General features: G+C 40.4%; 30 protein-coding genes, 2 non-coding genes and 1 pseudogene across 39 annotated transcripts; 10 read left to right on the top strand and 23 right to left on the bottom strand.

Annotated features, from left to right (window-relative positions):
* Positions 1-4,022: 4,022 nt before the first annotated feature.
* LOC102719065 (zinc finger CCCH domain-containing protein 17-like) lies at positions 4,023-8,100 on the bottom strand. Its single transcript, XM_006645522.3, has 6 exons — positions 7,569-8,100; positions 6,631-7,461; positions 6,276-6,524; positions 6,013-6,192; positions 4,521-4,621; positions 4,023-4,426 (listed from the first exon to the last, which is right to left on the bottom strand). The coding sequence occupies exons 2-6, from the start codon at positions 6,700-6,702 to the stop codon at positions 4,261-4,263; spliced, it is 768 nt and encodes a 255-aa protein (XP_006645585.1). The 5' UTR covers positions 6,703-7,461; positions 7,569-8,100; the 3' UTR covers positions 4,023-4,260.
* Positions 8,101-9,105: 1,005 nt separating this feature from the next.
* LOC102721963 lies at positions 9,106-21,071 on the bottom strand. The gene is made up of 22 exons (XM_006643793.3): positions 20,061-21,071; positions 19,025-19,140; positions 17,833-18,041; positions 17,151-17,270; positions 16,907-17,035; positions 16,703-16,828; positions 15,309-15,364; positions 15,112-15,211; positions 14,900-15,017; positions 14,237-14,446; positions 13,835-14,147; positions 13,184-13,277; positions 12,852-12,960; positions 12,329-12,600; positions 12,115-12,242; positions 11,763-11,997; positions 11,029-11,217; positions 10,667-10,950; positions 10,397-10,577; positions 10,067-10,309; positions 9,816-9,898; positions 9,106-9,676 (listed from the first exon to the last, which is right to left on the bottom strand). The coding sequence occupies exons 1-22, from the start codon at positions 20,903-20,905 to the stop codon at positions 9,529-9,531; spliced, it is 4,308 nt and encodes a 1,435-aa protein (XP_006643856.2). The 5' UTR covers positions 20,906-21,071; the 3' UTR covers positions 9,106-9,528.
* Positions 21,072-42,503: 21,432 nt separating this feature from the next.
* Positions 42,504-44,283, bottom strand: LOC102718508 (protein ANTAGONIST OF LIKE HETEROCHROMATIN PROTEIN 1-like). The gene has a single exon (XM_040520195.1). It carries the CDS (start codon positions 44,206-44,208, stop codon positions 42,820-42,822), a length of 1,389 nt encoding a protein of 462 aa, XP_040376129.1. The 5' UTR covers positions 44,209-44,283; the 3' UTR covers positions 42,504-42,819.
* A 12,651-nt stretch (positions 44,284-56,934) lies between these two features.
* LOC102718228 (serine/threonine-protein kinase 38) lies at positions 56,935-65,490 on the top strand. Its single transcript, XM_015843786.2, has 13 exons — positions 56,935-57,290; positions 58,760-58,934; positions 59,255-59,338; positions 60,283-60,524; positions 60,613-60,856; positions 60,987-61,066; positions 61,158-61,242; positions 62,164-62,295; positions 62,382-62,495; positions 63,928-63,972; positions 64,383-64,464; positions 64,644-64,694; positions 64,780-65,490. Exons 1-13 carry the CDS (start codon positions 57,085-57,087, stop codon positions 64,866-64,868), a joined length of 1,629 nt encoding a protein of 542 aa, XP_015699272.2. The 5' UTR covers positions 56,935-57,084; the 3' UTR covers positions 64,869-65,490.
* Positions 65,491-67,847: 2,357 nt separating this feature from the next.
* LOC102721681 lies at positions 67,848-68,493 on the bottom strand. Its single transcript, XM_006643792.1, has 2 exons — positions 67,928-68,493; positions 67,848-67,896 (listed from the first exon to the last, which is right to left on the bottom strand). The coding sequence occupies exons 1-2, from the start codon at positions 68,491-68,493 to the stop codon at positions 67,848-67,850; spliced, it is 615 nt and encodes a 204-aa protein (XP_006643855.1).
* Positions 68,494-75,496: 7,003 nt separating this feature from the next.
* On the top strand, positions 75,497-78,843 carry LOC102721398 (protein TWIN LOV 1). 2 transcript variants are annotated; one of them, XM_040524593.1, is made up of 7 exons: positions 75,497-76,200; positions 76,908-77,115; positions 77,239-77,303; positions 77,873-77,952; positions 78,070-78,098; positions 78,191-78,254; positions 78,460-78,843. In XM_040524593.1, the coding sequence occupies exons 1-7, from the start codon at positions 75,633-75,635 to the stop codon at positions 78,613-78,615; spliced, it is 1,170 nt and encodes a 389-aa protein (XP_040380527.1). In that variant the 5' UTR covers positions 75,497-75,632; the 3' UTR covers positions 78,616-78,843. The 2 variants fall into 2 exon arrangements, with proteins under 2 accessions (XP_040380527.1, XP_040380524.1); XM_040524590.1 differs by having other exon boundaries at positions 75,499-76,200; positions 78,043-78,098.
* Positions 78,844-90,624: 11,781 nt separating this feature from the next.
* Positions 90,625-91,767, top strand: LOC102717947 (probable WRKY transcription factor 24). The gene has a single exon (XM_006645519.3). The coding sequence runs from the start codon at positions 90,686-90,688 to the stop codon at positions 91,322-91,324; it is 639 nt and encodes a 212-aa protein (XP_006645582.2). The 5' UTR covers positions 90,625-90,685; the 3' UTR covers positions 91,325-91,767.
* Positions 91,768-94,194: 2,427 nt separating this feature from the next.
* Positions 94,195-96,482, bottom strand: LOC102717667 (probable WRKY transcription factor 72). The gene is made up of 5 exons (XM_040530006.1): positions 96,347-96,482; positions 96,153-96,230; positions 95,436-96,071; positions 95,228-95,341; positions 94,195-95,129 (listed from the first exon to the last, which is right to left on the bottom strand). Exons 1-5 carry the CDS (start codon positions 96,407-96,409, stop codon positions 94,428-94,430), a joined length of 1,593 nt encoding a protein of 530 aa, XP_040385940.1. The 5' UTR covers positions 96,410-96,482; the 3' UTR covers positions 94,195-94,427.
* Positions 96,483-105,479: 8,997 nt separating this feature from the next.
* On the bottom strand, positions 105,480-109,932 carry LOC102717392 (plant cysteine oxidase 2-like). Its single transcript, XM_015841027.2, has 5 exons — positions 109,282-109,932; positions 107,264-107,382; positions 107,018-107,156; positions 106,709-106,930; positions 105,480-105,934 (listed from the first exon to the last, which is right to left on the bottom strand). Exons 1-5 carry the CDS (start codon positions 109,529-109,531, stop codon positions 105,816-105,818), a joined length of 849 nt encoding a protein of 282 aa, XP_015696513.2. The 5' UTR covers positions 109,532-109,932; the 3' UTR covers positions 105,480-105,815.
* A 266-nt stretch (positions 109,933-110,198) lies between these two features.
* On the bottom strand, positions 110,199-116,352 carry LOC102720920 (nuclear distribution protein nudF-like). Of its 2 annotated transcripts, XR_001551819.2 has the most exons (9): positions 116,073-116,352; positions 115,205-115,391; positions 114,977-115,068; positions 113,804-113,909; positions 113,462-113,670; positions 112,833-112,875; positions 112,325-112,584; positions 111,187-112,232; positions 110,199-110,932 (listed from the first exon to the last, which is right to left on the bottom strand). XR_001551819.2 is itself a non-coding variant. In XM_006643789.3 (8 exons), exons 1-8 carry the CDS (start codon positions 116,231-116,233, stop codon positions 111,782-111,784), a joined length of 1,509 nt encoding a protein of 502 aa, XP_006643852.2. In that variant the 5' UTR covers positions 116,234-116,352; the 3' UTR covers positions 111,028-111,781. The 2 variants fall into 2 exon arrangements, 1 of the variants encoding a protein (XP_006643852.2); XM_006643789.3 differs by lacking the exon at positions 110,199-110,932 and having other exon boundaries at positions 111,028-112,232.
* Positions 116,353-117,059: 707 nt separating this feature from the next.
* On the bottom strand, positions 117,060-121,223 carry LOC102720642 (acyl transferase 9). The gene is made up of 2 exons (XM_006643788.2): positions 120,717-121,223; positions 117,060-118,153 (listed from the first exon to the last, which is right to left on the bottom strand). Exons 1-2 carry the CDS (start codon positions 121,140-121,142, stop codon positions 117,326-117,328), a joined length of 1,254 nt encoding a protein of 417 aa, XP_006643851.1. The 5' UTR covers positions 121,143-121,223; the 3' UTR covers positions 117,060-117,325.
* Positions 121,224-132,980: 11,757 nt separating this feature from the next.
* On the top strand, positions 132,981-138,989 carry LOC102720368 (glutamine--tRNA ligase-like). Its single transcript, XM_006643787.3, has 22 exons — positions 132,981-133,243; positions 134,055-134,102; positions 134,208-134,279; positions 134,388-134,487; positions 134,709-134,804; positions 134,894-134,955; positions 135,042-135,143; positions 135,226-135,318; positions 135,493-135,645; positions 135,735-135,790; positions 136,160-136,337; positions 136,463-136,660; positions 136,739-136,837; positions 136,910-137,041; positions 137,125-137,261; positions 137,399-137,498; positions 137,580-137,675; positions 137,808-137,908; positions 138,028-138,133; positions 138,249-138,338; positions 138,449-138,578; positions 138,671-138,989. The coding sequence occupies exons 1-22, from the start codon at positions 133,100-133,102 to the stop codon at positions 138,766-138,768; spliced, it is 2,391 nt and encodes a 796-aa protein (XP_006643850.1). The 5' UTR covers positions 132,981-133,099; the 3' UTR covers positions 138,769-138,989.
* Positions 138,990-139,445: 456 nt separating this feature from the next.
* Positions 139,446-143,989, bottom strand: LOC102717113. 2 transcript variants are annotated; one of them, XM_015840483.1, is made up of 12 exons: positions 143,830-143,989; positions 143,578-143,645; positions 143,349-143,470; positions 142,822-142,900; positions 141,982-142,049; positions 141,439-141,540; positions 141,199-141,288; positions 140,910-140,984; positions 140,785-140,817; positions 140,284-140,358; positions 140,108-140,167; positions 139,446-139,769 (listed from the first exon to the last, which is right to left on the bottom strand). In XM_015840483.1, exons 2-12 carry the CDS (start codon positions 143,633-143,635, stop codon positions 139,638-139,640), a joined length of 894 nt encoding a protein of 297 aa, XP_015695969.1. In that variant the 5' UTR covers positions 143,636-143,645; positions 143,830-143,989; the 3' UTR covers positions 139,446-139,637. The 2 variants fall into 2 exon arrangements, with proteins under 2 accessions (XP_015695969.1, XP_015695972.1); XM_015840486.2 differs by lacking the exon at positions 143,830-143,989 and having other exon boundaries at positions 143,578-143,652.
* Positions 143,990-145,084: 1,095 nt separating this feature from the next.
* Positions 145,085-151,404, bottom strand: LOC102720086 (FACT complex subunit SSRP1-A). Its single transcript, XM_006643786.3, has 16 exons — positions 151,164-151,404; positions 150,412-150,597; positions 149,962-150,067; positions 149,750-149,886; positions 149,550-149,633; positions 149,384-149,475; positions 149,149-149,257; positions 148,960-149,046; positions 148,743-148,835; positions 147,144-147,341; positions 146,860-147,011; positions 146,618-146,768; positions 146,421-146,519; positions 146,164-146,331; positions 145,830-145,908; positions 145,085-145,662 (listed from the first exon to the last, which is right to left on the bottom strand). Exons 1-16 carry the CDS (start codon positions 151,215-151,217, stop codon positions 145,532-145,534), a joined length of 1,926 nt encoding a protein of 641 aa, XP_006643849.1. The 5' UTR covers positions 151,218-151,404; the 3' UTR covers positions 145,085-145,531.
* A 456-nt stretch (positions 151,405-151,860) lies between these two features.
* LOC102719807 (phosducin-like protein 3) lies at positions 151,861-156,175 on the top strand. The gene is made up of 4 exons (XM_040530001.1): positions 151,861-152,179; positions 153,047-153,190; positions 155,011-155,219; positions 155,747-156,175. Exons 1-4 carry the CDS (start codon positions 151,938-151,940, stop codon positions 155,905-155,907), a joined length of 756 nt encoding a protein of 251 aa, XP_040385935.1. The 5' UTR covers positions 151,861-151,937; the 3' UTR covers positions 155,908-156,175.
* Positions 156,176-156,320: 145 nt separating this feature from the next.
* On the bottom strand, positions 156,321-157,069 carry LOC121055363. Its single transcript, XM_040527801.1, has 2 exons — positions 156,637-157,069; positions 156,321-156,518 (listed from the first exon to the last, which is right to left on the bottom strand). The coding sequence occupies exons 1-2, from the start codon at positions 156,964-156,966 to the stop codon at positions 156,321-156,323; spliced, it is 528 nt and encodes a 175-aa protein (XP_040383735.1). The 5' UTR covers positions 156,967-157,069.
* Positions 157,070-157,932: 863 nt separating this feature from the next.
* LOC102716831 (DEAD-box ATP-dependent RNA helicase 39) lies at positions 157,933-162,334 on the top strand. The gene is made up of 9 exons (XM_006645515.3): positions 157,933-158,469; positions 158,898-158,993; positions 159,113-159,301; positions 159,395-159,535; positions 159,932-160,072; positions 160,322-160,464; positions 160,922-161,051; positions 161,156-161,204; positions 161,602-162,334. The coding sequence occupies exons 1-9, from the start codon at positions 158,005-158,007 to the stop codon at positions 162,108-162,110; spliced, it is 1,863 nt and encodes a 620-aa protein (XP_006645578.2). The 5' UTR covers positions 157,933-158,004; the 3' UTR covers positions 162,111-162,334.
* Positions 162,335-163,229: 895 nt separating this feature from the next.
* On the top strand, positions 163,230-164,053 carry LOC102716552 (18.0 kDa class II heat shock protein-like). Its single transcript, XM_006645514.3, has one exon. It carries the CDS (start codon positions 163,293-163,295, stop codon positions 163,779-163,781), a length of 489 nt encoding a protein of 162 aa, XP_006645577.2. The 5' UTR covers positions 163,230-163,292; the 3' UTR covers positions 163,782-164,053.
* A 751-nt stretch (positions 164,054-164,804) lies between these two features.
* LOC102719526 (polynucleotide 5'-hydroxyl-kinase NOL9-like) lies at positions 164,805-168,459 on the bottom strand. Its single transcript, XM_040526698.1, has 9 exons — positions 168,217-168,459; positions 168,019-168,116; positions 167,901-167,934; positions 167,066-167,217; positions 166,791-166,971; positions 166,200-166,380; positions 165,904-166,012; positions 165,492-165,619; positions 164,805-165,250 (listed from the first exon to the last, which is right to left on the bottom strand). Exons 1-9 carry the CDS (start codon positions 168,387-168,389, stop codon positions 165,179-165,181), a joined length of 1,128 nt encoding a protein of 375 aa, XP_040382632.1. The 5' UTR covers positions 168,390-168,459; the 3' UTR covers positions 164,805-165,178.
* Positions 168,460-173,827: 5,368 nt separating this feature from the next.
* On the bottom strand, positions 173,828-174,646 carry LOC121053300. The gene has a single exon (XM_040520065.1). It carries the CDS (start codon positions 174,604-174,606, stop codon positions 174,040-174,042), a length of 567 nt encoding a protein of 188 aa, XP_040375999.1. The 5' UTR covers positions 174,607-174,646; the 3' UTR covers positions 173,828-174,039.
* A 2,375-nt stretch (positions 174,647-177,021) lies between these two features.
* LOC107304897 lies at positions 177,022-177,873 on the bottom strand (annotated as a pseudogene).
* Positions 177,874-178,008: 135 nt separating this feature from the next.
* On the bottom strand, positions 178,009-182,403 carry LOC102719049 (F-box protein At2g05970-like). Its single transcript, XM_006643782.3, has 3 exons — positions 182,156-182,403; positions 180,371-180,490; positions 178,009-179,365 (listed from the first exon to the last, which is right to left on the bottom strand). The coding sequence occupies exons 2-3, from the start codon at positions 180,388-180,390 to the stop codon at positions 178,285-178,287; spliced, it is 1,101 nt and encodes a 366-aa protein (XP_006643845.1). The 5' UTR covers positions 180,391-180,490; positions 182,156-182,403; the 3' UTR covers positions 178,009-178,284.
* Positions 182,404-182,860: 457 nt separating this feature from the next.
* Positions 182,861-185,096, top strand: LOC102718774 (lysine-specific demethylase 4B). Its single transcript, XM_006643781.2, has 3 exons — positions 182,861-183,189; positions 183,265-184,663; positions 184,764-185,096. The coding sequence occupies exons 1-3, from the start codon at positions 182,861-182,863 to the stop codon at positions 184,809-184,811; spliced, it is 1,776 nt and encodes a 591-aa protein (XP_006643844.1). The 3' UTR covers positions 184,812-185,096.
* Positions 185,097-186,762: 1,666 nt separating this feature from the next.
* LOC107304488 (60S ribosomal protein L18a-like protein) lies at positions 186,763-189,264 on the top strand. 3 transcript variants are annotated; one of them, XR_001550565.2, is made up of 5 exons: positions 186,763-186,937; positions 187,489-187,682; positions 188,009-188,138; positions 188,230-188,347; positions 188,885-189,264. XR_001550565.2 is itself a non-coding variant. In XM_015838662.2 (5 exons), the coding sequence occupies exons 2-5, from the start codon at positions 187,673-187,675 to the stop codon at positions 188,951-188,953; spliced, it is 330 nt and encodes a 109-aa protein (XP_015694148.1). In that variant the 5' UTR covers positions 186,763-186,937; positions 187,489-187,672; the 3' UTR covers positions 188,954-189,258. The 3 variants fall into 3 exon arrangements, 2 of the variants coding, with proteins under 2 accessions (XP_015694148.1, XP_015694151.1); XM_015838662.2 differs by having other exon boundaries at positions 188,006-188,138; positions 188,885-189,258; XM_015838665.2 differs by lacking the exon at positions 186,763-186,937 and adding an exon at positions 187,091-187,178 and having other exon boundaries at positions 188,006-188,138; positions 188,885-189,258.
* A 1,373-nt stretch (positions 189,265-190,637) lies between these two features.
* On the bottom strand, positions 190,638-192,748 carry LOC102718493 (alkane hydroxylase MAH1-like). The gene has a single exon (XM_040530018.1). The coding sequence runs from the start codon at positions 192,697-192,699 to the stop codon at positions 191,155-191,157; it is 1,545 nt and encodes a 514-aa protein (XP_040385952.1). The 5' UTR covers positions 192,700-192,748; the 3' UTR covers positions 190,638-191,154.
* A 3,501-nt stretch (positions 192,749-196,249) lies between these two features.
* LOC102718213 (noroxomaritidine synthase-like) lies at positions 196,250-198,159 on the bottom strand. The gene is made up of 2 exons (XM_006643779.3): positions 196,961-198,159; positions 196,250-196,876 (listed from the first exon to the last, which is right to left on the bottom strand). Exons 1-2 carry the CDS (start codon positions 198,079-198,081, stop codon positions 196,465-196,467), a joined length of 1,533 nt encoding a protein of 510 aa, XP_006643842.1. The 5' UTR covers positions 198,082-198,159; the 3' UTR covers positions 196,250-196,464.
* Positions 198,160-199,078: 919 nt separating this feature from the next.
* LOC102716273 (retrotransposon-like protein 1) lies at positions 199,079-200,310 on the bottom strand. The gene has a single exon (XM_006645513.3). It carries the CDS (start codon positions 200,212-200,214, stop codon positions 199,438-199,440), a length of 777 nt encoding a protein of 258 aa, XP_006645576.2. The 5' UTR covers positions 200,215-200,310; the 3' UTR covers positions 199,079-199,437.
* A 9,613-nt stretch (positions 200,311-209,923) lies between these two features.
* On the top strand, positions 209,924-213,561 carry LOC102715994 (type IV inositol polyphosphate 5-phosphatase 3-like). The gene is made up of 7 exons (XM_040520464.1): positions 209,924-210,231; positions 210,346-210,457; positions 210,614-210,673; positions 211,305-212,526; positions 212,612-212,720; positions 212,818-212,960; positions 213,056-213,561. Exons 1-7 carry the CDS (start codon positions 210,196-210,198, stop codon positions 213,285-213,287), a joined length of 1,914 nt encoding a protein of 637 aa, XP_040376398.1. The 5' UTR covers positions 209,924-210,195; the 3' UTR covers positions 213,288-213,561.
* A 1,748-nt stretch (positions 213,562-215,309) lies between these two features.
* TRNAG-GCC lies at positions 215,310-215,380 on the bottom strand. The gene has a single exon. It is a non-coding gene; the product is annotated as a tRNA-Gly (tRNA).
* A 23-nt stretch (positions 215,381-215,403) lies between these two features.
* Positions 215,404-220,092, bottom strand: LOC102715715 (probable U3 small nucleolar RNA-associated protein 7). The gene is made up of 8 exons (XM_006645511.3): positions 219,863-220,092; positions 219,610-219,744; positions 219,428-219,517; positions 219,196-219,331; positions 218,505-218,623; positions 218,317-218,384; positions 217,620-217,668; positions 215,404-216,684 (listed from the first exon to the last, which is right to left on the bottom strand). The coding sequence occupies exons 2-8, from the start codon at positions 219,736-219,738 to the stop codon at positions 215,665-215,667; spliced, it is 1,611 nt and encodes a 536-aa protein (XP_006645574.1). The 5' UTR covers positions 219,739-219,744; positions 219,863-220,092; the 3' UTR covers positions 215,404-215,664.
* Positions 220,093-220,375: 283 nt separating this feature from the next.
* On the bottom strand, positions 220,376-220,446 carry TRNAG-GCC. Its single transcript has one exon. It is a non-coding gene; the product is annotated as a tRNA-Gly (tRNA).
* A 101-nt stretch (positions 220,447-220,547) lies between these two features.
* LOC102717934 (probable choline kinase 2) lies at positions 220,548-222,899 on the bottom strand. The gene is made up of 7 exons (XM_006643778.2): positions 222,210-222,899; positions 222,008-222,129; positions 221,716-221,911; positions 221,345-221,462; positions 221,187-221,234; positions 220,906-221,006; positions 220,548-220,812 (listed from the first exon to the last, which is right to left on the bottom strand). Exons 1-7 carry the CDS (start codon positions 222,618-222,620, stop codon positions 220,702-220,704), a joined length of 1,107 nt encoding a protein of 368 aa, XP_006643841.1. The 5' UTR covers positions 222,621-222,899; the 3' UTR covers positions 220,548-220,701.
* A 2,886-nt stretch (positions 222,900-225,785) lies between these two features.
* On the bottom strand, positions 225,786-245,118 carry LOC102717287. Of its 3 annotated transcripts, none has more exons than XM_006643775.2 (27): positions 245,032-245,118; positions 244,426-244,619; positions 242,388-244,325; positions 241,426-241,501; positions 240,723-240,845; positions 239,850-239,920; positions 239,675-239,781; positions 239,107-239,583; positions 238,849-239,034; positions 238,404-238,697; positions 237,404-238,012; positions 236,244-236,640; positions 236,010-236,152; positions 234,812-234,982; positions 234,135-234,332; positions 233,062-233,622; positions 232,910-232,969; positions 232,492-232,811; positions 231,957-232,380; positions 231,413-231,880; positions 231,195-231,311; positions 230,972-231,093; positions 230,161-230,896; positions 229,368-229,622; positions 229,094-229,276; positions 227,741-228,079; positions 225,786-226,930 (listed from the first exon to the last, which is right to left on the bottom strand). In XM_006643775.2, the coding sequence occupies exons 2-27, from the start codon at positions 244,571-244,573 to the stop codon at positions 226,178-226,180; spliced, it is 9,276 nt and encodes a 3,091-aa protein (XP_006643838.2). In that variant the 5' UTR covers positions 244,574-244,619; positions 245,032-245,118; the 3' UTR covers positions 225,786-226,177. The 3 variants fall into 3 exon arrangements, with proteins under 3 accessions (XP_006643838.2, XP_006643839.2, XP_006643840.2); XM_006643776.2 differs by having other exon boundaries at positions 239,107-239,580; XM_006643777.2 differs by having other exon boundaries at positions 239,675-239,772.
* Positions 245,119-250,415: the final 5,297 nt, after the last annotated feature.

Here is a 250,415-nt window from a genome sequence, read left to right as displayed (position 1 = left end):
CCCAGTAAAATTCAAATCCTCGTGCCAATGCACATTTTACAAATTTATTAACCTTCACCTTCAGATGGTGTAGGCACATGTTCTTTATATATAAAAGTTTCTAGCTTTTTTATGTTTGAAATTTTCAGATTCCATAGAAGGCCATGAACACGTACTTCTTTATAATGAAAGAAACATGGTACATCTGGATGTGAATATATGACATTGTTAACTTTATTTGATTTTACTCTATAACTTTAACTACTGTTTTTCTATTAAATATAACAGTAATAGTTAACACAATTAAAACATTTAAAAAATACCAACAAAGATAAAGCTACCCATATGTTTTTTAATATTTTCAAACTTTTTATGGTCAAAGCTTTTAATAGCTTGATCGGATAAAATCAATTGATATTTTGCGCGTTCGAGAAAAAAAATAAAATCAACAGTATCTATATATGGGAGATATCTTAACGTTTTGAGTGTTTTTACCATTGTTGAAAAAGTACCTCAAGACACCCTTGAGATATATTGGTCGCGTTTGCCAGCATAGGTAAGTTAACTAAACTTCCTCGTTTTTTACACATACGTTTTCCGAACTACTAAACAGTATATTTTTAAAAAAAATTTCTATAGGAAAATTGTTTAAAAAATATCATATTAATCTATTTTATATTTTTTAATAATTAATAATTAATTCATCGTGTACTAATCTATTACTATGTTTTCCATGACGGATAAGTTAACTTACCACCTCTTTTATCCAACGCAGCCATTGTGTCTTGATACCACAATTATACGCTAAATTTTTTAAAATGATAAAAAAAAAAGTCCAAACGTTCTAGCTTGTCATGTTCCAGAACAAGATCAGCTTTGTTTCACACGGGTCGGCAAAAGGGGCATCTCTATCCATGATGAGCAGGGGCATGTTCCATTAGATGTAACTGGAATCTCATTAAATTACATGGCTGTTACGACAACTAATCGACAGTAACAGGACAACAATTAGGCAATGGTCATTTTGCAAGCCGGCTGCTAAGCATAACAGTTGACCCCAAGACTTCCTTTTTTTTGCTTATACCACATGCATTGCACTAGCTCCACCGTTGACATTTGGAGCGCACATATGCATAAATACAGAGAAAACTTACTTGCAGCAAAGCTAAGCAAACATTTGTTTTGTTTTCTCCAGAGGTGATAAAGCCACATAAATACATAATCGATCGATCGTTGACCTCGATAAAAGACACTTAGAGCAAGTTCAATAGTATAGCTAACTACTAGCTCCAATTCATCTATAGCCAATCTAATAGCCAATGTATACAATAGTTAGCTACAAAACATCGATACATGGTCCTACATGTCATAAACATATTTTATCTTGGAGTCCATGTGCAGCTGGCTATAAATTAGTAGCATACCTCTCTTCTCTCCCCTCTTATCTCATTAAAATATGCTTATAGCTGGCTTCCTGCTATTGTACCTGCTCTTAGTGGTAATAGATTATTACTTAGGACATTCACAATACAGACCCAAGGGATAATTTCCATCTGTATTTATTGCTATACCACGTAATCAATTTCGTGATATGACAGGTTATTTATTGAAGAGAGACTGACAAAAATAGATAAATTAGTTCTAGATTAAGAACTAGTGTCTTCACGTAAAACAAGAGTGATTGTGAGAGAGATGAGTGAACCATATAATAACAAAATAGTATTGTGGAAGATAGCTTCTTTACACCATGCCCTAAGCATAGAAACCATGTTAGTTTCTAGCATTAGTAGTGCCCTTAATTACCATGCTAATACGCAAGCTAGCTCCATGCAGCTACAGCTTTATCGTTTGATTGCACGAGTTAGCATCCAAATATTCTCTCTTTCTTCCCTTTTTTTCCCCCTTAAAGAAACAAACTACCAGCAACGTTTTGTCCGTACAAGCAAGAGCAAGAAAGCACCAAAAAGCTGGTCAAAATTGTGTTTTTTCTTTACAAGAGCAACGACGAGCTGATCGATCGATCATGTCGATCGTCGACAACCAATCGATTCTTTTGAGTCATTAGCATATAAAAGATATTGCTTGTGGGGTGTGATATCTGTGGGCGTGTGTTTTGTTTCGTAGCGTCAGATTAATGCGGCTGATGGGGTCAAATATAAATGGAGAGTTTGGCAAGCAGTACGTACGTGATGTTACAACGACAATGGTGGTAGAGAGGCTCTTTGATTTGTCTGGCCTTTTCGAGAGCTAGCTAGCTCCACACGCTTGGTGTTGCTGCTGTTGTCTCTGCCAAATTCTTTGCCGGAGCATGCCGTTCTTGCCTGCGCAATCTTGGCATAGGTGCTTTAGAAAAAAATATTATCTTTATGTCATAAGATATCCTGATCTTTTTTAATTCATATGAATATCAATAAATTTGAATATATATATTTACTCATCGTTTCTTTTTGAAACGGAAATCGATAGCAAAACTGTCAATTCTATTTTATATAAGTGGAGTAAAAACCTAGACGGGGTTACAAGAATAGGAAAAAATCGTGGTCGGTACAAACACACAACACATGAAGCAACACTACACTCAGCTCTACCACCTAGCAACTAAAACAACGGCAGAGCCCAACACAAGACAACGACATCAAATTACTATAAGAGTAGCATAATGGCTAAGACTTCATAAATCACAAGTGGTTGTGAAGTCGGAGTTGCGTCGGTGATAACGTATGACGTGTGCCAAAGATAACATGAGCCCCACCGAGTTGTGCTTTGGTATTCCTAATGGGTTAGTTTGTTGTCTTTGCTATGGTTTTTAGTGAAGTCAGTCACCTGATCGAGAGGGGTGAAACTAGGTTGGATATGGTTGGATAGCATCATCTCTATATTTTAACCCATATTTTTTTCAGGATCAAGTCGAATACGGATATTGCTGAATATTCAAAAGACGGATAATGTTGGGTAGAAATATGGGACGGATAAATTTAAGACGGATATGAATGGTCCCGGTTACATATACTTATTCGGTATTAAATCAAAGCAATAACTATATATACTACATATATGATAGTTATTCAACCTTTGCACAAATCCCAAATATAACTATGGTTGCGTTCGTTTGGGGTGAAGTTATTCGACGTGGAAAATGTACTAATCTAGATTAGTACATGATTAATTAATTGTTAATAATTAAAAAATTGAAAAATAAATTAATATGATTTTTAAATCAACTTTTCTATAGATAGTTTTAATAAAAAAAACGCACCGTTTAGCGGTTCGGGAAGCGTACGCGTGAAAAATGATGAAATCTAGATAACTAAAGCGTGGTTTCGAATGCGGCCTATAACATGGAAGTAGCAGCTAGCCGTAGCAAAGCTAGTAGGGAAACATAATTGATTCATTACATTATATCATTAGTAGATTAGTATATATGAACAGGTTAATCCGGATATTTAACCAGGTAGTATTAGTTTTTTGCCGGATAACCCGTATCCATCGGATACCCTATTCCTGAACCCGTATTTGGATTAAAAAAACCTAAATCCAGCCCCGAAATCCATATTACCTTCCGAATACCCGATTATCTGTATTATCTTCCGCGTGCCCAATTTGGTAACCCAAATTTGTCCCAAATTAATTGGGCGAACATGTATTTGAATAAAAAAATACCCGAACCCGGCCCGAAATCCATATTATCTTCCGAATACCCGATTATTCATATTATTTTTTAGATACCCGACTTAGTGACCTGAATTTGTCCTAGATTAATTTGGACTAGCAGGTAATATCCGTCTCGTTTTCAACCCCTAGCGATGGTGTGACGATCACGAATGAAATCAGTGATGGTGTGACGATCATGAATGAAATCAAGGCGAAGCTTGATAGCCGGAGCAATAGCGTGGCCAATGTAGTGTATTTCACCCTTTTTTATTAATAACTTATCTACCATAAGGATCGGCTTTATTTCTCTTTAAAATGGAGCACTTAGGCTGTATTTTTTTGTGATAAATAATAAAAGATTATAAACATAATCCAAAGTGAAAAGTTGGAGATGGATATTTGCATAGATGCTTCGCATGGCACGCAACTCAAGTAGCCGTTATGGAGATAGTGCATGGGAACATGGAACACATGATTACTTATAAGGCCTCACAATTGGGCAAATATTTACATCAGAATGTTCATAAATTACATGGATTTGGTGATGTTGTAGCTCATGACAACTGGTAGGAGCAGCTACTCTTTCTTTCGTTTTCTTTTTCTTTTTTGGACAACGACGCTACAGTGCTGCTACACTGACGATTTCACGGGCGCCGGGATTGCAGGCTCCTCCTGGGGCGCCCACCTCCACACCTTGAGCTCGCCGGCGCCGTCTCCGGTGAAGAGGAGGCCACCGGCTGCGAGCTCGATGGTCCTCACTCCCTTCTTGGAGAAAAGCTTGCCCATCTCGTCGAACCTGAAAGACCAAGACCCAACCATTTTCAGACTTGCAGTGAGGGAGCAGTTCGTCGACAGCCTCATGTAATGTGACAGATTTTTCATGCACTTACGATGGCAGGTCGAACAGACGTATGCAATTGCTGTTGTGGAGAGAGCAGAACAGAACTGGTGTCTTCCCAACACGGTGCATGCCGAAGAGCGTGCGTAATCCCTGAGACAGAAGGAAACGGCATGTTTAGAAGCAGGGGAACAACTGAAACCGTTGAAAGGAGAGGTTCCGAAGCAAACCATTCTCATCTCAAGAACTCTCAACTTGGAAAAAGATAGGAGTATGACACTAGCATTTAGCTTGTGCGGTTTTCATAACCAAGCACCATAACAAATACAGCAGGTTTCTCCAGACCAAACAGCACAAAAAATACACCCAAGATGATCGAAAGCTCTTGTAAAGTAAATATATGAAATGTTGTGAATGTAGAGGATCGGTTGTAGTACTGGGCAGAAAAGGAAGAATAATGTCCAGAATCAAGAGCTGATAATTCTAAGCAGCCCCATATGTTCATGCTCATGCATATTGTGCCAAATCATTCAAATGTTGCTAAGATCCTGAGACACTTCCATCAATGGCTTCCTTAATTATATGCATCACTAATACTCTTCAAGGGAAACTTATTGACTGAACTGCATCCTTATAAAGTTCCCAAGCAGATGTTTAGGCCTTATTACTTACATTCACTCTTCACTCCCAGCAAAACAAGAATGGGAAAACCAACCATACACTACAGCAGAAGTACAGAATAGAGGCTAGAGCGAACAGAAGTTCATGAGATGTTCAAAGTTCAAAAATGTTGATGCTACAGGTATTCATAAACTGTGTAAAACATGTTGCTTGAATATTCGGTTGCATTCAAACATCAAAAGCTGCCGTCTATGAATTGACACAAATAACATAAAACCAATTGTGGCAACGGATCTATTCTGAGCAAGATCTTTCACTCATTCAACTAAGAGAAGTGACTGCACTTGTGGAAGGTTTGTGCAGACACTTGATAACATGAAGGAGCTGCTCAATGCATAGCAGCTATCAAGCAGAATTTTATGAATGAAAGAGAGGAAAAGCAAAGTAGACAACTGAGAGTGCAGTTTTAAATACAATGTTCAATGATTGGCACAACTACTCAAAAAAATTGTATAGTGTCTCATGTTCCCTTTTCTTGTGCAAAAGCCTACCTAGAGCTCCCATACAGCATAATATAATTACAGTACCATAGAAATACAATTAAATATAGAAAATGACATGACTTAACTTTTTTTATCTAAACAATTACTACACCAACAGAAATAAAAATAACACAATATTTAGTAGAAACTATTTGAATGTTGGAGAAATAGTAGCGTTCAACAATTGAAAATACACAGTGGTACTTCCTCCAGTCAAAAAACATGTCAACCTAAAATATACCGTTCAGATACACAAAAATGACATCTTATCAGGAGTAGGCTGGTAGCTAAAATAAATTCATGACTAAAATCTCAATGTGAATCTTGAAGAAATAAAATTTGTGTAATTATTGGTACAGAGCAAACAGGAGTAGAACTTACTTGATCCTCAGCATGGGTATATATCACTTGAAGCTCTCCAGACTTTGAAGAAGCCCAGATCTTAACGGTCTTGTCCAGAGAGCAAGATAATAACTTTTCATCCCAGCAAAGCACGGATGTTACAGCAGCTTTGTGCTTGGAAAGTGTTTGGACACACTGCAGAGTTTTAAGGTCCCATACCTAATGAATAGAAAATATACATCACATGCTAATACTAACATAATAGCCAACACAAAAGCACATGTTTTGCAGCATTTTCATACTTTGATGGTCTTGTCAAGTGAGCCAGAGTAAAGCTTTGTCGTTGAGACACATAGTGAAATCACAGGACGCTCATGGCCACTAAGGATTGCTACTGGTCCAAAGTCACTCTTATCAGCAGGAAATTTCCAAGCCATGATGCGACCATCCCCGGTACCAGCAAACAGCATCCCATCCTTGATAGTCATGGAACAAACCAGACCAGAAGGTCCTTGGAGACTGGATTTCGTACCTGTCTGTGTGTTCCACGCCTACAATTCATTGTACCAATCATTCAATGCACAATACTGAAATCACAATATATAACACAAAACGGACCAATGCTCCCAAGAAGAATCAACAAAATTAAAATATTACCTCCACAGACTTTGTGATTCCAAAAAATACCCATGGGCCATGGGTAATCATGCAGCCAATCTTGCCTCCCATCTTGATGACATCAACACACTATCGCAGAAACATTAAGAAAACAATGTAATGTGATCAATATTAGAACTTTTTTATCTGCCAGATAACTATTTTTTCCTCCTTCGGTCTTCTCTTTCCAACAAAATATAATTCATCCCTCTTTTTTTTTCTTTTTAGCACTACTGCTTTTTTTTACATGACCATATTTCTTTCTTTTTTTTCACTACTACTTTTGTTTTACATAACTGTATGATCATCAGCCAGTGAGACAAAAACTGTAATGTAATCCAGAGAGCCCCTTGCTTATCAGCCAACCAGCCTGATTGCCTCACAAACTGACCCAGGACAAGCATATCACCACAAACAGACTCCCGGAACAATCAGTCCAGCGTGCCGGCATATCACCACAAGTAGGGAAGCAGACTTCCGGAACAATCAGTCCAGCGTGCCAATAACCACCCAGCCGTGGGAACAAAAACCAATTTGATACCTCCAACACATCAGCCACCAGAAGCGATCAAACCAACTCCCAAACTGATCCCCAATTGATCTAAGTAAGCACGCCAGTCCGGCACAAGCAACGCAGGAATCGGACGCAGATGCAACCCCCAACTTGAATTACTCAGCTTGAATTGTGCGTAAAGAGAGCCTGAAGGGAGTGCCGAGAGCGGAGAGCCCAGCTACCTCGCCGGAGTTGCAGTCCCAGACGCGGACGGAGCCATCGGCGCTGCCGGAGTAAAGCTTGTCCGAACCCACCGGCAGAGAGATCCCACTGATAGCCTGCGGCGTTGGACGATCACTCGTTAGACGACTAGCTCTCCTAGAACTGAAGCAAATTCCTCGAAGAAAAAATAGAAATTAAACGGGGAGACGAGAGTAATAATCACCTCCGTGTGGCCAGCGAGGTCACGGAGGAAGGCGAATCCGCCACCGCCGCTGCTCTCCCGGACGGGCGGCTCCTCCTCCCCTCTCTCCGCCGGCGGCTTACGATCCGGTCTCGTCTCCGTCTTCGTCGTCGGCTTCTCGCGTCCACGCCGCTGTGGTGCCTTCGTGCCGGCGTCACCATCGGGCGCGGCCGCGGCCTCCCGGGGGCACCTCGACCCGTACGGTGCTGCGGCTGCGGCCTCCTTCCGCCTCGAGGTGGCGGCAGCGAGGCGGAGGGGAGGGCGGGAGTGGGGAGGGACGGAGCTCCCCGCCCCCGCGCGGGCGGGATCGGAGGGGCGGGGCCGGGCGTAGGGGCTCCACCGCGCGGGGCCGAGGCGGGAGGCGAGGGAGGAGGAGATCGTCATGGCGATCGGGCGCGGCGAAAGGGTCGGGGACGGTTTCTCGGCGGCGGCGGTGGGAGATCGTAACCGTGATCGCGTTAATTGGAAAACTGGGCACCGTGCTCTCTCCCTCCCCAAATATTACTGGCGGTGAATTTCCGTATTCGAGTCGGAACAGTCGTAAAGAGTAAATTTATATACTAGAAATAGTTTTATTTTCTTATAATCATAAAAATTCATATTTTAAGATTGAGTAAATTTTGTAAATCCATATGTTTAGGGGCATCCATAATTAAAAAAAAAACCCAAATTTTACAACTGTTCCCACTACCAATAGGTTTTGAGGCAAAATATTTCATAAAATCTCGTATTTATGCAAAATACTTACTATATTTCACTAAAACAAGCAGAATTGGCAAGCGTATACTCACATTGGAGGCGGAAAATACGCATGCCTATGCTCTCTAATCTATTTCCTTCCTTACTCCCTCAATTCATGATGGAAAAAAAGTTAAGATGCAAAACTTGGGTATTAGTAAACAAATTACATAAACCCAAACTGTGTAAAGCGATGTATGTTTAGAAAGTGATAAATGTTAGAAAATTCAACATATTTTTATACATGTATTATGTATAAGTGTGATAGCTAAGCAAATAATTTAGGCATGGATGTAGGTTCTGTGAAATATTTGTCCCAAAATCTGTGATTAATTGAAACAAATTATAAAAAGTAGGTTTTTGTGTTACTTATGCCTCAAAACCTGTGATTTTGTAAAATTTACTCTTTAAGATTTATATCACACAACTATATATTTCTCGTTATCCTAAAACTAGGTATATTCACCTATATCCCAAAACTACATATTTAAATAGTTGTCTTACAAAGCTATATATATTCACAGAAAATCATATATATTCCTATGAAGTGAACACGGGCGAGCAAAATCCTACCATGTTACCCTCCATCTTCAAATAATGGTCCCAAGTTTACTTTAATCGTTACTCTAAAGTTATACTCCATTAATGCCCATGGACAATAACATGGTAACGCCATCCCACCATTATTAAGCAGACAAAGGCGAAGTAACTTGAGAACAACATTTCACGAGCACAGGCACCTTGTCACAGACTCGGTGGTATCAGCATCTTTGCAATTTTGTTGATGAAAACCATCAGGCAGGTTAGAACTTGTGTTATCCAATCAGATACAAGAGAGAGTTTCACAGCTGATGCCTTGCCCAGCTCAACATCAAGAGGCAAAGTGCAGAGCATCGACAACAGCAGCAACAACAACAACAAAATCACATCTCTTCAGTTAGCTTGGGAACTGTTTATAAACTCTATGGTGTCTAAATCCTACAAATAATGGATCAAGTACACCTTTTATATATACAGCAAAACACAGGTTGTGACTGCACATGATTAGCTGAGGGGCGCGGAAATTGCATCTATAACCACTGTAGTTGCTTCTTCGGCCACAGGTAAATAAAGAAAGGCCGTGTTGACCAAACCCTTCCTTTTATCAACTCCCAAAAAATTGAGTTGTAAAAAGCTCCCAAAAGAACCTCAGTAACACCAGGTGTCATGACTGCCAAAATATGCTTGGGTCATTGCTATATACTGCGCGGTCTTGAATCTCTAGGTTAGCGACATGCCAGTCAACAAGCCTTGCTTGGATGCATTTCAGTAACATGAGTCCAGTAGGGAAGAGCCACCAGCCACTTTCATCCCTGCGTATAGAATTGAACGTGTGCAAAAATAAAAAGGAGGATGAAGCCAAAGGAAAAGAAAATAAAATGCATGAGTACTCTAATTGCATTTATTTAGTTATATTAATGCATGTGCAATGCAAGAGGAAATGAGGCTTACGTTCCCAGGTTCCATGGTTGCGTACTAGGATGTCTTTTGGTTGATGACTTGTAGTGCACAAGGCCACAAACAAAAGCCACAACCTGAAAATCATTGGAAGAGGGTTACGACAATGAAACCAACACATGAGTAAATCCAGGAAATCTCAAACCAGTGAATAATGGCCAACGCTAACTACAAATATCTCCAGGGCTCTCAATACAGTAATGGAGACATGTAAAATGAAATACAGTTGGACATAGAGTACTTACAACATTGACCAGTGAAGTAATATTCCACAATGCATACACACGAGCAAGGCCTGCTGATCGCCGTGGTCCATGACTAAAAAGAGCATTTATTCCAGCGGGAAAAGGTGAAAGTATCCCAAGAGGAAGAACAAACAAAACTAAGAGAACATCGGCCATAGAGTATGAATATAGCTGGAGGAAAGTAAGTAACACTAAGCTAAAATCAGCGAGAAGCAATATTGAGATTACTAGGCCAACAAGATCCTGCATTGAAGAATAGGGGAATTATGGTAAGCGCAAAATGCCATGAATTTAATCATAATGGTCTATGAAATAATGGCAGAGAAAAACCTGGTGGCCAACTGGTTTAGTGTTGTGCAAGATGAGAGAAAATGGATAAAACAAATCTCTCCTCTCTTTAAGTGTCCTTAAGCTAGTACTATCAATTACTCCACCAGTTATCCTTTTGCGCATAAGAGCATCCTTAGTTCTTGAGTGGCCTAGTTGAGTATCAGCATGTGTATTGTGTGTTCTGTATGATGAAATAAATCATTAGGAATAAACAGTAATGAACAAGGGAAAGAAAACAAATGCACAGGACAATAAAAAATAGTAACTTACGGTGAATGTTGTTCTATTTTAATTCTAGGACTACCATCAAGCTCTGCACCCACTGGTTCTTCAACAGCATAAACAACAAGACCAAGTTGGCAATACCCTAATGCTGTAGCTTGGAACCAGGCAAGATCAACACGAACACCATGCACACCCATAGAGGGGTTAGCATGGGTTTCAAGCCAGTTGAGAACAGGAAGAAATGTTCCTCTAAGATTTCCACGTCGAACCAAACGCAACTGGGCATTCAATCCAGCTACAAGACGGTGCCATATCGATGAGGGAACAGCCTGTAATGTTTAACAGTGTTATATAAGCAAAAGTTGCAGAAAATAAACAATGCGGTAAGAAAGATCTTATAAACACACCTGACTCATAAGGCTAGTGAGCACACTATCACTGTGGAGTGAAAATGGAGCCATGTAACTTCCATCACCTCCAAAGATCAAGGACATTGGAAACCTTTGGCGAAGACGAGGTGGAAGATCAGGCCTTTTTTCATCTCCCCCCAGGAAGAAATCTAAATAGCCCAGCATAAGATCAGGAGTTGCAGTCACCTAATGAATATGAAATAGGAATATGTTAGTTCCAGGCAACACAACACAGCACTATCAAACATGACATCTATTCATTTAATAATTTTACTCCAAACTAGAATTAGTTTTTGGAAAAGGCGAAAACATGTAATGAGTTCACAAACGTCCAAACAGCCATAATGGCACAAGGCATAAAAAATTTATAACAGGTTCACTCACAAATGATTCAACCGAGACTTGAATTTGGTCACATGCATGATATTTTCTAGTTTACAGATATACTATTTATTCAGTATAGCATCTTAAGATATGCGACTTCTACTGCTGATATGTTTGCTTTCCATCCCTCTGATAGTATTCAGTTATAGAAATATGGAGTAGGTATTCTACTATTCAATTCAAGAAATCATGAGTGCAACATCACAGGATTTCATTTTCCCACGAAAAAAAATGGCGGTACAGCTCTTAGACTAGCGAAGGATCGCCTCAGAAATCAGCCTGTAATAGCAGCCCATAAACATCTAGCTTCAACTCTTTGGAAATAGTTAAAAAGAAGACTTGCAAACCTTGAGCCCTTCATAAAGTGCGCGTGAACGGCAAGACCGTAAGCATGAATGGTCATATTCAGAGCGAACAAATTCACGAAGTCTTTGTAACTTCTTTCTCCTACGGAACTGTTGCCAAGACCAGGCCAAGGGGTATGCAAGTACACAGAGGATACTGTGAATCGATCCTTCCCACCATTGATAAGCTGCAAGAGTGTTTATCTCATCGACGAATCGGTTAAATGCATCCTCATACCTGGCATGCAAAAGCAACACAGATAAAACATGTGCAATTACCAAAATAGAAAGACCAGCAATATTGAATTTGTTCAGGCAGTATATCTTAAATCTATGTGAGGGCGTGAATACATACACAATCTCAGTAATCTGTTCTGGTGGGGTGTGTGGGAGATGCCAAGGTTCACTGAAAGTGTTGGGACCCATGAAATACATCCTGTGTACATGCCCATGTGATTCTTCAGCCCTATTAGTTTCCAAGACCTGCAACAGCAGTACATCCATGAGAACTCATGATGGCCATATGGCGCATAACATGAATTAGGGAAGCAGCTCATAAAATAAAATACCTCATTTAGTGATTCTAGGAAAGGAAAAGAATGATCAATTTGGGATCCTTGTTGAGTTGGAGCAGGCCCAGGTAACTCATCAGTACCAACAAATTTCATCCTGGCAACACTTAAAACAAGAGCTAACAAAATAAGAAGACCAGAAAGTAGTAGGCCGAATAACCAAGGTCCCCCAAAAGTGTATATCAACTCTTCCAGAGCAGTATAACAGTGAGGCATACGATATCTATCTGATACGCATTTGTATGGGCAAGGAGTTTCATAAGCACCTCCTGTCAAACATAAGCTAAGTTAGAAATTAAAATGCTTGAGAGAACTTACATGAATGCAATGCAATCTAGGCTAATACCAAAGTAACATAAATGAAATCAAACCACATGTTACAAAGGAGAAAAAGGATAAATCTAGATACAACACATTTATGATACCTAATAGCTGGAGATATTAGACAAATAACTTGAAATTATGTCATTAGACTGCACTTCCACAAATCAAATAACAAATTGTGTGTTGAAAGAATTACCACGAACGCTTATGTACATAGCACGATGAGGGAGTTCATCTGGAGGGCATTGAAAGCATAGAGATTTAGATGATCCAGTAACATTCTTGTACGTTCCCAGGGGGCATTCCTGCATTTTCCACAGAAATAATTACAAGCACAGTAAGTGGCAACAGCATTACAGCAGATATAAGCACCAAAATGCCACTAGATGGAGTAACATACTAAAAATTATCATGACACAAAAGAACTGAGTATGTTGTTTGGTATAATTGAACCAGCTTTTACGATATAAGTTAAAACTACATCACAAGACAAGGGATGGATCAAACTATGAATTATGAGCAAGTTACCTTGCAGAATGTACCATAGAGACCCTTTGGGCAAGCTTTTCCTGTAACTGTTCCATTCTCACCAGGAAATCCTTTCCCTTTGCTGATCCCTCCACTGTATAAGGATAGTCAGTGCACTAGAGAAGCATATAAAAAGCATGTATATTGTTTTCACAAACTGCTTGCGGTGAAAGGAAAATGTACAGAATTCAAATTACATTGCATCATGGAATATGCAGAAAGCTATGTATTTGAATTTTAATCACAGCATGCCTATAATAGTATAATCAATCAGCACACAGTGGCTCATTCCTATATCTGAATTCCATAAGATCAAAGAATTTCGAAAGATAAACACCATATTAACAACTTCCAATTTGATCATTATGGATTAGTGACAAAAGTCAAAATTTATCTCTCGAGCATTTTCTTGTACTTAGTAATGATGCCATTTCACATTTTACATTGCCCTCAGACCGATAATGATTGCTTAAGGTGTTCCATCCGTGATAACGGAGTGATAATGTCATTAAGAAAAAGGTTCAATCTAGTGAAAAAGCAGCATGCTGCCATTGTGAGGGTCCATATTCAACTTGTATCACAGTGTTGAACATTCTCCTGGAGACTAGAATACTAGAACACATATATACAGGGGAAAGAATCAGGCCCAACCTTGTAAGTATTGATCCTTTAACAGCTGCAACAGGAACATACTCATCTCCAGTTGGAATGTTAGACCAATGGAAGTGGATCCTTCCCCCTCCACCTCCACCACTGCCAGAGTTCCCAGGGCCACCAACACTTGAAAGGATGGAGCTCTCCGCAAGGGACAAAGTACGTACAAAAAGAAGAATTGTGCCCCCAGCGCCACCACCAGGTCCTCCAAGAGAGGCATTAGTTACCACATCAGTGGAACTTTCACCATTTGATTCTACTGAACCATGGAGGGAAAGACTTGGTAGAGAATACTCCCATGAGCCCATCACTGGAGTGAAGTTAGAGCAAAAGTATGAGCCCTTAGAAACTATGAACCTAATGATAAATATAGATATACTAAAGGAGCATCCGTGTTACCTATTATACCACCACCAGCGGTGGAAAACCCTGTGGTGTCATTGCCACTGCCACTGCCAAGTTCACATGGTAAATCAGCGCTGTCATACATAGATCCACCCCCAGCATGGCTTCCATTATAAAAGGCATCCCCCCCTCTACCACCATGTCCACCACCACCACTTACACCACTGTTCAACATATTTCCTTGTCCTACTCCACTCCGGCAGCCTGAAATTAGAGGTTATGAAAATTAATTTCTGGAATCAGTTGCCGACAGCACATTGCCAGACAATGACATTTTTTTTAGTTGTGAAGGAAAATAGAAAACAAATCAAACACATTGTCATTCTCATCATTATTTATGATTTAGCCATTGAAGAAGATGCATGCAGGATATGTGAATAGTAAAGTGCAACTTGAGATATGATGAAACCGACTGAGTTTCAACACTGTAGTATGTGTGCCCACCATTTTATAAGCTTAAACTCTCTAGCCCAACATCCAGAAGCTTAAACTCTCTTAAGCTCAGTAAACCAGCAACTCTACATATTTATGCAGCATTTTTAAGTGTGTACTGATAATATACAAGTATGATCCAGAGGCTGCATAACATGTCCTTAGAAGTGTAGAGAACAAAGCAACAATACAGAATGGTAAACAAAAGAAAGTTACAAAAATTACCCAAGCCTGTTGCACTGATGGTACCGGATGTGTGTACAGTGACACTTCTAGCCCTATTGAAATGAATTACAGTTCCTTGAACGAGACCCCAGATGTCAATATCTTCAACACGGCATACCTGAAACAGGAGTGGTCAAATTTTGCATTTACACCAGGAAAGTAACCCAATAATCCAAGATGCATTACATGGTAAAGTTTAAAACTGAATGCACCTGAAGAGTAAATGACAGTGATGAATTCAGATTGCAATCTTCTGGTGGATGTATTATTTCTACAGGACAGGTATCATCTTCACAGTTCAGCTTTGGTGCCCTAATATATGCAGAAAAACATTAATGAGATGAATTTTGTGGCATATAAAACATGGAAAAAGATCATTTAATGCAATATTAAAGGTGGAAGTACTTACACGTCATCGCTACTTCCATTTACAAGTGGACCCCGTAAAATGGAGCCAGGTCCAACCTACAAAAGAATTGCTTATCAGAACCTCATTTTAATAATATCTGGAGGGGCAAAATAGATCCTATAGAAATACAAGTACACTAGAACAAATGAAATCTTATTTTGAGGTGTGTGTCATTTAGGCACCCTTGTACAATGATTTGTATGTTTGGGGTGTATGTGTGTTTGGGTCAGCATTTGCATCCTGATCTTGTACTTTTTCGTCCTTAATGAAATTGCATTCAACTCTCTTGATAGTTAAAAAAAGGAACAAAGAGCATGCAGCAGTGATCATGCAAGTATAATTTACTCTCCAACAGCACACAGCAGGTGAAGAGGATGTGAGGCATCTTAATTTGGACAATGATATTAAATGGTGCCTACTTGAAACACTAGGTTATCCAATATGCAATAAGTAAATCGCATCACAGACAGGTTTCCATATAAGCTGATTCATGTCATTTATTTTTTAAATAAAGTCTTGTTTTGGCTCTCGAACTCTAGTAGGAGTTCAATTGTCACCGTAACTAAATCAAAATCCAGTTTTCTTTCATCCAATACTGGTGTGATGGTGGTTTCCACCAAGGTGGATGCTACTTATGTATGGACATGGTATCCAGCTGTCACTGGAAGAAGAACACCTTTCATTTCACCACTCCGGCACCAGCAGAAGCGGCTCTAAAAATTTGCAGGTGTGCATGCCGCTGTCACTCTTTACTATGACAGTCAGAGCAGCACACCCCCCCCTAAATGTGGTAGCATGATGACAAAAAATAGTAGCGCAGCAAAAAAAGAAAAAGAAACACCACTAAAATAAGTCTGTGAGTGACATTTGTCCAGTTTTGGAAGTCACGGATTGAAAATAGCCGATCTCTTAGTTACAAGGTGGAAAAAGGACTCTAAGCAGCGTTCCAAGAGGAAAATGTAGGCTTTACTCTCTTGCCTTCATGGGACTAAGGCCGCGTTCGCCATAGGTAAGAACAAGGGTTAGTTATCCGATGCGGAAAACATAGTAATAGATTAGTACATGATTAATTAATTATTAATTATGAAAAACTATAAAATAGATTAATATGATTTTTTAAAGTAACTTTCCTATAGAAAATTTTCGCAAAAAATATACCGTTTAGCGGTTTGAGAAACGTGTGCGCGAAAAACGAGGAAATCTGGGGTTAGATGTTGGGGAGCCAAATGCGGCCTAAGGCAAAGAAAGCCATCCAGCGCTGTTAGGTTATAACCAAAACCCCCTTCCTTTGAAAGGTGCGACAACAATGTAGATACAGATGACTAACCCAAGAAGAGCTCTGGAAAAATAAGCGAAATACAGTAGAAGTGTAGAACAAAGGCTATTTATCATACTTTTATACTGTAGAATAGTGATAAAATAAGGCGCTGTGCCTCAATTGTGTCTCCTTCTCCAGATAAATTCAACAGGCCTTGACCACGAACGCCAAGATTAGCATTAGAATGTATTACAGATGATTCCTGACAAATATATGAGCAAAACTTTTATGCACAGTGTTAAGGCAGAGAAAAAAATATGACATTGACAGTGAACAATACCTTCAGAACTATCAAATTGCTAGCATCAAGTAAGGACATTGCAACTATTGAATCTCCACCACCATCAATTAACATTTTGGAGTTCCACATTAGAAGCATTTTTACAGACATTCTCAAGGCACCAAACACCTGAAAACAATTCATATTGGTGCATAGAAATTGGCATGTGTTTAACAGATATACTAAGGTGAATATTGCAGGACAAGATAATACAGCGCAACAACAATTAAAAAGAAAGAAAAACCTTGATTGTTGAGTCACTCATAAGAAGCTCCTCAGCCATCAATTCAAACTCCGAGTATGGGTAACGAGTCAAACCAAAAGTTAGAATAGCACCAGAAAGAAGACTAAGTTGCCCTTGAACCTGAAAATATTAAAAAAAACAGTTACGGACTATCAATAAATATTACACAAAGCAATCATCCACAAGTGTTTTCCTAATTATCAGGGAATTGCAACTCCCATGTTTGCATATTCTACATAAAGGATGTGCAGTGCAAAGAAATGAAACTGTAAAAAAATTGTGGTCGTAACTTGCTAAAATGCAGAAACAATTACCCTTAAGATCACAAACAGTATGGTTGCCAGTACAAGATAGTTGTCAGATGGACATTCTAGAAAAAAGTGTTTTCGAATGATATGTGCTCAGACTCAGAAAAAAAGACACATGTAGACCATACAGATTCTGGGTGTAAATTATCATACGGTACAAGTTTAACAAGATGGGTTCAACGTGCTAATACAAATACAAAAGGAGAACAAGAGTAACAGTCTTAATACAAATTGAAGTACATGAACACACAAATGTTATAGAAGCCAATGGATTTATGTAAGCAAAAAATAAATAAATAAGCAAGTATCATATTAAGACGCCATGATCAGTAGGGGGCAGTGTTACTTAACATCCAAAAGTTACAGACTCTTACCTGAACACGACTCCAAAGCAAGGGAACAGCAACTTTAGCATGATTCTTGACAAAAACATTTGTCCATAGTGGTTGGTTTGGGAACTCCAAAAGAAGAGTGTCAGTTTGTGTACTCAAGTTGTTGTTACTAACAACAAGGCTTTTAGGTACTGCTTCATAAAGAGTTCCGGCAGCTCCTGCATTATCTGGACAGCCTGAACTCCTCCCCCCTGAAATAGGTATACACTTTAATTGCGAAAACAAATAAATCGATAAGATTGTCAATTATCTACATGATACCATTAGAAAGTTACTAAGCATAGGAGCTTCATCTCATTAGACAAAAGACAACATACTGAGGCATGCTTTTGTAGTTAAATAGGCAAATGTAATTATTTTGCCAAAAACAATACAGTGCAATCAAGTTTGTTACAAATAGGTAGTTGCTATTTGATAATCTGCATTTCAGGAATATAACAGCATAGGAAAATAAATTCAGGAAAGAACCTTGGATAAAAAGGACATAATGGAAACGCAGACAGCACAAGGTTCAGAAAATGCAGCTTTGTGTGGCTGCAAAACTACAGTAATAGGACAGCCAACCTAGAAACAATATTACCATGAGAAATATGTTCATTCAACAAACATGATAATCTACAATCTGGCAACTCTCCGAAAAAGAAAAAAGGAAGGTTCAGAAAAAGGCAGCTTTAGAGCATCCCCAACAGCTCATCCATCTCATCCTCCATCCTAGAAATAGAGAATGAAGAATAAAAGTTGAGCTTCAGCAGAACATCTATCTCATCATCTATTTTTGGATGTCATCCATATTAGGAGAGAGAACATCTATATTTAGATGTTCTCTCTCTAATCCTTCAAATAGATATAGAGGATGTCATATATAGATGATCTGCTGGAGTACAAAAGGATATGAAGGATAAAAGTGTTTTAGATGATCATCCAAATGAAGATATGGATGACCAAATTTAGATGAGCTGTTGGGGATGCTCTTAAATAGCACGAATATACAATAACACGACAGGCAATCTAGAAATAAAATATATGATGAAAAAATATATATGCAACAAACATCATGGTCTGCAATTTTGCATAAGCAACTCATCCAAAAAAGAGGAAAGAATTATAGAGCAAACCTATAAGATCAAGAAAGAGAGGATCGGTGTGCAACTGTGCATAAGATCTAGCAAATTACCATAAGCAAAAACCTGGGTGTCATCATGTCTACTGAAAACGTTAATAGCAACTCGTCCTCCACCTCCCCCAGCCAGACCATTCCCTCCAGAAGCACTTATCTTGCCACCACCATGCCTGTTGCAAACAAAAAATAAGAAGGGAAAATTTTGCACTTCCACATGGGTTAATTGAATTGAATATATTAGAGCACGTATTCAACAGATTTACAAGAAACAAAAATAGCAGCTAATCCAAACTAATGAAAACATTCCTCAACTAAAATGCCACTCATTAATCATTATTTGTCAAATGAACTACGCCAAGCAAGGTCCAGCACTGCTATATTGTTGCTCTAGTGTTTAGCAGGATTGTTTTGAACTACCAAATATGTGATATTATGAAAGTTGGTACCAGTAAAATGAAATCATAATTCAACTTTATGCATAATTAGCCACTGGTAACTAATTCAGACTGTATGTTAATTTCTATTATGAACTCCTAATGCAAAAAAAAAAAAAAAACCTCAAATCCAATTGTCCACTGCCATAGTCAAGCTTGAGTTTATAACCACATACTCAACATAATAAACTTGAGCTTACATGTTTTCCAACCACATTTGTCCTTAGCTTCTCAAGTTTTAAGACAAATTACAGCCAGGAACTTTAATAACTTGTCAGGTTAGCATACTTCATGCTGTTTTTGTTATTGTTCCTTGAAAAAGCTGCTCTTCCATTCTGCTGTTAATCATTTTATATTAACAAAAATAAACAGCATGCCAGGAAACTTTCTCGTCATATCTACTAAACCAAGCACCTGAAACTCCCTTATATGTTAAGTACTACATTCCCGCATCCATGACACATTACTACCACAATGAAAAACCCATATAAATAGCAACAAATCCTACTAGACCTATATATTCATATCGATGACCTAAACTCTGAAAACTGTTTATAATCTACAAGTTTGTTCAGCAGTTTAAATGCCCGTGTGTCAGTTGAACTAGCATAATTAGGAAGCAGAAAGGAATTTCAAACAATTCTAAGAACACTTACATAGTCTTAGATTTTATATAGATGCTCCCCCCAGAACCACCACCGCCCTTCTCGCTGCTATCCCCTCCATCGGCGAGCACTGTACCATTCATTACCAGGTCGTCGGCGTACAACCACACAATACCACCGCCGGACCCGCCATAGTCCTTCTCAACGCTAGTAGAACCCCCTTTGCTTCCGAAGCTAAACGGGTGCTCGAGGTCCGACCACGCGTAGGCGTCGCCGCCCCACGAGTCCTCCTGCGTCTGCCCGTCCTTGACATAGCAGCTAGCACCGCGGCCACCGTGACCCCCGCCATCTCCGTGCGTCCCCGTAGGCACCCCGCTGGTTCGCTCGGGCGGATCCCCGGCGAGCGCGGTGGTGTTGACAACGACAGTGTCGGCGATTGTGATGTTGGCCGCGGCGAGGGAGACCCTCCCTGCGATGACGCGCACCCCGCGGCCGAGGCGCACCTCGCCGGAGAGGTTGGCGGAGATGACGCACCCGGGCCTCTGGCAGGTCAAGGCGGCCCCGGCGAGGAGCACGAGGCTGCCGCCCCCGGTGATGTAGACGTCCCCGTCGAGCTCCACCTCCTCGGAGACCTCGCACCGCGCGCTGAAGTTCCCCTGCCCGTGGAGGTCCCCCTCGCAGGTGGCCGCCGGCGCCTCCGGCGGCGGCGGCGGGGGCGGCGGCGACGGCGGGGAGTAGTCGTGCCACGTCAGGATCAAGTACGGGTCCGGCGCCTCCCGATCTGTCGGCGCCCCCGCCCCTCCTCCCCAGCCGAGCCCGGCGCCGGCGCTCCCGAGCGCGACGCCGACGACCAGCAGCAGGCGGAGGCGGAGGTGGAGGCCGAGGTGGGGGGCCATGGGCTGGGACGCATCAGACTCCAGGCTCTAGCTCTACCTCCAGTGGTGGTTCCCCGCACGCCCCCCCGCAGCTCCGCTGGGTCGGTCGCCGGAGAGAGGAGGAGGAGGCGGCGGCGGCGGCGCGTGTTGCGGGTTGGGTTTAGTTTCTTTTCCTCTCTCTCTTCCCTTCTCTTCTCCTCTTTTTCTCCTCCGGTTTCTTCTTCTCGATGGGTTGGGGGGGCTTGGGGCGGAGGAGAAGAGCGGGGAGCCGTCGGATCCGCTTCGCGATTCGTGCGGGTAGGTAGGCAACTGCAGGTTCGGCGTTGTGTGTGGACTGTAGTGGAGGAGGCTACGGACAAGTGGAGCAGAACTGGAGAAGACTGCGGGGTTTTTTTTTCTTTCTTTTTCTTTCTTGAGCTGTTTTGCTTAGTGTAATAAAATTACTTAGCTCAGAAAAAACGCATTACCTTAATAAATTGGATTTATTCCTTTTTTCCATGTATAGCTCCATAATTAGTAAATAATTTTGTTAGCTGTTGTGTTTTTACTACATTTAGGCAGCCGTTATTACATTAATTAACTCATTTTAGACATCCATGTCGACCAATAAATCGTATTATTATTTTCATCTCCAGAATCCGTATTAATTTGGTTAACCTTCGTATTTTCCATTTTTTTCGTTTGCCCGGAGCTCACAAGACAGTTTGGTGGTTAGTTTAAAAATGACATATTAGCTTGATGAAAGTGCATAGGTGAGCTTTTCAAAAAGAAAAAGAAAGAAAAAAAAAGATGGGAGTTATTGGACTTATCTGGAACCTTATCGAGGAAGACATCTAGAAAGTCATCACGTTTTGCAAATACGCCCATCTTTGTTTGCAATGAGCTCGCCAGCTTATCCATTCTTTTGTATTAATACTGCTTTTTTTTGCATCATTTCTTTGGCTTATACTGTAAATAAACTGGATATAATTTGCTTTTTGTTTCTAGTGCAAAATATTGTTTTATTGCCCTTATCAATAAGTGTGTGAGCTCCAAATAAATGTTTTTTTTCTTTTTGTAAAGGCTCTTGGTAATTGGCAACTGGTAGTACCCACGACCGAACACTCTCCGACTGCACGCACGCTCCGATGCTCTGAAGAAAAGGACACTTTTCTGAATTAGTAGTACATAATATTTTCAGAAAAAGTTTGCTTGGTCACAAATAAAAAAAAGTGTGATATTGCATCATAACTTGCAATTAACACTAATTAAATACACTTTTTTCTGCAACAAACTTAGCAGGGGTGGAGCTAGAACAAAACACTCACTTATTCTTTTTTCATGCTTTAAACCAAGTTTAAATCGTAACAGGTGTCTAAGTTTGGATTAGAGGGATGTATATATGATGAAAATCGATAACCATCAACATGGCTCCGCCCCTGAAACTTAGGGCCTTCACAGTCACAATGGAACTTTTATTGTCTTGTGTTTTTTTGAATTTTTGAATTTTAAAATGAAACTCTTCTAATGTTATTTTAAGATTTATACCTTTTGACCATGTGAACTCACTATCAAATAATACAACACGAAGGATAGAGGAATAAGGAATAATACATTGCATTATGATTATTTTTATGCCCATTTCAGAATTGACTTGACTGGTTATAATCATGTTTTCCAAGCTGCTCATAAATGTATTTCCATAAATTAAAACAAACAATACTTAATTAATCACACGCTAATAATACACAGTGTTTTCCATGGCCGGTTCTGTACAAGGAACATGCCTTAAGCAACAAGTGCAAGGTGTGATGCCTGAAGAGTGAGACTGAAGATATTCTGAAAAGAAAGGGCTTAACTCTGAAGTTTCAGAAACCTGAGACAGCGAGAAGGAGAAGAACGGAAGAAGCGTGCGTTCTTGGAGAAATCGGTGGCCGAAAGAAGTAAAAGGTGCTTTATCTCCTTTCTTTTTCTGGTGATGAACAAAAACATAATAAAATGGGCTGCATATATATACACACGTATATGTGTGTGTGATCTTTTGGTTTCTTTAAATAAAAAAAAGGCAAACGGCATATTTACAAACGAAAATTAATTTAGGAATAAAATATGCATTCTTTGGATGAAAAATAAGTTATCATAAAAAACTCAAAATCAACTCTAAATTTAAGATTAAAAATCAATTGTTTTGCTTATAGAAGCATAAGTATAAGCAAAACAATGAGTCTATGGGTAACGGTATATTTGTAAATAAAATATAATTTATGAACACAACTTTTAAAGATGGGTTGATAGTGATATAAAAGCAAAATGTGAAAACTAAATTATAATGGAAAAAATTAAAATTAACTTCAAAATGGATATTAAATTTCAATTTTAGCTTATAAGCATAAACGCTTATAAACGAAAAGATTAAGGTGTCGCAGTGACACGGTCACACGACAGCCAAGAGGCACTTTATTTATTTTTTGTTGTTTTCTTTTTCTTCTATTTTTGTTTTTGTTTTGTTTGTGCACGGCTGCTTTATATTGACATCTCTAGGCTCACCTTTTTATGGAGATTGTGATATACTCAAGGTTTTGCGTCTCTAAAAGAACATCACATCGGAAAATTAATTGTTGGGTACATACATGAGGAAATGTTTCCGGAGGGGTCACGGTGTGTAGAAAGATTAATTTTATCAAAAATAAAACAAAGAAGACCGAGGAAGTTAGCTAAGTTTGATGTTTGATGTAGTGTTCTACCGACTTTTGCGTAGATTTTTTAGCTGCTGGAATGCTTGATGACTCACGCATGGGCTACGTACGTCTCGTCAAAATTTTATGATGTTTTTTATGGGGTTTTATTTTGGACATGTTTTGCCAAATATTTTGATTTTAAACTAGGTGATTTCATTACACGTACATTGAAACGGAATTAAAACCATCACAGCAATACATAAAAGAATTTATTTTAAACTTTGTGGATAATCAGGAGTTTTTTGTTGCCAGTTTTCTATACTTCTATGAAGAAAAGTGGTGATGGTAAATTTGACGCTTACCATGCCACCAACTTTCTTTTATTTTTTGAAATAAAAAATAACTGAGGCCTATTTATTCTGAAGGAAAATGAAATGATTTAATTCCTAAGGATTGAATTTGTTTGAAAGTCATTCGGTTGTAGGAATAAACCACAGAAAAATCAAAGGAAATTTTCCTTCCTACAAGATATAGAGAGAACATTAAAAAATTTCCATCCACTCGAACCTCTTGAAAAAATTCATATGAATTGGTGTTACGATACATTCCTATTACTCCATTTTTTCTATTCTTTGGAGTTGAAATTCCTCCAAACCGAATAAACCCTAAGACTTATATATCAAATAATTTTTATTAACTCTACTTGAATAACATGCTAATAATATTTTTAAAAAATAAAATTTCGTTGCAAGGCATAGGTGATATGCTAGTTTTGAAAAAAAAACAGTAACCCACGTATTTGAATTTAGAAGTTGGTGGGATGACAGGTGGTATATCTAATGACCGCCACAGACCCACCGCCAATACTCTTTATAGACGTATAAAGTATAAATTGTGATTTTGTACTAGTTAATCTTTGATAACCTTGAGCACATTAACTTTAGCACCCAGTTAACTCTCTCACTGTGCATAAAAGTTATAAGGTTGCCGGAGCAATGGCTAGATAAGGTTATAGAAAAGGTCATGGAGATTCAAGGTGCAACAAATGTAAAGTTACCTATATGATATTAACAATAAAAAGCGATCGAAAATAGAAATATCTCAAAAATAATTCTTGAGGATTCATTGAGTTAGGCCATGTTGAAAATGAAAGAACATGTAATAGATTATATGATTTGATAATAATATGAAAGACACAGATAAATAAAACTTATACATATTGTTTTTTTAAATATAGCAGTTTAGAAGCTTAAAAATGTGTCCATGGATTTGGAAGGGTTAAACAATGTGCCTAATTAATTCTGCTCACAAATCACAAGGGCTGAGCTCCGTATAGGGCATGGCAGTAAATAAAGTGTCGGTCAGTATTTAAAAAAGATGGGATATGAAGAGTTTAGATGCTTCGTCTATTTGTTTTAACAATCAAAACGTGATTACCAAAAACAAATGAAATTTTTCGTTTTGTGCATTGTCGTTCATTTTGTCTTAGATTGAGCTTTCAAGGATGAGTCAGGATGTCACAATCCAATGAAAATTAATTTGTCTGGATTTACAAGAAGCAGTTAATGTCGGTTTTATAAAAAATTTAACAAATCCAACGTTGTCGGTCAAACCTACAAAGTTAAGCTTCGTTGTTTATCAACAGTACTCCATTTGTTTCTATAGCATAAGATTTTCTGGTTTGTCTGGATTCTTCTGTATCAATGTATATATTTTTTATATGTGTCTAGATTCACTGGCACACGTATAAATCTAAGTAAGACCAGAAAGTTTTTTAATACGAAACGAAGAGAATAATATTAATTAATATGGTTGAATCCTATATAAATTCCGACGACTAATGTCATCATGTTAGTTCCACTAATCACGTCATAGTATTCTTTTATGCTTAGTGGGTGAATGGGTGGATGCCCACACTTATCGAGGTTCTTCTAAACGTGAAATTGTAGAAAAACTTTCTACATGTAATTACTATGATACTATTTTGATTTTTTTCAAAAAAATATAATAGTTAACCTATTCATTTATACTCTTAAATAATTATCGCAAATCATTTATTCATTTTGCCGTCTAACAAGCTAGCATAACATGACATCACTTACATCAGCATGTCTATGTATAGAGTTATAGACAAATGCCACCCGACAATTAACATGCCTCTTATTGTCTCATATAATGTCACGCTGTAGGCTATTCCATCTGACAAAATTTCAGAATTAACAAAAAAAAAGTGCTCAGTGCATAAAACATATGGACATTTTCATATTACGAGTGAAGATGAACCCTCACACCTAGGGTTAGCAACGAGACTTGTTGGAACCGGGTTAAGCAAGATTTGTCTCGACCCCGATGGGTCACTGACCAACCGAGGCCCTGCGGATAAACAGCGAGATAGCGGTGCAGGGATGGACGTAGAGGGCATGGAGATAGCGGCCACTGGTGACAGGCGGGGCGACGGCCACGGGGTGCACGTGCTGAGCTAGCAACAGGCGATGGGCACGGTAGAGCCGGCGGTCGGCACAACCAATGGCAGAAAGGTCGCCAGGATAGGCAAACGAAGGTCGTCGGCTGGTAAGAAAAGGGAGATAATAGATAGAAAACTAGGGTTATAATTATATATGGTACGGTAATAGGTTTATTGCGCCAATTTTTTATTAGGCTTCTATATTTCGGGACTCTATGATTTTCTTTTTTCCTTTTTGCCTGTCCCCGGTTCTATTGGGGTGGATCCCTGTCCCGCTGCCCCCTGGGAAAAATTGGTATCCCTACCCATGCCAAGATCGTAGAACAAAAAAGAACCTTGGTATGATCCTGCCACCCAAGCTAGCTAGCGCTGTTAGGATTTCAATCCACAGTCACCATACAATTGCAACTTGACACAGAAAGTTATAAGAGGTAAGCAGGAGCACAGTGCAAAGATAGATAGAACAGCAGCGAGGGCCACAGCCAAACACAGCAAACAAAACCGTCCATCACAGCAAGCCACCTTTTTTCTCTCTCTTTCTAGGTTTTCTTTTTCTCAACCTGGGAGAGAATCTGGGGTGGAACCTATGCCATCACATTGACACCATTAGGAGTGCTTCCTCTGATCTCATTTTCATTAGGTCAAATCCAATGTTCTTTTCCATCCGATTGTTTTTCCTTGGTGAGGAGGTCAGCTCAGCCGCCCTTTCAGCTAGGATGACAAAGTGATGATCCATGAAAGGGACAGATGCAAAATAATGAGAAGCTAACCCAACATGTATAATAAATATAGTACGTGAGTTTTGTAGATTTTTCTACTCATATTCGACGGTATGAATGATGGGGATCGCAATGAAAATGATGGAATGAGAAGCATGAAGGGAGACAGAGGGCACGACCAAGTTAGAGAAAGTTTTAAACATGGAGTTATTCCTTTTCTTCTAGCAAAATATACACACTTTCGTTATCTAAGGCAGGAAAAATTAGGAATAAAAAGAAGGTTTTCAAATGTATTGAGCGATTCCTCTGTGTACCAAGCATGTGTTCCGTAGACCGTAAGGCTATTGATCAATTCTAACATGTTACGTGTGTAGCATTATATCTGTATTGAAAAAAAATTGTAAGAGATGTTAACTAAAAGCAGTTTCTTAAAAATAAATCAGAAGTGCATTTGATAATATGGAAACCAAACCATTTCCTACGGACAAGAAAATTAACCCCCTAACTGGTGAACCACTTCTAATGTTTACTACTCCCTCTATATTTTAATAATAGATGGCATTGTTAACTTTTTCGTCGCACATTTAAAAAACTTACATAATTATTATCATTTGTTCTATTGTGATTAGATTTATTGCTAAATGCATTTTAATTGTAACTTATATTTTAATATATTTGCACAACATTTTTCTAATAAGTGAGTAGTCAAGGGTGTGCCAAAAAGTCAAATACGATATTTATTAAAATACAGAGGGGGTATTTTTCAACAAGCAATTTTATTACCTACAGGGGAAAAAAAGGGAGGCCCATCTATACATTCTGAATGCTCGCCAAAACAAAGAGAGCTCAGCCCAGATGGTGAAGCCCAGACGCAGGGTGAAACTGGGCCTAGCACAGACACAATATATTTTTAGAATAAGTCCACTTTAGGTCCCTCAACTTATCGTCCAGTCTAATTTTCGTCCTTGGACCATAAAACCGAATACAACCAGTCCCTGAATTATCAAAACCGGTGCAAAAGAGGTCCCTCAGTGGTTTTGAAGGCGGTTTTGACTGACTTGGTGCCTACATGGCTAGTTTGACTAGGTCTCCATCTCATATGGCATTGACATGACGTTTACATGGCAATTATATATCAGAAAAACAGTGGGTCCACCTGTCAAGGCAAACAAAAAATGATTCAAAAATGACAGGCCAACATGGGCCCACAGTCAACTACCAAAAAGAAATAAATATGGTGAGGCCACATGGGCCCCACATGCCATTCCTACTCTCCTACCATATTTATTTTTAAATTATTTTTTGTGTGCAGCTGACAGGTGGGTCCACTGTTTTCTGATATATAATTGACACGTAAGCGCCATGTCAATGCCACGTGGGACAGAGACCTAGTCAAACTAGCCATGTAGGCGTCAAGTCAGCCAAAACTGTCTTCAAAACCACCGAGCGACCTCATTTGCGCCGGTTTTGATAGTTCAGGGACCGGTTGTATCCTGTTTTGTGGTCAAAGAACGAAAATCAGACTAGATGATAAGTTGGAGGGATCTAAAGTGGACTTATTTCTATATTTTTCCTGAGAAATGGAAATGGATCAGGGCCCAACTGTCATAACAGGCCGAAACGTGGAGCGGAGCTTCTGCTCTCACACATGTGGCCCAACTTGGGATTCTTTTTTTTTTCTTTTTTGATCAACTTGTACGACTACCGGTAGTTTCAGATCAATTTACAGCTAGCTCAATATGTATAGGTCGATCAAATTGTACTGCTGACTAGATGCTGCTGCTGCTGATGATGGAGATGATGATCCATCCATCATCGATCAGTTTCAGTTCTGCTTGGGTTTTAATCGGTTTCTTTGTTGATCATTCAGTTTACTCCTGAATTAATTAAAGTCTGATCGATCAGTCTGACATGCATGGTCGATCATACCATGCATCCCTTATATAATTACACTGGAATGATCGGAATCAGAAACACAATAATCATATATGCAACGAGGATAATTAAGATCAATGGTGACGGGGACGATATATATAGTAGGAGGATATTAATTATTTGCATTCTCAGTCTCTCCTCTTTATCCATCGAGAGGAAATACTACTATAGCTAGAAAGGTAGACCACCCATCCCTCTGCCTCTACTCACACGTCAATCTCTCCTCACTGCACCGGGAAAAAACATGTCCATCTCTCCCTCTCCCCTCGATCTCTCCTCACTGCAGCTGAAAAAGGAGGGCATCGATCGAGCAACAAGCAAGAAGGTGGTTGTTGTTGCATCCATGTCCGAGATCCAATCCCTAAGTCACAAGTGCCATGCCAATTAGATTTATGGCTTTTCATAAATTTATGGCTTGTAGTAAGTGATATACAATGACGTAGTTTCTATAATTTTTTTGTGGATGAACAATTAATTGAAATTTTCTGATGTGTTGATTCGTGGATGCAATAGATTACATGCATGACGTGTTACCTTTTCGGATTAATAATTCATATTTTATTCCATTTGTATCAAGCCCATGAATAAGATGACCCAATTCGGATTAATAATATCAGCTTGAGCCAACTCAGTATCAGCTTGAGACGGCTCAATTCTCTCTTTTTTATATATCTATTTGTACAGTTCTACACTCGGCACCAATACTTTCATGCTACCAGTAAGATATTGTGATGTCGGTTGGAAGAGCGTGTCACGGAAAGCCATGTATAACCGCCACCGATAGGTGCGCTAAAAGATTACCACAAAAACATTTTGATGCTACATCCATGGTGAATGAAAAATTTTGAAAGCCAAATTTAAAATTCATATGTAGTATGTGTACTTTGATCAACAAAAGTACATAGTACATATTATAAGAGTTTTGCGTCGATTCATCCTGGTCAATAGATTATATGTGTCCAAATTTACCAGCATCCATATAAGTCTAAGGGGAGTCAGAAAATTTTATAATATGGAACAAATTAATATAATACTACACAATTTGTTCAACCACAGAGAAAATTCATTGTCAATGCATAAATGCGTATTCTACGACTTCCGCATCCTTATTAGTTTGATTGTTTAATTATTTGATCTTGACTACTCCGTATGTGTATTAGTGTGATTAGAAATGGTTCATGCTTAGGGCAAGTACAACATTATAGACGGTTGTTGTCTATTTGATTCACACAGACAGCTAAATAGACAACTTGTATAATGACTTATCTATTTGTTTATCTGTAAAACATTTAATTTATCCTTTAACATATAAATCAAAGTAATCAATAGTACTAGCGAATAGACGAGACACATCGTACAACAGTGCTAGCGGTGTTGGTTTGGCATTGGAGCACGCACCCCTGCCGTCTCTTCGCGAAGAGACGCTGTGGTCCTCTATTAGATGGAGAGAGTTTTTTTTTTAAATTTCGTAACATATAAACAGCTTAAAGACAGGCGTTATACATGCTCTTAATTACGTCGGTCCCTCGCCTACATGGAGTACTAGCCATAGGCGGATGATTATTGTATACTGGGCTGAATTAATGTTCACAGATTAACTACTCACATCGGTTCCATAATATTAACTGTTTAAAAAACTAAGATTAAACTTTTAGAACTTTGATTATAACTTTTTAAAATATTTACATTAGAAGCATGGAGATTATATATATATATCGGATATAGATTAATCCTAAAATGTAATTCAAAGAAATCATATATTTATTGAATTGTGTGTGTGTGATAAGAAATTTGTGATAAGGTTAACGTTGTCTTTGAAGAGCATGTCCTTGTTTAGAAAGACAAGTTTATGGAACCAGAGGGGGAGTAACAAACATGCACAAGATCGATCATTGAAGATATAAATGAATATATTTTGGCTAGTTTCTCATTACATTGAAACTAAAAGGATCGTGTGGTAATATTGGAAAGACTGAAACTATAGCAATTCCTCATCACCTGGAGAAAGATTTCAGGACAGTTGTATCAGCTTGATGTGCTACCTCTGTTCCAAAATTAGTGTAAGCATGAGATTTTATTAATGTATCATCTGTGCTAGCTGAATGCGAGCTCACTAGAAACAGTAGTGGATCCTTGCAATAGATTGCAATTGCAGTGTAGATGTTTTCTCGAAGAAGCGGCCGGGGAGTCCAACAAAATTGATCTCTCAGTTTGTATACATGAAATAACAGTAAGTGCAGTATTCAGACAAAAAGATAAAGCAATATTTCTGCACCCTTAGGATCAGTATTAGCAAGTACTTCCTCCGTTTCATAATATAAGATGTTTGATTTTTTTACTTATAACGTTTGATCATTTGTCTTATTCAAAAAATTATAAAAAATATCATTTATTTTGCTTGTGACTTACTTTATTACTTTAAGCACGACTTGTCTTTTTTTATATTTGTACTAAATTTTTTAATAAGACGAATGGTCAAACGTTAACTAAAAAAGTCAAATATCTTACATCATGAAACAGAGGTACGTAGTAGCAAGTATGCATGTTTATGTATATATTCTGTCAGAAAGATCGACTTCTGCTATTCAAAGAAAATACATGACTTGTAGCTTCCAATTGGACTCGATCATTCAGAGAGCTTGACACACCACCAAGAACTAACTAACGCACGCCTTCTTCTGCATCAAGTGTCGTTACACAGTGGAAGTCGTCAGAACAACCTCAGTCTTGTCTTTGTACTAGCTAGAAACTAGTGTACATATATGCCTGCATATAAACAACAAAAAGAGAGATTGTGAATCAAACCATTAGCTAGTTAATTAGGAGGAAAATTGCAGTATAGCTTTTGCAGCAAACAAGCTAGAGAGAAACGGAATATCTGGAAAGAAATTATTCTCAACATATATATATATATATAGAAGAAGAGATCTGAGGATGGTGATGAACGGCTGACAGATAGAGAGTGTGCACGCACAGCTCCCAGCATGGCTTTTTCATGCTAAGAAAGCACCGTGTGTGCTCACTCTCTTCTGTCAGATCTCCAAAACCCATAGATCTCTCTTTCTCTCCACCCAGTACAGCAAGCAGCCTAATACCTCGTAAGACAAATTAACTATAAAACCCTAGAGATATATATAGTACATATGCAAATTAGCATGTTTGTTTTTTGAGGAAAATATGAACAAGCATGTATGTATGCATGTGGTGTGATTGAAACTCTCATGCAACAAGAAATGAGGCCTGATCAGCATGTAGCTGACAGACAAAGAAGTGAGCACACATGTATAGCCCCCAGCATGCCTCCTTAACAATCCTTATATATGTAAAGGAAGCACCATGACACTCCATGAGTGCTCACTCTCTATCTTCTGTCAACTTCCAAATTAATCAGCACCATTACCCTCATACATGCTCAAGTATAGTATCTCAAATTAGCTCAAATAAGAGAGAGAGAGAGAGAAAACAGCATACAAGAGAGGGAGAAGAGAAAGAGAGATCAAATGGCTGACAGAGAGAGAAGTGAGCACACATAGCTTCAAGCATGAATCATTCCTCTCTCTGATCTCATTCATTCAGCATGCAAGAAAGTCACCATGTGTGCTCACTCTCTTCTGTCAGCCTCACCTCTCACTCCCCTTCCTCCCCACAAATTAACTGAACTGCAAGCACACACACAGCACAACAACACAAACCAAGTCATATTAACATCAAAGTAGCTAGCTAGTGATCTCTCTCTCTCTCTCTAGATCTCTCTAGATCTCTCTAGATCTCTCTCTCTCTCAAGAACCTCTCTCTGCTTGCCTGAACCTGTACAACATTACTGTTGATTTGGTGGTGAGATGTGGAGGGGATGGTACGGTATTTATAGGGAGCTCAAGGGGATGGGTTACTTGGGCAGTTTCCGTTTGAATGGAATAAAACGGGGAGATGCCGCCATTGGCCGATTGATGTAACAACTGAAGGGAGAGATGAATTAAGCCCCTGTTTAGTTCCCAAAATAATTTCTCAAAAACATTGCATCGAATCTTTGAACACCTAAATGAAACATTAAATATACATGAACATTAAAACTAATTACACAGTTACGGGGGAAATTGTGAGACGAATCTTTTGAACCTAATTAGGACATGATTAGCCATAAGTACTACAGTAACCAACATGTGCTAATGACGGATTAATTAGACTCAAAAGATTCGTCTCGCAGTTTTTAGGAGGAATCTGAAATTTGTTTTTTCATTCGTATTCGAAAACCCTTTCCGACATCCGGTCAAACGTTTGACATGACCCTTTTGCTAAAATTTTTTTGCAGCTAAACAAGGCCTAAATAGTTTTTCATGTCACCACCTGCTAGCTGTAGCCGGCTTCTCTCTTCCATCTCGATCTATTCCTTATGTGGGACAAGCACTGCACGCCATGAACGAGATAAGCTTGCTTTGGAGGCTAGCTTGGACCATCTGCATGCATACACAGCCCACAACTTTACAGAAAAGAAAATGATCACTCTTTTCCTTTCTGTTTTCAGCTGCAAAACAACCATCATTCGATTACTACATACGATTGATGCAAATTAAATAAAAGGATGTCATATATATACATAAGAGCATCTTCAAGAGACTATATACCTATTTAACTTGCCATATCAAATTTTAGCAATCATGTTAAAAAATTTATCCTTCAAGAAACTACCTATTTGACTTGTCGACGATTTGAATCTAGCAAGTCATCCTCCTACCTAACAGAATCCAACATGGTTGGGCCCACAAGTCATTCTCTCGGCGTTAGGATTTGGAGAGTATGGATAGTGTGTCTGTTAGAGTGACATCAATTTAGAGATATTTTTTTAACATAAATAGCTTAATTAAGATTTAAAGAGTTAAATTTTATTCTTTCTTTCGGTGATATGCTTTAATACGATATACTGAAAAGTTCATCACAAATGTGCATAGCACTATCTATCTGTGTCCGCCATATATGCAAGAATCTTGCTTCTTTCCAGCTATATGGGACATGCATGGTCCAGGGCTTGACTACTCGATCCTGTCACTATTCTGCTGCTGCTCTCTGAATCTCTGATGAAAAAAAAGCATGCAACGGCGGTGGTGGGTGCAAGCACTACTTCTCCCAATGCGCCTTGTAATTCCAAACCAAAATTTAACCTAACCCACATGAGCCTCCATCCATCTATCTGCACACCGCCACTTCCAGCCAATCACCTTGGGTCATCTCTGCCGGCCATTCCTCTCTGACCTCTCTCTTGTTCGTTTCTACGTATGATGATCTCTCCCTCTATGTTAGAATTGGGCTGAGTCCGGTGCATTTTACTGGTAGTAGAGTTTAATCTATATTGTTGATATATTTTTATCAGACGACTGTGATTAATTAAATTATACTACTAACAATATTGGGTGTAGTAGAAATTTGAAGGGGTAATATCGTCTTTTTTATTGTGATCTTTATTGCAAAAAAACAAAATTACAAAATACTACTAATCAATTAATTAACAAAGTATAAACATATCTTTTTTACTAGTAGTGTAATACTATCAGTAAAATGCACCGGAGAGTTACCCTATCAGAATATATTTCAGCATGGATATATAGTATTGGATGACATGTTTTGAACGCAAAATTTACCCTTGTGAAATTAATTTAAGACGTACATAACTACCACCTTGCATATATGTAATTAACGGCCACACTATATATGAGTTTTCTCTTCGGTGCTTTCGTCTCTTGGAACGAAATCCAAGCGTTGTTTCGAGAGATGAGGGACAAGATAAAAAGTGTATTATTCTGGACTCGTGCCCTTCTCGGGAGCAAAAGTTCTACGGTGCACGTAGAAAATTACTCTTTCTGCCTCTATAAAAACTTAGATGTAACATATACTAATACTATAAATTCAGTCATATATTTATTTAGATTCGTTGGACTATGATGGATCACATCTAATTATAGGATTTCTTTTTTGATTGAAGGAGTTCATGGTTATCCTGACAGTACTCCCTAGGTGAGTGGGTGGCCGATAGGTGGCCCTACCCCTAGGGCTAGTTGGTAAAAACCTAGGAGGATAGGAAATAATTAAGTTATGAAACAATATTTGAATTATAAAAGTAGTTATATTTTGGAGTGGATGGAGTATTGTTTTATGCTATGAATTTGTCACAAATTTTAGATTGTGGTCCACTAGACCTCCTTTTAATAATGCTTATCTTTTTTAATTCTTCTTGGTTTGACCACCGAACCTATATTACCCCTTCATTCTCCTTGTTTTGTCCTCCTCATTTGCTCTACATGCTAATGAAAGGTACAAAAAAATCTTTTAAACTCATGTTTTGTTTGTTTTTTGACTAGCTAAAAGCCTAAAACTACACTTTTGTAGGACAAATTACTTTATGACATACACACCGAGTTTAATTGCCATATTCACACAAACTTAATCTCACCTCAGCGTAGGTAATACCCATCCTTCAGACATAGAAATATATACAGTGGTGAACCTACATATTGTTTCCTGGTCGAGGACGTCGGGTAAATTATTTAACTCTTACTTAATTATATCATATTAATTAGTATATAAGTATAAAATTAGATAATTAGTATGTATTGGACCCCGGTAATTTTTTTCTGGGTTCATTACTGTGTATATATGTGTATATATATGGTTAACTTTGTGGACTTTTTGTAGCTAGATCCACTAGTGGTCGATCTAACTACCAACTAATCGACGCTAGCTACGTGTGTTGTCACTGATAAATATACGGCGATAATTAAATTATTATCTAGCGTAGTGCATTCCAAGAATCCACTTTTTATTTACAATATATTACGGGCTTACTTTATTGCCAGCAAAATTCAACTGATTAAAAGGAGCAGCGCTTGTTAAACAATCTGGATTATTCTTGCAACAATTACTTTTTACAGTAGCTGTGGCCAACCTTTTGCTGTAGGTTGTGCAACTGAATTATTCGAAAGCAATTCATGAATGTGTCACAATTATACATATATTGCATTTTCGACATATTCAAATCATCTGAGGCATATATTCCTAACAAAAAATAGTGTTCGTGCAGTGCTTTCTAGCAAGTAATGGCCGACTTTATTTCTTGTGTGCATAGAACAAATTTAAGTACAATTAATGCTAAACAAAATCAAGAGACAAATTAATGAATAATTGTAAAAGGCACGTGTGTGGCATCTGGAAGACCTTTTGTGGCCGCCTTCCCTTTTCCTGAAAGGGCAAACTTTGCTCTCTCCCATTGGTGCTAATACTGGAAATTAATGGACAAGAAAGGCACAAAGCTAGCAGGAAACTTAACATAGCTGAACACAAATTAAGTAAAAATAATTAAGGGTTTGTTTGGTTGATACGTTCTCGACTACGTCTTATAAGCCGAAGACATGTGTACATGAGTAACATGACTGATTCAACGAAGCACAATGTTATGGCAAAACTTCTACTACCCTACTACTACTATATATGAAGCTTGGTGGTGCAAACTATAAGGAGGAGTAGCGAAAATAATGAAAAGAAACCTAAATTTGATCTAAAATTGGGTTCTAAATTAAATTCAAAGTTGCATGGTTTGCATCTCAATTATACTCGACCCTTATTTGAGGGTTGTTTGATGGTACACTATACTAGTGATGTATACAAACTAGCCAGTATGGATGGAATATAACCATTGTATGGGTATTTTTTTTATATAAATGACATGATAATTCTAAAATTTTTGGGGTACTTACCTACACTACCAATACTATGAGGAAGGATTTTACTAGTAAAAGGTGTGTCTAATTTGTTGGACCATTAGTAAAAGGATTTTGTATTTATATTTATATGTATGCCAATGAATCTAAACATATATAAACAAATACCATTGATATATAAATTAATCTATACATTTTCAAAATGTTTTAAAATATGGAACAAAGAGAGCGGTATATAGTGTACATTAAGAGCAAGTTCAATAATATAGTCAATAACTAGCTCCAATTCAATCTAATAGCCAATTCATACAATAGCTACCTATAAAACATCAATACATGGGCTCACATGTCACACACGCATTTTTCTTGAAGTCCGTGTGCAGCTGGCTATAAATTAGTAGCTCACATCTCTTCTCTCTCATCTTATCTCTTTAAAATATGCTTACAGCTAGCTTGCTATTGTACCTGCTCTAAGGAGCTAGTCTTTATCTAATGATCAGTGCCACCTTTATTAACTTGGATGATCGAATAGATCATCAGTCTAATTAGCCATGCGTACTAATTGACGAAATGCGCAGCTAGGGGACCATGCCCCATTTCCAGATGATCATCAAGCTAAAGGCAAATAAATGATTCACTGGTGTGTCGTCTTCCCATAGGGAGAGGTAGCCCTTTACCCTAATTTCTTTGCCATTGTTTATTATGTGGATGGGAGATGATACAGCTACAGTATATTTTTACATAAAATATTGCAGCTCTTGATAGATTAGATGGATCGGCTTTTGCAAAAGTTGAAGAATTTGGAATCTCTTTGCGATGCTGATCTCTCCATCGTTACTCCAGAAGAGAACTACAAGTGATCAACCAGCTGGCGCTGATTGGATCGATCGATTTGAACGAGTTTAAATTGAACAATCGCATGTCTGCTGAGTAAAAAGAAAGAGACGGATAGGTACGGGTTGATTGTTAATTAGTTTGGTTTTTTATTGAAAAAGTTAAATAACATATTTATAAATAAAAAATATTTTATAAATAAAACTTTTATTTACTTATTCTTAGCGATTCAAAAGTCAATGTTGGAAAATAAACTTCAGTTAAAAAAACTTCCAAAATCAATTCTAAATTTAAAATTAAAAAACTATTTTTTTGGCTTATATAAGTACAAGTGAAAACACGAAACAACGCATATTGGTAGCAAGATATAGCACGCATGCATGATGCCATGATCCATCTTATTCCTGACGATATATGATTCTTCGGCGGATTAATTAATCAACTGTGGAGAAGAACTGAATTATTGGAGCAAGCTGACGGGCGAAAGAAGACGAAGCTAGATAAGATCAATGTGCATGCTTACAGCTTACTCAAGCTAGTAGTGTTTTATAGGCTATAGCTAGATCATATATTTCTTTTTTCGCCGACTTATATCTTGTCCCCGCCGGCTTCACACTTCGCCGTACATAGCTATAGCATTATGTTAGATTTTTTCTTTTATCACGAGATCTGATTTTATGATAACTATTTAAATTTAATTTAAATTTAAGGTAGGAGCACTTTTATTTTCAGAATGTATCATAAAAACAATTTATATAGGATTCTTTTGATCAGAACATGTTGGGTTTAGAAGATTGATAAACATACCAACAAAAATCCATATATAATTAGAAAGGAAAAGAACAAGGCTCAGAACAGTTAGGGTTCAAGCCTATATATACCAACGTAGAGCGGAACCAGGTTCATGACAGCTAAGACTCACGCTCTAAGCCCGTAAGCCCGTAGGATCCAAACTTTGTATAAATCCTATGCGAATTTTAGAAAAAAGTTAAACTTATAAATGTTAACTTAAAGAGAATATATTGATCCCTTGGCGTCGATGTGATCCAGCTTGCTAGAGCTGATTGATGGAGGATATATGATAGCTAGAGGGATGCACATCAAATTAAGTACGTAACCAAAAACGGACGGCTAACATCACGATCAGCTGCCCTTTTTTGGCTAAAGACAACTCCTAGCGTTATAGCCAGTACTAGGGTTGGGTTACGTTATTTTGTTGATCAAGGATAAAAAATTGTTTGATTCTTTTCAGTTATTTAATAATATAAATAATAAAATTAACTATTATAAGGTTGAAAATCTATTATAGAAATATGAGATGATGAAATTCTATAAAAAAATATTTTATATAAAATATACCATTTAAAAATTCAAATGGCATGCAAGTAAAATCTGAGAAAAAGAACACTTATGACCATCCAAACAACTAAAAGATAGTATTTTTTTTCTACAGAAAATTTGCTTAAAAATCACATCAATTTATTTTTAAAGTATTTTTAGCTAATACTCAATCAATCATACGCGCTAATCCACCATTCCATGCATCATATCCTACGCGTGAGAGGGTCGAGAAACACGGAACGCTGGGATATATACCAAGAGAAGCATATCTTTATGTAGGTTAAGTGCAAAGTGCACGTACCACATGCATGCTTATCATGATCTAGCTGGATATATACTTACTTGGATGCATCATATATCTATATGAGCATATATATCATCGATCGATCGATCACGGACGGACAAAATATTCCCACAAAAATGCCGCCGCATCGTGTCTTAGCTTGCCCCAAATTAACAGTGTATAAACTTGCTACTAGTAGTAGGGCAGTAGCTAAGCATGACAGTGATATTTAATTAATCTTTTGGTCTTCGAGACCTGGCAGAAAAAAAAAGAAATAAAAAATATGCTCTTGCGAGAATTTAACTCTAGGTCTCCTAATAGAAGAGGGGGATAGTGACCACTAAGCCAAGTAGTACTATTAATTAAACAATCTCATATATTATACATATATGTATCAAGCCACGGTTAAATCATAAAATTTCTGAATGGCACGACAAATTTTACATTTAGGCCCTCTCCGTCCTTATTATAAAGGGTGGAGAGGGCCTAAATGCAAAATTTGCCATGCCGCCGTTTCCGGCCGTTCGTCGTGATCGAGTGGCCGTTTGCCACGTCACATTTCCACAAGTTAGTTTTGTGATTTTTTTGAAATGTAAAATTAAATTTGTAAATTATTTAATAAATAATTTTTAAAAAAAATCGTCATTTGGATTAGTTTGTGTGGACATCATGGGCTAGCGGGGGACATGGCCCAAGCAACAGGAATCGGTTCAGCACGGCACCTGCCAGCAGTACAGTAGCAAGCGCACGTGCGCGCGCGAGGAGGCGGCCCGCGACTGGACGGCCTGGCAGGCTTGGCGGCCCAGTCGCACGGGAGGCTAGCGCCGCGCGTGCAAGGCAGGCCACTGGGCCCGTGCAGCCCAGCCCAAGGCGGAGGCCACCGGCCCAGTTGGCGAATGAGAGCGCGGCCCAAGCATGCTCGTCTGCCAAGTGGACCCCACGGAGGAGGCTGCCAGCCGAGGGGGATCCTCTATGGAGGGAGAGGATTCTTGTGGCCCTCCGTGTGGCCGGCTGACGTGGCTGGTTCTACAAGGTCGTAGAGATCAGATCTGTGGGTCTGTAAATTCATCTGAGTTAGGGTTTCTCCCTAGGAGCCCTTTTGTTTTGTATAGGGTTTTCAGCCTATAAAATACAGTGGGTGAGACCTCGGGTTTCACTCTCACGTTTGCAAGACAGGGGAGACCGATACAGTAGGTTTTGTGAGATGAATGGTTAGTTGTAATAATCTTTCCTCGTTGTTTTAATCATTCATATATGCTTTTGTATCCACTTTCATGTGAACAATTTTATCCTTATATCTTTTATCATTTGTTGTTTTTCTCTCTATTCTAAATCACGGCAGTACATATACATCAAAGAAGCACGGTTAAGAACACAAGGATAAAAATAAAATTACCGACAAAGAGTAAAATGGTATTTTAACGACTAACTTAACATCATTAATATACTCCATCTAAAAGAGAGGCAAGTTGTTGATTGAGTTAAAAAAAACATGGGTAAAAATAAAAACCCTAAAAAATGGGTAAAATCAGTATTAGATCGAAACAGTGATAATTGCCTCAAATAATAATGGTTCTCTATCTTTTTGTCTCCCGTTTGTCTTTTCCTCTTGTTGTTTGTTATTCATAGCAGAGGGACCTTTTTAAAATTCATCACTATCATTATACATGGCAAATAAGTCCAAACATAACCCGAAAGAGAAAATGTAACAAATACCATTGACAAACACTAAGAAATGCTATTGACGAATATAAGTTCTAAGAAATGTCATCATACAAACGAATTTATTTGACAAATGTCATTGCCGTTAGGGTACCGTCAAAATAACCCTAACGACGATGAACATTTTTCAGACAAATTTGTTTGTAAGATGGTATTTCTTATAACCCATATTCATCAATAGCATTTCTTATACTTAGACGTTTGTCAATGACACTTTTTAGATTTTCTAATCGAAACGATGGGAGTCAAGGTCGTCAACGTCGTCTTCTTTAGTGCAAGTAACAATACTACTAATTTCCAAAAGAAAAAAGACGTTGATCGCGAGTTCATACGCATCTTGGTCGGCACGGTTTCCTCGGCTGTGGTATGCCTCCAAATCTGCCCTCAGGGGAGAACACAACGCTTTCGTTTTTCCTCTCAGCAGTAGTACTGCACATAACCTTGTACACCTAACCATGATCCGAAGTCTGAAGCGAAATCCACTACTGATCTACTGCTGGTACTAGTCTCCATACAGATATCAACTCCGTATTTTTTTAATTATAATTTGTTTTTTAGCCTTGGTTTTTAGATATCTCAAAATACACGTATAAAATTTTATTCGCAAATATTTTTTTTATTTATAAATATGTTGTTTGGTTTTTCCACAAGTAAGCCAAACCATCGCCCTTCAGTAGCAGCACAGATCAGTGATAAAACTGACGTTTGCTTTAGGTCTTAGTTTTGTTCTAAAAAGTTTATTAAAAACATCATATCAAATTTTTGGATATTTAAATGGAGCATTATATATATAGAAGAAACAAAAAATTAATTGTCCAGTTATGGAGAAATCTCAAGATGAATCGTTTGAGCCTAATTACTACATAATTAGTGATAAGTGTTACACTAACCAACATGCGCCAAGGACGGCTTAATTAAGCTAAAAAAATTCGTCAGGCGGTTTCCAGCCGAGCTGTGAAATTCTTTTTTTCATTCATGTCCAAAAACTACTTTCGACATTCGGTCAAACGTTCCATGTGACCCTTTCTCTAAAATTTTTTGCCATCTAAAAATGGCCTTAGTTTCATAGTGAGGTCAACCCGTATATATAATCCGGTCAACGGATTTCTCAGGGTCTCAACATACTGCATCCACATGGCTTTACTGCGGTTCTTTTTGTGTGTGTGTGAATTAATGAATCCACATCTGTAGATTTGAGTCACATGAGAGAGTCATGCTTAAACCTAAACTGTCTCGTTTCTTCACGACAGCACAGCTTCAGGTCTAATTCTCCTGGTAAGCTCTGTTTTAAGACACCGTCAGTGACAAATTGTCTGGGTACAGTGAAATCGCAATAACACGTTGTCAATTCAGATTTGGCCTGCAATTAATCTCCAGTGTTAACAGTTGTATTGAAAATATTTTCCCCGCAAGGATTGTGTTTTCAAATTTCAAACTCGAGTCTCAACTTTCCAATTATCTGAACATAACTCCTTTCCATTTTCATCAAACAGAGAGAGAGAGAGATCGAGATCGATCGTCTAGAGTAGCAAGTGTGTAATCACCGTGGAGCCCGCAGTAATTAGTATTCTCTAATATGGTAACAAGCTGTGAACATCCTTATCCTCCTAGTAGTTGCAATCTGGGGCGTAATTAGTCAAGGCAGTAGATAGAAAGCAGCTACAGGCTAGCTACTACAGCATTGCCAGGTTGTGCTCTCACTAATTTTTTTTCTCTTAATTGATTTCCAAATCCATCCCTAACTATCAAGTAGAGAGATCATTAGTATGGCCATGAGTGGCACGTTGCCTCCTAATACGGCAAGCTGAATCATAAGGAATTCTCATTAAACAAAGAAGCAGATGGATGATTATTCTTGCTCTGACTTTGGTCAATTCAAAGATCTCCATGAGCCACGATCAACCAAAGCAAGAGCCCACACGAAGAGTAAAAGGAGAATCTGATCCATTTCATTTGGCAAAAAATGAAAATTTTCATTGTTTGATTAATTGATATATATAGTCTGGGGGATACAAGATTATGAAGGTAATTACAACCCCATCAAAACAATCTCTCCAGATCTAAAAAGAACCAAATCAATCGAAAATCCAAAACGAGAAACTAATGTTTGCTTTGAGTTTGAGACTAGGAACTGTTCGCTGCTCCATTTCCGACAAAAAATGGAGCAGCTCCTAATTAACCTAAAATATGAATCTTTTTTTTTTTTGGTTGGGTTGTTTGTTTGGTCTCGCTGTTGATCGGACCAAGGGAGGAAGGCGATGGATGCTTGCTGGATTAGAAGAAGGACGATGCGCCGGCGCCGCTGTGGAGGAGGTTGTGGGCGATGGCGTCGCGGGCGTGCGCGGCGGCGGGGGAGCGGACGGCGTTCTCGGCGACCATGTCGTCGTCGAAGAGCTCGAAGGCGTTGTCGGGGTCGACGACGTCGCCGCTGCGCTCGCAGATGTTGTGGAGGACGCAGCAGGCGCCGAGGACGGTGGGGAGGTCGAGCAGCTTCACCTCGGTGCGCTTCTGGAGGCAGCCCCACCGCGCCTTGAGGCGGCGGAAGGCGTCGCGGGCGACGGCGCGCACGCCGGCGGCCCTCTCGTTGAACATGTGCTGCGCCCACGTGAGGTTCTGGTGGGTGTAGGGCACGAGCATCCAGTCCATGAGGGGGAAACTGCCGCCGCCGACCACCCACTGGTTCTGGCCCTGGATGAGGCCGGGCACGCCGCGGTGCAGGTAGAGCGCCGACTTCTCGAGCACCTCCTCGTCGGAGTTGGAGCCCGGCCAGCCGATGCAGACGTCGGTAAAGGCACCGGCGGAGTCGACGACGCACTGGACGGTCATGGAGTAGGAGGTCTTCTGGTTGCGCTCCGTGTGGCGGCGGTTGTAGTAGGAGGCGACGTTGGACTTGGGCGCGATGATGGGGATGTGGGTGGTGTAGATGGCGCCGACGACGCCGGAGATGCCAGAGATCCTCTCGAACTCCGCGGCGATGGCCGCCGCGTCGGCGCCCTCCGGCCACCGCACCACCTTGGGCATGACCATGGCCTTCATCGCGGCGCACACCTCGAGGACGAGCTTGTGGCAGGTGGAGATCCCGAGGCCGAAGCGCTTGGACACCAGCCGCAGCGGCTCCCCCGTGGCGAGGCGCCACACGCAGACGGCGACCCGCTGGCGCACCGGGATGGCGGCGCGGAGCATGGTGTCCTCCTTGGCGACGGCGGCGGCCAGCTGCTCGCACACCATCTCGAACGTGGCCTTCGACATGCGGAACCCCTTCCTGAACTCCTCGTCCGGGTACTCCGGGCTGCTCACCATGTCCCACCACTCATGGTCCCTCTCCTTCACCCACAGCCGGCGCCCACCACCACCGCCTCCAACCCTCCCCGCCGCCTCCGACCCCTCCTCCTGCCCTCCCCCCTCATTGCTCCCGCTGCTATTCTCTCTCGAGCTCGTCGGCGACCGCTGCCTCTTCGCCGCTCCCGCCTCCGCCCCCACCCCCTCCCCCTCCTCCCACGCCCTCTTCCCGAACCCCACGGTCCCCACCACCGGAACCTCCACCTCCCCCGCCGCCGGTGTCTCGTCCCCCACCAGATTACCAAACAGAAACGACGACATGTCCTCCCCGCCACCCACCATCTCGAACAGCGACCGGAACTGCGCCGCCGTGAGCGAGCTCATCCTACAGACTGTACAGCTGGTAGCTAGCTAGCGATCGAGCCGCGACCTCAAGATCTCCGACGAGAGCTATGCCTTGGACTTGGAAGGAGGAAGGAGACGGCCGGGGAGTGGGGCTTATATATAGGTAACGGGGGGCGCGAGGTGGGCCCCACGCGGAAGCGCGGCGAGGAGGAAGAGGAAGGCGGGCGGAAGAGCGAGCGAGCGAGCGATGGAATGGATGGGATGCAACCGCGGCTCACGCGGCTAGGGAGAACGGAGAAACCGAGTGAGGGGAGGGCGACGCGATGCGATGGCGTCACCGATGGTGGTGCCGCCGCCTCCTCCTGGGCCCACCTGGCAGTGGCCGAGATTCTTTTTGTGTTTTTTTGTCTTGTTTCGTCGTTTGCTTTGCTCACCCCGGTGTTGTACACACGAGCGCCGTACTCTGCTGTGAAGCTCTGATTCCGTATTATTCTATGCTGCAAAATATATTCAAATGCCGCGTGCCTGTGCCGGTTGGGATTTGGCGTTTTATTTTACCGGGTAATAAAATTGCACATGGATGGATTGACCCCCCAACGTTTAGGCTACGGCGACTATCGACCCGACGTGTCTTGCGAAATGTATATATTTGTTTAAATATATTACATGAGCTAAACTAGTTATTTTGACACTAGTTTAGCTCGTGTAATAGTTCGCGCCATTTTTATAGACGATGCATGGGTTTGTAGTAAAATCTTGCCGTGCATTCACATGTTTCATGAGGTAACGTGGTCGGCACGGCAAGAAGGAGTTAAATGCGGCACGGGTGGGAGGGGGCCTTCGCGCGCAATCATCTATTGTGAGTTAAAACCATGTGCATGATGGGCTATTATCGTGTACATATGTGTCCGTGTTTAACGTCGGAAGTGGTGAGTGAAATATGATCCGACTTGTGAGTAGGCCTATTAGTAAATTTCTATCCGTTGTGTACAAACTAAAAGTCTGTTAGTTAAACATCTTGCAATTCATATTGTTTTCTTTTATGCTTTCCTTCCTTTCATTGAAAAATTAAGGGAAAGCTGGTTTTTTCAGTAAGCAATTAATGCTTCACTTGTCATTTTTGTATGTTTTGAGGCAGAGCATCTGGATACATACCACTTCATGTCCACATTCACGGCACATAATGGCACTTTCAATATTTCCACCTGGTTTGGAGATATTAAGCTCCCTATCTTTTTTCCTTAAATTTATGCTTATAAATTAAAATTCAAACTTTGATTTACTTTAGGATTGTATCTTATTTTTTTATATTTATTTTTGATTACTATAAACACATGTATAAAAAGTTTACCGATAAAATATAATAACTTATACATTGCCTCCCCCCCCCCCCTTCCCCCAAACGTTATCATTTTTGAAGCATTCAAATATCTTCCAAGCATTCCATATAAACGCAGATAAGGATCCCAACATAGGGAGCACCAACTTAATGCCGTGCTGCCATTTTTTTTCCACCACAAATGTAATCACATCTTGATGGTTGGTGGCTGCGAATGGGATGTTCATGTTCCATAACAAGAAGGCCTTGTTTAGTTCTTAAAAAAAAATTCTAAAAACCTCACATCAAATTTTTGGACACCTAAATAAAGCATTAAATATAGATGAATCAAAAAACTAATTACATAGTTATGGAGAAATCTTGACACGAATCTTTTGAGACTAATTATCCTATGATTAGCCATAAGTGCTACAGTAACCAACGTGTGCTAATGACGGATTAATTAGGCTCAAAAGATTCGTCTCGCGGTTTCTACGCTAGCCGTGAAATTCGTTTTTCCATTCGTGTCCAAAACCTCTTCCGATATCCGGTCAAACATTTGATGTGACACTTCTTCCCAAAATTTTCTAAATCTAAACAACACCCGAGATGGCAGCTGGAGCTTACCTAGAGAGCGTGGGCTGGCGGCGTATGTGCATGATGCATCTCTGCTACGAATGGCAAGTTTCGTAGGGTTTGGTTCCAGCCAGCCAGCCAGCCAGGAGCCCAGGATTTGCAGTCTGCAACGGCTGCCTGCTGCATCCAGGCACATACTCCCTCTGTTCAAAAAAAACTAATTCTTCGGTTTTCGTATCCAACGTTTCTTATTTAAAAATTTTTCAGAAAATTAGAAAAAAAATTAGTCACACGTAAAGTACTATTTATGATTTATCATCTAATAAAAATAAAAATATCAATCGTAAAAAATTTTTGAATAAGACGAAGAATCAAAAATTGAAGATAAAAAATGAAAAATTGGTTTATTTTGGAACGGAAGGAGTACTACATATGGCCATGTAGCGCTAGTACTGTCGCGGCTGTTTAGGAACTCACTAAATTCGGCCAGTTCAGTGGTTTGCCTCGTATGGACCTCGTGCTAGAGGGCGATTGACAGTATATTTAGCGATTTAAAAGTTAAAAGTTGAAAAATAAACATAAGGGATAATACCCTAAAATAAATTTAGTAGTAAAAATTTAAATTTTGATATATAAACATAAACGGAATGCTAGAATTATAGAAAACGGCTCACTATAGTCACTCCGTGTTGAATTGGCAGGGTGGAATAACAAAATGGCATGGAATTTTGTATGTATTTTTTCTACAAATATTTATTACCACTTTTAAGTGGATGTTTTTTTAAACAGTTAGACGATATATTTTAAAAAAAGATTATAAAGAAGTTTATTGTCTCATTTATATTTTTTAAAATATCAATTTTAAATTTTGTAGGGACTAATTTCATTACTTATTCTATAAAACCAATTAATATTTTTATCTTTTATCTAGAGTTGCCACCTGGGACGCGCGTTATGCTACGGCGCCGCGGTGCGGTGTCGCGGGAGGAGCCGCGACGCAGACGCAGGCGAATCGTGGATGGTTTGGTGGGCGCGAACGGAATGGAATGGTCCGAATGGATTAGCAGCAGTACTCCTCGGGATGTTTGATTGACCAGTTGCAAGCAAAAAAGAAAGGAAAAGGACGGGGGGTGGGAAAGCGACGGTGCCTACGCCTACGCGGGGAGGGGTAGGGGGAGGGGGGCAGGGAGGCCGACCGCGTGACGTGTGGTGGGGTGATGTGGCGTGGCTTTTGTGCTGTGTTGTGTTGCACGAGGCCGAAAAGCACGCCAACGCGGTGTGCAGTGCAGCGGCTCTCGTCGATGCCTCTGGCCTGCCTGCCGTCCTCGCTTCGCTTCGCGTCGCTGTCCGGGTGCGTTTCGTCGTCGTCGTCTCCGCCTGCGACCGTGTGGAGTACTTGTACGTACTAGTACTAGTGTACTACTACTGGTTTGGCTTCACGAGATTGCACTTGCCCTTTTTCGTATTTTGTTGGGGCCTTTAGACGATGGAGGGAGAGGATGGTGTATCCACTGTTCAGTTGTTCAGTTGGAGTCACCGTTGAATCTGGCAGAGTAGGTTATGTATACTTTGACGGTGATGATGCACTAAACTCTAAGTGACGATTGGAAAATAATTTATGGATGAATTATATATATATATATATATCGATCTAAAAGTCAATGATAAAAAATAAACTTTGCTGAAAAAATCTTAAAATTAACTCTAAATTTAATATTAAAATTTCAAATTTTGACATATAAGGATAAGCATAAACGATTTAGAGTACTTGCAAAGCTGTAATAAATCAACAAATATAAATGATAATTTTTCTGTTAACAATTTGATTAGTTGAACATTTATAAAAAATCAACCGCATTAAACATAATAAAAATCGAAACAAGTATTATAATATACTCCTCTTCCCAAAATGTTTGATGCCATTGACTTTTTTATAAACGTTTGACTATTCGTCTTATTTAAAAAAATTACATAATTATTAATTATTTTTATATTATTTCATTTATTGTTAAATATACTTTTATGCATATATATAGTTTTTTATATTTAAAAAAATGAATAAGAGAGATAGTCAAATATTTATTTAAAAAAGTCAACGATGTTAAACAAGTCAACAACGTTAAACATTTAGGAACAGAAGGACGATGGTAGTCGAATTGATGCAGCATTACGTAATGACCGGCATCCGCTAGCACGAACGCATCTGCAGTACTACTGGGCGTGATGAAAGCCAGTCCCGCCGCCGGCCGCCCGAACTTGAACGGCGGCGACGAGACGACCGTTGCACCGCAGCGCTGGTCGGTGCAACGGCGGGCCGGTGGATATTATCCATCTTGCTGGTCGGAACGCCACGCAGTCATGCATGCATATAGATTCCATTCCATCGTACAGGCGTGCTTAAATTCGGGTTGAATTCAGCATGTCGTTGTTGATGAATTAAGGGCATGTTCAATGTTACAGTTCATTATGGGCTATATATCAAGCCACGCCAGTAAAAAAATTCAATTTTATAATGATAGTACAAAGATAGAGTCAGGTCTAGTTTTTACATTAATGCAATAAAATATTTTTTATTATGCTAGTTTCCTTTTTATACATACTCCTGCAAGAAAGTTTTTTTAATAAATGCTAAGAGTTAACTCTAAGCCGTTGTCATGCATGACAACAGTTTTTCTCTCTCATTTTCTCTCTTTCATCCACGTTACCAAATTTGTTTATATGACGATCAAGAGAGTCGGCTAATAAGCACCTTTGTACGTGCCCTAAGCTAGGCATGCGTGCTTTTAGTTTCTATATATCTATCGTCATGTATATATATTAGAAAAAAATGCTATCGTACTATATTTTTACTTATATTTATACTTATAAGCTAAATTTTAAATTTTTAACATGGATTTTTTTCCGGAAGTGTATTCTAAGACTTTTATTTTTAGACCGATAAAAATACATATATAAAAATTCTATTTACAAATACTATAAATATACACACGATCACCCCCTACACCCTGTATATATATTGGGTCTACCATACTTTATTACGCCGTCGTCGTCGTACGGTAGTATGTAGACATCATCTCCACGTCACCACATCGTCACTAAGAACACGGACCCAGCTCGATCGGCCACTGACCAAAGAGAAAGGGAAGTGAATAGCTATATTGGTCAATCGATCTCGGAGAGAGGTCTATTTGGTACCGTGGTCTGTCGTGCGTACATACTAAGAGCATTGACTAAAATATGTTTCTCTAAATCTCAGTCATCTATGTAAAAAATTATATGTTTAAATCGACTGCATTTCAACGTACTCTCCTCCACTCTATAAACAATAACAGCTAGTTAACACTATTTAAATTTTGCAGACTCCAACATCTTCGACATACTCTCTGTATACTCTCTTCATCCTTATAGGACCCATGGATAGCCATTCAGCTTGGTGTAAAATAGATTTGCTAAATTTGGTTATTGAGGGGCAATTTTAGTTATTTCAGATGACATAACAAGTCATATGGGTGATCATTTTTTAATATAACTGCTAGAATTTAGTATAGATAAGTATTTGATAATTTTTTTCGTTGATGCTATAAGTGTCGCTTGTTGGTTTTGTCGATGAGTCTGTGTGTCCTTCTTATACTAACCGCATGTACAAATAATCATCGGTATCTAGAAGCTGAAAACATCTCCAATAGACTAGTTATTTGACTTAACATACCAAATTTTAGTAATTGTACTGAAAAAATATCCTTCAAGAGACTGTATATTTAATTTGCATGCTATTTAAATAACTTAACATAACTTCTTAATGGCCAGATATGGCAAGTCACCCCACATGGCCACACAACAGGACTACTATCTGCAGCTGTGGGTTCTACATGGTTAGGTACACGAGTCATTCTCTCGACTGTTAAGACTTAGAGAGTGAGGATATAAAGTTTGTTACAGTGTACATCAATTTAGTGACAAAATCTTTTAACATGGATGGCTAAATTAAGATTTAGAGAGTCAAAATTTATACATTCTCTTAAAGACGCTATGAAATCTTGAGTTCTAAATTTTGGCCAAATAACTAGTTGGTGTTTGAGATGGCCAAGATTTAGGATCAGGGGGTTATCTAGTTTCTATGATAGCTATTTAACGTATAAACTACTAAATTAAACTACACCCTATAACTATTAGATGAGACACTCTTAGCAGAGAAAATTTTCATACGAAATATATTGTTTTGTTTAGTAGTTTAAAAAATATATCCATTTAAATTTCTGATCCAAATGTTAGACAAATAGCCGTTGGATTTGAATCCTAATGCAATGGGACAGTCTGCTTTTTGAAGGAAAAAGTTAATCAATATGCAAATAGAAAATAATTTGTGAATAAAAACTTTTATATATATCTATAGCGAGTTAAAAGTCAATGCTAAAAAGTAAACTATGATTAAAAAAACCCCTCAAAATCAACTTTGTAAATGTTGAAAATTTAAAATTTAACATGTAAATATAGCCAGAAGATGAAAGACGGGACTTACTGCGATGGTCGGTGCAGGCAAACACATGCACGCGTGATACATCTCGCGTTCTTGCCTGTCCAACGAGATGGAGCTTGTGTATCTGTGTGCTGTCGTTGATTCGAAAAAACTGAGAAAGCCAGTCAATTCACCGGCCTGATCGTTCACAAGCGAAGCCAAGTGCAGCAGCATCGATCGAGACCGGCCGTAATGCATGCAGTCTCAGCTTTCAATCCCAATCGCTATCGATCGATCGGTCGATGGCTTCACAAGCCTCGGCCGTACGTAGTACTGCCGGTGACACGGGAGCACCCGTAGCAAAGCGCACCAGCGGGCGTGCGAAGATTGGACGGCTGGTTGATGCGGTAACCAAGTGGTCTCGCATCGAGGCTCCTTCGGGACACTGAAATTTTATCGGATTTTTCGCGCAAAAAAAACGACTTAATCGCTATAAGATTCTAGCCGCATTTCTTCCAAAAACCGAATAGGCCCTGGTTGTTGCAGCGGGGCGCAAGAGTTGCCGGTTTTGTCTCGCGAATACACAGCAGTCACTAGTGCTAGCTAACTCCTGCTTCGGTCGCTTTCTCGCCTCGTCTGAAATTGGAGAAGTATCTTTGAATTTGGGGCCGTAGTGCTATTTGGAACAAAGGGGGGAAATCTGCAGGGAGGACGCTGAATTCCGACGAAAATATAGCGGTCGCGCGGAACTGCCTTCTGCTCTTCTCCGTCCAAACAGCCAACGCTGGGCCACACTAAACTCATGTTTCATACGAAAGGCATGGACACAGAATTTGCACATGCCCACATAATCCACTTGCTGGAATATCCTCTCCGTTACCTATTATGATATTTTGGTCATACGCTACTCATCTTTTTACTTTTACTTATTCTTATAAACTAAAATTTAATTTTTTTAATTTTAAATTTAAATGTGATCTTATGATTTTCTTTTTTGAACTTTATTTTTCAGCCATAGCTTTTAGATCCCTAAGAACATATATAGAAGTTTTATTTACAAAATATTTTTATATGCAAATATTTTGTTTCATTTTCTTTTCTCTGAATAAGCCATACAATGACCCCAGATTTATTCATGGATCAATAGATATATTTTTATATGTATATAGATTTATTAATATTTATACGAATCTAATAAGGGTACTTTTTGACTCAAAACCTGCTAAGGAAATCTCTACTACGGAAGTTTATCATCTCATAATTATAGAGTAGATTTTAAATTTTATAGTAATCAATTTCATTACTTATACTATTAATTAGTTATAAAAAATCAGATAACTTTCATGTTTCATCAATAAGAAAACACACCGTACAAAGTGCAAGGTATATCAGGGGCAAATGTTATATGCCCATTGACGGGCCCAACGATTGGCCGTATGTCATGGCAAGGCATTTCAATGGACGGGTTCTGCTTTCTATTTTAGGCCCATGAACTCTTTCGACAGCTTGGACCGGATTCTGCTTTCCATTTTAGGCCCATGAACTCTTTCGACAGTTTGGAGGGATTCTCTTGTCATTTCCAGGCAGATATTCCTTCCGTATTTTCTAATTTGACGTCTTTCGCTTCTTAGTATATTTTAACCATTCGTTTTTATTAGAAAAATATAGTTGTATGTTATTTTATTATGATTTGATTTATGACTTAAATAAATTTTAAAATAAATTATAATTTGTATATTTGCAAAATAAATAAATAAAATAAACAGTCAAATGTCGATAACAAATTAATAGCGTCAAGTTAAAAAAACATGATGGGTACTTCTTGTTCGCCAAAGGTTGCCCTCTCTGGGCCTTCACCTCGCTCATTCGCTGCACATACTCGTACCTATTTTTTCGCTTTTGCTTATACGAAAATAAATAAATTTTTAATCTTAAATATATATAGTCGATTTTGAGATTTTTTATTATAATTTATTTTTTAGACTTGACATTTAAATTAAAAAACACATATGTAAAAATTTTATTTATATTTTTTTATTTATAAACATATTGTTTTGTTTTCTTCTACGAAAATAAAAACGATACCCCCAATTTCTAGTGTTCTTTCTTTGACTCTGTACGAGAAGATGTCACCTCATGAACATCAAAGCAGTTATCTGCTCGTCTGAACTCGCGTTCAGTTGCGCACACCGCCGGCACGGAGTGGGCAACAGCCGGTCTGCCACTGTCACGGATTCACCAGCAAACTCACACTAGAAGGACATGGTGTATTATGGTCCATAAATTTCTGACATGTTAAATATCGGTGTGTAGAATTTTCTCACGTTGTATGTACTCTAAAATGACCAATAGCTTTTACATAATCTATATAAAGGCTGACTGTCGACTGTCGTTGGAGAGGGAGCGACACCGTCACTGTTGCCGCACAAGGCGTCCTCGTGCCGCCCCCCCTCCCCGGGTCTCCACCACCCCACCCCGCCGCCAGAACGGAGAGGGAGAGTGAGTGAGAGTAGGGTTAGGGTTTTTAAATGGTTTCGTGGTCTTTTATTTTTAATGGCCTTTTAAAGTTTATATTGTCTCATCTTTTTATCTGTATTCTGTTTTTTAAGAAAAAATAACCAATGATTATATGGGTTAACTACTCTGACTTAATGATATTTTTATAATATAAAATCATGTCACAGAGCACCGACGATTTCCTAGTTGATATATACTCGCTAGTAGGTCCTACATCCCATGGCCCACCTGTCAGCTGCTGCAGGAACTGGAGAGGATCTGCACCGTTTCAACTACTCTCGAGGGTTCAATCTTGACCACCCATCCCAGCGGCACACACCGATTCAACAGCCACCACAACAACAACAAAGTAGCGCGCGCACACAAAAAAAACAGTTATGTGAAAAAAATAAAGACAATTCTAACTAACACGCTGGACGTGCTTGGAATCCAAAGAGGAGGCGAGCTGCAAGGAAAAAAAAAAGGAACAAAAAAAAAGGTCTGGTGCACCTGCAGGTCTGCGGCCTAGGCTGGCAGATGAGCTGGGGGCACCTGCAAGTGCACAGATCGATCCGGCGTTTGGCGATCGACACACGCGCACGCGAGAGGAGAGAGCGCGCCGCCCAGGCCCAGCCTGGACGCCGCATTATTTTTCTGCGGCGCGCCACGCCCCTGTTCCGCCGCGCCCCAACATCCCATGCCCATCGCCATGCTCCTCTCACACAGCTCTGAATCTCTGCAGGTTGATCTCATTCGCGACAAGATGCCAAATTACCCCCCATCTAGCGGTACTTCCTCCGTCGCAGCAAGATTTACTGAGCTTCTCTTTGTTTATACCATGAATGCTAGTGCTTTTCTTATAGCAAATATTGAGTTGAATATGGTGAAGTGAAGGATAAGGGTGTGTTCGTTTGGTTTTTTTTCCTCCTAAAAATAAAAAATAATCTATGAAATTATATATTTTTTACAAAAAAAATCTACAAACAGATATACATGCTTTTGTATTACTTCCTCCTTTGCTAAATGTTCGATGCCGTTAACTTTTTTATACACGTTTGACTATCCGTCTTATTCAAAATATTTACATAATTATTAATTATTTTTATATTATTTCATTTGTTGTTAAGTATATTTTTATGTATATATATAGCTTTACATATTTGACAAAAAAATTGAATAAGATGAATAATCAAACTTTTATAAAAAAACAACGGCATTAAACATTTAGGAACGGACGAAGGTGTAATATGCATGAAGTACGATAATATTAGAGTATTTTTGAGACTGAGTACTTGACTTATGAGAAAACGAGTAAGGCAGTGGTCCTTTTGGGGTTTATTAAGGTTAATATTTTAAAGTATGTTTTTAAACCATTAAATGATATTTTTATCATATAAATAAAAATGGACAAGTTTTTTCTCAAAACTAACTAAATGCATTTTTCAAAGGGTCGGTTGACCCCCACTCCCCAATGCTAATACGTGGTAAAACGTTTATATATGAGTTTGTACAAACCTAAAAGGAGATAAAAAAACTACAAAAGAAAAACATTAAAACAATTTAAGGTTTTATAATTTAAATTTTGGTGACGATACATACGTTGCAGGACAAAACAATGACATTCGGTTTAGAACCGTTAATTAAAACATATGGTATCGACTTGTTTGGTTTTGTTTTCAAATTATTAAGAACATGTATAACAAATTTTATTTATAAATTATTTTTTATTTATAAACACGTCGTTTGGTTATGTTCTTCAACGTAAAATGCTATTCCCTTAGCCTCAGATTATATGAGATTATGACTATTCACTTGTAATTTTTAACCATTCGTCTTATTCAAAAATTTAGTATAAATATAAAAATTTATAAGTAATAGTTAAACAACTTCTAATAATAAATAAAAATTTTAATTTAAGTTAAAATCTCATATAATATGGACCGAGGGAGTAAAATTGTAAAGGCCCTGAGCTGGCTAGCGATTTTGACGTGGGGGCTAGCTAGTTTGGCCGATGCGGCCGGCGACGGCGCTGAGGGGGCTCGGTGTTTTGGTGCCAGCATCAGCGAAGGGAGCAACGAGCCGCACATACACACACGTACGAGGATGCGAAGCCTCCTTCGCAGGCGTCGGCTTTCACACGCCCCCGCCCGTCGTGTCGGTCGGTCCTTCGAACTCAACTGACCGACGACGACCGGTGGTCCGCTCGACCTGGCTGCGTGCGTTTACATGAGGGGCGCGTGGACCGTACTACACGTATACACACCCAAAAAAGGAGGAATGATGCATGGTGTCATACGAATGGTTTACCATACCGATGCACACCCTCCACGTTTGTACGTGCACAGCTATTAGTATTAGGGCGTGTTCTCTCTTTGGCCGGAAGACGAAACATAAAATTGCATTAATTTGTTCAATAATTATTATACGATTGAAAGTCTACTTAAAAATATGAGACCAATTTTTATACGAACATTTTGGCATTTTGCAAGACATGCACTATCTGGTAGTTTAGGAAGCACTCGTGTATAAAATTACGAAAACAAGAGAATAATCTGGATTTAAGAACTCAACCAACCACATATATACAATTTATATGTAGCCTCTAGTCATTTCTTAAGTCGACCATCTGAAATGAAATCTTGGTGGCATTATTTGCTCCAAACAGGTTTGCATAAAACATTTTTAAATTGAACCATTCAATTTTTATTGGATAGTATGAAAATTACGTGTATTATGGTACGCAGTTTCCTTGATGTGTTCATAGCCGTAGGAGTAAAGTTCAGGCATGGGCATTTTGCATCAGGTTCGTGTTTAGAGAAAATGAACATGTTCTCGTTCCAAAATATAGTTATTTATAATAATCAAACACACTACGGAGAAATGAACCATGCCATATAAATATCTATATTTTAAGACATATAGAGTAATTTGATCAGATATACGTAACATGTATATGACACATACAACAATATAGGTGTGTAGTAGGTATGACCCACATGTATACTCTGCATATATGCACTACTGCTCCATCAAAAAAAAGATTTCTAGGTTTTTAAGGTTGAGCATATGACCATCCGTCTTATTAAAGAAATAAAAAAATTAGTCACACACAAAGTACTATGCATATTTTGTCATAACACCAAATATTAATCATAAAAATTTTTTAAATAAGATAAAAAATCAAAAATTCTAAAAAAAACATAGAAATTTATTTATTTTGGAACGGTGTTGTATTTAGGTAGCTTACCCCTCAGTTACGAGTTTTGTGCCATTATATACCCAATCAACAAAACATATCCATCATAGCATAATTATGGGCTATGGCATCCAGAACCAAAGGCCATCACTGTTCCTCTAAATCTTTCTCACACAGGCCAATCTCCAGACATGTGTTCGAAACACATAAACAAAGGGAAAAAAACAAATCAATCCAAAGCTTGTTTTACCCATAAACATCGCAGATATTGTTTGCTCCCCCTAAAGAAAAGGAAATTAGTTAACCACCCAATAACTCCACAGCAAAACCCCCTTTTTAGTATACGTGAATACAGCTACGCAGCATGAGCATGCGACATGACAGAAGAGATCGCAGCAACAGCACACAAGCAAAGACAAAAAAATAATTTTATAAAAAAGTGCCAGCACAGACCAGAACACAAACACAACACAACGCAGCAAGAGATCAAAAGAAGAAAGAAGAAGAAATAAAATAATAATAAACCAAGCTGTTTCCATTGAATTGCTAGTCACACACACTGGCTGTCACCAGCGTCGACGACGCAGTTAATCCCCCGCGATTACCCTAATCACCCCTACTAATCACCGTTTTGGTTTAATTAACCCCCCAGCCGGCGCAGTCCACGGCGCTGTATATATATATATATATATATATATATACAGCCAGCGCACGCAGCGACAAGCGAGAAGAGGAACAGACGCATCGACCCGCGACGAGAAAAAAAAAGGGGAGGAAAAAAAAGAGGAAAAACCAGCGAGCGAGAGAGACAGCGAGGGAGGGAGGCGCGGAGTAGCAGCAAGCAGGCAGCGGCCGCGGGTGGGTGGGTGGGAGATGGAGAGCGAGATGGCGGACGCGGGGGCGGCGCCGGCGCCGGCGCCGGCGGAGCCGCTGGCGGCGGTGGCGGAGGAAGGGGAGGAGGGGGCGGCGGAGGCGGTGGTGGGGTCCACCCTCACCATGGAGCGCGTCGCCGCGGCGAAGAAGTTCATCGAGAACCACTACCGCTCGCAGATGAAGAACATCCAGGAGCGTAAGGAGAGGTAACCCCGATCCGATCCCCCCACCCCACTCCCTAACCTCCCACGCGGTGGTGATTTCGGGCGGGCTCGAATTTTAGCTGCTCCTGCTGCTGTCGCGTGCGGTGGGGGGAGGGGGGGGGGTTAGATCTCGAGTGGTGAGAGCTCGATCGAGGGGTTTGAGCTGTGGTGGGCGAGTTTACACCTCGGTGGCGCTGGAACTCGGGGAGTAGAGATGCGAGATTCGGGGGGAGATTTTGGGGGTGTGCACGTGGAATGCTAGGGGGGCACGAATTGTCAAGCATTAGTTCTACTATGCCACGATTTGAGGGTTTATACTTTATTATGATGTTTTGTGTGGCTATGGATTCTCCAGTCTTTTGCTATGTAAACAAATTGAGTTTGAAGTAGCACAATATAGCTGTTATGGTGCTTGATTCTGCTAGGTTTTTTTAATGCTTAGTGTCGGTGTACCAAGCAAAATGGTTCAGATTGGCCTAGTGAGCGAGTGAAGCCATTGAGCAAAGCTCAGTGTTACTAGCTAACGGTTTTGTTGTCTTGCTCAGTTGATTTGCTGGATTTTGTACCTTGCTGTCATGAAGGTTTTCAGTGGATAAATGTGCACAAGTGTTTTGTCGATGTGATGATTATGCTTGTCTTTAAGTGCCGTTGACAATATGTTTGTCGCATATCATTTGTTCCTATTAAGTTGCCAGCCAGCAAGTAGATGTGTCGCATATTATTTGTTCGTATTAAGTCGCCAGCCAGCTAGTAGATGTGCATAACTAGAACATATCATGTGATAGTTTGAATCGTGAGTGAACATGTGGTTGATAACGTAGTAAGCTTCAATCGTTAATGGACACATTGTGTCATAGTTGACGCTGTACTTTAAATGTATGCCAGTGTTGAATTAATCATTCTATTAATTTTCCCTCTGCAGTAAGATATGCACGTAATAACTTACCCAGCATGAATGGAAAAATACCTCTGTTTCCCTTTTACTGGAAGGGAACATGACGTTGAAACACATTTGTAGAATACTAGATGGTAGGATTCATTACATCATTTTATAATGGGTTTTAGGATTCAGCTGTTATGTATATAAAAGCATGGGCAATTTTCATTTGTGACATCATTGTTTATTCTTTTATCAAAACCACAGTTGATTTATAACTTACCAGCTATGGAGGTTTATTCTGATATCAATATTAAATCAAGTAAATCTTAGTATTCCTCAATCCTTCAATCTGTTCTTGAACTCTAAAGTTTGAACACCAAATTTTACTTGGTCATAGCATAGAGTGCCCACTCATTTCAATTGTCAACCTTCTATTACTGTGTAAATTGATTTCTGTCCTTTATCATCCTTTGATTCTAATAGGATTTTTTTTTAACTTCTGTTTGGACAAGATATATATAAAATATTTGATTAAGATAGGATTTTATTCTGTACTCAACAACAATTCTCATCAAGACCTTATGCATTGCAGGCGTTTCCGATTGGAGAGACAACTAGAATCTTCTCAAGTTCCCAGGGAGCAGCAAATCAATTTATTAAAAGATCTGGAGAGAAAGGAAACAGAGTACATGCGGCTTAAAAGGCACAAAATCTGCGTTGATGACTTCGAGCTGCTCACTATTATTGGCAGAGGAGCTTTTGGAGAGGTTTGCACACTGGTGTTCTACATATGCACTTCCATACATACTGTATTTTCTAAATTCTTATCTGTTATTAGCAAGGAACAGTCATGACTCAAAAGTAATGGCTTAAGGGCCTATGCTAATGGAAACTTTTGGGGTGTCTGTGCACGTAGTCCACTGCATTAGTTCCCTGTGTCTATTAAGCACTAGTCTCATACGAAATATATCAGGTGTTTGTTGCTGCCTAAACTCACTACATACATAATACATGGGACATGCCTAAATGTGTTCATTTAATTTGTTGCTGTTGCTTTTAACCCCTTATTCTGCTAACTATATGGCAGGTTCGACTCTGTCGGGAGAAGACCTCTGGTAACATTTATGCAATGAAAAAGCTAAAGAAGTCTGACATGGTTGTCAGGGGTCAAGTAAGATAACTCACTTGCCTGGATTTATTTAAGGTTTTCTGCTTTATAGAAATCATCCCAATAGAGAGAATTTCTTGTTTGGTAATTCATGTGGCTATAACATGTATAAGTGTGAATAATTTGTGAAATATGTCTTGTATCAGGTGTGATCTTTCTTTGTAGTTGTCAATATATTTAATATGTTTTAAGTGTTCGTTTTTCAATTTTCTCAAAACACAAGTCATATTTCCTTCTCGTTTCATTCCTTTGCTGCTTACCATGATTTTTGTCCAATGACAAAACATATAAGCATAGAAGTTAGTACAGTAGTCACTCGGTCACTCCTATCACCTAGATCGCCTTTCCAGCAGTAGTTGTGCACCATGTGCATAGTTTTTAATCATCTGACATAGTGACATCTCCAACTACATTTGTTGATTTTGATCACAGTGAGATAAATATGTGATTAGCTGTGAAATCGAAACACCAGAGTTATATTTGAACTAAGATATTGCAAAAGATTGGCAGTACATATTTGTATTCACAACTTCTTGGAGCTTTTGTTTTTAGCAATATTCTTCCATTGTTATGCAATCGTGATGGCCATATTTTTTTAGTGCTTTGGATTTGAAATTTCTAGAAAGTAAAAGCTAGTGTAAAGTCTTATTCTGTTCACTCTATTGTTTGGGTGAAATCAACAAGTGCTCCATTGATATTTTGTTATCATAATACTTTTCCATAGTTATTCTGCTTATGTGATGATATATCTAATATGACAGTATTTTATCGACAGAATCACATAATAGTTGCATTGTCATAGTTGTCAAATTATGTTCCATTGAAAATTGGCCGCACAAGGCTTCTGGACATATTTAACAACCCTACTTTGTACTTTGTGATATGAAAGTTTCTATCTGCTCACTGTTTATGGTATGTTAACAACCTTTCATTTATACCTTTGTTAGGTCGAACATGTTAGAGCAGAAAGAAACTTGCTGGCTGAAGTTGCTAGTCACTGCATTGTGAAGCTATACTATTCATTTCAAGACACAGAGTACCTTTATCTTATCATGGAATATCTCCCTGGTGGTGATATCATGACCCTTCTCATGAGAGAGGATACCTTAACTGAACATGTGGCTCGATTCTACATTGCTGAGACCATCCTTGCTATTGAATCCATTCATAAACATAACTACATCCACAGGTTACAAATTTTTTAGTTGAAAGTATTTGACACATTCCGCTTCTATCATTTTTCTGATCCACCTGCTTGGTCTGTTATCATTTCGCAGAGATATTAAGCCTGACAACTTGCTCCTTGACAAGAATGGTCACATGAAGCTGTCAGATTTTGGGCTGTGCAAGCCAATTGATTGTTCAAAGCTCTCAACCTTGAATGAAGATGAACCAATGGGTGATGACAATTTGAGGGAATCAATGGATATTGATAGCTCATTCTCTGAAACTGCAAATGGTAGAAGGTGGAGAAGTCAACATGAACAGCTTCAGCACTGGCAGATGAACAGGAGAAAACTGGTATGTCTGCTTTACAGTTTATATACACAAGCATCCCATTGTTCATATTATTATTAGTTTTGTTTTGCTTTCATGATTATCTGTTTCTTCGCAATACTTTTTCATTCTTAAAATTTATGTTGATTTACAGGCATTCTCAACTGTTGGGACACCAGATTATATTGCTCCGGAAGTTCTGCTAAAGAAGGGATATGGAATGGAGTGTGACTGGTATGATACAATGACACAAACGAATTTATGTTCAGGAATGTGTCTTGATTCTTAGTAATTAGTATTTCATTGTACATCTTTTGCCCTACAGGTGGTCATTGGGTGCTATCATGTATGAGATGCTTGTTGGCTATCCACCATTTTATTCTGATGATCCAATAACTACATGCCGAAAGGTTTGTTTCCCCCAATTAACTTAGCTAAAATGGACAATAAAAGCACCACTGATTGATTTGTGCTCAGTTATTTCATTTGTAATCCATGAGTTTAAGCTATGCTGCTAATTGCAATAATACTAAGCTACTGCCACTAAGCAGCTGCTTTGTAATTATTAGCTTTTCTCTTGATCTCAAGCTGTGAGAACCTGAAGCAACAGTATGCAGCTTATATGCCTTACAGGCTTGGTCCACCCCATAATTTGGGGAGATTACCTTGCAAGCTTCTCCCCTGATCACAGATACATATTTTTGGACATCTATGTGTCTTCGGAGTACATGCTTGAGCACTATCAATTGCAAATCTGTAAAATCAAACAAATCTGTAATATTATGAAAGTATTTTTTAAGACAATTATTTCCATATAGCAAATGGAAGTATTCGATAAGATATTGAATCCCAAAATTTAGAATTTTGACCGTGTACTAAGGGTCAAGCTGGTCATGAGATGCTTAACCTAAGAAAAAGAACCTTGTGTATTTTGCTTTTGCATTTTCCTGTTGCTTATAAAAAAGAAGTTTCACTGAGTTTAGGCTGACCAAAATGATTTTAAGTGGTTACTGTATTTGTCCAGAATATCTGTGCATATAAGATATATAATTTGAATTCATAGTGCATAACCGCATACCATATATAGTGAGATTAAAAAGGAGCTGCTAAAATGTTATAGACCTAACATGGTCTGCTGATTTCAGGAGGTGAATGATTTGTGAAAAATAAGAACACGCAGTATTCTTTTCTGTTGTTACTAGCTTTTTTCTTACGAGAAAATCTAACAAATGCCATTGACAAACACTTTCTTAATGATGTTTCTGTTGTGGTAGTGTGCATTTTGATTCTATCTGAGCCTTTTTTTTAATTCTTTTCCCACATTATTCTAGATTGTCCACTGGAGAAACCATTTGAAATTTCCAGAGGATTCAAAGGTGTCCCCTGAAGCAAGGGATCTCATTTGCCGGTTATTATGTGATGTTGACCACAGGATTGGCAGTGCAGGGGCAGACCAAATCAAGGTACCTGGCACATAAGAGAAATAAACAGTGTCACTTGCAGTTCTAGTTTTGTTTGCTTGTCCTGTATTTACATTCGCTATCATTAGGCGCATCCTTGGTTCTGTGGAGTTGCCTGGGAAAAACTTTATGAAATGGAAGCTGCATTCAAGCCCCAAGTAAATGATGAACTGGATACCCAGAACTTCATGAAGTTTGAGGAAGTAAGTGATTCATTTTGCTATTAGTTGTATGGTTATCTTTCTCCTCTGCAATTCTTCAAAGTCCGAAGTTTCCAATCTCCAGCCAACACTTGATGTTGCCTTTTTTTAAGAATCCTGGGATTACAGGATATTGAGATAAGTTTGGGGGTCCAAACTCAAAACTTGTATAAATTGGTCAACAGAGGTCAGGTTTCACTTTATTGGTCTAGAATTGCAGTGCTCTAAAAATTGCTGCTAGGTGCTGGGTAGCAGCCACAATTAACCATTAGATGGTGCATTAGGTGGCTAACCTACCATGGGGTACTCTTGTGTTGCTGTTATGGTGTTCAATTGTCTAATTTTTATGTAATATGCTTGCTAATTTCTTAGATTTTTCTAGTTGGTCTGTCCTAGGCATTAGATGCCATCACGCCAACCCTGCCGACCAGCTAGCACCTAGCACCTTCTTGAACCATGTAGAGTTGGATGACACCAAGCTCAATACATCTCACAGTTTGACCATGTGATTGCTATTTAAGTCATTGTAAGGATTTGGGAGAATAGTCAATTGCGTCTCCGATCAAGGGTCACTTTGGCCCCTAAAACATTTTTTTTTATCCAACTCACTCGAAGTTTGCCTTTTGGGTCAATATGGTCCTTGAATCCAAGTATCCAACACTAGCAAGATATGGTTGACAACCTGTGAAATGATTGCCTTGCTCCCTTTATCATCATTTTTTCTCTATTGTAGATCTAGGGGCTAAATAGTACTTTATTCTTTCACCATTAGTCTTGCCGCCGAGGCTGGCATTTCTGAATTGTCTTGACCCCGCTTTAGGTAGGCTCCAGGGCCTTATGAGCAAAGTTGTAGGACTTGTTTGGACAAATGAAAAGTCATGGCCAAAAGTGGCCCTGAGACAAACCTTGAAAGACCAACAACCTCATTGTTTCACTTATAATAAATATAAGCAAAACGACATATTAGCAATTAAAAAATAATGTGGGTAAAACTTTTGCATACATGTTCTTTTATCGTTCTAAAAGCAAATGCTGTAAAATAAACTACGATGAAAAACCCCAAATCAACTCCAAAAGTAAGTTGCAAACTTCAAATATTGGCTCATGCTTATAAGTTGTTGCCAAAACGATCAAGATGAAATTGAATATTTTAAATTATCTTGGTTTTGAAGGAAGTTTGTTCATTTATGCATTTGCTCCTGTATTTTCGCTGATTTGAGTCAGTGGTCATTTGTTTTTCTTTTGCTTGTTGAAGAAATGTTTGCATGTGAGCACCGGGCAGAACTATTTTGTTGTTTTAACCTGCTTGTTTCTTTGAATTGGAATGCTTATATCAAACTTTCCATGCTTTACCCTACATTTCTTTCTCCTTCCTATTTTGTGTTCCCTATGTTCTTTATTCTTCTGTTGTAACTAAATGAATTATCTACTGCAGATGGATAATGCTCCAACCAGAACAGGTTCTGGGCCCTCAAGAAAGGTATGCAGTATGCACTTACACTTAGAAATTCAGAAACTACTTTAAAGGCACAATAGTCATTGCATTTCTAATGCTTGAAAATTAATTTTCCATTAATTTGACATTCAGGGTGCTGAGTTGTTTCCCTTATGTTTGTATTCTACTCAAATATGATTTGTCACGCATTGTGAACATGATTGTCCATATTAGTCCCGCTCAACCACGAAATCAACCTGTTCTGTGTATATTTTTGTGCTAGATGCCTAGGCACACTGCCACCTACTTAAAAATTATAGGGACTGTTCTCAATAGTAACTTTTTTAAAAGTTTAAAGTCACCTGCCTTCATTTAAAATTTATGTTCAAGTCCAAATCTATGTTTCTCTTTGTTCTCTCTAAGTTTATCCATGATTTCTCTGGAACAATTTGCAGATGATGCTGAATTCCAAAGATCTCAGTTTTGTGGGGTATACATACAAAAACTTTGATGCTGTGAAAGGATTGAAACATCTAGGTTTGCCTCTTCAGACGACATTATTTAATCATTTAATATGTGAAGTCTGTTTATAGTTTTAAATTTTTTGTTTTTGTTACAGCTTGTCATTAATTAATCTACAATATAAACTAGTTTGATGCATATCATGGACATTCATTACACCCCCTTGTTAATTTTGACACAACAAATGCGTGCAGATCAGCAAAGGAATCAATCTGTTATAAGACCCTCCATTGGCTCCATTTTTGGTAACACTTTTGTGTCTGATTTAGCCGACTATTGCAAATCGCTTCTGGCATCTGCTTCATCTAAGTCTGGCTTTTCTAATCCCAGGTCCAACGGACATGGATCCATCCAGAGAACCAAATGGGAGGGATAATCACATGCACACAGTTTCTTCTGGCGATCCGATGATTCAATGACCTGTGTTTCCGTTGTTCCCTGGAAAATTCTGAACTAAAATTAGCATGCGGCGCCTGACCGATGTGGCTTCATCCGGAGAACCTGCTTGTTTTTAGCCAGGTTTTCTGCCCTGTTAATCGCGCTGGCGGGCATTCTGTAGAAATCCAACAAAGCTTCTAGTTGTAAAAATAGTATGTTGAGTACTTAACAAACAGCCCCGTGTACCAGGGGGGCTTGTGGTCTTTGTTGTAGCGTGTTGGGACCAAGCGGAAATGGGCAGGTTGGGGGGGAGTATTTGCACCTTGGGGGCTGGCTGCCCAGGTTGGCAGAGCTAATTGCCGCCTTCTCTTGTGGCAGTTCCTGGTCCGCTGACATTTCATCTGTGGAAACAAAACAAAATAAGATGGGTGGTGGTTGTGGCAAGCTATGCCGTGTTGTTGCTGGTGCCTGGTGGTGGTGTTTTTTGATGTGCGTGTGTATAGGCAGAAATTTTCCGTGACGACACTTTGCCTCAGTGTATGGTCTCCCGTTGCAGAAATGCCTAATTTTGTCTATTGTAATGTTCACCAGCTATATCTCATTTCATGTACCATTGAGACCTGACTTCATAATTCGTTGAGATGCGCTCCTTTTTTTTTCGATCGGTGTGGGGATTGTGTTGCCTTCATCCGTGGCGATTTGAAGTTTTATCTTTTCCGTTTACAGACAGCCTTCGTTACTTCTAACTGGCTACCATTCTGGCATTTGCTTCAAAATTTAACTAGTAAATATATGTCAGGTTAGGTATAGGTTATCTGCGGGCTAAACATAAAACCCGGTTGTTGTCGCAAGGTTCTCACGTCTCGGTCGGGTGCGAGGACCCCTTAAATTGTCAAAGTGCTTTACGTGTATGTAACTGCTCAGGAAGCAAGCTTCTGTGGAAGCTAGACAAGCATCAGCTGTAGCTGCTGCAGCATCAAAGAGATTCTGTGGAAGCTAGCTAGTAGCATGTATGCATCAAAGAGATCCTTCAAGAAGCAAGCTTGACCGGAGGGCTCAGGCCTGATCCAGCTTTGATTAATTCTTCCTCTACTTTAATGAGGACGTGGACTTACGGCAGCCCAAACATCTGCATGATCCATGGGGATTTGAGGAGAAGACAAATAACACGCACAGGTCGTTGAGACGTTGTCTGTATGCTAACTCGAACAAATAGTTAAGCTAAGGGCATAATAAGCACATCGCATCGATCGCCAATCTATTCTAGAAGCCGTCAGGGATATGATGAGGGGATCTTGATCCTCTCAAGAGCTTGAAAAGGGGCACCATTGATGAAGATACGTCTGTCTGGCAGCATCTTGCGATGGGTTCTTTTTCGTTGCATTCTACCGTTAGCATTATACTATCAGTAAAACTAATCTTAGTAATTTATTAAAAAATAATATTTTTTTACTTTGTTAATTCATTGATTAGTAGTATTTCGTAATTTTGTTTTTTTGGTAATAAAGATCACAATAAAAAGGACAATATTATCTTTCAAATTTCTATTACGCCTAATATTATTGGTAGTATAAATTTAATTATAATCGTCTAGTAAAAATAAATTAATATATCGATTAAATTTTACGGTCAGTAGAATACACCGGAGACGCACCCTCTTACGATACATGCGTCGTCAGCCGTTGCCGGAGTTGTCTTCTCCGGCCGGCCCCTTCAACACCTCCCGAGTTCCTGTATGCAGAGCCTAACTTAAACGCTGGCCAGTCGCCGGTCGCCGGTCGTGGAGGACGAGCTGTCAAAACTCAAAACGCCAGAAAACCGACGTAGGAGGAATGTGCGTCGCAGTAGGTCCTGCTGCTGTAGCAGGTATGATAGATTTGTTGTCCAGCCATTCATCGCCTCACTCACATATATTTGTTCTTCAATTTCAAATTTACAAGCGTACTAAATCCATCGAGCAGAAGGTTCTGTGCTCAGTTAATTGAGCACGTTGTCATTGTGTGGATCAAATCAAGCGAGCGACCGTGTAGAGGTGTAAGTGAGCTATATTTATATGTCAATTATGTGGATAACATGATCCATAAGACCATGGCTGCTTTAATTTGATCTGCTGGAGTGCTGTGCTCAGGTTAATTCCATATTTTGGGCACAAGTTTTATGGACAACTCTCCGGTGCATTTGATTAACAATACTTTGTAATTTTGTTTTTTACAATAAAGATCACAATAAAAAGGACGATATTATCCCTTTAAATTTCTACTACACCTAATATTGTTGTTAGTATAATTTAATCATAGTCGTCCAATCAAAATAGATCAACAGTATGGATTAAATTCTACTACAAGTAAAATGCACCGGAGTCGGCATAAAATTTTAAGTATTATAGGATATTCTTTTGGTCTAGAGAATTGATTTTTTAATTTAGTATAATTGTTCAAATTCAGCCAAAAAGATACACACAATTCAAGTTATTGTCCTAGATTTTTGAAATCACTAATTAAAATTTCATAAATATCAGTTCCTTTTAGACGATGGATGTGGACTGTACCCGGTCTCTACATAAAACTTGATTGTACAGAGACAATATAAATTTCTGTTCTTTCAGCACCTAAAATATTTTTGATTCTCTGCAATATAGAACATGGGTGCATCAAACAGATGAACACTAGTATTTACACACAGTACATGGTTGCACGCTTCTTTTCGCAGTACTCCATCTAATATCTACTCCAATGATTCTGTTGAGGCCATGATGAATCTTTGGAGGTTTCCAATCAAATCCATACCAAGTTTCATCCCAGGCCTCTTTTGAAACGGAGGAATTTCGAAGGAATTTCATAGGGGTAACTGACCACGTTCCTATAAATTTCCCTAAATTTTCCGTTTTTCAAAGGTGTGCTTGTGTTTTTGCCGGTCGCCGGAAACTGTACTTGATAGCTAGACACGGTCGTCGCCGGCGGCGTCCTCGTTGGCGATGCGCTGCTGGGCCCGTCCACCGCCACCCAGCTTCCACGCCAGCGTCAGGTAGAGCGCGGCGGCGCCGGCGAGGAGGAAGAAGACGAGCCAGGCGGACTCCAGCGCCTGCCCCGGGAGCGTCGCGCATATGCGCAGCGTGAACGCCGCCAGCACGGACGCCATGGCGAGCAGCATCCCGCGCTTCTGCACGCTCGCCACCGCCGCGTCGCCGGGCGTGGACACGACGGTGTACATGGACAGGCCGAGGCTGGCGAACAGGCCCAGGCAGATGAAGGACAGGTTCGCGACGTAGAGCGCACCGGACGCCTTCGCCGGGAGGTTGAAGGACATGGCCAGGGACGCCGTTGCCACGGAGAGGCAGACGGGCTGGACGCTCTTCGACACGCGCTTCGCCTCGTCGCCGGCGCCGTCGTCATCGCGGACGGCCTGATCTCGTGTCGTCGCTAGCGCCTCGACGTCGAACGCTCCGCCACTCGACGACGAGGTCACCGCCGTCGTCGTCGTCTCGTGAGCCTGCGACACCGGCGGGACCTCCTCGCCGTCGCCGGCAAGAAGGCCGGTCCGGCTGTTGAAGGAGCCGGTGAGGCTGAGCAGGCGGTTGAAGCCGGAGCTGCTGAGCTCGGCGGCGGAAGCAATGGACGGCCTGATCCGGTCAAACGCCGTCCGGAACATGCCAGATATGACGGCCATTGTTGCAAACACTACCACACTAGCTAATTGCACTCCTCGACCGATCAAAGCTAATTATAAATTAGTGACAGTGATGAGTAGCAATAGCTATAGCTGTGGATCCTTCACTAAACTAGATCAAATCTCTAGCTAAAACTAAAGCTAGCTAGCCCCATGCATGCATGCATCTTTGTAAGTTTCTAACCGGGAACTAATGTACTAAACATGTAACTAAATATATACTACACAGCAATCGAATGAATGATTGATCACTCGATCACTTGCAGATCAGCACATGAACTTAACCTAGATCTGCTAATAGAGCTGTGTGGGTTAGCTCGACTGCACTATATGTAACAATGTGTCAGTGTCACTGCCGGTATATAATACGTCCGTTGGCTTCGCCTTGCCGGTCAACACTTTGGACTTGATCAAATAATCAGTCTCAAGGAATCGACACACCAATTCCTCAATTAATTACCCTATTAAAGCAAGTTACCTGTTGATCTAAGTTTATATTAAAGTTTTTTTTACCGTTCTTAGAAAATAGCTTGGGGTATCAAAAATTAGCATGTAACCATTCGGAAAGCGTACACCCGTGAAAGAACACAGCCATACGATCGATCGATTGATATACTACCTGCGGATCATCATGCATGCTAAGAATTTAACCAATGTGTAGAGTAGCTATATACTTGCACACGTACGCAGCTAGAATGCACGTCCACACAAACTGGACTAGCTAGCGGCTACGTTAGCGGTCAACAGAAAAGGGTCAACACTTTGAACTAGCTAGCTAGTCATTATTATCAGATTAGTCAAGGCCCGGCACAGTACAATAGAATCTTGCATGTGATTAATGCTAATTACACGATTACTTTGACTTAATTGCTTGATCATACCCGGGATAATATGGCGCAACTGTACTGTGCGTATATACGCCTATATAGCGCTAATCATTCTCTGTCAAAACCCGAAAGGCAAATTGGGTAGCTTTTAATTATTTGGTTAGACGAAGATGAAACATAAAATATTATTTAATTTGTTGACAGCTATTTCGTAGTATAAATAATAAAATTAATTAGTAAAAAGTTCCGTTTTAGAAAAATTAAATGATCAACTTCTATATAAAAAACTTTTACAAAAATACATTATTTGATGGTTTGTTAAGCGTGCATTCAAGACTCGAGAAATAATCCATAAAAAGAACGCAACCTCGCTCCATTATTGTAGGACGTCAAGCTTAATTAATACTCGCATTGTTTCATTTTTTTCTTTAAGTTTGACTAAATATTATTAGAAAATATAGCAAAATTTACATACTACAGCACCACACCAAGTCAATTACAACCCCATCTTTTCACTTTTACTTATGCTTATAAGCTAAAATTTAAAATTGTAACCTTAAATTTGGAGTAGATTTTGGATGCTTTTTCATTGTAGTTTATTTTTCAGTCTGGACTTTTAGATCGCTAAGAGCACTTATTTAAAAGTTTTATTCATAATTTTTTATTCGCAAATATGTTATTTGGTTGAAAAAACCAAACAATCTCCCCTTGCTTTCGTTAAATCAAACATTGGATATATTTCCAATAGTATCTTCGTTTTGTTGAAAATTTTACAATGTTTTTCTAAGAATAATTTAGACTTAAAGAATAAATCAAAAAATGTATATAATGTGGTACGGAGGAGTACGTATGTGGTTTTAATTATTTTCAAGCCGAACCGGTTCTCTCTTTGATCATTTAATTACATTTGCCTTTGATATTTACCCTTTTCGCTTTTATTTATGTTTATAAGTCAAAATTTAATTTTCTAACCTTAAATTTGGAGTTGATTTTGAGGTTTTTATCATAATTTATTTTCCAGTCTTTGTTTTTAGATCGATAAGAACATTGTATAAAAATTTTATTCATAAATTGATTCTCATTTGCAAATATGATATTTGTATTTTTTCCTAAAAGGCCAAACAACCACCTCTATTTATAATTATGTTTATGATATTCTTTTTTGGAGTTTCGGGTGAACTGATTGGAGTTCGTTGTACACTTGTTCTATGTTAGGGTATTTTTGGCTTTGAGGATTTTCAAAAGAAAACTGAAGAATTTAAACTTTTACCTATGAAAATTTTGTAAAATTCATGCATTAGGAGTCCGGTAAAAGTAAAAATAAAAATGGTGACGTCTGACTAGAAGCGTCATCGTTTACGTCATAAAACTCGGCCTTAGCCTCGAAGCAAATTGACTTTTAACTTTATAAAATGTAGTAGCAATAGCTCTCATTGTGTTGTGATTAGTATTTTTACTTTAGTTAACACATTGTATAGGCTTGTAGACATGGTCGTACCAAACGAGCCAAAGTCATGGCTTCTACATCGGAGCCAAAATCCAACTCAGCTAGCTACCAAAACTGAAGACGTACGCTGTCATGGAAGCATCTGTCGATCGAGTTTTGGAACCGAAGAAGAGGATAATTAATTTAGCAAATAATATCGACGCTAAGTAGTTATAATTATTGATAAAATTAACTGAGTTATTAGATAGTACGAATGATGTGACAAATAAATAAAAAAAGAAATATAAAATGACTGATTTCTTTCGTATCATCTGCCAAGCCCGTCCTTTGGCTTTTTCTAGAAAAAACAAAATATCTATAAACGGAAAATAATTTATAAATAAAAAAACATTCATATATATGCTCTTAATGATATAATTAAAAGCAAAGGGTAAAAAACTATGATTAAAAAGATTCAAAATCAACTCCAAATATAATTTTAAAAATTAAATTTTATCTTATAAATACAAGCAAAAGCGAAAAGATATGGAGCTGAGGACGTGACTGAAGAGGCTATGCAAGCAATGGAAGCAATTTGCTGTTGTCGTATCGAGCTTAATTAACACAAACTTGATCCATTAATTAATTTGAGTCGTTCTCCAGTACCCTGCAGTCTTGGTGCAGATCGATCGATCGATCGAGTCGCTGTACGCCAGCGTGACTGTTGATACCCAATTGATATGCATGCATGCATGGGTGCTCATTGACAGAAAATTTAATTTCATGGATTGTTGATGTTTATTTGCGACTACAACAGTGCACCTCCGGCAGTTCATAATTAGCATTACAAATAGAGTTCATTTAAAGAAACATTTCTCATCACCCCTGTTGCGTAACACCCTATGAGTTTCGCGATGTTGCATATAACTTGCGATATTGTAGAGTTTGATAAAACCACACCACTAATTGATTGAACATGTCATGTTTTCACTTCTGCTTATTCTGAAAGTTAAAATTTAAAGTTTTAACTTTATATTTAAATTTAGAGCTGTTTTTAAAATTTTTTGTTACAATTTACTTTTTCAGCCTTTAGATCGTAAAAACATATATATAAAACTTTTATTTACAAACTATTTTCGTTTGCAGATATACCATCCACACCCTATCCATCGACATGCGTGGCAGCCAAGCCGCATGCAGGCGTATTCAATCATACTCTTGGTTTCCTCAAGTCAAATCACCTTAATTAATAATGGGTACATAGAGAGGGGTAAGATTATTTGGAAGCTTAAGATGCCCCTTAAGATTAAAATTTTTATGTGGTATCTGCTTAAAGGATTTGCTTTAACAAAAGACGATTTGGCTAAGAGGAATTGGAATGGTAATTTAAGATGTTGCTTTTGTATGAAAAAAAGAAACAATTTACCATCTTTTCCTAGATTGTCATTTTTCTAGATTTCTTTGGAGATCAATTCAATTCTCATTTGGATTATACCCACCACAAAGTATCTCTCATATGTTTGGAAATTGGCTGGTGGGTGTCAATAAAAAAGTTAAGAAAATTATTCTTGTAGAGGTTTCCGCTATATGTTGGGCTCTTTGGTTTAGCAGAAATGATATGATTTTTGATAAAACACCATCAAAATCTTATTTGCAGGTACTTTTCAGGGCAACATATTGGCTTCGGGGTTGGGCCTAACTGCAAAGGCATGGTGATGATATCAAGCTAATAAATGATGCATGTCGTAAACTAGAGTCGACGATTATTCACTTTTTTGCCAACTTCGGATGGAGATTCTCGAATAGAATTAAGTAATTAAGGGTTCTTTTATCTTGTGTTGGTGTCTTTTAGTTTGGAGTTTCTCTACATTATATCAGTGTGTGTGAAACTTATTCATACACAGATTTTATAATAATTAGCTGTAACTCATTGAGCAAAGGCCGGAATGTTATTCCATTATAAAAAAAATCACCCTACGCGCCAGATTTCCCGGGGAAAATAGAGAGGAGGGGAGGGAAGAAGAAGAGGAGGGGCTGAAGGTGAAAAAAAGATAATTAGCCCCTCCCACCTTCGGATTCTAGATCCGTCACTGCTCGGCATGCAACCACACAGTTTGGTCCAGCTAAACTAGCGACATTAATTTAAAAGCACGTTTGGTTTGAGGAATATCGTTGCCGGTGGATGCCGACATGGCGCCGTCCTCCGTGGAGCTGAGCTGGTCCACGGCAGGGTCCAGGAGGACGCATGCACGGTACGGGGGCGGCGCGTCCGGTCGGTCGGTCGTCTTCTTCGAGGAGCAGCCGCTTGGTTCCTTGGTTTTAATTCGATCGGCGTAAGTCGCACCAGATCATCCAAATGGACGGAAAAGCAGAACACTCTTTATCTACTGCACTACTGGTTCCGATATCTTTTGGAACCGTGTCGTGACCTAGGCCAAACCGTTCCATGATAAGCTTAGAATGCCTTTTCGGTTTTTAATCGATGATATTGTTACCTAGTATTTAAAATTAACTGTGTAAATATGAAAAATATAAGTAAAAATACCTGAAGTATATCTAGTAATAAAAGAAGTCCAAAAACTAAATGACAACTGTTTCATAATGTTGTTTGATACTTTTGGTTGCAATGTTTAACTATTGAGAAATTTACAAACATGCCATTATAATTTTACAAAGTTAGAGATATATCATTGATATCTCAATAACATATAAGATCCGCATGAGTCAATGACATGTGGGTTAGGATGACATATCTCTAATTTTACAAAATTATAATGGCATCCTTGCAATTTTCCAAAATTATAATGACATGTGGGTTGGACAGGAATGGACCCGAACCCGTCGCCTGACTTCTATACCCGAACTTGGACCTGAACCCGTCACCTGACTTCTATACCCGAACCTGGACCCGAATGAAGAAGCAGGTCAATCCATCCCTGCACCAGACCCGACCGGGTGACCCGCTCACCCGCATTGAGTAATGCCTTACTTCAATCAATACAACAAATAAATGACAAATTCAATAAGAACAAAAATTGAATTGGACGGATGTGCAGTACTGCAGTTTAGTGGATTGCAACAACAATGATAAATTCAACAGATAAATGGTTTGCCATGATAGAAATATGGGCTTAGGATTAGCCTTTTGCACCTTTTATGGGTTGTAATTTAATACAGTTATGGTCTAATATAACTCTCTCAGGTCCCCGTGGGTCATACGCGGGTAGTACTTCATCCCCGTACCCTCACCCGCCCAAATACAGGGCTCCAGATCCGGTTACCCGCGAGTCAAAATTAAGACCCGTCCGCATACCCGTAGATACAGGTGCTTGTCGGGGACTTAGCCCCATAGGTGAAATTGTCATTCCTGCGAATGAGTGTATGGGAGAAATGGAGAAAGGACGACGACGCACCATGGACCATGGGTGAAGAGCAACCAAGGGAGAGCTGGAAAGGAGGGATGGGAAGAGAGAAAGAAGGTGAGATGGCTGACAGACCAGTAAGTAGGCCCTATGTGTAATGCATAATAAACGGGCTACAGTCAAGGGACGTAGTATAGACATTTTCCTTCCATCGGCCGTCGCCTTGTTCTGCAAAGCCTAGCAGCAACATTCAGCCCACAGGAAAATGGGCCGGCCGGCGGAATGAGCGGCGAACTCACGCCGAGGCAGAAAGAAGAAGCGAAGGACCATCACGCACGCACGCACGCGCGCGCGGGCGGCTCAACGAAGATGGGCCGGGCCACGCACGAGGGAACAGATCGAGACGTGGACGTGGACTGGGCCGAACGAAGCCACCGTTTCTTTCCACCACGCGCGCAAAATAAATCGAAGAAGGTTGACATCCCGCGCGCGCGTGCTGCGTACGTGTGAGCGAGCGAGTCGCGAGAGGGAGACGTCGTCGTGTCGTCCCAAGTCCGCCACGTCCTCACCCAGCCACCTCAGCTCCACGCACACCGAGACAGCAACCGCTGCCGCATCGCGACTTTGGTTTGGGCCGGCCAGGCCTAAACCACCATCGCCGGCAAGTCGGCATCTCCTCTCCTCCTTTTTTTTTTTTTTTTTCTAAGCACAATTGGTCACTATAGCTTCTGAAGCAGTCAGTACTCCGTGGTCACTAGCCCGGTCTCAAACCCTCTAAAGTCTGGACCAAAAACCCGAGGCGTCGGTGGAAGCCGTGGACGAATCGCCACGCCCACGGTTTGCATTCGCCGGGCCAACCCAAACTACTTGACAACACACACTGAGCCCATGTCAAGTAATCGGCGCAAAAAGCTTAACAACAGATTATTATCTCATAATAATCTCATTTTCTGTTTTTCCGTGTCCAATGTTTGACCATTCGTCTTATTTAAAAAATTTGTGTAAAAACCTAAAAAAATTAGTCACGTATAAAATACTATTCATATTTTATCATCTAGTAATAATAAAAATATTAATCGCGAAAACATTTTAAATAAGACGAATGGTCAAACGTTGGACACGGAATAAACGAAAAATGAGGTTATTATGGGACGGAAGTAGTATATAATAAACTAATTATTAATTATAAAGTTTTAAAAGATTAATATAATTCTACAAATTAATTATCTTTTGTAAAATTATTATATATATATATATATTTAGCTGTTTGAAAAATAGAGGTATTTTTAAAAAACGAGGGAATGAATATGACGCGCACAACCATGCAAGGCTGCTGCTGCAGATGGCAACTCCCCCGGAAAGGAAAAAAAAAACCAACAGAAAAGAGAGAGAGAGAGAGAAAAAACCAACGAACCCGCCGAGATTTTACAGCCATACCCCGCACGCCGCGCAGATCTTTTCTCCTCCTCCTCCGCCTCCCTTGACTTTCCCCACGGCGATCACCACCGCCACCGCCTGCCGCCGATGGACGACGAGGAGGCTCTTCTAGGGGACGGGGACGGGGACCAGGAGCGGGACCGGAGGCTGGCGTCGTCGCTGACGGCGCGGTACTCGGACTGGGTGGTGGAGGCGCTGGACGAGCTGCCGGGGAGCTTCCTCCTCACCGACCCGGCCATGCCGGGCCACCCCATCGTCTACGCCTCCGGGGGCCTCGCCGACCTCACCGGCTACGCGCGCGGGGAGGTCGTCGGCCGCAACGCGCGCCTCTTCCAGGGCGCCGCCACCGACCGCGCCGCCGTGGCCGGGGTGCGCGAGGCCGTCCGGGGCCAGCGCGCCCACCAGGTCGCCATCCTCAACTACCGCCGCGACGGGACCCCGCACTGGGTGCTGCTCCACCTCGCGCCCGTCTTCCACGCCGCCGACGGGCGGGTGCTCCACTTCCTCGCCGTGCAGGTGCCCATCGCGCCGCCCGCGGCCCGCCGTCCCCCGCCACCGGTGCTGTTCCCGGCGTGCCGCGAGGAGGCCAGGGTGGACGAGGAGTGCCCCTGCGCGAGCCACGCGGGGGAGGTGTTCGTCGATGTGGATAAGAGAGGTCAGTGCGTGCTACGGGCCGTGTGCTACTGGCCGTGTGCTAAATTTAATTTCGTTATAAGAAAATCTGCCGCTCTTCTAATTTGGCCAGGGAATCACTCGACGATTAGTAATCACCAATGGTTCAGCCATTAATTGCAAGTGAGCTGCATTAATTTCACCATTGTAGTCTCCTGTAATCTATGTCTACGAAATGTATATTGCAAACTTGATATGCATTATGTTGCTCAAGAATCGTTGGAATTGGCTTATTTCCTTTTATGGTGAGTAAGCTTGCAGTGATCTTACTGTTATTTGCGGATTGACAGTAGTGGATGACAGTTTAAGATTGCGGAGTAGTGTGGTAAATTTTGGTTCTGGGTTTGGTAATCATTCTTACAGTAGCCCTGTCTTTTGTAAGATTGGGCATTCAAACAAGTAGGAGTAGGTGGTATTTCTTATTCTTTTTAGCATTTTCACCCTGTTACATCGTGCTAATCAGAAACTAAGTTGATTCTGAAATATGGACTAATCAGACTGGCATGATTCTATTCCTCCCATACAAACACTTTTGCCATCCTTAGTTGTTCTTATAACAAGATTATGCCAACTAGAATTAGGGTTTATACTTAGCCTGGCATTGTCACAGTTTTTTCTACTGTGTATTAATAAGTATTCAATACAATAATCAGGAGTTGTGAATATATTGTTGCTAGCTTGCTGTTGCAGGGCTGGATACTGAGGAACCGCGGGTAGCTAGTGAACATGACAAAGAGAAAGCACTGAGCACAGCTAACAGCATCTTCTCTGCTTTGAACCGCTACAGCAAACTGACTGGTCTAGTGGTCTGCGGGAAGAGATGCGATTCTGTTGGCATCCCAGCACTCAGTTCTTCCTTAAATCTTTCTCTCGGTAGAATCAAACAAAGCTTTGTATTGTGAGTTATTTGCATAATCTGTTTGTATTCTATTGTTTTGGTGTATATCTCTTTGTGTTTTGAACATACATATGCAATTCGTTCCTGCTTTATTAATTGGGAGTAGTTTGAAATGATTCACAGGACTGACCCCCATTTGCCTGACATGCCTATCGTCTATGCTAGTGATGCTTTTCTCTCACTAACAGGTACGGAGTACTTGATACTTTTTTTTCTCTAGTATAAGAACATGCGTTGAACAGATTTTTCTGATGTAATATTGTACTCCTATCATTTTGAATTGTGGTGCCCCTTGGCTAAAGTGAGTCTATGAGTGAATCAAAATGGATTCCAATATACCTAGAATTTATTTTTAGTACTAGAAACTCATTTCATTCCATGTCTAATGGTCAATCTCACATTACAAAAACATTTTACTGCAATGCAACAGACTTACTACTGTCATACTATTGATTTGATATGGGCATAAGTGAATTAGTGATGGTTTGCATTTGCAATTATCTTATATAATCATGCCTACTTCTTTCCCTCATATGAAAAACATATTGTCATTAGTGAAGGATTGAACTGTGGTATGCTCCTGGCTTAAAATTGGCATGATTGCTAATGTGCGGATATGCCACCACCTCTTTCTCTCCATCACTCTCTCTCTCTCTCTGAATGTGGAAAGGTTGTTTGTATTCCAATTGTATTTCCTTTTCCATGCTACTATTGTTTACTTGTAAAGCTTCTGTACTAAAAGTTTTATCATCACCAGGTTACTCAAGAGAAGAAATATTGGGCTGTAACTGTAGGTTCTTGAATGGTCCTGGTACTAGTATGGAGGTTATTGAGGAGGTGCGCAACAGAATTGTATAGCTTGTCAGATTGCACATACTTTATTAAATATTCCCACCTTTTACATTCCTTGTTGAATTGGGTGTGTAGATAAATCAACATATTTGTTCTGAGCAGGCTTGCACGGTTCATCTACTAAACTACAGGTTGACATATACACACAATAGTTTTTAGCTGTTTACAGGTACAATTCATGCCTTGAACATAACAGTATTGTTTTATTCATGTTCTTTATCAGGAAAGATGGAAGGTCGTTCCGTGATCTTCTACACATATCTCCTATACGAAATGCATCGGGCAAGGTTAGCATTTATATTTCTCAGGTCTTTCCTTGAAGGCACTGGGCTTCTGATGCATCTTCTTTTCGTTTTAAGTCGTGATGAGCTAAAATATCTTCCACATAACTATGCTTCTAGTAGGCCTGAAATTGAATGGAATCACAATCAGACATGCTGCTCTCATGGTACAGTTAGCATGTGCATTTTTCTTACAAAGTCGTCTGTGCAGGTCGCTTTTCATGTGTGGGTTCACCTTGATGAGGGTGCAAAATATGATTTTAATGGGCTGAGCCCCGAGGTATGGCAGCTTGGTGCTGTTGGTGCTGTGAGAGTTGCAGTCAGAAGCTTGTCTGCGTCAGGAAGCTTGTTGAGACCGTCCCAATAGCATTTTCGAGTTTCTTGCCATTTTACGACTTGTCGACTTGCCAATGTACATCGAGTTGCCTGTTTGTCTGTAAAGTAAATTGCCTGGTGGAAAATTTTCAGCTCATTTGTTCGCGTAAAAAGGCGGGTATATACATGACGGTTTTGTAATTATGCAAAATGAAGGAAGGGGAGGAAAGTGCTCATTTCGATATGAAGAGAAGTGGTTCTGATGACAGAGCTCTACATAGCAATCAACCTTTTTAACGATGTCGCATTGACATTACAGGATTTGTCGTCTTGAACTTGTGGTCCACTTAGTTTCCAATGTGAAAGTTAGGGCGGGATAACGAGACAGCTCGGCTTGTTATCTTAACTAGTCAGCTCAGCTTGTTAACAAGCTATATCTCATTTAAATAATTTTTATAATTTATAAATTTATTAGTTTCTTATATATTAACATAAGAATAGAACTAAGATCTTGCTAAATATGATAAGTTTGGATGTGATCACACTGCCATGCACTAGTTGACTGCCAAGCACTAGTTGATAATTCTAAATATTTAAAATATAGTAATCTTTGGTACTAAAGAGTTAACTGAAAAGCTTGCGAGCTGGCTCATTAAACTCGTGAGCTTGCTTGACTCATTAAGATCATAAGTTCGACCCACGAGTTTGGAGCTTTTTTTCTTCATCCCTAGTAAAAGGCTAGTGAGAATTCTGTTTTTCTTTTCCTGAAATTACACTCCAAGATTTCAATTGTGTGGTAAACAAATCAGTGGTACGAGTTTCAGGCCTACTTGATTATAAAATTTATCTAACAAAATAAATAGTAATTATGTAATTTTTTATAATAAAATAAGTGGTCAAATATAAACTTGAAATTTAACGTCGTTAAATATTAAAAAAACATCGGTGGCAGTTCGAATTGCAAAGAGAGGGTGTGTAATTCAAACCAAATATAACTTCTTACCCAAATGCACTTGACCAAATTAGAGTATGAATGGCAAAGAGAAGTTGATATGAAATCTGGAAGCATGAGAGAAGAAGCCAAAAGACGTTCTAGTGGATAGGCGAGGACCGCAGTAGAGAGGAACCAACCATACCGGCCTACTCCTATCTAGTGACAGAGAATGTCTTGTCAAGACGGACACACGACGCGTCGGTACTCACCACACGCACGCCGATCGAATTAAGGCGCCGTTTAGTCTTAAAAAAAATTTGGAAGAATTGTCACATCAAATGTTTAAGTGGACGTCGAAAATAGTTTTTGAATACGAATGAAAAAACGAATTTCACGGCTAGCCTGGAAACCGCGGGATGAATTTTTTGAGCTTAATTAATCCATTATTAGCACATGTTGATTACTGTAGTACTTATGGCTAATCATTTACTAATTAGGCTCAAAAGATTCGTTTTAAGATTTCTTCCGTAACTGTATAATTAATTTTTTGGTTTATCTATGTTTAATGCTTTATTTAGACGTTAAAAGATTTGATTTGATGTTTTTAGAAAAAAAATTGGAAACTAAAGGCAGTGTATTTTGTAATTTTTATAATAGCTACTGAACGATACAACTGATGTACCTAACTATTATAAACTTAAAAATATAACTTGAAAATTATAACGATGAAATTCTATAAGGACGATTATTTAAACGACATGTTTGCAAATGATAAATAATTTATGAATAAACTTTTATATACGTATTCTTAGCGATCTAGAAGCCAATATCGAAAAATATAACTTCGGTGAGCAAATGAAAAAAATCAAATCCAATTTCAAGGTTAAAAATTTAAATTTTGGCTTATAAGTATAAGCATGAATGAAAAAATATGGTGATATAAACTTTGTAAAATGGTACCGCTTAACCGTTCCAAAGGTGTGTGTGAAAAACAAGAGAAGTCTAAGGAAAAATTGTCAGCCATATATTTTTGCCTTATGTTTATAAACCTAAATTTAAATTTTTCTACCATAAATTCAGAGTAGATTTCAGAGATTTTTATCATAGTTTATTTTTTAATTATATTTTTATATCGATAAGAACGTGTATATAAAAAATTTATTTACATGTCATTTCTTATTTGCATATACATAAATAAGCCAAACAATTATAGGAGAAAAGAACGCACTATAGCAGCATTGTCGATCCTCATGTGAACATACATTCGATTTGTACGGACAGAAGCGATTCTGTCAAATAGTACAGGATGCAGCCGTATGTGTTAATCAGAGTTCAAATCAAGATGCTCTTCGCAATCCTAAAACCATCTCTAATGAATTTGTATTCGTACGACTGTAGATTAGGGATGACAATTTCCTCCATAGGCAGGGAATAATTAACTTTTTATCACTCTTAAAAATGACACTAACATATTTATCACTGGACCCACATGTTATAGACACATAAGGACCCACGTGTGGCATAGACAGCGGATGATAAATATGTTATGTGCCATTTTTAAACGTGGAAAAAAGTTAAATGCCTCATAGGTAGGGTGGGGGCATTTCAGCCCTACAGAGATTTGAGGCTAAGACCGGAAAAAGTTTTTACATATGAGAGAGTTTGCACCTGTGAGGATCCGAGAGGCATATTAGACTTTAAAATCTAGAAAATTAAAGGTCTAATAAAACTAAAATCTAAATTAAATAGTCAAATACAATTCTCTCTCACACCGGCTCTCCCTCTTTGTTGCTCTCTCTCGAGTAGGCGGCTGGGAGACGCGTTGGCGCGGCGGCCTGGCTTACTCGCCTCCGTCTCTGGCGACGGCGAGTATACTCCATTTTCTCGCTCTTAAATGCACTGCTTTTTGAGGCATCAGGACCTATTCGGAGCTAGGATTAGATGAGGTTAGGGCCGCGGAAGAAATTAAGCCTGTTTTTGTTTTCAGGGCCGAGAACAGGGGAGGAGTTCAGGTCAGGGCCGGGGCCGATCTTGCTCAACTCGGTCCCGATCTGCCCTAATGTCAACACTAGTGTGGATCTTTTAGCATATACTTTGGATATACTTATACGTTCAAAAAATAACTTTATTTTTTACTCATGACACACCTATCAATACAAAAAATTAAAATACTCAAATATACTCCACTTTATCAAATCAAGATATAACTATTCCTATTTTATCGTATTTATTTCTTACTTTAGCAAACTCCAATGTAATGATTACTTAAAATAAACATATTTGACATAAACTACAATGGCTTAAAAATAACCCTATTTTTAGATGGGTTAGTAACACATTGGGAAACGATTAATCTTGCACGGTTAACCAACGACCAGATCAATCACGCTCCGTTGGGAGAGAATCATTGACATTCTTTTTTTTCGCCTTTTCTCGTACTTAGAATGCAAAATTTAAATTTTTCATCTTAAATTTAGAATTGATTATAAGATTTTTTTACTATAGTTTATTTTTTACGTTTTGCTTTTAGATTACTAAAATAACATACATAAAAGGTTTTATTCTCAAATTATTTTGCATGTTACAAATATATTTCCCAAAAATGATCCATGTATGCGTAATAAAGCGTTATGACGAAAGGAGTATGGTAATAGCTAGAGCCCGGTAGCCATAGCAGGTTCAAAAGAAAATTAGGATATGTTTAGTTCGTGGATAAGATGGGATAGACTGAATCCGATTGTATAATAGATTGGTCCTATTTTTCTGTTTGGTTACATGGAATGAGTTGTGTTTTTTGTTTGATTGAAAAGATTAGATGTGATGGAGTGAATATATCAATGTTTGGTTCGAAGGACGGAGATGAGATGGCTATGTATGATTTCCTCTCTCCCCCATGTGCTCGACTTGAGACTGACCGGTTCATCCAAATTTAACGAACCCGTTCATCCAGCATCTACAGAGAACATTCGCTGCTGAATCCAATTCATGCTACCTAGTCCATAAAATAAACGGTAGCAAAAATAAAATAACTTTGACCCAACTCATCACATCCCTGCGAACAAACCCGTCGTTAAAGAAACAAATCAAAATTTCGATACCAGCACTAGCTAGCGTGACACCTCGATCCTCCCGATTAGATAAACCTTGACCTCACGTCGACGTCGTCGTCATGCCCCTTTGGCGGAGGGAAGTAACAGTCGCGCCGTTGTCCTCCCCGGCCCCCGCATGCCTGCCTGCCCTGTCCGCCCGGGCAGGCCACGGCGGGCGATCGACGGCGACGCCGCGCGCCCTGCTCGGTCGAGTCTGACACGCCCGCTAACGCTAATCTAATCAGGCTGGTCTGATAGCTACGTCCGTCCGTCGTTCCCGGCCGGTGGGCAAAAGCAACAAACCAAGCCGCCGGTCGATTCGGCCGGCTGCCGCGGCGGGCGGCCGCCCGGTGTCGGCGGCGCATGCGGACGGATCGAGTGAGTTCGGCGTCGATCTGGCATGCACGTGCATGAGTTGGCTACTGCGTGATGGAGATTGGGGACACCTGGGCGGCTCCCGGTTGATCGAATTGGTATGTATTTTTCTACGTGTGTATAGTACTGATCGATCTTGTTTTGTTTTCTTTTTTCTTACTGCTTGCAAGGGGAACATGACGGGTAATATAATGGTTTTGTATTTTTGTTGTGTTCTACGGAGTATTTTTCTTACTGCTCGCATGGGGAAGATCGATGACCGGGAATTAATAGGTGAAGATCATAATATTCCCATGCTTTTTGTTGTTCGTCTGTTTCAAAATATAGCTATCAAGTATGGAATACGACACGTGCTAATTCTGTAAATCTAGATAATTATATGTTTAGATTTATAGTAATATCTATATTCCATATCGTCGGATCTATGTTTGATTTTTTGTAAACATTTAGTATACTAGTTCGAAATTTAGCCATGACTTAGCCATGTGTGGGTGATGAGGTGGAATTAATGGGAGGAGACCATTCTATTCCACAGGTGTTTGGTGAAAACAATGAGATATGGCCATATAGGATGGTCAATCAGGAAACCTTTACCCCAAGATTTAGGAGCTCCTATATATAGACAGATGCCCATGTACAGCCAGATTAACGGTGATAATATACTAACTCCACTTTCCAAAACAACTATTCCTAGATTGGTTGTCAGCGATTAAAGTTGAGAAGAAAAATTTAAAATATACCTCAATAAGAGGAGTGAATGGAGATACAAGGGTAGACGGGGATAAAATAAAACAAATTGATGGTAAGTGATTGATGGAGACACGTAGTGCTATAGATAGTGCTAGAAATACTTATATTTTGGTACTAGATTTTTTTTAAAAAATAAAAATATTTATATGTTGCAATGGATGGAGTAGCTCATAAGACAACAATGCTTATTAATAGGCTATAAAATGCTCTTATTATTATATGAAAGATGGGAGTTCCATGGTGTTTCACATTCTCCCCTTAATGTGCTAAAGTAGGATACACATATAACATAATTAGCATAAATTGTTCCTTGTGACGTAGAATATGACCGAATCTCTGCTACAAAAGTATTTTTTTAGATGATCCTTTACAAATTCTAGGCGGACCATTACAAAGCCTGCTTGTGCGTGATCATTGTGAGGGGATGACACTGTCTGCCTAAAAAAAATATTATCTTAGTCCGACTTATAAGAGAACCGTTTGGAAAAACAATGGTATTATCGTAGGTGGGACAACGAGAGGCCTGTCTGTGAAAATTAAATTTCAAAATAATACATATGTGCATCTAGCTTTTTCATATGAAGTTGGATAAAGGTAAACTTTATATGAAAATTGTTGGTCAACTTTGTAGCTAATAAATTCTTATTTGAGATTTTTATAGCCAAAATATTTAATATAACATCGTTTATATTTTTTAATAAAATTTCAGATATACGATTTAAACAACCTCCAATAAAGATGTGCTTTATATGAAAATAAAAGAGCTTGATCAGTTCTACAACTTTATAATGAATTACTTTTTTATTTAACATTATTTATAAACATTACAAGTTTAAGATATATGAAGTTAAATTAATAGTATTTTGCTTTTCAACAACCTGTGTTTTGTAGTATAGTAGTAAAGATCAGTGTGAGTATCACACGAGCGTTTTTAATGGTTCACCTGGAAAAATCGATTATCCAATACGAGTTCGTCTGCAGAGAGGCATATTATCTTAGAAATAATGAGTTAGGCAAATCGTTGAAAATGAGTTTTGATCATCTGAAATGATGTTTTCTGGATGATCCTTTGTCTCTAGCTTAAGGCCATGTTTAGATGGCAAAATTTTTTGGGGAATAGGTTATATCGAATGTTTGACTGGATGTCGGAAGGAGTTTTTGGACACGAATGAAAAAACGAATTTTACAGCTCGGTTGGAAACCGCGAGACGGATTTTTTGAGCCTCATTAAGCCATCATTAGCACATGTTGGTTACTGTAGCACTTATGGCTAATCATGAACTAATTATGCTCAAAAGATTCGTCTCGAGATTTCTCACACATAACTGTACAATTAGTTTTTCATTTCATCTATATATATATAATACTCCATTTAAATTTTAAAAATTCAATATGATGTTTTTAGAAAAAAGTTTTTAAAAACTAAACAAGGCCTAAAGGTCTCCTAGGAATTAAATCCATTGACGGTTCATGGAAGTTCTCGTTCAAAATCCCCTTGACCCTTTCAGACTAGACAGTCCTCGATCAAATATCAAGATAAGACATATCTTGTCCTTTATAAGCCTCGATACTCTGGTTTGGGTTTTTGCTTGTTTGTACATATAAATATGGAAAAGGATAAAACAAACGGAGTAGTTTATCAACATATTACTCCATTCGTTTTATAATGTAAGATGTTTGTTTTTTAATTATAATATTTGATTATTTGTATTATTTAAAAAATTATAGAAATATTATTTATTTTTCTTTTGACTTACTTTATTATCAAAAGAACTTTAAACACGACTTATCATTTTTCATATTTGTACTAAATTTTTGAATAAGACGAATGGTCAAACGTTGCAACCAAAAATTCAAACATCTTGCATTATAAAACGGTGGTAGCATTTCTTTGCAATATTAATAATTTGATATGCCATTTACCCACGGATGCTCTTGCACGACTCATTTACTGACACATATACACACACACCAGGTGTAATTTCAGTACTTACGTTGAGTAGGCATATGCGTTATTTTTTTCTAGTAACAGATAAATGAATTAACAGGCATGCAAAATGAAGTCCTGTATAATTTTTAGGAGACTTTCTTATATATATGGATTTCTTACAACTCTATTTTGAATCAATTTCCAACTTTATAATAGCTACATTCATTTGTTTATGCCCTCAGATAATTTCTCCGTATGTTTCAAAATAGTTTCATTCCATATCACACATGTAACAATACAAAAGCAAAAAAATTAGAATACCTCATTTTATTAAATCCCAATACATTTGTTTCTTACTTTATTAGTCTCAACACATATATTCCCTACTACAAACTCTGATGTAATGATTGCTCATAAATAAATTACTTTTAGAATAAATAAGATATGATAAAAAAAACAATCTTATTTTATATCGATGTAGAACGTTACCACAAATCATTCATCCATCCAACAACAAAAACAGATCTAAATGTAAAACAGGCTTACAAATATTTCTCCCATCCATTCACGCTTAACCCTATACGTACTTTACCAATCGTCAGGGTCAACCGACCCCGATGACCTCTGAAAAAATTTACTATTCATTGTTTTATTGTTTAGGTAGTTAAGATAATATTAAAAATTAAACAAGATTAATATATTATGACCTCGGTAATCCTAATAAACTAATTTTCTAGATTCATCCGTGCGTACTTAGCCCGCATCACATGAATCATGGAGGTACGTGCTGGACCATCCGAAATCTGCCAGCAGCAAAGGAGATGGGTGCCTAACGATGTACGTACTGTAGACTGATCAGTGCCCTTGATTAGTTAATAAATCAATCTATCATTCTCAATGCAAAATATATATAATATATGCACGTTTTATTGGTGGAATTAAGACAGACGCCGTCGCAAGTGCACACATGTAAAGGTGGCTACGGCAATCGATCGCTCTCCAACATTATTTTTAATATGGACTAGTTGGGGTCGAAAACATTGCATCTGATCCAACTCCATCGATGCTCAGTTCGGATGACGATGGTGAAATGCATATTATCTCGTTCTTGGCACTTAACCGGGCAGCCGAGAGTACGAGAAGAATTCTTTTGCGTCGACCTCCCTATGATGACCCACTGGGCTAATTAATTAATTTAACGGTAATATAATCTACCTACCTACGTACTCAATCAATTGAGCACATGCGTATACCCAAAAATTTTACGTAAGTCAAAACTACCAGATATAGTACTTAATATCTAGCTCGAAATTAATCAATTTGTGGGTTAGTGCATGATCAGAAGCAATTGGTTAAAAAAAATATGTAGCGCATTGCGAGTTTGATCTACATGTCATGTGTATATCCTCTCTAGTGTTCTTATGTTTAACGTCGTTGAATTTTAAACAAATATTTAATTATTTATCTTATTTATTTTTTTTTATAAATATATTAAAATTTAAGTCATACTTAGAGTTATTTTAATAATAAAATAAATTACAACGGAGTGATATCTCCATCTCAAAATTTTAAAACACATTACTATATTAGTGTTTAGATTAGTGGTAGTATTACTAGGATATATATCTAATATACAACTCTAGTTTTTTTAATTTTAAGATGGCGAGAGTAAATAGTAACTAAATAAATTTAGATGAATATTTAAATATAATTCAAAAGTCGGGGTACATCAGACGTAAAAAGGGACCAGAGTGATGTGATGGAGAAAAAAAGGGGATAAGAGTACTACTCCTTCCGATTTTTTTATTTGGCACCGTTGACTTTTTTTATCTACATTTGATCATTCGTCTTTAAAAAAATTATATAATTATTGGCTATTTTATTATGATTTAATTTATTATAAAAGTAATTTTAAGTATGATTTATAATTTTATATATTTGGATAAAAATTTTAAAATAAGATGAAGGGTTAAACGTAAATAAACAAATAAGTAAAAATAAACCGACGGAAGTACAAGATAGTGTTCGGTCTCGAGCAGCTAGCTAGCAATGGTAACACTGCGCCCTGCCATGCAAGCAAAGCATGAGTAGTTAGCGTCGTTGATTTTGTTGGGGCACAAGCACGACGGACGGACGTATACGTCCGTGGCCGTCGCCATCGAAGGTCGTCGCGCGTGGCATGCAGCCATGGATCGATCGATCAGCTAGCTAGCTAGCAGCGTGCGTCGTCGACGACTCGTCGTAGGCCGGCCGGTCGCCGGCGGCCGGGAAGTCTCTTCTCTTCTCGATCTCGACACCCGTCGTCGCGGGCGGCCGGCGCGGGGGGATTGCCGGCCGCCGCCGCGGTGCCCTGCTTGATACGCAGAGGAGAGGAGATAGATCGGGACGGCCTCATCGACAGGTGTCGATCGAGATTAATGCCTTTAATTTGCGCAGGTGCACCGTACGTTCTTCCTTAGTGCCATCCATCGAAAGACACGACCGGATTTTTTTTTTCTTTTCATTCGAGAACGACACTATCGGTTGGTTATTTTGACCACGGTTTGCAGTTTCAATTAAGCCGGAAATTTCGAACATTTTTTAAAAATAAATTAAATGCCGGTAAGGATCGATCGTTTTCTCACCAAATATATAGACGAATTTCTAAAGAACATGAACTTAACTACAATACTCTCTACTAGACTAGTATTCTAATATCAGTATTATGATCGATACAAGAACCTCGATCGTTGAAATTCTGTTATTCTACAACTTAGTTGTTATGGTATCATAAATAGATTCGATCTATTGAATTAAAAAAAAATTAACGGTCTACATTAGTTCTAGCATAAGTACACAACATTTTAAAACATCTAAAGAATATATATGATAATGCCAAGTCCAATTGTCCAAATAGTCCAAAAATACAAATGATCTTCGCATGTCCATCACATGTTCAAATAGTACATTTTTTTGCACAAAAATATTTAACTAGTACCTACGGCTAACAGACCCCACCGGTGAATTTCGTCGAAACTACAAACCCTGGTTTGTACTACTCAAACGTTATCCTAAACTATTTCGTCCTATAACAAATATAACAATATAAGTACTTCTAAAATTCGATATCTTACGTTGGAACACCATGCTGCGGTTATGTCCTAAAATGTAAATGTCTGTATGTCTAAATCTGTGGTACTAAGACGGTGTTCTTTTTTCACGATTTTTTAGTCAACCTTTTTCTCGGGTTTTACACACACTTCTTAATGGAGCATTTTTTTAAAATATTTTTATATAGAAGTTTATCATTTCATATTTCTAAAGTATATTTTTAATTTTATGGTCTTTAATTTCATTTTTTATGTAAAAGTTTATCATTTCATATTTCTAAAGTATATTTTTAAGTTTATGGTCTTTAATTTCATTGTTTACATCATTAAATAGTTAATAACAAATTAAATAATATTTCATCTATTATCTTCAGCTATAAAAGAACATAAACTAAGATGGTCAAATCCTATCGTAGTTAGCTATATTTTAGGTAGGGTTCTAATGGACACCAATTTAAACATTTACAGCCAATCGAAAGCTACCTTAAGGCCTCATTCAGATCATTGGTTTTCTAGGATTTTCCATAGGAAGGAGTAGTTCCTATGAATTTGCTACCTTTTGTCCATTCGGAACATAGGATTCACTATATTTCTTAGGAATGTTGTAGCTTTCCTTGTACTTTTGAAGGAATTCCTTAGGAAAAAGGGAATCCATCCTGACCTCATCTTTTCAGCTGGCTCCATGTAGGACTGATGCAAGGAAGAAGTAAATCAACTTAATTAGCCACTGTAATGATGGTTTGTTGTTCACTTGCCCACACATCAGTTGCGTGCACTAAGTACAGAAAATTAGATGAATCAAGATTCCTTAGTTTTTCCTTAATTTGTGATATCTGAACGATAGTTTATTTAGTTTTCGTATGTTTTTGAATCCTCTGTTCTACTACTATATATTCCTCTCCCATTCCCGATCTTGTTTTTTTATGCCTGCATTCCGAATAAGCCCTAAAATGAATCTAAATAATGTAAACTTTATCCGTCGATAGACTGAGAATATTTCTCCTTAAGCTTAAGTTTTGCTCAATAATTTTGATCCAATCCTATCCCAAATTAAGTCGTATGTAAGATGTAACTAGCTAGCGGTCTTGACAGTCCAATGTCTCGATATTGACCGGAGTTAATCGATGCTACTAGGCCCCCTTTCTTTTAGAGTTAATTGTTCATCGATTGCTACACGCATATTCTCCAAAACTGTTAAATAGTATATTTTTTAAAAAATATATAAAAAAGTTAATTATCTTATACTTCTATATTATATTTTTTACATGGTAGTAATTAATTATATTGGCTATACTATAAAATAGCTATAAAATCAGACGATCATCTATCTTTATCAAATAAAAGAATACAAGGTGCTAGCATTATAGTTTATTAATTATAGCTAACTGGCCAGGGGATAAGTTTGTCTGGTCATAAATGCCAAAAGCGCAGGGTTATCTACCAGCTGCATGCCTAGGTAGGGATGTACTCCTTCAGTACCAAAACAAATCAAAGATACAATGTTTAACTTTTTGTTTTATTTTAAAAAAATTATAATTAATAATTTTATTTTTATTTGATGATAAAACACGAATTGTATTTTATGTGTGATTAATTTTTTTTAAAGATAAGATGGATAGTCAAAATACTCAACATAAAAACTGAAAAGTTGGATTTTTTAGGACGGGATAGTACGTCGCTGTCACGGTAAGAGTGACTTACAATCGACATGTGACACAATCTATCAAATGGTGAGAACCTTCTCATCATCAGGATCGTTCGTGTGAAACATCGTCGACGAAGCGAGCTACGTAGCTACTAGCTAGTTGCTCGTTTGGACCGTCGATCTGTACGTACGTGCAGCTGTATAAATTGCAGTGCTCGACGCCACAAATTCTGTCAAACCACTCGATCGTATCGTCAAGCAGCAGCAGCAGCAGCAGCAGCAGCAAGCTTGGTTAATTTGGTCAGCGCGCATGGCGGCTTCGCTGGGACTTTGCCACGACACGTCGTACGCCGCCTACTCGTGCCCTTCCTTGTGCTTCCCTCCTCAACCACTCATGGCGGACGACGACGGTGCAGCGGCGCGGGGGGGCTTCTTCTTCCCGCCGGCTTCGTTTGGCGACTTCTTGGAGCTCGGCCACCCGGAGTACTCGCTGCCGCCGCCGCCGCAGCAGCAGCAGGCGGTGATCGGAGGAGTGGGTGAGTACTACGGCGTGCCGTCGCCGTCGTCGTCGACGATGGCGACGACGAGTAGGATCGGGTTCAGGACGAGGTCGGAGGAGGTGGAGGTGCTGGACGACGGGTTCAAGTGGCGCAAGTACGGGAAGAAGGCGGTGAAGAGCAGCCCGAACCCGAGGAACTACTACCGGTGCTCGGCGGCCGGCTGCGGCGTCAAGAAGCGGGTGGAGCGCGACCGCGACGACCCGCGCTACGTCGTCACCACCTACGACGGCGTCCACAACCACGCCACCCCCGGCGCCGGCGCCCTCCCGTACCCTTCCGCCGCCGCCGCGCCGGCCTGGACCTCTCCTCCTCCGGCGCAGCCAGCCTGCTGGGGGCCGCCGCTTCACGCCGCCGCCGCCGCCGCGCACTCGTCGGAATCGTCGTTCTGATTATACATAGCTAGTTATGCTTGCTAGCTATTAGCTAGTAGATTAATTACTGCTCCTTGGTTGCTTTTTGTCGCCGTTCTTGATCGGTTCTTGTATGAACTACACTCACGTCGTGCTTATTTTAGCTATAAAATCAGCGATGATTTCGCCCACAGTTTCAGTCGCACTCGAATGATTTGGTGGACGAACGTTCGTGCGACACAGAACTGGAGGAAAATGCATGTATAGATATATGTGCAGAGTTAATCAGCGGCCCAGAAGAACATTGCTCAGATGGGGCTCAATGCAGGCCTCTGTGTGCGGGCCTAAGATGATGGACAACTTTAACTGCCTCCATTTTCGAGTAATTGACCCTTTTTTTTTTTTGAATTGTAAGTCCTAGCATCATGCATGAATTTTCAGTCTGCATTATACGCATGTCCGAAATAATAAATCACTTTAAGGATCGGAGTGAGATTATGGTGATCATCATTATGGCTTTTTCAGTCGTATTTACACACGAAAATTAATTTATAAATTATATATATATATATATATTCTCAGTGATAAAAAACAAATACTGAAAAATAAAGTACTAAAATAACTCTAAAATAAACTTTAAAATTATGGTTGAAATTTAAATTTTAGCTTATAAGTATAATAAGCAGAACAAAACGACGAGAATATACACCAAATTACCGAGGAAGGTTTTATTCTAATTCCTCCAGTATTGCATTAGTGATGTATGCAGAAATTCACGGCTGGATACAAATAATAGTACAGTACAGAGTACAGAGTGAAAGAGAGACGAAGACGAACCGAGTACCAGCCAGGGTTTCACTTGTCGTGGAGGAGCCTTATCACGATAATCGCTCAAAAACCACATGAATTCAAATCTAAAAATTCAAACGAAATCGTGACGGTTTTAGCCTCCATATCATACGGTTTGGTACGATTATCGCGGAGACTTGCAGATTGCGGTTTGGGACGATAATCATGCGGCTTCGGCTGAAAACCACGACGATATGAGCGATAATCGCACGATTACCTTGCCCTCCATCATAATTATCATGGCATGCCGCGGTCTCCCCTCTTCTTCGGGCGGAGGCAACGGATCTGGCGGCACCGGTCACCGGCTCCAGTCCTGGTGCGTACGAGCAAAAGGGGAAAAGGGAGTGGACCAGTTCACCGCCCGTGGTCAATGAAGTTGGTGTCATTCTCTCTATTTGGGCCAAGCTGTGCCTCATGAACAGTGCGACCAATCTGATTTTTTTCAACTAACTCAAGTCAAATAATCTTTTCTCAGTTTTTTAAGTGATTCATTGAGTTTTTTGAAAATTTTCTTTCACATCTAAGTTCAATAAATACATATTTATCACTTTTTTAATTTTTCATTAAAATTTTTAATTTTTTTGAATTAGGACGATTTTTCACAGAGAACGCAAAACCGTTACGATAAGGGAAACCCTGGTACCAGCAGAGAATCAGAAACAAGAGAAGGTTATTGGGCCCATCAGGAGTAAGAAGCCCAATATTGCAAAAAAAAAGGCCCAAATATTATCAAGTATTAGGCCCAATAAGTAATATACCTTACGTATGAGAAAATTTCCCCCAAAAGAAAAATCGGTATTCCGCAGGACCTACCTATGCGACTGCCACGAGCCTACCGCCAGTAGTCTCAATACTTATGACATGTTTAATTATGTCGGAAGAAAAGATTCCCTATATTTAAAAAATACAGGTAATGCTGAAATTTTCATGGAGATTAAGAGAGGTGAAAATACTGTGTTGTCCTCCTTTCGTTGTTCTGGTTGGTGTGATGGTTCTGAAACATTTTTATCGCTATAAACATCCCTGGGTACTGCAAAATTAGGCATATTTTTGGACAAAATTTTAGTGATAGAACAGCTATTTTTTGGTACGGAAGCCGTGTTGTTGATGAAATGTCACTCTGTCCTTTTATGCTATACACACAAGCATCACCATGTAGTTCTATTTTTCTAAAATCCAACAAATATCTATCTGTTTGTATATTTTATATTTGTCTGGTAATTCAAACAACCAACTTAAATTAAGGGGTAAAACCATGTAATCGTTGTATGTAATTTGGACTGCCAACTTAAAAGGTAATTATTTTGTTTTATATTACTAGACTTTTTGTCGTGCATAGATTAAACTATTAATTGATGTATATAATTTGTAAATATGTCTAAATTTATTAGCATCAATATGAATGGAAAATACTACGGAATTCTTAAAGTAAATAGCAGTGTATAGCATATAGAAACTTGTTTCTAAGTTGTAATCACTCCAATGGCTGATCAAAATTCGATCAAGGCTAATTTGAATACCAGACAATTAAAAGCTTCATGAACTATTGCAGGGAATTAATCGGCACATCACAAAATACAAGGCCTAAGGACCCAATGTCACACAATCAATTTCCCCTTTACTTTTTTGCTCTAAAAAACCCCACATATTTAGAATTGTTATCAGCAAAAAGGCAATACCAATATCTCACAGGAAGAACTCATGGGTAGATTATGCTTTGATCATGACCAAGTATAGAAATATAACAAAAAAAAGTTTTTTTCCCATCCTTGAAAGGTACGATGAGATATCACTCTTTTCTATATAAAATGTGATACCTCTGAGTATGTCCTCAAGGATGATAAAATTGCGCAACAAAAAAACGTGCCTTCCTGACATCAGCATGCATGCATCCATGTTAGATAATATAACCTTGGTTTCAAAACCTATGTAAACTCATTTAAATACTAATAAATCTAAACACGTATATAAAATATATTTATTAATTTATAAATAAATTTTGATAGAATTAAAATATCTTATACAGTATAGTATAGAACTGACGAGCAGATTGTAGCCTTGGAAATCAACAGCCTCATTCTGAATTAATTTGTTTCCCCCCATAATACATATACAATTGAGTGATTCACGCTCCTGACATGATGCTTATATACGGTACCCTCTGTACATCGATAAATTGCCAATTAGGAGACTAATACGTACGTATACCAGAACAAATTAAGCAATTATTACCAGCTAATTGATTTTCTAAAACAAAATTTAGATCATTAATTATGAACTGCTTGCTGCGCGCTCACTTGTTCTGCGCCGCCGCGCCGCCGCCCCGCCCCATGTACGACGTGATCGCCGCCGCCAGCACCGACTGGAAGCTCGGGTCCGACGTGATCGCCTTCGCGATCGTGTCCGTCACGGCCGCCGGCGCAGCGCCGCCGCCGCTCATCGGCGCTCTCTGCAGGTACGGCGTCGACGCCGTCGTCTGGCCGCCGTACAGATGCTCCGCCGCCGCCGGCCTCGCCATCAGGCCGAAATGCCCGAACGGCGACGGCGTCGACACGCCCTTGGTGGCCGCGGCGCCGTAGTACGGCGGCTGCGCCCCGCCGTACGCCAGGTACCCGCTGCCCCACGCCGCCGGCAGCGCCCTGCTCGACTCGTACCCCGCCGCCGCCGCCGCGGCGTAGGGCGACGACGACGCGTGGAGGAGCGAGTGCGGCGCGGTGAGGTCGAGCGTGACGGTGGGGCAGGACGTGGCGGTGGAGATGGTGGTCGGGCCAAGCAGCCCGACGCCGCCGGCCGACGTGAGCGGCAGGTGGTGGTGGTGGCCGACGCCGACGCCGACGCCGCCGTGCATCGCCGAGGTGGTCGACCCGGACGACAGCATCGCCGCCGCGGCCGAGGTGGTCGACGCCATCGCCGCCGCCGCCGGTGGCAGCGGGTGGCTGTGCGTGCCCTCGTACGTCGTGATCAGGATCGCCATGTCGTCCGCGCATCTCTGCACCTGCTCCATCAAAAAAAAAAAGGAGTAAAAGACCACTTCAATATACGTACGCGATGGTATATATCTACGTATTCGTGTACGTATATACGTATGCGTACCTGCTTTCGGACAGGGCAGTTGGGTGCAACGGTACAACGGTAATAGGCGCGCGGGCACGGGTTTCCCTTCGAGATTTTCTGCCCGTATTTCCGCCACTGACACCCATCGTTCATCTGATCATAAATAATTAACAGCACAAACGTAATTAGGGATCGTGATTAGTGGTGGTAATTCGGATCAAGATGAGATTAAGCGGGATGTTAGTACCGTGGGGGTGTCGCACTTGACTCTGACGGAAACCCTAGCCTTCTTGGCCTGCTGCTGCTGCTGCAGCACCTCGTCGTCGGCGACGTCGCCGCCGCCGCCGCTCGAGCTCCGGGACGCTTTGTTCGGCTGGGTAGGGTCGGCTTCGGCGGCGGCCCCGCTGCTGTCGGAGCTGAGGTTGAGCACGGGCGGCGGGGGCGGCGGCGGCGGCAACGCGCGGCTCGCCTTGTCGTCGTCGACGTCGGAGGGGGCATGGGCGCGAGCGCAGCTCAGGCCGAGGGACAGCTGCCCGTCGTCGTCGTCGTCGTGGACGCCGGCAGTCTCGGCGCCGGACGACGACGACGATGACGAGGTCCTCTTGTGGCCTTTCCGGCGCGCGGCGGCGGCGGCGGCGTTGGGCCTCGTGCAGAGGCTGAGGGAGACGAGGTCGTCGGGCTCGTCGTCATCGGCGAGCTCCGCCGCGGGCGCTGCCTTGTCGTCGGCCGCCGCCGCCGCTTGCTCCTTGACCTTGACGACGTCGAGGAAGTGCATCTGCAGCGACTGGTAGTCGCTGACGATGCGCGAGAGCATCGTCTTGAGGCGCTCGTTCTCCTCCCTCACCTCGCCCATCTCCGCCTTCGTCGCCTCCATCTTTTCCTCCTATCATATTAGCAATTAATCACCGAATTAAACATCAACTATATTTAGTCGTAGATTATCAAAATTAATTACGATGAATACCTTCTTGACGACGAAGCTTGAATCTCTTTGCGTCGATGCAAAGCTCTCGAAGACTATTGGAGGAGCGCCTGACCCGATCTGCACCAAAATCAATAATCGATGTCAACTTCTTGTTCAAACACAAGAACGTGTATAGGTCAACTTCAGCCTTTCAAATACATGGCCGGAGCTGAGGAAGATGAAGTTAGTAGTACCACGGCGGCGTCGACCTTCTTCTCCTCTATCATCACCGGCGGGCTCTCGACGGCGACGTCCATCGCGACGGCCGCTACCAGTTCAACCAAACTCTGCTCAATCAATCAACTCGGCAAGCTATGTATGAAGCTCAAAGCTCAAGCACAGCAATGGCAGAAACTAGCTAATTGTTCCTGCAGCCGTGGCTTGTTGTCCTTATAAAGAAGGAAGCCAGAGGCTAGGTCGTCGAGCCTGCAGTTTCTGACTAGAACGGATTAAAGAATTGCTTCCCCACCAAATCCCGATTAAATCCCAGTGGCAAGCAGGATTAAGTAGTAGCTAACCCGGGTCTAGTCAAGGTTAATTAGTTGCGGCCATGGCGTTCGATCGATCGAGCAATTAGCTAGCTCGAGGACCCAAAAATGTCAACCCGAGCTGGCCTCATGGGCAAGTGAGAAAACTAAGTTTCTTGAGAGTGGATTGGCTAGCTGGACGGGCGGACGCGTCGACCTCGATGCAGATATAATATTCTTATTCCTCGCCGTCGCCGTCGCCATCGTCTTCGTGTTCGACGCCGACGTCGTCGTCGTCGTCGTCGCCCCATCATATCAACGTGCGTGTCCCAACATGACGATTGCGGCTGCAGCCGCGTTCTCTGTCCGGCTAAGTCCACGCGACTGATCGATCGAGCCCCTGAGGTGAGGTGCCATGATGATCTCCGGCGACTGGGCGGCGGCGGCCGGCCGCCGGCGACTTAGGCACCGTAAAGCGAGACTCCGATCTCGATCGGAGTTAAGGGTGTTATTGATCGATGCTTTGACTTGGGGTCCGGATCGAATTCTCCGACGTGACATACTGACATGGCAACAATGTACCTCTTGATACTCATCTATGTATATATGTATATGTTAACACGTAAATGAATTTAGATAAGATCAGAAACTCTTATAATATAAAAGTATAGAATATTTATGTTTATAAGCCAAAATTTAAACTTTTAACCTAAAATTTTGGAGCATATTTTAGAGTTTTTTTAATCATAATTTGTTTTTTAGCCTTGGCTTTTATAGCATGATGGACACATATATAAAAATTTCATTCACCCGTTAATCTCGTCAGTTTTTTTCCTAATGATTTTACGCCGTCTTCTTGTTGACTTTTGTACTGGCGGTTCGTACGGGTGAGCAACTCGGGGAAGCAACTGCGAGAATTGTTCAGCGACATGCATGTGTGCATTGCTGATCTCTGAATTCTCTTTTAAGGGTTTTACTGATACGATTTGAGCTGATCAAGGACGCATGTACATGTTCAGAGATTTTATTTTGCCGGGCATTTTTGTGAGAAATTAACCGGTCAACAGAGGCAGTTTCAATTGGTCGTGAAAATGCTTAATTCCTCGTATGTAATTGGGATAAAGAGTCCTAGCATCCTCGTCTTTTCACTTATACTATATGCTTATAAAATAAATTTTAAATTTTAACTTTAAATTTGAAGTTTATTATGGAGTTTTTTCTTACCGAAGATTATTTTTAAAGTAACTCTTAGATCACTAAGAATACATATATAATTTTTTTTATTTAAAATATGTCATTTACAAATATATCGTTTGGTTTTTTATTTAAAAAGACGGACAATCACCCCAGAGAAGAGAGTTAGAGGTAGGATTTAGTCACGGCAGTTTGATTTTTATTTCCAGACTCTTGCTTCTCCTACGTAGGCCAGGATGATCAGTTTATCATGGGAAATCCCACCAAGAGAAAAATCCAAATTCAAAACAAATATTCACTGAACTTGAATTAGTTTGATCGAAATTAATTAACCAGCTTTGAACACCATATATAATTTCTGACCAAGTAAATCATCTGGGATGATCTAAGTCGACAATGGAGACTTTTTACTGTTCCCGATAAGATACCGGCTAAGGGGGTGTTTGTTTGCGGGAGTTAAACTTTAGCCTCTAGTCACATCGGATGTTTAAACATTTATTATAAATAATAGTAAACATAAACTATTAATAAAACTCATCCATAATCTTGGACTAATTCACGAGACGAATCTAATGAGCCTAATTAATCCATGATTAGCCTATGTGATGCTACAGTAAATATTTGCTAATTATAGATTAATTAGCTAAAAAAATCCGTCTCGCGGATTAGCTCTTATTTATAAAATTAGTTTTTTTATTAGTCTATGTTTAATAATTCAAATTAGTGTCTAGACATTTGATATGATATTGGGCTAAAAAGTTTAGCCCCATCTAAACAACCCTTAAGTTCCATATTTTCTATTAAAAAGTTGTACTGCACCTTTATGGCTGACCACCTTATGTTACCAAAATTTTTGTTGTAAAATTTCTCAGAATAGCGAGATCTCGACGAGAAACAAAACCACATACTCATGTCACGCCGGCGGTGCCACGGTGACAAGGGGATGTTGAAAAATTCTGAAATTCCCCTCCAGAATTTCAAACCCTAACCCGCACCGGCCGGCATCCATCAGTCAGTACATGTTCCTATTTTCCTCAAACGCGTCTGAACAAGAACAGTACATAGTACTCTGTACAGTGTCCTCCATCATGTGATTACTACTAAATTAGAATCAAAGCTTGGAAGACCAAACAAATTTATTTATTTAAAAAAAAATCAAGCATGTGGGTGACAATGGCGATCGTCCGGTGAGAGATGGAGCTCAGCCAGTTGGTGAGAGGGGTGACGCTGAGTGCGACACTTCCAAGCTTGCGATCCAATCAGCTTTAAGTATGCCCTAATTAAGCTTGAAAATTGCAGTTGGAAAAAACTGTTATTTAACAGATAGATTAATACTAGCTCGAATTGATTACTCGGTTTCGGTTGGCCTACTTGCTGAAGATTCCAGCCAGACCCCGTTGAAACTGTTGCTGCACTGCACCATCCATCTCACTGGAAGATCGAAGAGAAGACAGACGACGGACAGATGAGATCTCTGATCCGTTTTTAATCAGCGTCATGGAAATCGTGATCTCACACTGGCCCTTGCTGATTCGTACAGTACTCCCTCCGTACCTTAACGTTATTGATTTTTTATACACATATATTATCCGTCTTATTCAAAAATAATTTTACATAATTAATAATTATTTGTATATTATTTTATTTATTATTAAATATACTTTTATGCGTATATATAGCTTTACATATATTTTTTTTAAAAAAATAAATAAAACGAACGGTTAAACATATATCAAAAAGTTAACGGTGTCAAATATTTAGGAGGAGGGAGTATTAATTTAGCTTGTAATCGAGCACGAGTATTCATTGATCTTTGCATTGAGAGAGATCGGCTGTACATGCTTGTGTTCCCATGAGTTTCCACGGGGTTGCACAAATGCACGAGAACTATTTTCATCGTGAAATTACTATAAAAGTATGTGATAAATAAGTATAGTTGTAGTTCTCTATTTGGTCAATTTTCTTGTTTTTCTATCGACCTAGTCGAGGACTCGGAGTTTTCTAATTATTTCAATTTTAAGGAGGATTCGGAGATCCTCAAATTGCGTAATTGTATCCATTTTCAGCGTAGGTTTGGAGACTTTTCAGGGATTTGGGAAATGGAGGAGAATCGATCGCCCATGATGTACAGGGATAAGTGTGCACGGCATGTAAGAGCACAAATTTCTGACAATTTAAACAAGTTGGTTTTGAAAATGCGGTGAGTAGAGGAAATGGTGGCGAATAAGATAAGCACATGGCGGTTGGGTATGATGGACTAAGTTCAAGTAAACAGCGTGGTTAGTCAACGGATGCATCAAGGATGCGTCTTTCCTACCTAATTCCTAAATATTTGTTAATTGTTTTTTCCAAACGGATACAGCTAAGAAACAAAAAAAAAGGGTAAAATAAAATTCAGACAGAGAGGAGAAGACCTTGTTTGTATGGTACATCATGTGAGGCCAAGCTTTTCAACGATTTGGTCAAGAGTTTGGACCTAAAGTGGGATCACACTATTAAAGATTTTTGACACATTTTTCTTAAGGAAAGACCTGCCACTCCTTGGCCCAAGGAAATTAAGAGAAAACAAATATTATGGTTTTTTTTTTTGTTCTCTTTAGGTGTTTGATGCTTGGAAGGCATTGCTACACCATCTTGAAAGGTTTTCAACTTTTTTTTTTCTTTAACTTCTGTGACATTGCTATTGAAAATTCAAGTCTTATTATCGACAATTCTTGCGAGTTTCTACTCCACAAATCAGATGCTGACGGTAGTTTTTTTCATGGATTACTGAGTCCTGAGATGAAAATATTGCAAAGTCAGAAGGGAGATCATCTTGGGTCATCTTGCACATGGACCAGATCAATAACTTAGCCAAATGGGAAGAGTTTCTACTGTAATTTAGCCTCAAAGGAATATTGTATTTGGAACTTCTTGCAGTTTGCGCATCAAAATACTCGAGGTCAACAATTTGTCAGAAACCTATGGAAATGTCAGTTCATGGATCTATCACACCAAGACTAAAACTAGAGGATTATTGATGGTATATCCCCCCCCCCCCACACCCCAAAGACTTCCTTAATTTCCCAGATTTACAAGACACTCTAATTTTCACAAGCACTTAGCAGTTAACTGACCAATATCAAAACGTGTACGACAATTCTTGGAACACATGAAAAAGAGGATCTTGGAACACATGAAAAGGGGAAACTTTCAAAACGAAACACAAGTGGCAAAAGTGCATAGCATTTAGTACATGAACTGCTAGGTCATATTTCACTTTCTACATAGAAACTTGACACCAGGTTTTGTCTTTTCTTTCGGACTGCCATGAGAAATATATGACCATGACTACTAAATGGTATCAATCTGTAATCTTCACAACCATGTGTTTTTGGAATACCATACATCTACCAAGTCTTGGTATTATTGCATATATGATGTCTGGTTGTCAGCCTAAAATCAGTCACTGGTTCATGTCAATTTGTTCACTGGTAAAATAACATCAGATGATGCATCAGCAATCAGTACAATACTCAAGTAAATGCATCATATGCTAAGTAAATTCAAGTGTCAAACTCAAAATCTGAACACAAATGTGCATCAAGGTGTTGAGCCAGCAGCCCTCATGCTCTAAAACGAACCTTGTTTAACACGCAAGGTTTCTGGACTGTAATGACAGCGCATGATGATCTCAGTTTGGAAAACAGCAAAGGACCAGCATGCATAGTCAAGTTTGGATCACTTTGTTTAGTTAAACCTAAACGAGACAAAAACCATAGCGATTCATTTCTTGACAGAATGGCTGACATTGGATGAACAAACCTGTGGATCGATACACCACAGAAATGAGCTTAGATTACGTCGTGGCTTATATCATTCAATGGGATGGCAGTAAATTAACCGAGTTGTTGCCAAATTAGTTAGGAGATGATGATGCTGATAGTAGCTTACTTACTATTCATTATACAACAACTGTACACGAATACAGACAATTGTTTGACCTAGTTGTTGATCTATCAATTGAAATGAAGTAAGCCTAAACAAATGACTAGTAGATGACTCTCACTGTTCTTCTTTGAAAGGGTTCAGAGTTCAGACATCAGGTAGACAGAGCAGTTGATTCTTAACAGCTCAAGATGAAGATGAAGTGTTACCTTCTATCGAATCCTAGAAATACTAACTTCTATTGACTTCTGGATTATATCTGAGTTTTCTTGAGGAATACTTTGAGAGAGTATAATTAGTATTTCTTATGATAATAACATGTAGAGTATGTTAACATGTTAGGTGAAATTAATGACAGGTCATCGCAGGCACATGTAAAACCAAGCTAGGTCAGAATTCTGACTTCCGAATTACCGATTAGAGTTTCAATGCACTAAATTCCATCCAAGTTGCAGATTCATCCAAGCATAACAATTCTCTAGGATAGAACAGATTACTCTGCTGTGGCATTGACCTCAATCCAATATTTTTCTCTTGATGCCATGATGGATCAGCTGCTAATTTCACTAGTTTATTTGCCATTGTAATCATCATTAGCGATAACAGCGGGGATAAGCTAGGAGATTAGGCTGATCAAGTCAGTTTCCAGGAAGTAGCACGAACTCAACCTATCTCTGCACAGCACACAGACACAGGGTCCACAGAGATGACGCAAGCTGTAGTCTTGTTCTGACTTACTTAACAATGACTTCTTAAAAAGGCTGAGATAAAGGGCTTATTTGGCAGGGCTCTATTAAAAATTTCAGTAGTGAACTTAACCTCTGTTTTTTTTATTTTTTGGTTCCATTTGAAGCATCAAGTTGAGCTTTGATTTCCATTTACAAAATAAAAATATGGTGCAGATACTAAATCGCTTCCATTTACTGGTGAGGCAAGAGACGTCATTTCTCTGCAACTATTCTTTTGGTGAAATTTCAAAAACAAGAAGAAGTACTTTATATGAGAAGGAAGAAGAAGAAAAGAAATTTGGCCATCAGATTAAAAGTCAAAATTAATAGGAAAAACCCAAAATACAGATCATACCCGTGCATCAGATGGCATATTATCAAGTCTACTTTGGGAAAATGACAGCTTGTCTGGATACGAGATGTTACTGAGTGCAAAGTAAACGCAAGACTTTCTCAAGCCAATCAGTTTCAGGCTTACATATGTTTACCAAGACTATTGGCGCAATCATCCACTGCTTAGTTAGCAATTTGTCAAATGTAAATTCAGAAGAAATAAGGTTACTGATTCAAATGTCAACTGCTTACTGCAGGTGCAAGAAAAAACCAAAAGATGATTTGGTCACACCTGCGTTTCACCCCCAGGATTTGTAGAGTGTGAACACTTGCATCGGCAACTTGGGCTATGACATCAATCATCAATGGAGTACAAAGTTAAGGAGACTTTCTCTTATCTCTAATGACTGTTTATGTTTGACATTGTAACTGAATAGAATAAAAAGGCAACTGTCATGAGTCCAGGTCTTATTCATACTGAAGCATCTCTTTAACTTTGAGATGTTTTCATGGAAAAGAACAGAAGATACACTCCAAAATGAGAACTCTTTTCTGATAGAGTTTGGATAAAACCAACCAATTGTAACCTGCAGGCTGAAGAGATCAACCAATTTCATTAAGATTGGGAGAAAAAATACAGAGAGCTGAAAAAGTTTACAACTCAACAGTAGAGGCTGTTGGGGTCAGCGAGAAGCCGAGACGGAACTCTGCTCTTCTAAACAGAGCTGAAGGATTTTTGAAATTGGTTGATTTTTGAATTCGCCCAAATTACGGTCTCCTCTCGCACCTCGTTGATCCGTTAATGGTTGTTGAAGATCCTGGCATTTCACTCCTTCCACACTAGCCAACATAACATCAAGAACAAGGAGTCGAAGGCATTCCGGAATTTCGCCGCGAAGTTTGGCCTGGTGACCACCCACCAATCGCTAATCGGTTTCTTCAGCTCTTTAGGGAGTTTTTTTTACCGACTTCGAAAAAGTACCTCACCATATTTTTAGAATATGGTTATGGTAACTTTTACCAGTGATAGCAGTAGTAAAATTTAGATCTAATTATGTATTTTTATAAGTATATTAAATATTTTATTCAAAACTTTGCTAAGATATATCTATATATCAATTTATCTATTTTAACACGATTGTGACACAAAATTTTATTACAAAGTTATATATTTTAGTTTTAATTTTACTCTTATAGAATTTCTACTACACATGCTACCGGTGTAGTATAATAAAATCATATCCGTTGGATACGGGTTAGAATCATTCGAGTGTACCTTAAAAAAATTTCATTTTTAGTATAAAAAATTAGTACGTTGAGGTACAATATACCTTTAGATACTAAAGTTTTGAGCTAAAATTTTTATATGCTTTTGGGCAGATGCCGACTGCCCATTCCACTCCAGAATTAGGATCATCAACTCCCTTCTTTGTGAGCTTGCTTTAACCCTGAAATAGGACAGTGAATCATTGAGAAGAGCGAAAACTTTGGGGGTGATGGTTTGGTTTTTAATGGAAAAAGACAAATGTCATATTTGCAAACAAAAATAATTTATTAATAAAATTTTTATATATGTATTCTTAGCGATCTAAAAGCCAATGAAGAAAATAAACTTCGGTGAAAAAAATCTTCAAAATTAATTTTAAAATTTAAATTTTGGTTTATAAGAATAAACAAAATAAGCACGTTTGGCTCTTTGGCGCAGCCGTAGCCGCTCCAGCGACGCCAACACTAGGCATCTGCCTTTAAACGAAGCCTTTAGTCTTCTTTCCAAAGGAGACCAGCCCAATTCTCTGACAATTCTAGGCCCATGTTTCATAGGCATGATTTGAAAAGAGACAGGTTCTTGTGAAGATGTTGTGCCTGATATATTAAAATCTTAACAGCTGATGCTAGTGGATGTGGTGCCAAACTAACAGGAACATAAATTAATTACAATCCTGAGCACGTAGCTATCAACTATGGACTGCAATAACTGTGGTCATCAAACTTCCGCAAGTTGTGACAGGTAAAACATTATTACACTCATGAGTAGTAGTAGTAACTTCTGTCTAGTAAGGATAAGAAAGGAACAGCTTCACATCTGATGCATTGCATTCTTGGTGGTAGATAGAGCTGATATGAATTGCAGTATATCTTGATCTGCAATCTGTATGATGCATCAGTGTAAAACAATTTGCAGACTAGGATTGATTCTTAAGCTGACATCTGCAATTTGCATGATGAATTAGTGTACAAAAAATTTGCAGAGTAGGATTGCTTCTTAAGTTGTGACAAGAGCCGACATGGTTATGCCATCATCACCAAAAGCAGAAAAGGGAACAGCACCACTATACATACTACAAATTATCAGCAAAACCAGAAAAAAAAAATAGCTGCTTCAGTAGTTTTTTTTTTTTTTTTGGGGGGGGGGGTGCTTCAGTAGTTCTGACAGTCATTTCAGTGAAAACAACTGTATTTTTCAACGGTGAAGATAACATCATGTTACACAGTTACACATGAACATACTGTCTGTGTAGCATAGATGTTTATGTTACGGTAGAGAAGATTTTTTGAATAGCACAGTAAAAAATCTTATTTCTTTCTGAGTACAGAAAATGAGTGCATCTACAAACTGACAAAAGATAAGGGCAGGAAAAGGAAAAGATAGCTGAATTCAAGCAAGTCCAAACATTGTGTAGGAACACGATAAATCAGGCAATATTTTGGCCCAACTGCCCAAGAATGAGCAGGATCAATCAAATCCAATGCTACATTGCTAACTGGTACAGACTAGAGACACCAAGAAAAAAAAAACTGAATCTGACAGAAGCATAAACAAAGGCCTACACAACCTCGGTTACCAAGCATGTTTTTATTACTAAGCAATTTAGGTCCTCCAGCTTAAAGTGACGATGAACAGTTGACTAGTTATGATCAAAGGAGGCCCCCTTTTCCCCAGCGATGTATTTACACCAAATAAAGTTATACATGAGCTGCAAGAAACCAAGGTATCCTCGCAAGCGTGTATAAGTTCAATTGTCCACAATTCTTGGACCCATATAATTTGACCCAACAAGATGAAAATTGTCTGGTGGTTCACACTCCTCCAGCCATGCATATCCATCGCCTCCAGGAAGGGACCTTGAATCTCCTGTTAAAGGCAATTTTTATAAAGTTAATCACCAATATTTAACTTCCTGTCAAGAACTCAAGATACATAAAATGTACTAGCATCACACAGAAGACACGGATATCAGAGAGAGAATTTATGACAAGCATGGGACTATACTTCAGGGACAAGGACAATACATTTATGGTTTATATTTAAAAAAAACAGTTAACTAGTAATTCAGAGTACAGGTAGTGCAGAAGATTCCAGCAATCCAGCCACATAATCATAACCATTTCAGAAAAAAGGACAATACAACTCGAATGGATTATAAAATACATCGATGGAACATTTAACTAAAGCAGGGTACAGATAATGTAGTACAGATAATGTATGGAGCTCCCACCATATGATTCCAGAGGATGGACAATTGGATATGCATGAATCTATGGGAGAGCAGTTTTTACAACAATACTGTGAACGCATCCATGCAAATCAACCATGTAAAACTTATCCTGTGCTCCAACAAATCTTAATACAATATGGCTGGCCTTGCTTGGGCCAGCCCAACTATAACTTATCCTGTGCGTGAGGGCACCAAGTGCTTGGAGAATGTTAGGAGTCCAAGACTAGCCAGTATCTGAACCTACTAGATCAACGAGGAGAAACTTCTATCTACTATATCCAAGCAGAACACATCCACATATAAATTATGAGGCAAAAATAGATTAGTGAAAATAGAAGTTGTCTATAGATGTGAAACCTAAAATATGCAATGTGGAGCGAAGCAGATATAACTCAGTTAGCAAACATTACCAGCAGAAGGTGAAGACAAAGAGACATTGTAGTGTTGGCAGTGCCGCCCACTGCCATCGTCATATGGTGGGCCAAGGACATCAAGAATTGCACAAGCAGTTTGTGCGGTAAAGCAGTGCAGGTTGCCACCATCTTCTGGATATAGTACTGATGTTTCACAAGGTGCATTCAAGATGCCATCAACCTTCACCTTTGCCAAGCGGAGTCCTTGCAATTGAACATCTATACTCAAAAAGGAAAAGGAAAAGAGAAATCCCTTGGTAAAGTTATGTAAGGAAGTTGTATACAGGGAAAATGAACTAAGCATACCGGTTGAATCTTGTGACGCCTCAACCCAATCGTAGGACTTTACATACAGCTCACCAAAAAGAAGCTTGCTGAAGACAGTCATGTTGGGGTGATTATGGAGAGGAATGACACCCCTTGGAGGCAAACAAAATATGCCAATCTGTAGCAATAAGTATAGACTTATGTACCTTAGCACACCAAAAAACACCAAATTTCTAGCTGGTAATAATCAAGAACAATTGTAGTTGCTAGTGTGAATAAGCATACCGAGAAAGCTTCACACTCGTAAAGGTGCAAATAAGTGATTTTAGGAGTGCCATGGGAATCAACACGCCGGAAATATGACATGTTTGGAGTTAGGCTGACATCTGCTGCTGAAATACTATCTGCAGTGTACATACGAAGAAACAAATATGAGTAGAATGCAAAGATGCATGCGGTAGTAAGTATAATCCATATACAATGGCAATCTCTCTAGGATATGAATACCCATTGGACAGAGTGCACCTGTAATACATGAAGGTCTAACACAGGCAGCAAGCTTGGCCAACAAGATAATCACACGATCCTACAATATTTCAGATTTTCAATCGAGAGACTTATCATGATGACTACTACAGAATATAGATAGTGCTAAATGTCAGAAATGGAAGAAAAGACGAAATGAGAACGATCATAGTTAGAGCTTCAGTAGTTGGGCGGAAACAATGATTGCCATATATAAGCAAAACATGCTGGACTCAGCAGGACTTGAAGGGAAGGACACGTAAGGTCCTATGCAAAAACACATGATTGATCTATGTATGATTGGTAAAACTGAAGTTTCAGAGCAGAGTATAGCATTTACCCCAGCTTGGTACAAAGGACCACCAGATGAACAGATAAGTACACTGAGTCAATATTGAAATGCGATCCCAATACCCCATATACATGGTTTTCAGGATCGATCTCATTAGCTACATCGACGGTTATTTCCATGAGCTTGAATTTGGACAAAATGTGATGTTGTGCACAAAGGCCACATAACTAACAAATTAAGATTTGTGCACATAATTGTACTATCTTCAGGGTGACCAACGCTGAAGCACGTTATGTTAAAGTAATCGATTTGGAGAAACGCCTACGGGTCTTCTGGCTAGCACCACGGATGGTGGGCTAGCCAGCGCAGGTTCGAAGCCTCACCACCTCTTAATAACATTTGGCATTGGGTCCTTCCCCATTGTCCAGCTTTTTTAAAGTAATCGATTTGCATGCATGTAGGTGGTACAGTCTTACAGTGGGGTTGGCACTTGGCACAACAATCAGGGTACGTCCGACACAAGGGAAGAAATAAATACTGTCTTAGGAACAAACATGGTCCGACAACAGATTCCACCATTATCCTTCCTCAAGAAGTATTCAGCAGACATGATCAAGTTGACCTAAACTAACTATTTATGGCAACTGGTGGCTTTTGGCACGATTTGAATAAAGAAATAACCCTAACACTGGTCCAAAATGAACATAATCTTGGCCGTACCCCCTGCACCCCCCCCCCCCCCCCCACTCCCACCCTACTCCACAAAACCAGCAACCACGTCATATATATACCGTGGGCAGTACATGGTTTTGGTTATCTTTTGCTCCATTGTTTATCTTCCACCAGTGAGAGGCAGCATAAGTTAGGACCTATGCATTTTCTCACAAGTTAGCATGCTCCTTGCAAGACAAGACCATGCTGCAGATGATACTTGTATCACAGCATGATATATATTATTTAAAAAAAATCACAGCATGTTACTTGCATCAAAAACCATTCTGTCCAATAGCCTATCAGTGTGTATTCCACCGGTTAATCTCTGGTTTGATTAAAAAAATTTGCCTCTAAAGAGTGAAATCTAACTTAGCCAAAAAAAACCATTGTTAATTTGAGTTTATCAAATGCACCTCAAGCAATTCCACGTAATATCACCAAACCCTTATTTGCTAAACATAACTGCAGAAAAATCTTACCCTTTTTACACAATGAATAACAAACTAACCAAGTGAAAATCTTGATAGGTCCTAAAACTAAAAGGACGAAGTGTAAATCTAATGAAAATTTTCACAAGATCCACATGAGGAAACGAATGCCGCAACCCAACCCAACAAATGATTTCGAATCTACCAACAAGCGCGCATGGAGCGAGAGCAATGGTATCAAGCAGAAGGCGCGCACGCTTCGCACTAAACCCAACCCAACAGCACCGCGCTCTCTCGAAACCTCCAGGGAAGGGTGCAAAGAGACTTAAAACGGCGAGGATTACCAAGAACGGACTTGATCCTCTCGACCCCGGCTGGCGACGGCACCTCGCCGGCGGAGGCCCCGAAGACCTCGCGGCACGCCTCGAAGAGCCCCTGCACCGCGGGCCGCTGCGGCGGCGGAGGCGCCGCCATCGCCGCCCTCCGCTGCTGCTGCCGCCGCCGCCGCCGCGGCGCCGAGCCGGGTTCCCTCGCCCCCGACGACGACCTGCCGCCGCTCCCCAGCTCCGGGAGGCCCCCGGCCTCCACCCGCATCAACGTCGGCCGCCCCGGAACCCCGCCGAAATGCGGCGGCCTGGAGGCGAGCCCCCCGAGCCGGTATCGCAGAATGGCTGCCGCCGCGCCGCGCCGCGTGCGCCTCGCTACGCTTCGCGCGCCCGGTGAGAGGAGGCGCTTCTCTTCTTCTTCTTCCTCCTCGGAATAATCTGGAGGATGCGGGTGATTTTTTATACCCCTGGATGGCTAGTATTTTATTGGCACGAGGCTTGGAGCTAGAGTATTATAACAAAACATTTTATTGAACTTGTCTTAATCAAACTTTTCGATTCAAAAATTAGTTTCAAATTTGTAATCGCCATCATATTAATAGTTTTTACTCTACGTGTCCATCGATATATTAAAAGATGGGGTTTGTTCATCTACCCCTCTGTCTACACAATAATCTCGCTTTTATGCTTAGTGAAACTTTTGTAATTATGGTCGAGTTTATAGAAAAATATCTTTTTATTTAACGCATTTTTATTTAAACTTTTGAATGCAAAAAACTGGCTTTAAATTTGAAATCGCCGTCATCTCAATATCTTTATTTAGTGTTGCTCATCGATATCTCAAACTATCATAAAAAGTGGGTTTGTTCATCTACCTCTCCGCCTAAATTATAATCATGTAGTATGAATTACATCAAGAAGACAACAATTTTTAGCATGTTTATGAGTTTCCTTCTACATGTTGTGCGTCATCCCGACATTGAAAATTACCATAAAAAATTGGATAATCTAAGTAATTCAGTCCGTTCCTATTAAGCACATGTAAGCACTCATTGTGATGACGATTACACCCTGATAATAATATATAATATAAGCCACTTCTTGTATGTTTTTTAATGAGGAAAAATGGCCTTCCATCACATCGAAATTAGCGGCAGAAAAAAGTGAGCCTTCCAACAAAAAAGTTGCTTTAGCTGTCCACATTTTTGTAATTGCTGTTTACCAGTCTGCACACAAGCAAGGAGACTGGTGCTTTTGAAAAGGAAAATCTCCATGTTTATACTTAAACTAGTTAGCTTAAGTGCAAGGCAGAAAGAGAAGAGACCAGAAACCAGGGACCATCACATCAGCATTCCTGTGGGCTGAAGCAAACAGCTTTGAGGAAGCTTTTTGCAGGAGGAGCACTGTTATTTCTGCTCCTTGGTTGCATGCCTAATTTGTCATGTGCAATGATGCAGTGCAATGCAAGAACCAGTCTGAAAAATTTGCTGCAAACAGAGATGACCAGACTGATATGCACTTGTTTTGTTTCTTCAGAGATTCCTTCTGGATAGAACCATGCTCCATCCTGTTCTTGTGATGATGGTGATATTTGAAGAAATATTTGTTGATCTACTTTCAACATTTGAATCGTACACAGGACTGTGGTATAACTTGTCAAACTTTTTATCTGTAAAGTGGAACATGCATATCAGTTTTTTTTTCAAGAAATTGTGCGACAAACCTTAGAAACAAATTGCTCTAAATTGTATCTATGATAGGTAGGACACTAGGATAAAACTACTATATACCATGTCAAAAATATGACAGCAAACCAAACATTTATAAGTTTGCCAATCCTGAAATAAATTGCATCTATGGTAGGTAGGGAACAAAACAGAAACTATAACATGACAAAAATATGGCAGCAAAGCAATCACTTACTTGTCATATAGCCCCAAGCCAGACATCCTTTACTACATTGCAATTAGTACTACAAACGAGCTGGACACTACAAATCTGTGTGCACATCAGCTGTAAACATAATTGCGAAACTAAGTACAGATCAAATAGAATTGCACATATAAATAAAAGCCATAAATAAAGGGGACCCATATGTGGCATTATCCTCCAGGATTGCGAAGTCCAAAGCACTGACAGAGCAACACACAGCGGTATGGATAGTTAACACCTACGGCGCCCACGGTAATGCGACGCCCAGGTCTCCCTTGTGCACACCGTCTTACACAATGCAGTTTTCCTGTCCTGCGTGATGCCAGCATGAGCAGCTCCACTTGGCAAAAGATGCTAACCTGGTACGCAGAGCTTGCTTGGAAATATCTTCCTCGGATGAGATCCTATCCCTTTTCTTCTTCTTTACAAATCATAGCTTTTGATTGCCAAACTGGAGAGCTTGTTGGACTTGGACGGGTATGGCAACGTCACAGTATCACTCCATGGGACGCCTCGGTGAAAAAGGGCATGACTTTGTCGCAGCTGTGGCGATCAACCAAATATTTGTCTAACAAACCGTGCCAACTTATTCTACGAGCCAAACATGTTCATAGTCTTGTTCCTCGTTATCATCGTCGTCGTTGTCATCCTCGTCGTCGCTGTACTGTTGGGCCCCCCAGAACTTGGAAACCTCCTTGCTGTTGCCAGGTAAAGATATAGGGATAGAGGACATCAGAAAGTCTCGGTAGTGAACCATGTCGAGTTCCAGGGAGCTCCCCACCATGGCAATCCTACACCCGTCCACAGCCATGGCTGACAGTGTGCTTATGCCTACCGATTTAGCAGGTTCACCACAGCTCAATGTGTTCACCAAGTGGCCCGTCCGTGTTTCCCAGACATGGACCTGACCATCAGATGGTGCTCCTGTTATTACCTTGTATGGATCCAAGTGAAGAAATGTTACGCGGTCATCTGAATGCAGTTCTGCCACCGTATTGGGGGGTTCTTGCAACATGCGGATGTCCCACAGAAGGGCCCTGATCGACACACACACATACCAATTTAGGTTTCAAATCATATCAGAGCTAGAAGCATTAGAAAGCTGATTAAACAGATATTCTGAGCCTACTTGTCTTTTATGCCAGTACAGATTAACCATTCTGAAGGCAGCATTTCACAAGAAAGTATTCGATGGTCACGAAGAGCAAGAACAGAAGCCTTCTTCATTGTTCTCAAGTCAATTGCTGTCACTTCAGATCCAGCAGCAATGTAACAAAGGGAATCATGGCACTTCACAGCAATTGGTGCACCGTTTGTGCCTAGGTGAGTACTCCCAACACATGATGATGAACCAGAGGAAGGTGGTGCCTTCGTGTCCCAAACTTTAACCTGTGACACAAAACACCAAAATATCCATTTCTTTACTTGGATGCAATGAAGAAAAATAGAAGATTATGTAGTACCAGTTGTGCCTAATGGGCCAACAGTGGGACAAAATGAAAAGGGAAAATGCCAAGACAAAATCAAACATTACCAACTTTAAGGCCCCCAAGCTCCCCTCCCACATGATTGACATATAATCTTTCATAGTGTAGTTCAGATAAAGAAAGATAAATGTTTCTAAATATTCAACTTACCTTCGAATCTTTGGAGCAGCTTACCAGCAGGGAGGGTTTATGCCTGACATGCAAGGAAGAAAGATTAGGTTTAAATGAGGAATTATGCTGCATCGTTGCAACCTAGGAAACCTTATCATGGCTTGAATAACTTGTTTCATTAGATTTATGAGGAAAATATGCCAAAAGTAACTGCCATAAAAATCATTCGCTAAGAGATTTATTTCTGTAAACACATCAACTAATAGTAATTCCAAAAATTATGAATTGTTTGTAGAAGAAAACAGGGCTCTCGAAAGACAAAAATTCAGTTAAAGAAGTTCTTTGGTCGAAATACTGGTACCAAAGCATGGAGGTTTAGGCCTTCAGGGCAACAACATTAAAAGAACTTTTTTATCATCCTTAAAAAAATATCTTTAGGTACCACATTTTTCAGTGTAAAGTTTTAGTATCTTGAGGTACAATGTATCTTAAGGTACCAAAAAATTGCACTAAAAGTTTTTGTACCTCAAAATACTTTTCAAGGATGGTAAAAAAAACCCACATTAAAAAGAAGCAATGAGTCTAAAAGGATGCTCTTGTAATTTGTAAAATGAAAACAGTTAATGAATGGCACAGTGAGTTTCATTCAGGTGGTTTGACAGTATTACCAAGCAACAGATAGAAGAGACAGTGTTTTTTCATGGCCATGAAACGTTGATATTAGAGGGTGATTTTTGCCTCTTAAACTCATAGACCAGAGGCGAACGGTGCAGTCTTCCCCTCCACTTGCAAGTATTTTAAATTCACCATCACCAAGCAATTTGTCAGACAGAGCAGTCACAGGCCCTGAATGGCCCTTAAAACAGCGTGAATGGCCCTAAATAAAAAAAAACATCTGTAAATTTTTAGCATCCAATAAAGATTAGGAAAATAACACATGTAACTATGTAAGCAATTTAAACATTAGCAGCTTTCTAACAAAATTCTATTGTTTAATAATATGAGCATACCTTCCAACAAACACGGACCGTTCGATCTGCACTTGAAGTGACTAATGCCTTTTCATTTGTTTGAGAATCACCTCGAAACAACGGAGTGTCAATCAGTGGAAATAACCTGCACAGCTAGCAAAGAATCACTTCAAGACAATTTCATGTTTGCTACTTTCAGGAATCAAAGGATATATAGCAACAAAATCACACAATACATGGGCACTGTATATATAGTATACACATGAAGATAAAAAACTATAAGAGCAAAGTGCAAACCAAAACTGTAAAGTAATGACTGATGACACTATGAAAGACAAAAAAAAAATGTTGTTATTTTACGAACTAATACTTACATAAATGATTTAGTTTCCTCTTAGCTAGGAAAGAAGATTTGTGAGAACAAATGTGATGTCAACAAGAAGAAGTGCTAAAGGTTTGTCTCACAAAATTCAAAGATAAAATCAAGCACTGAAACTGATTACAGAACAACAGTAGTTTCCCAACCAAAAGAATTAGCAAAGCTAGAGCAAAAGTCAGATGCAGGTCTTTTTGTAACAAAATGACAAGAGGAAAGTTAAAGCCGTGAATACTACACATGCACAGCAGTATCCATAGAATTTGCAGCAGATGGACTGTAGTAACACCAACCAAGAAAGTGACAACCACAAGGAAAAAACTGACTGTAGAAAGTATTGTGTTTTGAAGCACTGAACTTTTTTCTAGCTTTACAATTTATCAGTGTATTGTTGAGCCACTAAAAATCTTACATGATCATGCATTATTGACAGCTAAACAAGGAACAATGAGGTAGTCCACCTGAGCACCATCGTCAGACTGAACACAGGTAAATGGATTTAGTATTTAAAACTACAGAAAATAACATCAATACATGGCATGTCTTACATAATACGGGAATATCAGTGTACACTTGAGTTTTGATATTACATTGGCTGCAAGAATTCATTAAGCTCAGCAATGGTAGCAAATGGGGATAAGTCCTTCTGTCCAGGCACACTTGTAAAGCAAGAGTATAGAACGGAAATGTAATATTTTATTGCTTTTTGGGACCTTGACACTGATTCTCCTCATGGGGTAAGAATCAATACATGTTGACATTACATGTGTTGCTCAATTAAAAAAAAATCTACAAGTGCCTGAAGAAATAACAGTGGCTATTTGTTTTTGAGTTACCTCATACAAGTTATCCTTGCACTATGAGACCTGTAGGTTTCCACTAATTCAATTTCTGGACAATCAACCCTCAATCTTCTGGCCATTGGACCCTGTGCAGGACAAATTGCATGATGATAGGTTGTTTTGCACAGAAATAAAGTCAAATACCGCAATGTGCTCAACTAAAAGTGCACAACTGCTGCAGACATGCTCAATAAAAGATTATCTTGGTGAGTTTCTACTTACTTGAGATAACCATATGTAGTTCCTATCCAGCATTAGATGGCTTGGTGTCACTACTGCGGGATTTGGATAATAAATAGCTGAAATGGGATCAGCAAATTTCATCTGATGTACTTCAGTGTGCCTGTGAATATATAGCTCTCTAAGTCCCAAAGCTCCACGAGGTAAGTGTTGAAATGGCCATCGCTCCCTGAATATTTAAAATATCATGACAGAATAAATTTCCAATCAAAACGTGTATCCATTCAAATATTCAAAAGGATTTGGTGGTCCACACTCCATGACTGATTATGGGTCACTACGATAATTTCTGTGATTTACCAAAGATTAGATGCCTTCAATCAACTCATTAGAAGAAGCGGGATTCAAAGGTGACCATTGGCTAAGACAAACGAGCATCATAAAGTGTCATCCGGAAGGATAAACATATCTCTCCTTTGCTGCAGGCCTTTATTATATCACATCTATCTTCACATAAAAATTTAGATGTGCATATACAGGAAAATAATCTATTGACTCTATGGGAAGAAATTATTTCGTACATTCTAATGTTTCTGTCAGTTTATCACCACAAAAGCTTCAAAATCCCTACCACTATAGATTATAGAAGAGAAAAAAAATATATCACTCCAAAAGTTTGACCCACGAAGGCACCGAAAGAAAATTCACCAAGCTCTAGCCACCGAAATCACCCCTCTAACCATCCACACATCACTACCCCGATCAACCGCAGAAAAATAAACGCAATACTATACGGATACCCTAAACTCTGCCCCTAAGCTAGCGCAGGGGCACGATGAGAACGATGTCTCGACGCGTAAATCCCATGTCCAAGAGTCGGACAAGGACAAGCCGTGGGGGTTGCTGCTACCTGAAGAGGCGGTACCAGACGGCGTCGCAGTAGGCGGCGGCGCGGAGGGGGCGGCAGGCCATGGCGAGGCTGGCCACGTCGCGGGCGCCGAGGAACCGGGCGCAGTTGGCCAGCACGTCGCCGTCGAGGTCGACGAGCACCCGCCCCGGCGGCGCAGCCATCCCCCCGGCGTTCGGAACCCTAGACCGCCGGCCCCGGGCTCCGCGGCGGCGGGAAGGGGAGCGGTGGTGGTTAAGAACTTCGCTTCTGCTAAACGAGGTTACGAGAAGCGTCACTTCCCTCCAGTTTTGAGCCCGTTTGTTTTTGGATCAAAACATGCTTAACCAATTTAGTTACTCATTTAAAATGAGATAGCTCAACGTTGATAGGTATGATATAAGGTGTTGTATTAGTATCATAAAATCTTTGTATTTTATGACAAAATTTAGAGACCAAATTTCGTATATTATAGAATTATTATCCTAGAGTTTAGGGATCATATTTTCGTTTTTTTATTAAAAAACCAAATGGTATATGAAAAAATATATAAATATATTTTTTATATATGTGTTCTTGGCGATTAAAAATTTATAAGAAATCAACTTCAAATTAAATGTTCAAATTAAATGTTGAAATTTTAAATTTTAACTTATTCAGAATAAGTAAAAGAAAAAAAAAAGACACGTAAGCTTTCACGCTATATACAGACTACACAGTACTTCACTTCCACAGATATTTGATTCCTGCTCTCATTAATTCCATAGAGACTTTAATTCTAAGGCAATCTTTATTCCGATGTTTATAAAAGTAAGAGCAGATAAATACATTAGAGTTTATGGATGTGGATAAGAATATTATTTTCAAAAGTAAATGGTATGTAAATGGCATTATAATCTTTTTATCCTTTGTATTGATATATGTGGCACGTATTGATATGTGGAGTATCGAAAAATGAAATATGTTTGGAATTTCCCTTGGAGATAGATGAACTAAATTACAGCATGTGCATCAGATAAAATAATCAGATGATTATATCTTTTCTTTTATTGTTTCATATCAAATGATACAAAGATTAAGTTGTCTGTCTAATAACATAATCCGTATTAACCAAGAGTAAGAAACAAATAAATACAAACAAAATACGCCTCTTACCACAGCATCAATTTCTTTTTAACCAAACAGCAGGGTCACCATCACGTGTTTCCCTATTTAGAAGGCCTTCCTTCTCACTTCATCAGAGCTCAAAAGAAAGAAGAAGCTGAAGCTTCCCGGTTTCATGGCAGGTCCTCCTTCATGCCGCGGACGAACTCGTCGGAGTGGTCCTTGGTGACGCAGCTGGCGAGCATCCGCGTGCCGTCGAGCGGCAGCGGCGCCTTGAGGATGACGACGGAGGCGATGAAGTCGTTGTTGACGAGCGGGCCGGCGAACATCGGCGGGCCGAAGCCGTAGTCCACGTCGGCGAACCCGAGCTTGCTCCAGTCGGAGACGTAGATGGACTCGTAGTTGAAGGTCATCTGGAACGGGTCCTGCGCCGTCTCCTCCTTGGCGAACTGGAAGAACTCCACGGCCATCCGGTCCTTGGCCTGCCGGATCATGTCCACCACCTCCACCAGCGACGACCCGAGCACCTTCTCGCTCGGCGCCGACATCTTCACGGGGAAGATGGAGTTGCCGTAGTAGCCGCGGTCCAGCTTCAGGAGGTGGCGCACGCTGGCGAAGAAGCAGAGCTTCACGGTGGCGCCGGGCTCCAGGCCGAGCGCCCTGGTGCGGCACTGCCACAGCTTCGCCGTCAGCACGTCGAAGCCGGAGCAGAACTTGCCGCTGTGCGCCTTGTACTCCGCCTTGAGGCTGTCGATGTAGCCGGTGGGGAAGTCGAGCACGATGTAGTCCAGCGCCAGCACCGGCAGCTCCGGCAGAGGGCCGGGCTTGATGCTCGGGTTCGGGAACTTCTCCCTGTCCCACACCGGCTTCACCCTCGGCTCCGGCAGCCCCCGCGCCATGTCGCCCACCGCGTTGATGAACTGCGCCGCGCCCATGCCGTCCGCCGACGCGTGGTTGAACCGGAGCCCCATCACGAAGCCGCCGCATGTGAATTTGGTGATCTGAAACCATGCAACTCGGGGTCAATTCAGCTCTGAATTCGAGCAGCACACATTGTGAGAAAATTAATTTTGCTGTGCAGCTTCATGAGGATTCACGTATGTTTGTTTGGGTTGATCACGCGGCAGTAATTGTTCTGTTTGGGTTTTTTTATGTAAAAAATCAAATAAGATATTTGCAAATGAAAAATAATTTGTGAATAAAACTTATATATATATATATATATTTTTAGTGATCTAAAAGTCAAAGCTAGAAAATAATTTCATTGAAAAAAACTCGAAAATGAACTCTAAATTTAAAGTTAAAAATTCAAATTTTGGCTTATAAACATAAGCGAAAAGATAGGTGTCAACCTCTCATGCAAATATTCCTAATTTCAATTCCCACCGGCTGTCTTGATCGATAATGTGAATTATCAATCATGAATGTTCAGTTTTCACAAGATTTTTCGCAATATATAATTGGCATTTTTCGTCACATACTTCCACAGTATGGTCGATGGCGGATGCAAAGGATTAAAAGACAAGAAAGAATAAGAGAAAATGGCATCTGATCAGCAAGCAGCCCCACTATTCCAACCTATAAACAACTTGAAAAAGACCTACATGAGCGGTCCATACAGCTCCTCTTCAACAACCCTCACTACCTCAGCTAACTGTCGGTGGACACGGGCAGCTAAAAGTACTTTCTTCTCAAGAACAAGCAACTAAAAGTAGAGAAAGTCATGCAAACCTTAACATAAAAGCAACACATTCAGGCAACACCATCTTGCAAAATAATGACAACCAGAGTACCATTACCAACAATTAGCCCGTTCAGATTCTTTGCTCCCAGTGTTGCTGACCGTGCAAAAGTTCACTCTCAAATGTCATGCAAGTGGCTGGCTAGGGCTAACGAATCTTCTGCCAGAGCAGTAAGTACCAACCAGCTAGTACAGTAGTATATATGAAGTTATGAACAGGATAGTGGCAAATCTCTGTCACCTACCACATACGCTGCTGCAGCGTCAGCTGTGGTTTTACTAATAGTCAGATGAATCTATTCATGCACGAGTGGCATGCAATTGATAGAGTAGAAAACCCTCTACGCTAACGCCAGTGCAGATCTACCTAACCACTGAACGCTTCGCCGGCTCAAAAGCCTGAAGTCGAAGCCAAGTCGCACTCTGCTGTCCAAGCAACATGCATGCCAGAGCGAAGTGACGCAGTCAGTTGATTGGCTTTGATTTGTTCTCTGCCTCGAGCCCTCCTGATCACGCGATGCCTGCCTAACATTGTTGTATCCTAGCCGGATTTTCTTTTGTCTCCAGCATTCCATGCTCCAAAATTTAGAGGTTGTTTAGTTCCCAAAAATTTTCGCCCAAAAGCATCACGTCGAATCTTTAAACACCTAAATAGAGTATTAAACATAAATAAAACAAAAAACTAATTGCATAGTTATGTGAGAAATCGGGAGACGAATCTTTTGAGCCTAGTTAGTACATGATTAGCCATAAGTGCTACAGTAACGTCTCGCGGTTTACAGGCTAGCCGTGAAATTTATTTTTTCATTCATGTCCAGAAACATCTTCTGACATTCAGTCAAACGTTTGATGTGACATTCAAAAATTTTCGTTTCATCAACTAAACACTCCCTTCCAACATTAGGCATTTGTTAATTTTTAACTAGTTTTTTTTCTATTTTGCAAGAATGTCATCCGAATAACACTGCTAAGGTAGCCTACTAATAACGATTCAAATTAGTGGCAAATTTGTACCTTTTTTCTCTTTGATCCATTGAGCCACCATTGATAAAATATAAAAACAAACAATATAACCAAAACAATTTATATGTTAAACTTGGGACTCCTGTGTCTGTAGTAGTTGAATGCTAATGGTAAACAATAAAGTACGGTATACTTTGAAAAATTAATTTTTTAAACCATCAAGTGGGTGACGAATGGCCTTGACAGTGGCTCGGTGTCCCCAGATCTGCGCGCGCGACGTGGTCAATGCCTATCCGCTTCCGATGTTCCAACGCCCACCGCCGTCGTCACGGCCGCCGCCCGCCGGTGACGTCGAAGCTCTCGCGGCGAGGTTTGGCTGATACTAACTAAACCCAGTTCATTAATTTTTGCAAATCTCTCCGCGATATCACCTCATGCAGCAACTCCTTTTTGTTAATACAAAATCTATAAACTTAAAACAGAAAAACAGGGTGGTCTCTGCTCAAAACTTTCAGAAACTTTTTGTTCTTGTCACGTAATTGCTCCATGCATTTTCGTTGGCTTGTCACGTGACTGCGCGGTGGGGCCCACCTGCCAGCCTCCTCGACCGACACAGCGAGCCACCACCGCTCCGCTCCCGTCGACTCGGCCGCCTCGGCGGCAGCGAGAGAAAAAAAAAAGGAAAATAAAAGAAGCTTCCCACTACGACCGCTTTGACCTCTCGCCTCCGAGTCGCTCGCTCGCCTCAGATCTACCGCGACGGCGCCGACCGGATCTCGCCTTGCTCCACGCAATCAATCGGAGGTTGGAAGCAACAAACATTTCGCCGGAATTAATCGGAGGTCGGGCGGATGGGTTACCTGCATCATCATGATGGTGTTATGGGGCTCGACGCCCCAGCGGTCGTCGCCGGGGTAGGGGACGAGGTCCTCCTTGGGGAGGAGGAGGGGGCGCTCCAGGAACCGGACGTCCTCCAGGCTGCAGTCGGCGGTGGCCTCGGCGAAGTAGACGCCGTCGGCGGTGCAGCGGATGGCCGGGGACCCGGCCTCGGGCTCCACGATGCGGCCGGCGAGCGGGTAGAAGAAGACGAGGGCCTTGGCGAGCGCGTCGCGGATGACGCCCGGGGCCGCGTCGGCGCCGGAGTGGAAGATGTGCATCGACTCCACCAGCCCGCGGTGGGTCGGGTACCGGTCCACCCACGCCAGCGGCAGCGTGTCCTCCGGCGTCGCCGCCGCCGGCTTCACCGCGCCCTCCGAGATCCTCGTTACCTTGAAGCTCCCCGCCATGGCTGCTTATTCTTTTTCTCTCTCTTTTTTTTCTTCCTTTTTTTTTTTCTTTTGAGCTTACGAGTCGTCGTGTTCGAGCGTGGTTGCGAACTGGCCTTAAATGGAGCACGGCGTGTTGGCGAGTGGGTCGCTGTCGTGTGGGCCCCACGCGGAGACGTTGGATCGACGTAGCAAACGGTGCGTTTGGTGGAATCAACGGCCCAGATCGCTGCGTGCTTTGCGCACGGATGCCGCTCAAATGCAGCTCAGCAGCTTTGCGGTCGTTTGTGACCAGGGTTTTCGGTCAAGTTTTTTTTAAAAAAAAAAATCAAACTTATTTTTTAATTTTTTGGCAAAATTTGTCTGGAGGTACTACCACTCATGAAAGGTTTTTGAGCTGGTATCGGGGTATTTGTGAACCTTGTCTCCAACAATCTCGACATAATGTAATCTTAAAATAGTACTCTATCCGTTGAATATCGCAAAACGTTTTATATTTGTCTAGATTTATTCAAATATTGATGGATATTATTTATATATATTTAAATTTATTAGCATCTATAAAGTCTTACTTAGGAAACGAAAGGAGTAGAAGTAAACTGGACAAGATATGCCCTAGGCAGTCTAGGCTTTGAGAGAGTCGCAGTATATTTGTAAACAAAAATAATTAGTGATTAAAATTTTTATATATATTGTTCTTAGCAATATATATAAAAGCAAAGACTAAAAATAAACTATAATAGAAACCTACAAAATTAACTCAAATTTAAGGTTTAAAAAAATCAATTTTTGGCATGGAAACGGAAGCTGAGAAATTTCTGCGTATCTTGCAAGATTAAAAAAAACAAGGCACAACTCCACAGGCGACAGAGTGATGTTCCAGTCATACACACGTTTTGTGGCTAAGGATAATATACTCTACAACCCCAGCTTGCAAAGTGTTCATATCCTTTTATACAAAAGACATGAGAAGATGTGGGGGAAGAGGAAAACAAGAGAGGAAGTGGCTGGGCAGCAATGGCATGCATGATGATGAAAGGGGCGATGAAAGTTCGTTGCCAGCATTTGTCAAGTTTGCAAGCTATCTTGTTGAGCCGGTCTCTGGCCTGATGATTGGGGGATTTTGGGCCCAGCTGCTACTGGAGTTTTTGCATTCTTAAGAATGTGAGTTGGTGGAGTTTAGACTATGTAAATGTTATTTGCTACTTCCTTGGTCCAAAAAAACCAAATGAACAACAACCATGCCCCGGACACCACATGTCATACATATATATGACATTTTCGCTTGTGTTTATAATTATAGATAACATTTAAATTTTTAACCTTAAAACTAGATTTGATTTTAGAGTTTTTCATTGAATTTTATTTTTCAGGATTAATGTTTAGATCGATAAGAATATGTATATAGAAGTTTATTTACAAATTAATTTTTGTTCGTAAATATGACGTTTAGCTTTTTTATTCAATCACCGAAGAAGAGTGAATATCATCCACTGTGACTTATACACAGATAATATATAAACCTTCTATTATTATATATCATCCACTTACACTCTCGGGAAATTTATGAATTATTATTATTATATGAGCAATTTTACCATTCTTGAGAAGACAACCAGAGGTACCACTATTTTCTATGTAAAATACGTACCAAATTTTATATGGAAAACAGTGGTATCTTACGGTACCTCTCTTTTAAGTATGGAAAAAATGCTCTTATTATATAGATCTCTCGTTTCAAACGGGGATTTTGTCAAGGTCGTTTTAGATCAGATGGATCATCAGCTGTCAGAAGGGCCACAGCTGATGAACGGTTGTTGGCAAACGTCCGTTGCTGAATGAACACTGAATATTAGGTTAGTCTTTTTCGCCTTTATTGAGAGAGAATTCAGACCAGTCTCTCTGGCCAGAATCAACCCCGAACCTACCCAAAAAGAAGTACAAGTACTGGGCACCTGCAGCTGCAAATTGTTAGTAGGTGTTTAGACTGAGAAAATTTTTGGGAGAAGTGTCACGTTAAATATTTAATTAGATGTCAGAATGGGTTTTCGGACATGAATAAAAAAACGAATTTCACGGCTAGCCAGGAAACCGCGAGACGAATCTTTTGAGACTAATTAATCCATCATTAGCACATATTGGTTACTGTAGCACTTATGACTAATCATGGACTAATTAGGCTCAAAAGATTCGTCTCAAGATTTCTTTCATAACTGTGTAATTAGTTTTTTATCTATGTTTAATGTTTTATTTAATGTGATGTTTTTATTGAAAAATTTTGGAAACTAAACAAGGCCTTAAAATGGTTAGTTAATGCAGCTTTACGACATTACAACGAGGTTGAACTTGTCATTATCCGTTGCAACAGCAGTCTGAACTCTCAGTCTCGACTTTGTTTTCTATGGACGATTCCCATTTCTTTCCTCTGTTCGTGCATGCATGGCGTGCTGCCACTGTAGCTTTCGGCCATTGGCTCTGCATTATTGCCGACCCTCCAACCACTCTGTACACTACCCGACTTCGAGCGTGGGTCCTTAGCTTTCGAATGTTTAACCGTTTATTTTATTAGAAAAACTATATAAATATTAAAATATATATCATGCTAAAATTATCTTTAATCATAAAACGTATCTCAATAACAAAGTAACTTTTTTAATAAGAGATATGGTTGATTAACACCATTAAACATTAGAAACCAGATACAGCATACGAGATAAGGGAAGAGATTGGAGGCCTGTCGCAATATCTGGCGAACCTGTCTCACTGGTCCTTAATTCCAAAGCGGCCATGGATGCAACCAATCCACCATGATGGAAAGCAAGATAACTAACTTAAAAAAAAATCCATAAATTAAAGGCCATCCATCCATGCATGCATTGCGTGTGTTATAGGTTAATTGTTTGGTTGATGGCATATATGTGTTTTTGTGTGTTGGTTACATGGTCCTGATATCTAACGATCTAATCGCAGGAAGAAAGATGGTAGTACTATGCTAACTTTTAAAGCAAAAAGAAGGAAAGGAAAACATGCGTGTGTCATGGAGAATCTAGTGCAGTACTAGTGCGTGATGAAACAATGGGAGAAAATATTCAGAGAAGGATCGAGTCGTCAGAGAGAGATGACAATGATGCGTAATCCAGATGCCAAAACGTACATCGTAAGGGATGTTTAAGATCAAATTTGGTTGGTTGTTGATGCTGCTAATTAGGTGTACTTTCCCTTTCATGTTCGCATCAGTGGTCTCGGACAATGTTTAAATGTTCAGGCTCAAGCATTCAGTAGTACTGCCTCTGAACTTCTCTGAATTTTGATTTGCTCTGACTATATGGTTCTGACTTTGAGCTCGCAACAGCAATCCAGATAAACTATTCCTAGCAATAATACTGCGTGATAGCTAATGGCACATTGACACACTAGCATCTGCATCTCACCATGAATTATTGTCTCATCTGGATCATCCATGTGTCAACTTCTTGAAATGTCAGAAAAATGAACTCATGGTTGGATTGGATGCAATGCACATGGTAGTGCCAGGACGCTACGGTTATCTTATCTACTGCTACTAGTTATGGTTGTGTACATTGGTTGAGATTTGCTGTACCATGTACTAAAATTTATGAACTGTGATCTGATCTACAATCCACAGTGTCTCCAGGGACCACAGACTCGATTAATTGGACAAGATATCACTTGAGAACCCTAGCAAGGCATCTGCTCCTTTGTCAAAACTTCTATTGGTCCCATTTATCAATTGCATCCTTGCCTCTAGCTTCATTAGTTCTAAAGCTGAACACATGCCTGCATGTTACTTTCGTTGTTGATAAGACAACTCCAAAACATTCAAACAATCTTGGACCAATTTGATTGGTACACAGTTCGAAAATGGCTCATGCATAATTGTCAACTGTCATTCTCAAGCATGATGGTATTTTATGATTCATGTTATATATCCTATAATGCACAAACATATTTTATTACTCATTCTACATCTTTTATTTATCATTTTTTAAATCGACGGCTAACATCATTTTCGTAAAATCGGATGGCTATGACGTATTCCACCTCTCCCTATGTCATGCCCAGAAATTTACACCAAATTTCTGAACAATAGCATGTATTAAATCTCGGTCCAGGAATCAGCCCGAGTACACACTATGACAAATTAATACACAGTTCCACGACTTAAAAACAAATAAAAATAATTATCTATCGAAATGCAGCGAAAAAGGAAAACAAACTAAACCATCTAATCTTTAGCTTCAGCTGGCGATGACAGCTCACACCATAGACATTCTCGACGGCGGACTGAACCTCACTTCAACCTTTGGAACAACCTTCTAACTCAGGCTCTGGCACTTGCTCTGGTGAGGGAAAAATTAAGCAAGGCTGAGTACAAACCACCGTACTCAATAAGTAACACCCAGGAGAGGAAGAATAATGAATGCAATAGGGTATCAAGGATTGGCTAAGGTTAAATTGCACAAAAGCAGCAGTAATTTAGCAAAACAGGTAAATAAAATAGACTGAATAAAAAATAAAGTAACATTTAAAAAATAAACATCCTCTGTCCAACGTTACACCACGTTGCAACAGACCCGAACCACTGCCAATGTTACACCACATTGTGCAGGGTCCAACCAATTCCAAGATTAATCAAATTATTAATAGTTCGACTAATCCCAGTGAATCTGTCAGTTCACCCAATAACCACGAGCACGGCTATTCAAATAGTTTTACTCTACAGAGGTGTACAATTTTACCCACAAGACACGGCTCTCAAGCATGTTACCATGCCCCAATGTATCACCACGATACCTCAGTACGGAAACCATGATAAGACCTTTCACCTAACCCTTCCTAGACAATCGCACCACACTTCAAGTTTCGCCCCCTCCTTTACACCAAGTCGGGCAGTCCCCTCTTGTGCCTAGGTGAATCCGAAAGCAGCATAGGACCATCGTTACACCACGATTCCCATCCATACTCCATCACGTCCACCCTTGCCTGGGTACGTCGAATAGGGACAAGCTAGACTACAAGTCTCACCGTTGCCCATTCTGGCTTGTGGTTAGTACGTGTAAGACTTCCAGGGTTTTCTGAGAACCGGTCCTTAATTGCTATGGGCACGACTCTCAAAACCATGCACCCAGAGCTCACCATAAGCAGTATTTTAGTTATATTAATCCACATCGGGAACATTCATCATGATCATAACCATTAAAGGTTTATCAAATCTAACAAATAATTAAATAAGAATTGGTGAGCTTGTTGAACTAGCATGGCTAAGCATTGACTAAGCCTATTTCTAGTCAAATTAACCCTGAGATGACAATAATAATAAATGGGGAACAATGGATATAAAGGTAAATGCCCAATAGATAAAGGCAATAAATAGATTTGCATAAAACAATGCATGTTTGAATCTAAAGCAGATATTTTATAAACATGAGATCAATATGTTCAAAGAAGGGTACCACTTACCTTGCTTAGACCCACGAGGAACTTCGGCGATGACTTCGAGAACGAACGGCGCTGCGACGAGGTCAAAACCTACGATAAACAAGGCAAAACAGACTATAAAACTACTGAAACAGAGAAAGAAACTATTTTTAATGGATTCTTGACATTTTTCTGGATTTAATGAAACTTGAATGGACCTAAACGGAGACTAGATGAATTACTTATGAATTTTAGAAGATTATCTGTGTTTTTAAACTAAATAGAAAAACCTTAATGAATTATTGCACAATTAATCGGAGGCAATGACGTCAGCAGGGAGAGAGAAGGTGTGCTGACAGCTGGGACCCACTCGGCAGAGGCATAGCCGAGAGAGAGGGAACAACGGCTGACACGTGGGGCCCATGGGGAGAGAGAAGGACAAAATGGAGGGGAAGCTGACAGGTGGGCCCCCTGGTTCGGTGAGAGAGAGGAAGATGGACGGTATGACAGACGGGGCCCACAGAAGAAAGGAGAGAGGCGCTGGCAAGTGGGGCCCACAGCTTGGTGAGAGGTGGTGGCCGCCGGATGGACCCCACCGGTAAGTGACACAAAACAGGGGAGAGGGGAAAGCGGACTCCGGCCGAACAGAGGCAGGGAGCGGGCGGCCGGGCGGTGGCGGTCGGCGACCAGCGGCGGCGGCGGGGTTCGGCGACCAGCGGAGGCGGACGCCCAGCGACGGCCGGTGACCGGCGATGGCAGAGGCAAGCGGAGCGGCTAAGTGGCGGCGGCGGAGGAGACAGGATGCAGCGGCCATGACAGCGGCTCGCAGGCGGAGGGGGAAGAGCGGCGGTGAATCGATCGGCGGCAATGAAGGGGAGCGGCGCACGGCGAAGGCCGGCGATGGGAACGACGACGACCGGGGCGACGGAGACCGAACGCGGCGCACGGCGGCGATGGTCGGGAGGGATGACGCGGCGGCCGGGGAAAGGGCGGCGCGAGGAGGAGACGGTGGTGGCGCGAAGCGGCTAGGCGGCGGCCGAGGAGAAAAGCAGCGGCGGCCAAAGCGGCGCCGGGGAAAGGAGACGCGAGTGCGCCGGGAGGAAGGAGAGGGGAGAAGGCGGCGACGCCAAAGGGTGGCGCGAGCACGGCGTCGTCGCCCCGATGATGCGACGTGTGCGAGTGGGAGGCAGATGAGGATGGAGGGAGGGGAAAAGGCGGCTCACCGGCATGACGACGGCGGAATGACGCATCGACGGTGGCCGAGCGGCGCAACTAAGCCGCGGCGGCCGGGAGGAGGGGATCTATAGGTGGCGGCCGACGCATAGGGCGGAGGGGCGGTTAGCGCGGCCGGGGTGGACGCGGCACGGCGAAAGCGGGAGGTGGTTGGCGGCGGCGCGGGACGCGGCCAGGAAAAGCGGCACAGTGGCTGCGCGCGGCCGCGAGGCGAGGACACGGCGGCGCTAGCCCGGTGAGCGGAGGACGGGGACGGCCGATGGCTCGACGGCACGATGCACGGCGAGGCAGAGCAGCAACACAAGGGTGCCGGCGCGGTGGCGAGGTGGCTCGGTGCACGCGAGGCGGGAGCGCATTTCGGTGGCAATGACAGGGCGCAGACGCGACGCGGCACGACCGGCGGCGCGAGCACGGGTGGCAGGGTGTGGCGCACGGGCGCGGCAGCGAATCGCCGGCACGTGTCAGCGTAGCGACGACGCGCTGGCGCAACGCGGCATAGTGGCGGGATGCGCGTGTGGCTCTAGCATGGCTCGGCCGGGAACGCCGTGCGGTGGCAGCAACGGAGGGCGGTCGGAGGAAGAGGATGGGGCTGATAGGTGGGGACCACCTGTCAGTGGCCCGGAGGAGGAGAGGGATGCGGCCCAGACTTGGCGCGAGCGAGGTGGCGTCTAGGTCATGGCCTTTGGCCGGCCCAGTGTGGGAAGGGAGGGGAGGAGAGCAGGCCGAGCGGAGGGAGCGGGCTGGACGGCTGGGTCGGCAGCCTGCTAGCCTGGAGGAGAGGGAAAAGGAGGAGTGTGCCGAGGGAGGTGATGGGAAGTTCGAACGCGTGTTGGGCCGCGGCTCGGGAAATTTGCGAACAGTACGTGTATTCGCAAAATAGAACCAAAACGTGCACGAATCAAAGATTCGTACAACGAATCAGATCCGAAACACGAACCCGTGAACTGTTAGCGGAACAACGACAGGATTGAACGACCCATTAAATTGAGGTTTAACGACTCGCTAACTGAAACTAAACGACTTTAACGTAAAACCAATCTACGTGTACGAAATTAAAGTCCGCACTGTAGATCAATCTCACGCTAGCTAATTAGATTGGAAAATCTGAGCAATTACACGGTAGATCAAAGATAGATTGATTCGCATGAGTAAAACATGTGCGAACCTGAGATTTGGTGGAGAGATCAGCGACGGATTGCTGCTGTTCCTCGCTGTTCGGCTAGAAAACCTAAACAATTAAACGGTAGATGAATTTAGATTGATTCGCATGAATAAAATATATGCGAACCTGAGATTCGGTAGAGAAAACCGACGAATGATTGCTGCGAACAGGGATGCAGCAAGGCTGCTAGCGGCTTGCTGCTAGGAGAGGGGCGGCAGGAGGTGGCTCGAGGAGTACAGGAGAGGGAGACGGGGAAAATAGGAAAGGGTGTAGGGGGTATTTATAGGAGAGAGCTAGAGATAAATCTAGTGATAAGGAATAGAGTCCTAATTGCTTGGAAATTGGTTTTACTGTGAGGGGGAGGTTGGGGCTGCTCACGGCCGTGAGGGTGGGCTGGAGGTGGCGCACAAGGGGGAGAGGGAGAGATGTGCGATCCTAGGGGTAGGGGGAGGATCGCACGTGGCAGGGAGGGAGTTGGGGTGGAGAGATCGCACCAGGGGGAGGGAGGAGGTGCGACGGAAAAAAAAGAAAAGAGAAAAAGAAAAGGGAAAAAGGGAGAAAGAAAGAAGGGAAAAAGGAAAAGAAAAAGGAAGGAGGGAAAAAAAAGGAAATTGCCTCCAATTTTGCTGATTTTTATTAAGTTTATTAGAGCAAATTTTATTCTCTGAAATTTAAATTTAAATCCTGTTAATCATTTAAAATGCTTTCGGGACATTTTAGAACATTCCGAAAAGCTTCCAATTAGTTTAATTAAATTTATACACTGTTTTTCTCCTGAACTTTAATTAACAAATTATTTTTAATATATTATTTAATTAATTCTTGGCTTGGGTAAAACTCAGGGCGTGACACCCTATATAGATTTTCCATATACAAGAGACTTCATAAATTAAAAATTGTCTTACTAATAATAGAGTTTCCATATATTAGAAATCATCTTTCCAATTAGAAACAAGAGAAACAATTTCTATATATTGGGTTTTATATAAAGATAAATATATAATTTTTAATCATAAAGTTTCTATAAATGCACAATGTATACCTTTAGAATCAAAATTGAATCACAAATTTCTAATTACACCATTATAACACCGTCAATGATATCAAAATAATAAAGTTCGTGTTCAACATATTGCTACAGTTGTGTTAATCATAAGACCAATCAAGCTCTATACCACTATTGTTGGCGCCCGAATTATCAAATCACTAACAATAATGCTAGATAGATATCTAGTTAATAGGAATAAGTATATGGTATTCTAAAAATATTTTGTTAGCACATGTTTTTAGATGAAATAAGTAAATTTATTGATATATCAAATGATGCATCAGTGCAGAACATTTTTTAAATCATTGAAAGATAAGTGCACCTTTTGATAATGACAAATTGTAAACACAATTAATGAAAAATAACATTAGCAATTTCACTTTGTTAAAAATTATCATATTTTTTAAACTACAAAGAACTTGCGTGATAAATATTTGCTAGGTATTACATGATTACTTAATATTCGATTTAAATATCTTTTTTATGTAATATAAGAAGAGTCAGTGGAATTTTCTTTTAAAATCATAATAACTTTAGACTATGAATTATGTGTTATTTAAGAGTTGCACAGTCATTTTCTTTCTTTGATATATACAAACATCAACAAAATTTTATTTATTATACAAAGACGGAAAGTTGTATATGATACTTATTTGTTGTATGAAATGATTTTTATTAGATTTAGCTTTATAGAGTTTAAACTTTATGATAATTAATTGTGACCCAACCTATAATTAATTGTACAAAGCTTAATAGTTAGTGTTAAATAGTGGTTTGCTATTATTTTGTCAGAGCTTGTTTAAATAATCATATTAACATATTTTTGATAGACAAACAATTTCAAATGTTTGATTTATATAATACTGCATCAAAATAATGTATACTATCTTATTTATATTATTAAATTAAGTTACAGCGTTAGTAACAGTACAGTAGCGTAATTTTCCTAGTTTACTCCCCCAACAATATGTACGGATGGCTTCATTTTGGGATCCATGAAGTTTTGGGTTTAGTTGGGCCGGATGGAAGAGAGAACGTCCACCGTCAGGTTCACTATTGGGCCTTGGCCCAACCGGAACGAAATAAGGAGATATTTATGTCTTTTTCCTTTTAGGAAAAGAGCACTCGACGAGTCAACCAAGGTCACATCCAGACATGCCAGACCAAAGCTGCAACTGGGAGGACAACAAGAGTACATGGCATTGCAAACTGGAACTGGGATGACAAGGCATGCAAGCAGTAAATAAAGACGTAACATAAGTCGATGTTTCGATCAGATATTTTTTTTCTCTTATCACATAAGATGTTTAGACGTTAATTAACAACACTAAATATAGACCGATAACAAAACTAATTGTATAATAAAGGCTATTTCATTAGATAATTTTTTAAGCCTAATTAATACACGATTAATAAATGTTTACTGTAACATAACATTCGCTAATTATGGACTAATTAGGCTCAATAGATCCATCTCACGAAATAGTCCAAAGTATAAGGTGAATTTTATTAATAGTCTATATTTAATACTTTTAATTAGTGTCTAAACATTCAATGTGACATGCACTTAAAAAGTTGAGGGGAAACAAACACCCCCTAAGCTGGCTTATAGCTATAGATTATACCATGTTCTTTTTCACGAAAGATATCAATCAGTAAAACGAACTATTATGGACACAAGTGATTGTATAAAGTGTTGTGTTTGTGTCATGGAGACGATAAGATACAGATGCATCGCAGACAGCCACGTCACCTGTACATGCTGTAGCTATCATATGCTCTCGAGACCAAAAAAAATAAAGATTCTTTACTTCTCGCAAAAAAAAAAAAGATACTTTAGATTCCATGAGCCCATCCAGTGACCACGGGTTCCGTAGCGGCCAAGTCCTTGATTCAGTCCACTGGAATGGACTTGATTAGTATCTAATTCCAGAATCAAAGGTCAAACACCAATACCTTGAAAGTCAAGGCACGAAAAGACGAGACAAACTAGTGGCACATCGATTAGAGACAAATTTGATAAATAATTTAAATTTCTTGATAACTTATATACGGTTTTGTTCCTCACGAGTAAATTTGATAAAGGAAAATCTGATCACAAGTCACCTGTGAAATTTGGAAACAGCTGTCCATGTAAAATTAGGATATTCCGCCATGCTAGTGTTGCTTTTTTTAAAAAAGAAATTCCAAGATGCTGTAACGATGCGAACAACAGGTTTTAAGCTACGATAACAGCATCTAAGCAAGTGCCACATGTCCACGTAATTGCTACCACGGCTATGTTCTCCCCTGATTTTTTTCCGGCTTTTTTAATTAATTTTGGGCACATATTTCCTAAACTATTAAAATGTATTTTTTTTCAGAAAAATTTCATGGTCACCATCTCATATTTTAAATAGATTTTAACATTATATTAATAATTCCATTTGTATCATTACATAACTATTAAAAACAAAAAAATACATCTATGTTATAATGTAAGAGTTTTTACTACTATAAATATTAATAAACTTAGACATATATAAATAATATACATAGATATACAGATAAATCTAAATACAACTATGATGTCTTATATTATAAAAAATGAGTAGTCTTGCTCCAGAATATATAATCTGATCCTTATATTTAACTTTGTTAACTATCGGAGTTATATCGGAGCTATGTTGACAATTTGTCTTATTAAAAAATATATGTTTTATAATTAAATTATATTGTAAACATGATACATAAATTTATATATTAGCATAAAAGACAAACCAAAAATCAATGACGCCAATCCAACACAATATATATACGAATCTGGAACTCTGGATGTACTTTTTTTTTTTCTCTTTACGCAAAGCAACGTTTGCAAGATGGAGAGTGATGAGTCACACAAAACCAGAACAACGAATCCGTTAGCCACCATGACACGTCGGGCCCATCCGCCCCACCGGTTTTTATATCCGCGGCCCGAAATGTGCAATCCGGCAAAAAATCCCACGCGCAGGACCGCTTCGCCTCTCTCCCTCCGCCTCTCGCCTAAACCCTAGCTCGCATCTCGAGGCATCCCGTCTCGTCGTCGTCGTCGCGCTCGCCGGAGCGGAGGAGGAGATGGGCACCGGGGGTGGCGAAGGGGACAAGTCGGCGGCGCTGCCGCTGGAGGCGCTGCTGGCGCTCGGGCTCGACCAGCGCACGGCGGAGAACGCGCTGGTCAACAGCAAGGTCACGGCCAACCTCGCCGCCGTCATAGCCGAGGTGAACTGACGCTTTTGCTGTCATCGCTTGTGCTTCTGGTTTGACCTGATCCGATGAGTGGTATCTCTCCGCGGTTGCTACGATGTTCGCTGTTTAGGTGGTTCCTAATGTGTGCTGCGTGTGCGAGTGGGATTTAGTGGCTTGGTGGTAGGGATCATGCTGAAGAGATGCGCGATCTCGGCCAAAATTATCTCAAACGCCCACAAATTTCCACTCGATTTTCGGTCATTTTTTCGATTTGGTCGTTCCATTTCAACCAGGAGGTCCGGGACATTTTGAGGTCAATTTTGTTCTGGAGGTGCTCAAATCTAGCAATCTACTTTCTAGAACCCGATTTTGTTTGCACTTGCACAATTTAGCTATCTCTAATTACACCAAAGAGCTGAAGCGCCTCAACTGTGGGCATGATTTCTATGACCACCTATGTCGCTGAAAATTCGCCCTGCATTGGTGCACCTAGCGCTTGAATTTTTAGTTCCTTTTTTTCACCTGGAAATATTCCGTGGATGATGTTGCACTAGTTGAGTATTATATCATGTGATGTTTTGCATGAAATTGAATTTTAAGTATGAAGCCGTGTCCTAATGGCTATAGAAATTTTGTAAGCACGACTTCCTGTGTTAATAGTTAGAATTGTGTCTATTTACCCTTCTCATCAAGATATTCAAACCTCGATGTTATTGTACTATTTTGTTTCTGTAATATAGGCATCATGGAACAACTTTCATTGGCTTATAGTGCCCAAATGCTGCCATTTAACACTTCAAGCATGCTGTGTTCAACTTTAAACTAATGACTTGCTTATGAACAGGCTGGTATAAGTAGATGTGATAAGTCGGTTGGGAATCTCCTCTATACGGTAAGCACTTACATGAATTAGTAATTTCTCCACGAAAATTCAGTGGACTGTGTTCTGTTTTATATGCCTGTCTTATAAGGCTGGTCTGGCTTGTGGATGGAACAGGTTGCCACTAAATACCCAACCAATGCGCTTGTCCATCGTCCTGTACTCATTGACTATGTTGTGTCAATGAAGGTATGCTCACTGCCTTTTTCATTATATCCAATTTAATCTGTTCATTATTGTGTTATTCTTGTTGAGAGTGCGCAGTACAAAAGTATTCTTTGCTATGCCACTTTTCAGATAAAGAATCCTGCACAACTAGATGCTGCTCTGTCATTCCTTACCAATACTGGCCCTGACTCTTTAGATACTGGGAAGTTTGAAGAAGCCTGTGGTGTAGGTATGCTTTCTGATCAAGCATACTAACATACTTCTCTGGTTTATGAAGCTTTTAACATAGTCACATACAGCACCCTGAATTTTCTGGTATGGTGCTTGGAAACTCTGGTTGTTTGGATGCTAAGAGAACGCTGGCTTAGGCCGTAGTGCATATACTCAATGCATTATATTATTCTCAGTTCCACATCTCAATCCAACTGGACTTCAATGTTGTACCTGCAGGTGTGGTTGTTTCAATTGAAGAGATTAAATCAACAGTCAATGAGGTATTAAAACATAACATGGAGGCTATATTGGAGCAGCGATATCATATTAATGGTTTGGCTTCTGCCTCACATTTTTATGACTTGATCATTCTGCTTTTATGATATGATGTAACTGACCCTTCCTGCTTTTCCTTTTATCAGTTGGTAACCTATGTGGACAGGTTAGGAAGAGGCATCCTTGGGGTGATGCCAAGGCAACTAAGGTGTGAAAATGGTCCTAGAAATGAATCGGTTTAGATGCTATTGATGTATCACCCCTAATTTTGATCCTCACATTATTCTCACGCAGGATGAAATTGACAAGAAGCTTGCAGAGATACTAGGTCCAAAGACTGATGCTGACAATGTAAAACCAGTGAAAAAGAAGAAGGAGAAGCCAGCAAAAGTTGAGGTTGGTGAACTGTAGTTGCTTGTCATGTTCAAAATAGGATGATGTAGTCATTTCTTTTAGCTATTATTTCTATGAAGTGCAGGACCAAAAGGCTGCAGTAGTCACGGCTCTACCGCCATCTGAGGAGGAATTGAATCCATACTCTATATTTCCTCAGCCAGAGGAAAATTTTAAGGTACCATAACTGTGTAAATGTCTATTAATGTCGCGATCATATTCTCTACTGTTAATTTGACGCTCAGTAGTTATGCTTGTTGTTTTTGTAAGCACCTTGATAAAAATTATGTTCTTTTTTTTTGCAATTACAAGAAATTAACTTAGATGATTTTGAATCCTTTTTATGATATAGGTTCATACGGAAATATTCTATAGTGACGGGAACATATGGAGAGCACATAACACTAAGGATATTTTAGAGAAGCATCTTAAGGCAACTGGTGGAAAAGTGATGACCCGTTTCCCACCAGAACCTAATGGATATCTTCATATTGGTCATGCCAAGGTTTCGATATTCACTTTTGTGAATGTTTTTTTCTGGCATAACACTTCCTTTTTTAAAAAAAATTATGCTTATATGCTTCATTTTTGCAGGCTATGTTTATTGATTTTGGGCTGGCGAAAGAGAGAAATGGTCATTGTTACCTTAGGTAGTAAGATTTTCACAAGTCTCTAATATTTTTGCCCTGCTATTATCGATGCTGCTTTAAGGGCATTTTGTGTCAATTGTGCTTTGTATTAGAAAAGTTCTGTTCCTTTTTGTAAATTTTATTTCGTATACTCATTCTGTATAGACCATGTACTAAATACTGCAGATCTTTAAATTTATACTGCATGTATTAGATTATGCTGGATCTATATAATTCTGCTCTGCATTTCCTCTACTAATCCAGAATTCAAATTAATTTTTTGCTTGATCTGTAATTTGTTCACAGAACTTTAAAATCTTTAGCTGCTTCAGTTCATTTGCTTTCATGACCATGTGTACTGAAAATGTGGGTGTATGTGTGTGTAAACAGGTTTGATGACACAAATCCAGAAGCTGAAAAGAAAGAGTATATTGACCATATTCAGGAAATCGTACACTGGATGGGATGGGAGCCCTACAAAGTTACATATGCAAGTGATTATTTCCAAGCTTTATACGAGCATGCAGTTGAGCTAATACGGAAAGGATTAGCCTATGTGGATCACCAGGTTTCCTCCTGTTCTCTTTTTTATTATTCCGATCCAATAGTAGTTGAAGTCGTGTGGAGCTGTACAATTACATCATGTGCTTCATAAATAAGATCCACACATGCTGACTGGTATATATTTGCCAGACCGCAGAAGAAATCAAGGAATACAGGGAAAAGAAAATGAATAGTCCATGGAGGGATAGACCCATTGACGAATCACTGAAATTATTTGAAGACATGAGACGTGGGTTGATTGCTGAAGGTGCAGCAACACTCCGAATGAAACAAGATATGCAGAATGATAACAAAAATATGTCTGATTTAATAGCATATAGAATAAAAGTAAGCAATGCAACTCAATTGTATTTTGCCTGCCTATTTCCTGATAAATACACAACTCACACTTTTATGACCATACAGTTCACTCCTCATCCACATGCTGGTGATAAGTGGTGCATCTATCCGAGCTACGATTATGCTCACTGCATGGTGGATTCTCTCGAGAACATTACACATTCGGTAATTTGCCTCTCCTCAATTAGTTTTAGTTAAATTATGGCATGATGTGGACTAAGTGTGGTTATTTATCAGTTGTGCACGCTCGAGTTTGACATACGTCGCCCATCATACTACTGGCTACTTGTTGCCTTGGGCCTGTACCAGCCATATGTTTGGGAGTATTCTAGGCTAAACATATCAAATACTGTGATGTCTAAGAGAAAGGTAGTTACTGCATCTTTTGTCAAGATCAGTGTTACTTTGCTTGATCTATGGTTTATGAACACTTTGTTTTTGTTCTGTTGCAGTTGAATCGACTTGTGACGGAGAAGTGGGTAGATGGGTGGGATGACCCTCGTTTGTTGACACTAGCAGGATTGCGGCGACGTGGAGTGTCATCGACTGCAATTAATTCTTTTATTCGTGGAATTGGAATAACAAGAAGGTAGGGATGTTTGAATTTTTGTTAAGGTCTTGATGGATGATTTTTGATAAAGTATGCTTTGGTCTATGCAAAATCACATCATTTTTATGGACATCGTTATTCTGCTACTATTTGACTTGCTATTTCTTTACATGCAGTGACAATAGCTTAATTCGGGTCGACCGTCTTGAATATCATATCAGAGAAGAGCTTAACAAAACAGCTCCCCGTGCCATGGTTGTTTTGAATCCTCTAAAGGTTTGGTCTTAAATCCCTGCTTCAAACCACATCAACTTAGCAAAGTTCTTAACACACTCATGGATCCTTCGTTAAATTTAGGTTGTAATAACTAATTTGGAGGACGACAAAGTCATAGACCTTGATGGAAAAATGTGGCCTGATGCACCTGCAAATGACGCTTCATCCTACTACAAGGTGCCTATCATGCTCAGTATATGACATATGAAAAATAAATAATGTTGCTATGGATCAACTTGCTTGCAAAATAGTTGTAGGCTCGTTTTCTCTTTGAACATAATTTTGCCTTTACAATGTTACATTCTACAGGTTCCTTTCTCAAAAATTGTCTACATTGAAAAAACTGATTTTCGCCTAAAGGACTCGAAAGATTACTATGGGCTAGCTCCTGGTAAATCTGCCTTGTTAAGGTAAATGAATCAGAAAAATGATGCTTTTCATTGAGAAAGTTCCTGACATCATTTTTTTTTTGAGAAAATTTCTCTACTCCATATTTACAGTAACCTGATACTTGTCTAATCAATTACAGATATGCATTTCCTATTAAATGTACCAAGGTTGTTTATGGTGATAATCCAGATGAGATCATTGAAATTCGAGCTGAATATGACCCTTCAAAGACTACTAAACCTAAGGTAACACTTCATCGCAATCTTTGCTACTGTGACAAGAGTGTGATTCTGCTATTTGGACATTTTCTTATAACAAAATGGAAACCTGGATGCCTGAATTCGCTTGCAATTTGTATAGGGTGTTCTGCATTGGGTTGCTCAGGCAGCACCTGGAGTTGAGCCACTTAAGGTGGAAGTAAGATTATTTGAGAAATTGTTCCTCTCTGAGGTATTGCTTGCGATTCTTTTCCACCAGCTGTTATAACAAATATGTGTTGCACTTAAAGCTCACCTTATCGACATCTATTCTGTGAATTGTCTTTCCTGTGCCCCATGCAGAATCCTGCTGAACTGGAGGATTGGTTGGGTGATCTTAACCCGAACTCAAAAGAGGTGATCAAGGATGCCTATGCCGTGCCATCGCTTGCGACTGCGGTTCTTGGTGACAAGTTCCAGTTTGAGCGGCTAGGTAAAGCTCATCAACCTCTATATGCAGTTTTTGTTACCCTACTACCTACATGGTGATCCAACTGACCAACCTATTCTGGTATGTGGTTCCAGGCTACTTCGCTGTGGACACAGACTCGACAACTGAGAACCTTGTTTTCAACAGGACAGTTACCCTGCGTGATTCGTACGGGAAAGCTGGGCCGAAGTGACTGCCAATTTCTTGAATTCGGTAACAGTAAACCTTTTTTTTTTTCACCTGGGTGCAGAGGTGCACTAAGGTTATAGTTGGGAAGAAAACAACATTGTGATAGATAAGCATAGTGGAAAAGGGGTTTTGCTTGTAAAATGGACTTGTGTGACTATTGTTATATTATATTTATATGTCGCTCCCATCAAATTGTGCATGATCGGGGTATGTTCTCAAGGCTTTGATTTGACGCTACAATTTACACTAGTAGCACTAACAAAATGAGACTTGTGATGATTATGGGTGCAACTAGTCACCAAAAAGACCAAACAACAGGCGTGATTACGCAAAAGGTTGCAAAGACAAACAAAACTATATAATTTGGGACGCACGCACCAAAAGATTAACAAAGACACATAAAACCGTATAATTTGTGTCAAAATTCGCATTAACAAAGTAACTGTTTGGATCCAGATTTTTTTAGGTCTCTTATCACATCAGATGTTTTGGACGTTAATTAGAAGTATTAAATATATACTGATAACTAAACTAATTGCATAAATAAAGACTATTTTATTAGACAATTTTTAAGCCTAATTAAGCCACGATTAACAAATGTTTACTATAGAATCACATTCGCTAATCATGAACTAATTAGGCTTAATAGATTTGTCTCGAAAAATAGTCTAGAGTATGAGAGATGAGTTTTATTAATAGTCTATATTTAATACTTCTAATTAATATCAAAATATTTGATGTGACCAGGACTATCAAATCGAAAGTAAATAAACAGGCCCTAAATTCACCGTACCCTAGTCCTATATGGTTGATATTTTCAGCGATGGGTATTGCTACATACGCGTGTGTATTGCCAGCTCGTTGATTCCTATTCTACAAAACTTTGGACCGATCGGTTGACGAATGCCGTGCCGATGACGGTGCGTTGAATTGTAACAGCGGAGAGGTAGAGTGGAGCCCTCCTGCACGGCTCCCCGGCTCGATCGCCAGCAGCTGGCCCAGCCCCTGAAAACCAAACAAAGTTTGCAAACAAAAATTTCAAGTTAATAGTGGAATGCATAATGCAATTGCTGCTGCCCATGAAAACGTCAAGCTGAGCTAGAGAGAGAGGATAATGGCGCGCTCGCAAACACCCATGGGGCTTAATTGTTTTCATATATATATATATATATATATATATATATTCCGAACGACTAAACAATGTGTTTTTTAAATTAGATTAATCTATTTTTAAAGTTTACACGCTAATACTTATTAACAATATGCTAATGGTATTATTTGTTTTGCATGCGCCAATTAGCCAAATGGAATTGGCGTTTGCGAAGTAGTGAGGGAGTACTGACCAGCAGCTGTTTTTTGTCCCCTGTAATTCCAGCGAGCCTGGCCGTTCGTTGCACGTTTTCCTGTACCAGTTGAAACACAAGGAATGTACTGTATCAGCAGATAGATACAGGCAAATTATGCACGACAGCAATAATGTGAAGAGAGAACGTAGAGGAGTATTGACATTTTAACTTACCACGCTACGAGGCAACCTCCCGCCGTTTTGCTCTATGAACTCCACGAGATACATCACACCAGCCAATGAATAGTTCTGTTGATAGAATATATATCATTAAATTTTGGGGAAGATAATTTAGTATTATATGCCAATGGAGCATTTAAATTAGTGTGATATCAAGCATTTGGCGGCACAGGCAACATCATTGCAAATATCCACATGACACATACAGTTTTCGAATTTCCATTTTTTGTTGTAACATGCATATTGAAGCCTTATTAGCCAACAAGGACGTGATAATAGCAATCGTACTTGCTAAATTTGGTTTTGCTACAAAAATAAATACTACACATGCAACTCTGACAGTATTTTTTTGCAGTAAAATGAAGTAATCGTACTTGCTAAATTTGGTTTTGCTAAAAAAATAAATACTACATATGCAACTCTGACAGTATTTTTTGCAGTAAAATGAAGCAATCTAAAAAGATTGGACAAACTAGGTGGGGGGTGGGGGTGTACCTGTTTTGCTTCAATTGAATCCAACTTTCCACCCTGGAGAGCCAGCAGCACAATTTATGTTAGCACAACTGATGGCCACAATTCAATATATGAATCAAATGTGTATATATCACAAATTAACTTACCAGACCCTCAGCCATTTCTTTGAGATTTTGCATATCTGAACCAATGTTCTGGAGTTTCAATCGTGCACCAGTAACCTTGAAATGTAAAATAACGAAATTGAGATCATGTAGAACAGACAAGTTTTATCTTAAATGTCATGACTAGAGGGAATAGTTCATTATAAATCAATCATAGAAAAAATAGATTTTCAACAATGCAGGAAGTCTTATAAACCACCTCTGCAGTTTGAGATGAGTAAGCAGGCTCCCTTTATAATGGAGATATGAGGGAAAAAAAATCAGGAAATACCTCATCTCTTATTTGTCCGGAAATCTCTTTCTGATGTTCCAATTTATCATCCACATGTTGAATGCGCTGTGTTAAGTGTCTTTTAGCAGCCTACAGAATGTGCGGAAAATGTTATTTATCCCAAAACAATAGCAATCACAAGTCGTGTTACTGATATCTAAAAGCAGGGCTAATATGCTCATTTCAAGCTAAGAAACCGTAGCTTCTTGATGGAATATAACTGGGAAAATGATGACTTACTGCAAGAGATGTCTGCACTTGTTTCAGATTCGTAGTCATGCTTTCAACAGCATTGGCCATATTTTTCTTGGTGACATACATCAGACTAGCAATAGATATGCCCTGAAAAGTTGCAGGTACAAGTAAACATATATATGGTTATAGATCTACTATGTGATACCGAGTAGATTACAAAGTTAAAAAACGTAAATCAATCAAGAACTTTCTATGCAGACAACCATGATATTATAACAGCAAAAAGGAGAAACCAAATGGTTCGAAAGTATAAAATACGACACTGATGTTTTGGATGTGTGCAAATTACCATGACAATCTTGGTTTTGAAATGACACTGGACTGTGTTTAACAATAATAAACTCCATGGATGACATCATGACAGATTAATAGATTACCATAGCTGAATATCACGCATGAATTGCCACGTGAGATGAAGAATTGTAATTTTATTAGAAAAACTGAAATATCCAAAACCACGTGTATTTTGTATCATTAGTATAATTGAAACATGAGAGCTAACATCAAATTAGAATAAAAAAAACGTACTTTCCAGCGCATGTAACCATAGCTCAAAGCCCCAGCAGCTGCAGCAGGTCCTACCAACGATGATGCAACTGCAAAGATAGTAGTATTAAATAAGGGGTTTGCAATCAGAATAAACAGAAGAGGAAGAGGAAATTTCCCCGCTAAAGATGTCAACAAACAAATTCATATGACATGAAGCCATGGAAAATAGCCATTCAAGACACCTAATTTACTGTTTTGCTATTGTTTCTGCAACTCTTCCCTAATTCACTGTTTGCAAATGTTTTGTACAAACTGCCAACCTCAAGCCCAGAGGCTAGAAAATACATAGTTAGACCCCAATACACCTCTTTTATATGTTTTGAAGGAAATTAAGACATCGCGAAAATTAGCTTTATTAGCTACAAACCTATAACATAATTTATGATTGTTAAAGTGGGTATAAAAAGGTAGTACTTACTAGTTAATTATACCGTTTATCTGTTTCACAAAATAATACGATCGCATAATGATTTTTAAAACTAAAACTAGCAAAATACCCTTATGATGTTAGGGGATTTAAAAAATTAAATCAACACCAAGCAAATAAAAAACTTAAAATTTATTTTTAAAAATAATCAGGGTTTTTATTTTTTTATTATTTTCCAACCATTGTCTTTGGGCCACTAAAAACAAATGATAGAGATATAAGATTTGAATGTAAAAATGTCGTTTAAGTAGGACCCACATGTTGATTTAGGAGAGTGGATGGTAGGGGTGACAAAGGTAAATTCACACTCACCATTGCCACTCCTTTCTTCTAACTAAAATATGGTATAGGAAAAGGGAAATTTTAAATCAAGATAGGGAAACCATGCGAACCTCCGTTGCCTGCAGAATCTACATAAACGACAGCTGCTCGACTCACGTGTTCTCGAAGCTGCGTAGCTAGTTGATCCAGCTAAACAAAGAACGAGGCATACGATGGAGTTGTGATTATTTGGATAGTGTATTTGTAAACGAAAAATAATATATGAATAAAAATTTTATAGATGTCTTAGCGATCTAAAAGCAAAGACCAAAAATAAACTATAATAAAAACTCCAAAATTAATTCCAAAATGAATGTTAAATTAAAATTTGGGCTTATAAGCATATAAAAAACGAAAAGATAATAGTGATAGTAACGAAATACATTTCTACAATTTAAACTTTAGCTATTAATAAAAGAAACAAAAAAGGCCGATAAAAGAAGGGTTTTAAACTTTGACTACTAAAAAAACAAATAAACAATATAGATTGGTTAAGAATAATGTTCTTATATTATCACTAAACAAATTATCACGATATATAATTTCTTTTACTTAAAATGACTTATTTTATTAATGTTAAAGGTGAACGTGGCAGCACCTGCTTGGTGATTTCGGTGATGCCGCTGCTCCCGCTCGCTTCTTGGTCTTCCATAGCCAGCTGGAACTCGGCTAGGATGTCGGCGAAGCTGCCGCTGCGGACGGCCATGGAGCCAACGAATCCTGCCGCGAGCGAACGAACGAACGACGATCAACGACAAAACCAAAACTCGAAACCCATCGATCGGGTCGCGCACGAATCGGATCGGATTTTGGTTGCGATTACTCACCGGCGCCGCAGAGGAGGACGACGCGGCCGACGCCCATCCCAAGCTGCACCAGCGCCATTGCTAGCTACCTGAACCAGAAAAACTATTAATTAGCAAAACAAAATCTTCCAGATCATCTAGAAGAGAAGCTAGGGCTAACTAGCAAGAAATCTTTCGAATCATGCATCTAGGAGAGGGATCGAGAAGCTAGGGCTAACTAGTTGTTCGATCTACGAATTATGCGCGTAATTAAGCAGCAGACGCGGGCACCACCTCTGCTCGCTCGCTCGATCGACGCAGGTGAAGTCGCTCGTGAGGAGGCGGGATCGAGTCGAGGGGGATCGGACGGGAGTACGTAGCTAGCTGAGCGCCGGCCGCCGCCGGCCGGTGTATATAGAGACCGGCCTGGAGAGAGATCGAATCTGGTTACGTATACGACGTACGGAGTGTAGTAGGATTTTCTTTGCAGTAGGGTTTATCTCTTAATCAGAGTTATAATATAATTCTACTCCTATTTCGTGCAGGTTTTAGACTTTTATTTATACATACAGTGGTACGCGCGACGTACAGTACATGTGTTTTGTGTATGAAAATTTATATAGATATAAATATTATATATATACACACACAATATTATAGATATAAATTTAATATATAAAAATCGTTATACATATAATCTTTATACACGTAAAGTAAAAAAAAAAACTGGTTTTGGAAAGTGCGGCGCGCGCGCTTAAATTATCATGCATTCCGTTCAGTTCAGCTATAGGGATGATTCATGGCCATGGCTGTCTAAAATTTGTAACTAGACCACCTCGGTTATAATTAATTAGTCCAGCCAAATGCTGACGCGCTGTGTAATGTAAGGGTGTGTTTGGTTGGTGGAATATACCTTAGGAGATGGCCGTTTAGGTTTTTGATGCGTTTGGTTCGTGAGCGAAACTAAATAGGGTGACCCAGAAAGAGAATATTTCATGAAGATGCTGGATGAGTGTATCCAGCTAAATTGGTCAAATTAGCTCATCCACCTTCACGAACCATAATCATTAGTGATTGTTTAGTGATAATTAGCTTGTTTTGACATTAATTAGTAATTACCAAGTTTAAATTAGTGTTAATTAATAATGATAGATATATTTAATTGATAATTTATATTAATTACAATAAAATCTATGATGATTAATTTATATTATTATTTATTAGTAATTCAATATATCCATTCTATCCATCTTTGTCCATCCAACCAAACAAAAAAAATTAGATTATCCCATTCATCTAACTAAACATAAAACTAAATTATCATATTCCTAAAAATATAAATGATTATATCCCATCTCACCTTGACCACCAACCAAACACACCCTGGATGATGTTTACAGTTGAGAACCAATCAAAGTTAGTGATCAGCTCCACACGATTATTTCATCAGCGTTTATGTCTGCCATCCCCAACCAAACAGCACCTGTTTGTCCAACAGTGTTCCTCAGTGATGTGCCTAAACGTTAACCAGGCCTCGAGGTAGACAAGGTAATTCTAAATCACTAGGTCTATGCTTAATATATAATCCATACATGGTCAAATTTTGTTTTCAAATATAAATCTTACATAAACTTTTCAGCACAAGTAGCACTACTCTTACACGATTCATTCTTCCTGTTTTACACAAGAAACTCACTCGGCTAACAGTCCAGCATTGGAGAGATATTACACCAAAACAAACACTTCTTAACAGATCAATGCTTTCAAGCGATATTGCTCGCACAAACAGTTAACAGTTTATGCTTGACTTTGAGCCACCCGAAGGTAATAACGGCAGATATCATCGTATGCAAGCAGCGACCAGATCATCCAGAGCAATGCAATTATGCATCGCTATCAGCTGAGATGATTTCAAAGCCCAAACTGCAACAAAGGTTAATGATAAGGGGCATCAATTCATCCATTATGCCAGCCGCGCAAGTGTCAGTGTGTGGCTCTAGTCAGACTCATTGCCTCCGGAGCCAGAATCCACATCCATGGCAGCTGCACCACGGTAAACAGCAGATTCCTTTTCGTATCGTTTTTTGTCAACTTGAGACTGTTGAATGTAAGGCTGCTTCTCTTCAGCTGTTCATGACGAGGAGCAAGGAAATCATCATAACATATTCACGCACTACATTGTATTTGCAAATGTTACAGAATAAATGACATGATATGTTAAAAGGCTAAAGGTGAAAACAATGCTGATATAAAACATACAGGGCGCATATTAATTGAGAGATCTAGAGTATTACCTGTCATCTTTTGCCACATCTCCCCAAGCTTCTTTGCAATCTCGGTTGTAGGCAAATCTGGATTATTGTTCTTCATAGTCTGCAGAAACAAAATAAGAAATCAAGCTTCTGTATATAACATCCGGCGTCTGACTTCTGCTCCATGAGTTCGATGTTGATGCACACAGAGTAGTTTGTGGTGCATGTAAAAGAACTCTTTTGCTTGACAGTTAAATTCATAATTGGTGATATAATCTCCATGCTAAATAGTACTCTTGGTCGTTCAACTGTTCCTTAAAATAACTTTAGTCTCCATTTTCTAGCTCTAATAAACTGGAGATTACCAGAAACTTACTGCTCGTTCGGCCATTGAGAAGTACATGAATGGTGTCATCGCCCTTTTGGGGGCATTAGGATCCTTTTTCTTCTTTGGTTTTCTTTTCTCTGAACCTTCTTCATCCCTGCCCTTAGCCTTCCTCTTCACAGGTGGCTTTGAACTAATAGCTTCCTTTTTGGATAATTTCTGGGGGGAATATCAAGAGTTCATTAGCATAGGAGCTTCATACTTCCGGCCTGCTGCAGCGAATATAATATATATATATATATACATACCTCTTTTTCGCCCCCACTGTCACTAGCATCTGAATCCTCCCCACCAGAATCATCAGTAGGTGATCCACTATCATCCTTGTCCGCAACAAAATCTTCATCCTAATGTCAGGTGATAAAGAGCACACGTTTATGGAGAGGTTCCGTAACAAGGTTAAAATACACCATTCAAGCAACAAGCCAAATAAAGCCCGTCATACCTCTTCATCACTTTCCTCATCCCCAGCCTGATTTTTAATTCGTTCTAGATGTGGATCAACAGCATCATCATCAGTGTCTCGTAGAACAGCTGTAACCCCACCACTTGCACCTTGACCATCTCCAAGGTTCATTATTTTCAAGTGCTTTCCACTTAAATATTGCCAAAAAAAAAGAAATCACCAACAAGCTTTCAGTATAAACATTGTAAACAGGATAACAGAGTCAATAAAAAGGCACATACTTGATGAAGTTGAAGAGGTTATGGTATTCACTCCTCTGAATATTTCTGAAGAGATGTTCTTGATCATTTTTCAGCTTGACTAGGAGGTCGAAATAGTGAGATGAAATACTGGCACCCCCAGCACCATGACGTTCAAATTCAACAAACTCAATCTGAATAGTAAATGTATGCAGTAAGTGGGGATAAGTAGCAATTGTCATAGTTGGACAATGAATATTTCAACAAACTCACAGCAGTGCATGAAAGAATCAGAATTACTTTAAAGCACAAGTAAAAAAAGATACCTCTTCATGTAGAATGAGTGTAGGAGGCTTTGGCAAAAAGAAGAAACCCTTTTCAAGTGGATACAACAGTCCATCTTCAGCTTTGAGGGACGATTTAACTGCATATCCATCTTGGCAACTTCTGAAAGAACCTGGCCTTGTGACTTTGGCACCAGATAGACCACGAAGAACTTTGGTGAATACCTCATGTATTAGACCCTAGAGATAAATACAATACTCAGCCAGTTAATTATTAGTTCAAAAGAATTTCAAATCCTTCAATAGATTACTTGTTCTACTATTGATAGGATGACATGTGCTCCTCTAGTCCATAGTAAATAACCTTGGAAATAGCCAGTGATTAAGGAAAAATGGTAGAAAGAGAATTGAAAGATAACAGCAAAGACATGTATAGGGGAGAATATTTTTAAGCTAGAAAAATGCATATAACAGACAGAAAAATGATGCTCAAGGAGTTCCAATGGATTCAGGGAAGGTGGCTGAATTATTCTACCGTAACATGAAGATAGTCCAATGGATGAAGGATTTAGCCAATACACAGACAGAAAAATCATGCTCAAGGAGTTCCAATCTGAGCACTACATCATAAATGCAAATACTTGAGTAAAATGAAAATTGAACAATAAAGCAGAAAGGTATGAGAACTGACTTGACAAATCAAGGGAGCAGTTTACCACCAAAAAAGAGCAATACTAAACTGGCACAATATAAAAGCAGTGATATTTTGACCTGGGATTTATAAAGGACCTATATATGAATCCTCAACCCTTGGCTGACAATTTGCTCAAAATTTCTAGATTATTATATTATTTAGAAAGCATATAACAGACTACCAAAAAGGAAGCTAGTAAAACATATATTAACGAGTATGTTTCTTGATACAAGGAATGTACCAAAGTAATCTACCCCCTGTTTATTTTGACACTCAAGAATGCCCATATGACTATTTTCTACATGTGATGACTAGAGTCCCCTAAACTTATTGTGAAGGTTCGCTTAGGTCCACGAACTTTGAAATTGCAGGCTCATGCCATGAAAGTGATTTTCCATAGCTCGAAAGGTCCCTAGTAGCCATGAACAAGTTTAATGGCATGACTTTGCAGTTGATGTTTATGAACCTAAACGCACCTGAAAGATAACTTTAGGAATCTACAACTGTTAAAGTTACTAATAACATTAGACAGGTACTTTTTTTAAAAAAAAATTGGTAGAATGGCATGGGCTACTGTCCATGAAATGCCTCAGAATCAAGTAGCCTTATTACTAGTATAGAACAATATTCTTTTGAAGAGGGAGGAAGACCAACAAAATAGTTCAGTACTTGCTTGGCCTAACTTTTTTAAGTTTCAGCTTCACACTCAATCTAAGCTTGGTGCGTCTATTGAAAAGCATATAAAGGAAAAATCAATTTGCAAATGTAAATAAGTAATAGGTAAAACCAGCTCTTCCTGTGCATCATGCACAATGTCTAACACAGTTTTCGGTAATACAAATTTGTTTTTCTAATTTATGATGTCATCTTATAAGCATTGTCAAATTCCAACATGAATAAATAAATACAAACAAAAAAGAACGATTTAAAATTAATAGGTACTTCACCTTGTATGATTCCTCCAGCCTGTCTTTGTATTTTTCAGCCAGAACCTCTCTACTTAATGCTAGATTTCTTTCAACCACCGCCTCTGTCTCAAACTGTATAGAGAATAAAGGGAACCAATTACTTACAGAAGTTATATTGTGTACTAATAAAAACTCTGAAACCAAGTAGCCAAAACAAACTATAAAATATTAGCAACAAAAACATGCAGTAAAATACCTGAATGACAATGTGCGGATACAGTGTCTGTCCTTTGCGGATTGGTGGATCAAGAGTGACAACTACAATTGTATGAGGATTGTTTGACTGCAAAGCACATTGTGAAATAAAGTTAGTATAACATGCCGTGTCAACAATATATAAACCATCAGGGTAGCACACATTGAAAAGCAGAAGAAAGAAAATGACCTTTGGCAAAAGAAAGAGGCGAACAATGCTGCTATATTGGATTTTAAAATCATTAGCTTGTCCTTGGAGACGCAAAAATGACAGATGAAGCTCAACACTATAACGTCCTCTGAATTTCAGAAGAAATGTGTTAGGCTTTTCAAGAAAACATTTAAGCAGATAATCATGAAAGAGTCATCTTTTTTATAGCAAAGTCATTTTGAGTTAATAATGATAAATGGTCCATGTGCTCCACCTTGGTGTAAGAATAGCAATTCCTTCAAAGGTAACAACTGCCTCTTCAGAAGAATCAACATCAGCAACACCCATTATTGTTTCCCATAGAATCTACAGAAAGAAGAAATTTTCATTAATATATTTGCAAGGTCAAGGTTTTTGTCTCACATGATTCTGATAGTTACCTGAGCTGCAGTGCGATTCTCATCTCCAACAAATTGAGTATTTGAAGTAGGGACATGAAAGCTTAAATCCATAAGCGAATCTTTCTATGATCACAGAGGATTGAATTTGAGTTCAAGGCTTATTGAGTAAGACCATCGTAAAAATCTTAATGGTTGCAGGTAATATCATGACAATGTAGAGAATTTGATGAACTACAAACCTCATTACCCCCAGTAGTATCATCAACATGAAACTCTAAGAGAACATCTGTTTTCCCTTGCATTTGGGTTTGTGAGACGTCTGCTAGCGACACTTCAAATGCTTGCTTTGAACCAACCATGAAGGTAAGCATATTTCCTACAACCGGAAGTGTGGCTACAATCATAAACCGAACTTAATAATGTAATGGGATAAAAAGGGAACACGGCTTACCATTTATATCGACCCCTCCCCAATTCTGACCACTGACAGAAAGCTGTTTCTCATCTGGTGAGAGGCCCATATTCTTTTGCATGAAATTGGTTACACTGCTTACATCCTATAAAAAGAAAAATCATGGTGAAAATTTGTATTAGATTAGAACTGGAGGCAAATGTATTGTCCCCACCATCATCAACCATATACTGGCAAATTAGAGCATTCTCATAGAGGCTACTAATAATATGCAACAAAGAAAAAAAAACTACTTCTATGAGAAATCAGGTGGCTCTTCGACATGCCTGACAGTGGAAAAATAGCACACAAAGAAATTGTTACCATTTACAATGCAGTGCTACTGCAAGTGCAAAAATAGCACGTGAGACAGAAACTCGTTACAACGAGGTGCATAATAGCTATTCAACACCATCCACAAAATCATCAATAAGAAAATGAAATCGCAACCTGTTCACGGAAGCCAATAAACTTGTAGAACAGGCCATCTTTGGTCCTGACTCCAAGCTGATAGGCTCTAGGGACTTTCATCCATGTCACCGACGTTAAATCAGATTTCTCAATCTCAATGGTCTTTCCTCCACCCTGTCTCTTCCATGCAAGACCTCCAGAATACACCTTAAACTGGCCAGGATTCTGCACATGAGTAAAGAGTCTCAGTATTAGCAAACAAATAAACAACATAATAAATAGTTCAAAAGTTATTCAAAAACAATTATGAGTACATGTTTTAGCATCATAAATGGAAGGTAGACAGAACTTGCAGTCTGAGAGTTCTCAAGTAAAGCACAGGTACCAAGCTCCAGCAAATACACAAAGGATTCCAATCTATTTTCCATTTTAGCTTCAAAACTCTGTTCACTCCACCTAACACATCAGGGGGAAACCCTAACCTGATAACCTCCAAACCCCTAGCGTCATCATTTCACATTTTTCACCCGAACCCGCCAGCAATCACGAAACCGCACAAATCAAAGTAGTAATATCAGATATCCAAAGCACTCGATTCAAGCCCACAGTCAGCAGAAATGCGCAGGGGGAAAAAGAGTTAAAAAATTTAGCCTAATGCGCCGCCACGAACCCTAGAACCCGAACAACACGCACCCTCAAGTCCACGAGCTACAGGGTTAAACCCCCACGCCGCCTACGGCTAATCAGAACGAAACCCTCGATATCGAGCAAGCGCGCGGGAGGAATCTCACCGAGCCGGCGCGGCCGCCGAGGAGGATGTTGTTGAAGAGGTGGCCGTCCGTCATCTCCGCCTCCGCCGCCGCCGCCGCCTCCGCCTCCGCCGCCGCCTGATACCCACGCGCAACCCGCCGCCCCGATCTCTCCCCCACGCTTCCACTCTTCGCGCTTCGCGGCGAGGCGAATTCGAGAGGCTCCACTGGCTGCGGAGGCGGCGGGGAGGGAGAGAGAGAGCACGCCGCGCTCTTCCTCTAGAGGAAAGCTCTCGTCTCGCTGACTGCCCGACCCCACCACTCAGCGAGACAAACCCCACCAAGTATAATCTCGACTTTTCATTAATTTTTCAAACTTTATTTTTTTATAAAAATTTTAGAATTAACATATTCTCATAAACTTATTTTTACATATGAAACATTTTTCTAAAACATAAAATACATTGTCCTGCTACTAGCAGTTGGTGTAATGGGATTGGGATTCCCTCTGCAGCCGTCACTGCTATGTAGACCTGAAAGACGCTGGGTCCACATGTCAGCGACGATATTCTCTGCAGTCGACTGCAAAGGATCTAGTTCCGGTGTAATGTCAGGGTGAAAAAGTTTAAATTTGAAAATAAATTGTTAGTGATGTAGTTTTAAAAATAAAAAAATATAAAAAAAATCAGAAATAAAGTTTAGACTGGCCCACATGTGGGGTTTTCCTGTTCTTCTTCTCGCCTCTTCGTCGTCTCCTCCCTTTCCCCATCTGGCGTCGAGAGCGTCGTGTCGATCGAGGTGGTGCTCGGCGCGGCCATGGCGGACTACCACTTCGTGTACAAGGACGTGGAGGGGGCGAGCACGCAGTGGGACGACATCCAGCGCCGCCTCGGGAACCTGCCCCCCAAGCCGGAGCCGTTCAAGCCGCCGGCATTCGTGCCCAGGGTCGACGCCGACGAGCAGCCCAAGTCCAAGGAATGGCTCGACGCGCGGGAGCCCGACGAGCTGGAGGATCTCGAGGACGACCTCGACGACGACCGCTTCCTCGAGCAGTACAGGTACCGCCTCTCCGCCTCGATCTGGGTTCCCGGCCTGTTCATATGATCCATGAGCCATGCCATAGGTTTTCCCCTTTGCATCAACGGCTGATGTGCGCTTTCTCATTTTGATTCACCTAAAAACCAAGAAACATTAAACGTAGAGAAACGGTGCTAGATTGCTAGTCCAGCTGTTTAACTATCCTCTCGATAATTGCTGAAACAAGATCATGCCATCATGGACCTGATGCAGCCATGGCACTGTACTTCTCTCTTCTGAGAATTGGATGGCACTTGATTGTGGGAATAATTGAATCCTTTTCTATGCAATAATATATGCTGGGAGGATCTTAGCTATGGTTTATTCAACTTTTCTTTAGCTTTTGGTACGATCCGAGTTGATCCTTGCATCGAAAGCAATCCATGTCGAAAGTTTCTTGGTTCACCGGCGGGCGGTGGCTTCAAGAACAGACCAACCTAGCTTGCCTTCTGTAAGTCTAACCATGATATCGAAGCACTCACCTGGAACAAACTTGATTTCAGTGCTTTCTATTGAAACATGTTTATCCTAGATTTAGGAGAAACTTATTTGTTGGGGAAAGGAAGACGGTGCTGTCGATAGAAGGGGACATAGCTGGGAACAAGGAAGCCCCATCCTGAGCCGTGATGCAATCATTTTTCCTTGTCAGTTGTTTGTGCATACTAGGATGTTTTTATAATTTTCTCCTACGATTTAATCCTGTTGGTTTGTTCAGATAGGGTAATTCACATGTTTTTCTTAGTTTGATATGTTCCTTGTTGTTGGATCTGGACTTGATGCGATATGCAGATGTTTTGGTAAGGCTGGAATCTTATTGTGTTGCTTTTGATGCGATTTGGTGCTTGCAGGAAGATGAGGCTTGCAGAGCTCAGGGAGGCAGCAAAGGCCGCGAAATTCGGCTCCATTGTGCCTATCACTGGCTCCGATTTTGTCCGAGAGGTCTCGCAGGCTCCACCAGATGTCTGGGTTGTGGTCTTCCTCTACAAGGATGGGTATAGTAGAATTCTATTATCAATGCATTATTTCTCTAGCTTAATGACAACTAGGTGTGCCATCCGCTCGTTGCTGCAGATGTGGTATGGATGTTTTCTAGAATTATAGATATTTATCAAAGCACACATGACTATGAGTATGCAGCTTAATTATAACAGGAGCATTTGTTATTTGTTGACAAGGTAAAATAAAACTATGTTATAGATTTGAAGTCAATAGTGATGGGCTACAGTTGGTAAAAATTATGCACAATATTCCAATGGTTATGCGCTAAAATAGATACAAATATAGAATACCTAAATATGTTAGTTTTTTTACAAAATATCAGATTGTTTCAGGCAAAAATAAATTATGCAGTTCACTTATGTACCAGAGCATACACTGGAATGGAAGTGTAGAACTAAAAATTTCAGGGTTATTATAACTTTTAATATATAAATGTAGCTTTCTGAATCCATTAGAGGCAATCAAATTATTTCACACAATATTTACATGGACTGTGGTGGCATTGCTGCTACACAGCCAGAATCACATCTGAGAAGCTTCAAGCCTGCACTCCACCTCATACAGTCAGACAAGGCTGCTAGCCTGCTAGTATATATGTGCTTCACGCTAATAGGCGGTGCGGGCCCTGGATGGTGAAGCTGTTAGCAGGACAATAGGACATTGTGCTTACATGGCACTTGGCAGGGAATTGAATGTTCAAAAATTGCTGAATCATGGCAGAAGTTAGCTGACGAAGCCTTATAAAAGAACTAAAGAATGATTAGGAAAGGACATATATGCCGCATGAGTAACTGCTGTAAGTATTAGTAACTGCCAATCCGAAAGAGAAGCAGGCCAACAGCAACCTGTTGGCCCCAATGAACCATTGCATCTGTATTGATACATTGATAACTTGAAAGTAATTACTCAGTAAAAACCAAAATACCTACCTAAGGCTGAAATCATTCCCACATTATAATCTAATGTCTTGTAACTTGCTGGTGATGTGACTCAATAAGAAGTCTTGGTTTGTAGAGTAGTAAAAATATAGGGGAGATAGATATGCACCCAAAAGGCAATGCTCTTTATCTCATATATACATATATATGAGAAATTGAATACATGGAATCTATAGGAAAGTCACTAAGAGCATCTTCAAGATAATTCTAATACTTTACTCCCTAAAATCCTGTAATGGGTCTATCCAAAAAAAATATTGGGCATAACAATTACACACTCCTCCAAAATAAGCACAGAACTAAATAACTTGATTGGGAATGCATATGTCTGCCCCAAGTATAGGATACGAGAGAGTTGATTTTAGGCATGCGTAAATATTGAGAATAGACTTGGGAACCTGTTGGAGATATGTTTTCTAGCCTAATTCCCTAAATTCAGTTTTAGGAATCAATTTTAGACACCTCTTGGAGATGCTCTAAGGTACCTTGAAAATTGGTTCTTCTAGATGTAGAATAAGCACAATCGTATTGTTATCTGAAACCAAAATCCATTTCATAGCTAGATATTCGACATTGATGAAATAGATTCGAGGATAGTTTGACCATGGATACTGTGATTTCTGAATATGACATTCTCACTTTTCACCTTGCTTGGATTCTAGCTGGAAGATATCTAGCTGTATAGCTGATTCGCCCTTTATCTTAAACTCTTCATTCTATATCCTGAAACTTCCATTTTTTTTTATTATAGCCCTTTCATTGTCATTGTGTATGCTTTTTACTGTTTCCATAAGTTGTTATAAGTTTTACAGAAGGTCATCTGAATTCGTAATTGAGGTTCTCATCTTCTAAGACTCCTATGAATTTCATGGCAGAATACCAGAATGTGGGTTGCTTCAGACTTGTCTGGAGGAATTGTCTACAAGATATCCTGCAACGAAGTTTGTTAAAATCATCTCTACAGATTGCATTCCCAACTACCCAGATCGAAATGTGCCTACAATACTTGTGTACAATAACAGTGCCGTTAAAGGAACTTGTGTTGGTCTGCAGAAGTTTGGTGGAAAGAGATGCACACCTGAATGTAAGTTATGCCAGAAACTAAGCATCCAATAGGCAATAATCAGTTTAAGTCTCTCTAGTTATAGATTCTAATTATTCTAGTGCTCGCCGGTAAATTCTGTATGCCTATTTTAGCATTTCCATCAACCAGTCACAGGAATTCGTTCACATTTTTTTTTCTGGATACTGTTATATGCCTTAATACAAGCAAAAAAGTTTAACTGTAGGGTGATAAATAAAAATTAAAACATTTTCAATGCTGTCGGTGTCAACATCCAGTTCCTTTCTTTCATTGTTTCGTGCTGGTAAATAGTTGGTTGAAGTCTACCTAGCAATAGCATGTTAACAACCTAAGTTTATAGTTAAATACTGCTATCACCATAAAATTAGCATTTTCTTCCAAAAAGGAATGACATGGATGTTTTTACTCGCTTGAGTGGCACTGCATTTTTCTGGTGTTTGCTTTCAACAAACCATCAATCCTTGAGTTACTTCGATGTTGTGAATTGTCTCCATCTTCTTGTACTGAATTGTCACTCTCTGTTTCAGCTGTTGCATTGGCTCTTTGCCAGTCAGACCCAGTTTTGAATGATGGTCAAGGTGGCAATGATTCATCCCGGGACAATGTGATAGAAGGCGTTCGCAGGAAGTTCATCGAAAAGGTTGTTGCCCAGCACGAAGAACGGGAGGAAGAAGACGATAGCGACTAAACATAACTCCCTCCTACTTTGTCTCCGTTCACTGATACTATTGATAATGTGTGTCAAGTTTTGCCTGAGGTGACTAATCGTTTTCCTATTTGGCCGTCTGTCTGAAAATGCTAAAGCTGCTATTTTTACAATGGCTGCAATGCAACTAGCAGCAGCTTGCAGTGGTAGTGTATCATTGTATCCTAGTGTTCTTGTATTTGAGATGATTCTGGCAACTTGCATGCTTGCAGCTAAAAATGAAAATGGATAATCTCATGGAATTTGTTCAGTGCAATCCTCGTTCAGTGTTCACCATGCAATCATGCATCACATTGTATGTATCCTCTCTAGCTATAAATTCAAGAAAACAAAAAGTAATAGTAATAGTACTGTGGTAGTGAGCAATTGGCGATGGCTGGTTCGCTGGGCTGCGTTCATGGTGCCGCCCTTGGTCGCGTCCTGACGCGAGCGAAGATGATGACCGCGCTGGCGAGGATCCACGGCGCGAAGACGGCATTGACCACCCTCGACGACAGCAGCGGCTCCGGCACCCCCTTCAACGCTACCGCCACCATCGCCGCCGGCACGAGCAGTCCGGCGACGATCACCGACGTCGGCTTCGTCCAGGACACCTACGCCGCCGCCGGAAAAGGTAAAAAGTGTTAAAAGGGCACGGCAGTACGTATCGATTTCGCGACGGGGAGAAGCGGAAAGGGGAGCCGACCCGGCTGCCGCTGGCCTGGCCGCTACCTTGGGCTCGCCGTCGAGGGCGATGACGGCGCCGTCGCGGAAGGGCACGGCGGAGCAGCCGCCGGTGGCCGGGTCTGGCCGGATCCGGAGGCCGCGGAGGGGCGCCTCGGGCTTGAAGGCGAAGAGCGCCCGGAGGCCGTGCTCCGCCTGGATGGCCCGGACCTGGAGGCGGTCGCGGCGGGGGCCCACCAGGGGCGACCGGAAGACGGCCACCGGGCCGGCGCCTCGCCGGAAGAGCCGCACCTCCACCGACGGGTCGCGAGGGCTCGCCGCCGGCTCGAGCAGCGGCGCGGTTAGCGACTCCGTGGCCGAGACCACCTCGTCAGCCATTGGCTTCTCCGGTTACTGCTCTTCCCAGCTCCGCTCCCTTTGGTCTCGAGCTCGCGGTTTGCTACTACACCATCATTAAAACACAGTTTTGCTCAAATACTGCTTCACATTCGGACTCCCTAATGGTGTTTCTGTAAGCGCCTAACCGGGATCTAAAAATTATCTCGTCGTATTTATAATTTTATAGATGCGAAAGAAAAAGAGAGAAAAAAATGACTACAAATTTATAGCCATCTATAATATAGGCCCTTTTTTCTCTACCGTTATGTCGCATACTTTCCAAGTTGTTAAACGTTATTTTTTTCAAAAATTTTATATATAGAAATTCATGGTCTCACAAATTATAATATTTATATTTATAACAGTTAATTTTATCATTTATAACATTAAATAACTATTACAAATAAGATTATATTTTATCTTTCTAAACACAACCCTGTTGTCTACCGGACGTTTATACTCGTCATTGGTGTAAGAACTTAACTCGGTCAAACAACCACTTCAATTTTAAAAACCATGGTCAAATGTGCAGTTAGAGCAAGTATAATAGCAGGATATAAGCTAGCTAAACGTTGATGTAGAGTAGAGAGGGAAGGAGAGAAAGAAAAAACTAGCTATAAACTTATAGTCAGCTTGAGCACAAGAACCAAGTTACTATGTGAGACATGTGTATCATGCATTAACGATAAAGAGCTAATTACTATATAAATAGGCTAAAAAAGATTACAAAGAGTATTATAGCTAACTTATTGGTGGTACTATTAGCCTTGCTGTTAGCTTTTAGGTTAGGATCAGGTACACAATAACCCTATAAATTTATTAAGCTGGGGATTTTGTCGTTAATACTGGGCCGAGCTTACTGGGCCCTTTCTCACTCTCTGCACGAATCTCGACGCACCCTCCTCCTCCTCACTCTCCGTTTCTCTCTTATCCGCGAGACACCTCCCCTTTGATCCATTCCCCCCAAAACCCGCCACCACCGCTCGCCCTCTAAACCCTCGCCGTCGCCGTCGCCGTCATCCTCCTCCCCCTCCCGCCATGGCGATGGCCGGCGCCGCCGGGCGGTGCCTCCTGCTGTCCCGCCCGTCCCCGCTCCTCCGCCTCCGCCTCCTCCGCGCCGCGCTCTCCACCACCGCCGTCGTCACTGACCCCGCGCCCGCGCCAGCGCCTGCCCCGTCCCGCCACGAGCTGCTCCTCGAGCGCCTCCGGCTGCGCCACCTCAAGGGCCCGTCCACGGCCCCCGCCAGGCCGTCGGCGCGGGAGAAGGCGGGGAGGGGCGGCGCGCAGGACGTGCAGCAGAAGAGGAGGGTCGAGGTGGTGGACAGCTTCGAGGAGCTCGGGCTCGGGGAGGAGGTGATGGCCGCGCTCGGGGAGATGGGGATCTCTAAGCCCACCGAGATCCAGTGCGTCGGCGTGCCCTCCGTCCTGGCTGGCACCAGTGTCGTGCTTGGCTCGCACACCGGTTCCGGGAAGACGCTCGCCTACCTGCTCCCGCTTGTACAGGTACTTGGATTGGCCGATTGGTCATGTGTATGCACGTCTTTGCATCAATGCTGTCAAATTTTGTATACAACACGGAATGAGTACTGAGTAGGCTGGTGAAGTGGTGATCTTAGTATATTTTGTTCCATATACTCCTATGAGATAATCAGTGCAGTTCATTGTGTACTGCTTGTAATTGGTAAGTAATGAGTTCATAGTTGAGGTGACAGAACTTACTACATAGCATGCAGAAGTCATAGCATTTCTCATAGCAGAAATGCTAGTTAGCAGAATGCTAGTTCCAGATGGTAAACTCGGTACAATCTGTTGTGTAATTCATTGGTCGTATGTTTCATTAGGTAAACATTGTGGTGGATTTTAAACTGAGTATTTTTTCCTAATCAAAATATTTGATTAAATAACCATGACAGTCATTTTTATTTGTGTAGCTACTGCGTCGTGATGAAGCAGTGTTGGGTATGTCAATGAAGCCAAGGAGGCCAAGAGCAGTAGTTCTGTGCCCCACAAGGGAGCTGACTGAGCAGGTTAGTGTTACTTCCAATGTATTTTTGGAATGAAGATATCTAGGTAGCTTGCTGTTGCTGATGTGATGCAGATGCTGGAAACGTGATGGCATCTGATTAGCTGTGCTATGAAATTGCAGGTCTTTCGTGTTGCAAAGTCCATAAGCCATCATGCACGTTTTCGGTCAACAATGGTTAGTGGAGGCAGCCGTATAAGACCCCAGGAAGATTCTCTTAACATGCCTGTAGACATGGTTGTTGGGACTCCTGGAAGGATTCTTGATCATATCAAGGATGGGAACATGGTTTATGGCGATATCAAGTATCTGGTCTGTTCTTAAGTTCACCTCTACCATCCTGCAATACATTCGTTGTTTTCTCAAATCTCTCATTTGCATTATGTTTTTCTAATATGCATTCAGGTCCTTGATGAGGCAGATACGATGTTTGATCAAGGTTTTGGACCAGACATTCGGAAGTTTCTTGCTCCTTTGAAGAACCGTGCTGCAAAACCTGGCGATCAGGGGTTCCAAACTGTATTAGTTACTGCTACTATGACCAAGGTATCATGCTAATCAGTTCACTTGTAAGTGGACAATATCTAACTTAATTAATTTGGTGTGCTAGTATCTTCTAGATTGGCATACTCCTATCTTTTAAGGTTTTGACATCACCTATTTTAACATAGTTTTTTTTCTCAAAATCTTTTGTTTTACCTCTTCAGAATTCAAATAATCTAGTACTGATGCTCAATAGTTTGCTACCTTTTTTATAATTAAAATATTACCTGCCTGTACATTTTAGACTACTAATATCCTTTCTTGATCATTGTTTTGCTAAAGGCAGTACAAAAGCTGATATATGAGCTCCATAGTGCAGCCTTTTTAAAAAAATAAATTATTACCTGCTCATGCATTTTGGACATTTAACATCATTTGTTGACCACTGGGTGACTGCAGGCAGTACAAAAGCTGATAGATGAGGAATTTGAAGGTATCGTTCATTTGCGGACGTCAACCTTTCAAAAAAGAGTTGCAACTGCACGACATGACTTCATCAAACTGTCTGGTTCAGAAAATAAACTAGAGGCGCTCCTGCAGGTTTCTTAAAACTTTGTGTCCTCTTCCCTCTGTCCGTCCGCAATGTCCATTAGCTACATTCAAGCTGGAGCGGTGTTTTTATACATCTTGGTGGTGCTTTCTGTGTCTAATTTGTATAGTGGTTGAAGTTTTATATCTTCAATTTGTCTAGTAGTTGAAGGCTTTGCTCCAAAGTCAATCAGCCCATTGCAGTTCCTTACTAGTTCGTAATATGACAACTGCATAAGATGCTGAGTTATATCTTCACAGGTTCTTGAGCCAAGCTTAGCAAAGGGAAACAAAATCATGGTGTTCTGTAATACTTTGAATTCAAGTCGTGCGGTGGACCATTTTCTGACTGAAAATCAGATATCTACTGTAAACTACCATGGAGAAGTTCCTGCTGAAGAAAGGTATTTCCAACTGCTTAAAGTGTTCCTAGCTTCACATGATTTTGAACTAAATGAAGAGAGATTATCATAATAGTGACTAGCCTAGTTCCAAAGTGTCACAGTGGGCATGTTCAAAATCCTTGTAACTATTATCTTCAACTGCATAATCTTGTCTATGTTGTTATGTCCTGGTTACTTCTGTTTGGCATTACTGTGGACATAATGGAAGTTGCAGAAAAACATCACCACATGCTCTTTGAGAAAGGGACTTGTTGCTTATATATGTCCTCGTTCATTTTTTGGTATTAAGATGACAAGGCCTGTTTCTTGCCTTAAACCCTCGTTTTATTCAAAGTACATTTGTTACAGCACACCAACTGGTTTGTTTTACCAGTCAATTATAACATATGCAGGCAATGATACTTTCTCCTTAAGCTGCTTTGAACAATGCATTGAGTTCTACTTTAATCAATCGTAGGGTTGAGAACCTTAACAAGTTCCGGAATGAAGAGGGGGATTGTCCAACATTGGTCTGCACTGACCTAGCTGCTCGAGGCCTAGACTTGGATGTTGACCATGTCATCATGTTTGACTTCCCATCAAACTCTGTACGTGTTCTGTTATGTTTTCCCATTACGTTCTATTCTGCCCTTCTTCCACCCCCAGGAAAACTGATATACATTTTTTTTTCTTGCATTCTTTTCCATGTTAGATTGATTACCTCCACAGAACAGGAAGAACTGCACGTATGGGAGCAAAAGGTACGATGTTCCGTAACCAAAATACTGGATGCATCTGATTGTTTCCTTTCTAGTATCGCCTGCACATGTTCGGAGTATATGATCTCTTCTAATTACTTTTGACCTTAGTCAATTCAGTAAATGCATATGTAGCCTGTAAAGGTGTCTTTACCCCTGAAAATTCATAAGTTATTTCACTTTATATGCAGTAAAATATAACAAATGATTTGAATTGGAGGCCTGATCATGATTAGTTGATATTGAAATGTACTCCCTAGAAGAGACATGATCAGACAGTTAAAAACAACAATATGTTTATGGCTTTACCGTTCTGCATAATTTGTAACATGTTGCTGGGCTTGCTTGGTCCATCGATAAGAAAACATTCACTTACATATTTTCATTTATCGTATTACAGGGAAAGTTACTAGCCTTGTTGCAAAGAAAGATGTGGCTTTAGCAACACGGATTGAAGAGGCTATCAAGAAAAACGAGAGCTTGGAAGCACTGACGACCAACAATGTCCGAAGGGCGGCCACCAGCCCGCATCATGCTAGTACCAAAGGACGACCAAGTGGTCTGAAGGTAGTAAACCAGAAGGGTAGAAGGGGAGTCGCGCTATCGACCAAGTCATCAAGGGTTGTCAAGGACACAACCTCATCCAGAAGGTCATCAAGGGTTGTCAAGGACACAACATCCAGAAGGCGGTCACCGGCTAAGAACCAACCGAAGTCGAAATCGACATCGTCTGGGAAGGCGAAGCCAGTGCGATCTGCTAAGCCAAGCAAGAGCGGTAGCCCCAAGGTTGCGAAGAGCAGGCCAAGACCAGAGGGACGGAAAGGGGATGCTCTGAACAAGCTGGGAACTAAGCTCAGTGTGGTCGGATTCAGAGGCCGCAGCTCAGGGAAATCGGCGCAAGCATCGTAGTGAGGCCTCGGAGATTTTGGATACTGAAATTCATCTTGTAAATAGGAGCATCTGTGACTCTGCTCCGGCCGTTTTCCCTTGCAGGTTTGCAAGCCCCTAATTGAGAATTTGAGATACCCCTTCCAAGAAAATGATACGCACTGTTGAGATCCCACCACGATACATCCATTGAAAATTTGAAATAATGCAATCATCTGTTAATCTGTCTCATTATCCATGAATAACTTGAAGCCCACGTATGAATTGTGAGTCTTTTGAATTACTCCATGTATCAGAAATTCAGAATGACATTTTCAAAGTGAATATTTGCAGTCCCTACATATATGTTCATAAAGAAAGTGGTTTAAACTCGAGGGGACGTGCCTTCATTTGTGTATGTCAAAGTTAAAAAAAATGTCAAGATAGTTAAAATGTGATGTATCACTCAATAAAAATGTTTAAATATGACTTATTATCTTGATTTTTTATTTCATGTTGTCAACTTATAAAACTATGTTTAACTATTTATCTTATTAAAACATGTAGATAATTATTAATTACTATTGTTGAGAAAAACTAAAATTATGATAAATATTACTATTGTAAAATGATAAATTAAATATTAATCTAGCTTGCAATTTTTTTAAATATTTTTATAAAATCTAGATAACAAGGAAAAGAGGAGACATCACATTAATTAATAATTTAAAATCCAACTAATCTTTTCATATACCGTATTCGTGATTAGTGATGTTTTTTTAGTACTGATGTTACTCTTTCAGTTCTAAACCAAGTTCACCTATTTTATCCAACTAGAAAATAGATAAAATAGACAAATTTTAAAGCAGAGGGGCCAGTATTGCACAGCAGCATCTTCGCCCTATCCAAAGAACGCCAACACAAGAGTGTAGGAGCTTCTGGAAAAAAAACGGGACGGCACAGAGACGCTCCCTATGACATGTGGGCCCCACCGAACAAACCCGTACGGCCTCCCTTCCCGCCCTTCCCACCCTTGAGGCTCCAGATCTTTCTCGCCCTCGCCCTCGCCTCGCCGCGCCCATTCCACCACCTTCCAGAAGGGGCCCCCCCCCCCACCTATATAAACCCCACCCTCCCCTTCCCCTCCCCCCAAGAGCAAAATCGAACGAACGATCGAGGAGGCGGAGAAACCCTAGCGCGACCGAGCGAGGGAGAGGGAGAGGGATGGAGAGCCGCGTGTTCGGGCTGGAGACGCCGCTGATGACGGCGCTGCACCACCTGATGGACCTACCGGACGGCGAGCTCGGCGGCGGCGGCGGCGGGAAGCAGGGCGGCGTGGGGCCGACGCGGGCGTACGTGCGCGACGCGCGGGCGATGGCGGCGACGCCCGCCGACGTGAAGGACGTCCCCGGGGCGTACGTGTTCGTGGTCGACATGCCGGGGCTCAGGTCGTCGGACATCAAGGTGCAGGTGGAGGAGGACAGGGTGCTGCTGATCAGCGGCGAGCGGCAGCGGGAGGAGAAGGAGGACGTCAACTACCTGCGGATGGAGCGCCGGATGGGCAAGTTCATGCGCAAGTTCGTGCTCCCCGACAACGCCGACGCGGACAAGATCTCCGCCGTGTCCCACGACGGCGTACTCACCGTCACCGTCGAGAAGCTCCCCCCGCCCGAGCCCAAGAAGCCCAGGACCATCGAGGTCAAGGTCGCGTGAGCATCTCGATCCGCATCTCGAGTGTGTTGTGATGGGTACCGATCGAATGGTAGACTGGTAGTACGAGTAGAGGAGTCATCGTCTTCAATTACCGTTTTCCATCTGAGATCGTTTGCTATCTGAGACATGGCGGTGTGTTTGTGTGTTTGTATGCATATGCAGTGTGATGGCCTCATGTTTGGGAATGGAAATGCAATGCAGATGTTTCTGCTGCTTACCTGAATAAATATGCGCCACGTTATCAAATCTCTTATCTCGTGCTGATGTTCTAATGCTTCATGAATTCTTCTTAATAGCAAAATGGATTGGGAAAAAAAAACGGAACGAATTGCACACTGGTAGTTCGTTTCCACGAGCAAACTCTGGTACTAGGACATATCTGCATCTGAGTCAGTTCAGAACTGGCTCTGTTTTGCTTTTTTTTTTTTTATAGTTTGCAGGTTCAGGACAGGATCATATGAATCTCCCTCTTGCATGTATCTGGATTATTCGACGTCCTTTCTTAAGTGTGCTCATCACATGAGATGATAGGTTTGTTGTGAGATGGTTGGTTTGTTGACAAAATATATTGGCACGATTGATCTGGTTATTAATCTTGATAGGGTTGATTTGGTCTGAGGCCAGAAGAGACTAAACCAATGTGTTTTGCCAAATTATTGGCATTGGCATGGAATAGGCCCTCCAATCCAAAATCTTGGCAATGAAGTTAGACAACCCATCCGAGTATTTGAGCCGGTGTTAACTTTGGCAAATTAGATGGGTCACTAGGACGGTTTTGTTGGAGCTTTACGTGTACATGATCATCCATTTTTTATGTATGAATTTTCTATATATAAACAATCCATGTATAAAAGAGAACTTTATACATATAAATATAAAGAATAAAATGTTGTATGTATAAACTTTCACGAAAAGATGTTTGCGTGGGTTAAACGGATTTCATGTTTAGTGATGCAAATGAAGATGTTCCGCTGTTTATCTGGATAAATATGCTGCATGTTTTCAAATCTCTATTTCTTGTGAAGATGTTCTTATGCCTCGTGGAGTTGCTTTGCCTCAGTTTCACAGCCAATCTTAATCACAGAATGGATTAGGCAAAAAAAAAAAGAGAGAACTGTCAAATTCTTGTGCTTCATAGAGTTAATAGTTTCACAGCCAATCTTGATCATCAAATGGATTAGAGAGAAAAAAAGAAGGAATGATCTTTCCGATCTCTCCACGAATTGTACAGAACCGTTTCCACGAGCAAGGGCTACTACTACTAAGACATGCCGCAGGATACAAATCTGCATCTGTGAATCAGAGCTGGCTCTGTTCTGTTCTGTTCTGTGCAGGTTCAGGATCATCTCATCACATGCATCTCCCTCTAAGATGCATTATTTGCATCCGACGTCGATTCAACTGTTTACCCTCTCTGATATCCGGTGCAGTACATTTGTTGGCATGTATGGTGACACGCATCCTCGGACCTGCAAAAAGAAAAAAAAATCAATGGGGAGGCGATTTGATTTTCGCTCAATCACAAACACGAGACGTTTCAGATGTAGCACAGCAAAGTTTAGTGCAAAGTACTATCTAGCAACATTTCTGAATGCAACTACACGTATGCTCCAGGGATGTCATAGTGAGTGTGAGTGTCCTTGAATGGATGATATGGATTCTAAACCTGTTAAAGCAAGCAGATGACATGTACGAGAACGGAGACGTTACCTGCAGGAGTGATTTTGGGATTTCAATGAGTCCCTGAAGCAAGAGATCAACACTTTGAAGGTGCTCCAGAGGAACAGGAGTTATCACATATAGTATGCCTCTTTGCACATCCACACCTCTGACGATACCTGGACAGGTTCAGGCATGTGACTACTAATTTCAATATAAGGGGTGGATTCAAGCAACTTGATCTCTTTGGGATGCAGGGCGGGTGATAAGAAAAATGAAAGTGTTATCTTGTAGGCTAGATTGTGTTTGTGATAAATGAAATGCGCATGCAATTGTAGACTGAAACGAATGCCTAACAAGGAACGTGCAAATATGAAGATTGCTACAAGCTTACACAAGGGGCATATAACAATTCCTAACATAGCCATGAGAATGTGCATGTGAGGAGCGATGGAGGGAGTACCAAGGCCAGCACACCAAGGAATTGAACGACCTGCCTCGGTTGTGTCACAGCTGATGGCCAAACCAATTATGGTAGCGTTCAGGCTATGCCATACCTCACTTGGAGGTACCTGAACAGAGACAATAATAAGCATTAGTGCAACTTTTGTTACTGTCCAGAGCACACAAAGATCTAGATGTGTAATCTCCGATACTCTAAGTTCCCATCTCAACTTATAATCAAAACAAAATGAACACATTAAATGTAAAGAAGTGCAAGCTTCACTTTGAAGCATACGAATTGGGAAGCCAACTGACCTCGTAATGAAGATGTATAACCATAACATCTGAAATTGATATTTCATAGGGCGGAAGTGAAGTTAGGGCATAGGCAAGCTCCTTATTTGTTGTCAGCGATATGTCACTTGGAAAACATTGCTTGAAGTACTCTACAAGACGGCGCTCACGCATTCCATAGGAGTCCTTCTGGATTAACAACCTTGGAGATACATAAACATTATTAGTATTTGGTACGCATTAAAGAAGGTGTTAGTACTTCCTGTAAACATGCTGCAAGTACACATCCGACAATCGCAGCATATGTGGTAATGGTAGCGGGTAAATTGGAGAAGTGTGAAATCATAGTAAAGAAGAAAAAGAACCTTAACTGCTATTCCTGCAGCAAAGTGAATTTGTTAGTGTTATGGATTCCTCGATGCAGCCATACTTTGCATAGTAAATTTCTTAGTGTTTGATGCATGGTACACAAAGTTTATGCTACAAGCTACAGGCATATAGCTGAAAAATATTTGTAAAAATGTATTCAGGAGGCTATTTCAGTGTGTCAAATACTCGATTAGAGATATCTTTTTGACATATTTCAAACTAATATAAATGGAATTTACTTACGATCTATTGAAAACATCATGGAATGGAGCATCGATGTTGATCATATTTGGTCCTGTTTGTCCACAATCTAACCAAAACATCCCATCAGGGAGATTCTTGCTCTGCGCAGAGATGCGTATCTGAACAACAATTGTGGGGCAGATATACCTTAGCATCTCTACAAGCATATCAAAACCAGCACCTACATAAAACAAATGAACGAGGGATTTCAGAATAATCAATACATGGGGAAAACCGCATCATGCTGACATAAGAGACCAATTCTTAATGTATACCTTTCACCCATCCAGGAGTGTTGACAACTAAAGGTAGCATTTCATTTGCACCACATCGATATTTTTCAACAAAGTAGTCATACAAATGAAACAGGCAATTCAGGTATGTTTCTGGATCTCGCTTTGAAGAAATATCACCGAAGAAGCAACACCTGGTGGATTTTTTTAAAGAAAATAAATGCATGGCGTTAGGAAGTTAGGTAAAAAAAAAGTTCTGTGGACGTAATAGTTTATACATATCAAAGAAAAAACTTTTGCATCTGCAGAGTCTAAAGGCTGCTTAGTGATGCAAATAGCAAACTGAAAGATCGACTAACTTCTTGAACCTACTCCATCGTTGAATGAAATGTGTGGTAAGTGAACTAATGAGTTACGAGTAATGATTGCACAGGGAAAGATACTTGAGAAACTTAAATAACATCTGAAACTTATGTCTTTAGGTATTGTTTGCCCAAGTTCCTAATCTTAGTCTTAAATTGTAGTCCTACGGAGAAACTGATGTATGGATCTCTTTGGAGTTGGATGCATGTTGGGTTTCTTTTTTTACGCTATAGTTCTCCTTTGAAACAAGCCATTGTGAATTTTGAAGTTTATAGTCCTGCAGCTTGACTGATGGTATCTCCCAACTCCCACGCTTCAGGAGCACTTTAAGCACAAAATTCAGCTCCAAATATTCTATCAAGATTGATTTTGTATATGTGACAATATTGTTTAGCTCCAAACAAGAAAGCAATAGGCGAAGATCCCTAAACCAAATAAATCAAGCGGTATGGTCACTCGGCAATGAACCACAAACTTTTGCAATCCAAAATCACAATGGAAGAGTAGTAATCACCTTTCACTCTCACGTAGAGTTGGGTTGAGCAAATCTGCACCAAAGGCGACAACCGATTACCCCAGATAAATATCTCCAGTTAACATCCAATCCCGGTTCACACATGTCCCCTCCTCACCTTCGAAAGCTTCGCCGACGACGTTGAACGAGAGGCACCCCGGCGGCGAGAACTCCGGCTGCCCGACGTCCGTATCCAAATACCCCACTCTCCCGTATCTACAACCACGCACACGAGAGCAGAGCACCACCACTACGAGTCAGCCGAGAATCCCCTCGCCGGCGAAGCAAAGCTAGGGCTTTCAGGAGGGGGGTTTACCTGGGGAGTAGCGAGTTGAGGAGGAGGCGGGAGAAGGTGGACTTGCCGGCGTTCTTGGGCCCGCAAACGACGACGACCGGAGGCGAGGGCACGGAGGACACGGTAGCGGTGGCGGACGCCCAGTCCGGCGGGACGACCGCCTCGGTGCGCGCCGACGGCGAGGCTCCAGCCATGGCCCTCCTCTACACCTCTAGCTCGCGAAGCAGGCGAACCCCCGAGGTGGCGGCGAGCCGGCGACGCACCAAGAAAGAAGAAGCCCCTCTTCCTGGGCTCAATCTGGGACGTTGGATTCGATCCAACGGCTCCCTGTCTGGATAGCCAGTGGGCCTCGCAAATAGGGCTTTCTACGCTCGGCCCATTCGTTTCAGTCTTGTTATGGGCTGTATGAGAGCAAGTCCCTAGGCATCATCTTAGGCTGCTTTCGGCGTGAGCGTCGTTGGCCGGCGAAAAGCGCGTTAACAGAATAGTACATGATTAATTAATTATTAATTTAAAAATAGAAAAATAGATTAATCTGAATTTTTTTAAAATAACTTTTCTGTAGAAATTTTTTTATAAAAAATATACCGTTTAGCAGTTCGAAAAGTGTACACGCGAAAAACGAGTAAATCTGGTATGGTAATAAGAACGGGTGAAACGAACGTGACCTTAGTATAAGGCTCAAGAGATTATATGATAAGATGGAGAAGAGAATGGGGGAGTCACCCCTGCATAAACTTCAAAAAATAGAAATAAAGGGAGGAGCAGATTGGGTGTAAATAGATATATTTATAGAGAGAGTACGAACACTGAGGCTAGTGTGTTGTAAGTGTCAACTTTTAATTAATAAGTAGAATTGGAGCACATCTACATTAAACTTGCTCTGACTCACAAAACAATATATATAGGGAGCGTTTGGTATGGCTCCAACTCCTAAATTTAACTCACCGGGGTGGAGCTGCTCAAACCCAATAATACTTCTCTAGTTTATTTTTTTTAGGTTACTCTAGCCTGCTCCTCTTCCATTTTGTGTAGAGTTGAAACCATTTGATTAGGATGCACCTCTAGGAGAGACGAAGTTAAAGCTAGAGCTATACCAAAAATGTCCATAGTTTGTTTTTCTATGACTTGGTATGATACCCACTCCCCTGGTTCCATCTTGTGCAGCAACCAAGGTTAAACATAAAAAAAAAACTAGGATATCCATATAAAGTATGATACCTACCTCCCTGTTCCATCTTATGCAGCAACTAAGGTTAAACATTAAAAAAAACTAGAATATCCATATGAAATAAGTGGTGCTTAAGAGTGAAGAATAGTTGAGGGGTGAAATTGTAGTCATCATAAGATCTAGGTTTAAATTGAAGGGACGCTATAATATCATCTCAAACGAAAATACTCTTACAATCCTCAATTCCTCCCTTTGTGCCTACCAGCAGCCACCGTGTGCCATGGGTCGGACTGCGAGCCAACCGTCGCTATGCCCGTCTACATTCACTTATTACACGATGAATTGGGATATTTTAGGACAAACTAGAACAAGAAAAACCTCTTGTATCATTGAACTGTGGAACTAGTTTCTAAGGCTATATTTGGCGGTGAGTAATGGCCAGACACATAAAACATAGTTGTAAATCAGTACATAATTAATCAAGTTTAGCTTAAAAAACTTAAATAGATTAATATGGTTTTAAAGTGTATTTTCTATGGAACCATTTTGCACAATACATACTCCTCATGTTACCAAATATAAACATTCCTAGCATTTCAATATTGTTCCAAATATACACCCTTACCTTTAGGGTTATGAGTGAAAAAGGCCCAAGCTAAAAGATAAACTTGAGAAAAAAAAACTTAAAATCAACTTTAAATTTAAGATTAAAAATTTAAATTTTAGGTTATAACCCAACCCGAACCCAAAAGACAAAAGATAGGACTGACATTTCATGCACTATTCATAGGATTACTTATCACATCAATAACTTTTTATTCAATATTTTTTATTTACCCCAACATACTCTCTCACCCTAATTTATTCCTCATTATTAAAAAGTGTATAATTTCCCAACCTTAATCGTATTAAATAACATAAAAATGCTTATATTTATATTTTAGTATGGAGACGGTACTATTTAGCGGGTGGTAAATTCTACCTTAAGAAAGAGAGAGAGTAGAAGCTACTAACAGCAGATTCGGTGACAGCCAAACTAAATATGTGTAAATAAAAACAGTTTGTGAGTAGAGGCTCGCTTAGGGGGTGATTGATGGGCTTGTTTGGAAAAAAAGCCAAACAAAATATTTGTAAATAAAAAATAATTTAGGAATAAATCTCGTATATATATATATATATATGTGTTTTAGTGATTTAAAATCTAAGCCTAAAGAATTATTGGAAATATGGTCACATTTCATCATATTTTAATCCAAAATAATAAGACAATAGGCATGACATTCATAGGGAATAATCTAAAAATTAGGAACAGAACATTTCACAGCATGTTTAATATATGATAAGCACAACATCCATTTGATCATGATATAGCAATAAAATCATGGCTATCAGGCATTCGAAAACATTAAACAAAATAGAGCAGAATGCGATATACCCTGAAAATGGCCCTCCGCTGGTGTTTGAGGCAATATTGCCTCCGCCTCCGTTGATGTTGTTGTTCCCGTTGATGTTGCCGTCGTCGTGCGCACCGCCGCCATCTCCATGCGCGCCACCGCTGCCGTGGGCGCCACCACTTCCACTCCCGTTGCCGTTTCCGTCAGTCGACATGGTGCAGCGAGCAGTTATGCAAATGCACTCCCTAAAAACCTTATCACCCGCCTACCTGTGCAGGTACTCTGGTGAGAGGGGTTTCAGAGGGCTACTCGTTCCGAACTCTCGTGCACGCAAGAGAACAGAACTAGGGAGACAGAGAGGTAGCGCAAGAACTCGGGAAAAACCAGAGATGAGAAAAGCTATGGAGAAGAACACACCAGTCTCGGGAAGAAGAAGGAGGAATATAGAAACCCCCGAATCCGCGTCCCCTGATCCCGCGATTCCGTTACAGAATTACCGCGCAATCAAATCGTGTAATCACCGTTGCAGACGTTACGCAATCACGGGGATTCGTGCAATTAGCGCTGCGGATGTTACACAATCACGGGGATTTGAAATTATTTCCTTTAACTCCCAGCCGTTGCAAAAGAAAGTGACGGGCGGGCGCAGCCGACGCCGCGTCCCGGACCGGCCGTCACGCGCGCACGTGTGGCGGCCTTCCTACCGTCTCAACCAGTCAACGTCCTACCGTCTCAACCAGTCAACGGAGAGTCTTACTAATCTCTCTATTTAAGTTGAGTTTCTCCACTTTAAATCTCCAAGGTGGTATTATTGTCTCTACCATTCATTATGGGCCAGTGAAATTTTAATCAACTTTAATTGGGCATAGCCTATTTTGATTAACAAGAATAATAAGCAACCATAAAATATACTTCAAATTTAAAATTTAAAAATTCAAAATTTAGCTTATAGTATAAGCAGAAATAAAAGCAGGGAGCAGAAGAGAAACGTGAGATCCCTACAAAAGGAAGAAAACGTGTCCCATAAATCAACATGAACTACACAGGCAAATGCAAGACATCACAATTGACCTGACCAGGTCTCTGGTCTCCGACCGAACAAAGTGAAGTAAAGTTCTCTTTTGTTCCAAAAAATTTCACCTCTCACCGAATGCTTGAACACATATAGCATCAAATAAACTAAAAAATAACTAATTTTATGGTTTTAAAAAAATTTACAAAGCAAATCTTTTGAGCCCAATTAGTACCTGCCATAAACTCACATGTGCTATAATGGATTAATTAGGCTTAAAAAAATTATGTCTCATAGTTTTCTACCCTATGTAATTAGTTTTTTTAATTAGTCGTATAAATAGTCTTGTGATATCAGTCAAATATATCAATGTGACGCTTGATCCAAAAATATTAGAGCAAACACTAAAATAAGAAGTCTTAAGACCTAGTCCTACTTTGCAGTCCGCGAGCCCGTCAGCCCGTGCCTTATCCATGGGATAACGCTGATAATGGCTGCAGTTCTTTTTCTTCTTCTTCTTATTTTCGCATACGTTTTTTCAGCAGGTAAACAATTAAATGATGTATTACATAAAAATTTATCATCTTATACTTATTAATATATTTTTAATTTTTATATTAGTTAATTTATTATTTATACTATTAAATAATTATTAACAAAATCAGATTTTATTTATTAATTTTTCATCACCAAAGAAGACCGAACAAACAAACTGGCGCGTGTGATTAGCTCGAGGGACGCGAATTCAGAGCAGTTGATCCAACAGCGAAACACCTGCAAAATCCTAACCGCATCCAGGAAACAAGTTGTTGATAAGTGACATCAGCACGCTGAATGCCGAGTGACATCAGCACGCTGAATGCCGAGTGACATCAGCACCGATCGAGCACGCCATCCTGTTTCCTTCACCGGGACAGTACAGTACTAGGGCTGCGTTCGCCTCCCCTTCTCTTTAACCTTAACCCCGTATTACGTCGTTTTTTATGTGTATGTTTTCTGAATTGTTAAACGGTGTGTTTTTTATAAAAAATTATAGTAAATTGTTTTAAAAACCATATTAACATATTTTATATTTTTAAATAAATAATTAATTAATCATTTACTAATGTATTACTATGTATTACGCGCCAGATAACGAACACCCCTTCTACTTCAAAGAAACGAGGCCTAGGTCAACGTCGTAAAAGACACTGTTTTCAACAATCTTTACATGGAAAAACATATACTCCATCCAATTCCAAAATTCTTATTTTCAATATGGGTGCAGTCAAAATTTTAAAATTTCAACTATTACTTTTTAAATATTTAATTTAAAAATACTAAATAACATGTATAAATAAGAAATAAAGAGTATTTTAATTACTTTTTATATATCTCTATTTCTTAAAAACGAAATCGTCTGTTCTCTTTCTTGTTCCACATCATGCAAAAATCACCTCTTTCTCCATAGCTACATCACACAAAAACTACCGCTTCCACGATAAGAAAAAAAATCAAGTAGTTTCTTTAAAACCTTTTTTTTCTCCGAGTGCGCCACTTGTATAATATGTCATCAATTATATAATCCAGTTATAATGCACGAGTATATTAGTAGTTTTAATAGAAAATCATGATTAAAATTATATTTAGAAGACCACATTATTATACAAAACAATAAGAATTATTAAATTGAACTATGAATTATACTTTATGAATTGATATGAGTTATTAAGGATGGACATGAATCTATTGGTGGATATATACTTTATGACTGGCTCTAGTTCAATATGAACTATCTTACAAATGCCTCTAAGGAAAACTGTGATGCCACTTAAATATCGTTGAAATCATATTCATATATACTTGTGTGATTATGTTCTTACGAGGTCCAGTCTCAAATCTGTTAATCAGCAAAGTTACATTTTAAAGATCTCATGCATATAGATGACTAATTAACACAAGTTTCGTAATTTGAGGGAGAGCGTGTAGCTCATCACTCGAGGGTTGGCATTTCCCTTTGATTAAAAAGTATGATTTGTACATAAAACCAACTTACCGCTACATTAACCCAAGTAATTAAGTCAACACATAATAAGCAAGAAAAATATCACACTGCACATACACACACCAACACTATATATCTGCTAAACTTTCTCACTTACGTCTTCAAATTCTGCACATATATTTGATTGTTTCCTAGTTAATTTGTGATTAATTACGAAGAAATGATACGTTGCTTCAAGTGTAAGACTTGATTAAGCGTAATCTGGACAGTCCGTTAATTGAAATCACACTTTCTCATCATGATCAGAAGCTGTCTCGTCGTCGTCGTCGTCGCCGTCGTCGTCGTCCGGCTCAACATTGCCGGCGTCGCAGAGGAACAGCAAGCAGAAGCCGCCGACGGCCACGAGCACCGCCATGGCCACGACGAGCGCGTCCAGCGGCGGCGGCATCACGGGCGCGACGCGCGCCGAGAAGAGGGCGGTCAGCGCCGTCGACAGCACCCAGACGGGCAGCCTCAGGCGCTCCCTCGCCGCCGCCGCCGCGGCGCTGGCGGCGGCGGCGGCGAGCGCCTCGAACCTGCCGACGCAGCAGAGGAGCGCCGCGAGCATGGCGTACGCCGCGGCGACGAAGGCGAGTTCGCGCGGGTCGCCCGCCGCGCGGTAGGCGCACGCCGCGACGTGGGCGGCCACGACGAGGCATGCGACGCACGGGAGCAGCCGGCGCGCCGCGCGCCGCAGCGCGCTGTCGCCGCTCTCCTGTGGCGCCTGCCCACGCTGCTGCTGCTTCTTCTTCTCGGACGCGACCTCGCCATTGCCGAGTATTCCCTTCCACAAGCAATCATCATCCTCCATTGGAGATGAGTCGATGACGTCAATTAATCTCTAGCAGCTGACATCTACAATGATCCACAATGCATGTGCTTATTATATACTGGCATACTGCTACTACAAGAACGCGTATCGTAGCACACACGAGCTGTTCCTACGGGCTTTTACCAAGTCTCCTCAGAAAAAGAATCGAGATTATAGACGTACAAATTGACTATGGCCGTGGTCGGCGATGGTTTAGTTATCCGGCATAAAAAAATATTAATAGGAATAGGATAGTACATGATTAATTAATTATTAGTTATAAAAATCAAAAAAATAGTTTAATATAATTTTTTAGAGTAACTTTTGTATAAAATTATTTTTATAAAAACACACCGTTTATCAGTTTGACAAGCGTGCATATGAAAAACGAGAGAATCTGACAAAAAAAAGACGAAAAACGCGGCCACTGTATGTTTCCTAAAATAAAATGAAATGTAACTTCAGCGAAATCGTGGACGTGATTCTTATCACTGCATCGTTCGAGGGAGACACAAATTGAACGACCTGGGCAAGTCAAGTCGTCTTTAATTAGAGCATCCAAGGGGAAAAATGCTCACGACTTTGATTAATACGAACAGCATAATGATCTGCAGGTCTTTTCTGTGGGTAAAACGGGAGCGGCAAGAAGGATTAACTCACTAACAGCTTTGTTAATTAATCAAAGTGGCAGCAATTCATCAGTAGTTCCATCGATGGATATATCCATCCAGGCGGTCGTCCACCTGACGGTCCTGACCTGCATGCGTTGCGTACACGGGAGATGTGAATAACCCGTCGCCTCTACTCGCAGTTTCGAGTGCCAATATAAACGGGAGGAGGTTTTCTCAAGTCAATGGGCGGATGAAATGTCAGGTGAAAATTAATTAGGTTTTGACGTCTTCAAATACTTAATGTAGTGGTAGTTGTTAAGAGCACTAAGACCCCGTTCGTTCCCATCTTACTGATCCAAATTTTCTCGTTTTTCACGAGCATGTATCCTAAATAGTTAAACGGTGTGTTTTTTTAAAAAAAATTTATAGAAAAGTTACTTTAGAAAATTATATTAATCTATCTTTTTTTATTTTTTATAACTAATAATTAATTAATTATGTACTAATATATTAGTACCTTTCGCGCCGGATATAGTGACTTTAATTTACATGACAGTTACAGGTTTTACACATGAGCGAGTAGTTCTGTGAATTCTGTGTCATGGATGGCTTTGGTTTGCAACCTTTTCGACGGCTCGCTCCTTTGAAGGAGTTTGGCAAACCGACCGGATGAAATGGATGGACAGTCGGGCCTCTGCATACACACTAGCTAGCTAGGGCTCTATTGGCTTCGCTTTTTAGAAGAAAAGATGAAACACCTTATTATAAAAATATTTTGTAGATAAAAGTTTTATATACAATAGTGATTTAAAAGCAAATTTTCGGCGAGCAAGCGCTAAAGTGGGAGCACGGGCTGGCCCCTTTTGAGTTCGGCACAGGGGTGAACCGCGAGCACCAAATCCATAGATTGAATACGACTAGATCGGATCGGGAGCAAAGGAGCAGACACAGTAGTTTAGATTATTAGATAGGTTTAGCTGCTAAGGAGCAATGACTAAGGAGTAACACCTTAATATTGTGCTCTTGGTTACTTTTGGCTACTGTTTTCTTTCGAAGCCCCCTCATTCTCTCAGTCAAGATTCACCCATTATATATCTTTTCAGAGTATCACACGTACCAAGAAAAACTACAGTAAAAAAGACGTCATAGTTTGAACGAGAGTATTGTGTGGGCACCTTCAAAAAAGGTTAGGTATGATCCGTTCCATCAGAGATGTGAAGTAGGCATGTGGCAGCATGCCCTTCACTCAGTCCCACACTCATGGGCAACATTAATAGTATTGTCTAACGTTCTCCACTCAAACGGGCCCCTCTATTTTATACATCTAACAATATAGTCATGTGAACATATTTCCTTACTAGGCATCCTATCTATCATATCGAATCTATCATATCGAATATCATATTTATGGTAGTTAGGTCCATCCCGATCTGATATCCTTTATGTTTGTCCTCCAAAGAAAAGGAACAAGCTTGAGAGTAAGCACTAGCCCGTGATGATCGGTCGTACTAGAACAACCTAGGATTGTTGCTCGGCTGATCGGATTGGATAGGGACATTAGCTCAAGATAAAGAATAGTGCTATGTGCTTGCTACGGCACGTACACCACCAATCGGTTGGGGCCGCCTGGCTCAGGACAACCACCTTTGGGTGCTCACACTTTGTCCCAAGGTCCCTTGTGGATTTTGATTTTCAAGTGACACATGTTTTAATGCCTAATACATATTTACGAGTATACGTGTTCATAAGACGAGTATGGTGTATATGAGGGATGCAACTACAGTATGTTATTGGGTCATGCGACCCTAACCTCCGGCTAAATCCATTGTTGAATAGAATAGAAAATAAAGATGACCTAAAAATTAAATGAGATTAGTGTATTCTAACACCGACGAACTAATTGCCCCTCACCTATATAGACTCAGCATAGTGTACTTGTATGTGTATATACTACGGTTTGGTAAAAGATATTTTTCCTCTTTTTCTTAATTGCGTGGATTATCTTTCTTTTCTCAAACAGATAAACTTACACGCTTACATGAAACAATATAAACCTCATTTCAAATATTAAGAACATGCATGGAATTTCCATGCAGTAATGCCTTAGACTTTCTCCTCCGCGGTCAACTCGTGACAAGTCCTCTCCGGCTGGGTGCAGCTGACGTCAGCTTGGGCATGGTCGTGCTCGGCGTTGCAGCAGTCGCCGGCTTTGCAACTGAAGATGAAGTGGTAGACGAAGCCCAGAAGCACGAGCGTGACCGCCCACACGGCCAGCTTCAGCGCCAGGAACGGCGCCGCGTCCGTGGCGCGCCACGCCACCGTGTTGCCCAGCGCCACCGCGACCGCCCACACGGCGAGCCTGACGCGCCGCCGCCGCTCGGTCTCCCTCGCCGCGGCCGCGTCGTCGCCGGCGCCCCCGAGCTTCTCGACGAGGCACAGCAGCAGCGCGACGAGCCAGTAGGTGACGGCCAGGAACGCGACGTCGCGCGGCCGGTGGCGCGCGCGGTACGCGGCGCCGGCGAAGCCCGCGGTCACGCAGGCGAAGACGGCGAGCTGGAGCGCGCCACCGCCCGTCCTGCCGGCGCGGCGCCTGTCCCAGCCTCTGCCACGGCACCGTCGCCGGCGCCGGCGACCCCTGCGCGGTCGAGGGCTCCATGGACGGCGGCGAGGAGTCGCTGCTGCTGGTGTCAGCGAGTGCAGCCAGGTGTTTCTTGGTTGCCTTTGAGCTCGATGCGGAGCGTTCGCGCCTCATATAGCGCGGCGAGAAGCGAGCCGGGAATTTGCACGGAAATGGCGGCGAAAACGCTTCTGATCGGGTGATGATAACTTTAACAATTTAGACAAAATAACTTAGTTTGACGCACGCGTATATTACAAAATACAACGATACATGCATGCAAACTGCGAGTTATTCAAAGTTCAGACAGTTGATTTATCTACAAATGTGCTACAGAAAATAGCACATACTTTGCGATATAAGGGTTCAGTCAAATATAGTAACTATACTATAGGAGTTCAGAGATAACGACGGGGATGTGTGTAGTTGTAGCTTTCATCCTCCATTGGTTTATCTCAGAGAAGGGATTAACCACATGTACCTTTGTCCTTCTGGCCTACGACGGACAGCATGAGGCTCTGGATGGCCATGGGCATGGGCGGGCTCCAGGGCTTCAACGAGCTCCTTCGTCCCATTCTCCAGGTTGAACGCGCACAGGTTGCTGTAGGAGTCGATGAAGTAGACGCAATTCGCCTTCAGGTTGGGATGGTCCCTGGCGCGAAAACAGACCGAGCTGTAGTAGCTGACAAACAGCGCAAAGTCCTCAATGTTGTCAACCTTCGCCCAGGAGAAGGTCCCCTTGTCCAGAATCCAAACCACAAACTTATCATTTGACTGGCGCTTCACCCTCATCAGGTCACCAGCCGGGGACTCCACCAAACAGTTGAGTTTTCCATGTTGAGGATAGTGCACGAGGTTATGATGCGGGGCATTCATCTGAGGGGCATCTTCATCTGGCCAGGAACGCGGTGGTTCTGCCCACAACTCGACAGTGCCATATATGTCAACGGTGTAGAGCTGCCCCCTGTGCTTGAAGATGTCCACTAGGTCATGTTTTGATTCCACTGATGACCAACTATTGCTTCCTTTGCGCGTTACTTTATATCCTCTCAGATCGCGTAAGATGACAGCAACAGTGAAGTTTGCATCATTCATGTCAAGCAACATGGCCTTGGAGAGGCCCCTGCTTCTGATTTGGGGAAGTTGGAACTGCCCACCACTGATGGGATTAATCAGCTGCATGGATCCATGAGACGGGCTGTAAAAGATAAGCCAGCCATGGGAAGAACCAACAGGAACCCACATAGATCCAAAGATTGTATCAGTGCTTGGGAGACGGATTGTTTGGTTCTTTCTTTCAGGTACACACAAAAATTTAGAACCATTAAGCACACTTGTATTCGTAGGGAGCATCAACCATGGGTCTATCCTTGGAGGGTTGGATACATCCCTGCAGATAAGGTTCCAGGAGGTGCATACAGCACGGAATCTCAGATAGTCAGGGACGGAAAGCTTCTTTACAATTACACCAAGGATATCAGTCTGAAGGTTAGCCCAATCTGCCATCCCCATGGAATCAACTTCTAGGGTCCTAAACCAAATGTGTACGTCAGATTATTGACACGATTAGATCGTCCATCAAAACAGAAAAGACATCAACATCCAGCAGGAAGTACATGAAAATGTTTAAATAGTTCTATGAAGTTGTCATCAAGACAGCAGCACATGCATCCAGACCAAGCTAACCAATTTTAACATATGTTTGTGATAGGTAAATCTAAAAGTATAAAAGGCCTAGTGGGACTGGAACCATATGAGATGGCATGTTCAGTTGATTCTGGGATGTGGTTGAGACTTGAGAGAACATAATGTAAGATATACAAACAAGCTCAGTTAAGAATAGCCTAAATCCTTATGATCAAACTTGTGAAGCAAGTTAGATGATGCATGACAGGCCAGACATAAAGAAGTATTATTCAATGAAAGAACCTTCATCAACAAGATATAAGGTTATTTCAATAAAGAATTTTGCCTTTCTTACTTCACAATTGAAGATTAATAAAAGTAACTCCCAACAGCATGTGCTATTTTTATTGGCATATAATAGCCTTAGTTTCTAATTCCACAAAATAGTTATATAAAATATCAACACAAGTGCAATCAATCAAACAATATTGATAAATGTAAAAGATGCCATTTGATGTTATTTTTCAGTTAAGTATGTTGAATTTAAGAACCATGATTCATGGACAGATATGACCCCAAGTCAAATATCTAGCCCAAAGCAGAACAGCATGTATCCCATTATTAAAGAATCATGGGCTTTATGAGATTATAATCTCATGGACAAACATGGCTCCAAGTCAGGCGCTATACTAAAAAAACACATAAATAACATGTCCCCTATTTTTAAGATTATCTATGTAGCCCATTTTAAGATCACCATTCTAATCAAGCAGAATAGCAGACCAAGTGATATCAAGTTAGAGATTGAATGAGAACATGAATTCAGCTACAAACTGAAACACATCAGGCATTTCACTAAGTGATTATGCAAGCTGGTAGCGCAGAAAATGTCTTTTAAGTGATATAGTACCTTGGAACTTTCGTAGACATGCCAATTATGACCAATTTAGCTGCTGTGGATACCCAAATTCGACCACATAAGCATTGCAGTATTTTAAAACTTCAGCAGATTGATGAAGAAGTAATGTTCCTGTTACTTTGTAGAGTAAGTAAATGAACCAAAAGGTCACAATGATTAAACAGGGGAAGGGACAACAATATATTTTGAGCAATCCATCAGTCAAGAGATACTCCCCCGTCCCAAAATATAGTAACTTATGGCATTCAAAAGATACTCCCTCTACCTACTCCCTCATCTCAACCAATCACAACCATCCCCCATTTATTCCACCTCTCTCTTTAACCCCCATCAAAAACTTAAAGAGTGCTTATATTTTGGGATGGAGGGAGTATAGAGGAAGAAATTGAGGCTGTCCCATACAATATACATGAAACATATTTACTTTATATCCTACAGATTACACTCCTAGAAACCACACATGTAATATATGGGTTAGTTTTATTTGCGTCTCTAAGGAATATTCATGTCTCACATTTATAGTTTATGCCATCATTCCGTTAAACCAATTTTCAGTCTTGTCATCCCATCAATTTCCCTGTTTGAGTCATGCAACATAGCCATAGCGTCGGGATGGTGCAAGCAGGAGCCATGCAGCATTAGCTGTGGAAGTGGAAAGAGTGAAGCAAGGAGGAAGCTAGATCATGGATGTCCACACTTAGCGATGCCATCATCTGAGCTGTCCTAGCTCTGCTCTGTCTGACCATTCTGTTTCAGTCACTTGAAACACTATCTGAATGTGCTCGAGGAGATGATGTCTCCAACATTACTCCTCCCCTTCCTACTGCAAAGAGACGTGGTGTTTGTGCTGACCTTGTGAGTAGTTAGAAGGGTATTTTGGGGTTTGCTGGAATTTTTTACAGTCTAATGATGGTCAATGCCTCAATGGCCTTTGAGCAGTTTGAAATGGCAAATGTGAGAAGTGCTATAACGGAATGATGGCATATACAAGAAGTTGCACAAATTAGTGCAAAATGTGAGAAGTACACATTCCTTAGTAACATAAACAAAAATGGCCAACACATAAATGCAACAACATGACACGAAACAAGAGAACATACTATCACAATCACCAAGTTTACATGCTAGGGTTTGCACGGTCAATGTGAGAGCACATGCAGAAAATCAATTATTTAAAAGGTACAGCTGAGAAGTATCGAGCAAACGACACGAAGAATGGATGCATCGATAATGATCAAATAGACAGCTAGTTGCTATCTCCAATTAAGATAGAGGGATGGGTTCATAACAAAATAAAACCAATTTGTTGCCATCCATGAGAGAATTGGTACTAATCATGATGCTTCATGAACCTTCAGTCGTTCGATCATCACATTGGTTATTCCTATGCATTTTTTACATGCTTAGTACTAGATAAGTAAGAAAAAAAAGAACAGATTCTAAGATCAGGCAGAACTACGAGCACATGAATCCCATCCTTAGAGATGACCAATAGGATAACCAACCAGACACTTTACTGGCACCACACGCTACGATGACACCACATACTAGGACAGAACCCCTGATGATTTGGGTGATGATGAGCGCTCTACACCACCCTTTCAAGAAGACCGGAGATTATCTTCTCTAGCTAGATCCAGTCAATACAAAATCGGGACCTACTAAGCAGAATGGATTATCACGGCGCCGCCGCAGTAAGGCAGTAACCAACCCGGCTTAAACCCTAGGGCACGTAGCAGAAGTGCAGAACAAACCAAAGAAATTACACCGAGTTACCAGCCAAGCGCCGCCGTCTCTCGAAACCTCGCCGGCTCCGCGATCCGCGATCCTGCTGCAGGAGGGAGGGAGCCCCGAACGCCGGCCAGCAAGCCACGCGGGACGCCGCGCCCCGTCAGCCCGTCAAGCGTGGACGGGGCGTTCCAGCAGCCCGATTCCTCGAGCCCGGAGCCGAGTCGGCCTCACTGATCGCCGTGCGGCAGCCTGCGGCTACGGCGGATTGCCGGCGGCGGCGCGGAGGACTCGAGCGCCTCCGCGACGGAGACTTGGGGATCGACGATGGCTACCAGGGCTCGTCTTTTTCTATAGCGAAAAGAAAAAAATATTTTCTAATTATTAATGGGCCAAAAAGTTGAGCCCATCTATATGCTTGCAAGGCCCATCTCAATTCGGCCCAAACCCACGGCCCGATTCGATCAAAATGTGGCGCGCGCCGCCGCGAATCGCAGACGAAATTCCGAAATTTTCCCGCAGCCCGCACGCCTCCAAATTCGAAAATTTCAAACACAAAATTTTGAAACATTTCGCTTCCCACCAAACCCAAAATTTCGTGAGATTCTTGGTTCTTCACTGCGCGCGCGCCATCTCGCTAATTTGACCGCGAAAATTTTCGGTCATTTAAACCCTGGCTCGTTTCGATCCCAAATCACCCGCTGCAATCTTCTTCCTCTCTGTGTAGCCAAAATCCCAGTCTCGATTCCGTCCATGGAGTTCGCCACCGGGAGCGGGAGCGTGCGCGATCTGCCGCCGTCCAAGCGGTTCAAGTACGTCCGCTCCAGTCTCGGATTGGTGCCGTGCCTGCCGGCGAAGAAGCGCTTGTGCCCGCCGATGACGGGGACGGCGGGAGTCCCCGTTTGCCTCCCGGCGAAGAAGCGAGCTTATGCGGCGGCGGCGGTGGAGGAGGGCGATTTTGCTCTGTGCCTTCCCGCCAAGAAGCGGTCCTACGTGCCACCGGTGGATGATGTCGTCACGCCGGTGTGTCTTCCGGTTAAGAAACGCGCGCACGCGTCGCCACCGCCGCCGCCGCCGCCGGGGAAGGGTGGTGTTTCTCGGAGCATCCCGGTCCCGGTGAGGAAGCCCGTCCATGCGCCTTCGCCGCTGGGTACTGATGCTTCTCCCCGCGTCCCGTCCAAGGAGGGCGTCGACGCGCTGGCGCCGCCGCCGCCGCTGCCGGAGAAGGCTGACGTTTCTCGTAGCATCCCAATCCCGGCTAAGGATCGCGTCCCCGCGCCTCCGCGGGAGAAGGCGGCTGCTTCGCCTAGCATCCCCGTCCCGGTCAGGACGCGCGTCCACGCGCCGCCGCCACAGGGTACTGATGCTTCTCCCCGCGTCCCATTCAAGGAGCTCGCCGTCAACATTCTGCCGCCGCCGAGAAACGCCACCATTCCTCCGAGCATCCCGGCCAAGAAGAGCGCCCGCGCTCCGCCGTCCCCGAATGGCACTGCCGCTCCGGTCTCGGTTTGCCTACCGAGCAATAAGCGCGTGATGCCGCCGTTTCTGCCGCCGTCGCCGCCTCCATCCGTCAATTCAGATGAGCCTCGCGCCGCCGCCGTCAAAGAAGCCAAGCCCCAAGGTTCTAGTAAACGAGGCGGTGCCATCACCAATCCTGGATCGGCAAATGGTGTAGAAGATCACGCGAGAGCTGAAGCATCCAAGATGCCCGAGAAGCCAATCAATCCTGAAGTAATCAAGGAGCAGGTGTTGAAGAAATCAAGATCAAGCACTGACACAGAATCGAAAGATCAAGAGTGCAAGCAATCCTGCAAGGTCATCAGTGCAACGCAATCTGAAGGAATTGAAGTAGAAGCACCCAAGAAAGCTTGCAATGCGATTGATCTCAACGAAGCAGCACGCGACGAGGACTCCTGGGAGGAGGAAGAAGTGGCGCGAGACCCAAAACAAGAAGGCGTGGCAGCGGTGGAGGAGGAGGAGGAAGACGACGGCGTGCACTGCGCGGTGTGCGGGAGCACCGACGGCGACCCGTCGGACCCCATCGTGTTCTGCGACGGGTGCGACCTCATGGTGCACGCCTCCTGCTACGGCAACCCGCTTGCCCACTCCATCCCCGACGGCGACTGGTTCTGCTCCGTCTGCTCCGCCGCCAAGGCGAGATCCACCACCACCACCACCTCCAAGAAGACCAAGCCGTTCCGCCCACGCTGCTGCCTCTGTCCGGCGAGGGGCGGCGCGATGAAGCGCACGACGGACGGGCGATGGTCGCACATCGCGTGCGCTCTGCTGGTGCCGGAGGTGTTCTTCCGCGACCCCGACGGCCGCGACGGCGTCGACTGCTCCCGCGTGCCGGCGCACCGGTTCGCCACGGAGTGCTACGTCTGCGAGAGCAGCAGGGGCTGCGCGCTCGAGTGCTCCCAGCCCAAGTGCGGCCTCGGGTTCCACGTGTCCTGCGGCCTCGACGCCGGCCTCTGTATCGAGTACCAGGAGGCCAAGGCCGGCGGCGGTGGCGTCGTCGCCGGCTTCTGCTTGGAGCACACCAAGCTCTGGGAAAAGGTAAGATCTTTCGTTGCTTCGTTTTCAGGACTGGTTTGGTTGTAATTTGCAGAAAATAATTAAGCAATTTGAAATTTTTGGTTTGTGATTATTGTTGCAGCAACAACTCACCGGCAAGTACAGGATTGTGTCAAGAGGGAAGAAATGACAAGGGATGAAAGTTACCTGATAATCAGTTTCCTTAGGATTTGTTCCTGTGATTTGTGCATGAATTTGGAAGTAATTAGATTTAGAATTTTAGTGGAATTTATGGTTTGGAGGCTTCATTAGTTTTATATCTATCTTTGTTGTACTCAATTTTTTAGTTAGCCTTTTTTTATTTTGTTTTTGAATTGCTTTAGTTGGAATAAGAATTGGTATCTGTATTTCTGCGCAATAGCTACCATTATGTGATGCCAACATTGAAATGACCTGGAATTCTCAAACTGTTTTACTTTCTGGTGATTAAAACATGATGGTGAGTTTCTGAATTTACATTGTTTTCTGAAATCTTCATTTGGTGGCAACTATTAACAAGAGAACCAACTCTACATGAGATGTTTATCCATTTCATGTGATGCCATGTGGACAAATAAGCATCTTTCTCAGTTGATCTAATGACAGCGGCAACAGACTATTGTAAATTGGCATCTTAAGTTTGTGTGTCGTTTTAGACCCTGTTTAGATGGGACTAAAAAATTTTAGTCCTTGTAATATCGGATGTTTGAACATTTATTATAGATATTAAACGTAGACTATTAATAAAACATATTCATGATCTTGTACTAATTCACGAGACGAATCTATTGAGCCTAATTAATCTATGATTAGGCTATGTGATGCTACGGTAAACATGCGCTAATTATAGATTAATTAGACTTAATAGATTCGTTTCGCGAATTAGCTCTTATTTATGTAATTAGTTTTATAAGTAATCTATGTTTAATACTCTAAATACGACAGGAACTGAAGTTTAGTCTATAGAACCAAACAACACTGAAATTTCTTATAGTAACATGCTTATGCTGTTAAGGACAACTGAAGTTGGTGAGGGTTTTGATAATCTGGCTTATGTCAACAATTTCAATGGGCAATTTAGATGGCATAATAAAAAACATGTTCTCTCCCCATACCATGTTCCCATACAGTTCATAATGTTATCCAAATCTGAATCGTTATCAACTTTATTTCAACTAAATCCATCGTGACAGCCTGACAGGGATATATATTGATTATTTTGAAATACTAGTTCATTCGTTGATGGTTTGCACCAAGAACCACGGAGAGATTTCGTAGAATTTGAATCATATATGATTTTTTTTTCCTTTTTAGGGCTCGTTTGGAAGGCAGGAATGAAAAAAAAAACCATAGGAATAGAAAAGAAAACTAAGAATACACGTGTCTGACATTCGTCTACTTTTGTTACTGATCGAGCAATTTGAATTTAGATTTATTTGGCAAAGCTCTAACATCAGTTTTGCTAGCTTTAAATTGGGTTTTCATATTGGGTTTTCTATACCAAATAAAAGGATTAAGTTAAGCCCAATTAAACGGGTCAACTCTGTGGTGGGCTAGAGTGATTTGAAAAAAAACATGTTTAACAAGGGTTTTCAGCGAAGAAAACGAAGTAATGCTTTATATATACTTTCTCTGTTTCAAAATTGTTTCAAAATCATACTTCCTTTGATTTTTTTAATTGACACAATTGACTTTTAGATTTTATTTAACTCTTTTATTTAAATTTTCTATAGAAATATGTAAAATTATAATCATACTTAAAGTTATTTTAGTAGTAAATCAAATCATAAGAAAACAATCAATAATTACATAAATTTTTTAAATAAGACGAAAGGTAAATGTAGATAAAATGCTAACTATATCAATTGAAAACTGGAGGGAGCATATTGCTGGTTGAATGTAATACTAACATTATATATTTTTTATAAAACTTCCAATTTTACAACTCACTAGGGCAAATATCTTCAAAGCCCGAGTTATATAAAAAATCAAAAAATATGACGATATAAAAAAAAATGAGCCACCTGAATAGACCAAAATGCCCCCAGCCTTTTTGTATTGAACTTAACCAGATCAATCAGCTCACACTAGTACATTCCTTTCTGAGTTCTCTCCGTCGTCTCTCTCCCCTTCGCTGCACGGGCGGCCGGCCGGCCGGCGAGCTGCCCCTCCGAGCTCTCCCCTGCGGCGGCGGCGGCCCAGGACGGGCTTCTCCTCCCGCCGCCTGCGCTGACCCCCCGCGAGCAGGGGCGCCGCCGTCGTCCTTCATCGTGACCGGTGAGCATCCACGTCCTCTTTTGTCCTCTCTCTATCCACGCACTTTTTTTTCCTCCGGAATCTGCTTCATGAACCCTAGATAGGTTCTCTGCTGGATCTGGCTTAATTTGCCTTAATAATATCCTTAATGGAGACTAATAACAGGTTTTTTTTTGGCTCCCAACAAGTTTGGGGAGTTCAACCGAAGCCCCATGGGCGGATACGTGGGTAATCTGCTCTCAGACGCTGATGGCTTTTCAGGGTATTTCTCAAGCATGGCTCGATTGTTCTCACAGTTCTGGGGAGCTGATAGTTGGGCTTGGAGTGTTTTTTTTTTATTTGGATTGAGTCTGGGAAATTTCTGAAGTTATTATTACATTCTAATGCTAATTGCTGTTCTGCAGCATTCATGATTTGAGTGCAGATGTTTAGAAATCCAGCCATGGCACTTGTTATTAGTTGCTGTTTTTTTTAATCATTTTTCAGATTGCAGTTACACATAGCATTTTTATTAGCTAGACTTACGCGTATTTGAGCAGAAATTTGATATATGGTTTTGCTCTCCGGTGCAGCAACATGACCATCCTAGAAAACATGTATCATTGATGCCCTTATACGCATGTTGGTATGAATGATCCTTGTTACGGCACGGAGGAATCTGCAACACGGATATTGTGCTACGGCACTGAGGAATCTGCAGCACAGATATTGTATTAAGGTTACTGGCTGCTTCTTTGCTGATCTGCTCTAAAATAAATGGGGGAAGGTAACTCTTCCCAACTCTATCTCTATCTCTCTCTTTCTTTTTTGAGGTTATAAGCTTAGCTTTTAGCTTTCCATTGTTGTTAGCTCTCTTTGAGGCATGGGGGAAGCATTTCACTTTTGTGCCATACACAGAATCCTTGAATATGACATTTTTGATGAAGTTGTTTTTTTTATTCGTAAATTACCTGACACAACTATTTCCAACTTATGCTTTAAGCTTTTAACTCATAAATATTTAGGCCCACGGAACAACCACAGAAGTGTTATCTTAGTTTCGTTGAAAATATTTGTTCTGTTAGCTTAATCCTATTTTGCATCTTGCAGCAGGCTCGGATCAATTTTGCCATTGCCAGGGCTGTCTTGGCAAGTATACATTGCTCAGAGATGAAGAAAATCCACGGTTGGCAATGTTTGAGAGACGCCTTCCTTGCTTCGGTTGTGGTATAGGATGGTCCTCGTAAGTATTTTCCACTGCCCAAATCAACTTCAGTTCAAATTTCCACACTAAAATTCTTCATGCGGCAATATCAGATATCTTTCTGTTGCAGGTTTCTTTTAGGTTTCTTGTGTCCATTGATCTGGTACTATGCAGCGGCACTTTACTGCTTCAAGTACTACAATAAGGATCCCCGAGAGCGCCCAGGTCTTGCTGCATCAGCGGTTGCGGTTAGTCTTCCTTCAATAAAACCTGAAATTATTAGCATATTACTTAAAGATTGAATCTAGCTTCATGGAGCAAAACAGTTTTACTTAAAGAAATTAGTGATTCTTCTGTATAAGGACATCATACTCCCTGGCAATAGATGTAATTGTGTTATCCTGGACTCTGTAGTCCCATGTTAGGGGATGTATTAATAGTTTTCTGATGCGTTGAGCTGCAAGTAATTCTGTAACTATGCCAGAGGCTTTGCCTGTTTGGTATAAAGAAACAAGGGAAACGCATCACGTGTTCCTATTTATATCTTAAAGGCCAATATGGCTATATATATATATTATATATTGGAAAGAAGCCCCATCTGTAGGTTTTTTTTGGCCTTTTGCATATCATTGTTTGGATAGATGATGCAAGATTATTATGAAACGACATGGCAGCTGCTCTATGCAATTCTTAAGTTGTTTACCTTTTCTTCTGGTAAATTTACTTGGGTAATTTGGTTACAACGATTCTTCTCTAACCATCTTCAATCCATTCCATATGTGCAGGCGGCTATCTTCACAACCGCAACAATCATCACCCTTACCACGATGCTGATAATCTGTCTATACAAATAATATCTGAAACTGGGAAAACATGGCTGGAGGATCCTCGATTGAGAGACTTGAGACATTCAGGATGAGCTTGTGATGTTAGTGGTTGCAAACATATTTAACCCATCATTTGCCACATCGTTGTACTCACTTGTATGGGTTCCTGATCGAAACACGTTACTAGCTTCATCTGCTACTCTCCTTTGGGTTATACTCTATTATGTTCATTTGTTATTATTATTAAATATTAATATTACTGACTGACTGCTATCACTAACTCTGAGCTCACCGGGTTTCTTTTTTGATACGAGCTGTCAAAATTCTATTGAACAATTGTACCCTACAGCTGCATACAGCCCCATTACAATCAGATATTCAGATGGTATGCTAAATTAGCATCTAGGGTTAATGCTTTCTCCCATCCGAGAATGCCTGATCTGGACCTTGTGGTACGATGATGGTACGATGAAAAATTCCTTGTAGCCCTAATCCTTTTGGGGAGTACTTTCTTTATACCAAATTGAAAGAAATCTCAATTTGATCATCATATAAGGCAATGAAGTTCATTGTCTCTTGGTTTGGGAAGCACACAACCTTTTGGTTCACAAGCATGTTAAGGTCCACAAGCACATTAAATGCTTATATTCATGCATCGTGTTCCTCTGGTACAAATTAAATAGGTTCTTGGTCTTATTGTCTTTACCTTGTATAATAACAAATATAAGATGGGGTATAGGTATAATGACAAATGTAAGACTGAGTATAATTCAGTGCTCTGTTGTTCACACTGTCCTGATATTGGATTAAGAATAAGGGCAATCACAATGTAATGATTATGATGGTCTTCGTATAATTAAATAGTTGTCATATAGGATGAAAAATGACGTAGCAACTAATTAAATTAAACAAGAGAAGGAAATCATGTCTTATATGAGACATAGTTTTTACATAACAACCAAGACATAACGAGAGATGAGTAGAATTAAATTCATATATGAATTAGCAGTATTTGTATTGTAATAGTGGTGTATAGTATTAGTTTATGGAGAGTACATAAATCATGAGTAGTGTCTTGCATTAGTATTGTTCTAACAGACTGGCTACCCCTAACTCCTAAGAGCAAGGTTAATAGTAGAGCTAACTACTAACTCTAAAATCTTTCTATGCTATTAAAAGCTAACATAGAGTCAACTTGTACAATAGTCACACACAAACATATGTTATATCATCAATGCATAGTTCACCGCTAATACACACTCGGTGTCTTAAAGTTTGTGCTATAGTTGACCGTAAATTTGTAACCCGATTTTCTTCACTTTTCTTCTTTCCTCAACGCAAGCATAAATACGACGTGGTAAATTTTATAGTCTACTTACGTTACTTATTGTACTCGCTCTGAGATCTTCGTTTACTCACGAAATCAACCTCTCATGAAATGCATCTTCAAATCATAGTTAAAGTTTACACCGCTGATTGCAACAAATCATACAAGCACGCAATTGTCAGATGACACATTGCAAATATGTATGTACTCGTTTGATTGCTTACTTTTCTTTATTTTTTATTTTTTGTCAACCACATGCAGATGAGCACGTCCCATTTTTATATGTTGTTTATCTGTGAACCAGATTTTCAGTAGTAACAACGCAAGGAAAAAGATTACATAGCACACATTCATCCATCACTTCACAGTCTTCACTGGCTTAAATTTAGTTAGTTAGATCCCTCTAAAATTCCTTTAAATTTAAATTGAATTTATGTACATCAGTAAGGATCACAAATCACTCGCTCAACTAACCATGTATAATCACTAAGATTTGCTACATGTACTGTAACATCTGTCTCTTATTTCACTCTACTATATGTAATGACATCGAGCTATATCCTATAGCAACATTACATTCTTCTTCGTACTGGTATATTCAACCATACACCACCTGGATTAACTAACACACATAATTAATTCACGGAGCACAGTATCATCAGTTCATGTATGCCCTACTAGCGTACCAACAAAGCATGATGCGTATTCTTTGCGGTATTACCTATGTAATATTGGAACGAGATCTCCTGTCGTACCATACATCACCTGACTTTGTGTCATTGACATGTATATCTATAATAAAATAGAACTATATACGTCAGTGATAAAGTTACTGTTCTGAAAGTAGCAGCTAGTGACATATGATATTGCAGAGGATCCATGTCCAAGGAACCTTTGGTGTTCAATCCTCTCGTCTCCGGTGCACCTTCACCTTTAGCCCATCCTTCATGTGGAGGATGATGGACAGCTTGGGCGGCGGCGTGCCGCCGGCGGCGGTGGCGGCTGTGACGCCGAACCGTGGCACGACGGCAGCGACGACGGCCTTCATCTGGGCGAACGCGAGGTCACGGCCGAGGCACGTGCGGGGGCCCACGTTGAACGCCGCGAACTTGCACGAGCGCTCGTGCTGGAACCGGCCCGCCGGCGTCAGCCACCGCTCCGGCCGGAACTCCTCGCAGTCCTTGCCCCACACCGCCTCCATCCTGCCCATGGAGTAGAGCGACACGATCACCCGCCGCGTCGGCCCCACGGCCACGCCGCTCGGCAACGTGTCCGGCCGCACCGCCGCCTTGTGCTCGAACGGCACCGGCGGGTAGAGGCGGAGTGACTCCGACAGCGCCGCGTGCAGGTAGACGAGGCGCTTCAGCTCGGCGGCGGTGCGGTGCCCGCCGGCGCCGGTGGATGACGGCGGGTGGGCCCGGAGCTCGGCGAGGATCCTGGCCTCGACGTCGGGGTGCTTGGAGAGCAGCCAGAAGAACCATGTCAGGGCGGAGCTCGTCGTGTCGCGGCCGGCGACCATGAGGTTCAGCGTCGTGTCACGCAAGAACGCGTCGAGCTCGGCGCCGTCCTTGCCTATCTCGTGCTGGCACGCCAGGTACGACGTGAGCAGGTCAGCGCCGGTGGCGTCGTCGGCCGCCCTCTCTCGCCGGAGCGCGATGAACTCGGCGATGGACGCGTCGAGCACCTCCCGAGCCTTGGCCATCTTCTTGTAGTGCCCGATCTTTAGGTATGTCTGGAGCCTCAGCCATGGGACGGGCGCCACGTGACGGTAGAACAGCACCTCCTCGGCGTCGTCCATGGCCTTGGCGAAGGGGACGGAGGGGAAGTCGGCGGCGAGGCAGCCGGGGTCGACGCCGAACACGAACATCGCCGTGAGGTCAAAGGTGAGGCGCATGAACACGTCCTGCAAGTCCGCGGCCGCGCCCGACGCGGCGAGCCCGTCGAGCAGCGGCACGAGCCCGCCGCCGAGCTTCCGCGCGGTGCTCGCCGCGACGGCGGCGCGGAACCTCGCGTCCGACAGCAGCGCGTGCGCCTTCCGCCGCTGGAACGACCACGACTCGCCGTCGGCGTTGAAGATCCCGTCGCCGAGCACGTCGAACATGGCGGCGAACTCCTCCCCCTTCGGGTAGTTGCCGAAGTTGGCCGTGAACATGTGCGCCACGTTCGCCGGGTCGGCCGTGACGAGCACGTCCCCCGGCGAGCCCCACGGCCCCTCGACGACGTACGACATGCCCGCCGCGCGCAGGAACTCCGTCACCCACTCGTGCACGCGCCCGGCGTTCACCACGACCGCCGGGAGCGCGCCGACCACCGGCCAGTTCGTCGGCACCCGGTCCGCCCGCCGCCGCATCCTAAACCTGCAGAGCAGCAGCAAGAAGCAGGCGGCGGACACCATGATCTCCGGGTACTTGCCGAGGAAGCCTAGAAGCCATGGCACGAGCTCCATTCCCTGGCTCTTGTTCAAGGCGGTGAAAGCGTGTTTGTGTGGTGTGAGCTCGCTCGCGGCCATGGATGGGTTTCTTGGGTTATATAGGTGACTTGTGAGGGGTTTGGGTTTCTGTGAAACGGAGAGGTGAAGAAGAGGAAGGAGTCATATGGTGCAAGGCAAGTTGAGAAATGCCACCTAGGATTTATCTTTTCTTCTACCCCAAATACCATGTGGATTCACCTTCGCTGGATATTAAGTTGTTCCACAACGTTCTAGACCGTTAGCTTTTTTACAATTGAATGAATCAGATCTATTTATAGTATCACTGAAGCGGAATAATCTTATGGTAGTTATGGCTAGAGCCCTAGGACTATGTTCATAATTCCTTTAAAATTAGGGTAAAATTACCCTATAAATTTTAAAAGTAATGAACAATATATTAACTTAGCCCTACTCTTTAAACTTTTTTGGTTTTGTCCATGGTACCACATCAACTAATGGTATGATTTTTTTTTTGTATACGTAGTAGAACTCAAAATCATTTGGTAGACAAGTCCATCGAAATTTATTTAGAGTAGTAACGCTCAAACCTAAACCAACTGGTATATGGATTCACCTTTGACATAGACTTGCATTGCATGTTGATGGCTTATTTTGGACAAATAAAATGACTTCCGGTCTTTGTACCAATTATAAATGCACATAATCGTTTAATCACGAGCATCATGATTTGAATCTTGTTGGGGTGGAGTCATGCAGTATGTTAATTGTGATTATTGTTAAAGTAAAAAATGTCATCTTTATTTCCTTTTTCTTCAAACAAAATGAGGAAATGTGTAGGTTGTAGTGGATGATTAGCTGGCCATTAGTTTCAGATCAGACAGGTTTGGAGAAGGGGATGATACAATCCAGTATCGTGAATGAGCAGTGGGGAAACAGTTTTCACCCGTGCGCTTGCATACTATGTAAATAGTTATTAAAAAATATGAAAAAATTTAACAAGATAGATAAATATGAGTGAGCAGTGTGCCACCATTTCTGCTGGTCATTCTGGTTTCTCCAACCAAAAGTTCTGTTCTAGTGTAACAAGTCAAAAACTGCCCACAGATATGGTATTCTTGTAGCTCATATATGATTCAATATGCCAAGCTGGTATACCAAAAGAGTCTTGTTCTGATAAAGAAATGCTGCCTAATAGCCTCAAAGTAATATTAACACTTCAGTTATATATGTCACCTAGGTTTACCTAAGGTTTGAAGTCTATTTTATCTAACTGGGATTCATACCAACTTCATTTCCATTAAGAAAGCAGACCAGTGTTGTGGTCTCTGGTAAACGTGCAGTTTAAGTCTTTTGACAAACTCAGTTTTGAACAACTTGTAGAACTGAACAACGATGTGCTACTTCCGACTATTTTTTGTTCCTTTTTTGTCTCGATCGCTTTAAAATGAAATAACATTTCGGTTTCGGGTAAATATGTGCAAATACACCATATTGAAGAGTCATTTCACCACAAGCTGAAGGCATCTTTCACCAACTACCCGACGACAATGAGATAATCAAACTTTGGGATGAGCTGCACCAATAGAATTTGCTTGATGATTCTGAGTTTACACGACAAATAAAAAGTGGGTCCGACCAAATGTTTCTTTTAAAAGTGAAGAAAACCTGTGATTTGATGGGGAACCTCTGCAGTCTGATGCTTAATTGCTTGTGAACTGGCCATGAAAACGAAACAATAATCATCATATTCTCGTATGACTGAACCAGTCCTGCAGGTTCAGGTAAAATCCATCACATAAAGACGAGTTCACCTGATAATCATTAATCACCCAATATTTACCCCTCACACTATTTTTAACTGTAAGTAGATACAGATAAGTGTTGATATCAAAAATTGACAGCAAGATTTTAATTCGGTTATTTGATTTGGACAAAGCCTAGCTGCATATTTTTTCATGTATTTAATTAAATTCAGTTCGTGGGCGGCTAACCATGGTATTTCTGAGTTTATTTGAGATTAATATTTATATAAAATATAGTATATATGATGCAGAGTTCGGAGTCGAAACGTGAATCTTCCCTAATATTTTTTATAAAATAAGAAGCTCAAGACCAAGTGCCACACGGATGATATTGGAGCGGAAGGGGACCCTCGCATGTCACATTTTATTTTTTCTATTTAATTTCCTTTGCGTAATATAACTAATATGGGGAATTTTACAGTGCCCCTAAATGAATATGAACCATTAATTCTATTAGATCTAATGGTCAAATACATCTTAAGTCCTAAGAGGTGAGGGAGAAATAATAGCTTACAAAGGGTAATAATGGTAAAATGCATTGCATGCAAATACAAAAAGAAAGAATGTAATTAATGAAATACTAATCACCAATAAAGTGCATTAAACTCACAAGGAAAGTAATAATCATACTGATTAAAATAATATTAATTCATTCTAGGCGTATGCATGTTTCAAAAAAAAATTTCTTAGAAGATTTGAATAAAATGGTGATTCATTTAGATGGTATATTCAAGTTTAAAACTATGGAAATAAAAGTGTTGACCCAAAAAAAATAGCTAGATATTTTAAATTTTAAACTACACATGACATTATTGATTATTTTCGCTTTCGCTAATCTCAAGCTTATTCTTAAATTTAATCAAGTGACCGCTCCACGTTTCGTTTGAATTGAACCAAATATTCTTGTTCGACCTGCTATAAATATTTTAAGTTCAAACTTTATATTCAGAAGTATGTTAAATTTTAAATTTTCATTCATTTAGCAAATATGTATAATAGACATATAGATCCCTACAAAGCATTTGAATAGTGATGTAATAATATGATATGGTTTTAGACAAAAGAAATTGTATGCAAATATATGCGTCGTGATTACAGGAAGCTAATCAATTAACAGGTTTCCTTGCCATTAATATTTGCACGGCCAAAACTACCCTTAAGCAATCAAAGGCTGAGATCAATTTTCACTCTTACCAAAGACCAAAGACCATATATATATATTTTATATATATATATATATATATATATATATATATATATATATATATATATATATAAGCGGACAATCACAATCAATCGATACATAATTTTATCGTATTTCTTTTCACTACTGTACTTTCCTTCCCAACGTTTTTCTCATTCTGATCTGCTACCGGTGGCGGCGTCGCCACCATTGTTCCGGCTGGCTAGTGCAGCGATGCAGAGCAAGCTGCGGCGTGAGCGTCTGACTGCATCGCGCGCGCGTGGGCGCGCATGAGATAGGCAAGCAGCTGTTGTGCCTGGCCCTGGTGTCATCAAGAACAAAAAATAAAAAACATTTGTTGGTTTGCTGTCCCTGGTTGCTGTGCTGTGCGATCACAAAGAAAGGATCTGACAACTGCTAGAGGCACACAAAATCCCACACCAGGAAGAAATCAAGCGTTGTTTCCCTAGGGTAGCTAGGCAATTTTCTTCCGTGAAAATCATTAGTCGCACACACAAATCACACCAGAGATTTTTTTGTTTGCAACAATAAGGTACACTGTTCATGACAGCTACATGAATAGATCAACCCAAAGACCATCACACAATCATATACCAAGCACCACAACATTTTGGTCTTGTCACATGGTTACTATTCAGTGGGTTTCTGACACTAATCCAATCAGACAGTTTGCACTTTGTAAAAGATACCATCTCATGAACACTCTGCATCTAGACACCTCATCCAGATGTATATATAACACAGGAAGGCAAGATAGTAAGCTAGCAGTATCCATCAAGCTGCCCCCCTTCTCTTGAGCCTAACCATCATGCCGTTCTGCGTGTGAAGTATGACAGAGCTCTGTGGCATCACCTCATGGCCCTCGACCAGCTCAACCTTGAAGTTGTAGATGATGGAGGCAACAGTGATCTTCATGTTGCTGAGGCTGAGATCCTTGCCAAGGCAGCTCCTGGGTCCAGTGTTGAAGGACAGGAACTTGTAGCTTGGCTCATGGCGAAGGCGCCCGCTCTTCGACACCCACCGCTCCGGCTTAAACTCAGTGCAGTCCTTGCCCCATATCCCTTCTATCCTCCCCATGGCGTAGAGTGAGAAGATGATCCTTGTGCTCTGGCTCACCTTGGTACCGTTTGGAAGAACGTCGTCAACGAGCGCCTCCTTCTCCTCGAATGGGGTTGCAGGGAAGAGCCTGGAACATAAAACTCAAGCAGTGTCTCAGTTAGTCAGATGAAATTGGGGGAGAATTGGAGATAAGGTGAAAGAGTGTTGTCACCTGAGTGTCTCGAGGAGTGCAGCTTGGAGGTAGATAGCGGACCGGAGTGCATCGCACTCGAAGACGGAGAGGTTCCTGGGAAAGGTGGAGCTTTGAAGGCCCTTGAGTTCTTGGAGGATCATCGCCTCGACATGTGGGTGCTTGCACATCATGTAGAAGAACCAAGTCAGTGTGACAGCAATGAGATCTTTCCCAGCAAAGATGAAACCCACTGCCGTGTCACGGAGGAACTGGTCACCCTTCTGCTTGCTCAAACTTTCATCCATGGACCATTTCATGTACATGGACAGGATGTCCCCCTGGACTCCATCGCTTGCATGTTCCTTCCGTTTGGCGATCTCCTCATAGATGAATTGGTCGATCACCACCCTGGCATTAGCCAGCTTCTTCTCACTCCCGACATTGAGCAGCCTCAAGAGCTTCCACACACTTGGTGGTACAACGTGCCTGAATAGCACTGCCTCCTCTGCTTCCTTCGTAGCTTGGCCAAACACAGGGATTGAAGAAGACACTGACAAGCAATCAAGGTCAGCTGCAAACACGGTAGAGTATGTCACATCTAGTGAGAACCTCATGAAGACACCCTCCAGCTCGACCTCTGAGCCAAACTTGGCCATGTGATCAAGGTAGGGTAACAAGACATTGCCAGTCTTCCTCGCGATCGTGGACATTGCAAATGACCGAAATTTACGGGCAGCAAAGATGTACATCGCCATGCGTCGCTGATGCTCCCATGATTCAGAGTCTGCCACAAGGAGTCCATCACCTAGAATGTCAAACATTTCGGCAAACTCACTGCCTTTTGGGTAGTTTTTGAAGTTGGCATTGAAGCAATGGTTGACAGTGGCTGGATCACAGGTAACCAAGAAGTTCATGTTGAGGAACCAAGGGCCAGTAACCATGAACGTGCACCCTGCCTCACGAAGCGCGTCTGTGACTTTGTCATGAATATAGTGCAGATTCTTCACAAGGAACGGAAGCATCCCCAAAACAGGCCAGTTCACTGGGAGGGTTCTCTTCTGGCACTGCCTGATGAGGCGGAAAAGGGAAAGCCAGAAGAAGCAGATGATAGCTAGGAAGACCTCAGGATAGAGCAGAATGAAGCTCCAAAGGAAGCCCATGGCTGTGCAGAGTTGTGAGCTGCTGAGTGAAGAGGAGCATGAAGCGAATGAGCCAAAGCTTCAACTTTGGAAGGCCTGAATATCTTTGGTGCGCGGATATAAAGAAACTGTCTATGTGCATTGATGCCTTGTGGCATAAGAAATCAGCGCCCTAAAGTTCAGGGGCTCACAACATTCATATGTTCCAACACTGATGCCAAAATTCTGAAAGTTATTTTGTTGAGCATTTTTCTTATCCTTAAGGAGGTACCATGAAGTATCATGGTTTTCTATGTAAAATTTGATATCTTCTATTATCTAAGATACCAAGTAATATCAAATTTTACATAGAAAACAGTGGTAAATCCTGGTACCTTCTCAAGGATGATAAAATTGCTCTATTTTATTAGTCTTTTACCGGGAGTTGCATATCTATTGGTATGCCATCAGAGTGACTCATCAGACAAGCAGTGTGTTGACATTTCTGAGCTTATGTATTAAAAACAATTTTTATCCATCAGTTCATATATGATATTGATTACACATAAGTGACCATCCATCCTAATATGCTACTTCTGATTCTAGTCCTGTTTAGGCTGGTAAATGAACACACAAGAACATGAAAGGGAACAGAACGTTCCTGCCACTGTAAGTCTAAAAACTAAGGCCTTTACTTGTTTCCCACATAAACACCCAAAAAGTGTGCGGGATTCTTTCAGAAGTGCGGCATTCCACTCATGCAAATTTTGTGATGCCAGCATGCCCCATGGCAAGGGGGAAGCAAACTACTCGCTGGGACAAAACCGACACGGCTCATCATCCTAAGTAGCGATAAATTAGCTAACACAAACCTTGTTGTGCATTTCTTATGACAGTATTCATCAGCGTATAAATGCTGAATCACTACATGCAGACCAAAACAATAAGAGTTTTGCAGAAGAAATGTAATACCTCTGGTTCTCAAGTCTGCAACAAAAGGGTGAATACCCAAGAAAATCTGAAAACAAGGCATCACAATCTTACTAAATTTCTATGAGAAGGCCACCTTAGTATCAATTAGGAATCTTACAATTGACATTATGCATTCTTTTGAGAGTTCTGAGTTTGAATCAGGCCTTAAAAATAGATGAGCAAAGCTCATCTTAGAGCTAAAGGGACGAACAAAGAGGCAAATTCCTAATTAAACTCGCATCACAATTCACAGCAACCGTAATTAAGGTTGAGATCATATCAAATCATTGCAAGGCATAGGCAACGAGTTAGACTAACGAAATTGCCATGCTTGAGATGATTAAAATTCATAGCTTCATCTCCAAGTAGAAAAATTTCCCAAGCAACAGCAGTGCATTTGCATTAGACACATACAGAGAGATACCACTATGCGGTCTTCTGGAAGAAGGCGTCGATGCGGCGGGTCCCACGCGGCAGCGGCTTTGCCTCTCCTCCGCCGCTGCCGCCGCCGCGGGGACCGGCGGCCGCGCGTGCGGGCGGCGCCTCCTCGGCGACGGGGAGGCAGTCGAGGAGGAAGTCGGCGGTGGGGCGGTGCTCGCGCGCCGCGGCCCGCACGTGCACGGCACGCACCGCACGCCGGCCGCGCCGGGAGGCGGCCCTGTGGGCGCCGGCGGCGAGGGAGCCGAGGAAGAGCTCCGTGGCCGCGGTGATGAGCAGCGCCGCCTCGCTTGTCACCTTCTTGATGTCCCGGTCCACACGGATGATCCGCTTCACCCTCCCCAGCGGCAGCGCCAGCCGTAGCGACGCCTCGGACCCGGCAACGGCGTCGCCCTCCTCCCGCTCCCCTTCCACTTGCTCCATCGCCTCCGCAGCCTCGTCGGCGACGTCGTCGACCTCCTCCCGCTCCCCTTCCACTTGCTCCATCGCCTCAGCAGCCTCGTCGGCGACGTCGTCGACCTCCTCCCGCTCCCCTTCCACTTCCTCCATCGCCTCGGTGACCTCTCCAGCCACAGGGTCCGCCTCCTCCCGCTCCCCTTCGACCTCCTCCATCACCACGGTAGCCTCCTCGGCGGCCGCATCGGCCTCCTTCCGCTCCCCATCGGCGGCCTCATCAGCGACCGCAACGGCCTCTTCCGGCCCCCCTTCGACTCGCTCCATCGCCTCGTCCGCGACGGCGACGGCGACGGCGTCGGCGGCGGCCATGGCTAGGTCGATTTGGGGATCTAGGTTTCGGAAGCCCCAGTTTGGCGGTGCGATCCACCGTTGGATGCTGGTGGCGCGAACGATGAACCGGCGGGAAATTCCTGGGGTTTTCCCGCGCAACTCGGACGAAGTCCGCCTGGGCTTCCAAAAGCCAATTAAGGCCTGGTCTATATGGGCCTATATAGATTCTGGTCCATATAGGCTGAGATTATCAGCCCATTCCAAGAGTTTGTAAGGCTATTTTTGTTGGCATATGAACCAGCTTATAAGATAAAAAGTTTTAAGTCTAAACACATAAGTTTTTTTTGGGATTTTTCTTATAAAACTATAAGTCACCCTTACGCTATTAACTCAAAAGTTAGGTTTATATAATTTTTTGGCTCACTTTAAAACTAGAGGCTTAAAAGTCACTGGCTTGTATTCCTTCCATTCTGCTCCCTTCGTCCCTAAAATGTTTAACACCGTTGACTTTTTAATACACGTTTGAACATTCGTATTATTCATTTTTCAAAAAATATGTAAAGTTATATATATGCATAAAAGTATATTTAACAACAAATAAAATGATATAAAAATAATTAGTAATTATGTTTTTTAAATAAGACGAATAGTCAAACGTGAATTAAAAAGTTAGCAATGTTAAACATTTAGGGAACAAGATAGTATATTGTAAGATTTTTTGGCTTTGTCTAGATTCATTTGTATGCTAGTGAATCTAGAAAATCTAAAAAATCGTATAATATAAAACAGAGAAAATACAATATAATAAGAGATATCACCTTAAAAACCTAATTTAGTTGGTCTAAGTTGAAACAAAGAGAGCATCATTCTGATGAGGGGCCATCAATCTGACACCATACTTCCGTCACGTATCGCCATTTTAACTAACTTCAAACAAAAGGAAATGAATTTAATATGGTTACTGTTTCTCCCTAATCGATGATCAGTAGCAAAGCATTTTCCTCATGGAAAACTATTTGATTACCGTCTCCGTCAGAAAGAGACTTTCGAGTGAATGGTAAGCCAGGTCATGATTATTATATCATACTTGTTGCAGAAAAAAAGGCGATTAACGTTCAGAATCAGTGTAATTAAGTATGATACTCCAGTTTGCCAATTGCCTCAGGAGATCTCGTTAGCATAATTTAATTAAGATTTGACCTCGAGATTGTTTTGGAGAAAAATCTTGTCGTTGTTGTCTCAGAGCTACGTTTTCTGATAGAGGAGCTACATCTAATTAAGTAAAACTTGATTAATTGCACGTGTAATTGACCATAAACACTCAGGAACTCGTCCCCCTCCCCCCCCCCCCCCCTTAAAAGCAAGCATGCATATAATAACTTAATTTACTTATTAGTATCACTATATAAATCTAGAGGCTAGCCTAAAAAGTTCTTTGCTATAAAACGGAGAAAACAGAGAATAAGGCCGCGTTGGCATGGATGGATAAGTTAACTTATCTCAGATATAAAAAACATAGTAATAGATTAGTATATGATTAATTAATTATTAATTATTAAAAATATAAAATAGATTAATACGGTTTTTTAAAATAATTTTTCTATAAATTTTTTTAAAAAAAATATACCGTTTAGCCGTTCGAGTGTGTGCGCGTGAAAAACAAAGGGAAGATAAGTTAACTAGTAGTGGCTCCCAAACGCGACCTAAGTCACTAATAAGTAACGGATCTCGACATTTTACGAAGTGTGAGAAAATACCACTGCACAACTGACCACTATCATTGTTCAATAGTCCGATATGTCTACCTTGATTAACATTGTCATGCATCCTTCATTAAGGTGGCTAACTTAAGTCTTGACTGACTTTTGTGGTAAACAAAATAAGAAACTAAGCTAAGACAAAGTTAGGAAAGAAAATAGATAGGCAAGTTGGAGTTGTGACAGAAACCTCTGCTAAAAGCCAAGTGGCATATTTGCAAATGAAAAATAATGTGTGAATAAAACTTTTATATATATGTTTATAGCGATCTAAAATCACATGTGAAAAATAAACTACGATGAAAAATCTCAAAATAAATTCTAAATTTAAGGTTAAAAATTTAAATATACGTGAACAGTACGAAAGATTACAAGTGTTTAATTTGTACCTCGGTACGTCACCGGCCTTGTCTTTTCACTTCTTCTAAGTCAAATTTTAATTTTTAACCTTAGAGTAGATTTTTAGAGTTTTTTCATTATAATTTGTTTTTTAAGTATTTATTTTTGTATAGCTAATAACACATGTATAAAAGTTTTGTTATAAATTATTTTTTTAATATCCTGTTACGATGGCCCCGCACACATGTGCGCATCTTAAGTGAAAGTTTTTAAGTATAGTGCTTAGCTTAATTATATCGTTAAACACCTCACTGAGTACCCTGTATTGGAGGTGCCCTTACCAGTATATAGAAAATTGTATAGCGACAAATAGTGCTCGAAAAATAAAATGGACAAACAGTTGGTTTTGCTTGCATTGCCGTTTCAGTTTATTCGTTGGATTATTATATTTTCTATACGTACGCTCGTAAATGTATGATTTCAACGAATAAAAACTTTCTTATATTTACACTGTTAACAACTATTTAATTTATCTCTATAGTCCATTGTTCTTTTTTATGAAAAAATAAAAGACGAAATATTTTCTAATTTTTGTTATGGCTATTTAATGGTCCTACCTCAAGTTTCAAATACTTGTCACCAGTTACTATTCACTTTAAAACTTTGATCACTTGTATAAGTTAGCTATATGATTAATATGCATTCTGCACTAATATAAATGTATATCTTTCATTAATTATAAACTAAACACTAGAATTTATTAATGGTCAAGATTAAAACATTTATGGTCAAGGTAGCAAGTATTTGAAAACAGTGTAGTCTAACAATAAACTAACCACCGCAAATTTAGAAATATACTCTAGGAATGTAAGATGATAAAATTTTGTATAAAATTCTTTTTCAAAAAATACACCGTTTAACTGTTTGGAAAGCGCGTGCACAAACTTCAGAAAAAATTTGAGAAAAATATAATAAGAGGACGCACCATTAGCTAGATGTGGTTCGCCGCAATAACCTGATGGATAATCTGTTTCAAACCCTACCATAAGACTCACGTGTGAAACTGTACTATTTCATGTAATATTCAAATTAATGTTAATCTGATTCGTCGTCAGGGCTGGCTACTTTTGTTAAGCTTCACCGATCGAGCACGTGTTTTATCTAAACCATGTTGACACGGCCGGCCAAATAGATATTTGATCAGAATTGAATATGGTTGAAGTGCATGTGTATGCATGGTTCCAGGCTAAATTACCTTCCAAATGCACGGGTCTGTCTGTCATTTGAGATAATCTAATCTAGCAAAATTTTGGAATCAATCCATATGCTACTGTCAGGGGCGGATTTAACATGGGACGAGACCCCGCTGTTTCATTAAAGTCATTAGAGCCCCCACAAAGACCTCTAAAATTTATAGCAAACATCAATACAAAAGAATTGAAACTGTATATTTAACTTGTTCAGACCCCCTAATATCGAAGTTAAGACCTCCTAATATCATTAGCTAGATCCGCTGTTCATGCTCCACTCTCCACTCCAGTCCGTCGTCCTGTTTTACATGGTGTCATTTTGAAGCCGTAACTACAAGTCACAGTAATTAATTGTGCTGCAAGCGACCCCAGGGACGTCGAACCTGCATGATGCGTGGTGGAGATCAAACTTGGAAATCTTTTTTTAAAAAAAATTATCTAATTTTTTATAGCTATTTCTCTGTTATTATAAAATAATAAAGTTAACTACTGTTAAATTAAAACCTACTATAAATATGAGACAATAAACTTTTATATAGAAATTAACATGTGGCACAAAATACATAATTTAGTAGTTTAATACAAAATACTAATAAATATTATGGTAAAAAAAGCAACCTTAACCTATAATGTCTTGTTTGGCTGTATATTGCAGCTGTAGAATAGCGTGTTTTTGGAAAAGGAAAATAACAAAAGCGTAGGGACAAAGTAAGAGGAGAGACCACACACGAGCTAGTTGGTGTGTAAATAATTTGAAGGAGATTTAATGGAATATTTCATGTTTGACGGAATTAATGGCAATAGTGAAACCTGATATATTGGCATATTGCGAGCTGTGACTGATCAGGACCAGACATTTCGTTACACGTGTGTGGTATGTTATACGTGTGCAAATCTCACATGGGAGGATTTATGAGATGTGACGATAGTTTTAGAGACACGGTTTTGATGTGAGAATTTCTGTGGGTGTGTGTGTATATATATTTGTGTACAATTCTCGACCATTCTAGATATATAAATCTTCTTCGCACGGAAACAAGTTTGTCATGGAAAACTTTCTATTTATTGTGATTTATGAATGATATATTTGGTCTGAAATAAGAAAGTAATTTTAAATTATGCAGTTTTTTTTGTTACTTGTAAAAATATCTCCCCAAACTGAGATCTAAAATTCGAAATTAACTTATAAATCAACCAAAAGCAACGTCAGGGAAACTTCATATTCTCTTCAACTTGAACTTAGAAAATTGGGAGAACAATAACAACGATAGAAATGCGAGTGATTTCATATCCCAAAACCACTGGGAGATTTAAGCATGTACGCTTCAAAGAAATGTTGGGTTATTTTGCACATCTTTTACTCTGAACAAATTTCAAAATTCTGAGTTCTTGTAAATTATTTGGAAGCAGACTTAGGCCGCGTTTGGCAGTCCCTCCTATTTATCCATATCCTCTCGTTTTTCGTGAGTACGCTTACTGAACTGCTAAATAGTGTGTTCTTTTAAAAAATTAATAAAAAAGTTACTTTAAAATATCATATTAATCTATTTTTTAATTTTTTTATAATTAATAATTAATTATTTACTAATCTATTGGTAAGTTTTCTGCGCCGGATAAGTTACAGCCCATGAGTCGCTTTGTAACGACTTGAGCGGAAAAAGGAAATCGAGATTTAGTTTTATTAGTTTTCGTTATTTTTTCTATGTTATTTCTTTTCACTTTCTCAAAACATCTATTAGTAATTTCGATTCCCATCATTATTTTTATTATTCGGCCACTAGAGCCATCCATACATGATTAGAGTACAGTTGAAGTACACCTCTAGTGTCACGTATTAATTTGTCATTCTAGCCGATCTATCTCACCAGAATTTGGAATCAATCAACTGTCTCTGCATGTGGTTCATTTCGTCTTGTTTGGTGCCATGTTGAGGTCGTAACTATCACAGTAATTGTACTGCAAGCGACTGCAAGGACGAACCTGATTCTTTGACAGAGAGACCCAGCTTGGCCTTAGCCTAGAAGGTCTTTCTTGGCTGTTTATTGTAGCCGTAGCATGCGTGTTTATGGAAAAAGAACAAAAACGAAGCGACAAAATACAGTTTCCCTCTTTTCGTTTTTATTTATATTTATAAGCTAAAATTTAAATTTTTATCTCAAGCTTTTGAGGATTTTCATCATCGTTTATTTTTCAGTTTTTGCTTTTCTAGATAAAAAAATATTCATAAATTATTTTTTGTTTACAAATGTATTGTTTGATTTTCTAAATGAAAAAGCAAAAGATCGCCCGCTACGAGGAGAGACCACACGGGACATACGGACAGTTGTGTGTGAATAGTATGAAGGAGATTTAATGGATTATTTCATATTTCACAAAAGACAATAGGGAAACCTGATTTATTGGCATATTGTTGTGAGCTGTGACTGAATGACTATATTTTCGTTATATGGGTGTGGTGTGCATACGTATGCGACTCTCACGTAAGGCGATAAAGGTGTGAAATGTGGCGACAGTTTTACAGACACGTTTTTGAAGTATATTTATATGCGATTCTCGCTCATTCCAAATAAGTCATTCTCGCACTTAAAAAAATGTCCCTAAAAGGCTTTGTATTTATTGTGATTGATATACTTCCGTTTAAAAACAAAAGTGGTTTTAATTGAACAGTTTAAATTTTAGGGGATTTTTGTACTCCTTTTATTTTTGGATATTTGTTAGTGTTGACAATCACTTTTTTGGTGTTTTACCACTAATTATTTATAAGGGATTAGGCTACTACCAATAGTATTTATTATTCTCTCTGTTCGATATAATAAGACTTTTTAGTCTTGTCTGAATTTATATGTGTGCTAATAAATTTAGACGCATGCAAACCATCTATTGATCAATGGATGAATTTAGATAAAACTTAAAAACATCTATTATATAAAACAAGTGGAGTATACATAAACCTTTAGATACGTCTTTAGTGTTTGTAACTTTTTTGCCAAGAAAATGACTGATCAAAGTTTAAAATGCACAGTATGCATGTCAATTGTTTAAAAGTTGAGGAAGAATTTTGTTGTTCATCCATTTTCATGACTGGAGGTCAAATAACAAATCCACGTAAATTTAACCTTGCAAAGTGAAATCTAAAATTTGAATTATCTTCTGAACCAAGCATATGCTCTCAGTACTCTTGTAAACTGAAGTTTAATTTTTCTGCCGACAAAAAATATATCATCGTCTTTTTGTTTATGTTTATAAGCTAAATTTTGAATTTTTCAAACTTAAATTTAAGGTTAATTTTAGGGTTTTTCTAGTCTTGTTTTTAAAAACGCTAAGATCGCACATATAAAATTTCATTCATAAATTATTTTTCACGTGTAAATATGGTGTTTCGCTTATTTCTCCAATAATATAAAAGATGGGCACTACGGTTATTCATCATTATTCTACAAATCACATGCCTATTCACATAATCACACCCTCGTGAGAAAAAAAAAAACAAATCACGTGCGCTAAACTTGGTTACCGCGTTTACGAGATGAGATCTGACTTTGCGACTAGTGTCTGGATTTGTCCCTCGCAATGTCGCGTTCCAACGGTCGCAAACTGCCTAGGTGGCACCTTGAACAGAGAGCCCTCCGCATGACGTGCCCCTCGGGGCACGGTATCCTTGTCCAGCGCGGATGTGCGTCGCCGCGTCAGCTGTTCGTGGCCACCACATCTAGGCTGCCACGTGGAACTGAGCTACCGCCAGACACACTAGAAGCAGCTGCTGATCGGAAAGATGAAACTGTGTCAGCGTCTGATACATTTTCTTTTTGCAAACACTGATAATTTTAGGAGGTGATTGTTTGTCATATTTATGAAAAAAAGATAAATAACATATTTACAAATAAAAATAATTTATAAACAAAAATTATATATATATTGTTAGCGATCTAAGAGCAAGTACAATAGCAGGCTATAAGCCAACTCTAAATATATTTTAGAGAGATAAGAGGGGAGAGAGAAAAGAGTGAGCTACTAATTTGTAGCTAGCTACACCACGGGCTTCAAAACGTCACGTGTGTATGATATGTGAGATCATGTATTAATATTTTGTATATAACTATTGTATGAATTGGCTATTATATTGGCTATAGATGAATTATAGCTAATAGTTGACTATACTATTGAACTTGCTCTAACGGCATTACAATGTGTTCATAACTCATAAGTGGTCCATAAGCAATATAATATGTGATTCAGTCACTAGTAACATTGTGGAACTAGTCCATATAAGAAATAGCAAAAGCTACCCATAAGCATATGAGTTACGCATAAAGAATAAAATATATGATTTGTATCTATCTCTTCTCTTCTTCTAATGATATTTACTATCCATATACATTATGAAGGTTATAATAGTTAAAGTTTATATATGTGGGTCCTATTTATATGGACTATTTTTGCTATATACATTGTTGTTGCTCTAAAAGACAATGCCAAAAAATAAACTTTATTTAAGGTTAAAAATTTAAATTTTGGATTATAAATATAAGGTAAAAGACAGTGGTGTTAGCCAACCAAGACTAAGAAAAACTGAACACACTGATTGCTTGAGCAAGACGAAAATAATTAAGAAAGTGACGTGGAGATAAAAGTTTGACAAGAGAGATTAAGAAACGGCTAATTACTAGGGATTAAGCTCGTGTTAAAATCATGCAGAATGATTTCTTGGAGATTCTGCTTTCTGCAAATTTTTCAAAAGGTATCCATCTGTCTACATATAAATGCATGTTTCACTCATGGATATTATCATTAAGAGAAAAAGATACCAAAAGCTGTTTTCAGAAGAAAGTTAAAACATGTTAATTTCAGCATAAGAACTTTGCAAGAACTTTTCTGAAGAATCATCGGAGAGATAGATGCTGCTGTTAGCAACTGCAACAAGCACACAAATCAATGTTTTTTTTTATATAGTTAGGGGTTCATTTAGACCTAAAACCTTACAACTGATGACTTGATTGATTCTGCCCATGATGATGCATACTCTCTTCGCCTAAAACAAATTAACTTTTCAGTTTTTTATACAATATTTAACTCTTCATCTTATTAAAAAATTATGATTAATAATTTTATTTTTATTAGATGATAAAACATGAATAATACTTTATGTGTAACTAACTTATTAATTATTTTAAATTTTTTTTAAATAAGACAGATGATCAAATACTCGAAAAAAACCAAAAAGTTGGTTTTTTATAGGACGGCGGGAGCAGATGATAGAGATCATAGATTGAGGTTGGTAGCAATCAACTGGTACGAAGAACATGGCCGGAGTTGAGTTCTTTTCTCCAGTGTCCAGCAGAGCAAGTCAAACACGCAGAGCAAACAAAAGATTAAACAAAATTCCCCAGCACAATAGGTGTCAATACGATGTTCTAAAATATGTCATCTCTTCATCATTAGTTATTAATTCCCATGGATGTTGTCGTCTATTTGATGAATCCATTGACAGTGGATTCTGCACGTAATACGGCGAGCTTAAAATCACACTGACAGATCATACAATAATAATTAACCACAGGTGGTGACACAATTGTAGTTACTCATTTTATTATAATCAAGTCACTAGTTAATGGATTTGCAACCAAACTGATTGTGATGTCAAACTCCAGAACAAACGATCGCTACAGTTGATGTCAGAGTTCTTGGAATTGCTAGCTCCAATTAATACCATCCCTACAAATTGATATGTTATCACAAAGCAATTCAAGATAATTAATTCCACAGACCAACAAATGTCAAACACTGCCGACCAAGCATAGTTTCATAGGCAGAAACATCAGCCATAATATGGTAATGATCAGGTAGGCACCGATCAGTCGTAATTGCGCGGTAAAAGAAACTGCATAATCAAATACCGGCGTGGTCAAAAGAAGATACTACATCTATCTTTATTTATATGACGTTAGTTAGTGTAATTTTATACTAACCAACGTCAAACATAAAAGAATAGAGAGAGTATTTCTTTTTTCCTTGGAGAAACTGGAACACGTCTGTTCACTTTCTGTTTATACTGATAAACTAAAATTTAAATATTAAAACTTAAATTTAAAATTAATTTTGATCTTTTTTTACCCAAGCTTATTTTTTAGCGTTGTCTTTTCGATCGATATATAAAAATATTATTCATATATTATTTTTTATTTACAAATATATCATAATCACCCCGAGACCGGGAGGAAGCTACTACAGTCTGCAGCTTGTCGGATGCCCACATTTTCCCCATTTGATAATTTTCTATTATTATATTATATTCTTCCTGTGGTTTGATTGGCGCCATCAGAAGATGGCTCTGCCTATGTGTTTGTTCCACAGCTTAAAAACCACCATGTGATCGGGCTTCTGGTCCTGCCTATCTAACAAACATATCACAGATTCACAGCTCAGCTCCACGGACGCCCGTGCAAGAGGCCAAGACAGGTAGCCTTAATTAGCAGCTAGTAGCTACCTAGCTCCGGCCATTGAAGGACACTGCCAAGAACAAGAAGCTGGGAGAAAGAACAGGAGCAGAAGGATTCAGGAGAGGAGAGGAGAGGAGAGGAGAGGAGGAGAGAGTCAGAAGAGCAGCAGCAAGTGTTGGATTCCTGGAACATTTTGTCTGAATTTTTGTGTGTGTTTGAGGCAAGAGGAGAGGCAGGATGGTGGTGCAGAAGAAGCAGAGGAAGCCAGGAGAGGTAGGTGAATGATTGTTCTTCAGTTCAGCAGAGGGTGTTCTTGGTGATTCAATTAGGAGATTAGATGGGGTAATTTTGGCTGATTTTATTGGTGAATTGGTGTGTTTTTTGCAGGTTTCTTGGCCCAAGGTTGTGCTGAAGAAATGGCTCAACCTCAGGAGCAAGGATTCAGAGTTCAACGCCGACGAGGAAGACGACGACGATGGGAGCGACGTTGATGAGCAAGGTACATATTGTTCTTCCTGAAAGAAATGTTAAAAAGATCTCTTTTCAGATCAAATTCTGTGCCTGAATTCAGATGTTCTTGAGAAGAACTATGCCAGTCAGGAGTCAGGAGTCACTTTTTTTTTTTTTACTGTCTTCTTGGTTCTGTTTCAAGCAGAAAACTGCGGCTGTGGCGACGGCGGCGAGGCGCGGCGGCGGGCCGACGGCGATCTCGCCGGTGAGTCTTACGTCTACGTGATGGTTTGATGACATTGTCCATGTTGCGTGTTGCTCTTATCCTGAAAAAAGAGGGTGGAAAAGTGCAGCCTTGGACTGTTCAGAGTCTTCAGACTGTAATTAGTGCGATGCACCACGGTTCCATCAGATCTTGTCTCCAATCACAACAATGGCTTCCCTAGAATTGCTCAGAGTGGCACCTTTTATTTGATTGATGATGGATTTTAGGTTCACTTCATCTGCACAGTAGTACTAAAGTTAGGTTTTGTCCTCGATATCTTCTTGGTATTTAAAAGAGTTCAAATTTTTAAAATTAAAAAAAGTTACAAACAATACTCTAAAATCCACACAAACCAACATTTTCTTTCAGGAAACTGACGGTTAAATTGCTTTTGAGAAAATATTACTTCCACTACTAAATTGGCATTTTATCTTACCTAAACCAAAAAAAAATTAGAGTAAAAAAATCATTTCACGAGCCTAAAGAAGAAAATCTTAAAGTATTTTCACACGATTTAGTTTAATTTCTTTAAATTTCACGAAAAATTCATCCATTTCGAAAGAGGCTTTAAACAAAAATGGATGAAAAAAAAAAGTTCACTGGTCATCTTCCTCACCGTTGTAATGCACAGATGAGAGTGTGGACGGTGGCGCGCCGTACAGACTACGGCGGCGAAACTCGGAGACGCTCCGGGCGCAGTACATCAACACCAAGGAGCTCAGGATCTGCGTCGGCACGTGGAACGCCGCCGGCCGGTCCCCGCCGGACGGCCTCGACATCGCCGAGTGGCTCGGCGCCGGCGGAGGCGGAGGCGAGCCCGCCACCGACGTCTACGTGCTCGGGTTCCAAGAAGTGGTGCCGCTGAACGCCGGCAACGTGTTCGGCGCGGAGGATGGCCGGCCGGCGCTGGCGTGGGAGGAACTCATCCGCGGCGCGCTGCGGCGGGCGCAGACGCCGGCGAGGCCCAGGTACAAGTGCTATAGCCACCCTCCCTCGCCGTCGCGGTTCGACCCGCGAGGGGACGCGACGGCCTCTGCCGCCGCCACCGACGACGAGCTCTTCCCTGGCACCGATACCGACACCGACACCAACACCGACGAGGAGACACACACGCTCTTCAGCTCCCCGGAGGAGACTGGGCAGCACGTCGCCGCGACCCCGAGGAGGCTGACCAGGCTGAACCATTTCACCGCCGCCACGGACGACTCCGGCGACGACAGCGACGAGCAGCATCAGCGGCCGCCGCAGAGCGCTCAGCAGAGGACGCTTCTGAAGACGCTGAGCAGGTCGGACAGGGTCGGCCTGGCATGGCCAGAGCAGCCGCTGGACTTGCTGGCCAAGCACGCCACGGCAAGCACCGCCATGTCGTCGTCGGCGGCGGCGGCGTCCGCATCGTTCAAGTCGTCAAGATCCTTCAGAACCTACAAGTCACTCAGGGCGTCCCGCGTCGCCGGCGACCCGGGGGCCGACGATCTCGCCATGATCGCCGACCTCGACCTCGCCGCGGCGGCGCGCAAGAAGCGGTCGCCGTACGTGAGGATCGTGAGCAAGCAGATGGTGGGCATCTTCCTGACGGTGTGGGTGAGGCGGGGCCTGCGGAGGTGCGTCCACAACGTGAGGGTCTCCACCGTCGGCGTCGGCGCCATGGGCTACATCGGCAACAAGGGGTCGGTGTCGGTGAGCATGTCCATCTACCAGACCATGTTCTGCTTCGTGTGCACCCACCTCGCCGCCGGCGAGAAGGCCGGCGACCTCCACAAGCGCAACGCCGACGTGCAGGAGATCCACCGGCGGACGCATTTCACCGCACCCGGCGACGACATCGCCATGCCAAGAGACATCTACGACCATGAGTAAATGAAGCTCACTAAATCAAGAGACATCGCCATGCCAAGACACAACTACTCCTATCTGACATTGATCTGCTAAATTCTGCAGGAGAATTTTCTGGCTCGGCGATCTGAACTACCGCATCGACGTCGCCTACGAGAGAGCGCACGAGCTGATCGCGGCGATGGATTGGCATCAGCTGGCAGAGAAAGATCAGGTACAATTCCAAGAACCAAGAACGCAAAATTCTCATAGGGATCATGAACTCGCTGCTTGAATTGATCCGAGTCTCTGAAATGGCGTCCGAAAAACAGCTGAAGCGCGAGCTGAGGAAGGGACGAGCGTTCGACGGCTGGACGGAAGGGGTGCTGGAGTTCGCGCCGACGTACAAGTACGAGCTCAACTCGGCAAACTACGTCGGCGACGACCAGCGCGGCGGCAGAAGAACTCCGGCGTGGTACGTAGCACACTAGCACCTACCTGCTGCAGCTGCTCGTCACTGCAAAAAGAGAGAGAGAAGAACTGAAATTTGTGGAGGATCTATGGTGTCAGGTGCGATAGGATCTTGGCCTTCGGGAAGGGGGTGAAGCTGGTGAGGTACGGGAGGGCGGAGCTGACGATGTCGGACCACCGGCCGGTGGTGGCGGCGTACGCGGCGGAGGTGGAGGTGTTCAGCAGCAGGAAGCTGCAGAGGGCGCTGACGCTGACGGACGCCGAGGTGGAGGCCGGCAGCGTCGTCGCCGCCGCGCCGGAGCTCGATCGGCCGGGTTTTGAGGCCAGCTGAGCTGAAGGGCTAGACTAGCTTGCTCCATGTATATGTAAAATTGTGATGGCTATGGCCGGCCGTGAAGCCATTGATCTTCTTCTTCTTCTTCTTCTTCTTGGCGCATTTGCCATTGTGTTGCTGTTTCTCTGGGGTTGGATCTTGAATCTTTCGTCCTACCACGGTTATGGCTACATTCTGAATCCACCAAAAGTTCTACATCAAATGCGTGTTATCCTCCATGATATGGTCTAGATTCAACCATCTTTATCGATGGATCTCATACATGCATACAGGATGGGTAATTTGTTTGTCAAGTTATGCAAATGATGTTATCTAATCTCTTTGTCTATGTGTTTCATATTACAAGTTACTTTAACATATCCTAAATTCTAAGGCAAATCAAACATATTTAAGTTTGATCAAAGTTTTTATAAAAGTGTGCTAACATCTACGACCCTAAGTTATTTTTATTAAACTCATCGTTGAATATATTTTTATTGTTATTTTATTTTATGTTGGAAATATAGAAATATTTTTTTATAATTTTGATCATGTTTAATTTAAATAAACCTAAAATGATTTATATTATAAAACTAAGAAAGTAATTATTTTAGGGAAGACGACCATATGGTCATCGGAGAAAGAGTAAGGCCGCGTACGGCTGGCTACGGTAAACTTACCTCTCTCGTTTTTCGCGCACACGCTTTTCGAATTGCTAAATGGTTTATTTTTCAAAAAATTTCTATAAGAAAATTATTTTAAAAATCATGTTAATCTATTTTATATTTTTAATAATAAATAATTAATTAATAATATACTAATATATTACTACGTTTTCCGTGCCAGGCACCTATGCCCACCGGCCGAACGTGGCCTGAATGCCACGGATCAACTATCCATAGGGTGATCTTATTGTTCAAGTAGTAGTATTGTTGCCAATTCGTCTCCGGAGGCATCGTGTGGTGCAGCCAGAAATAGATACTCTAATTATTATCTTTTAATTTTAAGTAGCTGCTATGCGGCTCTTACATCTATGGGCTAACATGTCAATCACTCATATTAGAGTAGCAAGTTAGGTCAGCTTCAACACAATAGAGATAAGATACTATCTCTAAGCATTTAAAAGACAACTTATTTATTGGTCTAGCTCTTAGCAAATAACTTATAATACAAATGACTCTACAATTCATTCACACTTGACATTAAAATATGTGAAAAAAAAACTATCTCTTAATAGCTTTTATCTCTTCTATTAAAAAATTATATAGTATATCTTTATAAATACTATTGGAGGTGCCTAATAGTAAATTGCTAGTGCAGCAAGAGTGTGGTTGATCACCAGGAAACAAAAGAACATGCAATTTCATGACGACGGGATGGTCTCGATTTGGGGAGAGGAATTCTATTAAAAAATTATTGGAGAAAATGAGAGGAGCGATGGTTTGAGATATGTGTTCACACGTGGTGGACATCAAGGAATGCATTAAATGAGAGAAGGAAGAATTCTAAATCGTGTTTGAGTTAGTTAAGATTAAAATATTAAATAATTGTCTTATTTTTATGATAGTTATTTAACGGTGAAATAACTAAATTGACAACCATAAAATTAAGGCACTGAAAGTTTGTGTTTTTTGCCAGGAGACATAATAAGATCATGACTTGAAGGAAGTTTTCTATCTCCAAAACCAATGGTTTTAAAACGAAGCACACCTAAGAACATGACTAACCATTGCCAAAAAAACTATCCCTAAAATTATCTCCCTCTCCTGCTTGACATGTTACGAGCGTAACATCTTTTTGACGTATAGAGATGGAGTTCTTCGGTCTTGACTACTCTCTATTTTTTGGGCACCCATTCTAGTTTCTATATTGAAAATCTAAAATTTTAGAACTGAGAGTCAATAAAGATATCTGTTAGGTACTCTCCCTGTCTCGAAGATGTCATTGATCGTGTGGTCTCAAATATCAAAATCAAGGACTCAAACCATTTTCTTGGTATGTTGAAGTAAAACCGGAAATAACGCACTCAAAAATTGGAGATGCACCAGCCGGGAATCGAACCCGGGTCTGTACCGTGGCAGGGTACTATTCTACCACTAGACCACTGGTGCCCTTTTTGTTAGTAAAGTGCAAACGAGTCTACTGATAATGCAAAAGCAAGAAAAGGTTTCAATAACTAGAGTCAATATCTGTTGCAGTAATGACATACATGCTCATCTAGCCACACAAGCATATCAAAGATTCAGAACAAAATTTGGGTGCTTGCTTCTGCGCACCATTGCCTCATGTGCAAAAATCCCAGTTCACAACGAAGCAGATACGGTGACATGTTTGACGATTACATGATAAAAATATGAGATTGCAGCAAAAGAAAAAATATTGATTCTGTGCTCCATCATTGTCTACTTTTGGCAAACCGCTGCAACGCTTTCGGCAGCTTGATCTCCTCACCGACCCGTTGTTTCTTGTCAGGCCTCCCTTCGTTCTCCTTGTATTGCTCCAAGAACGGCCTCTTGGCTTTCAAAACCTCCTCCTCCCTCTTCTTCGCCCGTTTGCTGGCTTTGCTCCTACCCTTGGTTTTCTTCTTGAACTCGGCGTTCTTGGCAGCCTCGACAGCATCTTCCATCTCCTCCTCGATCTCCTTCTTGGTCTTTTTCTCTTTCTTCCTTGAAGGTCTTACAGTAGCTATCATATTCGGGTTCAGCATTATCGTCTCTGGCTGAAGCTTATTGAGCAGGGATTGCACCTCCTTCTCCCTTCTTTGCTTGGAAGTCTCAATGGGGTTGTCGACAAAGGTATCGAAGTTTGGTTCACCGGATCCAGGAACAAGAATGGAAGAAAGGCCCATGGAGTGGCCGATCCCCAGAATATCCTCGTAGGGGCGGAACAAAACTTTCCCAATCTGATATCCTTTTACCATTCTATGTTGCATATAAATTTTATAATCCTGACTACCAGCATCCCTGAATATCTCTACTTGAGATCCATTGCTGCATGCCAACAACCCTTTCTGGCTGAAATCCAGGGATTGAGCACGTGCAGCAAAAGAATTTATAACCTCGTACTTCCTAAGATCCCAAATCTTTATCTTCCTGTCAACACCTGATGTTGCCATAAGATGACCACCCCTGTCAAATGCAACGGCTGTCACAGGGCCACTATGGCATAGCATTGTGACAAGGGGTTTCACACTGGTCGGCTTCCACATGGTAACTTTGCCACCGGCATGTCCAAGGCTAATAACAGCATTGTAAGGATTTACCCGCATAACATCAGTACGTCCAAGACCTGTCCTGTAATTTGCAACCATCTCACCAGTGCTTACATCTTGGTAATGGAGCTGCCCAAAGCTGTTTATTGATGCCAAGAGAAAGTGTTTTTCCAGAAATTGAAGCTTCAACGATTTACCATGTTCCTGTGGACACGAAACATTCAGACTCCCTAAACAAGATATCTTTACTGAACTTGAGGGATACCGAATCAAAGCATAGACATAAATAAAGTAAAAAATACTCCCTCTGTCCCACAATATAAGAAGTTTTAGAGCTGGGCACTATTAAGGAAGTTGGCAAAATTAAATGGAGGGAGGTAATTAGCTGAGAAAAGAAAGTAGGTGGGAAACTTTAGTGGTGGAAGTTTGTGATTGGATGGAAAGGGAATGTATGTGTAGAAGATGTTACATTTTAGGACAATTTTGAGTGCTATAAGTTGTGTTTTGGGACGGAGGGAGTAAATGATAAATAGCTACTATAAAATTTTAATTTACTGTATAGCTATGATGTTTCTCAAAAGAAAGACAATCATTCAAAGGAATTCCATCTAATAACGAACTTGAATAAGTGAACTACATCATATATATAAAAGTTCATTATGGAAGATCTTCTAACCAGAAGTAGTGAAAACTGAAGAATGGTGTATCTATCAAAGAATTCTGTGCCAAGAGCAGAGCATTTAACACCAGGAAAGTTTGCAGTTATAGGACCACCATAAAATGTCCTACTGACATGTGGATCTGGTGCCACATGTCAGTCTCACAGCCAATAGTATTTTTCAGGGCAGATAGATTTGCATTAGAGTATTACTTAGTTTTCCAAGCTCTGAATGGCTGGTTAGGGCATTACCCATTGCCATTAGGCGACCATCATAGAAAATAATTTAGATTCCGCTAACATACATAATTTACACCAATCATTAGTCCATGGAACAAATCAAACAGGAAAGATATATTATTATCTACCTCTTCTACATGTTGATTGGCGACTGCATGTGATAACAAAGCTAACAATTTCTCAAAATCATCAATAGCTAGGGTATTCACTCAGAAGGCTAATGTGTTTGCACCATAATTACCTTTAAGCAGTGAATTTCTGTGCCATGCCGATTATATATGTAGGGGTACCTGTTTTAAAAAAGATCTCATGAGGAACTATAAGAAATACAAAGGGTAACATAAATTTCTGAAAGAATTTTGATTTTTTTCCCCCAGGAAATAGATATTTGATGGAAAAGTATAATATAGGGAACGCTTGAGAAACTAAATTTTGATGTGGCATTGTGGCCTCACGTCTTGGCCTGTCCATTTAAAGAAAATCAAATATTCCTTGCCATATACAGGAATAATCATCTTATTGAAACAATGATAAACATTTCCATGGACAGATCAACAACTTATAATTCAGTAGGACAGTGCCAGTCAGAACTCAGAAGGCAATTCTGGCCTGCCCTACTGCACATTGGTCATCCCCAGTCTATGTACTATCAGTTCAACAGAATTTGCATAGCATTGGCCCTTTTTATAACGAATTATGGAGGAAATCATGTTGCATTATTCCATAGCCTGTTGATCCACAAACCAAACCATAGTGTGATTGAAGTACTTATGTTTAAAGCTCTGAGCAGTCAGCCTAGGTTAGTGCATTCTTTTGCTTCATTAACCTCTCTGTTTTTTTCTTTCATATCTTTGTCAAGACCAGAATATCGAACATGTTGACCTAAGTTATGAGCAACAGAAAAATATTGCAAAGCTTGAGTACATTAAGGAAATTACTTTTTCTGTGCAACAGCATAGAGTTGCTCATTATGTAAGAATGCCACATCACGCACAGTTTCCCTCACCTGTGGAAATAAAAAACAATCATTGTGATTAATATATCCCGGGGCAGAAGGAAGACATTAAGATTACGACTGTCATAAAAGAAATTTATGCTGGGAAAAGGCTTGAGTACTGAAAATGACCTGAAACTCCTTGATGAGTTCCAAATTCAGCATATCCATCATAGCAATATGACCTTTTCGTCCACCCACTACCATGTACCGACCATTTCCTGTGTATCCTAGAGTATAAGGACCAAGTACTGCATAAGACAAGAGCTAGTCAGTCCCCTCATAGCTTGTTAATTGTCCTCAGAAAAGTTAATACTTAATAGCAGCAAAGTGTCAATGTAGAGTAAGCTAGATTCTAGAAAGGAAAGACTACTATTTAGCCATAATTCCAAAAGATACATTGTTCCATGCTACAGAACAGATAAGATCAATTTGTGTATTTAAACAAAACGAGTCAGCTTTCTTCTAGATAAAGATCAGTGTACCCCTGCAACAATTAGAAGTCAAGAAGGGGGCATTTACAGAAGAGGAATAGGGAAACTTTTATAACAGTTACTAAATAAGTTTCATGGGAATAAATTAATTCAATCGAAAACACTATTGCCGTTTCATTTATAGTTTTATACACTCCTTTTTAGTTACTTTGTTTAAAAGAAAATTTGCAAAGTACAAGTAAAGCAATACGGTGGTTGCTTGATATGGGCATTTTACTTCATCAAGGTCAAATGCAGCGGAAAAAAATTAGAGCTGCACTTAACAAGAAACCTATGGTATCACATCTTCGGAGAAGACACACAAAAAAGAAAAGGATTTTGACACTTACAAGGTAAGATCATATCAAACGGTTTCCTCGAACTCAAAAGATCCACCTCCTTCACAACCGACTCTTGCTTATATCTGTACGTCTTCTCCAAATCATCTTCAGGTTCTAAATACCCCAACCCGGTAGGCAAGAGCCACTGCAAAATTGGAAGCCAGAATTATCAGCAAAAAGACACAATTCTCCCAACTGTGTTGCATGCTCCCAGAAACTCCACAAGAATCAACAGCCGCACCGTGTCGGCCAGAGCGGCCGCTTTCGCAGAGTGTCCATAGAGCTTCTCTCTTGCAGCGAGCTGCCCTCTCAGTTTCTTGTCGCGAAGAGCCTGAGAAGCCAACAGAAACCACACCCCACACATGTCAATCAAACAATGGCGCAATTTTTTTTTCAAGCAGAAGAAGAGAGCGGCAGTCTCACCCCGAGGTTAGCCGCCTTCCCCCGCGAGTACTTGTGCAGCTTCTTCTCCATTTCATCCGCAGCCGCCTCCTGCTCGCCGCCCTCCATAGCCTTCTGAGCAGGCTCGGGCTTGGCGCTCGCCATGGCCATGGCAGCCTTCAACAGCAGCAACAACAACAACAATCTGAGTGAACTTCGAATCCACTGTTCAGAGATTACAGATAGCAATGACGGGAGCAGACGGAAGCGAGGCTAGGGCAAGAAGGCGGCCTACTCACGAACAGCGACCAATCCAAGCTTGGTTGCACACACGGCGCGCTTCAGCGCAGCTGAGCTGAGGTGGTATGGGAGGGGAGCGCGACACGACGACGGCGGCCGCGAGAGGAGGAGCCCCTCTGCCTGGAGGAGAGAGGGGAGGTGTCGGACGGACAGAGGCGGCGGCGGCGGCGCGGCGGGAGGCCGGGAGGGGAGGAGGTAGAAGGAAGGCAAGGCGTGGGCTGGCGGTGAGGTATTTTGCCCTCACCTTTCACGGCTCATTTAGAGTACAGAAGTTTCCATGTGGGCTTTTACATACTTGGGCCGTCTCTGCGGCAATCGCTCTTGCAATATGTGTTTCTAGCAAGTTCAAAGTCAATTTCAAAAAATAAATTAAGTATAATAAAACATCCAAAATAAATTGCAATAAAAACATTCAAATTAACTTTAGATTTAATATTTAAATTTTGGATAAGCGAAAAAAAAAGGGTAGATCGATATAGACAAATAAAAAGAAAAACATAATAGGGAATGCACCAGCCGGGAATCGAACCCGGGTCTGTACCGTGGCAGGGTACTATTCTACCACTAGACCACTGGTGCTTTCGATGATAAGTGTTTGGATGGTAATCATACGGTATTACCTCGTTACCATCGGAATGGAAACAAGCGTTTGGATCATGCATACAATGGCTATCGCAGGATCGCCTTCACCCATATGCACATTACATCGACCAAGGATATGTTTTCAAGGTGCTGAAATATTTTTTTTTACAGTCAAAATTGGCAGCTACAATGCTGCTACATACAACCGGAATTCACAAGACTAGCCATGAAAGAAGAATGATCTGTGTATGATCATCTAGTTAGATTGGCTGCCAGTGTTTTATCCTTTGTCTGCCAGTACTGATCGAACCGCTGCCCTGCGTAAACCTTGTACTCAAAGTCGATGTTCTTGTTCACATGCGCCTGGAGACAAGAAACAGAAACCAGCCAGCTTTGTAAGATCACTAGATCGATCATGTATGCGCACTGGCGTGGTTGCAGGGTTAGAGAGCTTACTGAGATTATTCCCCAAAGACCCCAGAAGAGATGGCTTGCAAGAGTGTATTTTGAGATTAAGCCAAGTAAATGATCAACTTCCACATCTGACGGGTTTTCACCTGATGAACAGAAGGAACAATCAAGATTTGCAATTAATCATAGCACGTCACAGTAGCATCAGTCTAAATTCCAAAATCTTTATGGCGTTTCTGAATGCAGCATGAGTATACAGTCCCAAAGTGCATTATTTTTCCCTTTTTTTACACTGGTCCAGTGGTCCCTAAGTTCATTCTGCTTACCTGAATAGCTGAGGTAGGTCTGAACAAATCTGCGTTGTTCCTCAATGCCTGAAATTATGCAGAGGTCTCAAGCAAGCAGATTTTTTTTTCTAAAGAGAAAGGCACAGAACCATGCCCACAGGTATAAATTAACAGATATGGCTATCATCGATACTGACCAGGGTATTTTGTAAAGTCTAGAACATGCGGTGTGGCTGAATGATAATCAGCAGACATCTCACAGAAGTGATTAGCAATGTCGAATGCCACAGGGTTAAAGCTGGCGTACTCGTAGTCCTGAAGGACAAAAGAGATTCCAAGAGACCAGTTACGTAGAGCAGAATCTAAACGAAAATGGCCTAATCAATTGCTCCCATTCCTAGAATTACCTAACAGCATATCAAACCTAAAATTTATGATTTCTCACTTCTATTTCATACTAGTTAATTATTCAACCAGGTGCAAATTCATTGCTCAAACCAAGAACAGGAGCTGTTTGCCTGATTGTGCAGTACCGTGCGAATTCAAAAGGAGCTACCGGATCACTCACTATTAAAGTCACTTGTCTGGTTGATTCATAAATCATAATATTCCCGTATTGCAGATCATTGTGGCAAAATCCTACTCTCTGATCAATCCCTGACAATGAACTGTCCAGCATTGCAATCTCATCACCCAGCTTCTCCAAACTGAACTCCCTGGCCTCCTCCGCTGAGCACCTGCCACGAGCTTCCTCGAGCCACCGCCTGATTCATGTAGCACCGTGCAATTAACCTCTGGAAGGGGATCTATCACAGCACTCGCCATTAACGGAGACAAAGAAACAGGCGAAGCGTGCGTACCTCAGCCTCTGCCACAATGAGGCGTTCTTGGGTCCAGGCATGTCGAGATCGTGGAATTCGCGCAGCTTCTTGGCGATCAGCGAGGATATCTCCGGGTCGCGCAGATCCGCCGCCGAGAGAGTCTGATCAAAGCAAGAGAAAAGAATTGAGACATTGCCATTGGACAGAGTACCGGAGGAGTGACGAGGGAGAGAGCACGTACCCTCGCGTTGATGAACTCCTCGATGCGGCCGTTGGGGAAGCGGCCGAGGAGGCGGGGGCCCTGGCCGTGGCGGGACATGCACTCGAAGGTGCGGACCTCGTCGTCGCGGTCGAAGAAGACCTCGACGCCCTGGCCGTAGATGCGGACGAGCACCTTGCGGTGGTCGCCCTCGCCGTCACCCTCACCCTCGCCGTCGCCGGGCCAGGTGATCCGGAACACCTCGTTGGTCATGGCGCCCTTGAGCTGGGACACGGCGAGCGCGCAGGGGTCGACGTCGCCGCCCCAGAGCTCGCCGGCGAGGCGGTGCAGGATGCGGCGCGCCTCCTCGGGGACGCGGTCGAAGCTGGCGCTCCGCTTCATGGAGGCAGGCGGGGCAGCGGCCTCCTGCGGCGGCGGGTCGACGGCGACCATTGGCGGCGCGGCGCGGAGGCGATCTGCGGAGGAGGCGGAGAGGTGAGCCGTTTCGGTTCGTCTCGACGAGGAGGCGGCAATGGGAATGGGAATGGGAATGGGATTTGCGCCGTGGAATCGGATCGGAATCGGGATTAGTGGGAGAAAGCGGAGGCTGGCAAAGAACCTTCGTGTGGAAGATATATTAATTACGGGAGGCGCCACGTCAGCTGCCAGCACTGCATGTCACGGCGACACGTGGGACACGGACAAATGTAGTCCCAATCCCCAAATATAGGCATGCATTAAGGACAAGTTTATAATTTTTTTTCAAAAACATCAAATCAAATCTTTAGACATCTAAATGAAGCATTAATATAGATGAAAAAAACTAATTGCATAGTTATGTGAAAAATCGTGAGACGAATATTTTAAGACTAATTAGTTCATGATTAGCCATAAGACTAATTAGTTCATGATTAGCCATAAGTGCTACAGTAACCAATATGTGCTAATGACGGTATAATTAGGCTCAAAAGATTCGTCTCGCGGTTTCCTGACAGCTGTGAAATTTGTTTTTCTTTCGTATCCGAAAACCCCTTCCGACGTCCCGTCAAACGTCCGATGTGACATTTCTACTAAAAAATTTTGTTATCTAAACACCCCCTAATAATATGGATTCAGAGTCGGTGTAATATTGCTCACTCATATGTATACTTAGTGGCAGGGACGAATTTAGTATGGAACGGTGGAGGCTCGAGCTTCACTGCCCCGTTAAAGCTACGAGAACTCTTACCAAGACACATAAAATTTTATATCAAAAGATTAATAAAAAATAGCTAAAAATATGTCTTACTTGTTCGGACTATCCTACCAGATCAGCTACTGCTTAATGACATTGTATGTCAGTAAAAGTAATACTGTAGAGCATTTTAAGTGGCGTAGCCTTAAAATTTACTTCACTTTTTGATCTTTGACCATGGTCAAATCTTCCCAATTTCACGTTGTAGAAAACATGCAAACAGGCCTACCGACTGTCATTTCTTATATTTGCCGACCGAGCCAATTGAAAATGGTAGCTCACGGTAACGAGAACCAGAAATGGTAAAGAAAATGGTTTGACTGGTTGCTAACGTTTTCATCGATACATCATATCATTGATACAGTAATTGGCATTTATATAATCTGGTAAATTATTATTTTCATAAACTTCCCTATGGTCCAAACTATATCTAGTAGTTCACCAATAATTGGTTGTATTTGTGCTTCTTGTACAATCGTATTTTATGGGCTTGTGGTTATGATTCAGGTGGATTATTGATGTTCTCGAACTTATACCTTCTGTCAAATATGGATGGCTTAAAATTACCATCATCATCAATTTTTCACACATATTGTAAAAATTTATGTAGAACATAGTGGGTATTAATTTGTGTTGTATTTGTCACTCATAAAGTCATGCTATATTAAATGTGGAATGCCATATTTTGTTGCCTCTTTATTTGAATTACCAGCTTCTAAGCGGTTTCGATTGAATAGTTTCATATGGGACTTTCCTATATTGCTTCCATTTCAGATTTACCCTTTTTTATTCCATTTTGAAGAAAAAAATATGGATGTGAAAATGTTTAGTTATTTTCTGACCTTTTTATCCCTACAAACATCCCATTATTTCATAAATTTGACATTGATTCAGGGCAGCTAATTAGTATAGTGGTATGGTAGAATGTGGCGACCATTTGTTACCGTGAACAAAATTGTTTGTAATTAGATTATATTTATGGGAGAAAAGGGGGGAAATTCCTTAGAAAACGAGCTGGAGAACTGAAAATATTCCAAATGGGCAATTAAGTTCATACTCTTAATTCAGTTTTTATTCCTATCCACTCGTACGCCCTATCAAATCAAATCATGCATAGAAGTGGAGCACAGTATAGTAGTAAGAGGAGGCGAGAGGTGAGTTCATTACAGTGCATACATCGATAGCTGAAGGAGACGGCGGCGATTCCACCGGCCGGCAGGGGCGGCCACCGGAGGCGACGAGGCGGCACCGGCAGCAGTGACCAACGCGGCCGGGTGGCCGGAGACATCGCTGCGGCGAGCTCCTCGCCGCCGGCGACCATGCTACTGGTGGCGTCTTGACTCTTGAGGGAGACGGCGAGGTGGATGGACGCCGGCGCCGCAGTGGCTCGCTGATCTTGGGAGGTTTTTTCTATGGCGGCGTCGCCGAGTTCGGTGCGACGTCTGTGAAGAGTTGTTTAGTTTTGGTTGGTGGCAGCAGACAAATTTCTGCTATGGTCTACTGCAATGCTTATTTCCTTCACTGACTTTTTATATATAGTTCTGATCATGGTAATGTTTGGAATACCTTTAACAATAAAATAAGTTATAACAACATAAATGATAATTATATTTTCTTTAAGTCCACCAAACATACGTTAAGAATCAACAACATTAAACGTAAAAGCCCACAGGGAGTACGGCATCCGTCCTAAGATAATTTTTTTTAATTTTCTAGATAAAATGTTTAACTCTTCGTCTTATTTTAAAAAAATTATGATTAATATTTTTAGTGTTATTTGATTTAAAAATATTAATAGGACGCATGACTAATTTTTCTAATCTTTGTTATAATTTTTTTAAATAAGAACGATGACCAAAAGTTTAACACAGAAAAAGTCAAGTATTTGGTGTCATGCACTCATGGTTTGTTGGAGTTGAAATCCACTCCACGTGACCAAAAATTTTCACGCATTTGACCAACGCCGCCGAGGGTCGTTGGGAATGAACAATACGGTTTCAGGGGCCATTATTTTGGTGTTTCTTTTGGTGTTTCTTGAAAAAATGACAAACAATAAATTTACAAATAAAAAATAATTTATAAATGAAAATTTTATATACATGTTCTAGCGATCCAAAAGTCAGGGCTAAAAAATAAACTTCGTTAAAATATCCTAAAATCAATTCTAAATTTAAGATAAAAATATAAATTTTATGTTATAAGCACCAGCATAAACAAAAATATGAGCTTATAATCAATAGCATAATCTTATCAAAAAGAACAACAAATCAAGTGCACATCGTCTTCTCAGACAGGACTTTGACTAAAACTGCCGGAAACTCAAATGATCACGAAGGATTCAGATTTCATGTCAGTTGGACAAACTCAGGTCCGACCAACAGGCATATCAATGAGTGTCTTATGAAGTACAGGTGACGCATCAAACAACTTTTACAAAATTTCATGGTTGGCTCAATGTAATTTACAACAAAAAAAACTACAAACATCAGGCACCACGAGTGCGACGTTACAACCCACACGAAAACTTCCACCGACTGAAGCAGCAAAAACTCACTCGCGATCGGCTGCGACCATCTTATCCACTCAGAGTGCTTGTATATATATACAAACCGAAGGTCTCCCATGGCTTCATCCGTACAGTATGTATCAAAAAGAGCAAGAATCGCTGAACGCAGGTGCCAAAGAAAGGACAAGAAAAACCTAACCTCGCTATTTACTCCTGTAAGGATCAGTCTGCCGAAAGTAGAACAGGATGGATGGATCACTAGGAAAGGATTTACATGAGAGGGAGGTATGTACCGCCATGGCCCTTCCTCAGGATCAGAGGGCCAGCGGTCTCTGGAACCTTGTCCAAAACTCTATTGCATGCGTCAAGGACATCACCAAATCCGGTTGCAAGAGTTGCCAACTGCAGCCTCAGCCTCATATCCCTCGTTCTGCGGAGCAGGCTCCTGAATGATCTGCCAAGATGTTTCACCCACTCCGCAGGCAAGCCTCCAGGAGAAAGCCAGACTGAGAAGTGCGACTGATCCCCCCTGGCTGCAACCTCTGCCCGGTAAAATCTTGCAAGCTCGAGTAGCATTGGTGGCTGCAGGGGCAGCACCAACACGAACTCGGCCACAAACTGCTCGATTAGATCTGGCTTCAGCATCTGGTTCCAAAAGACTGGAGCCCATTCCATTGGCTGATTTATGTTGTATGCTTCAGCAACAATGAGGGCCTCCTGAAACCTAGATTGTTCTACAAAAATCCGCCGAGCATTAGTTTCCGAAAGACCAATCCACAGAAGATCGGGTATACGGATCTGAAGTGATAGGAGTGAAGCGCGAGCACAAGCACGGTGTGTCCTTTGGCCAGCATCAATCGTTGAAAGAACCTCAGCCATCTCAACAAGGTGATGCATAGCCTCAAGGAGCTCATCATTCCTCCTTTCTTTGTCATGTCGAGATAACCACCTGTTCATGTATTGCTCTGCACGTGACTCAAGGAGAGAAGCAGCCTCATGTTTCATGTCAAAGTGCTTATACACCTGCATCGGATACAGAAATTGTAAGGTTGCAAAGCAGCAGACAGGAGGTATATTTTGAAATGGTAATATCTAAGTTGTAAGGATCAACTATCTGCGAAGGAAACTAAACTCTTCGTCTTTTCTTTATTTCAATGTAGATGCTAAGATGTTCCTTGGGCAAAAACAAGATACCTGACACATTTTTCTCTGTACATACTAATGCAAGAATGGCATTCCGTGTGTTCAATCAACAGATTTAAAACCTACGAAGGACTAGAATAAGGGTCCAAACAAGGAGGATAGTGCACATTCTCAATTTGTGTTGGCAGGGGTTCTCCCTGTCAAGCTAAGACAGGTCTGAAGTTTATTTGGCTACCTTTAGATCCATTGCTTGATTGATAATAGGATAATTGGGTCTTTATATATAGGGTGGACTGACATGACATCCAAGAATAATTTCATCTCTTTCTCTAGTTTCCTAGCAAACCTCATCTCTTTCCCAAGTCCTAATTGATAATCTCTAAAAACAAGCTAATGTTAGCACATTTCCTGTATTGACAAAAGCAAAAAATGGCATAGCATATGGCCAATAAGCAGTTTTAAGCCAGACGAAAGCATTGGGTCCAAGGATGTATCCGCAGAGATGCTCTTTTGTGATTAATAAAGTCCTTTTAGGAAATGGACTAGTTGGCTATGGGCCTAGATTGGGTCACACATTATTTTGATTGTTTGATTGTATATGACTAATTAGATCATAAGGAAATGCACTCTTGGTATCTCAGATATGAATAAATTTCTGAAACAGAAAATTGCAGAGAGAGAGAGAGAGACCAGAGAGAGAGCGTCGTCATCACTTGGGTTAAAATGTTTCAGTGAGGTAATGACAGCCATCCTAAACCCTCGAACTGATGCAGGTGCCCCTGTGGCTGAGTCGGTGGCAGAATACTTTTGAAGTAACAACTCCAATTGCCCATTTTCTATGAGGATGGAAAGAATGAAGCTCAAGGAATGGAAATTGCTCACTCCAGTGATCAAGCGAGCTAAACAAGAAAAATCTCCCTCCAACACATATGACTCCACTCTATTAGCTGCAAATGTGACGAGAACATCCACTCCATCAAGACAAGAAGAGGACATGTAGAAGTGGTAGGACAGTATTAGGAGTTCAACCTGCAAAGACATTTGAAATGAAAAATCCAGAAACGGTAAGGAAACAGCATAAAACAGTAAAATTCAAGCCAAACCAAAGTCAAACTAATGGTGGTAGCTAAGTAGCCTGTATACATTAAGTTTACATGCAATAACACAAACATATGAATACCAATGAAGGTTTATCATTATTCTGCAAAATTATTAATTCCAAGCAATTCACCAATCAATGTCAGCAGCTGATATATAAAACTTAAAATACTGATATAAAAAAAATGCAAGGTTGACAAAGAAGGATGACTTCTGGTTTTCAGACAAGAAAATTGGTTCTTTACTTCCTTCTATATAAGCCGAGGGAGAATGACTAAAAAGATGGCTAAGTATAGACCTACATATGATGCAAAGAGTGTGAAAATAGCAAAATTCTTTAATGGCCAACAGGACACTAGCTAGTGCTGACCAGTTTAACACAAAAACTGGTGAGTTAGTAAGTTTCAGATCTACTACGATTATACCATGTCTCTTCAAATACTACAGTGAAATAATTCAATAATTAAGCTTACGAGCAAGAGTAATAGATACTTGTTACCCATAAGCCACAAAAAGCAAAAACTACAAGAAGTACTGAGATCCCAATACAGATGCCCAACACTCCAAATCAATTGATTTTATTAAACTTAATTGCTCTATAAAAGCCATCACTTTAAACACTACTAATATGGTGATACCTCATCAAGTGCATGTTACTTGACTTACAGTTAAGTCGTAGTCCCTTTATGAGTGGAAATAAACTGATAGCATCATTTTTTTTTCAAAAATAACATTTTTTATGGCATAAACATGCTGATGCTAATTAATTGTCTCTTAATAATGTATCAAGGGTCAAACATGAACATTTCATGTCAACTGTTTGGATAACTTTATAATTTCTTAGTGTAACAACGCATTTAAACTTGGTGCAATTGTGTAAGGGTGTTGACATTGCAGGTATACAAATCAATATTGCAGTATTGGCAAGCTAGAAGATAAAACAACCTCACAAGCATGTGGTACTTCATGACCAGTCATGACCAACCGCATCAAAGCATGGCCAATTTCTGGTTCTGATGGACATAATTTTGCCCACTTCAAGAAGTCACTAGATCTCCATAACAGGGGTGCAGGACCTTCTTCCTTTTGGGAATCCAGATAACCTCCACGATGTGCAGCAAAAAGGCCCTGCCAAATATTAAAAGCACATTAAACAATATACAGAACAACTTGTTCCTCCAAAATGAAGTACACTTAAAGGATGGTGTAGTTGGTGTACCTTTAGAAAGGAATCAGCAAGAATTCTTGCAATGCTAGATGCAGGCATGGTGTGTGTCTCCACCAAAAATTTAGCTTCATCAAAAGAATCCTGAGCTTTCAGAGAAAGCAACTGCAGAAGTTCAATTGGCTGTTTCTCAAATGCTTCAGAAAATGGGAGCCCCAGTACTTTTGCAGTTTGAACAACTGCTGCTATTCTCCTGACAAGAGCTCGTCCACGACCCTCACCACATTTCATGGCTAGTTCCTCCATAACCTGACAAAAAATTGTAGTTTGGATCATTCACTACTCAACATTTACTACATAACTTTCAACATACAATGATAGTAAATGTCATTCTGACCATGGAAAAAGCAGTGTAACCGTGTGATCATTTCAAAGCACTATTGAACTTTTTTTTAAAATGAATGATATGGAATAAACATCTTGTCATTTTTCAATAATATTTTACTCGATCCTACATCTAGAAATAAGTGTATAATTAGGTCAGTGTTTTCCAAATACATGTGTTCATGCAATGTCTGTATTATGTCATATTAATTCATGCAACATGCCAGAAACATACCAAAACTTCACTATAGAGTATGCATACTAGACATGGCATTTGATTCAACAGTAACATGCAATATCATTTTCTGTACTAACTCTTTTCTTGTGTTTTGCGCTGAGGGAAAAAATATTTACTGTAATTTCATTATTGATTACTCATGTAATTAGCCAATCCTTATATGAAATGTTTTGTATCATCTAATGGGAACTTCTGAAAGCAATGAATACAACAGAAAAATCAGACCTCAGATGGATCAATCGTATTGCTTCCTAGTGACTGAAGTGTTGGAAGAGCTTCCGAGTCAAAGCATGATAAACTGATCTCTCCATTACTGCTGTTATTGGCAATTCTCAAAGCAACATCAACAAGGACAAGTTCCTCAGGAACATATGATGGAGATAGCTTTTGTTGAAGTTGCTTGGCTGCAGTTATTTGTCCAAATTCCAATAAGGAGAGAACAGCCTTTTCCATATCCACAGGCCTAACATTTTGTTCCCAGCCAGATAAAGACGCTTCCATCTTTGCAAACTCCTCTTCTGACAGCAAATTGCTTGCTTGTCCAGCAATCTTTGAGTTATGAAAGGAGTTAGAATTATCACCAGAATCATTTATACTACTATCAACACTATCATTGGCAACCCGTCTAAGTAGCATATTTGTTTTTGATCTTCGCTTTGCCCTTGTGTTGTTCGTTCCTTCGCCATTAGACTCAAAGAGTTGCAAATGTTGATGGAATGATGGCTTGTTGTCCCTTATACCATTCCTTTCTGTTCTCATGCGTGGTGAACTCATACTATTGTCTATTTTTGTGATGACATCAGCTGTTTGTTCTATAATATTGGTATTGTTTCCAGTAGCTAGATTTTGAGTAACACTGGGAGGTGCAAATTCTCCGTCAGCCTTAGACTGACTCTCTGACTCCACAGCCAGGAGCCAAACCCTAGTCTCAATTTCACGGAGAAGATGAAGTGGATATACCCTGAAAAAAAACGTATGTCTGTAAGGAGATGATGAGATCAAGCACAACATTAACATAAATCACAACAAAGCTTACGGAGAGGAGTTAGTGAAAGTTCCGCTTAGCCATTGCAAAGATAGCAGAAGTATCTCATGAAGCTCTTGTGCTGGTATCTCTTTTCCTACTGCTTCAGCATGCTTAAGGAAAAATAATCCAGCCTGAAATTACAATTGGACGTATATAACAACTGATAAAATTCACACAGATAAAGAGATCACATGAAGAGTGTTTTAACCAATTTCACTTCTGAAGACAGTACCTGTAAAGGAGGCAAAGAATATTTCATGAAAAGCGATTGACAGTGGCCCCACAAAGCTGCACGTTCTTGTGGGATATCCCAGAGGAACTCCTTCCATTCAGCAACCATAGCTTCTGCCTACACATATAGAACAGGTTTATATCAGCATAAAAGTCATAAGGGCACACTTGGTAATGTAACAGATGATAAACTGCATCAACATGGTACAAAACAAATACCTGTGATTCCGTGACATGATCAAAAGTAGACTCCCAAGCTACATCACTTGACTCTAGTTGTCTTGCCCAAGTTCGTGCTTGCTCCCATCGACCATCCTTTTCTAATGATGCTAAGAGGGAAGCATCATCCATGGAATCATTCCACTTGTAGATATCACCATCTTTGCATACAGAAGGTTCAGCCAAAATTATTTTCCAATAACTTCGGCGAAAATAAGCTGACGAGTAGCCACCATCAGAAAAATCAGCCGCTGAAAGGAGCTCTAGCAAGCATCTCCTCTCATAAATTGATGGACAGGTCAAGAGTACTGCATCTGCAGCTTTTACAACAGTAACAGCTACCCATCCCATCATAGCTGACTCTTCTTTTGAAGAGCTTAATTGAGCATGAGATGCTTCCTCTTTCAGTCTTGCTGAAAATGATGCCAAATGTGCCGAAGCCTCGGGCAGACGCATTTGACAAAATGCCTAAAAAGGATAACACAAATGCTTAGGTTAAATTGGATACACCATTAGTTTTTAAAAAAAACGAAGATATACCAACCTGAAGAGAGCGAATGAAGGGGAGAAGGGAGCACGAAGGAAGAAACATTTCAAAAGCTCTAAGCAATGGTAGGAACAACTGCTGTTCACAAAGCACTGCCACCATACTTGATAATGATGCAAGTCTTTCATCAATATCAACTGGAGTTTTAGTCTCTTCAGATATGGGGTTTTGTATTTTCTGCTGAGCATCAACATTTGGAGAACTAGAAGCTGCAATAGAGCTTGGTCCACATGATGAGAAACCTGATATGAAGCTTTCGGGAGAAGCCTCCAGGAATCGTCTTCGTTTTGGATTCTTCCTGTTGTAACGAAATACAACATTCCTACTCATGCTTGGTAATTTATTTGTGGCTTCAACAGCAGATCCAACATTTTTTGCTATTTTCGAGGAAATACCATCCACCTTGATCAATGACATCTCCCTGATGACAGAATAAATGTCATTGCAACAATGTTATACACCAGTGGTATTAATGAAGCTTGCAAAATGTAGATATCAGAAATTCTACAGATGGCAATGCTCAATGGCCTACCTTGCAGCCGTAATGTCAAGCCAAACACTTAAGCATGAGAGAGGAGTCGCATCTGAAAAACATGAAGCAATCATAGCCAATAAAGACCACTGCATTTGCTTTGCTTGATTCAGGAGGGCATTCCCAGGGTTCTTTTGTTTTTCACAGACAGCGAGTACAGAGAAAAGCTCCATAGTGCTATCACCATCAACAGCAACAAAAGAGAACTCACTACTTCCTGAAGTTGCATTATTAGATGATTTCCTTCTAGTTGACATCATGTTCTTCAGAATCGTCAGTATATGAGTTCTCAATCTTGAATCCCTTATCTCTTTGGCTGCCTGAACACAAAACCAGAGAAAACAAATGAAGATAGTTTTTTTAGTAATTTTTTTCTATGAATAGGAACTATCAGATCTTTTAGAAAGAAGAACAATACCACTTCAATGACAACTTCAATTGGAAAACCTGACACCTGAGCTTCTGTCAAAAAACCAACCTGCCAAATGAATGATTGCATAGTCAAATTAATGTGTGGACTTGCATAAACAACATAGACAACATGAAAAGAAAAAAAAAACTAGTGAATACCCAATCATTGTCATTGGCCAGTAAAGCAAGATATTTTGTACTTAATGGGAGATGGTGTGCCTGGCAGAATTCCGTAACCAAATTCCAATGTTGGCTGGCTTCATTTTGCTGTGTTCGGTAAAGAGATGCATCACCGATACCACTCAAAAGCCAAAACCCACAGGTTCTACCTTCCTCTAACACTGGCAGACTTGCTTTTTCAAGGTGATGCAGAATAGCTTTAAGAGGTTGTGATGGATGTTCCCTCTTGGGGGACTTAGAGGGTTGCTTCTGCTCCAAAACATGAAGATGATCAGACTGGACATAATCTTCTGCTAATGCTCGGGCAAGAGTAGGAACAATGTCAGCTCCATGGGAGAGTACATGTAGCCTAGGACTCCTTGGTGAAGATAGCTCGCATTGTTTATTTTGATGAAATGACTTATAGTAGTCGGAGATACGTTGAAGTGCAGCAATATCTAGACGAAGCATGTTAGCAGAGAGACCACAGAGTTCCAACAGCAATGTGCACGAAGCAACCAGAGTTGAGTCCTCAAAGTTTGTAATAGCAAGTGGAGCTACCTGATATTGGAAAGGCATAAACAAGTGAAAAGACAGCCAAAAACCTAAAGCATTAAATGTACAAATCTGGAAACCTATTCCTAAATCAACAAATTAATATAAGTTGTTTTGCAAATTTATGCTAATTGTATATTCTATGGTTCAGTATAATAGCATCAGAAGTCAGAACTATAACTAAATGGCATATCACATCCCGTCATCTCCAGAAAACATTTGGAATATTGCCACCTCAAAAGTTCACATAGATACTACTGAATAGAACAGTCGATACTCCATATGTCCATTCACATTTACTGACTTACATTGTAGAAGTCCAGTGTCCGTGACTCTGTTCATCTTTAGAAGGACATTTCATTATTCAGATGAACAAAATTTGAACAATGGTGACACTCGGTTATTTTGGACATTGATGTGATAAAAAAAATTTATTGAAATTTGCAACACAAAAGATTGATGAATGCCAGAAGATTGAATATTGTAAAGAGAAAAACAAACAAGGAACATGAACATACCGATAAAAGAATTGGCCGTTCAGTTTGACTTAAAGGAGCTAGTATCAATTGTACATCTGCTTGGACACTAGACTGCGCTGAGATCACTTGACGTGCATTGGCAGATTTTAACTGTGAAGCCCTTTTACCAAGAAGATGCCTGAAAGCAGCTAATGCTCGACCACGGTGCAAATGGTGTTCCACCCTCAAGTCTTTCTCCTGAAGAGGGTAATAATAAAATTTCTAGCTTGGAAAAACAATCTACAAAACTATAATAGAGCATACCAAATCATAGAGGAAAAGAAACTCAACTTCATGGAATGCATGCAATGTTGATTTAAGAAAAATACTAGCGAAGAAGGTTCAAGCTATATTGTTTGCCTGCTATAGGTGGGCTTATTTTATTTAAGTATGCCACCTTGAAGCCAACCAATTCGGATTAAGCTTGTGGGATCTTTCGGCTTAAGTTCAAGCACCTTTACACTAGCTGTTGTTCTAATAAAATAGTGTCCCTTGCATTACTGATTGGTATCACATCTAATAATAGCACAGATGAATAATATCATAGAATTAAGTGTTCAAATTCAGACTGTACAACAGTAGCATGGCTCAAAGGCACAAAGATGAGGCAAGATACAAATCCAAAAAAAAACATTTTCCAGGAAGGTATGTTTATATAAAACATAAGATGAGCATACCTCAAGGGAAGAGTACAGTTCTTCCTCAACACTTTTTTGAATGGATGCTTCCAAGGACAACGCATTAACTTCACTATACCCCGCAGTATTGTATATATAATCTGCGACACTGTGAGTAAACAACTCTTCGGATGACGGTGTATTTGATAGTAGTTGCATTCCAAAAGGGCCCTGGTCATAGATTGTGGATCAAAACAACAAAAGTATTTCTTAAGATGCGAACACAATTGCAAACTTCTATAAACCAAATGTGATGAGTTAAATTACAATTGCATCTCAAATACTACCTCCGTCCAAAAAAAAAGAGTTCATTTTTAGCTTCTCTGTTCGTCCCAAAAAGACATCGTTTTTGAGCAATTGTTGCATTGGAGTTTGGCAAAGTAGGAGATAAATGTCTCGGGACTTGCAAAGGCAGGAAAAATGCATTGGGATTTGAAAAGGTGAAGGGCATTGTAGTCTTTGTAGCATTGTATAGGTATACGTGAGGTAGGCTAAAAATGAGAGTTTTTAAGAGACGGAGGGAGTACTTCTATTGGTCTCAGTTCATGATTAGCCATCTCCTTTTAAAGTATTTCCTCCGTTCCAAAATAAGATCATGTTTGCCCCCATCTTGTTTGTCCCAAAATAAGGTCACTTTTTTATCAATCATTATGCTGAAGTTTGTGAAAGTAGGGAACATATGCCCTGGAAGTAGATAAAGTGAGGGACAGTTGTGTTGGAATTTGATAAAGTAGAGGGTATCTTAGTCTTTTTGCTTATGTATTGGTATGTGTAGGATGGGTGAAAAATGAAGTTATCTTGGGACGGAGGGAGTAGTTTAGATAAAAAAAATCCGGTAGCAATTCCATGTTTATGGAATAATAACCTAAACCAAACTAATAATGTCATGGGGTAGGGTTACCAAAATTACAGGAATCAGCACGAACAATATATTGGTGGTAATGTACCATGCGAGGCATTTTTTGTTTGTTCACTATTATGTGTTGCCTGATGTTGAAAATGCCACGAAATGGAAAATATTTGGGAGAAAACTCATTTTTGTCAAGATAAGAACAGTAACTGGTCCCAGGTTTTATGTTTTTTTTTGTTAAACTCTTAGCGGAACAACAATAAAGGCTATCTTACACAGAGCAAAATAAAAATCAAGGCTTAAATTCAAAAGCATTACATGCACATGTTATCCAAAATAAAGACAAACCTGTTCAAATAGCTGAACTAATCTTCTAATAGACTTTGGGAACCAACATGGGAGCATTTGCAGCAATGAAGTGTCTCCTCCAGCAGAGGAAAAAATGTTATAGCGCCAGCGCAGATACTCTGAAATTAGTGATTTCCCAAACTCTGGAAAGGAAATATAGTTCACTTTATGCGTAGCACATACAAAACAATAACATTCTAATATAAAGAGGGGATGAAGCTGTATTTTGTTTACCATTAGTTGGAGAGCAGTTTAAACAACCATAGCCATCTTGCCCAAAACAAGAACAAAGAAGGGTCTTCCATAGTGTTGGAAATTGCTGAAGGCGAGGGCTAAGGTTCTCTAATGTGCACTGAGAAGATATCCCACAGTTTCTGTTCACACTTCCAGTGCATATGGACTTCTGGATTGGTGCTGAAGCATACATTAGGGTTGCAAGAGCAGACATTTCCCCGATTCTTTCAGCCATATCATCGACAGTATACAGTATTTCATCTATCTCAATAGCAGCAAGGCTGTTATGCCTAACCTTATCCTGTGACAAATTCCAAAGTGCATTACAAAAGGATGCCTCATATTCATAACCTTTGACCCTGGAGAAGAGTAACCATTGTGCCCACTTGCAATCACTCTGAAAAGTTTTATGACATAGCAACCAGGGGTCAGGCTAACTCCTACTATAAATTATATACTGAAGAAACAACAGACAAGCATGTTAAGAAGCTTAATCTTACACCTATGATGTAAGGAAGCATGCCAAGTACTTCGCATACCACAACTAGAGAATGGTCATAAAATAGCTATAACAGCATGTCTCTAGTATCAAAGTAGCTATAACAGCTATTCCTAGTATCAAAGGCAAATCTTTAGTCAAATATAGATGGAACAATCAGCTTAGCAGCAAGCTAATAAAACTCTGGGCATGACACCATTGTGGTGCAGGCTTTGCGAATGCCACAATGTTCTCATTCAAACGGTGAAAGCAATTTCTAACAATAATTGATTTGCTATTAGGGAAAATTAGCTTGCAAATGGAAACTAAGGCCACTTTGTAAATAGTATGAATAGGATAGGCGAAATTCCAATAAAATTGAAGGATCTGGACTTTTTTAAATTTTCTAAAGAATATTGTAAAACAAAGTATTTACATGAACAAAAGAGCCAGACATAACTTGGAACATAAACCTCAATCCAACATTAAAAAAAACTAAACATGTAATGGCTAAATCACCAAGTTTATATATATGCTAAACTAAATAATCTAGTTTATCAACAAATATCATTGCATCATATGGAATGCATAATTGAAAATTAGGTAGGTGTGTATCAAAGGTGAATACAGAGAATATTATTGAACATCAAATATCATAAAATAAAATTGCACAAAAACTTACTGTGGCTTCCTTGAGCGAAGGGATAGAATCCTTTTCAAGAGCCAAGTTACAGTAGTCCAGATAGAGGCCCAGTAGGTTTGGTGTGTTATACTGCACACAAAAGTGCAGGACTAATTTGTGCAGTGCTCCTTCGCAATCCCAGTAATATGCATCATCTAGCACATCTGAACAAAGCTCTGATGTATTAATAAGTATGCCTGCACGGGCAAGTATAGGTATAATTTCAGTAGTGCTTTGCCAATACTCTTTCATAAAAATATGCTTCTTTGCCAATTCCTGTAGCATGATCATTCTCATCCAAGATGTTGAGTCATGATTACACAAAGATCTGAATACTTTGACATGTGGTATTTCCATACAAAAAGGTTCTGGCTCTTCTGAGTCACACAAGTACATTTTATAATCCTGGTTTGCTACATTAGTCATAGTGTTGCAAGTAGCTTGTGAATTCTCCACATTCACTCTAAGAATCCCTTCTAGAAGTACACTGTCAGGAATAATGTCCAGGAGTTTGCAGACTTGCATCACATCATTATGAGCAACAAAATATTCAAATTGAGATTCCCATGAGAAATGAGTGTGCGCATGACAAGGCTGGTCCAGTATTATCTATAGAGCATATAATAAGAACCATAAGTCCATGACTATACCAAAATTAATTCAGGCCCTAGTTCAGAATTGAGTGGGCAGCAATCTAGTAAGGTAGCCAAAAAGCAATGAAACCAACAAACTAAAGGTGATTACAAAACATATTTCAGAGAAAATGAATGATGCAAACCAACATTACCATTATTTCTGTGGCAATGTTAATGGTAAATTGATCCTCTGATGAGTGGAAAAATACAACTATCCCATATATAGCATAACAAATTCCACTTGATTTAATAGTGATTGGACAGATATAACTAGACTAGCAAAACTACTTAAATTTTCAGATGAGCTACAAAACATGGCTGCAATCTCCAAATTAACAAGTACAACATGACAAGCCATGACTTACACGGTCCACAGTTCTTTGATCCCAAGCATCAGACCATATGGCAGCACAGGCCCAATAACCATCAGATAAACTGCTTTCAGAGAACTCCTTCAGATTAGTGTAATCATTCACATTTGCCCAAGAACCAATCACAGCTCCATCAACATCACCACATTCAATAGGGGAATGGCTATGAATATGGAGAATTAGTACTGGTTTATCTTCTCCTGGTAGAGTAACAATGTTTGCAGCATCGTGAATGACATTCTCCCTGCCAAGATACGTGTCCCAGAAGCTGCTGCTTGGGTAAAATTGCTTTTCCACAGACAGAAAAAAAAAAGGTTGATCACTATGAAAGCAAAGGATCAAGCCAGCATTTTGAACTTTTTTTCAAGTTGCGACCAAACAAAAATATATTGGAATATTATAATTTTCCCAATTAGCTAAAGCAGGGGTAGAAGCAAACCTCAATCAGTGATATGATCTCCAGCATCTTCCACTCATTTGAACTCATGTACCCACGCTTCTTCATTTCCTCAGCAATTTGCTGCCTAAGTAACCTCCTGACCGTACCTTGCATAAGTTGCCTGAGGTCTGACTCTATGTCATCTCCTAGTCTTTCCAAGGTTGCGACTGCCAATCCAGTTTCACCCTGCAGATAAAAGCATTAGATGACAGGAAATGATGAGGGCATACACATGTTAAGCAAATGGCACTACATTACCTTCATTAACAGATCATAAACGATGGACCTTCCTATTTCATGAACTTCAGAGAAAACATCTTCTGGGTCATTGGAAAACGATTCCCTCTGGCGCAACAGTTGCAGTTGAAGGACTGCCAAAGGTAGTCTACCAGACATTAGTGCTTCTTTTACTACAGTTCTCAAGTCCAGATTATTCGTTTCCCACCGGTTCATCATATCTTTGATATTTCCTTGAGTACTTGGTATTACAACTTGATCAGTATCAATGACATGATGCTCAGTAGCACTAATAGAGGATTCAACTGGAGTTAAAACTAACTGTCCATTGCTACTAGAAACTAACTCAAACATTGCAGGTCGTGACTCTTGCCTATCACGAGATTCTATGCCACCCGATTGTCCTGCTGAAACACCATCCACTACAACAATTGGCAATGAAGAGTTGTTCAGTGATATTTCTGTGCCTATTTTCAATGACCTTTTGTCATCTCCCTGCTACAAAATAGCACAGCATCACCAAATAAGAAGGATTATCCAAAGTACAAGTACAATTAATTTATACAAAAACAAGTTATCATCATTTCACCATCCGAATAGAATTCTGGTTCTTTGCAGAGATTCGGCTCTGGATACTTCTAATTGCCCCCAAAAGGAAAGCCATTTCATGAAGTTTTACTGAATTTTCTGGTGTACCTAAGAGATAGAGAGAGTAAGTCTCGCATAGAACAAATAAAGTAAAAGGTGCAAATAAAAGATTTTACCTTTGTTTTGCTTAAGTAGCCCATAGGATTTGATCATTCTCGTCGCAAAGCGCATAGCTAAAACCATCAACCTGTTTTCACACTTAAGCTTACAAATTACGAAGGTAAAAGTTAAAAAGCAACAAGGACATATTGCAGGTTTCGTCAATTCAAAACAAGGACAACAACAGAAAGGAACATCAGATGTAGCATATCCTAATTATATCCTACTGCAGTTTTAAAGACAGCTCTACATGGTTTGGCTGTATCTGTTGCAGCAAGTAACCGGTCTTCGTCCATTTGCTTGATCAATAAATGATTTCATTTAAGTATTGCAGAATGGTAGTGTCAATGTGTCATACATGTCAATGTTAAATCAGTACTAATATATCAAAGTACAAATGTATATCAGTACCATTTAACTGTATTTTCAATGCAAAATTTATTCTTGACAGTCCAATGACTATATTCAAAACATTTCATGTCTTACCATTATGCTTTTACCTATTAAAAACTTCTTTGATGTGCATGTTTGTCGAATGATAAATTAGAAATCGTTTCTTGTAGGTATAAACTGTTTGTATCAAAGAATCATAATTCACTAATACTGTGTTCGGCAGGGGCTTTTCCCAACTTCTACTCCCTCGTTCTCCATACGCACGCTTCCCAAACTGCTAAAATGGTGTATGTTTTATAAAAATTTTCTATAGGAAAGTTTCTTTAAAAAATAATATTACTTCATTTTTCAAGTTTTTTCTTGCTAATACTTAATTAATCATGAGCTAATCAGTTGCTCTGTTTGCATGCCAGGGAAGTTCCCAACCCACCTGCCGAGCACAACCTAATACAACTTATTGACTCGTGATAAATAAGTTATCAGGGAATGAAATATACTTGGATGATGCCGCAACTTCATTATCACTTTCTGTCCTACTTAATAGCCGGTAGACAGATGCTAATAGCAGTTGCAAGACACCTTCTTCTGCGAGATCAACCTCCGCGAGCATATGTAATGATCTAGCAATTCATATAAATGCAAATTAAACTATTTTTTAAGAAAGTAAACGGTGTGCATGGAACTAACTAAAAACTAAAGCAAATAACATGAAACAGTGTATATATAGAAAGAATGCACATAAAGGGTGAAGTCAGAAGAATGTATAAGCATGAGTATATGGATGCCTAGGAGTAATCAGAAAGAGATCATGATAGCATGCAACAAATTGTTCCCTTTTAGTGACTGTGGTACAAATCTAAGTCTTATTCACTATACCCTTTCAGATATAAATTCAGTTTTCCACCTAGAAGACCACCTCTTTCAAGTTTCAACAATCTCAAAACACATAGGCAATATAGAAACTAGTTTCGCTATTCATCTCCTGATTCGTTCAACTAGTTTGCTCTGCATATATAACAAACACTTTAATGTTCTTCAAACAATTGTAATTCATCGGCATCATCAACACATGTGCCACGAACATTTCAAATGTCCATAAGTGTAATTAAAACTAGGGCATAGGTAAGAGAGATGAAATATAAGGCAAACATTAACAAAACTGATATTAGTGTCTAGACGAAAGAAAATACAAGATCTTACTGCTCAAGATCACTAATCTTTGTGTAATGCAAGGCCAATTGCATCCAACGCAACCGAGAGAATTTCAGGTCCCACCCTGCCAATGCAATAAACACATTTTACTCAGTGTGTGTTGAACAGAATATTGCATTGTGGCAATACATACATAAATGAGAAATAAGTGCTAATAGAAAAGGGGAATGAGATATTTGCTTGTTGGATACCAGCCACAAAATGATAGATGATACAGGAGTAAATGAATTGCAGTTTTTAGTACTCCCTCCATTTGAAAATATAGTGTGTATTTTGTTTCGTTAGGACAAAAGTTGACCAAAGAGTACTCTATTAACACATAATTTTTATAAAACAAAATGTATATTATTAGATTCATATTCGAAAGTACTTTCTTTTGGTTACATCTGTGTCATATAATTGATATATTAATAGAGTAATCTTTGGTCAAACTCCTGTCTAAATGAAACAGAATACGCCATAAATTTTGACATGGAGGGAGTACGAATTAATATCCAGGTATCAGTCAACACATTGAACCAGCTACTGTGAATGATAATTGGAACAGTCATGATTCCAGAAAGTGATGATTGACCAGGCACCAAGAATAGAATGAAAATATGCCATATTCAAAATACTATAATATACGTTCATGGAAATAACATATTCATTATACAAAGTTTATCTCGCAAATAGTTTACTGTAAATTAAAATAGCTTAGCCCGTTTCTGATTAAAATACCGTAGTTCAAATTTCTGATTGCAATACACTGTAAATAAATCTGATAAATATAACCTTAAGGAAAAACATATCCATGAGTCAAATATTAAGTACACTGCAGGACTGCAGGATGGGACAGGCAACTGAACTTCTAGAAGGAGACTGGGTTTGGAACTAAAAGCAGTGAGCATAGCAGGACAACAGGCGACATGAAAAATATTAAAGATATTCCCAAGTGCATTAAAACACACCATTCTCCCAGCAGAGCCTGTCTGCAAATGCAGGTCCTTCATACAACAATGCTCTATCCAAAACTTCTGCATGCCAAGGCTTCCACCTTGTTTCAGGCATGTTTACTAATGATAAATTCAGAGCATCACATGCACTACCACCAGCATTAGTCGGTTGCCAAAATTTGATGCCATTATTGTGAGATGAAAAGGATGAAACAGAAATTGATGGAAGAACCACAGAAAGGCTATTCTGGGTAATCAGATACACATATCCCTGAAAAGAGCAAAGGACACATTCTCCCGTAAAAGTAGAATCCTTCTGAAATGAGGACCTTTCAAGAAAACTAGCATCAATATCCCTCTCGTCAAGGAAAGATGAAGCCATAAGAAACTTCGTGTGAACAATTCTAAGATGCTTCTTTCCATCTGCAATGCAGTTTCTAAAGACTCTTGTTAGTCCAAAAGGCGAGATGCTAATTACATTCTCCTGTAATCTGCATGGTGGAAGGATCACTCTTCTTAATGGATTGGAAACTGCCATTGTGTCAGGATAAGCTAACTCATCTTCCATCTGTGTTGTAGTACTGAAACCGCTCGGCCAGCTATCCACCTGATCTTCGTTACTCCTACAATGTTTTCTTCTTTTCCTAGGTCTGACAACACCAGGACTGTCTCTTTCTGAAAAGTTGTAGACCAATTGTTGCCCAGATTGATGACTGCAAAATGTAAGACTCCCAATCTCATGACCAGCAGCTTCCCAGGCAGCAAAACTACCGCCACAATGATACATGGAAGACGGATGAAAGTTTCCATGCATACTGGTTTTCAAATCTAAGATGCCCTCACCATAGAACACATACACTACCCCAACCTCGTCAACGACAGCAAGAACAAGTGAATATGATGACAAAACTAACCTCTTAAACATTCTTCCTGCGAGATTCCGAACAAGGGTATTTTCTCCATCAAGTTTTTTTGCAGTGGGTGTGGTGCTCCACAGAGGAATTTCTAGATCTGTTCTGCACCGTTCAAGCACATTAAAAGAGGCGACGATATTAGAAGTTCTCACATTCCAAATAACAACAAACCCTCCCAAGTTAAGGCAGGCAAGAAAATCATCTGACAATTGAAAATCAACCCATTGTTGATTAGGAACTGCACGATCATATACATTCTGAAGGTCTGCAACAAAGTTCCACTGTATACCCCACTGATTTATCTCAAGAACAACAATCAAAATATCCTTCATGTTGCATTGATGGACCTCACAGCTCACTGGTTCATAACGAACTAAGACCAGGCCAATCAAATAACCTGAACAACTAGGCAAAACTTTTAAACACTCCCACCGGCAATTGCAGGATGCTTCAGTTGTAGGAACATGACCATGAAAACCATGTTGAGATTCACTATCATTTTGCATCTGAGTCTTCGAAGGATAATTGCTAGACCAGAACCTCAAAAAAGACAAAGTAATGTCAAATATGTTAAACGATACCACCTCTGCTGAATGAGGAAGTGAAGATTTCATAGGAAATTTGGCTTGGTACTTCCCATCAGAAACAGATCCACTGATTGTAGTCAGAAAAGAACGAAAGTAGTTCTTTGGGTCTGACTCACCATCCTCCAACACTGAACACTGATTAGGATGCCACTCTTTCCACTCCCCATGCAATTCTCGAGTCTCCAATGCAGAACTGTCTGTTAGTGTGCTTTTGAAGGAATGACAAAACGCATGAAGTGTGATAGAATCATCATTAGATACAACAAGAACTTCATTAAAAATTGAATCCTCAAGTTGACTAGAGGCATCACAACATTGCCCCCATGCTAAAGACTTCACTCTAGGAATAGAAGAAAAGCAATCAAAGAGGACTGGACTACAGCTATCTGAGAGGGTACTAGGTGATTGAACTTGTGATTGATCGACATCAGTCATTGCCAATATAAGATCGCCTGGATTGTAAAAACCACAATCAGTACAAAATCAACAATATGTTAAGCAGAAGGCTCCAACAGGGATGCCAGAGAAAAACGGAAAGCAACAAAACGTCACCATGATCCGAGAGAAGTCCAAATAGACGCCGTGTAGGAGATATGAAAGCTTCTCGAAATTCCGATAGTTCAAGATGTGGTTGGGACCTTTTCCATCTATATAAATGTAGCACGGCAGGCCCATCATCAACCTCACGAGATGCGGACATTGTTGGTAGGCGGCCACTCACCTGCTAATTGTGGCAAGCAACATTGCTTGAATAAAAACAAATTAAAAAAAAAACACTTAGTCGACAGCATATAGAAAGGCTGCACACTTGCACAGGAAAATTGTGTAGTAGCTCACTACTGCATATTCCAACATTAATTGTTGCAGATAAAAATGGCACTGTTCACTATTGCATATACCTTGCCAGCTAAACAGACAGCCATGGAAATGATTCAGCCATTTGCAATTACAGTAGTTAGCCAGAGCATACCTACGGGGCAATGGGTTCAGCATAACTATCTCTTTTTAATTAAAAAAAAACTACTATTATCGTCAACGAAGTTAGAATAAACTGGATGAGTTAACTGCTAATTGGAAGAAGAAACGAGACCCAATCCAGGTCCGCGATGGAATCCACGCGACGCGGAGGAGGAGAAAGTAGGCTCTAGCGAGGAATACCTCAGATTCAGTCCGAACCGAGACGTGGACAGGAGGAATGAGCTCGTCCGCGTCGTCCCGTTCCCCCACTCCCCAAGTCCCCAACCCTGCTCACCTCACCCGCGCCCGCGGTGAGGCACAGGCCACGCAGAGAGGTGGGGGTGAGGAGAAGGCTCGGGGCGTGAGGGATCGAGGAGGGGAGCGGCCGCCCACGCCAAGCCTCGGCGGAGCCCTCCCGCCGGCGCGTGAGGCGGCGGCGAAGCTACGGATCAGCGGAGAGGAGGGGGCGGGGTGGAGGCGCCGTGGAGCAGCGGCGGTGCGGTGCGGTGCGAGCACGACTGCACGAGAGAGACCGAATGAGAAAGGAGGGAGAGGTGGCACCGCGGCCATCGGATGCCAACGAAACGCACGCGCCGTCACGTGACGTGGGGGGTGCGATGCGAGGCTGGGGGTATTGGGCCTAATGGGCCTAAAGTGAACTTTTAGGCCCTTCAGCGTGTAGATGAGGCCCATCGAAGATTGGGACATGGCCTATGGGCCGTAGATGCTAGCTACCTCCATCCCATAATAACCTCAATTTTTGTTTTTCCGTGTCCAACGTTTGACCATTTGTCTTATTTGAAAAAATTTATAAAAAACATAAAAAATTAGTCACGTATAAAGTACTATTCATATTTTATCATCTAGTAATAATAAAAATATTAATCGCAAAAAATTTTTAAATAAGACGAATGGTCAAACATTGGACACGTTAAAACAAAAAATGAGGTTACCGTAGTTTTAGAAGCGATGGTCATCAAATTTGCACGTCCATTTTTTTTCTTGGGTGATGAGTGAAAATGTGAACTGCCTTTTCTTTTAGCAAATCAAGTCGTCCAAGAGCAAACAAGTTTCGAAGTAAGGCCCCGTTCAGTTTGCAAATGTTTTTGCAAAAACATCATATAGATACGCGAATACTATTAAACGTAGTCTAATTATAAAATAAATTATAGATTCCACCAAGAAACTGCGAGACAAATCTTTTGTGCATAATTAATCCGCCATTAGCACGCGTGGGTTACTTTTAGCACTTATGGCTATTCATGTACTAATTAAGTTTAAAAGATTCGTCTCACGATTTTCTCCATAACTATGCAATTAGTTTTAATATTTATGTATATTTAATGCTCTATTTAGGTGTTTAAAAATTCGATGTGATGTTTTTGAAAAAACTTTTTGGGAACTAAACATGGCCTAAGGTTTAAAAGTAGTTGTGTTAGAAAATTAGGGGGCAATTGTAAATTTACGATGTTTTGAATCATTGTTGCATAGTTGAAATTACATAATTACAAAATACCACAAAGCGCCACTCCTTGCAAAATAGAAAGAACCATTGGAAAAAAATTATAGATATCTTAATAAAACGTATTTTTCTGCTTTAGTATTTTCCTTAGGTACATAAAAGATGCGTCGACGCATACACACTCATGCACCCCACACATAATACATTCAGAAGATGTTAATAATTACAATTTTTACTGACAGTATTTGTAGTCTCATTAGCTTTATCGTTGGTTAGAGACGCATGGGTGCAGGGCCTGGTGTGATTATATTGAGATCGAATTAATTTACGTGCATGGGTGGCATGATTGGCGAAATCTGGGGCAGCATCATCAGCTCACGTGCTAGCTAGCTGCTTGCATATACACCGGCAATCAACAGATCATGATAAACGCATGCCTAATAATTGCTAGTGAAAGTATTAATTAGCTGATTGATGTGAAATGCTCCAAAATAGATGATCCCGGTTTTTTTTTTGGCATAAGACGGATCATCAAACAAATATAGAGGGCGCAGTAATTACAATACTCCCTCCGATTTCTTTTTTTTTTGACGTTGTTGACTTTTTATCTACGTTCGACCATTCGTCTTATTCAAAAAATTTATATAATTATTGACTATTTTATTATGATTTGGTTTATTACTAAAGTAACTTTAAGTATGATTTATAATTTTGTATATTTTAACAAAATTTTTGAACCGTAAATAAAAAGTCAACGGCGCCAAAAAAAACCGAAGGGAGTAATAATTAGTACACATGTGTTGGTGATATGTAGCTAACTATCCACCTTTACAGTAGCACAAGCATGTTGATATAGCACCTGCTACCAAACACCAGCAAATTAAAACTCATGGCTCCTTTGAAATGCAGATGGAAAACGGAGAAATTATTTATAAAAAAAAAGGATTTGGGTATGAATTCAAGTGTTAAGTATAGAATTTCAAAACTGTGGAAAAATGATCATTTAAATAAACTATGAGAAAATCTAACTAATGTCATTAACAAACACTTAATTCTAAAAAATATCATCCACGAGTGCAAGTTATAGGAAATGTCATCGGACGAACGTAAAAAATGACATCGTCGTTAGGGTTCCGTTAGCATTTCTCCATTGATTTCTATAGTGTGAATAGTATACTTAACGGCAAAAATGGGTGAAACCCTAATGGTAATGGCATTTCTCAGACAAATTCGTTTGTACGATGGAATTTTCTAGAACTCACACTCGTCAATGGTATTCGTTGGACTTAGATGTTTGTCGTGGAATTTGTTAGACTTTCTCACACTAGAAATTAATCGAATGAGAGAGATAGACTCAATTAAATTTACCGAGAGATTAAAATTCTTATTAACATTCCTCCAAAATTTACATGCAATCCTATACAAAGTCCTCTAACTCAAGTGGGCCCTCGGAACAGGGCCGGCTCGGATCCTAGGGCAGACGGGGCGACGACCTATGACCCATTCCGGGCGAGGGCCCATGTCAAGAAGAATATTTTGGACAACATTAATCTAAAAATATCATTAATGATTTTGCTTCAAGAAGTGATTATAGAAGTTCATCTCTATAAAACGCAATATGTATTTCTCATTAACCATTCAAGATCTGCATACTATTTTAATTCTTTAATTTTATGTTTCTATTCTAAATTAGTAATATATTTATTGATATGATTGTGTCATATGACATATACAATTATATATTATAATTTTAAAATAGTCTTAAGTGCCTATAATGCTAAGTTCGTCCGGGGCCTTCAAAAAAATATAGAGCCGGCCATGCCTCGGAACACCAGGATATATACGGGCGTCGTTATTTCCATATGTTTGAAGTAAAACGCATTACAAATCGAGCTATAAAAAAAATGTTGCACAAAGGCAGTGAATTGAAGGAGATCGATCATGACTCCATGATTACGATCGAGCTAGCAGCTAGCAAAATGAGAGCAACCATGCATGCAATGAAGCAAGCACAGCTGCCATGCAATGCAACACCAAGAAAGGCAGCAGATCGATCGAGAGGAAGAAGAGAGAGAGAGCTAGACAGAGATGCATGATACGATGGGCTCCATCGTTTCACAGTTGTAACTGTTTATAAGCTAAAATTTGAATTTTTTTATCATGGTTTCTTTTACACATTTCGCTTTTGAGTCGCTATGTGCACGTATATAAAAGTTTTATCTGTAAATTTTTTTTCATTTGAAAACACGTTTTCGCTTATTTCTCCAATAAGCGCGATGGGAGCCGATGACCCCCCCCCCCCCCCCCCCCCATCTCGCGAGCACACACAACTACTACTACAACACTAGCTACAATGTGGAAAAAAGGTGTAGTGGCCTAGCCGGTGCGCTTGAGAATGCGAGATGGACGGAGCTTTATTGACGAGCGAGAGAAGTGGGTGCGTGCGTGCTCGCTCGATCGATGCATCTGCACATGCGCAAGTGACCATATGTCCATCAGCACATGCATGATGCCTCTTCTAGCTCAACCCTGCTGCTTAATAATTTGTTAATATCCTTCTGCACGGGTGGATGCATGCATTGCCCATGCATGCACGCCATGTCCCCCCGGCCCATATCTCCTTTGGTATTTCTTCTTCTCTATTATTGAGCACTCATGTCTAGTCCTCTTCTCGCTCATCTTGGGAGTTATTTGTATCTATATTTTTTAAAAATTTAAAATAAAAGGTGCATTTTTTATAATTTTACGGATCCACGTCCTATGATAAATGTGTTACGGTGTTTTGCATGACGTGATTGGGTCGGCGTGACAAAAGAGACCAAGGAACGGCAGTCATATGTGCCGATGTTCAGCAAATAATCGTTTTCCCATGTATATGCTATATATATATAAATATATATTATGATTCTGGTTTCAAAAAGTTCCCAAGTAATATGAGCGATGTAAAGGGTTGTTGAACAAGAACAAAGCAAGTTTGAAGCAAGGACATGGGAGAAGATTAAAGCTTAGTGTTCTAGTTTTTCTTTCTTAGTTTATAGTTTTCTTTCTTCTTTTTTGGTTTTGAGGCTTGGAGTGTGAAATCTCTTGGAAACCTGTGAATTTTATCGATGGCAAGTTTTCTAACCATTATCTAAAATAATTCATGGTATGTGCAAATATATATCCCTGATCATATAAATGAAGATATTCAAATCTGTGCCTTTTTTCTTGAACGATGTTGAAGTCGCATGCTTGTTGACAATTGACATATTTGTTTTCATATGTTACACGTTAGATGTAGCCTTGTAGCATAATGTTTGTATTTTGGAACTGATGTAGTTCTAAACTTCTAGTAGGAGCAACCAAAATCCTTGATAACGTATTTTAGAAATCTCCTTGAGAGTAGGTATAATAGTAGACTATAAGCCAGCTATAAGTATATTTTAATGTGATAAGAGCGGAAAGAGAAGAGCAGCTGGCTATAGATTTGTAGCCAGCTACAACACTGACTCCAAAACATGTGTGTGTATGACAGGTGGTGCTGGATATTAATTGTGTAATATATGACTATTGTATGAATTGGCTATTAAGTTGGCTATATACAATCTGTAACCAGCAGTTGGCTATACTATTGAACTTGCTTTGATAGGGGTGGGTCTAGAGAGTGCGGGACTAAAAAAAAATCTAATCTAAGGTATATATATGTGTGAAAAAAGAAAAATAATTCTTATGGAGAGAAAAAAAAAAGGAATACTCCCTTTGGTTTTTTATTGACACTGTTGACTTTTCTATCTAAGTTTGATCATTCATCTCATTCAAATTTTTGTGTAAATATATAAAACTATAAATAATACTTAAGTTACTTCAGTAATAAATCAAATCATAACAAGAGAACTAGTAATTATATATTTTTTGAATAAGATAAATAGTCCAAAAGTCAGCGGTGTTAATTAAAAAAGCAAAAGGGTGCGTGATAATACTTTTTTCTTAATTTTAAAATTGTGCCATTGATATGGTATATTTATGGTATTTAAATAAATTTATATAAGTTGAATCACCCAAACTTAAAATGTTGGATATGTCGTTGCTCCCTATATCTTAAATATTAATCCGAAGCCTGATTTAAAAATTCATCTCAAATCTA

This window comes from Oryza brachyantha, chromosome 1 (assembly GCF_000231095.2).
Source record: "Oryza brachyantha chromosome 1, ObraRS2, whole genome shotgun sequence".
NCBI classification, from domain to species: domain Eukaryota; kingdom Viridiplantae; phylum Streptophyta; class Magnoliopsida; order Poales; family Poaceae; genus Oryza; species Oryza brachyantha.
Note: the sequence above shows the minus strand (reverse complement) of the source record. Positions and strands in the feature narration are given on the sequence as shown.

What these genes read in the sequence shown, in the direction of transcription:
- LOC102717287 (XM_006643775.2), bottom strand. Translation starts at nt 244,573, where the DNA reads ATGTCCGCATCTCGTGAGGTTGATGATGGGCCTGCCGTGCTACATTTA. An exon ending in CTTCGCTCAAGGAAGCCACA is followed by an intron (nt 236,641 to 237,403) that starts GTAAGTTTTTGT and finishes AAAACTTTTCAG; the next exon opens with AGTGATTGCAAGTGGGCACA. An exon ending in ATTCTTTGCCTCCTTTACAG is followed by an intron (nt 231,094 to 231,194) that starts GTACTGTCTTCA and finishes TTGTAATTTCAG; the next exon opens with GCTGGATTATTTTTCCTTAA.
- LOC102720920 (XM_006643789.3), bottom strand. Translation starts at nt 116,233, where the DNA reads ATGGCTGCGCCGCCGGGGCGGGTGCTCGTCGACCTCGACGGCGACGTG. An exon ending in TCTCTTCTATCTGTTGCTTG is followed by an intron (nt 112,876 to 113,461) that starts GTAATACTGTCA and finishes CTTGCATGTCAG; the next exon opens with GCATAAACCCTCCCTGCTGG. An exon ending in TGTACTGGCATAAAAGACAA is followed by an intron (nt 112,233 to 112,324) that starts GTAGGCTCAGAA and finishes TGTGTCGATCAG; the next exon opens with GGCCCTTCTGTGGGACATCC.
- LOC102719049 (XM_006643782.3), bottom strand. Translation starts at nt 180,390, where the DNA reads ATGTCTACGAAAGTTCCAAG. An exon ending in ATGTCTACGAAAGTTCCAAG is followed by an intron (nt 179,366 to 180,370) that starts GTACTATATCAC and finishes CATTTGGTTTAG; the next exon opens with GACCCTAGAAGTTGATTCCA.
- LOC107304488 (XM_015838662.2), top strand. An exon ending in TGTGGTATAGGATGGTCCTC is followed by an intron (nt 188,139 to 188,229) that starts GTAAGTATTTTC and finishes TTTCTGTTGCAG; the next exon opens with GTTTCTTTTAGGTTTCTTGT. An exon ending in TTGCTGCATCAGCGGTTGCG is followed by an intron (nt 188,348 to 188,884) that starts GTTAGTCTTCCT and finishes CCATATGTGCAG; the next exon opens with GCGGCTATCTTCACAACCGC.
- LOC102718493 (XM_040530018.1), bottom strand. Translation starts at nt 192,699, where the DNA reads ATGGAGCTCGTGCCATGGCTTCTAGGCTTCCTCGGCAAGTACCCGGAG.
- LOC102718774 (XM_006643781.2), top strand. Translation starts at nt 182,861, where the DNA reads ATGGAGTTCGCCACCGGGAGCGGGAGCGTGCGCGATCTGCCGCCGTCC. An exon ending in CCGCCGCCGCCGCCGCCGGG is followed by an intron (nt 183,190 to 183,264) that starts GAAGGGTGGTGT and finishes GCTGGGTACTGA; the next exon opens with TGCTTCTCCCCGCGTCCCGT. An exon ending in ACACCAAGCTCTGGGAAAAG is followed by an intron (nt 184,664 to 184,763) that starts GTAAGATCTTTC and finishes TTATTGTTGCAG; the next exon opens with CAACAACTCACCGGCAAGTA.
- LOC102716273 (XM_006645513.3), bottom strand. Translation starts at nt 200,214, where the DNA reads ATGGCCGCCGCCGACGCCGTCGCCGTCGCCGTCGCGGACGAGGCGATG.
- LOC102719526 (XM_040526698.1), bottom strand. Translation starts at nt 168,389, where the DNA reads ATGGCTGGAGCCTCGCCGTCGGCGCGCACCGAGGCGGTCGTCCCGCCG. An exon ending in CTCAACTCGCTACTCCCCAG is followed by an intron (nt 168,117 to 168,216) that starts GTAAACCCCCCT and finishes GCGTGGTTGTAG; the next exon opens with ATACGGGAGAGTGGGGTATT. An exon ending in CGTCGGCGAAGCTTTCGAAG is followed by an intron (nt 167,935 to 168,018) that starts GTGAGGAGGGGA and finishes CCTTTGGTGCAG; the next exon opens with ATTTGCTCAACCCAACTCTA.
- LOC102717667 (XM_040530006.1), bottom strand. Translation starts at nt 96,409, where the DNA reads ATGGACGTCGCCGTCGAGAGCCCGCCGGTGATGATAGAGGAGAAGAAG. An exon ending in CAAGCTTCGTCGTCAAGAAG is followed by an intron (nt 96,072 to 96,152) that starts GTATTCATCGTA and finishes CTAATATGATAG; the next exon opens with GAGGAAAAGATGGAGGCGAC. An exon ending in TCAAGTGCGACACCCCCACG is followed by an intron (nt 95,342 to 95,435) that starts GTACTAACATCC and finishes ATTTATGATCAG; the next exon opens with ATGAACGATGGGTGTCAGTG.
- LOC102717392 (XM_015841027.2), bottom strand. Translation starts at nt 109,531, where the DNA reads ATGCGGGTGGAGGCCGGGGGCCTCCCGGAGCTGGGGAGCGGCGGCAGG. An exon ending in GAGGATCAAGTCCGTTCTTG is followed by an intron (nt 107,383 to 109,281) that starts GTAATCCTCGCC and finishes TGTACACTGCAG; the next exon opens with ATAGTATTTCAGCAGCAGAT. An exon ending in TTTGTCTTCACCTTCTGCTG is followed by an intron (nt 105,935 to 106,708) that starts GTAATGTTTGCT and finishes TGCCTTTAACAG; the next exon opens with GAGATTCAAGGTCCCTTCCT.
- LOC102716552 (XM_006645514.3), top strand. Translation starts at nt 163,293, where the DNA reads ATGGAGAGCCGCGTGTTCGGGCTGGAGACGCCGCTGATGACGGCGCTG.
- LOC102715715 (XM_006645511.3), bottom strand. Translation starts at nt 219,738, where the DNA reads ATGGCCATGGCGAGCGCCAAGCCCGAGCCTGCTCAGAAGGCTATGGAG. An exon ending in GTTTGATATGATCTTACCTT is followed by an intron (nt 218,624 to 219,195) that starts GTAAGTGTCAAA and finishes TGTCTTATGCAG; the next exon opens with TACTTGGTCCTTATACTCTA. An exon ending in AACTCATCAAGGAGTTTCAG is followed by an intron (nt 218,385 to 218,504) that starts GTCATTTTCAGT and finishes TTATTTCCACAG; the next exon opens with GTGAGGGAAACTGTGCGTGA.
- LOC102719065 (XM_006645522.3), bottom strand. Translation starts at nt 6,702, where the DNA reads ATGGGAGGCAAGATTGGCTGCATGATTACCCATGGCCCATGGGTATTT. An exon ending in GAATCACAAAGTCTGTGGAG is followed by an intron (nt 6,525 to 6,630) that starts GTAATATTTTAA and finishes AATGAATTGTAG; the next exon opens with GCGTGGAACACACAGACAGG. An exon ending in CACTTGACAAGACCATCAAA is followed by an intron (nt 6,193 to 6,275) that starts GTATGAAAATGC and finishes TCTATTCATTAG; the next exon opens with GTATGGGACCTTAAAACTCT.
- LOC102720642 (XM_006643788.2), bottom strand. Translation starts at nt 121,142, where the DNA reads ATGGCGGGGAGCTTCAAGGTAACGAGGATCTCGGAGGGCGCGGTGAAG. An exon ending in ACACCATCATGATGATGCAG is followed by an intron (nt 118,154 to 120,716) that starts GTAACCCATCCG and finishes GCATGGTTTCAG; the next exon opens with ATCACCAAATTCACATGCGG.
- LOC102718228 (XM_015843786.2), top strand. Translation starts at nt 57,085, where the DNA reads ATGGAGAGCGAGATGGCGGACGCGGGGGCGGCGCCGGCGCCGGCGCCG. An exon ending in CAGGGGCAGACCAAATCAAG is followed by an intron (nt 62,296 to 62,381) that starts GTACCTGGCACA and finishes CGCTATCATTAG; the next exon opens with GCGCATCCTTGGTTCTGTGG. An exon ending in CTCCATTGGCTCCATTTTTG is followed by an intron (nt 64,695 to 64,779) that starts GTAACACTTTTG and finishes TTCTAATCCCAG; the next exon opens with GTCCAACGGACATGGATCCA.
- LOC121055363 (XM_040527801.1), bottom strand. Translation starts at nt 156,966, where the DNA reads ATGGCTGACGAGGTGGTCTCGGCCACGGAGTCGCTAACCGCGCCGCTG. An exon ending in CCCTCGACGGCGAGCCCAAG is followed by an intron (nt 156,519 to 156,636) that starts GTAGCGGCCAGG and finishes GCGGCGGCGTAG; the next exon opens with GTGTCCTGGACGAAGCCGAC.
- LOC102721963 (XM_006643793.3), bottom strand. Translation starts at nt 20,905, where the DNA reads ATGGCCCCCCACCTCGGCCTCCACCTCCGCCTCCGCCTGCTGCTGGTC. An exon ending in TGCTTTGGAGTCGTGTTCAG is followed by an intron (nt 17,271 to 17,832) that starts GTAAGAGTCTGT and finishes TAATATTTTCAG; the next exon opens with GTTCAAGGGCAACTTAGTCT. An exon ending in CACTATTCTACAGTATAAAA is followed by an intron (nt 15,365 to 16,702) that starts GTATGATAAATA and finishes ATTCTTTTGTAG; the next exon opens with GTTGGACCTGGCTCCATTTT.
- LOC102718213 (XM_006643779.3), bottom strand. Translation starts at nt 198,081, where the DNA reads ATGGGCTTCCTTTGGAGCTTCATTCTGCTCTATCCTGAGGTCTTCCTA. An exon ending in GCACTCCTCGAGACACTCAG is followed by an intron (nt 196,877 to 196,960) that starts GTGACAACACTC and finishes TTTATGTTCCAG; the next exon opens with GCTCTTCCCTGCAACCCCAT.
- LOC102717947 (XM_006645519.3), top strand. Translation starts at nt 90,686, where the DNA reads ATGGCGGCTTCGCTGGGACTTTGCCACGACACGTCGTACGCCGCCTAC.
- LOC102715994 (XM_040520464.1), top strand. Translation starts at nt 210,196, where the DNA reads ATGGTGGTGCAGAAGAAGCAGAGGAAGCCAGGAGAG. An exon ending in GAGCGACGTTGATGAGCAAG is followed by an intron (nt 210,458 to 210,613) that starts GTACATATTGTT and finishes TGTTTCAAGCAG; the next exon opens with AAAACTGCGGCTGTGGCGAC. An exon ending in GGCAGAAGAACTCCGGCGTG is followed by an intron (nt 212,961 to 213,055) that starts GTACGTAGCACA and finishes CTATGGTGTCAG; the next exon opens with GTGCGATAGGATCTTGGCCT.
- LOC102721398 (XM_040524590.1), top strand. Translation starts at nt 75,633, where the DNA reads ATGGACGACGAGGAGGCTCTTCTAGGGGACGGGGACGGGGACCAGGAG. An exon ending in TGCTTTTCTCTCACTAACAG is followed by an intron (nt 77,304 to 77,872) that starts GTACGGAGTACT and finishes TATCATCACCAG; the next exon opens with GTTACTCAAGAGAAGAAATA. An exon ending in GTTCATCTACTAAACTACAG is followed by an intron (nt 78,099 to 78,190) that starts GTTGACATATAC and finishes GTTCTTTATCAG; the next exon opens with GAAAGATGGAAGGTCGTTCC.
- LOC102720368 (XM_006643787.3), top strand. Translation starts at nt 133,100, where the DNA reads ATGGGCACCGGGGGTGGCGAAGGGGACAAGTCGGCGGCGCTGCCGCTG. An exon ending in GCAGCGATATCATATTAATG is followed by an intron (nt 134,805 to 134,893) that starts GTTTGGCTTCTG and finishes TCCTTTTATCAG; the next exon opens with TTGGTAACCTATGTGGACAG. An exon ending in GTTCCAGTTTGAGCGGCTAG is followed by an intron (nt 138,579 to 138,670) that starts GTAAAGCTCATC and finishes ATGTGGTTCCAG; the next exon opens with GCTACTTCGCTGTGGACACA.
- LOC102716831 (XM_006645515.3), top strand. Translation starts at nt 158,005, where the DNA reads ATGGCGATGGCCGGCGCCGCCGGGCGGTGCCTCCTGCTGTCCCGCCCG. An exon ending in GAAGTTCCTGCTGAAGAAAG is followed by an intron (nt 160,465 to 160,921) that starts GTATTTCCAACT and finishes AATCAATCGTAG; the next exon opens with GGTTGAGAACCTTAACAAGT. An exon ending in TTGACTTCCCATCAAACTCT is followed by an intron (nt 161,052 to 161,155) that starts GTACGTGTTCTG and finishes TTTCCATGTTAG; the next exon opens with ATTGATTACCTCCACAGAAC.
- LOC102717113 (XM_015840483.1), bottom strand. Translation starts at nt 143,635, where the DNA reads ATGGCGCTGGTGCAGCTTGGGATGGGCGTCGGCCGCGTCGTCCTCCTC. An exon ending in AGATTCTGCAGGCAACGGAG is followed by an intron (nt 142,050 to 142,821) that starts GTTCGCATGGTT and finishes CTATCTTTGCAG; the next exon opens with TTGCATCATCGTTGGTAGGA. An exon ending in GGAGGTTGCCTCGTAGCGTG is followed by an intron (nt 140,168 to 140,283) that starts GTAAGTTAAAAT and finishes CAACTGGTACAG; the next exon opens with GAAAACGTGCAACGAACGGC.
- LOC102718508 (XM_040520195.1), bottom strand. Translation starts at nt 44,208, where the DNA reads ATGAGCTCGCTCACGGCGGCGCAGTTCCGGTCGCTGTTCGAGATGGTG.
- LOC102720086 (XM_006643786.3), bottom strand. Translation starts at nt 151,217, where the DNA reads ATGACGGACGGCCACCTCTTCAACAACATCCTCCTCGGCGGCCGCGCC. An exon ending in AACCTCTTCAACTTCATCAA is followed by an intron (nt 146,769 to 146,859) that starts GTATGTGCCTTT and finishes GCAATATTTAAG; the next exon opens with TGGAAAGCACTTGAAAATAA. An exon ending in ATGAGGAAAGTGATGAAGAG is followed by an intron (nt 146,520 to 146,617) that starts GTATGACGGGCT and finishes ACCTGACATTAG; the next exon opens with GATGAAGATTTTGTTGCGGA.
- LOC102719807 (XM_040530001.1), top strand. Translation starts at nt 151,938, where the DNA reads ATGGCGGACTACCACTTCGTGTACAAGGACGTGGAGGGGGCGAGCACG. An exon ending in CGCTTCCTCGAGCAGTACAG is followed by an intron (nt 152,180 to 153,046) that starts GTACCGCCTCTC and finishes TGGTGCTTGCAG; the next exon opens with GAAGATGAGGCTTGCAGAGC. An exon ending in GTCTTCCTCTACAAGGATGG is followed by an intron (nt 153,191 to 155,010) that starts GTATAGTAGAAT and finishes ATTTCATGGCAG; the next exon opens with AATACCAGAATGTGGGTTGC.
- LOC102717934 (XM_006643778.2), bottom strand. Translation starts at nt 222,620, where the DNA reads ATGGTCGCCGTCGACCCGCCGCCGCAGGAGGCCGCTGCCCCGCCTGCC. An exon ending in CCAGACAAGTGACTTTAATA is followed by an intron (nt 221,463 to 221,715) that starts GTGAGTGATCCG and finishes TTTGTCCTTCAG; the next exon opens with GACTACGAGTACGCCAGCTT. An exon ending in AGACTTTACAAAATACCCTG is followed by an intron (nt 221,235 to 221,344) that starts GTCAGTATCGAT and finishes GCATAATTTCAG; the next exon opens with GCATTGAGGAACAACGCAGA.
- LOC121053300 (XM_040520065.1), bottom strand. Translation starts at nt 174,606, where the DNA reads ATGGAGGATGATGATTGCTTGTGGAAGGGAATACTCGGCAATGGCGAG.
- LOC102721681 (XM_006643792.1), bottom strand. Translation starts at nt 68,493, where the DNA reads ATGGCCGTCATATCTGGCATGTTCCGGACGGCGTTTGACCGGATCAGG. An exon ending in GCGTTCACGCTGCGCATATG is followed by an intron (nt 67,897 to 67,927) that starts CGCGACGCTCCC and finishes GCGCTGGAGTCC; the next exon opens with GCCTGGCTCGTCTTCTTCCT.